This window comes from Pelobates fuscus, chromosome 3 (assembly GCF_036172605.1).
Source record: "Pelobates fuscus isolate aPelFus1 chromosome 3, aPelFus1.pri, whole genome shotgun sequence".
NCBI lineage: Eukaryota > Metazoa > Chordata > Amphibia > Anura > Pelobatidae > Pelobates > Pelobates fuscus.
In genome coordinates this window covers 8,786,670-9,075,027 of record NC_086319.1, presented here as the reverse complement: position 1 = coordinate 9,075,027, position 288,358 = coordinate 8,786,670, and positions in this window count along the sequence as shown.

Here is a 288,358-nt window from a genome sequence, read left to right as displayed (position 1 = left end):
CACTAAATGTCGATTTTATTCACAGGACATGTGAGAAATGAGCAATGCAGCAAAAATCTGTATTTATATTGGTCCTCTCCCTGTTTCCCCCATATTAGTTAATTTTTCTCACGTGATCTGTGAACTTAATGGTGAGAAATGCTCCAATAAGTTAACTGCAAAATAAATACATAATAGGATAATATTATATTATTATTATTATTATCATTACTGTTAGTATTGTTTTTCTTCTTAGTATCATATTATTATTATCATGGTTAATATTACATTAGCATTATTATTGTTATTATATTATTTTATCATCATTGTTAATGTTATAGTATTATTATTATGTTTTCCGGTTAATATTATATTATTATTACTATTTTCCTGTTAATATTATATTATTATTATTATTGTTAATATTATATTATATATATTGCAGCACACTGATTGGCCCATTTTCACAGATTTTTGGTCTTTGTAATTCAGTTCACGAATCGGAATCTCGGTTCCGACATTCTGCCGAATCAAACCTAATTCGTGTGAAATTCAGGCGTCTCAAATTTTCTCCCAATGCACAAATCTATCGTTAACTCTTTCTATACACAACATTATATATTCTAAAAATAATTATTCACTAAACATCAAATTGCCGTGAATTGACAACTGTATGGCAAAATGTAGGCTAAAATTGTTTGTGTTCAGTAAAAATGTTTGTTAAAGGGACACTGTGGGCACCCAGTACTCAGGCCACCTCATCTGATGTAAGTGGTCTGGGTGCAGTGTTCTTGTCACTCATGCTCTCCCATGGGGTGTTATGGGATGTCCAGCGTCAGTTAGTGGAGGAAAAGTCCACTAAGAACTCGGAGGCTACTAGACAGTCACTAGACAGAGTTTTACTCCACGATATGACGTTGAACGTCCGCATGCTTTGCATGAGATCATCTAACGTCTTCCTATGGGAAGCATTAATGTTTGGCGTTAGGTCAGGCCGGCGCTGTGACATCACAGGAGGAGAGCTAGTCAGTGCAGACGGAGCCTCGGTGCTGGAATTAAGATCAGGGCAAAAAAATAATTTCACCCTTATTCATGGGGAGTAGGGACGTAGGGACGTAGGGACAGGGACACTATAGCGTTATGAATACACGTTTGTACAGGTTTGTATTGACAATGCTATAGTGTTACTTTAAGTCAATACATTCTACTATTGGCTTTTATTATTAAACATTTAGATTTATTTCCTGTTTTCTTCATATTTTTAATGTAATCAGCTCATTAAGGTGCATTTAAAATCGTGTCTGTCGCTAACCTATCCTATGCGCGTGGGTTAAACTGTTTTTAATAGAATCGCACTGTTTTTAGCGCTACGTCTGTCTAGTAGGAGTGAGGGGATCTGTTAAGCTTTTTTGCACAAAAACATTTTATTTGTAAGTCAGACTTTTTGTTTAATTAAATGTGTTTTCTGTATGTTTTGTTTCACATAATTGCTGAGTAAATACTGAGATTATTTTATCACGTTTCTAAAAAATGATTTGTTTCCAACCATTAATACCTTTTCCTTAATCTCACAGCTAACTTTTTGTAATTATTTGTAAAACAAACACAAAACTCCTCAATACTTACATAGACAGATTCTGGGGACCCGCAGTAATTATTAAAGAAAATCTGTTTATTTTAGCTCGGAGGAAAATCTGTTAAATAGATAAATAATAATATAATTTATAACAGTCTAAGTGGTGAAGAAGGATTATGGAGGATTCGACCTTAGCGATTTATGATTTTAGGCAGATTCTGGCCAATATTTCAGGGGATATAAGTGCAGCCCTGTGATGGTGGTCAGACGCTTTAAATGGCGTCTGACAGAGAGAAATTAAATTTGATAAAAGGGATGAAATTGATGAGTTTCAGGTCTGGATGTATTGACTTGAACTTTTTCTCACCTTCTTACCATAAAACTGAATTATTAACCTGGAAAGGAATGGTGTAAAAGCACTATTGGAATTCTGACACTTAGCAGCGCCAGAACGTTCTGCTGAGACGAGGATTTTAGAGGAATTAATGGGGTACGGTGATAACGGGGTGAAGATGAGGAGTTTTCAATATGAAGTTTTGTGTAAAATTAAAACTTTAAAGTTTATTCACTAAAGGAGCTGCAATAGTTAAAATGATGGATTTTAACTCAACTATTTTCCCAATTGTTCTATTCTTTGGCAAATTCTGCATTATTTCCACTTTAATTAATAAACAGTTTTGTTTCAAAATCAACATTTCACTTTCTTAATAAAATAATTGCTGTGAATTTAAACCCTGTGTAGCGAATGCACATAAAGTGTAATAAACCTGTTGAATTAATTTGAAAGTTTGCTATTGAACCCAGGGCCATCGAACACGGTGAATATTTAATAGACCTGCTGCCGGGTGACCCGGCACCTGTTTGGTTGTGTTCAGGGCACTAGGACTGAAACGGTGCTCCCTGTATGATCGACTCCCAGTGAGCCGGCCTGAGTGTTAAACAGGTGGCCTAGTGAGCATGCACACCAGACTAACATGTCATTAACTCGGATAGACCCGCCCCCTCTCTGGGCCGGACCTCTCCTTCGGGGGCAGAGCTAGTGACCAAATTGCGTTGGGTTTGTGATAAACGCCGAATGAGCGAGGAAATGATTGGACGGATGATCTGGGAGTGAGGTCGTAGCTCGTCAGCTGGGTCGGAGTTGGAACAAGGCACTGGGATTAATTCATTCTATCACAGCCTACTACCTCCCACCCATGCGTGAGTGTTGGGGGGACACTCGGATGTCCCCCCTGTTTATAATCCAACCTCCCTGCACACAGCAAGCGCAGCCTCTCAGCCACGTCACACGGTGCTCAGTATTAGTCTGTATGGCGGCTGCCTAAAACCAGTCACAAATTTATAACCAGCGAAAAAAACATCACATGCAGCGCAGATCTGAATGTGAATCACACATTAAAGCTTTGCAGAATAATAATAATATGTTACAATATCTTAATATGTGATTAAAGGAATTTTTCCACTGAAAAAACAGCATTTCAGTAAAGTAAAATTATTACCGGAGTTATTTCACTAAACAGTGATCTGCTGAGTGATACCAACTGAATTGCAAAATGTAAATCGATACAGTCATTATGGGAAACTATTATTGTAAAGCGCTGCGGAATAAACTGGCGCTATATAAATACCAATAATAATAATAATAATAATAGTAAGGGCTGACTCTGGAAACATGACTTGTGAACAGCAGAGGGCGCTCTATATCCATCAAACTCCAGCATCTGAGCTCAGATATAGGACTGTCTGACCTCCATGTGCCAGGATGGGGCAAAGGGTGTAAACGTCCCAGGGACCCTAAATTCAATTCATTTGTACCTGATATGATTCTAACATGTAAAATATATATTCATTTTCAAATAAGACATAAACCTAATATTTCCAAATGTTCCCAGTGAGGCTGAGTTTGGCTAACGGTTACAGAACGTATTCATTTGCGCCATTTAGCACTTTATGAGTAGGGTAACCCGGTCTGTCACTGGGTTTAATTTAAATACGAACGTAAATGGACTTGGGACAACGTTACCACCAGCTGCAGCAATCCAAAACTTAGTCCAAACCCAGAACTGAAATAAGATTAAAGGGACACGCCAGCCTGGGAACGGCCTCCCGTGTACCATGCATGTAACACATTCACATTCTTCTCACTAAATAAGAGCATTGACAAACTCTCCCGGCTCACACTGCCAGCGAAGTAATGGAACCAGTTGTACTAGTGCCCCTTCAACAGTGAAAGGGGTTCCCTGAATGTTCTGAACACTCACAGCCCCCCGCAATCACAGCCAGGGTACGGCTTGACCTCTGGGGAGGTAAGTATCACTGCTGTAGGGGTTGATACAAACACTTGAATTACAATGAAAGTATTGTAGCCATTGAGGTTAAGTATGACCTGTAGCCACTAGGTGGCAGCATGGCACCGCACTGTCTGCCATTCCAACATTTATTTTCTAGTCTTGATGAACCCCTTCAGAGCTGCTGACATGTTACTGGTGTCATGATAATAACGGATTATTCTACTCCTAGCCGTTGAAGAATTAAAGGGACACAACAGACCCCTAAACCACTTTAACTTGTGGATAAGCTGCAAATGTGAAAAGTGCATCTTTTTTCATTTCACAAAAAGTACCGATTCCAATAGAAATTGCCCTTGTTATAATTAGAGTTGACACTTTTTCCCAATCACTTTGTGCTTGTGCTGGTTACAGGCACCCCCAGATCATTTCACATAGACAGAGAAGGACAATTTCATTCTAGGAGTGTGAGAATTAAACTATTCTGATTCCTAATCTGATCGCCTGCCGGCCCGATTTAGAATTAGTAAGTTTGTAGTAAAAGTCCATAATTTACTGGTTGTTTTTTTTTTTAAGTATCCGCGTGGACATGGGAACAACTTGTTTGTGCAAAACCCACAGTGTTTTCCTATAGGAGTTGGCCCATGAGTTAATGAAGCGTTGTTGCTGTGCATTGTGTGACGTGGTCGTTGGCCGTACTTGCTGGACACATCGGGTTCAAACCTGAGACTGCACAGCGTAGAGCAAGCCTGCATGGGGTATAGCCATTCCTATGAATAGAAAGCCAGTCAGAATGGTATAAATAATGAATACTCTGGCAAACAAGGCACCGAGCTAGAAGACATTACATTGGACTTTGTTCAACTTCGTTTTTTGTCATGGAAAACCAGCCACCATATTGTCTGGAAAACCAGTAAACAGCAGAAACAACAGAGGTAGAGAAGGCAAAACGGACACCAAGCGATACGGAGGGGCCAACACAACCACCGATGAGGGAGAAGGTCTGGCCTAAATAGTCCTCCATACGCAGAGCAGACACCAAGCGATACGGAGGGGCCAACACAACCACCGATGAGGGAGAAGGTCTGGCTTAAATAGTCCTCCATATGCAGAGCAGACACCAAGCAATACGGAGGGGCCAACACAACCACCGATGAGGGAGAAGGTCTAGCTTAAATAGTCCTCCATATGCAGAGCAGACACCAAGCAATACGGAGGGGCCAACACAACCACCGATGAGGGAGAAGGTCTGGCCTAAATAGTCCTCCATACACAGAGCAGACAGCAAGCGATACGGAGGGGCCAACACAACCACCGATGAGGGAGAAGGTCTGGCTTAAATAGTCCTCCATACACAGAGCAGACAGCAAGCGATACGGAGGGGCCAACACAACCACCGATGAGGGAGAAGGTCTGGCCTAAATAGTCCTCCATACGCAGAGTAACGAACGCGGCCGAAGTGAATTTCTGATTTATTTACCATTACTTACATGGTACAGTTACCCAGATACGAGACATGCGACCAACAAACGGGTAAATCAGTATTAACATCGACCAGAGTCGAGTACATGAGCTGACACAGAATGAAGGCTTCCAGTCAGGGGAGCGGATACCGCACTGATACAATGATGCGATGGTGCCGGGTGCGGAGTACATGGGATGGACACAGTAACTGCGAAAAATCCAGCATTTCTACAGAATCTCTCCGACAATGTCTGCATAAAATGTGTTCTACTGAGAACCACTGTTTGCTGAGAAATTCGATTTTGTAGATCAATGACCACAAATTTTCACCTCTTTGTAAATTTAGCCAAAGGATTTCTCACACATGCCTTAAAAACAGATCTCTTGCAAATTGTAAAACAAAACAGGGTAGAAATAAAACACTTCATTAGTGTCTGCACTTCCCACCAGGGGTCACTGTGACACAACAATCTACCCCAAAAAGTTTTGAAAGTTATAAGTGTTGAAATTTGACAAAAACATAAACAGAACGCGGCTGACGGGGTCCAGACACAAGGATGTGCATTGTGGGCCGCAGAAAGGCCTTTAGTGTGGTATATGCCCTCTCTCTATAAATAGTTCATTGAAAAACAAACACCAAATATTTCCACCAGATTCCTTGCCCCCTTCTCATACAGGAGCTTCCCTTCTTACCGTTTAATAGAGGGATTTTTGTGGTATCGATTTAGGAGAAATAGCAGCACCTGCGAGTATTTTTACCAGGGATCTATGTAACCTCTCTGTACTGGCTGCCCAAATAACCCAGAACAAGGCCCGTTTGTCGGCCTCACGGGACTCCTGCCAGCGGCTCTCAGTTTGCTTCACAAGAGACTTTTTAAAGCTTCGATTTGAAAGTTGAAACAACATTAAATTAAGACTTCAAGACTACGAGATTCTGGAATTGTTTCCAATGAAGTTTGATGCCTGTAAAGCGCTATTCAAATTGAACATTTCTAACAAATATAAAAATAAAATAAAATAAATAAATGTTCCCCCAAAGCAGCTTCTGTCCAGGGAGAGAAGGATTGATTAAAGATGAACAACTAGTTAAATTCAGCTTTCTTTTAAGCATTTTAATGTTGACACATATCTATGTAACCGCTTTGCAGTTCTGAGCTATTCTCCGTTCTGTGTGCTATATGTTTAATGGGCTAAGATAGGTCATCTTCTGCTACACTTGATTTGACGTTTCACGAACGCTTTGTGAGCAGCAGGTTTTAGTGAAACAGCGGGATTTGAAGAGAGTGAAGAGGACTTTACATTAATCAGACGCACATAAAACCTCTACATATGTTCTGCTAAAATCCCTTAAACCATCCAGCAGTTGTTAATATGTGTTTATTAATACTTTTCCATGTCCCACTGGATGCGAGAACGGGTGTAATAGGTGACAACATATTTATTGCTGTATTCACTACACAGTGAATTGGGGAGAACTGAAGATCGAGTTGCGTACACCAGGATAAAATTGTGTATTTTGTTTTTTTTTATTAACTGTTTGATTTGATTCTACATTCTCTGCATTTCACAAAGAAACTCATAGGCACCCACAAACCCAAACACGAGTCCCACGTCAGTTATAAAGTAAGCAGTTCAGATGGGAGAATAATATGAAAGCATACTGTTTAATTTTTTATTTAATAATTTTATCATTTTATAATATTAACTGAAATAATGTAATAATGATAAATCGATCAAAGAATAAGGTGGGAAATGTCATGAAAACATTTCAATAATAATAGAGGATAAAAGGTAGGAGGGGGAGAGAGGGAGAGGATCGCAGATTATCGTGTTCATGAGATCCAGTAAAATAAAGAAATATGTGTTAAAGGATATGGGGGTAACGGGTTTCCAGTCTCCATTCGGGATCACTATTGGACTTGGAGATTCATTTAGCCATGAACTGCATACTGCAATTTGGCTGAATGTGGGCCGATCGAGTCTCCTGAACTCCGAATGAGATCCAACAGATCTGAGATCCGAACCACGAACGACTCGCTCCATGGCTGAGCAATGCTTGTTCTCATTCGTGATTCTGAATTCCGTCCATGGCGTCAGAAAGACAAATGATTGATGAGAGAGGAGGGGATGGATAGTCAGGGGACAGTCACTAAATACTGCTTTTATTCACATGTATTCACAGATCAAGTAAATAAAAGGAGGAGCAGTAAAAAAACTATATTTTATATTATATATTCAATATTTTATAAGGTGATCATTTAGCAAGGTGGAGGAAAGTAACAATACTAATATCGATATATTTTTACTCCTCCTCTCGATTGGTTACTTTATTCTCACTTGACCTGTGAACCAAGTAACAGGAAAACGCTCCCATATTTATATTATGTGTATATTTTACACGATTTAATATTTTTGTGCCCTTTTGGTTTGTCTGATTTATTTCCTGAATCTGTTTTTTGCCAAGCCGAACCTCCATTTGGTCTAAAAACGTCTGTCCTAAGAAAAATAAATAAATTTCAGAACATTATTTGTCTGAAATTAATTTTCTTACCATTCACAACTATTATGGGCCCAGACTCTCCCTAACATCAGAGTCACTTTGGTCACATCGTCATCACGCAGCAGGAGAAGGTGGAGAATCGGTCATAGAAATATTATATCTAATGACATTTCCAATATTATGGCGATCACATGGATAATGACATAGGGGATTATATAGATAGTGACATAGGTGATATATATTGTAAAGGCTCCCCGAGTAGGTGAAGGGGTTAATGCTGTCAAAGCTGTTCTTTTTCCCGAATATGAAGTCAGCTACCGCACACTCCTAAGCGCCGAACAGGAATCATTTGAATTATCTTCCCAAGATCTGTTTAATGGGGGCTACATGTCAGCCTTTTATGCAGGTCTTCCAGCAAGGGACACTCCCGTGGGGCCTTGTGGAAGACTGAGACAGTTTTTACAATTTCCAATCACGTACAAGTACAGTATGGAAAAGAAACTCCTCCTCTCTATCCTGGAGATAATTGGGTTAAGTGCTTGAAGTAACTCAATTACCTCCAGGGATAGAGAATATCCCCACTTTACAATAATAGTAAAAACACATTTAAAACACATTAAAATACATATTTCCTAATATACCGAACGGAACATCCACACTCAACGTATCCCCAGATAACGCGCTCAATATAACCGAACAGCGCTCAGATCCCATAAATATAGTCAAATCGCCATGGAGTTAAAGTTTGCACATTGTGCTTTCGATGAAACGAATGAGCTCCATGGGTTTACTATCTTGTACAGTTTCGTTCACGTATTGTCAATTTACCAAACGGCACGGCGTTTATATGATTTGGAACAAAGCGATGGATGGTTGGTGATCTCAGCGGTGTTCGTGGGGAGCAGTGTCCGAAATTAGTTCTATGTGGTTGTCGACGAACACCGCTGGGCATTTGACTGTCCAAGATGGCTGTCGCCATGTGTTCGTTCATATAAACGACGACCACCCAGCCGACCATTCGGGAGTTGGAAGTGTCTGCGGTTAACCACAATGTTAATAAGGGCAGAAAGGTTAACGAGCAGCACACTTCCCTGCTGGGTGGCCTGCCATTCGATAGTTCATTCATCTTTTGACGAATGTAAGCAGGATACATACGAACAACCGGAAACTGACGAACAAACAGATAAAATAGGTTTTAAATAATAATCCAGAGGCAGGGAGGTCTGCCACATACATATAATGACATAGGGGGATATATAAATAGTGACATGGGGGATTATATACATAATGACATAGGGGATTATTTAGATAGTGACATAGGGGATTATATACATAATGACATAGGGGATTATATAGATAATGACATAGGGGATTATATAGATAAAGACATGGGGATTATATAGATAATGACATAGGGGATTATATAGATAACGTCATGGGGATTATATAGATAACGCCATGGGGATTATATACATAATGGAATGGTGATTATATAGATAACGACATGGGGATTATATAGATAACGACATGGGGGATTATATAGATAATGACATGAGGGATTATATATAAAATGACATAGGGGATTATATAGATAAAGACATGGTGATTATATATATATATAATGACATGGGGGATTATATATATATATATATATATAATGACATGGGGGATTATATAGATAATGACATAGAACATTATATAGATAATGACATAGGGGATTATACAGATAATGACAGTATGATTATATAGATAATAATATGGTGGATTATATAGATAATGACATGGGGGAATATATAGATAATGACAGTGATTATATAGATAATGACATGGGGAATATATAGATATAAATATTGATGACAATGGGATTATATTGATGATGACATGGGGGTTATATAGATAGTGATGGGGGATTATATAGATAATGACATGGGGATTATATAGATAATGACATGGGGGTTATATAGATAGTGATGGGGGATTATATAGATAATGACATGGGGATTATATAGATAATGACATGGGGATTATATAGATAATGACATGGGGATTATATAGATAGTGATGGGGGGTTATATAGATAATGACATGGGGGTTATATAGATAGTGATGGGGGATTATATTGATAATGACATGGGGATTATATTGATAATGACATGGGGAATATATAGATATAAATATTGATGACAATGGGATTATATTGATGATGACATGGGGGTTATATAGATAGTGATGGGGGATTATATTGATAATGACATGGGAGATTATGACACATATCTACTCAATATTTATGATTTAATCTTTTATACAACGAATTGAGGATGTTTCTGTTTTTCTACCTAATGCAGGCTTGTTATCTGTGGCCGTGGACTATGTACCCACGTTACGGTAATTTCTGTGTGATGTACATGCCACGCTGTGTATTCTGAACCCTATCAATCTGAGCCATAAAAAAGCGTCTCACCCTCCTGGTTATCAGACAGTTAACGCTAACCCGTGCTAGATCTCGGAGACTCAGGTGCAGTTTATTGTAAACAAGGGGGGCGTCACCACCCTCCGCAGTCTGCTTGATATTGCGCTTCTATTCAGGGGTTAATAAGATATTGGCCACGTGCAGCTCGGAGTTAATATTCCTGGCTGTCGCACAGCTGAATACAATCCACTCTTTAGGAGCTATTATGCAGCATTAGGGGAATTTGAATACACTAATCAATGCTTGTAGACTGCAGATAAATACATTCTCGCGAGGCACGCTCTCCGACCTTCCGTAATAACGATGGCGAATTTATTGAATCCATAATCTTGAAACAATGAATTATAATGTCTTTTGTTTGACAAAGCACTTCTCTCAGTGTGTGTCAGAGCCGAGGTTCGCTCCGAGAATGGCTGCAAACACTTCAAAGCAGGTTATTAGGAAATAAACAATCATATAAACAGGATCTGTTATTTCTGTCTCTTTTAACCCATTCCTGTCCTGCGCCCCATGCAGACTATGTGCGAGGCCTCATTATTGGGGCAGTAAGACCCCCGCCATGGGTTTGTGCAGTATATTCCTCCAGTTCCTGACTCTGAACCAAGACAGATGTGTGAATATGCTGATAGATCCAGAGGCAATCAGATATTTATCTCCATTAACATTACCTGAGCTTTATTTCAATGTTAGAACTCTGTGGGCTGTGTGTGCTGGGAACACATTCAGCGCTTTTCTGACGTTATAAACTGAATTCATTACCTGCCCTGACTGAGGGCGATGGCTCCAGCTACCTTTACCCCTCTTACACCATGTGGAAGAGTCTGTATATAACTTACTACCAGCCTAAATCTTACTACCAGCCTGTATAACTTACTACCAGCCTAAATCTTACTACCAGCCTGTATAACTTACTACCAGCCTAAATCTTACTACCAGACTCTATAACTTACTACCAGCCTGTATTAATGTACTACCAGCCTGTATAACTTACTACCAGCTTCTAAAACTTACTACCATTCTGTATATAACTTACTACCAGTCTGTATTCATTTACTACCATTCTGTATATAACTTACTACCAGCCTCTAAAACTTACTACCATTCTGTATATAACTTACTACCAGTCTGTATTAATTTACTACCAGTCTGGATATAACTTACACCAGCCTCTAAAACTTACTACCATTCTGTATAACTTACTACCAGCCTGTATATAACTTTCTACCAGCCTGTATAGCTTACTACCAGCCTGTATATAACGTATTACCAGTCTGTATAACTTACTACCAGCCTGTATATAACGTATTACCAGTCTGTATAACTTACTACCAGCCTGTATATAACGTATTACCAGTCTGTATAACTTACTACCAGCCTGTATAACTTACTACCAGCCTGTATAACTTACTACCAGCCTGTATTAATGTACTACCAGCCTGTATAACTTACTACCAGCTTCTTAAACTTACTACCATTCTGTATATAACTTACTACCAGTCTGTATTCATTTACTACCATTCTGTATATAAACCTTCTACCAGTCTACCAGTCTGTATTAATTTACTACCAGCCTCTAAAACTTACTACCATTCTGTATAACTTACTACCAGCCTGTATAACTTACTACCAGCCTGTATATAACGTATTACCAGTCTGTATAACTTACTACCAGCCTTTAAAACTTACTACCAGCCTGTATAACTTACTACCAGCCTGTATATAACGTATTACCAGTCTGTATATAACGTATTACCAGTCTGTATATAACGTATTACCAGCCTGTATAAAACTTACTACCAGCCTCTAAAACTTACTACCAGTCTGTATAACTTACTACCAGCCTGTATATAACGTATTACCAGTCTGTATAACTTACTACCAGCCTGTATATAACGTATTACCAGTCTGTATAACTTACTACCAGCCTGTATATAACGTATTACCAGCCTGTATATAACTTACTACCAGCCTGTATATAACGTATTACCAGTCTGTATAACTTACTACCAGCCTGTATATAACGTATTACCAGCCTGTATATAACTTACTACCAGCCTGTATATAACGTATTACCAGTCTGTATAACTTACTGTACCTTCTAAAACATATTCCCATTCTGCTGTTTTGTGGTAACCCCAATTCCAGAAACGACCAATTTCACACTAGCAGAGCATTTCTACGTCACCATGAGTCCTTTATTACTCACTTGCAATATATGAAGGATGTTTGGGGTGTTTACATCCACACATTGTTGACAAAATTAAACATTTAGAACAATGCATAATTATTTAAGACAAAATATATTTTTAAGAACTTACTGCAATTTAAGCACACATTACTGGGAGTTTTATAGCCGTGGAGCTCTGTGATACAAAAATACACAGTGCACATTGATGTGAGTTTTACTGTTAGAGCTCTGTAATGCACAATTCGTATTACTGGGAGTTTTATAGCCGTGGAGCTCTGTGATACAAATATACACAGTGCATATTGCTGTGAGTTTTACTGTTATAGCTCTGTTATACACAATTCGTATTACTGGGAGTTTTATAGCCGGGGAGCTCTGTAATACAATAATACACACTGCACATTGATGTGAGTTTTACTGTTAGAGCTCTGTTATACACAATTCGTATTACTGGGAGTTTTATAGCCGTGGAGCTCTGTGATACAAATATACACAGTGCATATTGCTGTGAGTTTTACTGTTAGAGCTCAGTGATACACAATTCGTATTACTGGGAGTTTTATAGCCGCGGAGCTCTGTAATACAATAATACACACTGCACATTGATGTGAGTTTTACTGTTAGAGCTCTGTTATACACAATTCGTATTACTGGGAGTTTTATAGCCGTGGAGCTCTGTGATACAAAAATACACAGTGCACATTGATGTGAGTTTTACTGTTAGAGCTCTGTGATACACAATTTGTATTACTGGGAGTTTTATAGCCGTGGAGCGCTGTAATACAATAATACACAGTGCATATTGCTGTGAGTTTTACTGTTAGAGCTCTGTGATACACAATTCGTATTACTGGGAGTTTTATAGCTGTGGAGCTCTGTGATACAAAAATACACAGTGCACATTCCTGTGAGTTTTACTGTTAGAGCTCTGTTATACACACTTCTTATTACTGGGAGCTTTATAGCTGTGGAGCTCTGTGATACAAAAATACACAGTGCATATTGCCGTGAGTTTTACTGTTAGAGCTCTGTGATACACAATTTGTATTACTGGGAGTTTTATAGCTGTGGAGCTCTGTGATACAAAAATACACAGTGCACATTCCTGTGAGTTTTACTGTTAGAGCTCTGTTATACACACTTCTTATTACTGGGAGCTTTATAGCTGTGGAGCTCTGTGATACAAAAATACACAGTGCATATTGCTGTGAGTTTTACTGTTAGAGCTCTGTGATACACAATTCTTATTACTGGGAGTTTTATAGCTGTGGAGCTCTGTAATACAATAATACACACTGTACATTGATGTGAGTTTTACTGTTAGAGCTCTGTGATACACAATTCTTATTACTGGGAGTTTTATAGCTGTGGAGCGCTGTGATACAAAAAACAGTGCATATTGCTGTGAGTTTTACTGTTAGAGCTCTGTGATACACAATTTGTATTACTGGGAGTTTTATAGCCGTGGAGCTCTGTGATACAAAAATACACAGTGCACATTCCTGTGAGTTTTACTGTTAGAGCTCTGTTATACACACTTCTTATTACTGGGAGTTTTATAGCTGTGGAGCTCTGTGATACAAAAATACACAGTGCACATTGCTGTGAGTTTTACTGTTAGAGCTCTGTGATACACAATTCTTATTACTGGGAGTTTTATAGCTGTGGAGCTCTGTGATACACTTATACAAACTGTATATTACTGTGAGATCTATTACTGTGAGATCTATTACTGTGAGATCTATTACTGTGGAAGAAAAGGGGTCAGAGGATTTTTTGCCTCATAAAAGGATACTTCATGGGGTGAAAGGTTTGGGTAAAGTGACTAATATGAAGCTGTCACTTTTAATGATTTTCTCTCATCCTTATTGGGAATCTGTAACTTGCTTCTCATTAAACTATATCCAGGGGATCAGAAAACAAGAAGCGTATAATCACTGCTTGCTGGGGAGCAGAAACAAACTACAAAATTTGGAAATCAGTCCTTTGATATTTGGAGACAGGTGGTGACATATTCAGGGCAATATTAGCAAAACGGCTGATAGTGTGCATGCAAATTGCCAAATATTATCTGCGGCTTTATATGGAGCTCCCAGAAAAGGCTGCAATAAATTAGTAGAGACAAGATAATGCCAGATCTAAACGCTCACATGCTATATTGGAAGCCTCACTCGTATCTGCTGATTGACAATTCGCTAATTCCTGCAGTTTGACAGCCCCTCATTTCCCCACACTGTTATTAATAGGATTATATTTTGGTTCAGATTTAAAAGGGGAAGCGCGTTCCGAGTCTGACACAATGTGAACTGTACACGTTTCCCTCAGTGTAAGTGACACGACTTACTCCATCAATTTCCATAGACTGTGCGTTTATTTTAAGGTAAATGTCTGTGGAGTATACTGATCTTAAATAAACAGCATTCGCTAGAAGAAACAGAGCTAGACGGAGGGATTCTTAAAGAACACTTTTATGTTTTACGCATCATTCTCTACTATGATTTAATACTTTTTACAAATTGTTCCTACTTTCTTCTAAACTGGTAATAACTTATGGTTCATTCCGTATCGCAGAATTCTGACTGTCAGATCAATTCTTATAAATGGGTAATATTAGATAAAAAACCTTTTACTGCATATAGAAATATTATATGGCTCTAATTGTAGGGGTCGAAACTGCTCTGCAATAATAATAATAATAATAATAATAATAATAATATAATAATAAGGTAAAAAAAAAACATAAAAAAAAAGGTATAACATAAAATATCACATAACAGAACGTCAATGCCTTTCATGGTTCATGGATAATGAGTTATATGTGTCTAAAACACAATCTTTGCATTCATTGTCAGATACAATTTACATTCAGGTAAAGGAAGGGAATAAAAGTAAAAATCAAACTAAAACAGTAACAATATATTTTAGATTTACTCTTTAGTTGGTTCTCTGAAAAATGTGATTGCTAAAATAAATAAATAGATAATTATTTAGTTAAAATAATTGCACGATAGCACGTTCGCTCTTTCAGTAATTCTTTAAATTCTAAAAGATTTCAAAAATTAAAATCCATTATTTTTCTATAACGTGCTATGAATCTTTAACACAAATTACTGTATTTTAACACAGGTTTTTTATGAACAAAGCGTAAATAAAAAGGTAAAACGTACATATTTTTCTATGGATTTTTAATAATTCTTAAAATGCATCACAGTAATTCAAATTGCAAAATTTGGCAAAAAGTGCTGATTTGAAGTTTATTTATAAATGGGTCATTTTAGCCCGAAATTAGAATTTTTTTTAGAATTCATTGCAATTCACCGTTTAGTAAATAAAGCCCAACGTGTCTCCAAGGCACACCGTATTTTGCTTTGACAAAACATGCGTGCATCTCTTTTGGTAACACGCAAAGCGCTCGCATGCATCACATCGACACGATAGCAGATTTACGACTGTGTAAGGTTAGTGTAATTTTTGTGTTAACAAAAGTCTTTATTACCTTTCCGACAGACAAAAACCTGCAGTTAGAATATGTCCCATCTCACTAAAAAAATAAACATTTCCACACAGCGTGTTCTGTCTAAAACGTGTGGAGTTTATTTTCCATTAACAGTTGCTACATCCTATGCAGCTGTCTACACTCGGCAAAGCGTTTTTACCTTGTTTGTTTTTTTTATGCTGGAAAAATAGCGCATTAAAAAAATGATTTATTTTTAAAGCAATTTGCGTTAAAGAAAATAATTCAAAGGAGGTGTGAGTGAGTAAGATATAAGGAAGCATGCGTAACGGAGTCGCTGTAATTAATGGTAATTAGTGTTATTTTGTATAGGTGGTTTTGGGCGATCTTTAAATAAGTCATCCCAGTGGTGTAAGCGTATATTTTACGAGACACGCCTTAACAGATTTTTTATATTGATGGTGGCCAAAACCATTAAATAATATCATTTTTTTTTCTGTCTTCTACAGATATGGCCGTACACTTTAGACTTCTCCTGCAATCAATTCAATCAATCAATCAATAAACCAATCAATGAATAATGCAGTTTACGGCATCACATTTGAGAGAAGATAACGTTAGTTCTCTAGATATTAAAACACTGTGATGCCTCAAATAGCGTTTTCTGCGTCAAGGTGATTGTACGCGTTGTGTGAGAAATAACTAGATTCTATGACAACGTCTGAATCTCAATGTTTCAGTAACAGTCGTCATTATAGACCGCTGCTAAAGCCTTCCACTTGCTAACTGCAGCAGAGCAGATAGAAATGATTTTAGGGAACCTCTGCATTCTGCTCCGGAAGCAGGAGACACCATTATTAAATAAAATAGACTGCCACTTCACAAAAAGTGAGAATCCTTGTCCCCTCGCTGCAGTGTCTGTGGGACTGAATAACACAGGGAAGGTTAGTAAGCAGTATCTCCGCTGAGAACGTCAGCGTCCCATGATACCTCTGGCGTGTGCGCCTCTAACACAGAAATGCCGTACAAGTGGGCAGCAGTAATGCATGAGTTAATTCATTGACATACTTTGCCCAATAAATCATGTAAATTAAAATAAAGTACAAAACAAAAAAATTTAGTTAGCTATTAAATCAGCGAGAATTGAAGAAGTGTTGGCTCCCCTTTTACGCATGACCCCCTGTGATACTTTACAAAATGTCATTTTTCTTTGAACTCTCTGAAATAAAACGAGAATATTTCTAACCGAAGTACTAAAACAAAGGGAAATAATTGAAATCACACAATAAATATGAATCATTTTATTTTCTTTATCAATGTGCTTTTGGTAGTATGGTAGTTTTTCAGCACTGATTTGGGGGCAAATTACGTTGTTTTTTTTTACCATTTTTATAAAGAGAAACCTGAAAACTTGTTTCAGCCGTGAGAATCTCCTGCATTCAAGAAATCCGTCTGAAACAGGAACAGTGGTTATGGTGCCCAAGATGGCTACCAACTAAAAAAGCTCTGAGCCGATCTGAGTCCTGAAAAACTGCCTTTCCACATTTCATTTTGTGATCCTCAATTGCATCAACCTCACAGACACCAAGAAAGCGATGTGATCCCTTGATTGTATATTATGTACTGACGTTGGATGGATTGTGTCTTATCCTATTTGTCATTTGCCCTTTCCATTTGTTATATTTTCCTTTATAAAACTGTTCCATAATTAATATTTGAAAGAAACAGTGGTTATTACCATCATGGTCTACATACACTGAGCAGCCACAACATTAAAATGTTACTGCTTTGCTCTCTCACCATTACTGCAGGAGGGTAAGATATTGCCTACGTGCGCAAGTTCTCCACTTGTGGTTGTAAGTGTTTCACTTGTGATATTTATCTTGTACTGTAATTTTCGTTCGGGAAGTTAGGCACCCACCAAGAGAGTTTTTGAGCTGCTGTTATTGTTGAGATACTGTAATACGTCTGTTACATGCTCATTTTTCGGCACTTTTCATTCTTGAAGGTTTTGTCCTTATTCTATGTAATAACTATATTTGGTGTGATGGAGATTTATTTTCCAACAGGTGTCGAGTATTGCAATGGGCACGAGATTCGCTCCCAGTTATGCCAATCTCTTTCTAGCCTACTGGGAAGAAACATAAATATTTGGTCAGAATGACTGGGACTCAAACCACATGCTGTATCGCAGATATATCGATGACCATTTTTTTTTATCTAGAGGGGGAATGGACAACAACTGATTATTTATTTTTTGAACAATAATAGGGGAATCGTAGTTACGTGGGACTACGTTAACACTAATGTTGCTTTTTTAGATCTGAATATTTTTATCCACAAAAAACTATAGCTATTAAATCATTTTTTAAACCTGTGAATGTTATTGGCTATATCCACTACTCTACTTGTCACTAAAGTCTGTGGCTCAAACATATCCCCGATGGACAATTCCAAAACTCAGACAAAATTGTACATATAGTATTTTTTGGAACAAGCAGAAAGCAGATAGATAGAGAATTGCTATTGGGATATGCCCCACTAATAGCCTCCAGCAGCCGTATCCCCACTCTCATATCCCCCGCTATCAGCCATACCCACCCAACATTAAGTCATACTCCCCACTACCAGCCATACCCCGCCATTAGCAGTATCCCTCACTACCAGCCATACCCCAGCAATCTGTCAAACCCCCTGCTATCAGCTATACCCTACCCCCACTATCGGTAGTATTCCTCACTAGCAGCCATACCTCCCGCTATCAGTAGTTTTCCTCACTATCAGCCATACCCCCCCCATTAGCAGTATCCCTCACTACCAGCCATACCCCAACAATCTGTCAAACCCCCTGCTATCAGCTATACCCCCACCATAAGAAGTATTCCTCACTATCAGCCACCCCCCCACAATTAGCAATATCCCTCACTATCAGCCATACCCCTCACTACAGCCAATATCCCTCACTATCAGCCATACCCCTCACTATCAGCCAATATCCCTCACTATCAGCCATACCCCCCCACAATTAGCAATACCCCTCACTATCAGTCATATCTCTCACTACCAGCCATGCCCCAACAATCTGTCATACCCCTGCTATCAGCTATACCCCCACTATCAGTAGTATTCCACACTAGCAGCCAGACCTCCCGCTATCAGTAGTTTCCATCACTATCAGCCATACCCCCCACTATCAGCCATACCCCCAACAATTAGCAATATCCCTCACTATCAGCCATACCCCTCACTATCAGCCATACCCCTCACTATCAGCCATACCCTCACTATCAGCAATACCTTCACTATCAGCCATACCCCCCCACAATTAGCAATACCCCTCACTATCAGTCATATCTCTCACTACCAGCCATGCCCCAACAATCTGTCATACCCCTGCTATCAGCTATACACCCACTATCAGTAGTATTCCACACTAGCAGCCATACCTCCCGCTATCAGTAGTTTCCATCACTATCAGCCATACACCCCACTATCAGCCATACCCCCAACAATTAGCAATATCCCCCACTATCAGCCATACCCCCCACTATCAGCCATACCCCCCACAATTAGCAAAATCCCTCACTATCAGCCACACCCCACACTATCAGCCATGCCCCTCCCTATCAGCCATACCCTCACTATTAGCCATACCCCCCCACAATTAGCAATACCCCTCACTATCAGCCATACCCCTCACTATCAGCCATACCCCCCCACAATTAGCAATACCCCTCACTATCAGCCATACCTCCCACTATCAGCCATATCCCCCACTATCAGCCATATCCCCCACTATCAGCCATATCCCCCACTATCAGCCATACCCCCCACTATCAGCCATACCCCTCACTATCAGCCATACCCCCCCACAATTAGCAATACCCCTCACTATCAGCCATACCTCCCACTATCAGCCATATCCCCCACTATCAGCCATATCCCCCACTATCAGCCATATCCCCCACTATCAGCCATATCCCCCACTATCAGCCATACCCCCCACTATCAGCCATACCCCCCACTATCAGCCATACCCCTCACTATCAGCCATACCCCCCCACAATTAGCAATACCCCTCACTATCAGCCATACCTCCCACTATCAGCCATATCCCCCACTATCAGCCATATCCCCCACTATCAGCCATATCCCCCACTATCAGCCATATCCCCCACTATCAGCCATATCCCCCACTATCAGCCATACCCCCCACTATCAGCCATACCCCCACTATCAGCCATACCCCCACTATCAGCCATACCCCCCACTATCAGCTGTATCGCCTGCTATTGGTTATTGATTGGGAAAGATTTGACTGAGGTTATTAAGAATCATAGATTAGGAACAGTTTGTAATGATTTTTGAAATTAAATGATAAAATATTAATTCAATTTAAAAACATCAAATAAATAAGTGGGACCAAAACTGAATCCAGTCTTATTCCTCGATGATATGTTTAACACGTTGCTCTGCTGTTATTTTATTTCTATAAGATCAGAAGAATTAATATAGAATTGAAAATATAGCCGGAAATAGGCAACAGACATCACTGTAAGGAAACTCACTAAATATTCGCTCAGCATTTTTACTTAGACTGATGGAATAACATCTGTCTGTCTGTCTGTCACAATCCTCTAGCATGCCCAGGTACAGAACTCTCAGAGCCCCATACATAACACCTGCATGTCTTTAGCTATTGCAGACTCATAGCTCCAGCCAGGTCTCTCATTACTCCGCGATATGGAGTATGGTCATACATTGTGCATAAAGTTCCTAAACATCTACTGTCACAGTCAGAATTCCTGGTCACACACTCTCATTGTCACTGGTAACACACTGCTACTGTCACTGGTTTAACACTTCGATCATCCCATCCCAATCAGTGTCCAGGTACTCTCACAGTCAATGGCCAGGTACTCTCAAAGGTCCAGGCCGTCTACTCTCACAGTCATTGGCCAGGGACTCTCACAGGTCCAGGTCGTGTACTCTCACAGTCAGTGGCCAGGTACTCTCATATGTCCAGGCCATCTACTCTCACAGTCTTTGGTCAGGTACTCTCATAGTCATTGGCCAGGTACTCTCACAGTCATTGGTCAGGTCCTCTCACAGTCAGCAGTCAGGTACTCTCACAGTCAGTGCTCAGGTACTCTCACGCTCAGTGGCCAGGTACTCTCACAGTCATTGGTCAGGTACTCTCACAGGCCCAGGCCGTGTACTCTCACAGTCAGTGGCCAGGTACTCTCACAGTCAGTGGTCAGGTACTCACACAGGTTCATGCCGTGTACTCTCACAGTCAGTGGGCAGGTACTCTCACAGTTAGTGGTCAGGTACTCTCACAGGGAGTGCTCAGGTACTCTCACAGTCAATGGTCAGATACTTTCACAGTCATTGGTCAGGTACTCTCACAGTCATTGGTCAGGTACTCTCACAGTTATTGGCCAGGTACTCTCACGGTCATTGGTCAGGTACTCTCACAGGTCCAGGTTGTTTACGCTCACCGTCAGTGGTTAGGTAATTCTAAGTCATCCATTCTTCTAAGCATTGGTCAGATACTCTCGCAGTTGGGCATTGGTCAGATACTCTGGAGGTTGGTCATTGGTCAGATACCCTCACAGTTGGTCATTGGTCAGATACCCTTACAGTTGGTCATTGGTCAGATACTCAGAAGGTTGGTCATTGGTAAGATACTCTGGAGGAAGGTCTTTGGTCAGATACTCTCGCAGTTGGTCATTGGTCAGATACCCTCACAGTTGGTCATTGGTCAGATACTCCCGCAGTTGGTCATTGATCAGATACCCTTGCAGTTGGTCATTGGTCAGATACCCTTGCAGTTGGTCATTGGTCAGATACCATTGCAGTTGGTCATTGGTCAGATACTTTGGAGATTGATCAGATACCCTTGCAGTTGGTCATTGGTCAGATACCCTCGAGGTTTGTCATTGGTCAGATACTCTCGCAGTTGGTTATTGGTCAGATACTCTCGAGGTTGGTCATTGGTCAGATACCCTTGCAGTTGGTCACTGGTCAGATACCCTCGCAGTTGGTCATTAGTCAGATACTCTTGAGGTTAGCCATTGGTCAGGTACTCTCACAGGTCCTGGCCGTTTACTCTCACTGTCAGTGGTTAGGTAATTCTAAGTCATCCATTCTTCCATGCATTGGTCAGATACTCTCGCAGTTGGGCATTGGTCAGATACTCTGGAGGTTGGTCATTGGTCAGATACCCTCACAGTTGGTCATTGGTCAGATACCCTTATAGTTGATCATTGGTCAGATACTCAGAAGGTTGGTCATTGGTAAGATACTCTGGAGGAAGGTCATTGATCAGATACCCTTGCAGCTGGTCATTGGTCAGATACCCTCGCAGTTGGTCATTGGTCAGATACTTTGGAGATTGATCAGATACCCTTGCAGTTTGTCATTGGTCAGATACTCTCGCAGTTGGTCATTGGTCAGATACTCTTGAGGTTGGTCATTGGTCAGATACCATCGCAGTTGGTCACTGGTCAGATACCCTCGCAGTTGGTCATTGGTCAGATACCCTCGCAGTTGGTCACTGGTCAGATACCCTCGCAGTTGGTCATTAGTCAGATACTCTTGAGGTTGGCCATTGGTCAGATACCCTCACAGTTGGTCATTAGTCAGATACCCTTGCAGTTGGTCATTGGTCAGATACCCTCGCAGTTGGTCATTGATCAGATACCCTCGCAGTTGGTCATTGGTCAGATACCCTCAAACTTGGTCATTGGTCAGATACCCTCGCAGTTGGGCAAAGTGCAGGTGCTCTCACAGTCTCATGTCACGGTTATGAAATGCTAGTGATAAAGACAGGGGACCTGGCTCACTTTATGATAAAACGCAGTTAATATCTTTGCTCTTTGCTTCACTTAAGTCCTTTCTGTATGTGTCTGTCTCGGTCCTGGGTTTTCTCCAACGTCCTCCCCTCCTGGGTTTTTATTGACAATCGGAGCGACACATACTTTGCTGAATTAGTAGCGGCTTTCCCCTTTTCTCTTGAAGAGTCTGCATTCTGAAAATGTCACTTCTCCCTGGGAGCTTGCCATGATTATAGGAAAAAAAGCATCTTACTTACTAAGGCTTATGATTTATGCAGGGTTTAAATTATTGTTTGTGTTAAATTGTTTCTTCGAATGCAATTCAGGAATTTGAAGTTGTCAGATTAACTGCTGTATTTACTGGTCGGTTTCATTAGGTGAGTATAATTTTATATTCCCTCTTAGGAATCTAAATAGCAAGCACTTCCTACCTAAACAGGACTAAAACAAAGACCCCATTCACAGCGAGCGGGTAATGTTCTGTAGCGCTTTGTGTAGTGAAAAAAAAACGCGGTTACTAAGGACGTAGGGAAAAAAAGGGGGAAAAAAAGCAACGCGCAAAATAAGAGAGTATTCTATGTCAGAGATATTCAATTTATAGAACAAGCAGCACATTATTTATTAATTATGTTTATTTTTCAAATTACTAAGTTTTGCTGAAACACTGTTTTTTTTAAACAGACATTTACATATCGAGTAGCGGCTGTTAACAATATCCAGCCACAAGCATAATTCAGACCATTTTGCCAGCAGTTCCTGCATTTGCATATAAAATTGTAATCAAATCTCAGTTACTTAATAACCTATTATCACACCAGTGCCTTTGTCTTATGCCTCATAATCCGCCTGCAATCAAGTGTCAGATGAAGTCTTATTAAATGCATCGGAGTCCTTTAATCATTCTTAGTTAAATGTCTTGTAATTGTCTGATTTCTCAATAAAGGCTACGCTGGCTTCTTGTTTCCTCGTGCCCTGAAATGTTCTCAATATTTGTGTTTGTTTTGAATGAAGTGGATTGGAGAAATCTTGAAGTTCTGTATCCCTGTGTTTAATACTGAAAGGGTTCTGCATAAACTGAATAAAATGTAAATGGAGGGTGCGCTCAGTGAGCGAGAGTGCCGCCATGATGAAATATCACGGGAGGTGTGGTCACACTGGGGCAGGCTAGACGGACGGCTGGCTGAGGGTGGTAGGAAGTCCATGCCATAGTGAGTGCAAATACCAAATAAGTGTAAATACCAAATAAAGTGAACTGATAAATAAAACATTACAGTATTCAAACTCTCACAATATTTAACCCTTAAAAAACAGTTCAGCAATTTTTAACAATTTTTTAAATAAAAGTTTACAGATATAATTTCCCTGCAGTCTCTACTTCCTAACTGTTTAACCAAATACTGGTGCAGGACTCAGAGGAACAGAGGTTCTTAGTGGCTGTAAAAGAGGTAGGTAACAAAACATTTTACTGGAATGCCAAAAACAAATGAAACCAGTTACAAATCAAGTAAGGAGATATTGGCATCTTATTGATTAAAGAAGCAAACTAAGACTCTAGATCTCAGTTTATTACAGCTTATCATTATTACAGCTTATTGTATTATTACGGCTTATTGTAATTTTTACATCTTGTTGTTTTATTACAGCTTATTTTATTACAGCTTAATGTATTATTACAGCTCATTATATTATTACAGCTTATTGTATTATTACAGCTTATTGTATTATTACAGCTCATTATATTATTACAGCTTATTGTATTATTACAGCTCATTGTATTATTACAACTCTTTGTATTATTACAACTCTTTGTATTATTACAGCTTATTGTATTATTACAGCTCATTATATTATTACAGCTCATTGTATTATTACAGCTTATTGTATTATTACAGCTCATTATATTATTACAGCGTATTGTATTATTACAGCTTATTGTATTATTACAACTCTTTGTATTATTACAGCTCATTATATTATTACAGCTCATTATATTATTACAGCTTATTGTATTATTACAGCTTATTGTATTATTACAGCCATGTGTCCAAAAAATACTATATGTACAATAATGTCACAGTGAACCTTCACCTGGGTAACGTCACAGTGAACCTTCACAAGGGTAATGTCACCGTGAACCTTCACCTGGGTGACGTCACAGTGAACATTCACCTGGGTGACGTCACAGTGAACCTTCACCTGGGTAACCTCACCGTAAACCTTCACTTGGGTAACGTCACAGCAAACCTTCCCCTGGGTAACGTCACAGTGAACCTTCACCTGAGTAACATCACCATAAACCTTCACCTGGGTGACGTCACAGTGGACCTTCACATGGGTAACGTCACAGTAAACCTTTACCTGGGTGACGTCACAGTGAACCTTCACCTGGGTAACGTCACAGTAAACCTTCACCTGGGTAACGTCACAGTGAATCTTCACCTGGGTAACATCACAGTGAACCTTCACCTGGGTAATGTCACAGTGAACCTTCATAAGGGGATTGTCACAGTGAACCTTCACCTGGGTAACATCACAGTAAACGTTCACCTGGGTAACGTCACAGTGAACCTTCACCTGGGTAACATCACAGTGAACCTTCACCTGGGTAACGTCACAGTGAACCTTCACCTGGGTAACGTCACAGTGAACCTTCACCTGGGTAACGTCACAGTAAACCTTCACCAGGGTATTGTCACAGTGAACCTTCACCTGGGTAACATCACAGTAAACGTTCACCTGGGTAACGTCACAGTAAACCTTCACCTGGGTAATTTCACAGTAAACCTTCACCTGGGTAACGTCACAGTAAACCTTCACCTGGGTAACGTCACAGTAAACCTTCACCTGGGTAATGTCACAGTGAACCTTTACCTGGGTAACGTCACAGTAAACCTTCACCTGGGTAACGTCACAGTAAACCTTCACCTGGGTAATGTCACAGTGAACCTTCACCTGGGTAACGTCACAGTGAACCTTCACCTGGGTAACGTCACAGTGAACCTTCACCTGGGCAATGTCACAGTGAACCTTCACCTGGGTAACGTCACAGTGAACCTTCACCTGAGTAACGTCACCATAAACCTTCACCTCGGTAACCTCACCGTAAACCTTCACCTGGAAAACGTCACAATAAACCTTCACCTGGATAACGTCACAGTAATCCTTTATCTCAGTAAGGTGACAGTAAAACTTCACCTGGGTAACGTCACAGTTAACGTAGCATAACATAACATTTGTCATGAGTTAATGTGCCAGTCGGCAAGGCACGGCATGCTGGGTGGAAAATTCAAGCCAATCAACAGGCATTTCAATTATACCCATGAACAAACGCCCAACTGACCAGTCCGGCTTTATTGTCATCCCAATGTGATCACACTATGGGCACCCTGACTAATACTTTATCTCCAAGTGTCTGTACCTTGGGATCCTTCAGAATCTCAGGGAGGTCAGATCAGGCCCCCAAGGAGTACTATCCAATTTCTACTGGCATTTATCAACTAGAGAAATCTGGATCCACTGTTATCGTCTATTTCCAACATCATTTTTGTAATAATATCAGACATTTCTATGGAATATTCTTCCTGCCTCCTTCTAGCCCAATGTGAAGGTTTATTTTGTTCATTCCCACCTGTTCGATCTGGTATTATTGTAGGCAGATTCACCAGATTAGGGCACCGAATTGCGGTGTGACGTTCCCAGAGAGCAGACTTACAACTGTATACATTTTACGTGAAATCTCTCTGCCAAATCCCACTTAGTGTTAACCCATCTGACAACGAAAGTTATTAGAAAAGTTATTAGAAAGTGACTTGCAGCCAGAGCAGATGGAGATGTAACATTTGTCTGCTTTGGGTATGTTTCCTTTAACAGAGCAGCAATGCCGAGTCTATCTTTCTGGTTTTAGAATTTCAGGGCCTTTCTAATCGTAACCATTCTTTGTCAGAATGGACCGCAGGGAATCGGTGGGACTTAGCTGGACCCTACTTATCTCAGACTGAGATTTGAAACATTCAGTTAGTAAATTTATAAACTAATCTCTGAGTTATAAATTACCGGATTCAACAGATGAAACATTAGCTGTCTAAGGCTGTAAGCCTTATCTCCAGTCAGATGGAGGTTGGTCCGCCCCACCGCCCCACCGCACCCCTGACTCCCCAACCTCCCCGTCTGTTTTTGTTACAAAATAAAATAAATTATTGGTTTTGTAAGGACTACTGATAAGTGCATGCTATAAAAGACATATGTGCAGTTTCTATTCTCCCTTTATTGATGATTGGAGATGCAGCTGGTTTGAAGGTTTGAACAGGGCACCATCACATGGGGTTAAGTAGATAAAGCCCAACAAGTCTGGGGGAGGAGGGGGGAGGCAGCGCCCACCATCTTTAAACTTCACCAGCTGTCTCAGTCTCCTGTACTAATTGATTTACTGAGTGAAAATTCAGCAATCAGGAATAAATAATCATGTTGAAATTCTTTGTGTAAAAATGAGCAGATGAGATAATATCTCATTTAAACACTATGGTAGCCAAATCAGTAGCAGGCGGACAGATGAGGATTTCATCCGAAGATTTGAGTTGATACATTTACATAGGTATCTTCAACACTGCAGATGTTTCCCAGGGCCAGATCAGGCATCGCAATGAGGCGTGAAGCACGAGACCTGTATACATGTTACATATGTCAGAAATCTCTCTGCCAAATCCGAGCGTTAACCCCTCTGACGATTCGCATTACAGTTATCCTTAAGGTTAACGATCACTCGGCATCAAGAAACATAACATATGGTGGCTACAGGTGGCGTGTTTCACCTATTGATATGGTTTGAAACACGTCTCGGCACTGAGGGAAAAGAGTGCATACATTTACAAATGTTCCAGATATTGAAGCCAGCTGTAGGTAAGGAGAACTTTGCATCTATTCGTTTCCTCTTGGTTTCTTTATACAATAATGAGCTTTACATTTGAGGACTTTTACCACATCTTGTTGTCCGTACAGCTGTGCATGTTGGAGGTCCTTTGAGAGGCAAGCTACTTTGTTTCTAAAAGATACATTTTCTCAATATACTGCAACAGACATAATGTCACCTTCAGATTTACATTAATTGGGAAGAGATAATCTATTTTTCTTGGGAGCGTTTCTGTTCCCCGCTGTTCTGAATTAGAGAATTAAACTTGTGTGAGGAGGCCTTGTTCTGGTTGGGCGGCCTCATGAAGTTGTCCTGCTGCGTCCTGCGACGCGGAGACATTGGGGTTCATTCACAGTCCCGATCCTTGTGACATCATTACGTAGATGGAGAAGGTGAATTTATAGCCCTCTGACTTTATGCTAATATCAACAAATGTTGCTTGTTTCTAAAAACGAGTTCCCTTAACAGAGCTAGTGACAAATAATTATTATTGCAGCCCGCCCTAGACATAAAACACTGTGGTTTGGTATATTTATTCTGTAATACTGACCATTAGGTGTGCGGTACAGGTGGTGTTGGTGACATGGACTCATATGTAACTTGTGAGAACATTTATTAGATCATGGTTATACTCTGTCTTATTTGTGTAGATGATGTTTACCGTCTGCACCTTACTCAGCCGAATATCGTTCTGCCCAATAAAATTCAGGAACCCCTAAACTCCAATGACTTGAATCACACAGGTGTACAGGAGCCCTACTCCTTCCATTTCAACATCTGCACCGATAGCTCATTGTAATGGACACATCCACTAAAAGTCGGCTTTTATTTTCAGGAAACAAGGAGAAGGAGTATCACTCACTTTAAAGGTATTCTCCTGACAATGAACCTGAGGAATTCATTATCCACTGACTAAAGAAAAAAATATTCTGTAATCGAACTGAAATGAAATATATTGAACAACGCTCTCAGGTGGGCTTTTCAGGCAATCACAAAGTATTAAGTATAAATCGATTAATAAAGAAAATGATTGCTTGTTGACAATCAATCTTGCCTTCCTTCGCTCCATGCTCACAGGAATGGAGGTTCGGTATGGCTGTTAAGAAGTGCAGGGGTAATATGTATTGGGATGGGCCAGAAACAAAAGCAGACAGAATGTGAATATGCTGATGCTCTGGTTTACTGAGAAGGACACATTGGCATTTCCTGTCATTTACAGGAGTCTCCTGAGATTGTCATATAGTAACAAACCTATTTCTCAACCAGTAACAGCTCCGAGAGAGATCGTTGTTGGCCATGGCTACCTCAAACCAAACTAATGCCCCACTGGATGATCTAAAGGGATTGAGAATGGCCAGTCTTTATTTGAACTAGTACCTCCTTGTGTGCCTCCTTTCCTTCTACAAAAAATTCCTTGAAAAACAAATAAAATCCTTCAATGTTCTCTGAAGCCTGAAATCCCATGTCCTTGAAATTCCATCTTCGGTTTTTAGAAGTAGATAAATAAGTCCCACAAAACAAATCCATACAACCAGGCAGCTGTATTAAAAATATGCAATCCTGAAGGACAGGGTGCGTTTAGTTGATGAAACCTGCACCCCTGAAGTGTGAAGAAGTTTGAAAGGTTTTGTGTTTTGCTAACTTGAAAGCTGTTATATATCCCATCATCACCGTAACCATTGGATAATGCTGGACATTCCAATAGTAAGATCCTCTGCCAAAGCCCTCCACCACAAAACTCTGCACTGTGAACCAATCATCCTTAAACCACTCCACCATGTAGCACAAACCCAGAATACTTCCACTTTGAACTGCTCCACCATTAAACCTGTCCACAATGAACTCCTACACCACGAACTTCTACGCCATGAACTCCTCCACAATTAACTCCTCCACCATGATCTCCTCCACAATGAACTCATCCACCACAAACCCCTACACCATAAGCCCCACCCACCATGAACTTCTCCACCATGTAGCACAAACCCAGAACCCCTCTACTATGAACTGCTCCACCATTAAACCTGTCCACAATGCACTCTTCCATCACAAACCCCTACACCATGTGCCCCACCCACCATGTAGCACAAACCCAGAACCCTTCCACTATGAACTGCTCCACCATTAAACCTGTCCACAATGAACTCCTCAACCACAAACCCCAACACCATGAGCCCCACCCACCATGAACTTCTCCACCATGTAGCACAAACCCAGAACCCCTCCACTATGAATTGCTCCACCATTAAACCTGTCCACAATGAGCTCCTCCACCACAAACCACTACAGCATGAGCCCCAGCCATCATGAGTTCCCCACTATTAACCCCTTCACCTCAAACTCCTTCATCAGATTTTTGGTGGAAGGATTCAGTCCTTTCCACCATGAACCCTTCCACCACAAACCTTTACATAACGATTCCCACCATAATGAGCCTCCACCATAAGCCCCTCCACCACAAACTCCTCCATCACAAAACGCTCCAGCACAATCCTCTCCAACATAAACCCCTTCAGCATGAATTCCTCCACCATAAACTTCTCCACTGGTGTTTCCAGTTTGAAAATGATACTGCTCCCCTACACTTTACTTGCCTGATTGCTTTGCAAAATGAATTGAAAAGCTTGAGACCAGTTGGATTTATAAAAAAATGTAATTCTAATGGAAGTCATTGATCAGTATCAGTAAGAGTCCATGAGATGTCAAATGCCTTCATCGGAGTGCATAACTAAAATCAATAAATCTCCATGAAGATTGGTAAGTGTCTGAAGTGTATTTAGGTAAATGGATAAAGGCTAAATAAAATAATTAGCCCCTCGCCAGCTCTCTGTTAGTCAGTGGGAGTCCCACCGCGTTACCCATATGGACAATACACAGTGGAATGTGTTAATGGCTTCTGGAAGGGTTGGGAGGGCTCCAACACGGGACAGAAGTATCCACAAAGACCAGCTTTCTGAAGACAGGGCCGGTGTCTGTAACTGTGAAACACCCGCATCTTGACTCCGAGTCTGTCTTAATACCTCCTGCTATTTACGTGTTTCCATCCCAAGTGAACGTAAGCAAAATAAATACTAAGCTAAGAATCATTATGGAAAAGAGTTTTTCTGCACTTATTTCTTTCAGTTTCTGCTTGTTTTTCTTTGCGATATGAGCAAAGCCCGTGTTTATTGCTCTGAACATTGCTGTCAGTGTTCGGAGAGGATATATCATCCGTATTATTGCTGAGAAAGTTTCAGGAGGAAGGATGGAAGAGAAACTTTTACAGAGAGACGGATCGTGATAGCCCACGAGAGAGATAATCACAGAAATCTGTCTGATCAAACTCACTTTATTCTGCGACATGATCTGTTAAAATAATATCAGAACATCTGCCATTATTATTAAACTATTACAACTAATTCGGGGAAATACCTGAGCTGGAGAATTAGTCTCTGGTAAAGTTTGCAATCCTTTATAATTCTCAGTTTAGTAAATACGACTGATGGAACCGCAGCCACCAGGACAATAATTTAGTTATCCCAAAACAAAATGCGTTGTTGAGATAGAAAAAGGAAACAAGCATCTCCTGGGATTGGTCCACAAAACAACCTATTGAAAGCAGAGTATTTATTTCACATTTTAAAAATTCTGCAGTACCCAATACTCAAAATATAAAAGATTTTCAATATTTAACAACTTTACGTATACATTCTTTCTGGCCTGATGGGAGTTATCATTTAAGCCATTTACAGTAGTTATGGTTGATGTATTGAGGGTGCACTTAACTTGTATGGCTATCTTCCATTTAGAAAGACTGATTTAGACCTACCTAAAGCTCAGACTCATAGCAAGGTAAGTGACCTCAGCAGCGGGATGAGATTATTGCTCATTGTTAGGGAGAATTAGCTCTCTCACTCCTGGGTGGGTTTGGAACCAAGCTAATAAGAAGCAGAAACAAAGTGTCTGTCATAGATCGCCCATTTCCTGCCTGCGGCTGCTTTTGCTCTCACAATTAAACTCCATTTGGGATTTAGTGCGCATGCTCAGACACTGCCTGCACTCTGATTGGCCAATCAAGGACAGGTAAGTACAAGCTGAAGACAGTGATTGGCGTAGACTGCTCCCTCTATTTATGGGTTGTTGTATTATTGCAGATGTACTGGCCACACCCAGTGCGCCAGAATGCCAGATTTCCTAATCACACCCAACAGGAAATGTGACTCAGTTACAATAATAGCATGTGATGCCCGGATTGGCTTTGAATAGCTTTATTATATTATACTTAGAAAGAATGGCAGCTTTTTACAAAGACTTTATATTGTTAGTTTTTGTCCGTCTCTGCCAGTGACATTCACTTTTTCCCCTGTACAGTGCCAGCCTCGCGGCTTCTCGGTGTGCCACACTTTGAACTATAACAACTCCTGGAAGAATCCTTCATTTTCCTTTTCTGGTAACTTCTGAACAAATGCTTTGCCCGCAAAGCTGGACTCGTCTGGCCAAGAAGCCTCCCATTGAGTGGCTTTAAACCTGGCAAGCGGAATAATCTTGAAAAAAATGACTAAAATGAGAACGAGTGATGTTTAGTTCACAAAGTGCACTCTGTTACAAATCTCGCCTCAGTGTTAGGGACTCGGCCAAAAGCAACACGTTCAGCTCGCCGTGGGCTGACTGTCACTATTATACCCTCATTATATAGCAAGATTGTATCGCAGCAAAAACCCGCGCTCCTCAGCTTAACTTACTGAGTGCTAGCTGGGCGAGCAATATTATACAAGCCACACCAACCAAGTGTCCCTATTTAGGAGGGACAGTCCCTCTCTGGGAATCCCTCTGTCCCTCTTCTCTAGGAGCTACATATTATTGGTGTGTCTGAGTGTATAATAGAGCTCCACAGCAATAATACTCCCAGTAATGTGTCTGAGTGTATAACAGAGCTCCACAGCAATAATACTCCCAGTAATGTGTCTGAGTGTATAACAGAGCTCCACAGCAATAATACTCCCAGTAATGTGTCTGAGTGTATAACAGAGCTCCACAGCAATAATACTCCCAGTAATGTGTCTGAGTGTATAACAGAGCTCCACAGTGATAATACTCCCAGTAATGTGTCTGAGTGTATAACAGAGCCCCACAGCAATAATACTCCCAGTAATGTGTCTGAGTGTATAACAGAGCCCCCAGCAATAATACTCCCAGTAATGTGTCTGGGTGTATAACAGAGCCCCAAAGCAATAATACTCCCTGTAATGTGTCTGAGTGTATAACAGAGCTCCACAGTAATAATACTCCCAGTAATGTGTCTGAGTGTATAACAGAGCCCCACAGCAATAATACTCCCAGTAATGTGTCTGAGTGTATAACAGAGCCCCCAGCAATAATACTCCCAGTAATGTGTCTGGGTGTATAACAGAGCCCCAAAGCAATAATACTCCCTGTAATGTGTCTGAGTGTATAACAGAGCTCCACAGTAATAATACTCCCAGTAATGTGTCTGAGTGTATAACAGAGCCCCACAGCAATAATACTCCCAGTAATGTGTCTGAGTGTATAACAGAGCCCCCAGCAATAATACTCCCAGTAATGTGTCTGGGTGTATAACAGAGCCCCACAGCAATAATACTCCCAGTAATGTGTCTGAGTGTATAACAGAGCCCCACAGCAATAATACTCCCAGTAATGTGTCTGAGTGTATAACAGAGCTCCACAGTAATAATACTCCCAGTAATGTGTCTGAGTGTATAACAGAGCTCCACAGTAATAATACTCCCAGTAATGTGTCCGAGTGTATAACAGAGCTCCACAGCAATAATAATCCCAGTAATGTGTCTGAGTGTATAACAGAGCTCCACAGCAATAATACTCCCAGTAAGGTGTCTGAGTGTATAACAGAGCTCCACAGCAATAATACTCCCAGCGATGTGTCTGTGTATAACAGAACTCCACAGCAATAATACTCCCAGTAAAGTGTGTGAGTGTATAACAGAGCTCCACAGCGATAATACTCCCAGTAATATGTCTGAGCGTAAAACAGAGCTCCACAGGAATAATACTCCCAGTAATGTGTCTGAGTCTATAACAGAGCTCCACAGCAATAATACTTCCAGTAATGTGTCTGAGTGTATAACAGAGCTCCACATCAATAATACTCCCAGTAATGTGTCTGAGTGTATAACAGAGCTCCACAGCAATAATACTCCAAGTAATGTGTCTGAGTGTATAACAGAGCTCCACAGCAATAATACTCACAGTAATCTGTCTGAGTGTATAACAGAGTCCCACAGCAATAATACTCCCAGTAATGTGTCTGAGTGTATAACAGAGCTCCACAGCAATAATACTCCCAGTAATGTGTGTGAGTGTATAACAGAGCTCCACAGCGATAATACTCCCAGTAATATGTCTGAGTGTAAAACAGAGCTCCACAGCAATAATACTCCCAGTAATGTGTCTGAGTCTATAACAGAGCTCCACAGCAATAATACTTCCAGTAATGTGTCTGAGTGTGTAACAGAGCCCCACAGTAATAATACTCCCAGTAATATGTCTGAATGTATAACAGAGCTCCACAGTAATAATACTCCCATTAATGTGTCTGAGTGTATAACAGAGCTCCCCAGCAATAATACTCCCAGTAATGTGTCTGAGTGTATAACAGAGCTCCACAGTAATAATACTCCCAGTAATGTGTCTGAGTGTGTAACAGAGCTCCACAGCAATAATACTCTGAGTAATGTGTCTGAGCGTATAACAGAGCTCCACAGCAATAATACTCTGAGTAATGTGTCTGAGTGTATAACAGCGCTCCACAGCAATAATACTCCCAGTAATGTGTCTAAATGTATAACAGAGCTCCACAGCAATAATACTTCCAGTAATGTATGAGCGTATAACAGAGCTCCACAGCAATAATACTCTGAGTAATGTGTCTGAATGTATAACAGCGCTCCACAGCAATAATACTCCCAGTAATGTGTCTGAGTGTATAACAGAGCTCCACAGCAATAATACTCCTAGTACTGTCTGCGTGTATAACAGAGCTCCACAGCAATAATACTCCTAGTACTGTCTGCGCGTATAACAGAGCTTCACAGCAACAATACTCCCAGTAATGTGTCTGAGTGTATAACAGAGCTCCACAGCAATAATACTCCCAGTTATGTGTCTGAATGTATAACAGAGCTCCACAGCAATAATACTCCCAGCAATGTGTCTGAGTGTATAACAGAGCTCCACAGCAATAATACTCCCAGTAATGTGTCTGAGTGTATAACAGAGCTCCACAGCAATAATACTCCCAGTAATGTGTCTGGGTGTATAACAGAGCTTCACAGCAATAATACTCCCAGTAATGTCCCTGAGTGTATAACAGAGCTCTGCAGTAATAATACTCCCAGTAATGTCCCTGAGTGTATAACAGAGCTCCAAATCAATAATACTCACAGTAATGTGTCTGAGTGTATAACAGAGCTCCACAGCAATAATACTCCCAGTAAAGTGTGTGAGTGTATAACAGAGCTCCACAGCAATAATACTCCCAGTAATGTGTCTGAGTGTATAACAGAGCTCCACAGCAATAATACTCCCAGTAATGTGTGTGAGTGTATAACAGAGCTCCACAGCAATAATACTCCCAGTAATGTCCCTGAGTGTATAACAGAGCTCCACAGCAATAATACTCCCAGTAATGTGACTGAGTGTATAACAGAGCTCCACAGCAATAATACTCCCAGTAATGTGTCTGAGTGTATAACAGAGCTCCACAGCAATAATACTCCCAGTAATGTGTCTGAGTGTATAACAGAGCTCCACAGGAATAATACTCCCAATAATGTGTCTGAGTGTATAACAGAGCTCCACAGCAATAATACTTCCAGTAATGTGTCTGAGTGTATAGCAGAGCTCCACAGCAATAATACTCCCAGTAATGTGACTGAGTGTATAACAGAGCTCCACAGCAATAATACTCCCAGTAATGTGACTGAGTGTATAACAGAGCTCCACAGCAATAATACTCCCAGTAATGTGTCTGAGTGTATAACAGAGCTCCACAGCAATAATACTCCCAGTAATGTGTCTGAGTGTATAACAGAGCTCCACAGCAATAATACTCCTAGTAATGTGTCTTTAAACTACAATAAATGTGTTTTGAAATCAGTCGGTGTAAAAAAAAAAAATAATAAACACATTACAGATAGATAATGGATGGATAGATAGACAGACAAACAGTTTACAAAAAGTAAAGATTTGAAAAAAATTGTTGAATTAGGGATTTTTTTCCACTTTAGTATTTGAACCTTTATTTTGCATTAAATTTTTTTTTTATAATTTCCCATCATCTCACAGTTTAGTGAATAAACCCATCGTGTCTTTATTTATAAGCGCGTCATATGCTGGTTTGACACCTTGAGTTCACTAATTCACTAATTTTGTTCTTGAACACATTATTTGCTGCGATCACTGGCGCCATCCAAAAACAGATTCCTGGAGTAACAAACAGAGCGAGAGTCTGGCGATTATTGGCAGAGCGTTGCACATTATTCCTGCCGACTCTGGCGCACGTCCCCCATAGTCTCTGGGAAGCTGACTCGTTTGTGTTTTTGCTGCAGATTTCGGTTTTGTTAGGTCGTAGAATCTCCAGGTCTTTAGGATTTTGATTGTAATAGCGATGGTTGGTTTAGGAGTAAAGTCAGTGTACTGCGCTGCCCTCTGCAAAGTTCATGTTTAACAAGCGTGGATTAACGCATTATTTATAACATTCTTGGCATTTTACACCCTGAACGGGCAGTGACAGACATGTAGAATCTATCTGTAGGTATATAAATAAAACCTTACATATAACCTGTGATCGGACTCTCTAACCTGTATGTGTAATAATAATTAATAACATTCTATACAGGATAGAATTCCTCATATAACGCAGAGAAGGAGTCAGTCGGTTTAGCACTACTGGCCCGTAAAGCGCCTTAAGGGTTAATTGTGGAACTTAATGCGACTTACAGTCAGACTGCGCAATAGTCGCTGCCCTTTGGGCCTTTCGATGATTTCTGAAGACATTTTTTTTTTTTAATGTTTTATTTTAAGTTCAAGATGTCAATCTACTGACACACACAGCCTGCACGCAACTCGCCCGTAAATAGCGTTAGTGCCAGAGGGACTGGCATTTAGGACGTGGGATTTAAAATTGACTTTAGACCAAAACCTGATGGTTTAATGGACTTACTCTCCCTGTGAAGACAGTTCAAGGGAGTGGGTGATGCTTGATTCTGTTTATGTCAATTATTATTCTGGAGTTTTGATTATTTGTGATCTATGGCCTGTAACACAGACACAATTCACAAGAAACAATCACAAACGCTTTATGGCTTCAATGTCCACAGCTTGTATATGAAGCCAAACATTTGGTGTCCCTGTGTTCTCCCAGCGCTGCGCATTTACCTAATCGAAAAATGGCGGGGTTTTTATATGGTGAAGGAGCTTTTAAAGAGGGCATTTATATACCAAATATATTCTATAATAAAAATAAAAGAATTAAAAAAACAATACTTGTATGTGTTATAGCTACTATTATTTAGCAAATTCAAAATGATTCTTTGATTGGAAAACAGCGTAATTCTTCTTAATTCTCACATTCCTATGTATCTATAAACAATAGGTGCTGCTTTGTGGAGCTGGCAATGTACAAACCTACTTATTAAACAGGACGAATTGGCAGACAAATCACACAATTCACGTTAAACTAGCAAAGAACATACATTTTTGAATGTGGCTTTTTTTCTCTCTAATTTTGCAAAATTACCTCCAATTCCTTCATCCCCCAGATTCAGTGTTTAGTGAATGAACCCCTTTATTTTTACTGGACTCTGCGCTGTGTCAAAGTCTAGTCTTTATTATGTATCCAACTCTTATTCGGTTATGAAGAACTTAATAAAACTTTGCATTTAATAAAATAACATTATTCTACGATGATGGCGTGTGCAGATGCTGTACGATATTTAGCTTACAGCAGACACGTTTCATTGGAAATATGCTTTATCAATCAAATTGTCCTAATTCTATTTCCAGATCTCAGAATTAAGTGTTGGATTGGATTTTACGTGCAGAAAGAATCGAGCAGGTTTCCATCCCGTGCGGCCCGGTCTAATTGTTCTTGCTCTCTCTTTGTTTAGCCTGGGAAAGTCGCCCTCACTGGGATCCGAGGGGGGTCTGTTTACCTGATACAATATGAAACACCTCTCTTTGTTTATGGGTTTATATATTGTGTGCAGGAAACAGGCCTTGCAAACTTCCTCTGTGCGCCGTAAACAATGGCCATTGTTGCATTCGCTCATATCAGGATACGGAGAGAGGAACTAGACTGGGACTCGATAAATCTTATACCTATTTAACCTGTGAAAGTAACAATGAATTAGAACTACTGGAAACCTCAGCAATTATTAATAACTTACTAACAAACATTACAAAGCTGCGGCACTTGTTTTAAAGCATCCTGCATAGTTATTAAAGAGACACTCCAAGCACCATAACCACTGCAGTGCCAGGTGTGCCCTGGAGGCCCCCAGGGTAAATAGTCAGTGGTGCCGGCTTCCAGCATCAGTAGAGGGCCTGTAGGGAGCTGGGCAATCAGTATAGAGAGATCCCTGCAGCTCCACAGCCACTTACAACAGTGCCAGGGCAGGCACCTACCTTTGCGGTATACCTGCCTGCAGTTCGCTCAGTGCCTGCTCTGGCGGGAGGGTGTGCTCCCTATCACAGGCTTGGATGGCCCTCTAGCTCCCTGGTTATCATGTCACTGCATGTCGCTCTCCCTAAATAATTCACACTCAGTGGATGCTGCATGTCTGTCGCGCATGTCACTTGGCGAGTTACAACTTAATTTTTCTGGTGACTTCCCCACCGGAGAGTTATTATAGGTAACACGGCCTTATTAATATACGCCGCTGTTTGACAAGCTCAATATACGGACGTAATTAAATGCATGAAGAAACAGCACATAGAGCCATGTTTGGGGAGACAGAGTACCTTTAAATATATAGAATTTTAGCCAGTATAGGGCAAGATTTGTCAGTTGCAATAATCACTGCGTTTTTTTCATTTTGACCATTTTCATGTTTTGCGTTTAAATTGACAATTCACACAACTCGCAGTAAGGCACGTTAACCTTATTGTGTCCCAGACCTCATGCCACTTACCAGCTTGTCAGCAGGCGGTCGTGTCAGCCAATGTTTGTCTATTATAAGTATTGCCATTGTATTGAACTAGTGATTTATTTACATCTCTCTGTTTAACCCCTGCGGTATTCGGAGAGTCGCTCACCGCGAGCCTCTGTCTGTTTGCGGCTTTAATTTACAGGAAAGACGGCAATTATTAGTTGAGCATTTTAAGGACTCCTGGATTCTGAAATAACTGTTACAATTAATCAAACTCAATGCAAACATCTAACAATTGGAATTAAACAAATGTAGAATTCACGCCAATAAGTCAGTTCATTCAAATAACACAATGGAGGAAAAGAGACGTTGATAGATTGTCACACCAACTGTGAGAAAGTTGTTGGAATTGAGACAATGAATGTATGCACAGGAAAACTTTTAAAGTCTCCAAAATTCAGCATGAGAGAAAAAACATGTCTTTCTAATTCTGGATCCTTAACAGCGTGACAGCCATAACTGGAAACGATTTGATAACATTTAAACTTTAAGGACAGAGAGACAAAGAAATGTAGTTAAAGGCTGACTTAAACCACAGGACACACGATCTGTTGGGATGTCTGCGTACACAATGCTGCGCTCCTGACGCTGTGTCAGCCATGGCGGCATATAGCATTCTGATTTTTTTACCGCCATATTTTCTGCGGTACGGACTTTAGAGTCATTTACAGTCAAGAAAGCTCAGGCAGTCTCTGGGTTCTGAAATAGTAATTTTAATTACACAGTCGATATGTTTATTTATTTTATATTGATTTATTCCTTGTTACGGAATGGAATTGAAGGTTTCTTGGCAACAAATGTAAAAATAAATAGAAAGGATCTATTCACGGCAGTAATGAGTACGCTTTCTTAAACCCTCAATCTGTCACTTTCCTCCAATCTCACCATCGACCAATCAAACCTCTGAATACATTTACCCCATCACTGGTCTGCCACCTGCTGGAACGTTCCCGGTCTGAAAGTAACTCTAAGGAGCGTTTCAGATCTTGCGATCTGTGCTGTAAATGTTGAGCGTAGTGTTTTCCCTTTATTTGCATCGTCTTTATTTGCTGGGAAGTCTGAGTACCAACATGAATTCATCACATTAAGGAACTCTCTACTGGGCGACTCGATGCTTTCACAAAGAAAAAAAAAAACACAAGAGAATTGTCTTCATTCATCCAGACACAAGATTAAAAAACAAGGCGCATCGTGATTTTTTTCGAACCCTTGCGGTGCTAGAATCAAATTAGTAGGTAAAACGCACCATGCGTCCAATTTCATTATTTTCATACATGTATCGGCTTTCTTTCATTTGCTCATTTTCTGTAAGAGAAAAATACTAACCGATGTAACAAAACCCAGGGATTTTAATATAATGCCGCGTGTATCACTTGGTATTTAATTGAGATCCCATCTTTAATCTGTTCTCTTCACCCAGCTTCCGCCAGCATTTCATCTTTATTCCCATTATCGTTCTGTCCGTGCCAGCTCATCACCCACTGCTTTTCAATTACAGACACATTTATATTGATCCCTCTCCCCTTTTAGCTTGATGCTGAAAAATTACTTGTTTAGTCAAATAAAAGAGAGCATATTCTGAGTATGATACAACGTTTTCATTTCAGAGCTGCGTTGTAGAGTACCGTGCGAGAACACCGTATCACTCAATATATACGTATGTATCAAATCAGCTGAGCATTATCACTCAATGTATTAACCTTGACACTCTCCTCTATATTATTTTATTGCTTTATGTATATTATATCCCTTCCCCAACGCACTGCAAACTGCAGCGCGATTAAAGCGTAGATAGGGGGCGCTATAATTGCTATCCCCGTCAGTTCTCCCCAAAATAACCGTCTACTCCGGCTCAGAATTAGCTGTGAACTGAAAGCCAATATGTAAGATTTTGGTTTAAATAGCCAAGCTGTGACCATTATTATTATTATTTCTTGTTATTATTAACATTTATTCAGCACCAACAGTTTGCGCAGTGCTGTACACAGTGGGGATATTTAACACAAATAATGTGGGCAGACATTGAGGTGAGGACGATCTTCCTCGAACAACCTTGCAATCTAGTAGTGTTAAAAAAATCAAAATCAGCACTGTCGCCTACATTTGTGCAATGTGGAATTCACTTCAATTTAGTGTCTGGCAAATCTAACAGGGTTATTCACTGACATTTGCATTTTTGAGAATTTAAAGGGAATTTCAAATTTAAGGTCATAACAGCCCAATTGAAAAAAATCATAGTCAGCATTCAACACAGCTATTTTTACCCAAAATGTCAAATTTAATCTGAATTCCTGACGATTCATGGTGTTCTGAATAAGAATTTCCCCAAAATACACTGGGACATTGTGACCCAAGGACATGGTTTGTAGGCATAGCTTCCTCCATCCTATTCAAATGTCCGACACTCTAGATCAGTCGTAGCAGCCTCTTGGTGGTGCTGTGCCCAAGTAGCGTTTTGAAGTCCCTTAGTCCCATAACACATAAATGTTTATTAAAGTAACATTTATGTGTTATCAAGAATTCTGCGGGTTCTGTATAAGTGTAGTGTAGTAACTGCTGAGGTTTTATGCTCATGTGGACTGTTCGTGGTGTTGTGTACGTGTGTGGGGTGTATGTGTGTGTTACTTATGTGTGTGGAATGTCTGTGGTGTTATGTGAGTGTATATGGTGGTATTGTGTGTGTGTGTATGCGCGTGTGTCTGGTGTTTGCAGTGGTCTATGTGGGAAACATTGTTTTATTTTCAAACATGCAGGATCCCTGTTTATTTTATGTCGGGATGTCTAAATCGTAAAGTCTTTCTCCCCTGCTCTGCGCTGCAGAATATGTTGATACTTTGTAAATACTAAATAAAGTAAATAATAAAATAAAAATGAATTTCATGTTAAATCCTGGACAATGAGGGTTCTTATATCGTATATAGCCAAAAAGTACAATATATGTATAATAAGTGGAATCAGAACGTAAACACCATAAGATTTCCATAAGATGTGTTTTTTTTCTCCATATTATTATTAACAGCATTAACCTGACGGATAAAAGCAGAGTTTATTTAATGCATTTATTGATTATCCGTGATGACAATAGTTGCGCCGGCGGAACCCATTACTGGGGGCTTGGACGTTCTCAGAAGTACTTAATACAGAAGGTATGTAGAGAGATAAATTGTTATTCTGCAGTAGGTTAATGATAACTGTGGAAGAATTGAAGGATGCTTTAGTCACACTGTTACCATGGCATTGACGACCCCGTACAGCAAGCTCCGCCCCTTCTAATATCCTGGGCAATTTGTACAGCTTTATACAATCCATAAAGCATTACTAGGAATAGATCATTGCTGTGGAAGGTGCACTCTCCCAACAATAAATGTTTTATTACAGCAATTTGTCAGTGGACAATTGTGACTTGCAATATGGCTTAATGGACTAAGATTTCGTAATGCGCAGTTCCTGAGCATCGGCTACCTTTCAATGTATAGTAATGGGGGAACATAAGTTGAATTGCAATTAGAGAACTGTCTTAAAAGTCCCTCTCCAGCATTATCGGCACAGTTCTCTTGTTATCAGAGTTAATTGGCTGGGCTCGCGGTCACTCGGCATACATTAGTCTTCCATACTCTGAAATGTGTAATTTTGTTGAGAAACTATGAACTCCGTTGACCTTTAGTTGAATCCCTTTGCCATCTCATGCTATCTGCCAACAGCGACTCTTATTGTGAGTGACATTCTCATTGGAAATTTTACATCTACCTACGCAATTAATCCGACGCACTTCAACAGACAGACACTTGCACATACCGCAACAAGGCGATCCACGATAATATTGGAGTTGGGTGTCGGAACACGAAATGTCACTAATATTAGCCTTTTGACCTAATCAGCTTTGAAGCTCGGATACTGTGAAATTCACTTAACATCCACACGCTGAACGCAGAACTCCCTGCATGACTTATACACGGGTCTCGCGCCGGATCGTCTTCTTTAATATACAGGAATCTCGGGGGCCATGAAATTTGCAGATGATATCCTTTTGTAAATCTGCAGGAATATCTGCGTTCTATAGAACAGTCAATAAAGAGGACGAACAGCCGGTAACATTGTCTTGTGGGATAATGAAGGTCATTTCATTCAGGAACCAATTTGTTCCTTTTCTGAGTGATTTTATAAATGAATCCGGGCAAATATGCTTTAATAACCTTATAGGATACACGTTAACATTGAGCAAATGGCAATTTCTTAATAAAAGGTGAAAATATAGGTAAAGGAAGAACAGTATTTCAAGGGGTTTATTGACTAAACGATGAATTCATATCAACTGGAAGGTTATAGACTGAGGTTGGCTATTTCTATCTGAATTTCACAATTCACGGCTTAAAGATTGAACACCAAGTAGTCTTTATAATCCTTTCTAATAGCGCTTTATACATATACCCTGAGTCTGGCACCAGTAATACACTTAGAAGGACGGATTATTCAAATCATCATGGACAGGAAGTCGATAAGCCAGATGCAGTCTGGGAAGTAGTGGGTTATAAGTGCATGAGACCCGTTAAGCACGTGTAATTGTGTTTATACAATATCTTCACATTAACATTCCTCACCATGTTTGGCCAAGGCAGGAAACTTCGGTTTGGCCGAATCATTTTCCTTGAAATGTACATTTTGTTTATGATGCCCGTCGCTCGTTCATATGATGGTTCAGACAGAAATCATCCATAGAAAATACTTGAGGAAACGTTTGGACAAACCAAAAAGGGTCTGATAATGGTTAAATAAATAAATATTATATATGTATCTTGTATAAGGGCCTGATAACGGTTAAATAAATAAATATTATATATGTATCTTGTATAAGGACCTGATAACGGTTAAATAAATAAATATTATATATGTATCTTGTATAAGGACCTGATAACGGTTAAATAAATAAATATTATATATGTATCTTGTATAAGGGCCTGATAACGGTTAAATAAATACATATTATATTATGTATGTAGTTTATATAAGCGTATGATAATGGTTAAATGAGTAAATATTATGTATGTAGTTTATATAAGGGATGATAACGGTTAAATCAATAAATATTATGTATGCGTTTTGTATAAGGACGTAGTAATGGTTAAATAAATATTAAGTATGTGCTTTCTATAAGGACGTGATAATAGTTAAATAAATATTATATATTTATCTGGTATAAGGGTCTGGTAATGGTAATGGTAATAATAATCAGATAACTCTTATTTGAGTACTTTCCTGCCATTTGGTTCACAGATCAAGTGTGAAAAAGTAACAGAGTTATAAAAATAAATTAATGAGTTCCCAACATTAAAACATATAACAGATCGACGGTGATATCACATCTAATGGCTACGAGTTCAGCACCCACATCACCACTACGCTGTGATTGGAGGACTCCATTATCGGTCTGCCTTAAACCCAAACTCTCCTGTGGGTACCCCCTTGCTTAGATGCCCCCAGGGCAGTGCAATTACACTGCGTTCTCCCTATAAATATGCCATAAATGGATAGACGGATCAATAGTTCCCTTACCCAAACTCCCAATGGCCCCGATACAATCAGTCACGCCATACATGATGATCTCCCGTTAGAATCCTGGACTAAGGCACTCATCACGCATGTCCACCAATGGATCTCTAACTCTCAGATCAAACAATTTACAGATTTACAGAAATAATTTACAATCTCACTGTGACAAACTCCCCTCTCCAAGTGAGTTTGCCACAAGCTCCTGGAGGAGCCTGCTTACCAGCCTCCTGCCCACAGACTATGGGCCCTTCAGGGAAACCTGTAAAATACTACCGAACTTGACCGACCGTTAGCACTGATTTCATGGAACTGTTTTGGGCATAGGACCATGTGCACGGTCGGTCAAAATTATGACTTCCATGGAAATCCTGAACCCCTGAACTGATCTGGGTGATTTTCTTATCTGTTGGTCACCCAGATCAGGGCTATCGGGGGATGTAACATTTGTGAAGTTTTCTGCATTTTTAGGGTACTTTTGGGGTGTTTTGAAAAAGTATGTTTTTCTGTGCTTGGAGATAATTGGATTAGAATTAGTACAGTTACTGATCCAATTATCTCCCAGGCAGAGGGGAGGGATTGTATGCTTGTATATGGGAGTGTCATGTATTTAAACACCTTTGTCATTGGTCTGTGACTTTGTGCTGCAGTCCCCCACAAGGTCCAGGGGGGAGTGCTCCTTGCATGGGGACCTGCATATAAGGCCAGTTGTGGCTGCCATTAAAGCATTCCAGCTTACACTCCAAAACTGTGTGTCGTCCTGTTATTGGAGGGAAGGAAGATGTAACCCCTGTGTCTGCTGTTCCAGCTTGCAGGGGATTCAATGAGGAAAGTCCTTGTAAGGACAAGAGCTCCCAGGACTGAGTATCGTCCAGTGCCTGGGGGTGTCTAGAGCGAATTCCCCATTCGGCTCCAGGAAGGAGCGGTTCCAGGGCCCCAGGCAGGCCACGGCGACTGTGGGCAGAAGTGCTGCGGTTTTGTCCCCTGTTCCAGCTAGGAAGCGGTCCCTGGCGGAGGCACCCAGTCGGGGTACTAGGAGCTCTGTCACATTGGTTGGCAGCGGTGGGATGGGAACCAGCACTACAGCAGTATGAAAGGCAAGTATTGCGGGGCAGTATCCGGCTTCGACACCAGACTCCAGCAGCGACTACAGGCTGTGCTGTGCAGTATGGAGTACCCTATTCCAGAGGATAGAGAGACAGAGTGGGGGATGGTGCTGCGAACAAATCTCTGGAAGGAGGACCTCGACGAAATTCGACCCTTCCGGAGTTAGGATATTCGGATCAACCAAGCGGAACAGTTAGAGCTGCAGATGTCGTTCCTGGGAAACCAGCCCTCAAAGGAATGGGTAAGCAAACTGGAGACGCTAGTTAAAACGGTGGAATGGCTGATTGATTCATACCGGACCCGGCGGTGGCATGCCTACCACCTCTACCCTTGGCTGATTGAGTATAAGTGTATTGAGGGGGGAGACTACAATGACCCTGGTTTGTTTTGGGAGGCTTTTGAAACTAGTCTGGAGTTCGGAGAAACCGATAGTGCTCACTTCTGGTCCATCTGAGCTGAGCGGGCAGACAACTGGGACCTTACTGAGATCGCTGCCATACAGCCAGACCTATCTTTTTGGGCCAACCGGGAGTGGGAACTAGATCAGGATTATGTATGCCTATTCCAACGGGTAATATCACCTGTCTCCGAATTGATGTGGTTTATGAACTGTGCAACACCGGGAGAGTTGAGTTTCGTCCTTCCTCCCCAGCAGCTGTGCCCGTCATCAGGAGACAAGGCACCTGGCCTGAATGGTGCAGATGGGGCTGTAGTCTTTGTGCCTGCTGAGCAGGAAAGCTGGGTGGCTGACTCAGACCTGCCACACTCCAGGTGGGGAGACCTGGCTGCTGTACCCCCTGTTTAATACCTGTTCCAGAAACAGAGGACCTTATAGACTGGTCCTTGGAAGACCACCAGTTGGCAGGTGGAGATGGGACTGAGGTCTCTCAACTGGCCCTACAGGGATGCTGGGCAGCCTGCCCAGATCTCCAACCACAGATGGAGTCGTCAAGAATGGGGACAGTCAGTCCTCCTCCCCAGTGGCTGAGCGAGTTACAGGGAGAGAAGTGTGTCATCCTTCCTCCCCAGTGGCAGAGTGTGTTATTGGGAGAAGAGACGGTTGGCCTCTCTTTCCAGCGGCAGTGTATCAGGCAGGGAGAGGAGACAAATGGTCTTTCTCACCAGCGGCAGACAGAGTTAAAGGGAGAGAAGTGTGTCGTTCTTCCTCCCCAGCGGCAGAGTGTGTTATTGGCAGATAGACGGTTGGTCTCTTTCCCCAGCGGCAGTGTATCAGGCAGGGAGAGGAGACAAGCGGTCTCTCTCCCCAGCAGCAGCAGGAGACACCTTGGGAGGGGACAGTCGGTCCCCCTCCACAACCACGGGGAAAGATACAGGGAGTGGAGATGGTCGGTCCCACTCCCCAGCAGCTGGGGCTGTTGTCCAGAGACAAACCCCCTGGCGTGGATGGTGCAGATAAGACCGAGGTCTCTGCACCAGCCCTACAGGGGTGCTGGGCAACCTGCCCAGATCCCCAACTGCTGAATTCCAACCATGTTCCAGGTGCGGGAGAGGGAACTACAGCCTCTACTTACATCCTTCTAGCAGAAGAGCTGGAATCAGGGCAGAGCGCAGCTGGCCTCCGCCCTACCGGCCCATTAGTTCCTGGGCCTGACGATAAACAGGCCACCCCAGCTGAAGCGCTGGCTACAGGGCAGAGTGCCGCTGGCCTCTGCCCATCAAACACGGATGAGGGAAACTGCGCCCTCCATCCCCAGTGACAACTTGGTCCAACCAGGGGGGAATGCATCCAGTTTGTTTCCCCGCAGGACACTCAATGTAGGGGAAGGGGGAAGATATGTGACAAACCCCCCTCTCCAAGTGAGTTTGCCACGAGCTTCTGGAGGAGCCTGCTTGCCAGCCTCCTGCCCACAGACTATTGTCCCTGCAGGGAAACCTGTAAAAGACTACCAAACTTGACCGTTAGCACTGATTTCATGGAACTGTTTTGGGCATAGGACCATGTGCACAGTCAGTCAAAATTATGACTTCCATGAAATTCCTGAACCCCTGAACTGATCGGGGTGATTTCTGGATATGTTGGTCACCCAGAGGGAAAAAAGTATTTGATCCCCTGCTGATTTTGAACGTTTGCCCACTGACAGAGAAATGATCAGTTTATAATTTTAACTGTAGGTATATTTTAACAGTGAGAGACAGAATAACAAAAAAAACTAATAAAAAAATGGAAAAACGCATGTCAAAAAAGTTATACATTGATTTGCATGTCAATAAGTGAAATAAGTATTTGACCTCTTCAACTTAGGACTTTGTGGAAAAACCTTTGTTGGCAATCACAGAGGTCAGACGTTTCTTGTAGTTGGCCACCAGGTTTGCACACATCTCAGGAGGGATTTTGTCCCACTCCTCTTTGCAGATCCGCTCCAAGTCATTAAGGTTTCAAATCTGATGTTTGGCAACTCGAACCTTCAGCTCCCTCCACAGATTGTCTATGGGATTAAGGTCTGGAGACTGCCTAGGCCACTCCAGGAGCTTAATATTCTTCTTCTTGAGACACTCCTTTCTTGTCTTTGCTGTGTGTTTTGGGTCATTGTCATGCTGGAATACCCATCCACGACCCATTTTCAATGTCCTGGCTGAGGGAAGGAGGTTCTCACCCAAGATTTGACGGTACATGGCCCTGTTCATCGTCCCTTTGATGCGATGCAGTTGTCCTGTCCCCTTAACAAAAAAACACCCCAAAGCATAATGTTTCTACCTCCATGTTTGAGGGTGGGGATGGTGTTCTTGGGGTCATAGGCTGCATTCCTCCTCCTCCAAACACGGCGAGTTGAGTTGATGCCAAAGAGCTCGATTTTGGTCTCATCTGACCACAACACTTTCACCTGGTTCTCTTCTGAATCATTCAGATGTTCACTGGCAAACTTCAGATGGGGCCTGTACATGTGCTTTTTTGAGCAGGGGGACCTTTCGGGCACTGCAGGATTTTAGTCCTTTATGGCGTATTGTGTTACCAATTGTTTTCTTGGTGACTATGGTCTAAGCTGGTTGAGATCATTACCAAGATCCTCCCGTGTAGTTCTGGGCTGATTCCTTACCGTTCTCATGATCATTGAAAGTCCACGAGGTGAGAATTTGCATGGAGCACCAGACCGAGGGATACTGACAGTTATTTTGTATTTCTTCCATTTGCAAATAATCGCACCAACTGTTGTCACCTTCTCACCAAGCTGCTTGGTTATGGTCTTGTAGCCCATACCAGCCTTGTGTAGGTCTGCAATCTTGTCCCAGACATTCTTTGACAGCTCTTTGGTTTTAGCCATAGTGGAGAGTTTGGAATCTGATTGATTGCTTCTATGGACTTTTATACAGTTTATGAGCTGAGATTAGGAGCACTCCCTTTAAGAGAGTGCTCCTAATCTCAGCTCGTTACCTGTATAAAAGACACCTGGTAGCCAGAAATCTTGCTGATTGATAGGGGTTCAAATACTTATTTCACACATTGACATCAATCAATTTATAATTTTTTTGACGTGCATTTTTCTGGATTTTTTTTTTTATTCTGTCTGTCACTGTTAAAATACACCTACCATTAACATTACAGACTGATCATTTGTTTTGTCAGTGGGCAAACATTCAAAATCAGCAGGGGATCAAATACTTTTTTCCCTCACTGTATATGATCGACAAGCCCAGAATACAGGACCTGTGTATCGCAATGGTGACAACAAGGAACCTTAGAAAAAAGGACTAGAAGCTACTGTTAGTAAAGTAAAAGGACCGTTCTGAACAATCCCCAACCACCGGTTAAAGTCCACTATATAAATATTATTAAATGACTGCGATATGGGAAGGATGGAAGAAATGATTAATATTAATGATAAATTCTCTTTGTACTGAGCTGCAGACTATGTTGGTGCCTTAGAAATCCAGAGAGCTAGGACGGTCAATGACGTATGTTCAGCTGAGTAAATATACAGCATCGTCTTGTGTCCTGTTAACGTAGCTCAATTAATCATTTCACAATACCACCAAAGCGCCTCACAAAGCGGATGACCTTTATGCAAGGGGGAAGCAGTCATTCAGGCAGATTATTGGAGGGACCTGTTCTGTCTGAGGCTTTTAACAAAACAGGGCTCCTCACAGCAAGCTAAATTAATAAAGTTTTCACGGTAAGAGCAACGAGCCCAACAAAGGATTTTCTAAATAAAAAAAAAAAATGCTAACATCGAAAAGAAGATGATATTATAATTCCCTGATTTCATTTTTTTTCACGCTCAGACAATGCGTGCACAATTTCCAATTAAGATATTTTTCATTCTTTTATTGTAAGCAGTTAGAAAATTCTATTCCAAGGCTGCTTAGAGAATCGTCTCCTTTTGTGTCAGGCGAGCTTACCCGCGGATCAGAACAATGTCACCGGGCTGTGTGCGGACACACTGTACTTCCATTGTCCAATGAATTAGAAACTTTTACCGGTTTGTTTATCCAGAATCTCCTGTTTGATTGGGCATAGATTATATTGATTTATAAGGTGAATGGAGGGTCACCTGTCTCTGACTACAGCCCACGACATAGCGGGAGGTAATGCTTAGGTCTTCTAATAAAGTCATTATTAGCATAATTTATCATAATAAAAAGCAAGGCCAAAGATCATCCTGGTTAAAGTAGGAACTACTAGACTGGCCAGACGAAATGTAAAAGACCTGCCAACATGGGAGCGGGTTAAATGGCAAAACTATGGATAACCTGTTAATGGTCTCTCTCGCCTTGACTGCTGCAATACCCTTCTCAGTGGTCTCACGTGTTCCCAGATTGCACCGCTGCAATCTATAATGAATGCGGCAGCGAGGCTCTTTTTCCTGTCCGCTGGGACCTCCCACACCTCCCCGCTCTGTCAGTCCCTGCATTGGCTTCCAGTTAGATATAGGGCTCAATTTAAAATTCTGGTGCTTGCTTACAAGTCCCTACATAATGCTGACCTACCTGTCCTCCCTAATACACAGGTATGTCCCGTTAAGGCCCCTACGCTCTGCCGAAGACCTACGTCTATCCTCTGTCCGTACTACCACCTCTAACGCTCGCCTCCAAGATTTCTCCAGGGCTGCACCTTTTCTGAGGAACCCCCTTTCCTTCTCCATAAGACTTTCACCCAGTCTCCACTGATTCAAAAAAACATCACTTCTTCAAGAAAGCGTATCAATTAAACTGTTAGCAGGTTTTTATCCCCCATTCCCCATGACTCCTCTACTGCAACTGTCAAAAATAACCTACTAAGCCCTCAGTGAATACTTTTCTAACAACCTACTTCGTACCCCTACTTTTACCCTTTGTGTTTCTATACCCCCCTCCCCTAGAATGTAAGCTCATTGAGCAGGGCCCTCCACCTCTCTGTTCCTGTACGTCCAGCTGTCTGGTTACAATTACATGTCTGTTAGTCCACCCATTGTACAGAGCTTCGGAATCTGATGGCGCTATATAAAACAATAATAATAATAATAATAATAATATCAGTGGATCCTACACCAATTATGGTAGATCTAGCATGTAAGCTCATTGAGCGGGGCCCTCAACCCCTCTGTTCCTGTGTGTCCAACTTGTCTGGTTACAATGACATGTCTGTTAGTCCACCCATTGTACAGCGCTACTTAATCTGCTGGCGCTATATAAATAATATAATAATAATAATAATAATAATAATAATAATAATGTAGGAGATAATAGTCCGGCCCTTTATAACTATCAATATTCTGGCCTAAGCAGTAATGGTAAGCTCGGTCAAAGTAGGAACAGATAGCCTGACCAAATAAGAACACATAGTTCGACTAAATCAGGAACACATAGTCCAGACTCAGTAGGAACAAACAGAGGGACCAAATCAGGAACCCATAGCCCAGACTCAGTAGGAACAGACAGAAGGACCGAATCAGGAATGCATAGTCCAGACACAGTAGGAACAGACGGTCAAATCAGGAACACATAGTCCAGACTCAGTAGGAACAGACAGACGCACCAAATCAGGAACACATAGTCCAGACTCAGTAGGAACAGACAGACGCACCAAATCAGGAACACATAGTCCAGACTCAGTAGGAACAGACAGACGCACCAAATCAGGAACACATAGTCCAGACTCAGTAGGAACAGACGGTCAAATCAGGAACACATAGTCCAGACTCAGTAGGAACAGACAGATGCACCAAATCAGGAATGCATAGTCCAGACTCAGTAGGAACAGACAAACGCACCAAATCAGGAACACATAGTCCAGACTCAGTAGGAACAGACAGACGCACCAAATCAGGAACACATAGTCCAGACTCAGTAGGAACAGACAGATGCACCAAATCAGGAACACATAGTCCAGACTCAGTAGGAACAGACAGACGCACCAAATCAGGAATGCATAGTCCAGACACAGTAGGAACAGACGATCAAATCAGGAACACATAGTCCAGACTCAGTAGGAACAGACAGATGCACCAAATCAGGAATGCATAGTCCAGACTCAGTAGGAACAGACAGACGCACCAAATCAGGAACGCATAGTCCAGACTCAGTAGGAACAGACAGACGCACCAAATCAGGAAAACATAGTCCAGACTCAGTAGGAACAGACAGACGCACCAAATCAGGAACACATAGTCCAGACTCAGTAGGAACAGACAGACGCACCAAATCAGGAACACATAGTCCAGACACAGTAGGAACAGACGGTCAAATCAGGAACACATAGTCCAGACTCAGTACGAACAGACAGATGCACCAAATCAGGAATGCATAGTCCAGACTCAGTAGGAACAGACAGACGCACCAAATCAGGAATGCATAGTCCAGACTCAGTAGGAACAGACAAACGCACCAAATCAGGAACACATAGTCCAGACTCAGTAGGAACAGACAGACGCACCAAATCAGGAACACATAGTCCAGACTCAGTAGGAACAGACAGACGCACCAAATCAGGAACACATAGTCCAGACTCAGTAGGAACAGACAGACGCACCAAATCAGGAATGCATAGTCCAGACACAGTAGGAACAGACGATCAAATCAGGAACACATAGTCCAGACTCAGTAGGAACAGACAGACGCACCAAATCAGGAACGCATAGTCCAGACTCAGTAGGAACAGACAGACGCACCAAATCAGGAACACATAGTCCAGACTCAGTAGGAACAGACAGACGCACCAAATCAGGAACACATAGTCCAGACTCAGTAGGAACAGACAGACGCACCAAATCAGGAACGCATAGTCCAGACACAGTAGGAACAGACGGTCAAATCAGGAACACATAGTCCAGACTCAGTAGGAACAGACAGACGCACCAAATCAGGAACACATAGTCCAGACTCAGTAGGAACAGACAGATGGACCAAAGCAGGTATAGACAGACTGAGAATCAGTATGTACAGACAGACGGACCAAAGCGGGAATGAGGAACTGAGAGCCTGACCAATGTAAATATAAATAGTCTAGTCAATGTAGGGACATATTGCAACATGGCCAATAAAGGAATGGATATCCTGGCGTAAATGGGGAGAGAGAGCCTGGTTAAAGTAAAATTACAGTGTTAGGAATACAAAATGGTATACCTAACACTATATGCCCTCTGTCCCCCTTCCTCCCCCAACCCCTCCACCCAGTGTCAAATAAAGGTTTATAAAACTCTTGTGGCACTTACAAGATTCTGATGTCCCTTGGTGCTGGGTCACACTCCTCCAACGTCAGTCGATGGGGGGACCCAACGCGCATGCGCAGCGAGCCTCAATGCTTTCCTATGGGGATTTAGATCTTGATACTGGATGTGCTCAGTCAAACTCTGTGAAACTACAGGAAGTGCCTCTAGTGGCTGGTAGACAGCAGGGCAGTCTTAACCCTGCAATATGGACTTTGCAATTTATCTAAAACATTGCAGGATTTAGGGGACAGGGACCCTGCACCCAGACCATTTCACCACTCTCAGTGGCAACACATTTACTCCTACTCTTAGTGGATTATAAACAAACTTCCTATCAGATCACACATGCTAAAAGCAGTGTAAATCCGTCCACATATCTGACTCTATCCCCTTTTATGATCATATAATAATAGTAATAAAATAGATAAATAATGTTTAATGCGTGCATGTTAAAAAAAAAAAGGAAAACTGGGTTTATAAAGACCTACAAGTGGAATTAAAGTGTCTTCCAGCCACTAATGAATATTCCAAAATAACAAAACTGAAAATATGTAACAAATTCAGCTTCTCTTTACATATTTATTACAAGAGCAATTTGACAGCTCACAAATTGAAAGCAAAATGGCTGTTCACCAAGGATCGAATCCCAAATGCATATACCAATAGACAGTTATTGCAATATCCGACGGTTCCTGCGTTGTTTGGTTAATTCACAATGACGGATGCATTTTGCCATTTTTAATGACACTGTTGGATATTGATAAAACAATTGTGCAAGATACGTTGTTAGTTATAAGGAAATGATAATACGTGATCCACCCGGAGCTCCGTAACCATGGGTTAATGTAAAAACACACACACATCTCATTGTCCGATCGATCATTGTGTTTAATGACATCTGAGCACAGGGCACATTTTTCGCACAACGTGGAACACTGGTGCTATCTCATCTTTCAGTCCTACGTTTGTCTCCCGGGATATTTCATTCAGCACTTTTGTTGTTTACAATTATGTCAACTATTTCAATTATCGAGTTAAAAATATTTTCAAAAATATTTCCTTGCTCCCTCTCATTCCTGAGTCCGCAGTTTTAACACGGAGGGTTATCCGTGTGGACAATGGGATTTTCAGCCCGTGAAACACAATACGCTGGCGTGGCTGACATGATATGCACCTCGACAGCCACCGGTTCCAGTGTCAGCGAAAAGAGTTCATAATCTGTCTGGGAAATACTTGGGAATCTTCAGGGATCGAATTCAGGAAAGTGACTCTCCGGCAGGGAAATCTAACACAAGGATGAGGAATTTTCACAACAACTCACAGGCTGCTTTGGTTACACATTAAAATTAGGACACTCTCCAAAGAAGGGCTTAGCTAGCTCTCCAAATTTACACTGGAAGACAAATGCCGTTCCCAGGTCACCGGAATCTAGCTGTCTGGTGTCAGCTGCGGCCCAAAATTACTGCCATGTGTATGGGAAGATGTCATATGAAAATAATTAGTGGAGGGGGTTCTGTTTTACTGACAGAAAGCACAGGTTTAATGAAATTGTCATCCAAATCAGGGGCACATGGGTGGTCTGCAACTACTTTATTTAAGGAGAGGAAAACATTCACCACGTGCTGTCTCCTCGTACGTAACCTTGTTTGACTACCAGTGCTTCCATTCCGGGTCATTTATTTGTTAAAAACGCTGATACAAAACAAAATGATCAACAAAAACGTTCCATTGTAAAACCATTACTAACCTTCATTTATTAAACATTTCCCAAATAATATAATACAGTAATTTCCCATATAGTAACCTCAACCGGGTCAAACAAGGCTCCCAAATAATATAATACAGTCATTACCCATATAGTAACCTCAACCGGGTCAAACAAGGCTCCCAAATAATATAATACAGTCATTACCCATATAGTAACCTCAACCGGGTCAAACAAGGCTCCCAAATAATATAATATAGTCATTTCCCATATAGTAATCTCAACCGGGTCAAACAGGCTCCCAAATAATATAATACACTAATTTCCCATATAGTAACCTCAACCGGGTCAAACAAGGCTCCCAAATAATATAATACAGTAATTTCCCATATAGTAACCTCACCCAGGGCAAACAAGGCTCCCAAATAATATAATACAGTCATTACCCATATAGTATCCTCACCCGGGGCAAACAAGGCTCCCAAATAATATAATACAGTCATTTCCCATATAGTAACCTCACCCGGGTCAAACAAGGCTCCCAAATCATATAATACAGTCATTACCCATATAGTAACCTCACCCAGGTCAAACAAGGCTCCCAAATAATATGACACAGTCATTTCCCATATAGTAACCTCACCCGGGTCAAACAAGGCTCCCAAATAATATAATACAGTAATTTCCCATATAGTAACCTCTCCCGGGGCAAAAAAGGCTCCCAAATAATATAATGCAGTCATTACCCATATAGTAACCTCAACCGGGTCAAACAAGGCTCCCAAATAATATAATACAGTCATTTCCCATATAGTAACCTCACCCAGGGCAAACAAGGCTCCCAAATAATATAATACAGTCATTACCCATATAGTAACCTCACCCAGGTCAAACAAGGCTCCCAAATAATATAATATAGTCATTTCCCATATAGTAACCTCACCCGGGTCAAACAAGGCTCCCAAATAATATAATACAGTAATTTCCCATATAGTAACCTCTCCCGGGGCAAAAAAGGCTCCCAAATAATATAATACAGTAATTTCCCATATAGTAACCTCAACCGGGTAAAACAAGGCTCCCAAATAATATAATATAGTCATTTCCCATATAGTAATCTCAACCGGGTCAAACAAGGCTCCCAAATAATATAATACAGTAATTTCCCATATAGTAACCTCAACCGGGTCAAACAAGGCTCCCAAATAATATAATACAGTCATTTCCCATATAGTAACCTCTCTCGGGGCAAACAAGGCTCCCAAATAATATAATACAGTCATTACCCATATAGTAACCTCACCCGGGTCAAACAAGGCTCCCAAATAATATAATAAAGTCATTACCCATATAGTAACCTCAGCCAGGTCAAACAAGGCTCCCAAATAATATAATACAGTAATTTCCCATATAGTAACCTCACCCAGGGCAAACAAGTCTCCCAAATAATATAATACAGTCATTAGTGGGGATATTACTGGAGATATTATAGAAGATATTATAGTCAATATTACTGGGGATATTATTGGAGATATTACCGGAGATATTACAGGAGGTATTACTGGAGATATTACTGGGGATATTATTGGAGATATTACCGGAGATATTACAGGAGGTATTACTGGAGATATTACTTGGGATATTAATGGAGATATCACAGAAGGTAATACTGGGGATATTACTGGAGATATTACTGGAGATATTATAGGAGATATTACTGGAGATAATGCTGGAGATATTATTGGGGATATTACTGGGGATATTACAGGAGATATTACTGGAGATATTACTGGGGATATTATTGGGGATATTACAGGAGATATTACTGGAGATATTACTGGATATATTAATGGGGATATTACTGGAGATATTACAGGATATATTACTGGGGATATTACAGGATATATTACTGGAGATATTACTGTCGATATTACCGGAGATATTACATGATATATGACGGGGACTATTACTGGAGATATTACTGGAGATATTACTGGATATATTACCGGAAATATTACTGGAGATATTACTGTTGATATTACCGGAGATATTACTGGATATATTACTGGGCATATTACTGGAAATATTACTGGAGATATTACTGGCGATATTACCGGAGATATTACAGAAGATATTACAGGAGATATTACAGGGAATATTACTGGAGATATTACAGGGGATATTACTGGAGATATTACTGAGGATATTACTGGAGATATTAATGGGAATATTACCGGAGATATTACAGGAGATATTTCAGGAGATATTACAGGATATATTACTGGGAAAAATACTGGAGATATTACAGGCAATATTACCAGAGCTATTACTGGCGATATTACTGGGCATATTACTGGGCATATTACTGGTGATATTACTGGAGATATTACTGGACATATTACTGGAAATATTACTAGAGATATTACTGGCGATATTACTGGCGATATTACTGGAGATATTACAGGAGATATTACTGGAGATATTACTGGGGATATTACTGGATAATTTACTGGAGATATTACTGGAGATATTACAGGAGATATTACTGGGGATATTACAGGAGATATTACTGGGGATATTACTGGAGATATTACAGGGGATATTACTGGAGATATTACTGGAGAATTTTACAGGAGATATTACTGGGGAGATTACTAGAGATATTACAGGGGATATTATTGGAGATATTACTGGAGAAATTATTGGTGATATTACTGGTGATATTACTGGGGATATTACTGGGGATATTACTGGAGATATTACAGGATATATTACTGGGAATATTACTGGGAATATTACTGGAGATATTACCGGAGATATTTCAGGAGATATTACAGGATATATTACTGGGAATAATACTGGAGATATTACAGGTGATATTACCGGAGATATTACCGGAGATATTACTGGAGATATGACTGGGCATATTACTGGGCATATTAGTGGAGATATTACTGGAGATATTACTGGACATATTACTGGAAATATTACTGGCGATATTACTGGTGATATTACTGGAGATATTACAGGAGATATTACTGGGAATATTACTGGGGATATTACTGGAGATATTACTGGGGATATTACTGGAGATATTACAGGAGATAATAATGGAAATATTGCAGGAGAAATTATAGGAGATATTACTGGGGATATTACTAGAGATATTACAGGAGGTATTACTGGGATATTACTGGATAAATTACTGGAGATATTACTGGAGATATTACAGGAGATATTACTGGGGATATTACTGGATAAATTACTGGAGATATTACTGGAGATATTACAGGAGATATTACTGGGGATATTACAGGAGATATTACTGGGGATATTACTGGGGATATTACAGGAGATATTACAGGAGATATTACTGGGGATATTACTGGAGATATTACAGGGGATATTACTGGAGATATTACTGTAGATAATACAGGATATATTACTGGGGATATTACTAGAGATATTACAGGGGATATTATTGGATATATTACTGGAGAAATTATTGGTGATATTACTGGTGATATTACTGGGGATATTACTGGGGATATTACTGGAGATATTACAGGATATATTACTGGGAATATTACTTGAGATATTACTGGAGATATTACTGGGGATATTACTGGAGATATTATTGGAGATATTCCTGAAGATATTACTGGTGATATTACTGGAGATATTACCGGAGATATTTCAGGAGATATTACAGGATATATTACTGGGAATAATACTGGAGATATTACAGGTGATATTACCGGAGATATTACCGGAGATATTACTGGAGATATGACTGGGCATATTACTGGGCATATTAGTGGAGATATTACTGGAGATATTACTGGACATATTACTGGAAATATTACTGGCGATATTACTGGCGATATTACTGGAGATATTACAGGAGATATTACTGGGAATATTACTGGAGATATTACTGGAGATATTACCGGGGATATTACTGGGGATATTACTGGAGATATTACTGGGGATATTACTGGAGATATTACAGGAGATAATAATGGAAATATTGCAGGAGAAATTATAGGAGATATTACTGGGGATATTACTAGAGATATTACAGGAGGTATTACTGGGATATTACTGGATAAATTGCTGGAGATATTACTGGAGATATTACAGGAGATATTACTGGGGATATTACTGGATAAATTACTGGAGATATTACTGGAGATATTACAGGAGATATTACTGGGGATATTACTGGAGATATTACAGGAGATATTACTGGGGATATTACTGGATAAATTACTGGAGATATTACTGGAGATATTACAGGAGATATTACTGGAGATATTACAGGAGATATTACTGGGGATATTACTGGATAAATTACTGGAGATATTACTGGAGATATTACAGGAGATATTACTGGGGATATTACTGGATAAATTACTGGAGATATTACTGGAGATATTACAGGAGATATTACTGGGGATATTACAGGAGATATTACTGGGGATATTACTGGATAAATTACTGGAGATATTACTGGAGATATTACAGGAGATATTACTGGGGATATTACTGGATATATTACTGGGGATATTACTGGAGATATTACTGGAGATATTACTGGAGATATTACTGGACATATTACTGGGGATATTACTGGATATATTACTGGGGATATTACTGGAGATATTACAGGAGATATTACAACAGATATGAACCAAATTTGCAGGTGTATAGTAATAGATGTTATTATTACCCAATTGATGGTACTCATTTTATCGACCTCGGAAGGATGAAGGGCTGAGCTTGCATTTTTGAACAGACTTTGTAGTCAGGGAATTTACCAACTGAGCTACCTCACCGGCATTAACTCAGCCACGTCGGAGGGATGGCAACATGGAGACCCTCACTGAGGGAGAGAAAAGGGAAGTAAATAGGCATTTTACACCTTATATTGGGGGCAGGCGCCAAAACATTCACAGGGCTCTGTAGCATTAGTAACTCACATTTGTATTCCTAACACTAAAATGTAGCCCACGGAGCAACGCAGGGGGGGAGTGGGCCTTGACTGGGCCAGAAAGTTGGCAGGTGAACTGGAGGTCAGGGGGTGGGGCCTCGCTAGTGGGGGGAGGAGAGGGGTAGTTTAAATAGCGGCCATTTTAGGTTGAGGCCATCTTAATCTGAGCTGCCCTTACCTGTGAATTGTTGCAGGTCAGAGTAGCTCTTCTTTTTTCTTTTGCTGCAGGTCATGGCGTCCGCCGAAGAAATCCTGGCTGGTGTCCGATCGTTGGTGCAGGAGAGAGGCTTAGAATGGTTACAGGAGCAACTGGGGGTTCCGAGCACGTCTGCTCCCCCCGTCGGTGCGGCGGAGAAGAGGCCTGTCAGGCGGGCGAGACCGCCCCAGCGGCTCAGTCCGGGTGCGGTGCCGGCGGCGCGGAGGAGGAAGAGCCCTGCGGTCAGGGAGAGTGAGGTGGCTGGTGGGTCTGGAAGCCGGGGAGGCTATGAATGGCGGCCGGTGCTGCCTGGTCGTCGCGGTGCCGGTCAGGTGGGACGGAAGGCCGGGAAGGGGCCTCTAGCCAAGAGCGCCCTCTGCCGCTGGGCGGAAGACAGGACACCCCTGGCTGATGATGGAGCCCAGGGCAAGGAGGCTGAGCAGAGGATCGGAAGAGGAGCAGTGCTGGTGTCCCAGCGTCCCGGTGAGTCGCCCCCTGGGGGCAACACTGAGGGGCAGGGGGGTGTCAGGGGATCGGGGAGCACCATGACAGCGGGCTCACATGGAGGTGGTGGGGTCCAGGTGGGCAGCTCGACAAGCAAGTCAGCCCTGTCAGGGGTTAGGTCTTCAGCAGTGGATTCCGGGGAAGAGGAGAGCCAGAGGAGTGGGAGTGTGCCCCAGCCCAGCGGCAGGTCAGAGGCGCAGAGGGACTACAGCCAGGAGCGGAGTGTTGGAAGGGGAGTAAGGGAGCTGGTGACCGGGAAGGACAGCGCGAGGCGGGATAGTCGGAGCCAGAGGAGGGGCCAGGCAGACGGGGGCCCCCGGGGGTGTGATGCGCGGGAGGCCTTCTCAGGTCGCTCCCAGGTTCAACGGCGCAGGGCAGGCCCCACCAAGGGGGCAGATAGAGCCACGCCAGGCAGCGGGAGGGATGGATATGGCAGCTCAGGACGATCTTCGGAGCGAGGCAGGTCCAGGGACCGGAGCACTTCGAGGAGTAGGGATAGGAGGAGGAGGTCCACCACTAGGGACGGATGGAGGAGGTACCGGCGCAGCGAGTCAGGGTCGAAAGACAGTGTTGTTTCCAGACAGAGCGGGACTAGGAGCGACCGTGGGTCTCAGGCCAAGCAAAGGAAGGGGTCTGGTCATGACGGGACAGGAGACAGACGTGACGGACGGGTGAGGCTCAATGTGAACAGACTACCCAGGTCACCTTCTCATTACAGGTCACGAAGTGTGTCGCCTACAAGAATGGATCGCAGCAGGGCGGGCAGGAAACGACGTCCCCTGGATGCTTCGGAGCCGGCGAGGCGGTCGGACGGACGGTACCCCCGCGGCCATCCGAGGTGGGGGGAGTGGGTGGTGAGTCGACATCTACACCTCATTCAGGGAGCTTGTTAGGATGTTTGCAATCACTTTTGGGGTCATGGTCGGAGGAGGCTGGGTCCCCTGGGCACTTCGGGAGGGTGTGGGCAGCGGATAGCGACTTAGGTGTAGGGGGGGGTCCCGTGGCGACACCGGCGGGGGGCGCGAGAGGGGGCGCCGCGGATGCGGATACTGGGAAGGTCGATTGTGCGGGTGCTCTGGAGGACCGCGGTGATATTTCGGAGGCAGCTAGACAGAATGTACACGTGTCCTTCGCGGGACCATTGGGCTGTCATTTGAAGGCTGAAGTTAAGGAGAGGATAGGAAAGGGGGAATTTGTCGAAATATTTTCTCTTCTTCCCTTAGAGGAGTTTTTAGATTTGAAAGAGGAAGACAAGAAGGACGCAAAAAAGGAGGAAGAGGAGAAAAGGCGTAAGTATCGAAAGATACCCAAGACATTCGGTAACTGGCTGCGTGCCTTCTGCATACTGGCGAGCGTGATCGGGGGAAAAGAACCCGGAACGATGCTCACAGCTTTTTTGCTATTTGGACGGCATAGGGGATGCGTACAGGACCTACGGGGGACTCGCTTGGTGGAGGTATGATGAGCAGTTTAGGCAGCGCCTAGCGGCGAATCCGGCCATGCGGTGGGACCAGATGGACCTGCCTTTGTGGATGAGGTTGATGATGGCCCAAAAGAGTGCCCCCTTTCTCGGGACAGCCGGCGCGGGCCCAAGTGGTGGCGCGTCGGCGGGACAGAAGAAGGGTTTGTGCTGGCTCTTCAACGAGGGGCAGTGCAAGTGGGGAGCGTCCTGTAGATTCAAACATGAGTGCTCCGACTGTGGCGGCAATCATGGCCTCTCCAGATGCTTCAAGAAAGGGAAAGCTGGCACTGGAGGGGGGGGCACTGGCGCGGCAGCACCCGTTTCTGCGGCGGGGGGCATCTCCGGTGAAGGTAGACGCAATGTTGCCGTGGCTAAGGCAATACGCTAACCGGGAAGTAGCCAGATTTTTGTGGGACGGGTTCCAGGACAGGGGTCCGGGTGTGCTTTGCGGGAATCTCAAATCGGTGCTGGCTCATCCGGGGGTGGTTAGGGAGAAGTTGCAGAAGGAGGTGAGTTTAGGGAGGATGGCAGGCCAGTTTGCGGCTTCGCCCATGCCGGGTTTGAGGGTGTCCCCGCTAGGGGTGGTCCCTAAGAAGGAAGTGGGCAAGTTCCGTTTGATACATCACTTATCGTACCCGGCTGGGGCGTCGGTGAATGATGATATCGACGCGACCTTGTGCTCTGTCTCCTATACATCATTTGACAATGCTGTCGAGTTGGTGCGGAGGGCGGGGCGCGGGGCATTGATGGCTAAGGTGGATGTGGAGGCGGCGTTTAGATTGCTTCCCATTCACCCGGATTGTCATCATTTACTTGGTTGCTACTTCGACGGGGAGTTCTTTGTAGATCTCTGTTTGCCTATGGGTTGCGCTATATCTTGCGCATATTTTGAAAAGTTCAGCACGTTCCTGGAGTGGGTGGTCCGGAAGGAGTCGTCCGGGGGTGCGGTGGTACACTACCTGGACGACTTGTTGTGTGTCGGCCCGGCAGGGACGGGGCGTTGTGGGCAGATACTGAAAGTGTTCCAGTGGGTAGCACATAAGTTTGGGGTGCCGTTGGCGGCGGACAAAACGGTGGGACCGGTAACGTGCCTCAGTTTCCTAGGGTTGGAAGTTGACTCGGTGCGAGGGGAGTGCAGGTTGCCGCTTGACAAACTGCACGCCCTGCGGGAATCGGTGGATGCGGTGGCGAAGGCGAGGAAGGTGACGTTGAGGGGTTTGCAGTCGTTGATAGGGAGCCTTAACTTTGCTTGTCGGGTGATTCCCATGGGGAGAGTTTTCTGCCGGCTGCTGGCTCACGCGACGAGCGGGGTGAAGCGGCCGTCGCACTACGTGAGAGTTTCAGCAGAGATGAGGGCTGACTTAAGGGTGTGGGCGCGCTTTCTGCGGGATTTTAATGGTCAGGTATTTTTCCGGGTGCCGGTGGGGTCCTCGGAGGATGTGAGACTGTTCACGGATGCTTCGGGTAGCGTAGGGTTTGGGGCCTTTTTTGCGGGTCGGTGGTGCGCGGAGGAGTGGCCGGTGGCTTGGAGGTCGAGCCCGCTGATTAGGAACCTGGCATTCCTGGAGTTCTTTCCGGTGGTAGTGGCGGTGACACTGTGGGGTGTGGACCTTTCTAACAAGAAGGTAGTATTTTACTCGGATAATATGGCGGTGGTGCAGGCCATTAATGGCTTGTCTGCGTCCTCGTTGCCGGTTGTTCGATTGCTAAGACAGTTGGTGTTGTTATGCATGTCGTTTAACATTATGTTCAGGGCTAGGCATATTCCGGGTTTGGAAAACGTTGTGGCTGACGCGTTGTCTCATTTTCAGTGGGAACGTTTTCGGGAGGCGGCACCGGAGGCGCAGGACACGGGACACGCTTGCCCGGAGGAGATGTGGCAGCTTGCGACGTCCTGCTTGGGGAGTACATAAAAAATTTGCTGGCCCCGGGCACATGGTCTTCTTACGCTAAGGTTTGGCGGGTGTGGGATAAGACTGTGCTTCTGTTAGGCTCGGATGTCTCCGCATCTAGCCGGTTGGATGTATTGTTATGGATTCTGTGCCGTTTGTTTGCTGAGCATTCCTCGCCCTCCATGGTAGATAGGCACCTCGCGGCCCTGGCGTTTCTCTTTAAATTCAATGGTTGGGTGGATGTGACGAAACATTTCCTGGTGAGACAGGCGGTGCGGGGCTTTCGGAAAGGTAAGAAGGTTCGGGATGAGAGGAGGCCGGTTTCCTTTCAGGTTCTACAAGGTTTGGTGGAGCGGTTACCAGACATATGTTTTTCTGGGCACGAGGTGGCTCTGTTTTCAACGGCGTTTGTGTGGGCCTTTTTCGGGGCTTTTAGGATTGGGGAATTGGTCAGTGCAAGCAAGGCGGGTAATGGGGGACTGAGATTGGAGGACGTAGCGGTGTGTTCGGACAGGGTGCGGATACGGTTGGCCCGTTCCAAGACGGATGTCTTTGGGAAAGGTTGTACGGTTACGCTGGGTGCGTTGCCGGGATCGGGTGTGTGCCCAGTGGCCTGCGGTGCCAGGTTCCTGGAGTTAAGGCCGGAAGTCAAGGGTTGCTTCCTAGTGCATGCGGATGGTTCAGCGCTGTCGCGCTTCCAATTTCCTAAGGTTTTTCGGTTGGGGTTAAAGGGGATGGGGCTAGATCCCTTACAATTCGGAACGCACTCCTTCCGCATTGGGGCGGCCACGGAGGCCGCACGGCTGGGTTTGGGGAACGAGCGGATCAAGCGTATCGGTCGTTGGGAATCAATGCGGTTTCGTATCGGTCGTTGGGAATCAATGCGGTTTCGCTCGTATGTGCACACAGGTTGCACACAATGTGGGGGTGCAGCTGGGCGGCAGGGGCGATGCTTACCTTTGTTTTGTCTCTCCTAGGTTGGACGGCATGGATACTTGGTCATTCTTACGTCTATTGGGCTCAGAAGAGAGCTGCAGTTCGAAAGAATGGGTTACAGCTGGGCTTTCCTTTGGAGCAAGTGGAGATATACTGGTTTGGTTATCGGGGCTTCGACTGGCGGAGCATCAGTGGGGAACTTTTTCGCAAGGTGACGGGTCGGGCATTGCCAGACGTGGTGGTGATCCACGGCGGGGGTAATGACCTGGGTTTGGTGCCGCTGCGCGGCTTGGTAAGGCAAATGAAGCGGGATCTGGATCGGCTGCGGGACCTGGTCCCTGGCGTGACGGTGGTGTGGTCGGAGATGGTGCCTCGGTGCAGGTGGAGACACGCCAGGGACACGGCTGCGGTCGCACGATCCAGGGGTAAGATCAATAAGATCATGGCTAGTTTTATTCGAAGAGTGGGGGGCGTCGGAGTACGGCACAGGGAATTGGAGGAGATGTTACCAGGTTACTTTAGGTCGGACGGTGTGCACCTTTCTGATGTAGGTTGCGACTTATTCAACTTAGGCTTGCAAGAGGGGATTGCGCAGGCCCTATTTATGTGTGGTGGGGGTCGCACATGAGCTTAAGGGGTCAAGTCATGTGCTGTGGCGGAAATAGGGCTTGGGTAAACTGGCTATTTGGGGGTTATGAATGTGTTATGACAAGTTCTAGGCTGGAGTAGGCCGGAAGTTAAAGTGTTTGGTAGGTTCTAGCCCGTCGGTGGCGACGAACCTAGGGGTGTAGGGGTGTCTGGGTACACCCCTGCAGGTAAACAACTGTTGGGGGCCTCTTTGGTAGGCCAGGTATTATTCGTTATGTATCAATTGTTATGTTTGTATTGTTTTGGTAGGGTCATTGTCAGGGGTATTTGGGATCGAGAGGAACGGAGTTATTACTGTTGACAATGACCCTAAATTGTTAATTTAAATATTTTATAATTAATAAAGCTGTGGACGTTGTACTCCAACAGAATAAGCGGTGTCTGTGTTTTTATTTATAATTTTGCACATGCCGAATAACGTCTGTGCACATGTCATGTTCCTTTAACTAATGGTCACATATCATATTATCTTGTCTGGTATATTTGGTGTTTAAGAGGGAGGATCTAGAGGTTTCAATGTGCCTCTGGGGGGATTAAAGAATGAAGACTGACAACCCCATACTGAAAAAATATAACCAACAGCAAACATTTCATACAAAGTCTTCAGCTTTTAAAGAGACTCTGCGTGTCCTTGATCCCACTTCTAGTCTCTGGTTCAGGTAGAATTTCATTTAATTCCAAACGCTTCAACGGTAAAGATTGTGTCTTTCACGAAACTTAATACTAATTCCAGACCGAGAGAGACGAGACAGACCCCCCAGCTCTAAACCTTAATAATGCTACAGATTTAGACAATGAGAACGTCTGAAGGGGAAACAACAACTTAGAGCCTAAAAAAGGGATTAGAAGGTGGGTTACACTGTGCGTTATACAGTATAGCTGGGTCACAGCTCGGAAAAAAAAAAAAACTTAGAGCCTAAAAAAGGGATTAAAAGGTGGGTTACCCTGTGCGTTATACAGTATAGCTGGGTCACAGCTCGAAAAAACAAAACAAACTTAGAGCCTAAAAAAAGGATTAGAAGGTGGGTTACCCTATGCGTTATACAGTATAGCTGGGTCACAGCTCGGAAAAAAACAAACCTTAGAGCCTAAAAAGGGATTAGAAGGTGGGTTACACTGTGCGTTATACAGTATAGCTGGGTCACAGCTCGGAAAACCCCCCAAAACTTAGAGCCTAAAAAAGAGATTAGAAGGTGGGTTACACTGTGCGTTATGCAGTATAGCTGGGTCACAGCTCGAAAACCCCCCAAAACTTAGAGCCTAAAAAAGGGATTAGAAGGTGGGTTACTCTGTGCATTATACAGTATAGCTGGGTCACAGCTCGGAAAAAAAAAAAAACTTAGTGCCTAAAAAAGGGATTAGAAGGTGGGTGACCCTGTGCGTTATACAGTATAGCTAGGTCACAGCTTGGAAAAAAAACAAATTTAGAGCCTAAAAAAGGGATTAGAAGGTGGGTTACCCGTCTAGTAGTCCTGGGGACCGCAGGGCAGGCAACTACAAAGGATAACGCTCCTGGTGCCCCCCCCCCTCTCTTTCTCTCGACTCTTTCTTCACCTTCTCTATCTATGTGTATATCTGCATATAGGCAAATGTAGCCTCCTAGAGGGAGCTGTGAGCGGCACACCCCGAACACAACTTAAAGCACGGGAGGGCCTAATGACGCTCTCACACGAAGCAGCCCGAGATAAGCGGGCATTGACAGCCCAGAGACGACCCGGCAGATAGGGAACACACTCTTACAGGGGACACGTCCTCATCCCACAAACAGGTCACACAGGTTACCATGGATAGAGGGTTCTGCTTTTTTTTCTTAATCTCTATATATCCTTTTAGTTATTCTCAAAAATAAAAACTGACAGCCTATGGCTCACTATGTCAGGGGACATTTATGCGCTTTAACTATGCAGAACAGGGAACAAGGTGGAGGCACTCCGTTAGGCAGCCACCGCCCATACATGCTTTGGTAGAATGGATGTACCCTGTTTACTATGTATGCAACCAATGTCGTGAAGTGCATAGTGATCTTGTGATATTTATGATAAATCTGTCAAAATAAATAAAGAATAAAAAAAAAAAAAAAGAAGGTGGGTTACCCTGTGCGTTATACAGTATAGCTAGATCACAGCTCGAAAACAAAAACAAAACTTAGAGCCTAAAAAGGGGATTAGAAGGTGGGATACCCTGTGCATTATACAGTATAGCTGGGTCACAGCTCCAAAAAAAACCAAAAAACTTAGAGCCTAAAAAGGGGATTAGAAGGTGGGTTACTCTGTGCGTTATACAGTATAGCTGGGTCACAGCTCGATAAAAAAACGAAACTTAGAGCCTAAAAAAGGGATTAGAAGGTGGGTTACACTGTGCGTTATACAGTATAGCTGGGTCACAGCTAAAAAAAAAACCAAAACTTAGAGCCTAAAAAAGGGATTAGAAGGTGGGTTACACTGTGCGTTATACAGTATAGCTGGGTCACAGCTAAAAAAAACCCCAAAACTTAGAGCCTAAAAAAGGGATTAGAAGGTGGGTTACACTGTGCATTATACAGTATAGCTGGGTCACAGCTCCAAAAAAAAACAAAAAACTTAGAGCCTAAAAAAGGGATTAGAAGGTGGGTTACTCTGTGCGTTATACAGTATAGCTGGGTCACAGCTCGGAAAAAAACTAAACTTAGAGGCTAAAAAATGGGATTAGAAGGTGGGTTGACCTGTGCGTTATACAGTATAGCCGGGTCACAGCTCCAAAAGAAAAAAAAACCTTAGAGCCTAAAAAAGGGATTAGAAGGTGGGTTACCCTGTGCGTTATACAGTAAAGCTGGGTCCCAGCTCAGAAATCCCCCCAAAACTTAGAGCCTAAAAATGGGATTAGAAGGTGGGTTACCCTGTGCGTTATACAGTATAGCTGGGTCACAGCTCGAAAAACCCAAAACTTAGAGCCTAAAAAAGGGATCAGAAGGTGGGTTACACTGTGCGTTATACAGTATAGCTGGGTCACAGCTCGAAAAAAACCAAACTTAGAGGCTAAAAAATGGATTAGAAGGTGGGTTGACCTGTGCGTTATACAGTATAGCCGGGTCACAGCTCCAAAAGAAAAAAAAAACTTAGAGCCTAAAAAAGGGATTAGAAGGTGGGTTACCCTGTGCCTTATACAGTATAGCTGGGTCACAGCTCGTAAAAACCCAAAACTTAGAGCCTAAAAAAGGGATTAGACGGTGGGTTACCCTGTGCGTTATACAGTATAGCTGGGTCACAGCTAAAAAAAAAACAAAAAAAAACTTAGAGCCAAAAAAGGGATTAGAAGGTGGGTTACCCTGTGCGTTATACAGTAAAGCTGGGTCACAGCTCGGAAAACCCCCCAAAACTTAGAGCCTAAAAAATGGATTAGAAGGTGGGTTACACTGTGCGTTATACATAATAGCTGGGTCAAAGCTCGGAAAGTGGCGCAGTCTCCATAGAAACCAAAATAATCTTCATCGTTATAGTCACATCGGTGATTCAAATCTTTTTTGGACTTTTAATTTCGTACAAGTCACCCCATGGATTCACGTATAAAATATGTTTTTACATAATGCATGATTTGCTTTGACAAACTTTAATTCATGTTTAAAAGTATAAAATAATCTATTACCCATTACCTTTACATTTTGGTTTTCTGATTTTAAACCTTTCATTGGATATTTTTGGATGACATTTTAAAAGGATTTAACATTTTTGCGCAAACTTCTTAAATGATTTCCCCCCCCCAAATATTAACATATCACAATATATCATATATATATATAAAAATCTAACTATTTTAATGTTTTCCAAAATATTGCATAATTTTAAAAGTTTATCTAAATATATTAAATCAGGGCTTTAATTTGTGTTTGAAAGTTGTGCTCTGGTGCAGGAATTCACTATTTTCCCAGCATGCACGGGGTTAATATTTAAGTCCGTCACTAAAGCTGGCCTTGTCGCACCCCACACGCCCTCCTGCCCGTCACACCCTCTACATGTCATTATTCCACGCACCCTGCCCTCGTCGGCATTTTCCAGAGTGCAGAAAAATAGCAGGTTTTCATTCAGTGCCGTAGAACGGCGTTCTTCTAGAAAGCTGTTATAGCAAGCATTATCTGCGTACAGATCAACAACTCCTCCCAGCGCAATGCGTGGCAATTAACGGGTATTGTATCGCTCCAAGCAGGGAGTGATATATTAAATTATACATTACAATTAATTTACAGATTAATAAAAATAAATCGTACAAAGACCTGCGTGCTAAGGGACATTGAATGAAGGAATATAAACCTTATTAAATCCCATTTTCATTGTAATTGGTATGATGGTAAAGCTGTTAAAGGCTGATTGTATCGTGGATATTATATAAAGTAAGCCTTGTATTATCATTACACATGAAGCACATAATTTAGAACAAAAAATGATTACGGCTCTCATTATTCGCTTTCGAGTGTTCGACGATGTGCCCAGCGTACTTTACAAAGAGTTAGGAGCCCTTGTGAATGGGCTGTAATTCTGATCAAATATAAAGCGGCTATTATATTAATAAGGTTTGTTTGTATATTCGATGAGGGCCAGACACATTTCTTTATAGAACTTTATGAGAAGTATACTGTAAAGCAGGCTGCAGGAACCATGCCGATAACTACAAATACAAGGCTTACACCGCTGACCATGTACTCTGCTTTCCCAGAATCCTCTGCAGGTCCGTAGGTCTGATTATCTGCAGATATGTCACAGGAAATCTGTATGTCTCCTTGTTTGTACAAGTCCCTGTATAGAGGGAGCATGTCATACAGCCATTAACAGGCTCTTTCATGCAATTCTATGACACCGTCTGTGGTGCTATTGACAGAAGATGCACAGCCCACAAACCCTAACATACCCTCAGCTCTTCCTTTGGAAACAAAGCAATGCTGAAGATAAAAGCTGGACTCTACGTCACGAAACAACACCTCAATCCACAAAATGATCTAAATGTCGGCTGGAACAATGAGAGGGGGAAACTGGATCAATGTACTAACGCGTTTCGTGGCACTTCATCAGAGGTCTCTGGCCACAAAGACACAGAACGCGTTAGTCATTGAGCCAGTGCTGCCCCTCTTTGCTCCAGGAGTAATGATAAGAATAAAGGTGATTATTTTTGTAATATTCTTGTGATATTGATGTGTCTTTCTTCACCAGACATTCAGAATTTCAAGCAGCAGTATGAACTGCTAACGCCACTCCCTGGATGAGAGGGACACCCTGTGAACTGTGATCTGGGTCTAATACTTTGTGTGGTTAACTAATCTCTGGATCTTTGTTGTTTTTTTCTGTAAACAATGGAACAGTCAGGATTGACTAAGCGTTCTCAGCCACTTCCTGCTTTGGGAGCGGCGCGCTGCGCGCTGTAGGAGTATCTGCAGTAAGAGCCCGAACGTCGAAGGGGAGTGTGTTTCTTGTTCTCTTTTTTAAACTTTGTATTTAATATCTTGCCTTTTTTTTTTATAACCGTTTTGTTTAGAAGTATATTACATTGTATTTACATGATGTTACACTATGAAAAGGAGACAATATTAACATTTTGTCAGAAGCAATAACTGTAAACTCCCCCAAAATTCTAAGTTACAGGAAAAAACAGGCATTAAAGAACATTGAGGAGACAAGTTTAAGGATAAAAGAAGAAAACAACTTTCTGAATAAAGGGACAGAGCGTAGACAAGACCCACGTCTACCAGTTAGACACTTTGTTACTTTTTTCACGTTTAACCCCCCCTTCAAACCAACACCAGGTTTTCTCTAGGGACCAGTAGAGAGTTATTCGCTGTATGCACCACACATTATTTCATTTTAGTATGAGATAAGATATTCACTCCTTAACATCGGGGGGTACAGGTTTACGTCAACTTTACACCAATAGGTGGTTATGATAAACAATGCACTATTTGTTCAGGACCCACAGAAGGGCACATCCCCAACAGTGCTGGGCACATACCCAATGTCGGCTTTAACAGGTAATGGCATTCCTGTATGGACTGCTAGTATCGATAATAATACGTCAGGCCAAAATCAAGTAAGTAATGATCATTGCTGCCATTCTAGCACTGAGGGCCCCTGCAGTTACGGGCGTCCTATTCAGTGCCGAGTGCCATTTAAAGTCCTGTTAAATACCCCGGGTGTCCCCTACCAAAGCAGTAAAGCCGTGCGGTGTGGTATATAGTGCAGGCAGATGAGACGGGACAAATTTCTAAAATTCTATTTAGTGAAACTTTCACAATTACAGCAGCTAATAAATATTAAGCTAGGCCCACGGGCCGGCAGCGAATGCTGGACGCGCAGTCTGATGGACCGACATTCTCCTCGTAATTCACACACAGGGCACGGTGCGAGGGGAATACTGAGTCTTTTGTGGATGGCTTTTCCCTAGCACTGTCATTTAAAGTAGCTATGAATTGTTCACTGTGCAGCACAGACGTTGAGTAATTGGGTCCATGTGTGATTGCGATTCCTACATAGAACACAAATTAGTATGTTTGCCTTGTGATATGAATGAAACGCTTTCTCTATTTACTGTTCAGACATAACAGTTTCTATTTGTCTTCACTGGAGGCAAAAATTCTGATTCCAGTGTGCAGCCCTGAGTCTCAGGACCAGGGCCGTCTTTAGCGCGGGGCAAACGGGGCAGCTGCCCCGGGCCCAGTTGCTCCTGGGGGGCCCAGAGCAGCTGCTCCGTGGGCCCCGCGATTTGGGCAGCCCCCCTTGGACCCGGTGGTGCGGCTGCACAGAGCCGCACCATCCCGCATGCTAAAGAGGGCCCCCGGGTGGCCCATGCACTAAGGGCCACCCGGTGGACATGTGTCAGCAGGGGCCCGGTCGGGCGCTGTTACGCTTACAGCGCGACCAGGCCCCTTCCTGTTCGTCAGCCAGCTGGGAGGAAGTGAGTGCCGCGCGTCACTTCCTCCCACCGGAGATCAGAGCCGCACAGGAGGAGAAAGGCAGGGAGGAGGGGAGTTTAAGAGGAGAACTCCCAACTGCCTCAGCCTGCCACTGTTCCCCAGGGAAACCACCCTCCAGAAAAGGTAAGGGTGGTTGGAGGGTGGCTAAATGTATGTCAGTATGTTTGTGTGTGTATGTCTGTCTGTGTTTCAGTGTATCTGTGTGTGTATATCAGTATGCCTGTGTGTGTCATTATGTCTGTGTGTGTGTCAATACTTCTGTCAGTGTGTGTGTGTGTGTGAATACTTCTGTCAGTGTGTGTGTCAATATGTCTGTGTGTGTGTGTCAGTATGTCTGTGTGTGTGTGTGTCAGTATGTCTGTGTCTGTGTGTGTGTGTCAGTATTTCTGTGTGTGTGTCAGTATGTCTGTCTGTGTGTGTGTGTCAGTATGTCTGTCTGTGTGTGTGTCAGTATGCCTGTGTGTGTCAGCATGCCTGTGTGTGTCAGCATGCCTGTGTGTGTGTGTGTCAATACTTCTGTCAGTGTGTGTCAGCATGTCTGTGTGTGTGTGTGTCAGCATTTCTGTCTGTGTGTGTGTCAGTATGTCTGTGTGTGTGTCAGTATGTCTGTGTGTGTGTCAGTATGTCTGTGTGTGTGTCAGTATGTCTGCGTGTGTGTGTCAGTATTTCTGTCAGTGTATGTGTCTGTGTATGTGTGTGTGTTAGTATGTCTGTCTGTGTGTGTCAGTATGTCTGTGTGTATGTCAGTATGCCTGTGTGTGTCACTGTGTCTGTGTGTATGTCAGTATGCGTGTGTGTATCAGCATGTCTGTGTGTGTGTCAATAAGTCTATCAGTGTATGTGTCTGTGTGTGTATGTATGTGCGTCTGTGTGTGTGTGTGTGTGTCAGTATGTCTGAATGTGTGTCAATATGTCTGCCAGTATGTGTATGTGTGTGTCAGTATGTATCTGTGAATGTTTTAATATGTCTGTGTGTGTGTATGTGTCAATATGTCAGTGTGATTGGGGGTTGGGCGTAATTGGGGGGTTGGTGGATTGAGAGGGTCGCAGGGCCGAGGGGGCCCAACAAAATTCTTTGCCCAGGGTCCTATTCATATTAAAGACGGCCCTGCTCAGGACAGAACATTCAACAATCAAAAATGACAAGACGACAGAGAGAAACAAGGACTTCTGGTGACTCGTCTGATTCGAAGAGTAAAATTCAATATCACTCCCTAAAAATTGCTCAAATGCTGCAAAAGTATGAAATATTTTTTATCAAAACCTTAAAAGACAACATTCGTATAAATGGATTTATAGTGAAACTTAATACAAGTCCCAATATATTTAAACTGAAAGGATGTTACAAATATGCAAACATTTATTTGAAACATGGGGTAAATGTCAGGTTGTTATTCCGGATGGGCTTCGCAAATCAAAAATACCAGGGGCCACAGAAAGAAACGTGGACTCCTGGAGACACGTCATATGGGAAAATTCTAGATTATTTCTTAAAAACAGTAGAAATGGTGAAACAGTACAAAATATTCATCAGAAAGTGGCAGACAAAGTATCCAAATGTTCGTTCATTTACTAAAAAGATCTATTGTGTGACGTGTTTCTATAGCTCTCTGTATACACTCGTTTTAGGAATAGCAAACTCATCTTATCGCCTTAAGATTCGGTAAGTGTTTCTGAAGGTTAAGTATCATGACTTGTTTTGTCTGTGTTAATACATGTTCCTGTGTGTAATAATATTACAAAACTAGTGAATGTATTGCAAATAGTTGTATGAAAGGTGCCAACAGGATATCCGTCTTGTACTGCGCTTCCTCGGTTGGCTTTTGGAATTCTTGTTTTTCACCATTCGGCAGAGAGGCTTACCAACACAATGCACAATGTTGAGAATGTAGCAGTGATTAATTCATCAATGTTCCCCTGCCTGTCCTGTACAGAGGGGTGCACGTTTCCCGTACAGACACTAGAGGGCAGGATTTGTTCTTCTATGGTTTGTACTGAACTGTACTCAGAGCTCAGTGCAGTTTTTTTTGGCATAATTAAGTTTCAGTGGTTTTATACGAAAACTCAGCCATTGCTATAGAATATAAAACGAGATATGAATTCGAGCTTTATAAGTTTTACTAAAACAACTCTCGTGTTTTGGGGTAAAATTCTCACCAAACTTACCATTAAAAAATGTTCTTTTAACTCTTTGAGCTATGGAGAGGAAGGTTTTGGCGCACGACAGGTTAAAGACAAGTTGCATTGAGCTATTTTCCCGAGATCTCTGTTGACTGTCAGAATCCGTAAATCACAAAAACACTACTTTCGGTATTAACCCTGTCACTACTGATTCTTTGCCACTCCTGCGCGGAGATCTTTTTTTTTTTTTGACAATTTGTTTTTCAGATCTTGACATTTAAGAATATAAAATGTAGCTTGTTAACAAAAATGAGTCTGTGAACAAAAAGTTTAGATTTTTGTAAAAATATACGTTTATTTCGTTTTTTTTAAACTGGATTTTACAGAGTGAGTTAAAGTGGGCTGAAATTAAATCTCAAAATGTAAAACAAAAACAATGCCTCAATTATTATCTAAACTTCACCCTTAAGGATTTATGGTTTAAAACTCGTACAAACTGTCATCTGAACATAGGAGCTGACATTTCATTATTTACGTCCTTTGTCCTTTTCTGTAATTTCATATTGCAGACTTTCCCACCAGGCTCCCACGTTACATATTGTTGGCTCTATGACAATGATACAAATTATTTTATTATATATAATAAGACTATAAGACTAGAAAACCCCTCAAACTATTTACATATTTATTAAAGCATTGGGATTGACACTGGAGATAGTTTCCTCAACAATTAAATGACAGAAACACTGTCTTTCTTCCAGACATTCCCAGCAGACACACAGGAAGCACACACTGCACACAATTAGCACACACTGCATGTACTTGGCGCACACAGCACACAGTTGGTAAACCATCATACGCTGCATACCCTCGAATAATATGTAACCTACATTGGTTTATACGACTTACAATGAAAGCTGTGCGTACAATATCTTTCCTGCAAATTCTCTATAATGTCCGAACGGTGCTTTGCGTTAAATTCATCTTAAATGGGAAGCGCTGAATATCTCAGAACAATGTATTACCACCCTGGTCTACTAATGGTTAAAGATTTATTAAACACATTAAAAAATGAAACAGATTATACGATAAGCCTCAACTGAGTCATTAATTTATCTTGCCATCCCAGCCGGTGATAAGGTAACAGTTAGCGAATTGTTTATCAAAAGACAGAATGTTAATGTCACAGTCCAATCCTTGTCACGGGACCAGAGTCTTGTTACAGAATCCTTTGTTCTTTCACGGTCCGTCAGAAAATGTTCACTGATGTTCGCCCGAGGATGCACATGACTTTTCTTCAGCAGACTGATCTCATACACGTAAAAAAGACTGATGACCCCAAAAGACGAGCAAGCAGCACACACTGTTTTGGGGAGAAAATGAAACAGACTTTGTAAAACGTACAATAATTGCATCTTTATTTTCTGCTTTCCCGCGTTCTATATCAAGTAATAGAAAAACAAAAGCTAATAGGACGGAAGGTGAAAAAGAAGAGGTAGTAAAGTGAAGCGCTTCCATTATATGATATTATATGATATCTATATAGATATTCTATGAAATCATACCGAGCCCGTTAATTAAGACGAGATGAGGCAGATTAACCCAGAAAGTCACACAGATATGACATGATAAGGATACCTTGTGTTTACAGGCGCTGTACAGATTGCGTTTAATTTAATTTAGGATATCTAGAAGTACAGACGGCAGTGTTGGCGGTCGCGCTGGTTCAGCGAGCAGTGAGGGCATTGTAGATTATCCTTTCTACAATAAATAAAAATACACACCATGTTTAAAGCGGCTCTGTCACGGCATAACCTTTTTTTATGTCAACCCGCCTCAATCCTATTTTGCCCCGTCTCACAATGTATTTGTTTTGCATCTACCCCAATTTGTCACCATCGATTTTTCACTTCAATTTGGCTCCAGATCTTAATCTCAGCTGCCACCATCTTCCTTACCATGGCTGTGACATTGCGTCTCCACCTTCCTTTGCATCACTACGCGTTGTTACGGATACTTAGCTGATAACGCTGGGCGCCTATTCGCAGACCTAGAAGAGAAGAAGTTGAACTGGTCGGCTAACGCTGTAAGACACTGAATGATTGCGAGATTAGGGCCCGAGGGACATGGTGTGCAGGTAAGTATTCTGGGAAAATGTGTCTGGACAAAGGAAGGGGAGCTTGCCTTAAGTTTCGCTCTTTGTCAAGTTTTCTCAAGCGGAGGAAATTATATGAAGCAAAGTAGTCCTTACTCTTCCTTATGTATTTTAAGAAAAACAGAACAGAAAGGAAGGAGACGGAGAGATAAAAAGAATCGATCGAGGTTGGGTAAGTTTGACGGGTACAGCGCTGCTATAAACTGCGCGGGCTGAATACGTCTCAGCTTTCATTTCATTGGAATAAATCTGCAAAATATACACCCCTACAAGAAATACAGTGCGAGAACTGGTAACAAATACAGAACTTTCAGTGAATCTAACTCCTTCATAACTGAAAACACAAACCACCCTGTTATCTTTAACGCAACTTCAACAAGCTATAAAAAAGAACAGTAAATAACTCAATGACCATCAGATCCCCTCAAGTCCATCCACAGGGTCCGCTGTGTACGTGTGTCTATAATGGATGCAGTGTGTGTTTGTATGTTGGAAGCAGTGTGTGCGTATGTATAGTGTGTATGTGTATAGTTTGTATAGTGGATGCAGTGGATGCAGTGTGTGGGTATAGTGCATGCAGTATGGGTGTATAATGGATGCAGTGTGTGTATAGGGGATGTAGTGTGTGTGTGTATACTGGATGTAGTGTGTGTGTGTATACTGGATGCAGTGTATGTCATTGTATGGTGGGTGCAGTGTGAGTATAGTGGATGCAGTGTGTATATAGTGGATGCAGTGAATGTAATTGTATAGTGGACGCAGTGTGTGTATAGTGGAAGCAGTGTGTGTGTATAGTGGATGCAGTGGATGCAGTGTGTGTATAGTAGAAACAGTGTGTGTGTATAGTGGATGCAGTGTGTGTATAGTGGAAGCAGTGTGTGTGTATAGTGCATGCAGTGGATGCAGTGTGTGTATAGTAGAAGCAGTGTGTGTGTATAGTGGATGCAGTGTGTGTATAGTGGAAGCAGTGTGTGTGTATAGTGGATGCAGTGTGTGTATAGTGGAAGCAGTGTGTGTGTATAGTCGATGCAGTGGATGCAGTGTGTGTATAGTAGAAGCAGTGTGTGTGTATAGTGGATGCAGTGTGTGTATAGTGGAAGCAGTATGTGTGTATAGTCGATGCAGTTTGTGTATAGTTGATGCAGTGTGTATATATAGTGGATGTACTGTGTGTATAGTGGATGCAGTGGATGTATAGTGGATGCAGTGTGTGTATAGTGGATGCAGTGTGTGTATACTGGATGTAGTGTGTGTGTGTATACTGGATGTAGTGTGTGTGTGTGTAGTGGATGCAGTGTATGTCGTTGTATGGTGGGTGCAGTGTGAGTATAGTGGATGCAGTGTGTGTATAGTGGATGCAGTGTGTGGGTATAGTGCATGCAGTATGGGTGTATAATGGATGCAGTGTGTGTATAGGGGATGTAGTGTGTGTGTGTGTATACTGGATGTAGTGTGTGTGTGTATACTGGATGCAGTGTATGTCATTGTATGGTGGGTGCAGTGTGAGTATAGTGGATGCAGTGTGTATATAGTGGATGCAGTGAATGTAATTGTATAGTGGACGCAGTGTGTGTATAGTGGAAGCAGTGTGTGTATAGTGGATGCAGTGGATGCAGTGTGTGTATAGTAGAAACAGTGTGTGTATAGTGGATGCAGTGTGTGTATAGTGGAAGCAGTGTGTGTGTATAGTGCATGCAGTGGATGCAGTGTGTGTATAGTAGAAGCAGTGTGTGTGTATAGTGGATGCAGTGTGTGTATAGTGGAAGCAGTGTGTGTGTATAGTGGATGCAGTGTGTGTATAGTGGAAGCAGTGTGTGTGTATAGTCGATGCAGTGGATGCAGTGTGTGTATAGTAGAAGCAGTGTGTGTGTGTATAGTGGATGCAGTGTGTGTATAGTGGAAGCAGTATGTGTGTATAGTCGATGCAGTTTGTGTATAGTTGATGCAGTGTGTATATATAGTGGATGTGCTGTGTGTATAGTGGATGCAGTGGATGTATAGTGGATGCAGTGTGTGTATAGTGGATGCAGTGTGTGTATACTGGATGTAGTGTGTGTGTGTGTATACTGGATGTAGTGTGTGTGTGTGTAGTGGATGCAGTGTATGTCGTTGTATGGTGGGTGCAGTGTGAGTATAGTGGATGCAGTGAATGTAATTGTATAGTGGAAGCAGTGTGTGTATAGTGGATGCAGTGTGTGTATAGTGGATGCAGTGTGTATATAGTGGATGCAGTGTGTGTATAGTGGATGTAGTTTATTTTTAATAAAGTGGTATTATACCTCAGATTATTGCAAAGATAGGATTTATAAAATATAATATATCGCACTGGACTTTCATCGATGCAACGCAGTTTAAAGAATGAAAACTATAGCAAGTACTGGCTTCTGGCAAAATGGGGCAAAACTTGGAGCTCAAATAAGGTCTCATCAATCAGAGAAAAAGTAATATATACTCACGTCTTCTAATGGCACATGGGCGAGGGTATCCACAGAGTCTCTCATTGTCTGTTTATCACATGTGTGTCAGTGTTTGTCAGTGTATGTCAGTGTGTGTCAATGTTTTTGTCAGTGTGTGTGTGTGTGTGTTTGTCAGTGTATGTCAGTGTGTGTGTCTGTGTGTGTCAATGTGTGTGTCAGTGTGTGTCAATGTGTGTGTCAGTGTGTGTCAATGTGTGTGTCAGTGTGTGTGTGTGTTTGTCAGTGTATGTCAGTGTGTGTGTCAGTGTGTGTCAATGTGTGTGTCAGTGTGTGTCAATGTGTGTGTCAGTGTGTGTCAATGTGTGTGTCAGTGTGTGTATGTGTTTGTCAGTGTGTGTATGTGTTTGTCAGTGTGTGTGTCAGTGTGTGTCAATGTGTGTGTCAGTGTGTGTGTCAGTGTGACAGTAAAAAGTAACTCTGTGCTGCCCTATCTGCCAGAAGTCGAAAATGAGAAGAGAGGTAAGTATTAGGTAAGTCCATTCAATCAATTAACAAACAAAACCATTTAGAGCCCACAAGTGACAATGACAATTTTAAAAGTGCTCTGATATCTAAAGGAAGTTTTAATGTGTGTGTTGAAGGGATATGCATCAGATCTTTCATGTAGTCAACTTTTCTAAATCACATAACTGGCTTTTAACTGTTTTCAGCATTAGGTTAGAAGATGAAAGGCACAAAGCAAGCGTGCTATAAGTCGCTGTCTGACGATAACGCCGCTGAGACAGGTGTTAATATTTAAGTAACATGTTCTCATTAAGGTTCAGACGCTCTTTTAAAGAGGATTGAAACAAAGTGATTTATTTTTTATCACACGCATTTGTGAATAAGCCGACAAATTAAAATATTAACAAGCCGTATCTTTAATCAACAAATCCACTCGTCACCGGCACAGACTTTGTAACGAGAGCTTCAGGTGTAATGTATTAGGCAGAGAAGTGCCCCAGCTAGTTCATACAAGATAATTAATCACAGGCACGAGGTAAGTTTATTGCGTATTTAATGGGAAAATATATTGTTTGTATATATGTTTAGCAGCTGGATCCGCAACAAGCACAGAAACTTAACTGTCCCTATAGCGTGTTTGGGATTTGATTCACTAGAACCTTCTTCACCCCACTGGGGGAATGATCTGTAGACCTTCAGAGACGGAGGATCCTATCCGTCATGGGGTGAATGGCGCACACTTTATATAAGATAAAACATCTGCTAGCTCTGAGCGCCATGGACTTCGTGTCTAACTACAATGGTTTCTTGGGCCATCCCGCCGCACGTAGGATTGGCTGCGTTCTTAGAAGAGCCTTTTAAACAATCTGGGCAAATCCCCTTCTCACCTACAGTCAAGCAATAACTTGCCCTTGCCCTCCTTCTTGGCTCTGTCTCACTAATAAACAAATATCAAAATAAATACCTACAAAAACCAATAAATGCTCATATGAAATAAACTATATCACTACATGAATATTTAAAGAGAAAATCTATGACCAAAAATAGATGTCATTGTTCTGTAATTATTTGTAAAAAAACATGTATGTACGTAGTGGGGAATTACGATGCCACATAAACATAACTAACCCAATTCAACCCCCCAATAACGACAGACAACGTAGTATGGATGAACAGGCCACAGCATTTATCATAACATAAATAAATTACTGTATAACACATCCATAACTTCCTTTATTAAACTCTTCTTTTCTGTAACAAAATTGTTATAAATAAATAATCATAAATTAACATATATACATATATAACTCAACATACAGTGCTATACAGAGACCCAACCGTCCTTGCCAATAAACATACAGTGGTTCCTAATCACCACTTCCTCTCACCTCCCCCCTCGTCATAAAAATCATATCTTCCAATGCCTGCCATCAGCCGACCTTATACACACTCGATAGGCACGAGACCTCAGGCAACCTAACGTTAAACCTTTGAAGCAGGGGAGGTTGAGACCTGCAAACATAATGAACTTACTCCATCCTTAAACATAACCAAACTTAATTGGCAAGGACATACCCTCAATAATACTATGTGTGACAGATCCATCTGTATAGACTTACATTGCTGGTTCGTCTGTTTGCCTTTATGTTCGCTGGATTTCCTGTCCGTATGCCCCTGTTCGTATGATGCTGGAATACCGATTGAAACTACCGAACAAACGGCCACCCAGGAGAGAAGTGTGCTGCTGGTTAACCTCTTGGCCTCAATTAGAACGTTGTGGTTAACCTCTCCATTCCATTCGTACGGGTGGTCGTCGTTCGTATGCCGACCACGAGGCGGCGTCCATTTTGGGACACGAGGAGAATCAGCGGTGTTCGGTGCAAATCCTATGGAACTAAAAACTGACACTTTATCTACCGAACACCGCTGGAAGTCGCCGCCCGCCTTCTATTTTGTCGAGGCGTACGAACACCGCTCAGTTCGGGAGTTTCTAACATTCGTATGGACTTTACCCAGATAGCCGTCTCATGGAGTCATTCGTATGCCGAAGGACTTGTGAAAGACTTTGACTCCATGGCGATTGAACTAGGTACATCGGGTCTGAGCGCTATTCGGTAGAAATATGCACTCAGATCCAGGCTATCTGGGGATACGTTACACGAACCATATTCATTCGGTATTTCTTCAGTTATGTATTTTACTGTATTTTTCTTATTGTGTTTTAAAATGGTGATTGTCTCTATCCTGGGAGATAATTAGGTTTCTTCCTAATTATCTCCGGGATAGAGAAGAAGGATTTATGGGTAAGATGGGAAGGGCTTATGTTGAAGCCACTGCGATTGGCTACTATCCAATATGTTTTACAGTCTTCCACAAGGTCCACTAGGGGAGTGTCCACCTTGTGGAGACCTGCATAAATACCGGGCAGGTAGCCCCCATTAAACACATTCCTGTTTGACCTTCAAGACGGAGCTTGGTCTCGTTTGTGGAGGGATTTATTATTGGGACAGTACTTTCGTTATTTCTAGCTGTGGAAGGAGTTCGACTGAATTGCTGATCGGGAGTTGCCGCGTTCGTATGCTCCGTTCGGGAGTTTTGACGATCGGCTGGATTAAATCTGCATTTCTGGAGAAGGGGATTATTTACTTAACGGCGCCTTCATCTACCTGGCGGTGAGTGTCGTAACTCTATGTGACTAACTAATCTTACACGGGGTGGGCAGGCGGGAAGCTGTTTGCTGGCCCGAATCCCAAGTGGCACTGAGGTAAGACCTCCCCCCTACTAGCTCACATAGCCCATGCACTCTTATCACATGCTGGCCAGGTTATGAACCAATCAGAATGCACTCTTATCACATGCTGGCCAGGTTATGAACCAATCAGAACGCACTCTTATCACATGCTGGCTAGGTTATGAATCAATTAGAACGCACTCTTATCACATGCTGGCTAGGTTATGAATCAATCAGAACGCCCTCTTATCACATGTCGGCCAGGTTATGAACCAATCAGAACGCACTCTTATCACATGCTGGCTAGGTTATGAATCAATCAGAACGCCCTCTTATCACATGTCGGCCAGGTTATGAACCAATCAGAACGCACTCTTATCACATGTTGGCCAGGTTATGAACCAATCAGAACGCACTCTTATCACATGTCGGCCAGGTTATGAATCAATCAGAACGCCCACTTATCACATGTCGGCCAGGTTATGAACCAATCAGAACGCCCACTTATCACATGTCGGCCAGGTTATGAACCAATCAGAACGCACTCTTGTCACATGCTGCTGAGGTTATGAACCAATCAGAACGCACTCTTATCACATGTTGGCCAGGTTATGAACCAATCAGAACGCACTCTTGTCACATGCTGCTGAGGTTATGAACCAATCAGAACGCACTCTTATCACATGTTGGCCAGGTTATTAAACCAATCAGAACGCACTCTTGTCACATGTCGGCCAGGTTATGAACCAATCAGAACGCACTCTTATCACATGCTGGCTAGGTTATAAACCAATCAGAATGCACTCTTATCACATGTTGGCCAGGTTATGAATCAATCAAAACGCACTCTTATCACATGCTGGCCAGGTTATGAACCAATGAGAACGCACTCTTATCACATGCTGGCCAGGTTATGAACCAATGAGAACGCACTCTTATCACATGTTGGCCAGGTTATGAACCAATAAGAACACACTCTTATCACATGCTGGCTAGGTTATGAACCAATCAGAACACACTCTTATCACATGCTGGCTAGGTTATGAACCAATCAGAATGCACTCTTATCCCATGTTGGCCAGGTTATGAACCAATCAGAACGCACTCTTATCACATGCTGGCCAGGTTATGAACCAATCAGAACGCACTCTTATCACATGTTGGCCAGGTTATGAACCAATCCGAACACACTCTTATCACATGTTGGCCAGGTTATGAACCAATCAGAACGCACTCTTATCACATGTTGGCCAGGTTATGAACCAATCAGAACGCACTCTTATCACATGTCGGCCAGGTTATGAATAAATCAGAACGCCCACTTATCACATGTCGGCCAGGTTATGAACCAATCAGAACGCACTCTTGTGACATGCTGCTGAGGTTATGAACCAATCAGAACGCACTCTTATCACATGTTGGCCAGGTTATGAACCAATCAGAACGCACTCTTATCACATGTTGGCCAGGTTATGAACCAATCAGAACGCACTCTTGTCACATGTCGGCCAGGTTATGAACCAATCAAAACGCACTATTATCACATGTCGGCCAGGTTATGAACCAATCAGAACACACTCTTATCACATGTTGGCCAGGTTATGAACCAATCAGAACACACTCTTATCACATGTTGGCCAGGTTATGAACCTATCAGAACGCACTCTTATCACATGTTGGCCAGGTTATGAACCAATCAGAACGCACTCTTATCACATGTTGGCCCGGTTATGAACCAATCAGAACGCACTCTTATCACATGTTGGCCAGGTTCTGAACCAATCAGAACGCACTCTTGTCACATGTTGGCCAGGTTATGAACCAATCAGAATGCACTCTTATCACATGTTGACCAGGTTCTGAACCAATCAGAACGCACTCTTGTCACATGTTGGCCAGGTTATGAACCAATCAGAACGCACTCTTATCACATGTTGGCCAGGTTATGAACCAATCAGAATGCACTCTTGTCACATGTTGGCCAGGTTATGAACCATCAGATCGCACTCTTATCACATGTCGGCCTATTATGAACCAATCAGAACGCACTCTTATCCCATGTTGGCCAGGTTATGAACCAATCAGAACGCACTCTTATCACATGTTGGCCAGGTTATGAACCAATCAGAACGCACTCTTGTCACATGTCGGCCAGGTTATGAACCAATCAAAATGCACTCTTATCACATGTCGGCCAGGTTATGAACCAATCAGAATGCACTCTTGTCACATGCTGGCCAGGTTATGAACCAATCAGATTGCACTATTGTCACATGTCGGCCAAGTTATGAACCAATCAGAACGCACTCTTATCACATGTCGGCCAGGTTATGAACCAATCAGAACGCACTCTTATCACATGCTGGCCAGGTTATGAACCAATCAGATCGCACTATTGTCACATGCTGCTGAGGTTACTAACCAGAAGACACTCTTCAATCAGAATGCACTCTTATTCTACATCACCCAGGTTACTAACCAATCAGAACATAATCTTGTTGTATTTTTCCCCCATTCTGCACTCCCTGCATTGGTTACCTGTAAATTGATAAACACAATACAGACAGGTCTAGTTTGCCTGATGCTCTTTAAAAAAAAAAGTAAAGACCAAGAGGTTCCAGGCGCCTATTGAACGACATCTGTTCCTCAATGCTTCATATGAGACAAGTTGCCAGAATACGCCAAGACCCTGCATGGTGTGCCATGACGCCATCCGTGTGAAACTGTGATAATACTGGCGGAAACAGAACCAATTGTGCTCCATCCTTCCAAACTGAACTCCACTCGCCAGCCTCTTACTCGGTCATGCCGTAAGTCAGAGAAACACTCCATGTTATTATTATTATTGGTATGGGAGAGAGTAACACACTGCTTTGTGGGCTATTCAGATATATTTACTGCGCGGGCGCTCTCGTTCCTGTGAGGTCATTCGTCATGTGACTTCATATCCATTTTACGAACTGGATGTTTTCAAATTAAATTCCCTGGAAATAACCGTCACAATAGAAATTTGTAGCAGTCTGTTTTTATTTGTGAACACTATAGGAGCTGGATATTTTTTTGATCTTAACAATGATTTATCTCATTAATTGCTGCTCGCTAATGGAAATCAGAACATTCTCTACATGGTAAAAGCACTTTGAGGAGTTTACAGGTTTGGGAAGAGCGCTGAGTCTGTGTTTATATTTTTCTGAAGAGTCTAATGAAGACAAATTAGATTTCCCTAAGTGCATCGGGGCAATCGTGCCATTTTTTTGTCAAATGATCTTTATTTCCCTCATAAAAGAAAAACCACCAATCACGTCTTCTCATGGAAATGACCCATTATGGTAGAGGGGCGTCACTTAAAAGTAATAGAACATATATGTAGCGGAGAGCCGATCTTGCACAGCTATTCTCCACTAGAGATTCCAGTGAGGCTCAGGAACAAGGTGATGTTAAGTCCACAGGCAAGGTTTCCAGCAGGTAAAGTAATACAGCAGTATCCCCATCGCAATCCCAATAACTGGACGACACACAGTTTCAGGAGTAGTCTGACAAGCTTTATTCCACAGTTCCTTATAAAGCCCTCTCCCCATGCAAGGGAGGAGGTTCTATCACTTAAGACATTATCCAATCTCTAAGTAGTAACCTCCCACAGATCTCCTCCCCTCCTCTAGCATCATAATCCCCTTATTGTGTACACAGTTTTCCCCGAGTTTTGGATGTACCCTAAATACTTGGGGTACATCCACAAATCCAACATCCCCAGATAGCTCTATTCTGGGGGACCAACATACTTAAAAATTAGCCCATTCGGATGAATGGTTCGTGAGATATGGGGTTCCAAAGATTTGACCGACCGCATGGGTAAAGTATCCGAAAACAGTTCCATGCATTTTGGCCCTGCGGTCGGTCACAAGCAAGGGAATGAAAACAGGCGAATTGCCTGTGTTATAGAGCCTGGAGAGGGTTTGAATTAATTCCCTTATTTATGGGGCTCTTTCTACCGAACGGCGGGTCATTCGGTAGTTTCCATACGAATTTCTGGAAGTATGGAGGTCTCAGCGGTGTTTGCCTAGTCAAGTGTCCGATTTTAGTTCCAGACACTCGACGGCAAAACACCGCTGTTCGGTAGTTTAAGATGGCCGCCGCCACGTGTTTGTTTCCCGAATGGCGGCCACCCAGAGGACAAAGACCACACTGCACTGATTGTCAATTACCTGTTTGCAACATTGTTGCAAACGGTAATTGGAGGCACACTCATTCCTGGGTGGTCTGGTTGTTCGGTAGTTTCATTCCCTTGTTTTATTTGAATGATTCTACCGAACAACTAGAGGAATACAATTCTTTACATACATTTAACTGTCATTATACCCGGATACCATGCTTTCTATACATGTACATACACATTAAACCAGCCATATGACCAAATACACTTATTCTCATACATGTCGTGGGACAGCCCGGTACCAATCCGCTACACTGCTCCCCCTTGCCCACAAGCCGGCATACACAGTCTGATCCAACACGGATCGGCTTGGGGATGTCCGGGGGCTCACGGATCATTTCTCTAAGTCAGTTTGTCTTGACAACCCGTCAGCATTTCCATTCTGCTTACCCGGCCGGTACTGGATATTAAAGTCAAAAGGCTGTAGCGCCAAACTCCAGCGCAGCAGCCTGGCGTTGTCTCCAGCCACCCGGTTCAGCCAGACTAACGGGTTGTGATCCGTGAGCAAGGAAAAGGGCTGTCCATATAAATAGGGTTGTAGCTTCTTTAGGGCCCACACCACAGCCAGGCATTCCTTTTCGATGGCGGCGTAGCTTACTTCTCGAGGTAACAGTTTGCGACTGATGTAAGCCACTGGATGTTCCCCGCCATCGGCCCCGACTTGACTCAGTACTGCCCCCAATCCAAACATAGAAGCGTCTGTGTGAACAAAAAAACGTTTAGTTGGATTGGGAGCTGCCAAGACAGGGGCATTTATCAGTGCATTTTTCAATTGTTGGAATGCCTGCTCACACTCCGGGGTCCAGTTTACTTGGCGGGGAAGGTTCTTACGGGTCAGGTCAGTGAGGGGTTTGGCCAGGGCGCTATAATTGGGAACAAACTTCCGGTAATACCCTGCTGTCCCTAGAAACGCTAAAACCTGGGTCTTAGTCCTAGGGGTGGGCCACTGGGCTACAGCCTCTACTTTGGCGGGTTCGGGTTTTTGTTTACCGCACCCTACTCTATGTCCCAGGTATTGTACCTCAGCCATGCCGATACTACACTTGGCCGGCTTCAAGGTCAGACCTGCTTCCCTTATCCTATCTAGTACAGCTCCGATGTGAGCTAAGTGTTCCTGCCACGTATTGCTAAAAATAGCAATATCGTCCAGGTAGGCACATGTATAGTCCTGGAATCCATCTAGGAGTCGATCCACCATCCTTTGGAAGGTGGCTGGGGCGTTTTTCATCCCAAATGGCATGACCTTAAACTGGTACAAGCCAAATGGGGTGACAAAGGCCGACTTCGGGATGGCATCTGGGGCCAGGGGGATTTGCCAATACCCTTTACACAAGTCAATAGTGGTGAGGTATTGGCCCCTGGCCATTCTGTCCAGTAACTCGTCTATCCGGGGCATCGGATAGGCGTCAGATACAGTCTTCTCGTTCAATCTCCTATAGTCCACGCAGAAGCGGGTCGTACCGTCTCGCTTTGGTACGAGGACTACAGGAGATGCCCAAGGACTGTCTGAGGGTTCAATCACCCCCAGTTGGAGCATTTCGTCGATCTCCTTACGCATGTTTGCCCGTACCGCTTCTGGAATGCGGTATGGCGTCTGGCGCATGGGTAGTTGCCCTGGGGTCTCGACCCGGTGAGTTGCCAGAGGCGTGTATCCAGGTACATTAGAGAACGTGTCGCGTTTCTCTTCCAATAGTTGCTGTACCTCGATCCGCTCCTGTGGGCTCAGCCGATCTCCCAGCGTAACCTCCCCTAAATCTCCGGACAGCTGCCCATCCCCCAGCAAATCGGGGAGGGGTAAGCTGTCAAACTCTTCCGTGATAGGGGCACAGATGGCGGTTACCTCCTCAGTACGCTCGTGGTAGGGCTTCAGCATGTTCACATGGAGCATGCGTCGCCCCCCAGTCCCTGTGCAGGGGCCGATAATATAGGTGGTATCGCATCTTTGCTCCACCACCTTATATGGGCCCTGCCAGGCGGCCTGTAACTTATCATGTCGGACAGGTTTTAAAATTAGTACCTTCTGCCCGACCTGAAAGCTACGGTCCCTGGCTCCCCGATCATACCATGTACGCTGGCGGGTCTGGGCCTCCTGAAGGTTTTCCCGTACCGTCTTGGTCAACGCTTCTAGGCGGTCCCGAAAGGCCAACACATATGGTAGGATGGGAGTGCCATCTGTGCTCCGGTCTCCCTCCCAATGCTCTCTAATAAGATCCAATGGGCCTCGGACCCTCCTTCCAAACAATAATTCAAACGGGGAGAACCCTGTGGATTCCTGCGGCACCTCCCGGTATGCAAATAGGAGGTGCGGCAGGAATCGTTCCCAGTCCTTGTGGGTCTCTGCGAAGGTTCGGAGCATCTGCTTCAAGGTACCATTGAATCGTTCGCAGAGCCCGTTCGTCTGGGGGTGGTAAGGGGCGCTGATAATAGGCTTAATGCCACAGATCCTCCAGAGGTGTTGGGTGAATTCTGCGGTAAACTGGGTACCCTGATCCGAGATAATCTCCCTGGGTAATCCCATCCGGGAGAATATCCGCATGAGGGCATCCGCGACCGTCTCAGCGTGGATGTTGGTCAGAGCCACTGCCTCTGGATACCTGGTGGCATAATCTACGACCGTTAAAATATACCGTTTTCCTGACGGGCTAACTTTATTGAGGGGGCCTATCAGATCCACCGCTATTCGGCTAAAAGGTTCCTCTATTATGGGTAAGGGGTGAAGTTTAGCCTTCCTGCGATCCCCCCTTTTTCCCACTCTCTGGCAGGTATCGCAAGTCGTGCAATATCTGCGTACTTCCTGGCTAATCCCTGGCCAGAAGAAACTCTGGGTTAGTCTGTACCTGGTGCGACTAACCCCTAGATGTCCGGATAGCGGAATATCATGCGCTATCCGGAGTAATTCAGCCCGGTACCGCTGTGGTACCACTAATTGTCTCCTCGCTATCGGGTCTAACCCCGTAATCTGTTTGGTTGTTTCCCTGTATAAAAGTTGTTTATCCCAGATAAACTTCTCTCCCTCCGCCCTGGGGGAACCCGTGCCAACCTTGTCCCTATACACCTGAAGCGTGGGGTCTGTTGCGACTTCAGCTACAAATTCATTAGGTGGAGCCCAGGGGACACATTCTAGAGGGGGGGTAGGGTTGCTTACCTGGACCTCCGGCAGTGTGTTGTGGTCCTGGGTGCGGGCCTGTTGTCGGGTGACTACAGGGTTGACCTCTCCTGTGGTGGGTGACTGGGGCTCAAAAGCAGAAGTGAGCCTCCCCAGATCGTTCCCCAATAAAACCTCCGCCGGTAAATGTGGCATCAACCCCACCTCCACTTCCCCTGCCCCCGCTCCCCAATGTAAATGTACCCTTGCTGTAGGTAGCCGGTACACTGCTCCCCCAGCTACCCGGACGGCAACAGTTTTGTTCAGTTTTGCCTGATCTGAAATCAGGTGGCTCTGTACCAAAGTGATGGTGGCTCCCGAATCTCGTAATCCCCGGACTGCTGTACCATTCAGATATACCGTCTGTCGATGGTGCCGTAGATTATCCACATTGGCCTGGACCGGATCTGCCTCGTGCAGTACCTCCCATTGTTCCACAGTAGTAATGGGGACTGCGGAACCATATGGGGTGGTGACTAGGTCCTGGTAGTGGTGGGCTGCGGCCGCCCTGGGTGGAGGTGGGCCTGGACGAATCCAGGTGGAACGGTCCCGTAGCTGTGGGCATTCCCTTTTATAATGTCCCCACTTCTGGCAGTGATGACAGGGGCCAGCGGTGGGTTGTCGGAACCGGGGCTGTGCAGCGGGTGGTGGAGGTGGTGGTAGCGGTCTCGGTGGAGCTGGGGTGTAGTTGTTTCCCCCGAATGTTTTAAAGGTTGCTTTTGGAGCTGCAGGTTTTTGTGACCTGCGTGCATCCAGGTAGTCATCCGCTTTCCTAGCCGCCTCGGTAAGGGAAGTAGGGTTTCTGTCCCTTACCCATTCCTGGACCTCATTGGTTACTCCCTCATAGAACTGCTCCATCAGCAACATTTGTATTACATCCTCCATAGAACGTGCCTTGCTAGCTTGCACCCACCCGAGCGCTGCCCCCTGTAATCGGCATGCCCACTCTGCGTGCGAGTCCTTCTCTGTTTTCTTTAGATCCCGGAACCTCCGCCGGTATGCCTCGGGTGTTATAGCATACCTGGCGAGTATAATTTCTTTCACTTTACTGTAATTCCTTATTTCGTCATTAGGTACAGTCCGATATGCCTCTGCTGCCCTCCCGGTTAACCTTCCGGCCAAAATAGGTACCCAGTCCTCTGCGTTAATTTTATGCAGTGCACACAGTCTTTCAAAGTCTTGCAGGAAAGCGTCTATATCTTCCTCTGCCTCCACATATGTTTTAAAAGCCTGGTATGGTATTTTAGGCTTACCTTCCTGTGGCACATTAATTGCAGAGCTTTGTTCTGGTGCTTGTGTCCTTAGGATGAATTCTTGTACCTCGGCCATTGTCCTGGTAACAATTTCTGTTGGGGGGTTTTCCCCATAAAAGGATAGCCTGAACTGAACCTGCCTCTGGAATTCCGATCCTTGTGGTGTTCCTCCCGGCTCCCTCTGTGCCGGAACTGAATCGCCCTCCATTCTGTACTCTGCCATGAGTTCTGTAACAAGTACTGCTTTCTTCTTATTGCTGGCTTGTATACCCCTTGCCTCTAGGAGGTCCTTTAGCGTGGAGCGTTTTAGCGCAGAAAAATCAATCTCCATCCGTACTCCATTTACGCTTGTTCCTCTGTGAGTTTGGATCCCAGCGCTGCCAACCAATGTAGCGGAGAGCCGATCTTGCACAGCTATTCTCCACTAGAGATTCCAGTGAGGCTCAGGAACAAGGTGATGTTAAGTCCACAGGCAAGGTTTCCAGCAGGTAAAGTAATACAGCAGTATCCCCATCGCAATCCCAATAACTGGACGACACACAGTTTCAGGAGTAGTCTGACAAGCTTTATTCCACAGTTCCTTATAAAGCCCTCTCCCATGCAAGGGAGGAGGTTCTATCACTTAAGACATTATCCAATCTCTAAGTAGTAACCTCCCACAGATCTCCTCCCCTCCTCTAGCATCATAATCCCCTTATTGTGTACACAGTTTTCCCCGAGTTTTGGATGTACCCTAAATACTTGGGGTACATCCACAAATCCAACATCCCCAGATAGCTCTATTCTGGGGGACCAACATACTTAAAAATTAGCCCATTCGGATGAATGGGTCGTGAGATATGGGGTTCCAAAGATTTGACCGACCGCATGGGTAAAGTATCCGAAAACAGTTCCATGCATTTTGGCCCTGCGGTCGGTCACAAACAAGGGAATGAAAACAGGCGAATTGCCTGTGTTATAGAGCCTGGAGAGGGTTTGAATGAATTCCCTTGTTTATGGGGCTCTTTCTACCGAACGGCGGGTCATTCGGTAGTTTCCATACGAATTTCTGGAAGTATGGAGGTCTCAGCGGTGTTTGCCTAGTCAAGTGTCCGATTTTAGTTCCAGACACTCGACGGCAAAACACCGCTGTTCGGTAGTTTAAGATGGCCGCCGCCACGTGTTTGTTTCCCGAATGGCGGCCACCCAGAGGACAAAGACCACACTGCACTGATTGTCAATTACCTGTTTGCAACATTGTTGCAAACGGTAATTGGAGGCACACTCATTCCTGGGTGGTCTGGTTGTTCGGTAGTTTCATTCCCTTGTTTTATTTGAATGATTCTACCGAACAACTAGAGGAATACAATTTTTACATACATTTAACTGTCATTATACCCGGATACCATGCTTTCTATACATGTACATACACATTAAACCAGCCATATGACCAAATACACTTATTCTCATACATGTCGTGGGACAGCCCGGTACCAATCCGCTACAATATACGTGTATTTATTTTAAACGTTAGATTATTCTATTTTATTTAGATGTCTGACACCTCTTGTTATAAGAAAATTAGAAAAATATAATCATAAAACGTACCTTTATTCCAGCTCTGGGCAGTCCTCGTTTAATGAAGATATCATTTGATGACTTTTGTCCAGTGAAGAGACACATTGGGCCTCTGCGTCGAAATGAAGCTGTATGTGATGTCAGCTGTGGGTGATGTCACCAAATATGAAAAACCTATAAAATCAAAGATCTTAAGGAGGACGTGCCTGTAGTGGCCATACGTTTAATTGTTACTAGAGGCGTGCTTTAAGAATATTAAAACATTGACGTTTCTCATAAAATAACCGCCACGGCTGTAGATGGTTTAATCATAGTCCCATGCCATCAGTATCATTACATCGCCAGTTACAATGTTACAACCAGCAATGAATATCTGGGGACCCTGACATGTACCCCAACATCAAAACTGAGTGTAGGTGCAGCTACATATCACTGACACACATGTATAGTACCCCAACCTAATCATAGACTTTAACCATTCCCATTACTCCAAACCTAAACCTAAAGCTATTACTCTTTATCTCTGACAGGGCCATTAAAAATGGGGATCCAGTAACAGGCTTTTGCAGTATCACTGCTCTCGTGCTGCACCGCCATTATGGCGCTTATAGAACAAACTAAAAAAGGTAACAAACTAAACAAAGTAACACGCTATAGAAAGTAATAGAATAAGCCTTAAAATGTAAGAGAATCTCAGAACAATCCATGGAAAGTAACAGCACAACGTGCATATATTTATTACATTTTATATATTACAATGTATTGTTATGCTGTTTTTTAGCCAATAATCCCTCTTCCTATACAGGAACATGTCAGAGACCTGTCAGCTCTTTGTAAAGCTCTTAATGGCTGAATTTTGATGTGACTGCTGTTTGCCAGCCTCCAATAACCCTGGGGCACCTGACTAACCCTAAGGCACCACTAGGCACATCCTTCCATTGACTAATGGCGTGTCGAGCCTGAGGCTCCTGCAGCTCTGTCCATTAGCGTTTAGTTGTCTGCTTTGCTGGTTAATGAAGTAGCATTATTAATGATCTACAACAGAACAAAACACAACGTGTTGCACATAAAGTCCATTTTCAGGGCTGGAATCAAACAAGATTTGCTGAATCGATTCCAAAGCTCGAAATAAATGCAGAGAAAGTTTGAGAAAAGACGTTCTTTGGGAGAGATGTCCTCCCTTTCATCACTGGCTCCATCCAGGCCCGAGCCGCCGGCCACCATTGTCCTCCACATTCCACCAGTGCCCATCTCCAGTGACGCCATCTTTCTGCAGTGATCTAGCCAAGAAGGGTGTCCCATGTGTCCGAAGCCTGTCCCATCTCTGAAAATGTCAAATAACAAGACAAAACGTCCGCAGCGGACTGGAAGTCAGGGAAATATCTGTTTGTCTCCCCAAAACCCACTGATCGCAGTGGGCACTCCCCAGCCAGATAATTTACTTTCTATTCCCTAATCTTCCACCTTGAAACCAGCTATTTCATTTGTTTTTCTCTTGGAAATGCTGAATTTTCCCAAGGATCCCCAAATCTTCGTTTCGTCCCCCTAAAGCGTGTTTAATCTGCATAAAAGTATACTCAGGGCTGCCAGTGTAAAATGGATTATTTCAATATTTCACTAATGAAGTCCTCATCAAACATGCTTTCTGTTCATTGACAAATATACCATTCCACGTTCTGCCTGAAGCCACTGTAAGAGCGAGCATTTAGCAGCTGCCATAACAACCATGGTAAATAGATTGTATTTAACATTATAAAGCACTTAACTCTTCAAAGGCAATGGGAATCTTACTCCGGACTTTTACAGCATCCTGCTCCCTTCCACCTCTCTATTGTTCTCCGCAAATCGTGGCTCTAATCACTGTGTCGGGGTTCGCTGCGGAGGAGATAATTGTCAGCTTGTTTTACAACAATTACGTCCTTGGCTGTCAGAGTAATTCTGAAGGTGGATGGCTACCAACCTCCATGCATGTACACACAGCGTACAGGGGCTATAGGGTGCACAGAGCCTCCCAGTGGGCACCCCACTTATATCAACCAACTGTACACACAGCTTACAGGGGCTATAGGGTGCACAGAGCCTCCCAGTGGGCACCCCACTGAGATCAACCAACTGTACACACAGCTTACAGGGGCTATAGGGTGCACAGAGCCTCCAAGTGGGCACCCCAATAATATCAACTAACTGTACACACAGCTTACAGGGGCTATAGGGTGCACAGAGCCTCCCAGTGGGCACCCCACTAATATCAACCAACTGTACACACAGCTTACAGGGGCTATAGGGAGCACAGAGCCTCCCAGTGGGCACCCCACTGAGATCAACCAGCTGTACACACAGCTTACAGGGGCTATAGGGTGGGCAGAGCCTCCCACTGAGATCAACCAACTGTACACACAGCTTACAGGGGCTAGAGGGTGCACAGAGCCTCCCAGTGGGCACCCCACTAATATCAACCAACTGTACACACAGCTTACAGGGGCTATAGGGTGGACAGAGCCTCCCAGCGAACACCCCACTGAGATCAACCAACTGTACACACAGCTTACAGGGGCTAGAGGGTGCACAGAGCCTCCCAGTGGGCACCCCACTAATATCAACCAACTGTACACACAGCTTACAGGGGCTATAGGGTGGACAGAGCCTCCCAGCGGGCACCCCACTGAGATCAACCAACTGTACACACAGCTTACAGGGGCTATAGGATGGACAGAGCCTCCCAGCGGGCACCCCACTGAGATCAACCAACTGTACACACAGCTTACAGGGGCTATAGGGTGGACAGAGCCTCCCAGTGGGCACCCCACTGAGATCAACCGACTGTACACACAGCTTACAGGGGATATAGGGTGCACAGAGCCTCCCAGTGGGCACCCCACTTATATCAACCGACTGTACACACAGCTTACAGGGGCTATAGGGTGGACAGAGCCTCCCAGCGGACACCCCACTGAGATCAACCGACTGTACACACAGCTTACAGGGGCTATAGGGTGCACAGAGCCTCCCAGTGGGCACCCCACTAATATCAACCAACCGACTGTACACACAGCTTACAGGGGCTATAGGGTGCACAGAGCCTCCCAGTGGGCACCCCACTGAGATCAACCGACTGTACACACAGCTTACAGGGGCTATAGGGTGCACAGAGCCTCCCAGCGGACACCCCACTGAGATCAACCGACTGTACACACAGCTTACAGGGGCTATAGGGTGCACAGAGCCTCCCAGTGGGCACCCCACTGAGATCAACCGACTGTACACACAGCTTACAGGGGCTATAGGGTGCACAGAGCCTCCCAGCGGACACCCCACTAATATCAACCAACCGACTGTACACACAGCTTACAGGGGCTATAGGGTGCACAGAGCCTCCAAGTGGGCACCCCAATAATATCAACTAACTGTACACACAGCTTACAGGGGCTATAGGGTGCACAGAGCCTCCCAGTGGGCACCCCACTAATATCAACTGACTGTACACACAGCTTACAGGGGCTATAGGGTGCACAGAGCCTCCCAGTGGGCACCCCACTAATATCAACCAACTGTACACACAGCTTACAGGGGCTATAGGATGCACAGAGCCTCCCAGTGGGCACCCCACTAATATCAACCAACTGTACACACAGCTTACAGGGGCCATAGGGTGCACAGAGCCTCCCAGCGGGCACCCCACTGAGATCAACCAACTGTACACACAGCTTACAGGGGCTATAGGGTGGACAGAGCCTCCCAGTGGGCACCCCACTGAGATCAACCGACTGTACACACAGCTTACAGGGGCTATAGGGTGCACAGAGCCTCCCAGTGGGCACCCCACTTATATCAAACGACTGTACACACAGCTTACAGGGGCTATAGGGTGGACAGAGCCTCCCAGCGGACACCCCACTGAGATCAACCGACTGTACACACAGCTTACAGGGGCTATAGGGTGCACAGAGCCTCCCAGTGGGCACCCCACTAATATCAACCAACCGACTGTACACACAGCTTACAGGGGCTATAGGGTGCACAGAGCCTCCCAGTGGGCACCCCACTGAGATCAACCGACTGTACACACAGCTTACAGGGGCTATAGGGTGCACAGAGCCTCCCAGCGGACACCCCACTAATATCAACCAACCGACTGTACACACAGCTTACAGGGGCTATAGGGTGCACAGAGCCTCCCAGTGGGCACCCCACTGAGATCAACCGACTGTACACACAGCTTACAGGGGCTATAGGGTGCACAGAGCCTCCCAGCGGACACCCCACTAATATCAACCAACCGACTGTACACACAGCTTACAGGGGCTATAGGGTGCACAGAGCCTCCCAGTGGGCACCCCACTAATATCAACTGACTGTACACACAGCTTACAGGGGCTATAGGGTGCACAGAGCCTCCCAGTGGGCACCCCACTAATATCAACCAACTGTACACACAGCTTACAGGGGCTATAGGGTGCACAGAGCCTCCCAGTGGGCACCCCACTAATATCAACCAACTGTACACACAGCTTACAGGGGCTATAGGGTGCACAGAGCCTCCCAGTGGGCACCCCACTTATATCAACCATCTGTACACACAGCTTACAGGGGCTATAGGGTGCACAGAGCCTCCCAGTGGGCACCCCACTGAGATCAACCGACTGTACACACAGCTTACAGGGGCTATAGGGTGCATAGAGCCTCCCAGTGGGCACCCCAATAATATCAACTAACTGTACACACAGCTTACAGGGGCTACAGGGTGCACAGAGCCTCCCAGTGGGCACCCCACTGAGATCAACCGACTGTACACACAGCTTACAGGGGCCATAGGGTGCACAGAGCCTCCCTGTGGGCATCCCACTGAGATCAACTGACCGTACACACAGCTTACAGGGGCCATAGGGTGCACAGAGCCTCCCAGTGGGCACCCCACTGAGATCAACCGACTGTACACACAGCTTACAGGGGCTATAGGGTGCACAGAGCCTCCCAGTGAGCACCTCAGTGAGATCAACCAACTGTACACACAGCTTACAGGGGCTATAGGGTGCACAGAGCCTCCCTGTGGGCACCCCACTTATATCAACCAGCTGTACACACAGCTTACAGGGGCTATAGGGTGCACAGAGCCTCCCTGTGGGCACCCCACTTATATCAACCAACTGTACACACAGCTTACAGGGGCTATAGGGTGCACAGAGCCTCCCAGTGGGCACCCCACTGTACAAACAGCTTGGACCAACTGTGGCTCCAACGTCAGGAATTTAGAGCGGAATCGCAAGGCATAGACCTAGATTTCTGTGAAACTCACAGAGAAACGCAGGGAATGTGTAAAGAGAGCTGACAGATAAGACATTGTCACAGGTATTCACTATAGTGCGAATTGTTGGGAATTCAAAGGGAATTTCGCATTTAAGACCAAACTAGCCAAACTGGCTTAAAGGGAAACTCCAGTGCCAGGAAAACAATCCGTTTTCCTGGCACTGGAGGTACCCTCTCCCTCCCACCCACCAATCCCCGGTTACTGAAGGGGTGAAAACCCCTTCAGTCACTTACCTGAGGCAGCGGCGATGTCCCTCGTCGCTGCTTCCTCCTCCGCGCCGCTCCTCCTTCTGATTCCGTCAGCCGGTGGGCGAGACTGATCCCGCCCACCGGCCGGGGAGACCTAATGCGCATGCGCGGCAATGCCTCACATGCGCATTAGCGCTCCCCATAGGAAAGCATTGAAAAATATTTTCAATCCCTTCCTATGGGGAAATGAGCGATGCTGGAAGTCCTCACACAGCGTGAGGACGTCCAGCGACACTCTAGGAAAGAAAATCTTTGCTAGAAATCAGGAAGTTCCCTCTAGTAGCTGTCTAGAGGAGGAGTTAACCCTGCAATAATTACAGTTGCAGGGTTAGGAGTAGTGGGAGCTGGCACCCAGACCACTCCAATGGCAGAAGTGGTCTGGGTGCCTGGAGTGTCCCTTTAAAGTCTCCAATTCTAAGCTCCCAGTTTGACTGTTTTGGCCTTAAATTTGAAATTGATTTTGAATTGACTGTGAACTCCTGACAATCCTCCGTGTAGTGGATAATCCGGGGTGACATGTTTAGTTTGCTGAGCGCAAAACAGAGTTAATCAGTAAAACAGGAATTAAAGAGAAATGACTGGTTTAGTAAATACCTCAGGTTTTTGAACAGCCCTTTTGGCATTAGAGACAGACAGAGTTATACTAAAGTAAAAAGGACACTTCACTGCCCAAATAAAAGAAACAACTGTTCAGCAGATACACCCCCAATGATAAACATACATGTATTTAATTCTGCATTTTTGCATTGGGGTATAATCTTAAGACAGCTGATAGAAGTTGTAGATCTCTTGCCTGCAGCCTTTCCAAGCCCTGCCCTTCTAACCCCGCCCAGACTTTTTGTGGCTGTCCAATCACAGCCGTCCCAATGCAGCTCAATGAGAAGTCTTTGCAAGGCAGGTGCTCTGGGCAATTGATGTCTATTGAGCTAAACAAACCAGGAAGTTACAGGATTGATTGACAGCCGGTTGAGGTGTAACCAGGTTAATTTATAAAAGTGACAGTTTCTATTGAATATACACTTTTTGCAAATTAAAAAAAGTACAAACTTTTCAAACATAAAGCATTTCAACAAGCTAAAGTGTTTTAGAGATCTGGAGTGTCTTTTTAAACTTACACACACTCAATACAAACCTCATTTAATTTATTGGTGACATGCTCAGGATTTCTGATCATTTTACCTCTAAAACATGCTTTTAAATTTGCCATTTCAATTTCCCCATAGAAATGAGAATAATGTTTGCCAAACTGAGCAGCAGAGCTTGCAATTTAACAGATCCAAGTGATTATTATCGTCTTTATGTCGTAGTTCATGTTTATGCTAAAATAATGTGAATTTTACCTGCACTGTCATCCCATCATTTCTATTGGTCCGTTACATTGAAATAAAAATTGAAGTACACGTTTGTTGGTGTAATGTTGTCCAAGGTGAATGCTCTGCGGAGATACTGAGGATAGTTACATAGTTACATAGTTAGATAGCTGAAAAGAGACTTGCGTCCATCAAGTTCAGCCTTCCTCACACCTGTTTTTTGCTGTTGATCCAAAAGAGAAAAAAAAAAAAAAAAAAAAAACCCCAGTTTGAAGCACAATTTTGCAACAAGCTAGGACAAAAAATTCCTTATTGACCCCAGAATGGCAGTCAGATTTATCCTTGAATCAAGCAGTTATTACCCTACATTGAAAGATTATATCCTTGAATATTCTGTCTTTGCAAGTATGCATCTAGTAGCTGTTTGAACATCTGTATGGACTCTGATAAAACCACTTCTTCAGGCAGAGAATTCCACATCCTGATTGTTCTTACAGTAAAAAAACCTTTCCTTTGCCTTAGACGAAATCTTCTTTCTTCCAGTCTAAACGCATGGCCTCGTGTCCTATGTAAAGTCCGGTTTGTGAATAGATTTCCACACAATGGTTTGTATTGGCCCCGAATATATTTGTATAATGTTATCATATCCCCTCTCAGGCGACGTTTTTCTAAACTAAATAGGTTTAAATTTGTTAACCTTTCTTCATAGCTGATATGTTCCATTCCTTTTATTAATTTTGTAGCCCGCCTCTGCACTTTTTCTAGTGCCATGATATCCTTCTTTAGAACAGGTGCCCAAAATTGCACAGCATATTCAATATGTGGTCTTACCAGTGATTTATAGAGAGGCAAAATGATATTCTCGTCCCGAGAATGAATGCCCTTTTTCATGCATGACAATACCTTACTGGCCTTGGCCACTGCTGATTGACATTGCACATTGTTGCATAGTTTGTTGTCTATAACAATTCCCAAGTCCTTTTCGTGTGTTGTTATCCCTAATTCGCTTCCATTAAGGGTATACGTTGCTTGTGTATTCTTTACGCCGAAGTGCATAACTTTGCATTTTTCAACATTAAATTTCATCTGCCATTTGAGTGCCCAGTCCTCCAGTCTATCTAAATCCTTCTGCAGCAAAGTAATATCTTGCTCACATTGTATTATTTTACAAAGTTTTGTGTCATCTGCAAACACTGAAACATGACTTTCAATGCTGTCTTCAAGATCATTTATAAAAATGTTAAATAGAAGGGGTCCCAGAACAGACCCCTGAGGGACACCACTTGCCACCTCTGTCCAGCTTGAAAATTTACCATTAACGACAACTCTTTGTATTCTGTTTTTAAGCCAATGTTCTACCCAAGAACAAGCATTTTCATCGAGACCGATTTCCTTGAGTTTGAACACTAATCTTTTGTGTGGAACTGTATCAAATGCCTTGGCAAAATCCAAATAGATCACATCCACTGCAACACCCTGATCTATACTTCTACTTACTTCTTCGTAGAACGCAATCAAGTTAGTTTGACATGACCTGTGCTTCATAAAACCGTGCTGATTTTTGCTGATAACCATATTCTTCTCAAGGAATTCTTGAATATTATCCCTTAATAACCTTTCAAATATTTTACCAGCCACAGAAGTTAAGCTCACAGGTCTATAATTTCCAGGCAAGGATTTTGAACCCTTTTTGAATATAGGAACCACATCTGCCTTCCTCCAATCCTCCGGAACACTTCCTGAAAGAAAAGAATCTTGAAAGATTAAAAACAGAGGTTCACTTATTTCTACACTTAGTTCCTTAAGTACACGTGGATGGATACCGTCAGGCCCTGGAGCTTTGTTTATATTAACTTTCTTTAGTTGCTGCAGCACATTATAGGATCTCTCCTTAGAATACGCCAATCATGTTCTGCAGAACAAACAGAGCTACTGGGCAGGCACTGCCACGCTGGAGTTAAAACTATTTTAAAATGCTAAATGCATTGAATAAAGAAAGGGTTCCTGGGAGATGTGTTAGCTCAAGGCAGCAATTGCAGTATAATTTAGGGCAGTGCATGCATGGTGGTTTTAGAGAACATTACCAATCCTTAATGTTGCACTTGAGGACTACCGCAGAATAGTCATTTTCCAAAGGTGGGATCCCTGTTGGCTTGCTTTGGAAACATTAAGACGCAGACAATGGCAGCGGCGGGCAGAAAGGACTCTCACGGTACACATATAATAAGAGATCAACGCTGGGCCTCAGCTTAGGCTGGAAAATACTTTATAAACTCTATTTTCAGAGAAAAATGCAGCTCTCAATAAGAACAAGCTGCTCTCTATCTGTATATAATGCAGGCGCTATTTAATTTAATTTATGTCACTCTACTGAAAAAGCTTAAAATACAGACACTCGGTGCCAGGGTAGAGGCCAAGTTCATATTTTATAACATCGATTTTTCTGCATTTATTGGAGGAACATTCCAGGTATCTACTACTCTTTTAATCTCACCTTTACAATAATTATATTTGTATCAGAGAGTTCTTTTTAGTAATGTACACATTACTGCTTATAGGCAGGTAAACAAGCATCCAGACATGTGTAAAGTCATCAAATGGTTATAATGATGGGGCTTCCACTAACGAACCCTTTCCACATCTGTAGATGAAATTTCCTTTCCTCAAGTCTCAATGAATCAAGTCTGTATTTGTCCATTCCTGCTAATGAACAGGACACCCCAGAGCTGTTTGTACTGACTCCGGATTGTTGTTGTTTTTTTTATATACGTCAATCTTTATCCTACGACACCTGATTTATAATGTAAATGATTTAAAATGTATCTAGGTTTTCATCCTAAACATGTCCCTACTTGAGTAAATGTACAATCTGACTGTCGCTGCACTCTTAATGTGATTTTTGTGAAGTGCTTGTTAGTTCCCTTTAATTAAACCATGTTTTTTAAACTCTCCCACCTACCTGTAATTGAGAGCATTTGACCTACAAAGTCTCTGAGACAGAGTTTCCATTCGCCCAATAATCCTTTCGATGTTTAACTGACCAAAACAAGTGAATTATCCAGGAGGCTGCATTGATTTCTAACTTATCTTGATTCCATTTCCTATAAGAGCTGCCTTTCTACCCACATCTGCCCAAGTAAACACGCCAACAAGCTGATCAACAGATGGCTTTCTATTGTTCCGCCTAAAGCTTTTATATAACATGTTATTGTTACAGTTCAGTTTTTTCTTTACCTTAGATAAAGAGAGAAATTGACGTTGCATGCTGCTCCGAGCAGCCCACAAGGCCGAGAGGGAATAGAACAAGCTAGGTAATAAAATATGTGGCGTTCTCTATATGTAGCTGGGTTTGAGTTAAATCCAGCACTTTTCAACTGATAATGATTTTACTTGTGTGGGTAATTAGTTGTGACTACAAAGAGGAGGAACAATTGAGAAAATCATATTACCGTATATACTCGAGTATAAGTCGACCCGAATATAAGACGAGGCCCCTAATTTTACCCAAAAAAACTGGGGAAACTTATTGACTCGAGTATAAGACTAGGGTGAGAAATGCAGCAGCTACTGGTAAATTTCTAAATAAAATTAGATCCTAAAAAAATATATTAATTGAATATTTATTTACAGTATGTGTATAATGAATGCAGTGTGTGTGTATGAATGCAGTGTGAGTGTATGAATGCAGTGTGAGTGTATGAATGCAGTGTGTGTGTATGAATGCAGTGTGTGTGTATGAGTGCAGTGTGTGTATGAGTGCAGTGTGTGTATGAGTGCAGTGTGTGTATGAATGCAGTGTGAGTGTATGAATGCAGGGTGAGTGTATGGATGCAGTGTGAGTGTATGAATGCAGTGTGAGTGTATGAATGCAGTGTGAGTGTATGAGTGCAGTGTGAGTGTATGAGTGCAGTGTGTGTGTATGAGTGCAGTGTGTGTGTGTGAGTGCAGTGTGTGTGTGTATGAGTGCAGTGTGTGTGTATGAGTGCAGTGTGTGTGTATGAGTGCAGTGTGTGTGTGTATGAGTGCAGTGTGTGTATGAATGCAGTGTGTGTGTGTATGAATGCAGTGCGAGTGTATGAATGCAGTGCGTGTGTATGAGTGCAGCGTGTGTATGAGTGCAGCGTGTGTATGAGTGCAGCGTGTGTATGAGTGCAGCGTGTGGGTATGAGTGCAGCGTGTGTATGAATGCAGTGTGTGTGTATGAGTGCAGTGTGTGTGTATGAGTGCAGTGTGTGTGTGTATAAGTGCAGTGTGTGTGTGTATGAGTGCAGTGTGAGTGTATGAGTGCAGTGTGTGTGTATGAGTGCAGTGTGTGTGTGTATGAGTGCAGTGTGTGTGTGTATGAGTGCAGTGTGTGTGTGTATGAGTGCAGTGTGTGTGTATGAGTGCAGTGTGTGTGTATGAGTGCAGTGTGTGTGTATGAATGCAGTGTGTGTATGAATGCAGTGCGAGTGTATGAGTGCAGTGCGTGTGTATGAGTGCAGCGTGTGTATGAGTGCAGCGTGTGTATGAGTGCAGTGTGTGTATGAGTGCAGTGTGTGTATGAATGCAGTGTGTGTGTATGAATGCAGTGTGTGTATGAATGCAATGTGAGTGTATGAATGCAGCGTGAGTGTATGAGTGCAGCGTGTGGGTATGAGTGCAGCGTGTGGGTATGAGTGCAGCGTGTGGGTATGAATGCAGCATGTGTGTATGAATGCAGCATGTGTGTATGAATGCAGCGTGTGTGTATGAATGCAGTATGAGTGTATGAGTGCAGTGTGTGTGTATGAGTGCAGTGTGTGTGTGTGAGTGCAGTGTGTGTGTGTATGAGTGCAGTGTGTGTGTATGAGTGCAGTGTGTGTGTATGAGTGCAGTGTGTGTGTGTATGAGTGCAGTGTGTGTATGAATGCAGTGTGTGTGTGTATGAATGCAGTGCGAGTGTATGAATGCAGTGCGTGTGTATGAGTGCAGCGTGTGTATGAGTGCAGCGTGTGTATGAGTGCAGCGTGTGTATGAGTGCAGCGTGTGGGTATGAGTGCAGCGTGTGTATGAGTGCAGTGTGTGGGTATGAGTGCAGCGTGTGTATGAATGCAGTGTGTGTGTATGAGTGCAGTGTGTGTGTATGAGTGCAGTGTGTGTGTGTATAAGTGCAGTGTGTGTGTGTATGAGTGCAGTGTGAGTGTATGAGTGCAGTGTGTGTGTATGAGTGCAGTGTGTGTGTATGAGTGCAGTGTGTGTGTGTATAAGTGCAGTGTGTGTGTGTATGAGTGCAGTGTGAGTGTATGAGTGCAGTGTGTGTGTATGAGTGCAGTGTGTGTGTATGAGTGCAGTGTGTGTGTGTATGAGTGCAGTGTGTGTGTGTATGAGTGCAGTGTGTGTGTATGAGTGCAGTGTGTGTGTATGAGTGCAGTGTGTGTGTGTATGAATGCAGTGTGTGTATGAATGCAGTGCGAGTGTATGAGTGCAGTGCGTGTGTATGAGTGCAGCGTGTGTATGAGTGCAGCGTGTGTATGAGTGCAGTGTGTGTATGAGTGCAGTGTGTATGAATGCAGTGTGTGTGTATGAATGCAGTGTGTGTATGAATGCAATGAGAGTGTATGAATGCAGCGTGAGTGTATGAGTGCAGCGTGTGGGTATGAGTGCAGCGTGTGGGTATGAGTGCAGCGTGTGGGTATGAATGCAGCATGTGTGTATGAATGCAGCATGTGTGTATGAATGCAGCGTGTGTGTATGAGTGCAGCGTGTGTGTATGAGTGCAGCGTGTGTGTATGAGTGCAGCGTGTGTGTATGAGTGCAGTGTGTGTGTATGAGTGCAGTGTGTGTGTATGAGTGCAGTGTGTGTATGAGTGCAGTGTGTGTATGAGTGCAGTGTGTGTGTGTGTGTGTATGAGGTGTGTGTGTGTGTGTGTGTGTGTGTGTGTTGCAGAGCCTTGGTGGGGGGTGGGAATTTTTTTTTATTATTTTTATTTATTTAATTTAATTATTATTATTTTTGTATTATTATTTAATTAATATTATTTTTTATTATTACTAATTATTATTTTTTCGTCCCCCCTCCCTGCTTGATACATGGCAGGGAGGGGGGCTCTCCTTCCCTGGTGGTCCAGCATTGGTAGTTCAGTGGGGGGAGAGGGGGGCTGGCAGAGCTGTACTTACCTTTCCTGCAGCTCCTGTCAGCTCTCTCCTCCTCCGCGCGGTCTGTGCAGCTCCCTCTGTCAGCTCCCAGTGTAAGTCTCGCGAGAGCCGCTTACTATGGGAGCTAACCGAGGTGCTGAACGGACGGCGCGGAGGAGGAGAGAGCTGACAGGAGCTGCAGGAAAGGTAAGTACAGCTCTGCCAGCCCCCCTCTCCCCCGGCCTGTATTATGGCAATGCAAATTGCCATAATACAGACTATGACTCGAGTATAAATCGAGTTGGGGTTTTTTAGCACAAAAAATGTGCTGAAAAACTCGGCTTATACTCGAGTATATACGGTATTATATTTTACTAGAAATATAAGCAAAGGTTTTCATAAATCTAATATAAATAAAATGCATTGTGTGTGAGTAACTTTTGGGATAACAATGAAATCACCGTGTACTCAAGTGTATCCAATTCAGAATGTGCTATAATGAAGACTGGACAGTTGTCTATAGCTTTTTTTTTTTTATCAATCACCTTCCCTAATAACTGTGTATAGATGGACTTTGTCCCAGCACTGGCCTTTACCCATCCTTTTGGAGAATCCAAAAATAAAAGTGGGGGTCTCTAAGCGTCCTGAGCACAATACAGAGGTCTTCTATGCAGACTGCAATAGCAAGTTACTATGCAGCTTTGACTCGTGTTTGTAGGAGACAGCTATAATCACTACAGGGATTGCTATGCTTTCCATACTCCCTTAGCTACTGAGATCTTGTAAGAGCTCTTGTTCCTGATCCTGCTTCGCTCTACAGAAGGAAGAGATTCACCCACTGGAACCTGGAGCCTGGTTATAGGTCCAGGGTGGATAGCAGACGGTGAGATCCCAGACCAGCAGCGGATGGAGCTTGCAGTACTCATGGTGGAGGCAACCGTAACACCCATGTCACACCAATTTGCACCAATGCCTATCTGAGTGTTACCCATGTCACACCCATTTTAACCAATGCCTATCCCAGTTTCACCCATGTCACACCAATTTTCACCAATGCCTATTTCAGCTCACCCATGTTTTACCCATGCCACACATAGTTCAGTGCAGTCTACTCATAACATATCATTTAAGGCCTTGGTTATAGAGATGCAAACCAACTCCAGGTCCAAATAAGACAGTTTTCTCAGACCCTCAACCACACGATGTACAAACAGTGCATTAAATGAGGGCTGTTCGTATAATAGGGGGTTTCTTTTCATGTTCTCCCCCAAAGATTAGCTGAGGAAGTTAATTAAAGGACACTACCCTTGTAAATGCAACTAAAGAGCTTAATAAATTGAACATTCAGTTCCAGAGATACAAGCTGGCCTCGTGTTTAATAGAGTCAAGAAGAATACACGATTGGCTCATAATGATTATATACGCGATGTTATTATGGCTAGCGTAGTAAGAGTTATTGCCAAATTTATCTCCCCCCTAATGTGTTTAAACTGAAAGCAAGGGTTAAACAGGTTGGAGCAAGCGTTTGCGTCAGCATGGGGACTGATACCGGCAGTGTGCTCGCTGGTACTGCCGGTAATGGATTAGATTATAAAATTGGCTTGTTCCCTTCTCTCCTTCTATAAATAGAATATATTTTCTCTGTGATTTCTATTTCCAGAATTATTTCCTGCAATTTATAATAATTCTCATAAAGGGCAACGGTCCACTGCTCTAATTCTTATTTACATTAAATGTTTTATTATTGTTATAAATCCATAGTTTTGCAGTATTCGATTCTTATCAATTGTAAATACTCTCTACACTAAAGGGCCTAGAAATCAATATTATTCTGAAATAATCTAATGATATTCTGTTAGTCGTTAGAATGTTGTGATGTTCTGTTAGCAGTTAGACTGTTGTGATGTTCTGTTTGCAGTTAGAATGCTGTGATGTTCTGTTAGCAGTTAGACTGTTGTGATGTTCTGTTTGCAGTTAGAATGTTGTGATTTTCTGTTAGCAGTTAGAATGCTGTGATGTTCTGTTAGCAGTTAGACTGTTGTGATGTTCTGTTTGCAGTTAGAATGCTGTGATTTTCTGTTAGCAGTTAGAATGTTGTGATGTTTTTTTTTTTTTTTTTTTTTCCTGAGAAGATACCAACATTTAAACAAGGCTCCACTTATTGGGGGGAGTCTGCTTTTGTGTTTGCAATCAAGTACGTCGTAGTTAATATTACTCGCAGTACTTTACAGTCTCAGTACTTTTAGTACTAGACAGAGGGGTTGTCTTAAAGGAGAATAGAAGGGTAAGAAAATCATGTCTCCTAAAAGAGATAAGGATAAGGATAAAGCAACAACTGCTAATATGGATAAAAATAAAAATATAAATTCCTTCTATTCACCTAAATCTCAAGAGCGATCATTAACTAAATGATCATCTCTGGGAGATCGCAGAGAATCAGTATCATTAATTCCAGAATCTCTTTTGATAACTCCCCAATATACCAGCCAACAAACTCTTAATGAAGCTCTGGAAGCTCTATATGTGAAATTAAAACAAGATCTGGAAGATAATTCTAACATACTAAGGCTGGAAATAGCTAATATATCCTCTATACTGCAAAATCAGGCAGATACACTCCAGAAAATCCAAACATCTAACGAAGATTTAACCTTAAAATATAATCAATTGGACGAGAAGATTAAAGCATTAGAGACAAAGGTTACCGATTTGGAAGATAGATCCCGAAGGAACAATATAAAATTGAGAGGTGTTCCTGAATCCATTAATTATGATCAACTAGACAAATTCTTAAAATCTTTCTTTCAAAACCTAATGCCTGAATTGTCACTTGGAGAATTCCCATACGAGCGATACCATAGACTATACAGACCAAAGAACGTGTCGGCTGACATACCTAGAGACATAATTGTCTGTTTCTCTAACAACTATATTAAAAACTTAATCATGCAGTCGGCACAAAAAAATGCTATAACAGACCCCCAATTTAAAGATATTAAGTTATATTCAGATATATCTTTGACGACTCGGTTGGCAAGGAAAAAATTTGCCGTTCAGACCAGCATTCTGAGGAAACATGGAATTAAATATAGATGGAGTTTCCCTACAGCATTACTGGTTTCCTTTCAAAATCAACAATTTCTTCTTAAAGAAGCCTCGGCGGCCCAAGAAAAAATCCAACTTTGGAAATTACAGTAGCTATCTCCCTGAGTTGATTAAATTAACGACCACCTACCTGGAACAAGACACTGACTATTTACTAAGTTGTTCAAGTTAATGATCACCTTTTTTGGAATAAGACAATGACTAACTACTACCACTATAAATCTTTTTTTTATTTTATTTTATTATTTTTTTTTTTATTATTTATTTATTTATTTATTTATTTATTTTCTTTGTCCTTTTGTAATAATCAATGACAGATTAGATTAGTGAATGCCCAAGCTCCATGGGCAGAGTTATGTCCAAAGTTATGGTTGTTCATTTATAGATAAGGGCATTTGGTAACATTTGCAATTTAAAAATCTACACTGTATTCATATAAGGGGTATGACATAAGTTAAGGTCTAAGGTAATGATAACCTGCGATAATGTTGGGAGTCATATAATTATGCTATAATATATAGTCATTACACAATATTTTCTGTTAAGATGCCTTCACTTCCTCACTCTCCTCCGCTTTGATATAATTAACTACATAGGAGACTGGTAACTCTATATGTTATATCTCTGACGGATAATTGAAGGTGGCATATTGGAGATATATAAGAATGGTATAAAGCACTAATATAATTTTTTTTTTTTTCTCTTCACATATTTTGTATTAACACTGTTTGGAACACAATAGGTATAGCAAGATATTATTAGTACACTTCCTCAAATAGGAAGTTTGACATTAAGGAACTTTCTAGAGACTCTACATTTTGTACCTTGTAGCAACATAAGCTTTGGTCACAATAGTTACGATTAGATATTATTTAGCAGTAATAAGAATGGAAGTAAATTATCTTTACACGAGTGATAGTACAATTTCATAGTATGGGTATATTCACTTATGATATAACTGTGGTTATTATGTGGGCTTTAAAGGGGTAAAGGAGTGAAGAGATTTGGTAATAGTAAGACAATATATAAGAGGTAAAGCTGATCTAGATCACAATAGATAGGGGTAGTCGGACTATGTGTATATATATATATCAAGGAAATAGGTAGACAGAATGACTAAGGGAGGGGAAAGGAGAGGAAGGACTCGTATTATCATACTTAAGAGTTGGAGAAATATGCTGAACAGAATTAGAATAGTAACTATTGGAATATTTTTTTTTTCTTTTTTTTTTAACCAACGCGATCCATTATCCCAGACAAAACTAACTGATCCATTGAAGGTTATAGTGTTAAATAAAGGGTGGATATTTGGAATACTGTTTGGGTTTTGATGAGGTCTGGAGAATTTCCTTTTCTTGTCAGTGTGTTTATTTTTTATTTTTATTTTCTTCTACATCTATAGGCAGGTCTGGTTCAGGTAGATATAAATATACAGGTCTCCTTATCTTGCTTCTTTCACGATATACGTTTCATATTCCATATTATATCTTGGAATTACAATGACTGAGGGAAGGGAGAGGAGAGGGAAATTAGTTTTATTATAATGGATAGCTGTAAAATACAACAAGTAGTGTCAGATTAGTAATATATTGGGTTATGGCTTTAGGGGTTAGGGTGGTCATGCATTCTAGTCAAAGTTGACAGTATTGTGGATTGACATAGATCGATTTTGGGCTAGAAACTCAGAATGCCGTCTGGTCTCTGAAGAGTTTGGAGGCCTTCCTCCTCTCGCTAGGGTCTCTATTCCTGCAATTATAGGCAGGTCTTGTTCAGGGGGCTTCTTATATATGTATGTATCTATATATATATATACGTTTCCCCACTGGATTACCAAGAGGGGGTTTGTTCCCTCTCTTGAAGTATTTTTTATGTTTTTTGTACTTTATATTGTAAATTTGTATTTTTTTTGTTTTTGTTTTTTCTTTTGTTTTTGTTTTTTCCTTTTTCCTTTTCTGAGACTCGATTTGGGGGGTAACCAGGACAATAGGCGTTATGATGGCACTTAATGTGATATCATGGAATGTCCAGGGTTTGAATTCACCACAGAAAAGGGGAGCGGTCTATAAATTTCTAAATGAAAACGATATTGACATTGCTTTTATTCAGGAGACACACTGGATTAATCCCCCAGAGAGACTCTGGAAGTTTAAGAAATTCCCGTTGATATTTTCTTCTAATATGGAGGGAAAAAAAAAAAAAGAGGCACGGCTATCATAATCTCTAGCAGAACTAATTTTGAAATGATACATCTAACTGGGGATTCAATGGGAAGATACGTAATACTCATTGCAAAAATTAATGGTATTATATATAATTTGGTTAATATTTACGCACCAAATTCGTGCCCAGGGGACTTTCTGGATAAACTTATGGAAAAGGTTGATGAACTAGCATGTGGTAACATCATAATTGGGGGAGACTTCAATTGTGTATTGGACCCAGCACGGGATAAAAGCCATAAAAATGTTAGAGATTATAAATCTGTAAATACCTATGTTTCAGATCTTTCTAAATTTCTAGATAGGAACTCTCTATTTGACTGTTGGAGGACTTTGAATCCTAGTGAGAGAGACTATACCTTTTTTTCGAATGTCCATCAGACCTATTCTCGAATTGATATGTTTCTGGTGAAAGCCGGGTTTCTAAGTTCTATTATTAAATCCAATATTGGATCCATAGTTGTATCAGATCATGCACCAGTATTCATTAAGGTTAAGCTAAAAGGTGGTCTTAGACCAAGGACAAGGTGGAGACTTAACGAAAGCCTCTTGAAATCAGAGTGCAACATTGACCTTTTGTCATCCGAAATTGAAAACTTTTTGATTACCAACGATAATGGGGAAGTTTCTACGGCTATGGTATGGTGTACCCTTAAAAGCTATATAAGGGGACTATTGATTAAACTTGGCTCTGAATCTAAAAGGAAGAAGGCAGAATCTCTGCAAGAGTTAAGAATAAAATTGGCAAATCAGGAACGTTTAAATAAAGATATGATGAATAAAGACTTAATCAAAGAAATAGCTAAATTAAGGGAAACTATTAAAGAGAGAATTTACGATATGGTCAATAAAAATATACTATTCCTTAAACAAAGATGGTACCATAACAATAACAAAATAAACAAAGACCTTTCTAATAAAATTAAAAATAACCTCAAAGATAAATCTATAAAAAAAAATTGTCTTAGGTGATAAACATTTAGTGTCACCAAAGGATATTGTAAATGCATTTGCGGAATTTTACAAATCCTTATATAACCTGGAGGAGGTAGGGAAGAGTAGAGAGGAAATGGATACATTTCTGAGTAGTCTTAGATTACCAAAAATTAACCATAGGAAGTTGGAAATGCTGAATGCCCCATTTTCACTATCAGAAATAACCGAAGCAATAGGTAAGTTAAAATTGAACAAGGCCCCAGGCCCAGATGGCTTTTCAACAATGTTTTATAAAACCTTTTCTAGACTCATTTCCCCTATCCTTTTAGAGATGTTCACGAAGGTGTCCGCGGATACCCCCTTCCCAAATGAGATGTTATTGGCTTCAATTATTCCCATACCCAAAGTAGGGAAAGACCCAATACTTATTACTAACTATAGACCTATATCTCTTATTAATTTGGATATAAAGTTATTCTCTCAAATCTTGTCCAATCGATTTAAAGAGGTAATTGGAGAACTGATTGATGTTGATCAGTCTGGATTTGTGCGAGGGAGAGGTACTACAGATAATACACGTAGAATATTTAATTTAATACATAGAATAAATGAGCATAAATGGGGATCTGTCATTATGGCCCTCGATGCTGAGAAGGCCTTTGACAGAGTCAATTGGAGATTCCTCGACTCTGTCATGGGCCAATTCGGCTTAGAGGGTCAGTTTAGACAAAAAACTATGTTGTTATATAGGAGCTCTACAGCTAAAATAATTAATTCTTTCGTTGAGTCGGACCATTTTGAGGTCAAAAATGGTACTAGACAGGGTTGCCCTTTGGCTCCCCTGCTATATATTCTTACAATTGAACCCTTGGCCACCTTGATCAGACAGGATAATAATATAAGGGGGGTTAAGTCTCTTAATGGGGAAACCAAGGTTTCCCTTTTTGCAGATGATGTACTCCTTACCTTGACGGATCCGATGGTCTCAATTCCATCGGTATTGGATGTTATATCCATCTATAGTAGTTTCTCAAACTATAAGGTCAATATGAAAAAAACTCAAATCTTAGCCTCTTTTTTATCTGAGGCTCAGAAAGATCATCTGACTGCACATTTCCAAATCCTATGGGCAAAAGACACTATTGGTTATTTGGGGATTAAAATATCTTTTGATATAGAGAGGACGATACAAACAAATTACGATAAATTACTAAAAGATTTGCAACAATTGGTAGACAAATGGAGGAAGATTGAGTCCTCATGGATAGGAAGATTAAATATGATCAAGGCATTCCTGATACCTAAACTTGTTTATTATCTTAGGGCAATTCCTTATAGACTGGGGAAAGGTATCCTTAATCGTTTCCAAATCATGATTTCCAAATGTATTTGGGCAAATAAACCACCTAGGATAGCTTTTGACACTCTTCGAAGGAGCTATCAGAAGGGAGGAATAGCATTTCCAGATGTAGATAAAATCCATGAAGCATGTATGGCGACTCATCTTTTACAGTGGCTAGACATGGAACAGGGATATAAATCGTGGCTTACTTTAGAACAGGAGGATAGCCCTAGATATAAACTGTTCGTTCTCTTTTGGATGGGTATGTTGAATTTGGGTGATCTGGATACCAAGTATCTTTCGAATCGTATATTGGTAGATATGATCAATACCTCCAAAATCCTAAATAAAAAATTGAAGCTAGAAGATAAATTATTATATAGGGTTCCATTAGTGGTCCTACAATATACAATGGATAATATAAATGTCCAATCTTGGACACACCTAGGTATAGTGAAGATCTCGGATTTGTGGGATGGACTTAAACCCATCCCATTTACACAATTGCAAGAAAAGTATAATCTTCCCTCTAGAGATCTCTTTCAATATCTAAGGATTAAGAATTTTCTATTATCTAGGACCATACTTAAGGACCACAATGTTAATCCCCTTATTGTATTATATAAAAAGAAGGGAGGGATCTCTAGATTTACTAAATTGCTAGAATCAATGGAACAAGATTCTCATGCTACCTCTTTTGTTAAATGGGAACAAGATATTGGGGAATCCTTTCCACTTTTGGAATGGACCAATGCTACACTCCTAGTTAAGCGTTGTATACATAGCGTCTCTCTCTATGAAACACACTTAAAGATAATATATAGGTGGTACATGGTACCGGCTAGATTATATAAAATATCATCTGTATATTCTAGGAACTGTTGGAGATGTGGAAACGAGGAGGGTACTATATATCACATATGGTGGGAGTGTCGGGGTCTTAATAATATAAAAATTCAAATGCTTGGCTTTATTAATTCTATTTTTAGGGAGATAAAAGAAATTAGCCCTCAACTCTTTCTCTTTAATATTGGTTTCCCTTCGCAAGATAAATATCAAAAATATCTTTTGACCCATATATTTTTTGCCATTAAAATATGTATAGCTAGGGCCTGGAAATCCTCTATCCCATTAATATGGCATAATATTATGGAGCAAATAGATTATCAGTACAGGATGGAATCAAACCCCTTTTTTGGTACTAGAGATGTGGCCAAACTATGGTCACCCTGGACAAATAAACAGAATATATGATAACGGATTGTGCTTCCCCCATATCGAGTCTCAGAGAATGTAATATATTTGTAGTCTAAATTATTATTATTTTTTTTTTTTTTTTATGTTTATCAATATAACAGCTATACCATGGAAATTCTTGGTGCGGATTCCATCAGATAGCGGTTGGCAGTGGACAAATGTAGCGCGATTGCAATATACATATGTGTATGATGGTTTTCAATGGAACACTGCACTTTCTTTGTGGAAACCTTCGGTGTTTAATTCTACATAGTGTCTATATTGCAATATATTGCCAGCATATGTATGCCTTCAATAGTCATGGTGTGTTTTCTTTTTTTGGTTATACATTTTTTTTATTTTTTTTTTGCTTGTTTAATTTGTCGTGTTTTAACATATATTGTTGTGTCTGGCTGTTTCAATGTGCTGGAGGATTGCCTTTGGGGTACCTCACATGCAATTGTTAAAACTTTTATATAATAAAAAGAAAAGAAATAAAAAAAAAAAAAAAAAAGAATGTTGTGATGTTCTGTTTGCAGTTAGACTGTTGTGATGTTCTGTTAGCAGTTAGAATGCTGTGATTTTCTGTTAGCAGTTAGAATGTTGTGATGTTCTGTTTGCAGTTAGAATGTTGTGATGTTCTGTTAGCAGTTAGAATGCTGTGATGTTCTGTTAGCAGTTAGAATGCCGTGATGTTCTGTTAGCAGTTAGAATGCCGTGATGTTCTGTTTGCAGTTAGAATGTTGTGATGTTCTGTTAGCAGTTAGAATGCTGTGATTTTCTGTTAGCAGTTAGAATGGTGTGATGTTCTGTTAGCAGTTAGACTGTTGTGATGTTCTGTTTGCAGTTAGAATGTTGTGATGTTCTGTTTGCAGTTAGAATGCTGTGATGTTCTGTTAGCAGTTAGAATGCCGTGATGTTCTGTTAGCAGTTAGAATGCCGTGATGTTCTGTTTGCAGTTAGAATGTTGTGATGTTCTGTTAGCAGTTAGAATGCTGTGATTTTCTGTTAGCAGTTAGAATGCTGTGATTTTCTGTTAGCAGTTAGAATGTTGTGATGTTCTGTTAGCAGTTAGAATGCTGTGCTTTTCTGTTAGCAGTTAGAATGTTGTGATGTTCTGTTTGCAGTTAGAATGTTGTGATGTTCTGTTAGCAGTTAGAATGCTGTGATTTTCTGTTAGCAGTTAGAATGCCGTGATGTTCTGTTAGCAGTTAGAATGTAGTGTTTTTCTGTTAGCAGTTAGAATGCCGTGATGTTCTGTTAGCAGTTAGAATGCAGTGTTTTTCTGTTAGCAGTTAGAATGCAGTGTATAGCGAAAGTAACCTCGCCACTGGCTTTTGGAGGAGCCTGTTTGCCAGCCTCCTGCCCTGTGACTATGGCCCCTGTTACAGACTTTGGTTAAACACATTGTTTGTGCCTTTTTGGACTTGTATGGCTACACTTCGAACTCCTGAAGCGGCACTTCGAACTCCCGAACAACCGCACGAACCATAGACCATCTTGGAGCTTGTTAACACCTATTTGTTCGTCTGGGTGGCTGCAATTCCTATGGACAACCACGAGGTGGCGACCATCTTGTTCGCATGAACGCAGGCAGCGGTATTTGGGCACGAATCTCATGGAATTAAAATCGGACACAGAAACTCCCGAACACCACTGGACACCCATCATCGCCTGCGTTCGGTTCTATACAACTGTGAAATCGGTGAAATAATTCGTCTAGATGAGGGGAACAAGCTCCAGGGTAAGACTATTGACTCTGTTCGGCAGTGTGTTCGTTTTCATACTACCGAACTAGACCGACCGCAAGCCCTGATTCTCTGGAACTGTTTTGGGCATGGGACCATGCATGCGGTCGGTCAAAATGTGACTTCCATAGAATTCCTGAACCCCTGAACTGATCTGGGTGATTTTGGATATGTTGGTCACCCAGATCAGGGCTATCAGGGGATGTAACATTTGTGGGGATATTATGTGTTTTTGGGGTACTTTTGGGGTTTTATAAAAATATGTGTTTTTCTCCCTGGAGATAATTGAGTTAATACAGTATCTGACTCAATTATCTCCCAGGCAGAGGGGAGGGATTGTATGCTATGTGTGGGAGTGTCATGCATTGTAACACTGTTATTATTAGTCTGTGACTTTATACCATAGTTCCCCACAAGGTCCATGTGGGCGTACCCCTTGCATTGGGATTGTCATATAAGGCCATGTGTGACACCATTAAAATCAGTTCCTCATCGCCCTCAACATAGAGCCTCGTCTCATGTGTAGAGGGGACAGCTATATTCACTCTGGGGATTGCTATACTCATTATACTCCCTTGGATTATAATCACTAGCTCTTATAAGAGATATCCTGCTATACTCTTTGCAGTAGGAGAGGTCTACCCACTGGAAGCTGGATCCTGGTCTTGGGTCCAATGTGGGTGGAGGACAGCGAGACCCCAACCAAGCTGCGGCAGTTTGTGGGGTCTAAGGTGCTGATGATGTCTGGTGGAGTGCTTGGAGTCCTCGATGAGCACTAGGAGCATCGATTGGCGGAGGCACCCGGTCGGGGTGCAAGGTGGTCCGTCACACAGTGATTTTCTGTTAGCAGTTAGAATGCTGTGATTTTCTGTTAGCAGTTAGAATGCAGCGATTTTCTGTTAGCAGTTAGAATGCAGTGACTCTGTTTGCAGTTAGAATGCCATGATTTTCTGTTAGCAGTTAGAATGCAGCGATTTTCTGTTGGCAGTTAGAATGCAGTGACTCTGTTAGCAGTTAGAATGACGTGATTTTCTGTTAGCAGTTAGAATGCAGTGACTCTGTTAGCAGTTAGAATGCCGTGATTTTATGTTAGCAGTTAGAATGCAGCGATTTTCTGTTGGCAGTTAGAATGCGGTGATTTTCTGTTGGCAGTTAGAATGCAGTGATTTTCTGTTAGCAGTTAGAATGCCGTGATTTTATGTTGGCAGTTAGAATTCCGTGATTTTCTGTTAGCAGTTAGAATGCTGTGATTTTATGTTAGCAGTAAGAATGCCGTGATTTTCTTGCATATGGTAATATATCCATTGCGATAGAGAGAGATTATCTGAGGTTTCAATGTTAGAGGTAACATACGGCACAGGCGGTTGGTCTCTCCCACGTTTGGTATCTTGTTCTTTCCCTTTTCCTGTGGAGTGTGATAAGACAAAAGTCAAAATCAATACTTAATTAACATCACAGTCGCCACCGAACAATAGAGAACGGCAGCGCCACGGCGTATATAAAACACATTATTGCTCTATTTTTATAGGACGCAGAACTTCGTTGATAATAGATGTTTTTAAACAGGTTTGAAGCTCTGAGAGCTGATAATGACTTCACTTACGCTGAAGGTTAGAGAGAGAAAAGCCCAGATTTATTCATTTTCTTCCAGTAAAATATCTCCTCACATCCCAGAGCAAATCAGAGAGCGAGGACGGGGGTTTCAAAATATATCTTCATCCTGAATACCCTCTGCCCGAGTGTCTCTCCCATTCTGTCTCATCCGCTCTGTCACCCTCTGTCCGAGTGTCTCTGTCACCCTCTGTCCAAGTGTCTCTCCCACTCTGTCTCTGTCTCATCCGCTTTGTCACTCTCTATCTGAGTGTCTCTCCCATTCTGTCACTCTCTGTCCAAATTTCTCTCCCACTCTGTCTCTGTCTCATCTGCTCTATCACTCTCTGTCCGAGTGTCTCTCCCACTCTGTCTCTGTCTCATCCACTCTGTCACTCTCTGTCCTAGTGTCTCTCCCGCTCTGTCACTCTTGCCCTCAGCACTCTTCCCACTCTGTCTCTGTCTCATTCGTTCTGTCACCCTCTGTCCGAGTGTCTCTCCCACTCTGTCTCTGTCTCATCCGCTCTGTCACTCTCTGTCCGAGTGTCTCTCCCACTCTGTCTCTGTCTCATCCGCTCTGTCACTGTCTGTCCGAGTGTCTCTCCCACCCTCTGTCCGAGTGTCTCTCCCACTCTGTCTCTGTCTCATCCGCTCTGTCACTCTCTGTCTGAGTGTCTCTGTCACCCACTGTCCGAGTGTCTCTGTCACCCTCTGTCCGAGTGTCTCTGTCACCCTCTGTCCAAGTGTCTCTCCCACTCTGTCTCTGTCTCATCCGCTCTGTCACTCTCTATCCGAGTATCTCTCCCACTCTGTCACTCTTTGTCCAAGTGTCTCTCCCACTTTGTCTCTGTCTCATCCGCTCTGTCACTTTTTGTCCGAGTGTTTCACCCACTCTGTCTCTGTCTCATCCGCTCTATCACTCTCTGTCTGAGTGTCTCTCCCACTCTGTCTCTGTCTCATTCGCTCTGTCATTCTCTGTCCGTGTGTCTCTCCCACTCTGTCTCTGTCTCATCCACTCTGTCACTCTCTGTCCGAGTGTCTCTCCCGCTATGTCTCTCTCTCATCCGCTCTGTCACTCTCTGTCCGAGTGTCTCTCCCACTCTGTCTCTGTCTAATCTGCTCTGTCACTCTCTGTCTGTGTGTCTCTCCTCCTCGTTCTCTGTCTCATCCACTCTGTCACTCTCTGTCCGAGTGTCCCTCCCGCTCTGTCTCTGTCTCATCCACTCTGTCACTCTCTGTCTGAATGTCTCTGTCTCTCTTTCTGGGTCACTCTCTGTCTGAGTGTCTGTGTCTCTCCCTCTGGGTCACTCTCTGTCTGAGTGTCTCTGTCTCTCTTTCTGGGTCACTCTCTGTCTGAGTGTCTGTGTCTCTCCCTCTGGGTCACTCTCTGTCTGTCTATGTCACTTTCTGTCTGAGTGTCTCTGTCTATCTCTGAGTGGACTGAGGATATCATTGTAAATGAGCATTTATTGTTCCAGCTATTATGTGAGAAAATAAATAGGGCAGAAATGACCACTGTTGGCGCATGTACGCAGTCCTGTTAGTCTGACTAACCTCTCACTCAGCACATTCTTCAGTCCTAGTACCTTTTACAATCATTATATAACACGTGTCACAGTAAAACAGGCGGAAGGTGGGTTAGTTCTGTGTGAAATTCTTTTCAGGTCTGTTTACTGTCACTCGCGTTATAGATCAGAGAATATTTATTATGTTATGTGATGGACCTCGTGATGGACCTCGCTGGAAAACCAGAAGGCTTAAACGGCCAAAGTAAATTGTAACGGAGCTCCCTGTACCCCTTTCTGGGTACCTCCGCCAAGGACCGCTTCCTAGCTGGAACAAGGGGGACAAACCTCAGCACTCTTGCCCTCAGTTGCCGTGGCTTGACTGGGGTCCTTGAACCGCTCCCTCCTGGAGCTAAATGGGGAATTCGCTCTAGACACCCCCAGGCACTGGACTACACTCTGTCCTGGGAGCTCTAGTCCTTACAAGGACTTTCCCTGTGGTATCCTCCACACTGGAACAGTGATTAAAGAGTAGCCCTTTCCCCTCCCAGTAACCAGAGGACACATAGTTCTGGGAGTTCAAGCTGGAATGATTTAATCTGGCCAGATTTCCTGCTTTTATACATTTTCAAATACAGCCCAGCACGCCCATGACACTCCCACAGAAAACAGGATAATCCCTCCCCTGTGCCTGGGAGATAATTGAGTCAGGAACTGTACAAAACTCAATTATCTCCAGGCACAAAAACACACATTTCACAAACACCCCAAAAGTACCTTAAAAAATACATAACCCCCTCCCCCCCCTAAAAGTTACATCCCCTGATAGACCCGATCTGGGTGAACAACAACCCAACATATCCCAAAATCACCCAGATCAGTTCAGGGGTTCAGGAATTTTCTGGAAGTGTTAATTTGACCGACCGCACACGAGGCTCCTGCCCAAAACAGTTCCACAAGATCAGAACTAGCGATCGGTCTAGTTCGGTAGTTTAAAAATGAACAAACTACTGAGCTTAGTCAGTTTTCATACCCTGGAGCTTGTTCGTGAGAATGTTTCCATTGAACAGTGTCTTCCTAAGTGTTATAAAACTGAACACAACGATCATGGAAGTCCAGCAGTGTTCAGGAGTTACAAGGTCCGAATATTGTTCCATGAACTCAACAACCAAACACCGCTGCCTGTGTTCATGCGAACAAGATGGCCGCCACCTTGTGGTCGTCCTTAGGAAATGTGGCCACCCAGACGAACACTTAGAACACTGCAGTGGAAATTGCTACAAAATAGCAATTAGACTTAACATGCTCCAGGGTGGTTTCTGGTTCGTGCGGCTGTTCGGTTCCCGAACCATATAGTCCAAATACACAAATTGAGAATTTGATATCACATTTTACAAGGTCCATAGTCTGTGGGCAGGAGGCTGGCAAGCAGGCCCCTACAGGAGCTTGTGGCAAACTTAGGCGAGAAGGGGGAGTTTGTCACATAAATATTGTGAAATTAACCCAACACGATACCAAAAAATGAACCCTATACAATCAGGGCCGGACTGGCCCACCGGATACCGGGAAATTGTGGCTGTCTGTGCTAGCAGCCGCTGGGCTGGGGGAGCTGTGCTGGTGGCTGCAGGGCGGAGCTGTGCTGTCTCTGCTCTGCTCCCAGCGCACAGCTTAATGAGACCGGGGCCGGAATATGATGTGATATTCCGGCCCCAGTCTCATTAAGTAGCGCGCGGAGGAGCAGAGCAGAGACAGCACAGCTCCGCCAGCACAGCTCCCCCAGCACAGACAGCTGTCTGCTCACAGGTAGAAATTATGTGTGTCAGTGTAAGTGTATGTGTGTGTCTGTGTCATGGTGTGTGTCTGTCTGTCATGGTGTGTGTCTGTCTGTGTCATGTAATGTGTGTCTGTCTGGTCATGGTGTTTGTGTGTCTGTGTGACTGTGTCATGGTCTGTGTGTGTCAAGGTGTGTGTGTCTATCATGGTGTGTGTGTCTGTGTCATGGTGTGTGTGTGTGTCTGTCTGTCATGGTGTGTGTGTGTGTGTGTCTGTGTCATGGTGTGTGTGTGTGTGTCTGTCTGTCTGTGTCATGTAATGTTTGTCTGTGTCATGGTGTGTGTGTGTGTGTGTCTGTGTCATGGTCTCTCTGTATCATGGTGTGTGTTTCAAGGTGCGTGTGTGTGTCTGTCATGGCATGTGTGTGTCTGTAAAGGTGTGTGTGTCTGTCATGGTATGTGTGTCTGTCATGGTGTATGTGTGTGTCTGTGTGTGTTTTAAAAATAGTGTTTTTACTCACCTTTTTCCCCCCCACGCCGTGCTGGTCTCCCCTCGACTGGCCCGGCCTCTATGGCTGAGATCATCAAGCTTGATGATCTGTAGCGGTACTTACCCTCTCCAGGGGCCGGCCGGGGTCCTCTCTTCTCGCCGCGCACGGTCCTGCTCCTGCACGAGCCGCGCGCGGCTCAGCCAACGATAAGATCAGTCAGGCGGGCAGTGACCGCGAGAAGCGGTCACGTGTCCCGCCCGACACTAAGAGCGCGCCGCGCGTCTCGGGCGCGCTCTTAAAGGGACAGTGGGAGACTAAATTAGAATCAGTCTCCCATTGGCCCCTGTCATGCCACGTTCCCCATACACTCACGTTTTGGAGGCGTGGATATGACAAGGGCCAATCAAAGTGAACATTAGGGTATTTATACTCACCTGTTTCCTTTGCTCCTTGCCCTATGGTGGTTTCTGTCCAGTTCCCTTTAGTGCTTGTATCGTTTAGTTGGTTTTTTGGTGCTTGACCTTGGCTTTGTTCCTGACTCCGCTCTCTCCTTATCCTTGCTTGCTTATCCGCTGTTTTGTCCTCTGTGTACCAGTCCTCGGCTTGTTCTACGTTACGCTGTCTCTCAGTTCCCTTGACCTCGGCTTGTTCTAGACTCTGTCTTTCTTACTCGTCCTAGTCCGGCCATTCTAAGGTCCGGTAAGACGAACCCTGGTTTCTTGTCTCTTGGCTATATGAACTGCGTGTTGGGGTATATTACCGTGACATTACGATAGGGCCATGGACCCCGCAGGTTTAGGACAACAGATGGCCACTCATGAGGCTAGATTCGCAGAACAGGATCACCGTATGGATCAAATGGCTCAAGCCATCCAGACACTGTTATCCAGATCAGCTCCGGTACCTGTACCTGCGCCTCCTGTAAACCCTATACCAGACACAGCTAATATGCCTAATGCTTCAGCACATCTAACCCCGCCACCTAGGTATGGAGGAGACGCTAAGACATGTAGGGGATTCCTTAATCAGGTGGAATTCCACTTTGAAATTTACCCACGTTCATTTCCCACTGATAGATCTAAGGTGGGTTTTCTTATGCACCAGCTTACGGATAAGGCACTAGAATGGGCAAATCCTATTTGGGAGGCTAATGGGCCTATGGTACACGACTTCAATAGCTTCCTCACAGCGTTTCGTAGAACATTTGACACGACTAAAAGGTCAAAAAATGCCGCCAGGGCATTAATGAGAATAAAGCAAGGATCTAAATCTGTAGCCGATTATGCTATTCAGTTCCGTACCCTTGCCTCACAGGTAGATTGGACTAATAATGGGCTTACTACTGCGTTTATGGAAGGTCTGTCTGAAACTATGTTGGATGAGGTAGCAGCTAAGGACCTCCCTGTACCCCTGGAGGACCTGATTGACTATCTTATCGATATAGATAACAGGATCCGTGACAGGTTATATACCAGGTCCAGAAATAGACGTTTTGTTCCCGTTAACTCACCTAGAGCTGAGACTCCCGAGGGATCTAAAGGTTCTGAGGAGGAACCTATGCAGTTAGGGGTTGCCAAACTTACTGACGCTGAAAAGCTTTATAGGAGAAAGGAGGGACTTTGTCTTTATTGTGGTAGGAGGGGTCATATGAGACAAGAATGTCCCGTGCGTCCGGGAAACTATCGCACCTAAGACCGTATAGAGGACTGGCCTTGGGTGTGACATCACAGTCCTCACATTTGCCTCTTAATAAATTACTTCTCCCTGTTTCCCTGCACCTTGGTAGTAACTGCATAGCAGGGAATATACTAGCCCTGGTTGATTCCGGAGCGGCCGAAAACTTTATTGATTCCAGTTTTGTCAAGGAGAATAACATACCCACCAGAGAGAAGGAGACACCCTTGGCCGTTGAGGCCATAGATGGTAGACCATTATGCTCTCCAGTTATCACACATGAAACTGTTCCACTACTTATGTCTACAGGGGTGTTACACTCTGAGACCATTCGGTTTCAGATCATTACTTCTCCTTCCTCTCACCTCGTGTTAGGGTTTCCTTGGTTACGTACTCACAATCCCACCATTGATTGGGAGTCAGGACAAATAGTTTCTTGGAGTGATTCTTGCCAAGAGTCTTGTATTGTTAAAATCACCCCTTTGAATTCTACTAATATACCTCCCGTGCCTACGGTCATACCCCCTCAGTACCTGCCTCTTAAATCTGTTTTTGATAAAAGGGAGGCTGAAAAATTGCCACCTCACAGGCCTTACGACTGTGCTATTAATTTACTACCTGGTACGATGCCTCCCAAAGGGAGAATATATCCTTTATCTCCTCAGGAGAATCTGGTTATGGAGGAATATATTAAGGAATCTTTAGAGAAGGGATTTATAAGAAGATCCTCTTCCCCGGCAGGGGCGGGTTTCTTCTTTGTATCTAAGAAAGATGGCGAATTAAGGCCTTGTATTGACTATAGGGGCCTAAATAAAATCACCGTCAAAAATGCGTACCCCATACCTTTGATCACAGAACTATTTGATAGGCTTAAACAGGCCACAGTTTTTACTAAATTGGACCTTAGGGGTGCTTACAATCTCATACGTATTAAAAAGGATCACGAATGGAAGACCGCATTCAATACCAGGAGTGGCCACTACGAATATACTGTGATGCCCTTTGGCCTTTGTAACGCCCCAGCAGTTTTTCAAGAATTTATTAATGATGTCCTACGTCAATATATACATACATTCGTTATAGTATATTTGGACGACATATTAATTTATTCTACTGATTTACAGACTCATCACATGCATGTTAAATTAGTGTTGAGAACTCTTCTGGTTAACGGTCTCTATTGCAAACTCGAAAAATGTTCATTTGATCAATCTGAAGTCCAATTCTTGGGTTATATAATCTCTGCCAAGGGTTTTCGTATGGATCCCAAGAAACTGTCTGCCATTATGGAATGGCCTCTACCTCAGGGTTTGAAAGCCATTCAGCGTTTTCTGGGGTTCTCAAATTATTATAGGCGTTTTATTAAAGGGTTTTCTGCCATTGTAGCACCTATAACCAGAATGACCAAGAAGGATGGTAATACTCATGTCTGGAAACCAGAAGCACTCGAGGCCTTTGAATTCCTGAAGGCTTCATTTGCCTCTGCTCCTATTTTACAGCATCCGACCTGTCCCTTCACTGCCCTTTATTCTTGAAGTTGATGCTTCTGAGATAGGGGTAGGTGCTATCTTGTCTCAAAGAGATTCACCTGAAAAGCCGTTACACCCTTGTGGCTTCTTTTCCAGACAGATGTCCAAAGCAGAGAAGAATTATGATGTAGGCAATCGTGAACTCCTTGCTATCATTTTGGCGCTCAAGGAATGGAGACATCTGCTAGAGGGTACTAGGGATCCCATCCTCATTTTAACAGATCACAAAAACCTCTCCTATCTCAGTGAAGCAAAAAGATTGTCTTCTAGGCAGGCCAGGTGGTCTCTGTTTTTGTCTCATTTTAATTACATAATCACATACAGACCAGGTGATCGTAATACTAAAGCTGACGCTCTGTCTAGACAATTCGAGACTACTGACAAACTCGAGGTCGATGTTACCCCTGTCATTCCGCCTGACAGAATAATAGCTACTACTGTTCTTTCTATTTCGTCTTCCCTCTTACAAGCTATTCAGGCTAAACAAAACTTGGCTCCTGGGGACAGGCCTGCTGATAAGCTATTCGTTGATATACCGGAGAGACGAGACATCTTGTCATTATATCATGACACTAGAACTGCTGGACACCCTGGTATTTCTAAGACATTCTCAGCAGTTTCTAGATATTTCTGGTGGGCTTCCTTGCGCAAGGACGTCACCGATTACATTAATGCCTGTAGTACTTGTGTCAGTATGAAGTCCTCCCACAGAGTTCCTTGTGGGTTGTTGCATCCGTTGCCCATACCCGAGAGGCCGTGGTCCAATATATCCATGGATTTTATTGTTGAATTACCTCCCTCTAATGGTAAAACTGTCATCCTGATGATTGTGGATCGTTTTTCTAAGATGGCTCATTTTGTGTCTCTTGTCAAATTGCCATCATCCAAGGAACTTGCCTCTATCTTTGCCAGGGAGGTGTTTCGGTTGCATGGTATCCCCACTTCGATCGTGTCCGATAGGGGTAGCCAGTTTATCTCCAGATTCTGGAGAACGTTTTGTACAGAGATGGGTATCTCCCTCTCGTTTTCTTCCGCCTACCACCCCCAGTCTAATGGAGCTGCTGAACGTGCCAACCAATCTCTAGAGCAGTATCTTCGTTGTTTTGTGTCCCACCATCAGAACAATTGGGCTGACCTTCTTCCTTGGGCTGAGTTTGCTCGTAATAATGCTGCTCATGAATCCTCCGGTAACAGCCCTTTTTACGTTGTTTATGGCCGGCATCCCGTGGTTCTTCCAGCTGCATTCTCCTTACAGGGCATGCCAGCTCTGGACGAACATTTGGCTAGTCTACGTAATACTTGGGAGCAGGTTCAGTGTTCTTTGGTGGCTTCAGCTGCTCGCCAGAAGGTTCAGGCAGACAAGCATCGCAGGGCGGCTCCATCCTATGCTGTGGGAGACCGGGTTTGGCTTTCTACTCGCAATATTCGTCTTCGTGTGCCTTCTATGAAGTTGGCCCCTCGTTTTATTGGTCCTTTTCGTATCTTGCATGTGGTTAATCCTGTCTCGTATGCATTGGATCTTCCTAGGAATCTACGCATTCCTAACGTGTTTCATACCTCCTTGTTAAAACCCCTCCTGTGCAACCGTTATACTCGGCATGTCCCTCCTCCTCCTCCGGTTTCTGTGGAGGGCCATGAGGAATTTGAAGTGGCGGCTATAATTGACTCTCGTTTTCTTCGGGGTCGCCTCCAATATCTGGTACATTGGAAGGGCTATGGATCTGAGGAACGCAGTTGGATTTCCGCTGACGTTGTTCACGCTCCTCGCCTTGTGCGTTCTTTCCACGCTCGTTTTCCTGCCAGGCCTGCTCCTCCCCGCCCGGTGGGCGTGTCTTCAGGGGGGGTACTGTAGCGGTACTTACCCTCTCCAGGGGCCGGCCGGGGTCCTCTCTTCTCGCCGCGCGCGGTCCTGCTCCTGCACGAGCCGCGCGCGGCTCAGCCAACGATAAGATCAGTCAGGCGGGCAGTGACCGCGAGAAGCGGTCACGTGTCCCGCCCGACACTAAGAGCGCGCCGCGCGTCTCGGGCGCGCTCTTAAAGGGACAGTGGGAGACTAAATTAGAATCAGTCTCCCATTGGCCCCTGTCATGCCACGTTCCCCATACACTCACGTTTTGGGGGCGTGGATATGACAAGGGCCAATCAAAGTGAACATTAGGGTATTTATACTCACCTGTTTCCTTTGCTCCTTGCCCTATGGTGGTTTCTGTCCAGTTCCCTTTAGTGCTTGTATCGTTTAGTTGGTTTTTTGGTGCTTGACCTTGGCTTTGTTCCTGACTCCGCTCTCTCCTTATCCTTGCTTGCTTATCCGCTGTTTTGTCCTCTGTGTACCAGTCCTCGGCTTGTTCTACGTTACGCTGTCTCTCAGTTCCCTTGACCTCGGCTTGTTCTAGACTCTGTCTTTCTTACTCGTCCTAGTCCGGCCATTCTAAGGTCCGGTAAGACGAACCCTGGTTTCTTGTCTCTTGGCTATATGAACTATTCCTGCGTGTTGGGGTATATTACCGTGACATGATCTCAGCCAATACAATGCTTTGCCATAGGATTGGCTGCAAAACATTACACCAATCAGCATCTCCTCATAGAGATGCATTGAATCAATGTATCTCTATGGGGAAAGTTCAGCACCTCCAGAGTGTGGAGGCCCTGAATGTAGGTGCTGCACACTGTGCTGGACTGACACAGGAAGCACCTCTAGTGACCGTCTGAGTGTCTGTCACATGAGGTGTCACTAGGAAGCAATGTAAACACTGCCTTTTCTCTGAAAAGTCAGTGTTTACATTGAAAAGTCTGCAGGGAAAGGCTATAGACACCAGAACCACTACATATAGCTGTGTGTGTGCGCGCCTGCTAGTGAGTGAGCTAGCTTGCATGTGTGTATGTGTGTGCCTGCTAGTGAGCAGTTTATGTCAATGAGCTTATGTATATCAGTAAGATTGTTTGTCTATGAGGCTGTGTATCAATGAGCTTGTGTGTGTCAGTGAGATTGTCTGTGTCTGCATGTGAGTATGCTTACTGTATAATTAAACGTTTCACTCTGAAAGAACCAATATTTTATATTAGAAAAAGCTATATATTTTTTTATATATGTATACACTGCTCAAAAAAATAAAGGGAACACAAAAATAACACATCCTAGATCTGAATGAATTAAATATTCTTCTGAAATACTTTGTTCTTTACATAGTTGAATGTGTTGACAACAAAATCACACAAAATTAAAAAAATGTAAATCACATTTTTCAACCCATGGAGGTTTGCATTTTGAGTCACACTCAAAATTAAAGTGGAAAAACACACTACTGATCCAACTTTGATGTAATGTCCTTAAAACAAGTCAAAACGAGGCTCAGTAGTGTGCGTGGCCTCCACGTGCCTGTATGACCTCCCTACAACGCCTGTGCATGCTCCTGATGAGGTGGTGGATGGTCTCCTGAGGGATCTCCTCCCAGACCTGGACTAAAGCATCTGCCAACTCCTGGACAGTCTGTGGTGCAACGTGACGGTGGATGGAGCGAGACATGATGTCCCAGATGTGCTCATTTGGATTCAGGTCTGGGGAATGGGCGGGCCATTCCATAGCATCAATGCCTTCGTCTTGCAGGAACTGCTGACATACTCCAGCCACATGAGGTCTAGCATTGTCTTGCATTAGGAGGAACCCAGGGCCAACCGCTCCAGCATATGGTCTCACAAGGGGTCTGAGGATCTCATCTCGGTACCTAATGGCAGTCAGGCTACCTCTGGCAAGCACATGGAGGGCTGTGCGGCCCACAAAAGAAATGCCACCCTACACGATTACTGACCCACTGCCAAACCAGTCATGCTGGGGGATATTGCAGGCAGCAGAACGTTCTCCACGGTGTCTCCAGACTCTGTCACGTTTGTCACATGTGCTCAGTGAGAACCTGCTTTCATCTGTGAAGAGCACAGGGTGCCAGTGGTGAATTTGCCAATCTTGGTGTTCTCTGACAAATGCCAAACGTCCTTAACGGTTTTGGGCTGTAAGCACCTGTGGACGTCGGGCCCTCATACCACCCTCTTGGAGTCTGTTTCTGACTGTTTGAGCAGTCACATGCACATTTGTGGCCTGCTGGAGGTCATTTTGCAGGGCTCTGGCAGTGCTCCTCCTGTTCCTTCTTGCACAAAGGTGGAGGAAGCGGTCCTGCTGCTGGGTGGTTGGCCTCCTACAGCCTTCTCCACTTCTTCTGATGTACTGGCCTGTCTCCTGGTAGCGCCTCCATGCTCTCGACACTACGCTGACAGACACAGCAAACCTTCTTGCCACAGGTTGCATTGATGTGCCATCCTGGAAGAGCTGCACTACCTGAGCCACTTGTGTGGCTTGTAGACTCCGTCTCATGCTACCACTAGAGTGCAAGCACTTCCAACATTCGAAAGTGACCAAAACATCAGCCAGGAAGCATAGGATCTGAGAAATGGTCTGTGGTCACCACCTGCAGAACCACTCCTTTATGGGGGGTGTCTTGCTAATTGCCTATAATTTCCACCTGTTGTCTATTCCATTTGCACAACAGCATGTGAAATTGATTGTCACTCAGTGTTGCTTCCTAAGTGGACAGTTTGATTTCACAGAAGTGTGATTCACTTGGAGTTACATTGTGTTGTTTAAGTGTTCCCTTTTATTTTTTTGAGCAGTGTATGTATATATTACTCAATCATCTAGGGTGGCAAGACATAGCCTTACATTTTAAATTGCAACAAAATATGGCGCAATGACTTACGGGGCTGGCATAGATTTTTCCAGGGCTGCTTTGTATCCCTAGTCAGGCCCTGAACACAATATAGAAACAATTAACCCAACACTATACAGAAAAAAATGAACCCAACGCTATACAGAATAAGTCAATAATAAGATGAAACCAACGCTATCCAGAAAAAAAATAACATAATGCAAAACAGAAAAAAATTAACCCAACGCTATAAAGAATGGGTAAATAATAAGAATAACCCAACAATATTCAGAATGGGTAAATAATAAGAATAATCCAACTCTATACAAAATGGGTCAATAATAAGAATAACCCAACGCTATATAGAATGGGTAAATAATAAGAATAACCCAACACTATACAGAATGGGTCAATAATAAGAATATCAACAAAGAAAAGGAAGTGAGGAAAGTTCCCCGTGAAAAACGGAGCTCTAATCTCACGACCGCTACCCCCAATTTACAATGTCAAAGCAGTTAAAACTAAAAATAACAAAAACTTTAATAGAACACACATAATATCACACTAACACACCTAGTGTATTACCCCAAAATGTGAGGGTTTAAGAAAAAATAAAAAATGAAACAATGCGACTGCAGTAGTACAGTGGCAAGACAGTACGGCAGAAAGCCTTATGGGGTAAGGACAGCAACAACCTTCACATAGATGCAGTTAGTTACTAGAGCATCGAAACAAAATTGCAATAGTGAGGAAACATAGTTGCTGACAAAGACCTCCCACAAGACTACAGCCTATTTATAACTGTTACGTGCCAAGAAGCAAGGAAAGAGAACGTTGGATTCTCCTACTCCAAGCTATTCTTGGTTTCCCTATACCTTCCGATAATCCTAAGGAGTATATGCTTATTCGTTACCAGTAAAAAAATCCCTGGTCTATCTAATGCAATCAGAGGAAAATAAATCGAAAGGATAGCGAGATAAAAAATAGAGGAAAAGAAAGTATGAAAATGGCTGAGTCTAAACAGAGCTAAACAGAAGGCTAAATCGCCGTAAATGCTCCTAACCCAGAATCATGATAATCACTCTATTATATCTCGAAGACTGCAGGGTTTCCTGCAAGCTGTCCAGGCAATCGACAGAAGTTCTATCCAGATACAGGATCGTTTCAAGAAGCAGTGAATCAGGCTGCCCAACGCGCGTTTCGGCGGTCTAACCGCCTTTCTCAAGGGCAAATCGTGCATACTGAGCCTCTCCTTGCCTCCCTTAAATACCCAGGAGTCCCTACCTGTTCAGAAGGGGGCGGGGGTCCATAAGTGGCCGCCAGCCGAATATGCTTGATTACGGCTTGTGGTATGCGCATGTCCGTACTTAGTTCTAGGCGCATGCGCAAGGACTTTGCTTTATTTCCTTGTAAGTATTCATCCAGGCATGCGCCTGGACTTAGTCTCCGGACCACCGATTATTCCACTAAGCAAATGCATCCTCGTCCGAATGCCAGCGCATGCGCAGGGACTTAGTCTTCAGTATGCGCATGCGCGCGGACATAGTCGTCAAGCGGAACGATCGGTCCCCTAGAGAAGGCTGATCCGCTTCTAATAGAGAGTGGGTCAGCCCCGTACGAGGGGATACTTTTGGTAGTCTTACAAGGACTTAAGTCCTAAAGGGAATTAACTTCAGTTTATATAGAAAAGGCTGACAACATAAGCATGATTCCTCAATCAGAACCCTGTCGGCCAAATCATATCTGCTATTAGGCATCAATAGTCTCTGTCATAATAAGACAGATAGCCTCATCAGTCATCCCAAAAATCAATTATAAAAGGGGATGGCGGATGTGTAAGGTAGGATATTACTCCTGGTATCGTCTATTGTAGGCGCACAGATAAAGGAGGAGAGGCAAAGTTTATGGTCTATAGTAAATTAAGTGTCAGTAAAAAGAAAAAAATTAAAGTAGTTCAATCAAAAGTTATACATTAGATTAATATGTACAATAAAAGAGTGGTATATGCAAAAGGAAAGGCGTGGTTCAAAAGAGGACCTGACAATTGGTCCCTATCCGAAGATAGGTAATGAGACAAAATACTTATCAAATAAATGGGGCAAAGGAAAAGCCCTCATTAAGGCCACCAGGTTGGAGTGTCTTTAACCTATATATCCATTTGGATTCTCTCTGCCTAAGGATTCTGTCAAAATCCCCACGTCTCTGATTCCTCTTAACCAGTTCGAGGCCACAGAATCTGAGGTTATTTGAGTCACCATGGTGGTGTTCCTTTAGATGTCTAGATACAGGTGTTTCTAGGCGGTTCCTTGGGGACCTTACATGCTCCAAGATTCTTTCTTTGAAGGCCCTGAAGGTCTTGCCCACATACCTCTGTCCGCAGGAACATGATAGAAGGTACACTAGTCCCTTGGTATTACAATTAAAGAAATCTTTAATCTTTATAGAGTCTTCCCCTGTACTGTCACTTATAGTTTTTGAGCCTTTGGAGATGTATCTGCAGGCGACACACCTACCGCAGCCATATGAGCCGCAAGGTGGGGTGCCTAGCCAAGTTGCTCTTGGTTGTACTGGGGTAGAAAAGTGACTTGGTACCAACATATCACGGATGTTGCGTCCCCGTCTGGCCGTAATGTCAATATGGGGGCCAAGGACGTGTTTAAGATGGGCATCATTTAGCAGTAGAGGCCAAAATCTGTCCAGAGACCTCCTAACCTCGGGCCAGCCTGCGTCGTATGTTGCAATCATACGTATTTTGCCAGCTTCCGTAGTTGTATCTTTGTCGGATTGGTCACAAAGAAGTGTACTTCTCTGGGTCCCTAGTGCCCTTTTGTACGCCCTCTTCAAGCAGCGGTTCGGGTAGCCCTTTGCTTTGAAATGGGCTCTGAGTTGTTGTGCTTTGAGTTTGAAATCCAAAGTATCGCTGCAATTCCTGCGGAGGCGGAGGTATTGACCCGTGGGGATGCCTTCTTTAAGTGGTCTCGGGTGATAGCTACTCCAGTGGAGAAGCGAGTTTGTAGCCGTTGGTTTTTTATACAATGTAGATTGGAATGTGCCTCCCTCGTCCATGGTGATGGTCACATCTAGAAAATTAATAGAGCGTCCCCCAAATTCGGATGTGAATCGCAGGTTCTCTTCATTCTGGTTAAGAAGAAACACCAGATCAGAGAATTCCTGGGGGGTACCTTGCCAGACGATTAGGACATCGTCAATATAACGACCCCACCATAGAATCTTGGGTAAATATTCTGCCAGATTCTCAGATGTAACTATCCAGTGTTCCCACCACCCCAGGTGAAGGTTCGCATATGATGGAGCACACGCCGTGCCCATAGCGGTACCCCTCACCTGGTGGTAGAACTTGGAATTGAACAGGAAATAGTTATGTGACAGAATAAAACCCAGTAGGCGTAAAACAAAGGTTGTATGAGAGTCATCTTTACGTGATCTCTGATTGAGATAAAATCCTACATGTTCAATCCCCCTCTCATGAGGGATGGAGGAATAGAGGGATTCTACATCCAGGCTACAAAGATTCGCTGTGGGTGGAAATTTGAGCTCTGATAGTCTGTTTAGGGCTTGTTTTGTGTCCCTAATATATGAGGGGAGGGCCTCCACAAAGGGTCTTAGAATCTTATCAACGTACAGGCTACCATTCTGTGTGAGATTATCCACACCTGAGACGATTGGACGTCCCGGGGGTTGCTCTTTGTTCTTATGAACCTTAGGCAGGCAGTAGAAGGTTGCTATCTTGGGGTGACGATTGAGGATAAAGTCATATTCGTCCCCCGAGAGCAACCCTCTACTGCGGCCGTCGTCCAGAATTTCTTTATATTTCTGGAGATAGTCGTTAGTGGGGTCAAATTTGATACTTTTGTAAGTCACAGAATCACCCAACACACGTTCTACCATTTCAACGTATTTGTTAACGTCCATTATCACGACATTACCCCCCTTGTCCGCTGGTTTGACAATGATATCACTATCGTCTTGGAGTGATTTCAAGGCCCGCTGTTCCTTTTTATGGAGGTTGTCATTTGATCGAATGGAGAGGGATCTAAAATTGATTTTTTCAATCTCGTTCCTTGCTGCTTCAAGAAAAAGTTCTATATTTCTGAAGCCAGCAAAACTCGGTGTGTATCTACTCTTGGGTTTTAGGTCGGTATATTTGTGGGTGATAGTTGGGTCGTTCTCATCCAGGAGAGAGAGGAGGGTAGTCAGGCACTGATAGTCTTTGGTCGTGAATCCAAGATCTCTAGCCTTTTTCTCATTCTGAATTGAATGGAATTTGTGTAATGCCAGTTTGCGAATAAAAAGGTGGAGATCTTTGATCCAACTGAATCTGTCAAATGGTGGGGTCGGTACGAATGATAATCCCCTTCCAAGAACCCTAAGTTGGTCTTGGTTCAATATACGAGAAGACAGATTCATGACTTGTGACTCAGTTTCTGTTTTTTGGGTGGCATCTAATACCTTCTCCTTCTCCCCCCTCCCCTTGGGTACCTGGTTTGGTATCTTGTACGTTGACTTGGGAATTCTTCCTGGTTGCCCATGGCTAAAAAATTAACCCCTTTCTTAAGGATCCCCCTTGGATTGGGAGCCATTGTGGAGGTGGACGGTTGTGGTTGGGACTCAGCTGGAGTTGTTTGACTACCTGAGTCTGTATCTGAGGAGTCGTAGTCTGATGTCAAAGCATTATCTGAGGTGCGTCTAATTCTTCGATTAAATGATTTATAGATGTTCCCAGTTTCATAGTCATTTAAATCCCTCAAAAATTTGTCATGTTTCCTGAATTTTACTATATCCTGGTATTTATCCAGGTTTTGTTTTAGCCTGGATTCCATGAATGCAAAATTAGGATCACTTTGGAATTGTTTAATCGTGCTGATCTCCTCATCGAGACTAGCATTCACTGTCTTAAGTTTGTCTTGCTCAAATTTACAAATGATATTCATAAAGGTTTTAGAACAAGTTCCAGCTGCACACTCCCACTCCTTCATTAGCTCAGTATTCTCAGAATGAGATGAGGGAGTATTTCTCACCCTAAGGCCCCTCGGTATCATTTCTCTCTTTATGTAATTTTCAAGAGAGGAGACCTCCCAACAGGTCCGAATCTGACTCTTGTATAGACTTTGGAGTTTGTTGAAAGATTTATTGATATCCGGGGTCATAGCATGCTCCACTGGAGTAGCTATCACCCGAGACCACTTAAAGAAGGCATCCCCACGGGTCCCCACGGGTCAATACCTCCGCCTCCGCCTCCGCAGGAATTGCAGCGATACTTTGGATTTCAAACTCAAAGCACAACAACTCAGAGCCCATTTCAAAGCAAAGGGCTACCCGAACCGCTGCTTGAAGAGGGCGTACAAAAGGGCACTAGGGACCCAGAGAAGTACACTTCTTTGTGACCAATCCGACAAAGATACAACTACGGAAGCTGGCAAAATACGTATGATTGCAACATACGACGCAGGCTGGCCCGAGGTTAGGAGGTCTCTGGACAGATTTTGGCCTCTACTGCTAAATGATGCCCATCTTAAACACGTCCTTGGCCCCCATATTGACATTACGGCCAGACGGGGACGCAACATCCGTGATATGTTGGTACCAAGTCACTTTTCTACCCCAGTACAACCAAGAGCAACTTGGCTAGGCACCCCACCTTGCGGCTCATATGGCTGCGGTAGGTGTGTCGCCTGCAGATACATCTCCAAAGGCTCAAAAACTATAAGTGACAGTACAGGGGAAGACTCTATAAAGATTAAAGATTTCTTTAATTGTAATACCAAGGGACTAGTGTACCTTCTATCATGTTCCTGCGGACAGAGGTATGTGGGCAAGACCTTCAGGGCCTTCAAAGAAAGAATCTTGGAGCATGTAAGGTCCCCAAGGAACCGCCTAAAAACACCTGTATCTAGACATCTAAAGGAACACCACCATGGTGACTCAAATAACCTCAGATTCTGTGGCCTCGAATTGGTTAAGAGGAATCAGAGACGTGGGGATTTTGACAGAATCCTTAGGCAGAGAGAATCCAAATGGATATATAGGTTAAAGACACTCCAACCTGGTGGCCTTAATGAGGGCTTTTCCTTTGCCCCATTTATTTGATAAGTATTTTGTCTCATTACCTATCTTCGGATAGGGACCAATTGTGCAGGTCCTCTTTTGAACCACGCCTTTCCTTTTGCATATACCACTCTTTTATTGTACATATTAATCTAATGTATAACTTTTGATTGAACTACTTTAATTTTTTTCTTTTTACTGACACTTAATTTACTATAGACCATAAACTTTGCCTCTCCTCCTTTATCTGTGCGCCTACAATAGACGATACCAGGAGTAATATCCTACCTTACACATCCGCCATCCCCTTTTATAATTGATTTTTGGGATGACTGATGAGGCTATCTGTCTTATTATGACAGAGACTATTGATGCCTAATAGCAGATATGATTTGGCCGACAGGGTTCTGATTGAGGAATCATACTTATGTTGTCAGCCTTTTCTATATAAACTGAAGTTAATTCCCTTTAGGACTTAAGTCCTTGTAAGACTACCAAAAGTATCCCCTCGTACGGGGCTGACCCACTCTCTATTAGAAGCGGATCAGCCTTCTCTAGGGGACCGATCGTTCCGCTTGACGACTATGTCCGCGCGCATGCGCATACTGAAGACTAAGTCCCTGCGCATGCGCTGGCATTCGGACGAGGATGCATTTGCTTAGTGGAATAATCGGTGGTCCGGAGACTAAGTCCAGGCGCATGCCTGGATGAATACTTACAAGGAAATAAAGCAAAGTCCTTGCGCATGCGCCTAGAACTAAGTACGGACATGCGCATACCACAAGCCGTAATCAAGCATATTCGGCTGGCGGCCACTTATGGACCCCCGCCCCCTTCTGAACAGGTAGGGACTCCTGGGTATTTAAGGGAGGCAAGGAGAGGCTCAGTATGCACGATTTGCCCTTGAGAAAGGCGGTTAGACCGCCGAAACGCGCGTTGGGCAGCCTGATTCACTGCTTCTTGAAACGATCCTGTATCTGGATAGAACTTCTGTCGATTGCCTGGACAGCTTGCAGGAAACCCTGCAGTCTTCGAGATATAATAGAGTGATTATCATGATTCTGGGTTAGGAGCATTTACGGCGATTTAGCCTTCTGTTTAGCTCTGTTTAGACTCAGCCATTTTCATACTTTCTTTTCCTCTATTTTTTATCTCGCTATCCTTTCGATTTATTTTCCTCTGATTGCATTAGATAGACCAGGGATTTTTTTACTGGTAACGAATAAGCATATACTCCTTAGGATTATCGGAAGGTATAGGGAAACCAAGAATAGCTTGGAGTAGGAGAATCCAACGTTCTCTTTCCTTGCTTCTTGGCACGTAACAGTTATAAATAGGCTGTAGTCTTGTGGAAGGTCTTTGTCAGCAACTATGTTTCCTCACTATTGCAATTTTGTTTCGATGCTCTAGTAACTAACTGCATCTATGTGAAGGTTGTTGCTGTCCTTACCCCATAAGGCTTTCTGCCGTACTGTCTTGCCACTGTACTACTGCAGTCGCATTGTTTCATTTTTTATTTTTTATTAAACCCTCACATTTTGGGGTAATACACTAGGTGTGTTAGTGTGATATTATGTGTGTTCTATTAAAGTTTTTGTTATTTTTAGTTTTAACTGCTTTGACATTGTAAATTGGGGGTAGCGGTCGTGAGATTAGAGCTCCGTTTTTCACGGGGAACTTTCCTCACTTCCTTTTCTTTGTTGATTTTCTATATATAGAGGGTTAAGCCCTATACTACCCCTGTAACCCCTCCTCAGTTTTTTGGTCAGAGTTTACTCTTTGACTGAGAACTTATTTGTCAATAATAAGAATAACCCAACGCTATATAGAATGGGTAAATAATAAGAATAATCCAACTCTATACAAAATGGGTCAATAATAAGAATAACCCAACGCTATACAGAATGGGTCAATAATAGGAATAACCCAACGCTATACAGAATGGGTCAATAATAAGAATAACCCAATGCTATACAGAATGGGTCAATAATAAGAATAACCCAATGCTATACAGAATGGGTCAATAATAAGAATAATCCAACTCTATACAAAATGGGTCAATAATAAGAATAACCCAACGCTATACAGAATGGGTCAATAATAAGAATAACCCAACGCTATACAGAATGGGTCAATAATAAGAATAACCCAACGCTATACAGAATGGGTCAATAATAAGAATCACCCAAAACTATACAGAATAGGTAAATAATAAGAATAACCCAACACTATACAGAATGGGTAAATAATAAGATTAACTCAATGCTATACAGAATGGGTCAATAATAAGAATAACCCAACGCTATACAAAATGGGTCAATAATAAGAATAACCCAACACTATACAGAATAGGTAAATAATAAGAATAACCCAACACTATACAGAATGGGTAAATAATAAGATTAACTCGATGCTATACAGAATGGGTCAATACTAAGAATAACCCAACGCTATACAGAATGGGTCAATAATAGGAATAACCCAACGCTATACAAAATGGGTCAATAATAAGAATAGTCTAACGCTATACAGAATGGGTCAATAATAAAAATAATCCAACGCTATACAGAATGGGTAAATAATAAGAATAACTCAACGCTATACAGAATGGGTAAATAATAAGAATAACTCAATGCTATACAGAATGGGTAAATAATAAGAATAACCGAACGCTATACAGAATGGGTCAATAATAAGAATAGTCCAACGCTATACAGAATGAGTAAATAATAAGAATAGCCCAATGCTATAAAGAATGGGTAAATAATAAGAATAACCCAACGCTATACAGAATGGGTCAATAATAAGAATAATCCAACTCTATACAGAATGGGTCAATAATAAGAATAACCAAACGCTATACAGAATGGTTAAATAATAAGATTAACTCAATGCTAAACAGAATGGGTAAATAATAAGAATAGTCCAACGCTATACAGAATGGGTAAATAATAAGAATAGTCCAACACTATACAGAATGGGTAAATAATAAGAATAGCCCAACGCTGTAAAGAATGGGTCAATAATAAGAATAACCCAACGCTATACAGAATGGGTAAATAATAAGAATAACCCAACGCTATACAGAATGGGCAAATAATAAGATTAACCCAACGCTGTAAAGAATGGGTCAATAATAAGAATAACCCAACGCTATACAGAATGGGTAAATAAAAAGGATAACCCAACGCTATACAGAATGGGTCAATAATAAGAATAATCCAACGCTATACAGAATGGGTAAATAATAAGAATAACCCAACGCTATACAAAATGGGTCAATAATAAGAATAACCCAACGCTATACAGAATGGGTAAATAATAAGTATAGTCCAACGCTATACAAAATGGGTCAATAATAAGAATAACACAACTCTGTGCAGAATGGGTAAATAATAAGAATAGTCCAACGCTATACAGAATGGGTAAATAATAAGATTAACCCAACGCTGTACAGAATGGGTCAATAATAAGAATAACCCAACGCTGTACAGAATGGGTAAATAATAAGAATAGTCCAACGCTATACAGAATGAGTAAATAATAAGAATAGTCCAACGCTATACAGAATGGGTAAATAATAAGATTAACCCAAAGCTATACAGAATGGGTCAATAATAAGAATAATCAAACGCTATACAGAATGGGTAAATAATAAGAATAACCCAACGCTATACAAAATGGGTCAATAATAAGAATAACCCAACGCTATACAGAATGGGTAAATAATAAGAATAACCCAACGCTATACAGAATGGGTCAATAATAAGAATAATCCAACGCTATACAGAATGGGTAAATAATAAGAATAACCCAACGCTATACAAAATGGGTCAATAATAAGAATAACCCAACGCTATACAGAATGGGTAAATAATAAGTATAGTCCAACGCTATACAAAATGGGTCACTAATAAGAATAACCCAACTCTGTGCAGAATGGGTAAATAATAAGAATAGTCCAACGCTATACAGAATGGGTAAATAATAAGATTAACCCAACGCTGTACAGAATGGGTCAATAATAAGAATAACCCAACGCTATACAGAATGGGTAAATAATAAGAATAACCCAACGCTGTACAGAATGGGTAAATAATAAGAATAGTCCAACGCTATACAGAATGGGTAAATAATAAGAATAACCCAACGCTATACAGAATGGGTAAATAATAAGATTAACCCAAAGCTGTACAGAATGGGTCAATAATAAGAATAACCCAACGCTATACAGAATGGGTCAATAATAAGAATAACCCAACGCTATACAGAATGGGTAAATAATAAGAATAACCCAACGCTATACAGAATGGGTCAATAATAAGAATCACCCAACACTATACAGAATAGGTAAATAATAAGAATAACCCAACGCTATACGGAATGGGTAAATAATAAGAATAACCCAACGCTATACAGAATGGGTAAATAATAAGAATAACCCAACGCTATACAGAATGGGTCAATAATAAGATTAACTCAATGCTATACAGAATGGGTCAATAATAAGAATAACCCAACGCTATACAGAATGGGTAAATAATAAGAATAACCCAACGCTATACAGAATGGGTAAATAATAAGAATAACCCAACGCTATACAGAATGGGTCAATAATAAGAATAGCCCAACGCTATACAGAATGGGTCAATAATAAGAATAACCCAACGCTATACAGAATGGGTAAATAATAAGAATAACCCAACGCTATACAGAATGGGTCAATAATAAGAATAACCCAACGCTATACAGAATGGGTCAATAATAAGAATAACCCAACGCTATACAGAATGGGTCAATAATAAGAATAGTCCAACGCTATACAGAATGGGTAAATAATAAGAATAGTCCAACGCTATACAAAATGGGTCAATAATAAGAATAACCCAACGCTGTACAGAATGGGTAAATAAGAATAGTCCAACGCTATACAGAATGGGTAAATAATAAGATTAACCCAACGCTGTACAGAATGGGTCAATAATAAGAATAACCCAACGCTATACAGAATGGGTAAATAATAAGAATAACCCAACGCTGTACAGAATGGGTAAATAATAAGAATAACCCAACGCTGTACAGAATGGGTAAATAATAAGAATAACCCAACGCTGTACAGAATGGGTAAATAATAAGAATAGTCCAACGCTATACAGAATTGGTCAATAATAAGAATAACCCAACGCTATACAGAATGGGTCAATAATAAGAATAACCCAACGCTATACAGAATGGGTAAATAATAAGAATAACCCAACGCTATACAGAATGGGTAAATAATAAGAATAACCCAACGCTATACAGAATGGGTCAATAATAAGAATCACCCAACACTATACAGAATAGGTAAATAATAAGAATAACCCAACGCTATACGGAATGGGTAAATAATAAGAATAACCCAACGCTATACAGAATGGGTCAATAATAAGGATAACCCAACGCTATACAGAATGGGTAAATAATAAGAATAACCCAACGCTATACAGAATGGGTCAATAATAAGAATCACCCAACACTATACAGAATAGGTAAATAATAAGAATAACCCAACGCTATACGGAATGGGTAAATAATAAGAATAACCCAACGCTATACAGAATGGGTAAATAATAAGAATAACCCAACGCTATACAGAATGGGTCAATAATAAGAATAACCCAACGCTATACAGAATAGGGAAATAATAAGAATAACTCAACGCTATACGGAATGGGTAAATAATAAGAATAACCCAACGCTATACAGAATGGGTAAATAATAAGAATAACCCAACGCTATACAGAATGGGCCAATAATAAGATTAACTCAATGCTATACAGAATGGGTCAATAATAAGAATAGCCCAACGCTATACAGAATGGGTATATAATAAGAATAACCCAACGCTATACAGAATGGGTAAATAATAAGAATAACCCAACGCTATACAGAATGGGTCAATAATAAGAATAGCCCAATGCTATACAGAATGGGTCAATAATAAGAATAACCCAACGCTATACAAAATGGGTCAATAATAAGAATAACCCAACGCTATACAGAATGGGTTAATAATAAGAATAACCCAACGCTATACAGAATGGGTAAATAATAAGAATAGCCCAACGCTGTACAGAATGGGTAAATAATAAGAATAACCCAACGCTATACAGAATGGGTCAATAATAAGAATAGCCCAACGCTATACAGAATGGGTCAATAATAAGAATAACCCAACGCTATACAAAATGGGTCAATAATAAGAATAACCCAACGCTATACAGAATGGGTTAATAATAAGAATAACCCAACGCTATACAGAATGGGTAAATAATAAGAATAACCCAACGCTATACAGAATGGGTCAATAATAAGAATCACCCAACACTATACAGAATAGGTAAATAATAAGAATAACCCAACGCTATACGGAATGGGTAAATAATAAGAATAACCCAACGCTATACAGAATGGGTCAATAATAAGAATAACCCAACGCTATACAGAATGGGTAAATAATAAGAATAACCCAATGCTATACAGAATGGGTCAATAATAAGAATCACCCAACACTATACAGAATAGGTAAATAATAAGAATAACCCAACGCTATACGGAATGGGTAAATAATAAGAATAACCCAACGCTATACAGAATGGGTAAATAATAAGAATAACCCAACGCTATACAGAATGGGTCAATAATAAGAATAACCCAACGCTATACAGAATAGGTAAATAATAAGAATAACCCAACGCTATACAGAATGGGTCAATAATAAGAATCACCCAACACTATACAGAATAGGTAAATAATAAGAATAACCCAACGCTATACGGAATGGGTAAATAATAAGAATAACCCAACGCTATACAGAATGGGTCAATAATAAGAATAACCCAACGCTATACAGAATGGGTAAATAATAAGAATAACCCAACGCTATACAGAATGGGTCAATAAGAAGAATCACCCAACACTATACAGAATAGGTAAATAATAAGAATAACCCAACGCTATACGGAATGGGTAAATAATAAGAATAACCCAACGCTATACAGAATGGGTAAATAATAAGAATAACCCAACGCTATACAGAATGGGTCAATAATAAGAATAACCCAACGCTATACAGAATAGGTAAATAATAAGAATAACTCAACGCTATACGGAATGGGTAAATAATAAGAATAACCCAACGCTATACAGAATGGGTAAATAATAAGAATAACCCAACGCTATACAGAATGGGCCAATAATAAGATTAACTCAATGCTATACAGAATGGGTCAATAATAAGAATAGCCCAACGCTATACAGAATGGGTATATAATAAGAATAACCCAACGCTATACAGAATGGGTAAATAATAAGAATAACCCAACGCTATACAGAATGGGTCAATAATAAGAATAGCCCAATGCTATACAGAATGGGTCAATAATAAGAATAACCCAACGCTATACAAAATGGGTCAATAATAAGAATAACCCAACGCTATACAGAATGGGTTAATAATAAGAATAACCCAACGCTATACAGAATGGGTAAATAATAAGAATAGCCCAACGCTGTACAGAATGGGTAAATAATAAGAATAACCCAACGCTATACAGAATGGGTCAATAATAAGAATAGCCCAACGCTATACAGAATGGGTCAATAATAAGAATAACCCAACGCTATACAAAATGGGTCAATAATAAGAATAACCCAACGCTATACAGAATGGGTTAATAATAAGAATAACCCAACGCTATACAGAATGGGTAAATAATAAGAATAACCCAACGCTATACAGAATGGGTCAATAATAAGAATCACCCAACACTATACAGAATAGGTAAATAATAAGAATAACCCAACGCTATACGGAATGGGTAAATAATAAGAATAACCCAACGCTATACAGAATGGGTCAATAATAAGAATAACCCAACGCTATACAGAATGGGTAAATAATAAGAATAACCCAATGCTATACAGAATGGGTCAATAATAAGAATCACCCAACACTATACAGAATAGGTAAATAATAAGAATAACCCAACGCTATACGGAATGGGTAAATAATAAGAATAACCCAACGCTATACAGAATGGGTAAATAATAAGAATAACCCAACGCTATACAGAATGGGTCAATAATAAGAATAACCCAACGCTATACAGAATAGGTAAATAATAAGAATAACCCAACGCTATACGGAATGGGTAAATAATAAGAATAACCCAACGCTATACAGAATGGGTAAATAATAAGAATAACCCAACGCTATACAGAATGGGCCAATAATAAGATTAACTCAATGCTATACAGAATGGGTCAATAATAAGAATAACCCAACGCTATACAGAATGGGTATATAATAAGAATAACCCAACGCTATACAGAATGGGTAAATAATAAGAATAACCCAACGCTATACAGAATGGGTCAATAATAAGAATAGCCCAATGCTATACAGAATGGGTCAATAATAAGAATAACCCAACGCTATACAAAATGGGTCAATAATAAGAATAACCCAACGCTATACAGAATGGGTTAATAATAAGAATAACCCAACGCTATACAGAATGGGTAAATAATAAGAATAGCCCAACGCTGTACAGAATGGGTAAATAATAAGAATAACCCAACGCTATACAGAATGGGTCAATAATAAGAATAGCCCAACGCTATACAGAATGGGTCAATAATAAGAATAACCCAACGCTATACAAAATGGGTCAATAATAAGAATAACCCAACGCTATACAGAATGGGTTAATAATAAGAATAACCAAACGCTATACAGAATGGGTAAATAATAAGAATAACCCAACGCTATACAGAATGGGTCAATAATAAGAATAGCCCAACGCTATACAGAATGGGTCAATAATAAGAATAACCCAACGCTATACAAAATGGGTCAATAATAAGAATAACCCAACGCTATATAGAATGGGTTAATAATAAGAATAACCCAACGCTATACAGAATGGGTAAATAATAAGAATAGTCCAACGCTATACAAAATGGGTCAATAATAAGAATAACCCAACGCTATATAGAATGGGTTAATAATAAGAATAACCCAACGCTATACAGAATGGGTAAATAATAAGAATAGTCCAACGCTGTACAGAATGGGTAAATAATAAGAATAGTCCAACGCTATACAGAATGGGTAAATAATAAGAATAACCCAACGCTATACAGAATGGGTCAATAATAAGAATCGCCCAACGCTATACAGAATGGGTCAATAATAAGAATAACCCAACGCTATACAAAATGGGTCAATAATAAGAATAACCCAACGCTATATAGAATGGGTTAATAATAAGAATAACCCAACGCTACACAGAATGGGTAAATAATAAGAATAGTCCAACGCTATACAAAATGGGTCAATAATAAGAATAACCCAACGCTATATAGAATGGGTTAATAATAAGAATAACCCAACGCTATACAGAATGGGTAAATAATAAGAATAGTCCAACGCTGTACAGAATGGGTAAATAATAAGAATAACCCAACGCTATATAGAATGGGTTAATAATAAGAATAACCCAACGCTATACAGAATGGGTAAATAATAAGAATAGTCCAACGCTATACAAAATGGGTCAATAATAAGAATAACCCAACGCTATACAGAATGGGTCAATAATAAGAATAACCCAACGCTATACAGAATGGGTCAATAATAAGAATAACCCAACGCTATACAAAATGGGTCAATAATAAGAATAACCCAACGCTATACAGAATGGGTTAATAATAAGAATAACCCAACGCTATACAGAATGGGTAAATAATAAGAATAACCCAACGCTATACAGAATGGGTCAATAATAAGAATAGCCCAACGCTATACAGAATGGGTCAATAATAAGAATAACCCAACGCTATACAAAATGGGTCAATAATAAGAATAACCCAACGCTATACAGAATGGGTTAATAATAAGAATAACCCAACGCTATACAGAATGGGTTAATAATAAGAATAACCCAACGCTATACAGAATGGGTCAATAATAAGAATAACCCAACGCTATACAGAATGGGTTAATAATAAGAATAACCCAACGCTATACAGAATGGGTAAATAATAAGAATAACCCAACGCTATACAGAATGGGTCAATAATAAGAATAACCCAACGCTATACAGAATGGGTAAATAATAAGAATAGCCCAACGCTGTACAGAATGGGTCAGTATAGGAAAACTGCTATGCTATGCAATGATGTGAGTTTCATACCGCCATTTCTATTATTATATTTCTGTGGCTCCAACATTGTCCACAACATCAGTATACAGTTATAGCAAAGGGGTATTTGCCCTGCTCAAACACGCTTACAATCTATGGTAGGTAGATACATATCGTCAGGGATCTGGCCAAACCAAAGTTGTTAACATTTATCTAAACATTATTTTTAATGGACAGTTAGGATTTCTGAAAAACCTGTGAATTGTGGAGAATCGATGAATGAACTGCAAATCCGAGATTAAGCTGACTTTGAAAGCTAACGTTTGGCATTCCCTTATAATTTCACAAATGTTTTTCAATAAACTGTGTGTGTAATATGAATGATTTTGTGAATATGTTGAATTTCTGACATTAGCATGCGACTCTTTAAAAAGCCAACCAAAAATCTGGTTTTGTTTCTCTTGTTTGCTGGCCTTTCCAATTTGTTTCATGCAATATGTCACACAATAAATAGAAAATGTGAAACTAAGTGATTTAGGGGTTAACTAAACACACTCCTACAGAGAAATTATCACTTTAAGAAATCCACTTAGTAACAGCTCTTGGATGTCACGTAGAGAGTCAGAAAGTTTCCACCTCACTCACTTCGAACTGTAATTGCAAGCAGAAGTGAAGGAGTCTCACAGAGAATCACTGGTCTAAGTTCACCTCTAATAGAAGTGTTGCTGGTTTGTCCCAATGTTTCTCCATAAAAAGCATCTGATTGGACACAAGTTATCTAAAACGATGACTTCACAGGGGGTGGATCGGAGCTGCCCTGGGGAGACTCTTCCAGAGCTGGAAAAACTGTGAGATAAACCGACTTTAACCTCTTCAATGGTGATCTAAAGAGTTTAAGAAACACTCCAATAAAAAAAACAAAAAAAACATACTATAAATATATTTTATTTCTTCAATAAGTCCCAGGAGTGCTATGACTTTGTGCTACTTTATACATGTTTGCTAGCACAGGGCATCATTACTTTCCAGAGTGCAGCTTCCTGGCATCATTATATATATTTATATATACACACATTTTTCGAAATTGAAATATCATCACAAAACTATTTTGAATACAATAATGATTTCATCAAGTTTTGAAAGGAAATATATTTTTTTAATGACATATATGTAAAAATATCCCTACCTTTATTATATGACGGACTCCTTCAGCCATGTACCTACACCTTGGGTAGGACCATGTGTGAAAACCAACAGTTAGTCTCTATGGTTTGCCCTGTTTCTGAAGCTGGGAAGACCATAGAGACTAACTGTCACATCATGTGTACAGCGGAAGGATCCCGTCATGTGCTAAAGGTAGAGAAGAGGTTTTCTCATATTCTTTTAAATATACTTCATTACAAAATGTATTTCCCTTCAATACCTGATGAAAGGATTGTTATATTAAAAATATAGTTTTGAGGGGACAGTTGTCCAAGGAGAGGCAATCCAATGGCCATTCTGACTGACGGTAAGTCCGACCCTGGTTTAAATCTAACGATTATGTGACCAGTAATGCGTTTGTGGTGTCTAGCTGATCTCCACTCATATTATCTGCGCTTTGCTTGCTGAGTGCACAGCACAGAGGACAATGTCACTTCTTGGAGAGCCTCGCTGGCGCTGACTCATGCCCCCCCCCCCGTGATTAACAGCTGATAACACAATGAATGTGCTGATATCTCATTGTGAATTGTCCCTGTTATATATTTGCATTGTAAAAGCTGTTCTGATGTTGGTTACAGCATTTTCGGTGTTGTACTGCGTGAGATGTGTTACCCACAGTACATCATCAGCAGATTTTAACAAAATATTATTTAGGTTCATTAAAATAAAAGACAAGGCATTCTACAAATTGGAACAAAAGGAAGCGAGGCGCATAATGAGTTGCTTTAACATGAAAAAAAATAAAAACATATATTGTAGAGTTAAATTCTAATAGCTTAAACACTCACACAAATACCTTTATCAGTGCATGGAATATGTTTAAACCAAATACATCCTTTTCCACAAACAATGTCAGAGAGAGCATGATTAATAAAGTGTTTAACGCTATCTCTTTAATATTTACATAAAGCTCCCGCAAGAGTTACCGGATCGCCATTTTAGGGATAGATACGTATTGAAAATGTGCACTTTAACTCAGTCTGTCTGTCTATCTATCTATATGTCTATTCTACCTGTCTGTCCGTTCGTCCACCTGTCTGTCTGTCTATCCGTCTATCTATCTATCCATCTATCTATCTATCTATCTATCTATCTATCCACAGAGTACACCCCTCACATTTTTGTAAATATTTTATTATATCTTTTCATGTGACAACACTGAAGAAATGACACTCTGCTACAATGTAAAGTAGTAAGTGTACAGCCTGTATAACAGTAAATTTGCTGTCCCCTCAAAATAACTCAACACACAGCCATTAATGTCTAAACCGTTGGCAACAAGAGCAAGTACACCCCTAAGTGGAAATGTCCAAATTGGGCCCAAAGTGTCAATATTTTGTGTGGCCACCATTATTTTCCAGCACTGCTTTAACCCTTATGAAGAATATGTGTAAATGAGTAATTATCAGTATGACGGTAGTCACCATCACTGGGGATGGAAGACAGACACTATGGGTGGGCTCCCAAATTCCTTTTGTGTTTTGTCACATTGTGCCTATTATTTGTGCAGGGTATGTTGAATGTATTGCTGGTCTGTGCATCTCCCACTACCCCCTTTTTCCTGTCCTATTGTTTCCCCAGCAGGGCGTTGTCCCAGGGACACTGCCAGACCAGTTTAATATAGCTGCTCTGTCCCTCCTCAATCTCCCATCAGCCCTTGCTATTGTCTGACCCCACCCTTCCTTGTACTATAGCAATCCATGTAACCTATTGTATGTAAATGAGGCTGTTGGGGGCTTAAACTATGTGTGCTGTATTCATTAAAGAGTTGCTGTTTAACCTTCACCATGTGTTGTCTGGTGTTTGGTCCAGTGTGGAAAAGGCCCTAAGTGATCCCAGTCAAGCCTCGGCATCTGGGTCTGAAGTGTTTCAGGGTCCCTGATAGCTACAAGGAAGCAGACTTGGCGGAGGTACTCGGCTGGAGTACTGGAGCTCCGTTACAATCAGACTGGAGCAATTTAAATGGAGTCCAAGAGAAATGGGATAATTTAAAAGTTGCACTACTGAAGGCAACATAAAATTGCATTAGGCTTGTCAGTAAAAGCAAAAAATTCAAGAAACCACTGTGGTACTCCGCAGATGTGGCCAAAATAGTAAAAAACAAAAAGTTAGCATTTAGTAATTATAAAAACAAACCAGAGTGAGGAAGACAGAATGATCTATAAGATTAGGCAGAAAGAGGCTAAGCAAGTTATAAGAGCTTCCAAATCACACACAGAAGAGAAAATAGCACAGTCAGTAAACAAAACGGGACAAAACTTTTGTTTTAGATACATAAATGAGGAAAGGAAAGTAAAACAAGGATTAGTTAGATTAAAAACAAAAGAAGGAAGGTATGTAGAAGAGGATAAAGGTCTAGCTGACTGCCTCAATGAATATTTTTGTTCAGTATTTACAGAAGAAAATTAAGGAAAGGGACCTCAGTTAGGAAAAAGGATAAATGAGCCATTTATTACATGTGAGTTTAATGAGGAAGAGGTTCTATTTCAACTGTCAAAAGTAAAGACAAATAAGTCAATGGGACCTGATGGAATACACCCAAAGCTATTAAAAGAGCTTAGTGGTGTACTAGCAAAACCAGATTTATTTAACCAACCATTGTTAACAGGAGTAGTCCCAGAAGATTGGAAGTTAGCGAATGTTGTGCCCATTCACAAGAAAGGTAGTAGGGAGGAGTTGGGCAACTATAGGCCAGTAAGCCTTACTTCAGTAGTGGGGAAAGCAATGGAAACCATGTTAAAGGATAAGATTGTTGAACATTAGTGATGTCGCGAACATAAAATTTTCCGTTCTCGAACAGCGAACGCGAATTTCCGCAAATGTTCGCGAACGGGTGATCCTGGTGAACCGTCATAGACTTCAATAGGCAGGCGAATTTAAACACCCACAGGGACTCTTTCTGGCCACAATAGTGATGGAAAAGTTGTTTCAAGGGGACTAACACCTGGACTGTGGCATGGCAAAACTCCCATGGAAAATTACATAGTTGATGCAGAGTCTGGTTTTAATCCATAAAGGGCATAAATCACCTAACATTCCTAAATTGTTTGGAATAACGTGCTTTAAAACATCAGGTATGATGTTGTATAGATCAGGTAGTGTAAGGGCTACACCTGCTTCACAGTGACAGACCAAACTCCCCGTTTAACGCACCGCAAACAACCGCAAACAGTCCATTTGCACAAGACTGGATACCAAGCTAGCCATGTCCCGTTCCTTGTCCTCACTGATGTCATTGAAGGTCTCTTCCTCCACCCAGCCACGTACAACACCAAGGGTCCCCGAAAGGTGACAACAAGCCCCCTGTATTTTTTTTTTTAAATGTACACTACTGTTACACCCGATATGAGTTGCACTGGTGTGACACTGTGCCCTGGCAGGCCCAGTAACGCACACGTGTGAAGGAAACTGACTGCTATTATTTCACAGTCAAATTTCTAGTTTTTTTTTAATGTACACTACTGTTACACCAGATATGAGTTGCACTGGTGTGACACTGTGCCCTGGCAGGCCCTGAAATGCACACGTGTGAAGGAAACTGACTGCTATTATATTACAGTGAAAATTTTTTATTTTTTTTTAAATGCAAGCTATTGTGACACCAGATATGAGTGGTGGCACTGGGACCACCTTAAAAATATTGGATATCGGGGGCGTGGCCGACCACGAAGCCGAGCGGACGTCTTCCCTGTGAGCTCCATACCGGCCCAGGGAATAGAGACTCAAGCCAACGAAAAAAAAAGAAGAAATTCAACAGAAAGATAGAGACCCCCCAAAGCAGAGACCATGGGGCGCAAAAATAAAAAGCTTCATCGACTAGAACCGGCTAGACAGCCGGATATACGGCTCTCTTTCGAACGGCCGAGGCCGCAACAGCCGCCCAAGATGGCGCCCGAGGCCCGATATGACACGGAGGAGTCAGATGCCTCACAGGCTGAGGCAGCAACCTCACCCCCTCCCTCCTCGGAGGAGGCTTCCATTGTGTCGGGGTCTGAAGAAGACGAGTCACCCTCAACCAAAGGTGACATCAAACGCCTCCTAATAGACCTCAGGAAAGTATGGAAGCAGGACCTGCAAGAAGTACAGGCCGAAATAGGGGTAGTCCACCAAAAAGTGCAGGAACTGGAACTAAGAGAGACCGTTAGGGAGGAGAAGTCTCAGGCTACAGACCGTAGGCTAATAGAACTCACCTCGCAGGTACAGCAACTACATAGTGTGGTGACCACCATGGAAGTCCGACACAGGAGGAAAAACCTGCGGCTTAGGGGCATCCCAGAGTCAGTCAAAAACACAAAGCTACTGCTGTGGGTCCGCAATATGCTGACAGCTATGGGCGCCGAAAGCAACACTGATTCTCCGCCGATCACCTCAGTGTTCAGAGTGAGGAAAGCTGCAGCAGCACCTAAGGACGCACCCAGAGACGTTATAGCAGTGACCAGGGACATAGTGGTGAAATCCAAAATACTGCAGCGCTCCAGAGAGATGGGGACGGTGCCACATGAAGGCCACAGAATATCGATTTTTGCTGATATCCCATTCTCGGCTCTAGTAGAGAGAAAAAGGCTAGCACCAGTGGCCAGGAGGCTACGGGACTCGTCTATCAGGTACAGAGGGGGGGGGGTGAGAGCTTCACGCTCACGTCCCGAGACGACCCCGACCAATTCCTGCAAAAGTTAAACCTGGCACCTCAGGCGCAGCTGGAGGATACACCAACCTCACCAAGCAAGGCAACGCCAAGCGAGTCTTTAAAAGCTTAACAAAACTTACCACCAAGAAGCAGAAGACGTGATAGAGGCTTGTGTGACAAATCCATCTGTATAGACTTATATTGCTGGTTCGTCTGTTTGCCTTGATTTAGTGGATTTCCTGTCCGTATGCCCCTGTTCGTGTGTTTCCACTAATACCGACTGAAACTACCGAACAAACGGCCACCCAGGAGAGGAGTGTGCTGCTTGTTAACACCTTGACCACAATTAGAAAGTTGCGGTTAACTGCAGACACCTCTCCATTCCATTCGTACGGGTGGTCGTCGTTCGTATGCCGACCACGAGGCGGCGGCCATTTTGGGACACGAGGTGTATCAGCGGTGTTCGGTGCAAAACCTATGGAACTAAAAACGGATACTTTATCTGCTGAACACCGCTGGAAGCTGCCGCCCACCTTCTATTTCGTCGAGGCGTACGAACACCGGTCAGTTCGGGAGTTTCTATCCTTCGTATGGACTTTACCCAGGTAGCCGTCCCATGGAGTCATTCGTATACCGAAGGACTTGTGAAAGACTTTGACTCCATGGCGATTGAACTATGTACATCGGATCTGAGCGCTAGTCGGTAGGAATATGCCCTCAGATCCAGGCTATCTGGGGATACGTTACACGAACCATATGCAATCGGTATTTCTGAATTTATGTATTTTATTGTATTTTTCTTACTATGTTTTAAAATGGCGTTGGTCTCTATCCTGGGAGATAATTAGGTTTCTTCCTAATTATCTCCGGGATAGAGAAGAAGGATTTATGGGTAAAATGGGAAGGGCTTATATTGAAGCCACTGCGATTGGCTACTGTCTAATATATTGTACAGTCTTCCACAAGGTCCCCTAGTGGAGTGTCCACCTTGTGGAGACCCGCATAAATACCGGGCAGGTAGCCCCCATTAAAGACATTCCTTTTTGACCTTCAAGACGGAGATTGGTCTTGTTTGTGGAGGGATTTACTATTGGGACAGCGTTTTCGTTTATTTCTAGCTGTGAAAGGATTTCGGATGGATTGCTGATCGGGAGTTGCCGTGTTCGTATGCTCCGTTCGGGAGTTTGACGATCGGCTGGACTAAAACTGCATTTCTGGAGAAAGGGGATTATCTACTAAGCGGCGGCTTCACTCCCCTGGCGGTGAGTGTCGTAACAGCTTGGATACCCGCCCTTACCCTCACTGGCCCAACATCAATCCACTGACACCAGACGGCTCCTACATACCTGTGGCCCACAAGGGTCTAGCACCACGGTGACCTCTGGCAACAACATTTGAGAGGAAGAATCGGACATATGCACAGGACAAATATGCAAATTTGCACCCCTCTGTCCTTGAATATTCCCATTATTGTTTGTTTCCCTTTTTGTTCTTCTTACAATACATATATTGGAAAAGTTGCATAATGCTGAGAATAACTCAATAAAATACAAATTAAAAAAAAAAAAATACTTGACTCTTACTTACCCACACTCAGTCATGCCACACACATTTCACCACTACTCTCACTGAATCCCTCTGACTACGGCTAAATTCATCTTCTACATCAGAACACTACTCCTAAGATTGGGTTGTATCCATATCTCGGGTCTTTCATTTAGAATAAGGGCAGCTTCGGTCTCCTTCAACACTGACACTCCAGTGCATATTATTAAAAGATTGGGCAGATGGAAATCCTCAGTCCACAACCGATATATTCCTCATCCCAAGAAAGAAATGAGGAAAGCTTTTAAAAGTTTGGCTTTGTAAATTTGATGCAATAAGTGTGTTTTTCTTTAATACTTTTTCACCCTCTTTGCATGAACCCGATTTACATATATTAATAATATGTTTCTGAACATATATATTATATTATTCACTCACTCTCTGGGCCGGCCTAAGACATCATGCTGCCTAGGTCCAACCAGGGCCGGTGCTTGGATTTTTAGGTACATTGGCGAAGATGCATTTTTCCGCTCCCCTCCCCCCCCCCCAAAAAAAAATCTTCACCTATGTGCCTCTTAACCAGCCCCTCTCATCTCCCCGACCATTAGTGGTCCCTTAGTGTTCTTCTCCCCTCCCCCCTCTTTTCCCTGTCTCTTGGTGACAAACATCCTCAATGACAAACATACTCTTACTGATTTGACAGACACACACTCATCATACACTGACAGACACACTCATACACTCACATGCACACACACTCATACAATCACTCACAGACACACACACTCAGTCACTCACAGACAGACGCTGTCACTCACAGACAGATGCTGACACTCAAAGACACACACGCTGTCACTTACAGAAAGACTCTGTCACTCACAGACACACGGTGTCACTCACAGACAGACTCTGTCACTCACAGACACACGGTGTCACTCACAGACACACACTGTCACTCACAGACACACACTGTCACTCACAGACACACACTCTGTCACTCACAGACACACACACTGTCACTCACAGACAGACACTCACACACAGACACACGCTGTCACTCACAGACACACACGCTGTCACTCACAGACACACGCTGTCACTCACAGACACACGCTGTCACTCACAGACACACACGCTGTCACTCACAGACACACACACTGTCACTCACAGACACAGACACTCACACACAGACACATGACATACATGCACTAATTATTTTAATAAATACAAATTTTCCACCCAGCCTCCCTACCTGGAGAGCTGGTGTGGATGTTGGATCATTCCCTGTGGTCCAGTGGGGCTGCTGGGCGGCGTGCGGCATTGCTGTGATCAGGCGTGGCAAGGGAGCTCTAATCTCACCGCTCTGCTCCCTCGCGGGCTGTCTGCTGATACCGCGGGAGCCGGAATATGATGTCATATTCCGGCTCCCGCTGCATCAGCAGACAGCGCGCGAGGGAGCAGAGCGGTGAGATTAGAGCTTCCTCGCCGCGCCTTATCACATGACAGCACTGCCGCGCCGGGGTCCAGATGGTAGCCCTCAGGAGGGAGAGCTTCCCTCCTGCCGGCCACTGAAATATTGCACCCCCAGAGCCCGTGCGCCCTAAGGCGGCCGCCTGTGCTGCCTTTTGGACGTGCCGGCCCTGGGTCCAACGATAAATTACTATGGGGGATAATGTATAATAAACACAGGTTACTGGTTGTGGGGGGATAATGTATAATAAACACAGGTTACTGGCTATGGGAGGATAATGTATAATAAACACAGGTTACTGGCTATGGGAGGGATAATGTATAATAAACACAGGTTACTGGCTATGGGGGGATAATGTATAATAAACACAGGTTACTGGCTATGGGAGGATAATGTATAATAAACACAGGTTACTGGTTGTGGGGGATAATGTATAATAAACACAGGTTACTGGCTATGGGAGGATAATGTATAATAAACACAGGTTACTGGCTATGGGGGATAATGTATAATAAACACAGGTTACTGACTATGGGAGGATAATGTATAATAAACACAGGTTACTGGCTATGGGGAGGATAATGTATAATAAACACAGGTTACTGGCTATGGGGGATAATGTATAATAAACACAGGTTACTGGCTATGGGAGGATAATGTATAATAAACACAGGTTACTGGCTATGGGGGATAATGTATAATAAACACAGGTTACTGACTACGGGGGATAATGTATAATTATCCAGGTTACTGGCTATGGGAGGATAATGTATAATAAACACAGGTTACTGGCTATGGGAGGATAATGTATAATAAACACAGGTTACTGGCTATGGGGGGATAATGTATAATAAACACAGGTTACTGGTTGTGGGGGGATAATGTATAATAAACACAGGTTACTGGCTATGGGGGATAATGTATAATAAACACAGGTTACTGGCTATGGGAGGATAATGTATAATAAACACAGGTTACTGGCTATGGGGGGATAATGTATAATAAACACAGGTTACTGGTTGTGGGGGGATAATGTATAATAAACACAGGTTACTGGCTATGGGGGATAATGTATAATAAACACAGGTTACTGACTACGGGGGATAATGTATAATACACACAGGTTACTGGCTATGGGAGGATAATGTATAATAAACACAGGTTACTGGCTATGGGAGGATAATGTATAATAAACACAGGTTACTGGCTATGGGGGATAATGTATAATAAACACAGGTTACTGGCTATGGGAGGATAATGTATAATAAACACAGGTTACTGGCTATGGGGAGGATAATGTATAATAAACACAGGTTACTGGCTATGGGGGATAATGTATAATAAACACAGGTTACTGGCTATGGGAGGATAATGTATAATAAACACAGGTTACTGGCTATGGGGGATAATGTATAATAAACACAGGTTACTGACTACGGGGGATAATGTATAATACACACAGGTTACTGGCTATGGGAGGATAATGTATAATAAACACAGGTTACTGGCTATGGGAGGATAATGTATAATAAACACAGATTACTGGCTATGGGGGGATAATGTATAATAAACACAGGTTACTGGTTGTGGGGGGATAATGTATAATAAACACAGGTTACTGGTTGTGGGGGGATACTGTATAATAAACACAGGTTACTGGCTATGGAGGATAATGTATAATAAACACAAACACACACAAAAAAAAAAAAATGAATGCAGCTTAATCTAAATTGTATGCTGTCTAGGAGGTGGGAGGGTCTGAGAGGGAGGGTCTGCTGCTGATTGGCTGGAATGTGTCTGCTGACTGTGAGGTACAGGGTCAAAGTTTACTCAATGATGACGAATAGGGGGCGGACCGAACATCGCATATGTTCGTCATCTTTGGCGAACGCGAACACGCTATTTTCGCCAGGAACTATTCGCCAGCGAACCTTTCGGGACATCACTATTGAACATCTAAAAACACATGGATTTCAAGATCAGAGACAACATGGGTTTACTTCAGCAAGATCATGCCAAACTAATCTTATTGATTTTTTTGATTGGTTAACTAAAATAATAGATCCGGGTGGTGCAGTAGACATTGCTTTCCTAGATTTCAGTAAGGCTTTTGACACTGTTGCACATATAAGGCTTATCAATAAATTGCAATCTTTAAGTTTGGATTCCAATATTGTTGAATGGGTAAGGAGTATATTCGAAGCTTGGGCTTGTCACCAGTGGGGTACCTCAGGGATCTGTACTTGGACTCATTCTCTTTAATATTTTTATTAGTGATATTGCAGAAGGTCTTGATGGTAAGGTATGTCTTTTTGCTGATATGTAACAGGGTTGATGTTCCAGGAGGGATAAGCCAAATGGCAAATGATTTAGGTAAACTAGACTAATGGTCAGAGTTGTGGCAACTGACATTTAATGTGGATAAGTGCAAGATAATGCATCTTGGATGTAAAAGCCCAAGGGCAGAGTACAAAATATTTGATAGAGTCCTAACCTCAACATCTGAGGAAAGGGATTTAGGGGTGATTATTTCTGATGACTTAAAGGTAGGCAGACAATGTAATAGAGCAGCAGGAAATGCTAGCAGGATGCTTGGTTGTATAGGGAGAGGTATTAGCAGTAGAAAGAGGGAAGTGCTCATGCCATCGTACAGAACACTGGTGAGACCTCACTTGGAGTATTGTACGCAGTACTGGAGACCCTATCTTCAGAAGGATATTGATACCTTAGAGAGAGTTCAGAGAAGGGCTACTAAACTGGTTCATGGATTGCAGGATAAAACTTACCAGGAAAGGTTAAAGGAACTTAACATGTATAGCTTGGAGGAAAGACAAGACAGGGGGTATATGATAGAAACATTTAAATACATAAAGGGAATCAACACCATAAAGGAGTCTACTTGTATCTACTTGTCTACTTGTCTTCAGCAAACTGTTTGCTGGCTCTAGCGGACCACGGGTAACCCGACCGGTTACCTCCACTAATTTCCTTCCTTCAGCTCGCTCAGGAACCACTTAAAGTATAAAGAGAGCCATTTCCCCCCAGTAACTGGACGACACACAGTTCTGGAGCTACAATACGATTTTATTATTCCACACTCGGCTTTTATGCATATCTCCATGCAAGGGGTCTCCAACATATATAGGCATGGGTGGTATCCCAGGATCCTTTTTAACTGGGAGCCAAAGCGCGGGAAAAAGGGGGTCGCTGTCCCTTTGTCTCCCAGGTACAGAAAGCCCGCCAACGAAAAGGGGATCTTCATTCCAGAAGCCTCTGTGCTTGGGAGTCAAAGTGTGGGAACATGCTTTGATCTCCCAGGCAGAGAAAGCCTGTCAAACTAGCCAGTGCCGCAAAAGTGTCCACACTAACCTCAGGGACCCTCACAGTGGTACATTCCTCGACCTGTCTCCATTCGCGAGGTCCCGGTGTGAAAATAAGGCAAGGGAAGCGTCTCCTTTCAGGACACGAATGCTCCCCCTGGTTGGCGTTTGTCTATACGAAATGTCGGCCACCCAGGGGAGCATTCATTAATTACTTCCCTTGCGGTTTCACACTTATGTTGCGAGTGCGAACATACTGATTATTGGTGTGAACGTTCCAATGGGGCACCAGGGAGGTCCTTGTTCAGGAGCCTTCCCAGGAGGGGTGAAACATTCAGGTTGCCGAGCTTGCCTCTGTGAACCACCTTGGCCGCCAGGTGGGGAGGCGGCAATCACCGCGGAGGCAATCACCGGCTATGTACATTGTGTAGAAGGTGTAGAATGTTATTATGGTGAAATTTAAGGTACACATCTCACTATATTAAAATCCATGAATAATATTAAAATACAAACTCTCTGCGATCACCCTTTAAATAGCTCTATAGTCACTGATATTGGAACCTTTAGCCAATTCTCATTTAATCCATGTCTCTCTCACCGTACGTTAACCCTTTCTCTACCTGTATTTTGCATATCATCATTACTCTCACTTATTCCTTCCTATCGCCCTCACTGCCCGGTACTAAGGAACAGATCCCAGCACACACTCCTTAAAAGTGATTTAAACAAATATTAGAAAAGAGGAAAAAAGCTTACAGGTGTAAAGCACGAACATCTGGCAGAGTGCAGACTGGCGGTGAAAATAAGAGATGATTAACATTAATTAAAACTTTTAATTAACACCTTGAAACATTCCATAAAATTCCCTTATGTAAATGTTTTAAGTGTGATATGTCTGAATGTTTCTTTACCTGATTCACAAAGTAAAAATAAATACTAGGAAAATGCACAATATCCATTTGTAATGCTCATGGTTAGTCATCAGTCAAACTCTTCTAAAAGGGACACTTACACCGAATGGGTTTATATTATAGAAACATAAAATGTGAGGGCAGATAAGAACCATTCGGCCCATCTAGTCTGCCCAATTTTTGTTTATTTATTTATTATATGTGTCACCCAAGATGTGCCCAGTTTAGAGGGTATATATTGAGGTTATTTGCTGCCAGACTTTTGTCTTCAAAAAGTCTCAGTTAAGAGACGAAACGCGTAGACCTGAGGTGTCTTAATATTGTTCCCATAATTTAGTTTTAGTGTGCTATCTCTTTAAGACAACCGCTGCGTTTTTCAAAGTTACCGGCCACGGCTACATTCAGGATTTCGAGATTGGCGTGCTCCCCATACTGGCGGGTGGTGTCTGCACCGTTTGCTCATGTGGACACACGAGTCATTCACGTTGGACGTCGGTGCTCACTACCGCCAGTGAAGGTCGAGCTCTCTGGGCGGATCTGGATCTGTCCTCCACAGCATCATGGTACAAGCATCTTTATATACAACTCTAATCATCCTCAGAATCCCTGGTGGGGTTCATTAGACCTGGTTCGACTGAGATTGTTTACACAGACTAATAATTTTTAGGATTTTACTTGAGATGTTTGATATGCCTTTTAGATACAGTTTTTCTATAGTGGTCCTTATATATATATCATGTGCCGACCCTTGACTTTTAGTATCACTTCATTGACACTATTAGCAAACGTTTGCTGTTTGTACCGCTTTATGGAATTATCCCCCTGGGTTTTCATTAGCACAAGGGTTTAAAGTGTGTCTTATATACTGAATCTTTCAATACTATTTGTAGCAGAACTTTCTTGCCACAGTTAGTATATAGATGTTTTCCGATTGACACTCACACTACATCCTTTATTGATATTTTTATACCTTGTACCAAGACGCTCGTTTTTAGTGTGAAGCAGCCCAATTTATTGCCTTTACCTTTTAAGGGGTAGTTTTATCTTGTATTATACCCATATATTGTATCACAATTTTTTGTTTGTATGCGGTTGCCTTAAGTAAATGGAGAGCTTATACCATGAGTGCAGGACCTTTATTTATTTAATTTGTTGACTAGATCCCAAAGCACGTACTAAACTAGTCTCAGCTAGACTTGTGCATTCGATTTCAAATAAATTACGATTCATCCAAATACGGACATATCGCAATAAAACAATATGATCAATCAGAAGTTGATTCATTTGTTTCATGATTCGAAGTTCTCTCCATGACTCCAAAAAAAAGGGGTGGGAATAGAGAAGAGGATTTTAGGAGTTCTGCCCAATGAAGTGGGCTGTATTACCTGTCCAAACAAGAGGTGGAAAAATAGAATTTTGATGATAAGGAGTCAGCCACTAAGTGCTGCCTTTCTTCACAGATCAAGTGAGAAGTGACCAACAGAGGGAGGAAAGTAGAGGAATACATAAATCTATATATTTTCAAGCAGGAATCTTTCAGACACTTTGATGGAGACAGCTCAGCAGTGATTGTGTATTTTACCTTTGCTGAGCCAGTGTGGGGTGTCATTGATCCTAGAGTGAGACTGTAAAACGGACGGAAACGGACCGTTTCGCTCACAAGAGGAAAAAAAACGTTTAGGCGATAATCCCCTTCCAGATAGACAAGCAGCTACTGCAATCACCAATCTCCCGAACTGTAAACTGCACGATTTCACCAACTCCCGAGCAAGAAGCACACGAACACTGGAAGCAGCCGAACAGGAAAACCATACGAAAGGGTTACACTCCTGGCAATCGGCATACAATCAAACAACACTTCAGCTTGAGGGTTAAAACAAGGACACACGTTTATTAACACAACTGGCTTATAAAGGATTCTCCCATGCAAGGGAGGGATTTACAGTACACCAATCACACATGCGTTACCTCCCACACATCTCCTCCCCTCAGCATGACACATAATCCCCTTAGCCATGTCCATTACTTCCCCACTTTCTGGATGTACCCCAAATACCTGGGGTACACTCCTAAATAGGGGATCCTGATCTGGGTGAGTAACATACTCAAAGATCACCCAGATCGGACCAGGGGTTTGGGAGTTATGGAGGTTGCAAGATATGACCGACCGCACAGGCAACGGTAGCCGCAAAAAGTTCCATAAGGTTTGGCCCTGCAGTTGGTCTCTGTTCCTGGGTATAAACGTCTGAAAGTACAGAATGAAATGGTTCTTGCCTGCCTTTATTGGAGTTCCTTGTCCGTACGAGTCTTTCTACCGAACGGCGGCCCGTTCGGTAGTTTCGGCACAAACCTATGGAAGTCTGGAGGTCTCAGCGGTGTTTGCTTAGTCGAGTGTCCGATTTTAGTTCCAGACACTCGACGGCAAAACACAGCTGTTCGGGAGTTTCAAAATGGCCGCCGCCACGTGTTCGTTTGACGAACAAAGGCCACCCAGCATTCGTCAATTAAGCTGTGGTTAACCGCAGCTTCAGGGGGGTCAATTGGCGGCACACTCCAGCTCCCGGGTGGTCGTGCATTCGGTAGTTTGTTCGGTAGATTCAATCTACCGAACACCCCGGCAGAAAGGCACAAATAAGCCTTTCTGCAGGGAAAATAAAAGCTTTAACATGCAGGGCCATAGTCCAAAGGGAGGAGGCGAGCAACCAAGCTTCTCCAGTGCCCGGTTGAGGTTGGTTCCGCCACATGTCTCCCCTTTACCAATCAGACTAACAGGGTATCGGACCTCCTGTCGGTCAGTGCCCTGGTTAGTCCGGCAACCCACCCACAGAAAACAATCAACTGTACAGCCAACCCACAATAAATGGTTACTGCACCTGAGTAAGGGGCCAACTTGTCCATGTCCAGGTGCCTCACCATGGCTGTGCGGGAAACTGAAACTGGTAGGCTGCGTTGGTGAGTTGCTGAGTGGGCAGAGACCAACGGTACTCTGCCCTGGTGCCAGCGCTACCACAGAAGTAGCCTGGTTGGAGCCTGGTTGCTGGAGACCGACTGTCTCCCCTCTGGATACACCGCTCTGTGGCTGGGGAACCGGACCGACCGTCCCTACCCCTTGTGCTGTAAGTGCAGAGACTACGGTCCCATCTGCACGGTTGTGGGGCTCAACATCTCCCCTTGGTGGGTTAGGCTGCCGCTGGGGAGAGGGGGTAGCAAGCTTCTCTCCCTGAATCGTAGACTGCCGCTGGGGAAAGGGGGTAACAAGCTCCTCTCCCGGACACTCTCTCTGCTGGTGGTGAGGGGGACCAAAGGTCTCCCCTTTCAATATTTTGTCCTGCGGCTGCGATGCGAGACCGACGGTCTCTGCTCCCTGCAGGACACTCTGCCGCTGGGGAGGAAGGATGACACCTTCAGCTCCCTGGGATAAACACTGCCGCTGGGGAGGAAGGACGACACCTTCAGCTCCCTGGGGTACATACTGCCGCTGGGGAGGAAGGACAACACCTTCAGCTCCCTGGGGTACACACTGCTGCTGGGGAGAAAAGACAGCACCTTCATCTCCCTGGGATACATACTGCCGCTGGGGAGGAAGGATGGCACCTTCATCTCCCTGGGATACATACTGCCGCTGGGGAGGAAGGACGACACCTTCAGCTCCCTGGGATACACACTGCCCCTGGGGAGGAAGGACGGCACCTTCATCTCCATGGGGTACACACTGCCGCTGGGGAGGAAGGACGGCACCTTCAGCTCCCTGGGATACACACTGCCGCTGGGGAGGAAGGACAACACCTTCAGCTCCCTGGGATACACACTGCTGCTGGGGAGAAAGGACGGCACCTTCATCTCCCTGGGATACATACTGCCGCTGGGGAGGAAGGACGGCACCTTCAGCTCCCTGGGGTACACACTGCCGCTGGGGAGGAAGGACGACACCTTCAGCTCCCTGGGATACACACTGCCGCTGGGGAGGAAGGACGACACCTTCAGCTCCCTGGGATACACACTGCTGCTGGGGAGGAAGGACGGCACTTTTGGCTCCCTGTGACACACTGTGACACTGGGGAGGAAGGACGGCACCTTTGGCTCCCTGTGACACACACTGCCGTTGGGGAGGAAGGACGGCACCTTTGGCTCCCTGTGACACACACGGCCGCTGGGGTATCTCCCCCCTGGCCAAATCTGCTAGGAATCGCAGGTACACATCTACCTGACTCCTCACGAACTGCACGAATTCCTCCAAGGGGACGAATGTAACGAGAGCCAGCCGCGAGGCACACTCTTTGTCAAACGCCTCCTGCGTGTAGCTGGGTGCCATGCTTGCTCTGCTGAAGTTGGTTCCTTTGTACATAGGGGCGCTGTACGGGTACTAGCGTTGCCCTCAATTTGCAATCCCAGGAATGGTGTTGCCCTGTAGCTGTCCTTCTGGGCTGTGGAAATGATCCCGTCGCTTGCCACCAATTGTTACGGACCGTTTCGCTCACAAGAGGAAAAAAAACGTTTAGGCGATAATCCCCTTCCAGATAGACAAGCAGCTACTGCAATCACCAATCTCCCGAACTGTAAACTGCACAAATTCACCAACTCCCGAACAAGAGGCACACGAACGAACACTGGAAGCAGTCGAACAGGAAAACCATCCGAAAGGGTTACACTCCTGGCAATCGGCATACAATCAAATTCCCCCCAAGAATAAGACGACACTTCAGCTTGAGGGTTAAAACAAGGACACACGTTTATTAACACAACTGGCTTATAAAGGATTCTCCCATGCAAGGGAGGGATTTACAGTACACCAATCACACATGCGTTACCTCCCACACATCTCCTCCCCTCAGCATGACACATAATCCCCTTAGCCATGTCCATTACTTCCCCACTTTCTGGATGTACCCCAAATACATGGGGTACACTCCTAAATAGGGGATGCCCTGCTTGCCTTAATCTGGTTGAGTAACATACTCAAAGATCACCCAGATCGGACCAGGGGTTCGGGAGTTATGGAGGTTGCAAGATATGACCGACCGCACAGGCAACGGTAGCCGCAAATAGTTCCATAAGGTTTGGCCTTGCGGTCGGTCTCTGTTCCAGGTATAAACGGCTGAAAGTACCGAATGAAATGGTTCTTGCCTGCCTTTATTGGAGTCCCCTTGTCGAAGTCTTTCTACGGAACGGCGGCCCGTTCGGTAGTTTCGGCACAAACCTATGGAAGTCTGGAGGTCTCAGTGATTTTGCTTAGTCGAGTGTCCGATTTTAGTTCCAGACACTCGACGGCAAAACACAGCTGTTCGGGAGTTTCAAAATGGCCGCCGCCACGTGTTCGTTTGACAAACAAAGGCCACCCAGCGTTTGTCAATTAAGCTGCTGTTAACCGCAGCTTCAGGGGGTCAATTGGCGGCACACTCCAGCTCCCGGGTGGTCGTGCATTCGGTAGTTTGTTCGATAGATTCAATCTACCGAACACCCCGGCAGAAAGGCAAAAATAAGCCTTTCTGCAGGGAAAATAAAAGCTTTAACATGCAGGGCCATAGTCCAAAGGGAGCAGGCGAGCAATCAGGCTTCTCCAGTGCCTGGTGGCGAGGTTGGTTCCGCCACAGAGACCTATTAGGTTTAGGTTGCTGCTGTGCCTATACACTGCCAGTGCCATTTAGACAAATCTTAATTCACTGATTCTGAGTTATTTGACTGATTTCTGATTTTTTTTTTTTTAATTCTTTATTTTTTGTCATATTTTATAATGTTTTCAGTGTCATTGGGGTGGGGGTACAGAAGAAAACAAGGGAATAAGATTATTGTTACAGAGATCAAAAAGCTTAATTACCATGTGAATGACAATCATACATAAGATACTTGTAAGGTAAGGTCTTTCTTTGGTTACATTATCAGATGTTTGTTGGTACGTTTGTACTACATATGTAACATTTGTTGCTGCTCTGATTCTAAGGGTTAGGGAGGGGTACAGAAATAGAAAGGGGAGGGGGTACGGGTGCCCTATTTGATTTTGCTGTTATTATCACAAGTAAGTGGGGGTGTGGTAACAGGTGGGGAATCTCGGGGAGGGGTGGTGGTGTATATTTCACCCCTGAGCATTTATGTTTTACATTCTGATTAGTTTTCCCGTATATTCGTGCGCTTGTCCGTCAGATTTCTGATTTTTTTTTATGTCTTGTGAGAGACAGATTACTTGATTTGCACTGTTCTTCAGTGCCACTGCTTGTGCTTTGCAAATTGCAAAAATGCCCAATATTTCATGGTAGCCATTACCCGAGGCGATATTTTAGTCATTTTTGCTTTGCAGTACACTAATAGGTACATTTCCACACTATTTTGGTTCATCAGAATAGTTTTTGACTAAAGTCAAAATAGTTTTTCAGACAAATCAGTTCAGACAAACTGAATTATTTGCTGTGCACGAGGTTTGTTACTGATGGGTGTCATACAGCGTGGACCGCCATGATAAATATATGAATTTCTGGCCTCCTCTCCGGCAAATACTTTTGTTCCCAGTTTATCCTGAGGAGTGAATTCCTCTGTGTTGTAGGTTTTTATGAGCTGAATGCTTGTGCGATATCATAAAACATACCACCATTTAATCCACACGCCATCTAATTTGTGTAAACTTACCGCCTCGCTCTTTGATTAATCTTTGCTTCGCTTCTTCTGTTATTTTATCTGTTCGTCAGAGGAGATATGAGCTGCAAGAGTGAATACAATGGGGTTTTAATTGAGTAGGTTCATTTATGAAGGAGATATATTGGTCATTTTATTGTTTCATTTATTGCCGGGTTGGTTTCTAGTTAAGTTATAGAAGGAGTTTATTGAGCAGGAAGAATGTTCTTGTTTAATGTGTGCTGAACACTCTCTGAATTCCGAGTGTTATGTCAAAGGAGACTTTTTATCTTTCATTCCCAGTGAGAAAAAAAAATAGAAGTATTATTTATATGATATGATGTAAATGCTTCTACCGTATGTAAATATAAATAATTTTTTTTATTTTAAGTTAACATACAGGATCTAACCGATATCGTTCCTTCTGTAGGACAATATGTGCCTTGAAGTGTGACCCGTTACAACTGATAACAAAAATATAAATTATTCTGAAAACGTTTGCAATTCCACGCAATCATAAATCAATACTTGTTTTTTACTATATTATTTCTGCAATTAACACAAAAATGATTTGAATGAAAGTCTTATCAGTCTGACACCTTTGCTTTTCCTGAGATATAAAGCATTTAATGAAACGTTTTTTTATAATCAAAATAAGGCCAGATAATTCATACAGTATGAACGTCAACTGCCTGAGCATCAATAGTTCGTGTAATTGATCGTCACCCGAGGAAGCTATCAGTCAAAAAATTGGGAAACACATTTTGAAGCTCTGAAAGTAAGTTTGTTGCATTTTGAATGAAATGTTTCAGAGATGCATTTTATTTCAGAAAATGATTTTAAACATGGAGTAGGTATTTTGATACTTTTTTTGCAACAAGCAATAATTATACATTTATAAAATGTTATGTTAATGTGATTAGTGGCCGCAACTCTGCAACAATGTGAATAAATGACTGCAGTTTGGAATTGGTAGTCATTAGATCTGAGAATTCCTGCTTAATAAAGTGTGCATTGAAAACGCACCGTGATAAACTGGCTCTGGCTCTGTTAGAGGGTACGTAATACATCCGTTTACTTCTCTGCTCGTCCAGGTTATGGAATTTAATTATATGCGGTATTGCTGTTTATAGCCTTTTCTGATGTAGGATACGCTTTGGGGGATCGTTCTGTCTGATCACCATTTACAAGAACTAAATAAAGATGAGGGATTGTTATCATACTGTCCATTAGTAATGCTGCCTTTAAAGACCTTTAAATTCTATCTATACATTGTGCAAGTAGGTTTACTAGCAAATGTATAGATTGGGAGAAAACAAATTAAAAAGAACTCGTTCTACCTCTCAACCAATGCTTCCCTGAACATTGATTGAAAGAGAGAGCAAAAGAGAACCCAAACAGACCTTCTGCTCTCGATATCATAGCAACCACAGCGCATGCTCCCTCGACAATGCTGCTAGAGCTGGCTACGAAGTAAAAGAATGGAGTGACTAACTTCAGACGCTGGCTCGCTGGTTACGTAGCCAGTATGTCTGCATTAATAGCCCTGCGTGTTGAAGCAGCCTCAAGCCGGGAAAATCGAAAAAGACTACTTTCGGCGTGCGGAGAGACCGGAGGAGGAGAGAGGAAGGTTGGTCTGGATGGGTGGATTGAACCTCTGCCAATCGACTATCAGCATTCGTGCCTTCCGAAAACGTATCCCGAGGCAGGATGTGCCATTTACGGAGACCACACGTGATGGAAGAGAAGTGGACAATCATGTGGTTGGTCTTTAAAGAAACACTATAGGGTCAGGAACACAAACATGTATTTCTGAGCCCATCGTGTTAAATCCACCATTTAGGTGGCTTGCTCACCATTAGCCCCTTAAAAGGGTTAATCTATCTTAGTTCCAGCACTGTGTGGGTCCGCTGGCTCTGCCCCAGCATCTGATCCGCCTTCTTAATGACATCATCAGAATTGCAGATTTTTAGCCAATTGGCTGAAATCGGTAAGGAGGCGGGATGGGGAGGGGCCAAATCTGTTTTGGCCAATTAGCACCACCTCATAGAGATGCATTGGATCAATGCATCTCTATAGGGGGAGTTCAGTGTCTGCATGCAGAGGGTGGAGACACTGAATGTCAGTCACACTGTGCAGCACTGCCCCAGGAAGCACCTCTAGCAGCCATCTGAGGAGTGGCCACTTGGAGGTGTCACCAAAAAGACAGTGTTTGCATGAAACTGCCTGAAGGTAATGATAATACTCACCAGAACAAATACATTACGTTTAGTTGTTCTGGTGAGTATAGTGTCCCTTTAAGTCTGTCTGTGTCCTGAGCTTCTAAAATGAATCTTCTGACTTTGGTCATGGAGCTATTATAGCTGAAATCCAGCTTTTGGCTTGTGCTCGGAGAGCAGGAAGTTTCTCCTTCGAGTTGAACATAGATTCAGCAATATACTTTATATATTATAAACGCTAACCTGTGTAAGGAAGCGAGAAGTGAAACAAGTAGGAACAGACCCATCACTAAAATTCACAGATTTTTACATTTAATTTTGTTTGTATGTGATATAATTTATAACCTCCTCTCGTAAATTAAAAAAATAATAAACTTCTTATTAGAAAGATTCACGATTGTGGAAATTCCCCAAATAACTTGTGAAACCAGTTAGTTCTTCCCTAATGACATAAAACAATTGTTCTGTCACCCATTGCAGTCACCCAGCTCACAAGGCGATCACGCTGAGGTTATTGTTTAATGAAATAAATAGGCAGCTCTGAGTTCTGCAGATCGTCCCTCTGTCCCGTCCCCTCAGCTAATAGCACAGTGAGACACTGCACATTCTGTGACGGACAACGTGTTGACATTTGCTGGAAAGGCAATTCTCTGGGAATCATACGTTTCATGTGAATATATTACTAATGCAGAGTGAGAATCTTAAACTACTTCTCCAGCCTGATCTCTAAAGGCCACTCAGATGCTCACTAATTAAAATAAAAAAATGTAAATAAATATTTGTCCTAAATTAAGGAGCAGATCTAATCTGGGATATAATTCCATGCTTACCAAGCCTCCGGCTTCTGTTAGGAGAGTCCTGGTTCCTGTGTCCCTCTCTTCCACTTTTACCAGAAGCTAAACTCTCCATCCTATGTGCTGTGCAGTGCAAGCCAAGGGGCAGGCCCCAGCCTGGTGCTGACAATTATGAGGGGTCTAAGTACAGAATCTTATCGACCAGAAACACTAAAACAGTCCAACCTCTCAAGTGTGATGTACCTGGTGGAGATGTTGCCAAAGGGAAACTCATAGGATGCAGCTATTAAAAAACTCAGATTCACTTAAAATCTCTGCTAATCTCTCTCTAATTCATGCTTTCATCTTTTCATCCATACCCCCTAACAGCAGTGTCCAGTGAAGCAGGAAGTCAATGGGCGGTGTAAAAGGGTGGGCCACTGACGCAGATCATGTAACCAGGAATTCCGAAAGGGACAGACATGCCCAAAAAGGAGGCGTGACTGGGCAAAGAATTGGAAGGCTAGCCTAGCATTAATGCATGTTAGGCTGCCTGCCAATCATGCATGCTGGCCAACTGCATCTTGAGCTTGGCATAAATGCGTCTAATGATGCGCTTGCTCCATGCTTTCTAAGGACTGTTCTCTAGCACTCACATGTCCACTTGTCTCCTTACCTTCTTACTAGCATGCAGAAGCTCCTGGTATATAGTCTGAGACAGAGAAAAGGTGATGTAGTGAGTGTAGAAGAAAGGGAACATGCCACAGTGTTTACTAATTTCATTGTCAGCCAGTCCACACAAGTTTTGTTTCCATACATCCCTCTTAAGATTCCATACTTAAGCAAGAGTATGTGAAGAGTAGTTAGGGTTGCCACCTTTTTTTGGAATTTGCATAACTAATTAGGTTTGCGTGACATCACATGATGTAAATCACAAGGAGTGACATAAGAGAAAGTTCTGTAAAATCTACTTACAGTTTGATTCTGCTGTATAGATGGATTGCTCCCAGTGTCCCCTTGTCTCCCAGTGTCCAAATGTTGCCCAGTGTCCCCTAGTGTCTGTGTCCCCATGTCTACCATTGTCCCCATTTCACTAGGGGACACTGTGAGGCATGGGGACACTGAGACACTTGGGGACACTGGGAGACTTGGGGACACTGGGGGACACTGAGACTATGTATCACAGTGTCTCAGTGCCCTGTGTCTCCCAGTGTCCCCATGTCTCTGTGTCCCTATGTCTCCCAGTGTCACCATGTCACTAGGGGACACTGAGAGACATGGGGACACTTCGGGACACTGGGAGACATTGAGACACTGGAAGACATGGGGACACAGACACTTGGGAAACTGGAAGACATGGGCACACAGACACTAGGAACACTGGGAGACATAGGGACACTGAGACACTGGCTTGGAGACATGGGGACACTGAGTCACTTGAGGACATTGTGTCCCTAGTGTCTTAGTGTTCATATGTCTCCCAGTTTTCCAAAGTGTCTCAGTGTCCCCATATCTCAGTGTCTCCATGTGTGTCTGTTTCCTCATGTCTCAGTGTCCCCAAGTGTGCCTGTGTCCCCAAGTGTCTGTGTCCCCATGTCTCCCAGCATCCCCTAGTGTCCCAGTGTTCCCAGGTCTCAGTGTCCCTAGTGTCTCAGTGTCCCATATCTCAGTGTCCCCTAGTGTGTATGTGTCCCCATGTGTCCCCTCTAGGGACGCTGAGACACTTGGGGACACTTGGAGACACAGACACACTTGGGGATGTGTGTCTGTGTCTCCAAGTGTCCCCAAGTGTCTTAGCGTCCCTAGAGGTCTCCCTGTGTCCCCATGTCTCACAGTGTCCCCTAGTGTCTCAGTGTCCCCATCTCTCCCTGCTACCTTTCCCCGCATACCTCACTTCCCTGAGCTGTAGGCTGTCTCTGCAGGGTGGGAGCTGCTGTCTTGATTCTCTGTGCTGTGTAGCTGCTCCCCTGCGGATCAGTGAGTAGAGAGATGCAGGTATATACTGTAACTTCCTATCCCTGTCTCTCTCCATACACAGTGAGCCCTACTGGTCGGTGCTGGTATTGCAGAGTAATATACTGCAAAATACTGCAATATCGGCACTGGCCAGGCAGCCTCAAATAAATACCGGTCAGATGGCAACCCTAAGAATAGTGAGTAAAAAAAGGGATATTTGCCAAGGTGTCTCATTGGAAACGAGTTATGAACGATTCTCGGTTTTGTATGCTCTGTCAGTGTACTTTACATTTTGGATTTAATTTTTGTAATGCTATAATAATGTTTTATAATTAATAATACTAGTTCTATCGTTAGAGATAGTAATACATTATTTGTTTTTAAAATCTGACCACCAAAGCATGAAAACTTATAAATGAGTTGTAACTTTAGAGATGTTAATTGTTTGTTTTGGAAATGAATGTAATAGCACACTACCAGAGGGCAGGTCCTCCAAAGGTCCACTGTAGCCACTGTAACCATTCCATCTCATTGAAGTGGTTATAGTGCCTGGAGTCCCCTGGCGCTGTCCCTCCATTCAGTGTTAAACCATTCCATCTAATTGAAGTGGTTATAGTGCCTGGAGTCCCCTGGCGCTGTCCCTCCATTCAGTGTTAAACCATTCCATCTCATTGAAGTGGTTATAGTGCCTGTAGTCCGCTGGCGCTGTCCCTCCATTCAGTGTTAAACCATTCCATCTCATTGAAGTAGTTATAGTGCCTGGAGTCCCCTGGCGCTGTCCCTCCATTCAGTGTTAAACCATTCCATCTCATTGAAGTGATTATAGTGCCTTGAGTCCCCTGGCGCTGTCCCTCCATTCAGTGTTAAACCATTCCATCTCATTGAAGTGGTTATAGTGCCTGGAGTCCGCTGGCGCTGTCCCACCATTCAGTGTTAAACCATTCTATCTCATTGAAGTGGTTATAGTACCTGGAGTCCCCTGGTGCTGTCCCTCCATTCTGTCTTAAACCATTCCATCTCATTGAAGTGGTTATAGTGCCTGGAGTCCCCTGGCACTGTCCCTCCATTCAGTGTTAAACCATTCCATCTCATTGAAGTGGTTATAGTGCCTGGAGTCCGCTGGCGCTGTCTCACCATTCAGTGTTAAACCATTTTATCTCATTGAAGTGGTTATAGTGCCTGGAGTCCGCTGGTGCTGTCCCTACATTCAGTGTTAAACCATTCCATCTCATTGAAGTGGTTATAGTGCCTGGAGTCCGCTGGTGCTGTCCCTCCATTCTGTCTTAAACCATTCCATCTCATTGAAGTGGTTATAGTGCCTGGAGTCCCCTGGCACTGTCCCTCCATTCAGTGTTAAACCATTCCATCTCATTGAAGTGGTTATAGTGCCTGGAGTCCGCTGGCGCTGTCTCATCATTCAGTGTTAAACCATTCTATCTCATTGAAGTGGTTATAGTGCCTGGAGTCCGCTGGTGCTGTCCCTCCATTCTGTCTTTAACCATTCCATCTCATTGAAGTGGTTATAGTGCCTGGAGTCCCCTGGCACTGTCCCTCCATTCAGTGTTAAACCATTCCATCTCATTGAAGTGGTTATAGTGCCTGGAGTCCCCTGGCACTGTCCCTCCATTCAGCATTAAACCATTCTATCTCATTGAAGTGGTTATAGTGCCTGGAGTCCTCTGGAGCTGTCCCTCCATTCAGTGTTAAACCATTCCATTATATTGAAGTGGTTATAGTGCCTGGAGTCCCCTGGCGCTGTCCCTCCATTCAGTGTTAAACTATTCCATCTCATTGAAGTGGTTATAGTGCCTGGAGTCCCCTGGCGCTGTCCCTCCATTCAGTGTTAAACCATTCCATTATATTGAAGTGGTTATAGTGCCTGGAGTCCCCTGGCGCTGTCCCTCCATTCAGTGTTAAACCATTCCATTATATTGAAGTGGTTATAGTGCCTGGAGTCCCCTGGCGCTATCTCTACATTCAGTATTAAACCATTCCATCTCATTGAAGTGGTTATAGTGCCTGGAGTCCCCAGGTGCTGTCCCTCCATTCAGTGTTAAACCTGGCTTCCCAAAGCCCCACCCCCAAGGAGAGATTACACACTTGTCTCCTATCTTACACCATTCAATTTTGTTAAACAGAAATTGTCACATTTCTAATTTGAATGGTATATAGAGTAGTCAGTCCAGTAAGCACATATCATGTATATTATGATTTATATAGCGCCAGCAAGTTCAGCAGCGCTGTACAATGGGTGGACTAACAGACAAGTATTTGTAACCAATGAGCTTACATGCTATAGGGAGTGGGGTATAGTGACGCAAAAGATAAGGGTAGGGTAGAAAAATAGGTTGCTAAGATAGTATTCACTGACGACTTAGTGTTTTGATGACAGGTGCAGGAGAGAAATCAGGGTGCGGTGGAGGGGCTATTTACAGTTTAGTTAATACGCTTTCCTGAAAAAAGTGAGTTTTCAATGATTCAATTATTTTTTTAATGAATGGAGACTCGGAGAAAGGAATGGAGTTCCACAGGAGCGGTGCAGCCCTAGAGAAGTCACGAAGGCGAGTATCAGATGTAGGAGTGTGGACAGAGGACGGACGCAGGTGTCCGGCATAGCGTAGAGATGAGAGGGACCTTTCCCGCTATAGTGGGTGCGAATGAGTATATAACAGAGGGAGTGGGGTTGGGGAAAGTATTGTAAGGGGAAGGAGAGAGATGAGAGATTTCTTCCCTGATTGTAGAAATCTTCTCGTGAAGTGAGTTGCAAAGGTTGTGGTGGTTGGTGGTAGGAAGAGGGGGAGCAACGGGGCAAAAAAGAGAGTTAAAAGTGTGAAAGAGGCATTTGGACTTTAATAACCAATTGGTGCACCCATTTACATAATGCAAACTCATGAAATCTTCCCATGACTCCTCCGTCTATGTGAAAGAGTTCCAAGTCTTGAGCCGGTCGTTTCCCACCAAATCAAAGACATCATAAGACGCACACCGGGCCGTTTACTATAGTGTAAATAGTCAGGATTTCACCGAGAATTTCTGGTCGTAGGATCCGTGTCTGGTTTAGTGAGCCGTGGTGGCAGAAGAGTGAATTATGTTAATCAGCAATGAGAGCTGTGTTTAAAACACAAACAAAGCACGCAATAATAGCTAACTTCATTTATTTATTTCCTTTAAAAAATGCTCTTATCTCCCATGTTATGTGCCTGTTATTGTCACTTATAGATTGTCTACTTGGAGATGGATTCATGCGTTCCTTTATTCTGAGCACATTTCTCCTGTTTTCATAACATGAGCATTTTTTTTAATGTGCTTTTCAGTCTGTAACAATGTGCAGATATACGAAGTAAAGTCAAACAGAGCAGTTTCTCTTTTTTTCCCCGCTGACTTGTCTCCTTTCTGCGCTGACCCCAGATACGTACAGAACCAGTAACATAAGTGTTTATTAGAGCTACCCAAACAATGTCAAAGAACACCAGCGACAATGCAGGGGAGAACAAAACCAAGCATAACGCCAGAACGATGAATATTAACAGCAGCATAAAATAATAGATCACAGGTGACGCGATGCAGTAAGAGTGTTCAATAGCAGACACTTTACCGTGACTTTTAGCTCAATTTACATGTACACTCATTGTTCTGAAACTCCCCGCTGTTTCTATGTTACGCACACTGTGAATAGCTTATTGTTAGCTCGGAGAATAAAAAACAAAACATTTTGTATCTAGTATTTTCCCCATGACATTTACGGTTTCTTTATGATATGTTAAAGAATAAAAGAATTGCTTTGTGTATTTTCTCGATCACTCAGTTGTCTTTGGTACAGTATATTTTCCGCTGTAACTTACGGAGTTCAGGAAAGTTAAAGTATGGGAAGTCGGAAAGTTAAAGGGACTGGTTAAGTTAAATCACGGGGACTGGTTTATGTTAAGTAAAGGGGATCAGTTAAAATGACCAGGTAAGTGATGTTATGGGGACCAGTTAAGTTTAATTATGGGGACTGTTTTATGGTATGGAGACTGGTTTATATTAAGTTAAAGGAGCCTAATGATTGGACTGTTACATTACCGGACCTGTTAACTCAACGTTTGCGGTCTGTTTAACTAATGAGGGGCAGTTCATTTATGGGACCTGTTACGCTAAGTTAAGGAGACTAATAAAGTTACTGCTAGGGGGTTAAATAAAGTTATGGGGAGAAACACTGCGTAATATTTTTGGAAAAGAAAAAGAGTTGCTCATGAAATGATAAATCTAACAGTTGAAAGGTCCTGCTACCTGAAACATTCTTTACTTTGTATCAGTTTGAGCAAAGGCTTTATAAAACTGATATTATTTAAAAAAAGCACCAAGTGGCCTACCATACCTGTCACTCCTGAAACCATAACTACCTCTCTCCCCAGTCCATCACTGTATATCATTAACAAACCATCTATTACTGGGCATTTACTCAAGTGGGATCCGACAGGAATTCTAAGACAATTTCAAATGTCAGGTCAAACTAGCCGAACTGGAAACATTCTCTAGGTCAGCAATGCTTCTGGTTCTGCTACTCTGGCCTTAAATTTGAAATTGTCTTTGAATTCTCACATTAGTGAATAGCCATGTATAAGCTTCCATTTCAGCTATTTTGTATGCCATTTTAAATTGACTATGAATTCTCTTTTAATATTTCCTGTACATGTTAATTGAGAGACCAACTGTCTCTCACACAGCACGCATTGAAAAAACACAGCTAATCTGACATTTACAGCTTGGACGTCCTACATCCGGCATTTACAGCTCGGACCTCCTACATTCGGCATTTACAGCTCGGACCTCCTACATCCGGCATTTACAGCTCGGACCTCCTACATCCTGCATTTACAGCTCAGACGTCCTACATCCGGCATTTACAGCTCGGGCATCCTACATCCGGCATTTACAGCTTGGACGTCCTACATCCGGCATTTACAGCTCGGACCTCTACATCCGGCATTTACAGCTCGGACATCCTACATCCGGCATTTACAGCTCGGACGTCCTACATCCGGCATTTACAGCTCGGACGTCTTACATCCGGCATTTACAGCTCGGACGTCCTACATCCGGCATTTACAGCTCGGACGTCCTACATCCGGCATTTACAGCTCGGACGTCCTACATCCGGCATTTACAGCTTGGACGTCCTACATCCGGCATTTACAGCTCGGACCTCCTACATCCTGCATTTACAGCTCAGACGTCCTACATCCGGCATTTACAGCTCGGGCATCCTACATCTGGCATTTACAGCTTGGACGTCCTACATCCGGCATTTACAGCTCGGACCTCTACATCCGGCATTTACAGCTCGGACATCCTACATCCGGCATTTACAGCTCGGACGTCCTACATCCGGGCATTTACAGCTCGGACGTCTTACATCCGGCATTTACAGCTCGGACGTCCTACATCCGGCATTTACAGCTCGGACGTCCTACATCCGGCATTTACAGCTCGGACGTCCTACATTCGGCATTTACAGCTCGGACGTCCTACATCCGGCATTTACAGCTCGGACATCCTACATCCGGCATTTACAGCTCGGACATCCTACTCAACAAGGTAGTAGCTCTTCCCAAACCAGGAAGAGGTTACATCAATCAGAAGCCTTGGTTTATGGACCACACTCAAAGCTGGTGAGGGGAGATGAAGACTTGGGGACGAACATATACATGGTCAAAGAAGAGGGTATGGCTTCCTCCTCGGATGTAGAGATACAACGAGAAGATGCATGCTTCGTCATGTCATCCAATGACCATCCCTATCACCAACAGCCATTTCTACAACCTTTCACAGAGGAATATCTTCCTCAGCTGACTAGGGTTCAAAGGGTTAAAACAGCTGGAATCTTCTGGATCAATACAATATTCAGTATATAAAGGGAACTCACGTTGACAACCTTAAAAAAAATAATAAAGGTCTGAATCGCAAAACCGTAAATAAAATCAGATAAAAAAAAACAACAAAACAAAGAACAAAAAAGTTTCAGAGCCATTTTTTCTTTTAATTCTTTATGAGAAGATAATTTACTTTGAGAGGCTGCGCCGCAGTTACTGCCAGCTTTAGCTACACGCTCTGTTTTTTTTTCTCTCAGAATACATACAGAACTTTTGTCGGCTTAAGTGCATTTTCCTGCAGACCAAAAGTGCTTTAAGCAGGAACACCCATAGGGAGCGATCCTTTTGTATTAAAAGAAACATTCATGATTAGAGCAGCATATTCCCATCTGCTGAGTGCTGGAGACACGGCATGAAGATACGTTAAAGGACCAGCTGCACTTAAAGTGCTCTCACAGCAGCGAGAGGAGTGGGGGATCATCTTCTACATAAATTACCATCCATCGAATAGCGCCATCGCGTTCTGCTCTACTGACTGTGTATCACTGAATATTGACTGATGTTACAGACTGTCTACTTCTTAATTCTGTCATTTTGGTAAAGTGATAATATTTGTATTATTGAAGAAGAAGAAAACTGAAGGGTTTATTCCCAAAACGGTGAAATCTGCTGAACGTCGTCAGATTGGAAGTGATCTCCTCAGCTCGGCCGAGTAGGTCTACGTTTTTCAATTCACCGACCAGCTCGAGACAATTCTATCCTTAGTGAATAATCCCCAACTGTTATTGTAAATGCACAAAACAATCTATAAAAAATTGAAAAATACCACACGTTAGTAATGTTGGCGTTGGACGGCGCGCTTAGATTTCTTACCATATATTTTCCGTAGATGTGTTTCTTATTGTGAGTGAGAAAGTCATGAGCCCCCCCCCGTGTCCTGTATACCAAGAGGGACCCAAAAACATCCATTCATTGCACGACGTTACATGAAAAAGGCCGTCCTCCATCGTTAGAAAATAAGCTTTCATTTAAAACGATGCATGACCTTTTCATAAAATATCATGCAGCTTTAAACTACGCAGCCGCCATAATAGTGCTGGGTATCCCTGTTCCCTCTCAGCACTCTCTGTATTACAGACTGAGGATGTGGCGAAACCAACCTCGCCACTGGGCCCTGGAGAAGCCTGTTTGCTAGCCTCTTACCTGCTGACTATGGTCCCTGGGTTATTTGGGGCATATTGTATTTTATTGTACTGCTGCTGGCCCTTTAAGAACTGTCTGGGGACATATTGAGACTTTGGGTAACAATACCCTTTAAGACTATGGCCCCTGAAAACGTATGGACTTTTTTTGGGTGTGTATGGCACTTTAAGAACCGTCTGGGGACATCTTATAACTGTGGTGAACAATGCTCCTTTAAGACTATGTCCCCAGACCTGTAAAATACCTTGTTCCTGGCTTTCTCCCACTTGGTTCTGAACTTACTGAACCAAGTACCACACAGGCGGACCACCCAGAAGTTAAAGTGTGCAGGCAATTTACCTCCCAGGCTGTGGGGTTACTGCAGGTTAATTGGCGAGCGCTGGGTGGCCGCCATTCGACAGCCGAACACGTGGCGGCGGCCATCTTAGGTCATTCGAATGCGGTCAGCGGTGTATGCTAAAGATTCTGTGGAACTGAAATCGGCTACACATTTTGCCGAACACCGCTGACCCTTACCTTCTCCATCATTTCGTTTTTCAGCTCCAGAGACTAAGTCCCGTTCGAAATGTCGTTTTTCCGCATGAAATTGACCGACCGCACAGCCCAAATCTATGGAACTGTTTTGGGCAGGAAATTGTGCTTGCGGTCGGTCATAAAGGGACCTCCATCTAACTTTTGATCCACTGGAGGGATTTGCCTGATTTTTGGAAGGGTGTATGTTTAAAGTGTGCTGATTCTAAATATGCAGTTTTTAGGAAGATTGGATGTATGGATTTAAAGTTATAGCACATGTATAAAAACTGTAGTTTTCCTGGCTGTATAATTATGTTAACTGGTTATCTGAGGGGAGGGGATGTGTGGGTTGTACCATGTATCTGACTGGTTATTTTATGCCTCCCCCTGGGTGTGGCCTGTATGTGTACAATGGTAATAAAAGCCAGGCTGGATGTGCCAGTCCAGAGTTCCTGTTTTACCCTCAAAGTGAAGTGTCGTCTCATTATTGGGGGAAGGATTTATTGCATGCTGTACCAGTTGACTGCTAGGAGTACAAGCCTATTCGTATGGTTCCTATTCAATGGTCTACAGCATTCATATGCTTGGGAGAATTTAAAAAGTTTCTCGGATCCAGTGTTCGTGTGTCTCCAGTCAGGAGAATGATGTTTGCAGTAGCTGCCTGGGCATCTGGAAAGGGGATTATCAACTAAACTGGATTTTATCATCTTGTAAGTGAAACGGTCCGTTACAGAGGACATTGTGATCGATGGGATATTCCTGTTCCCTCTCAGCACTCTCTGTATTACAGACTGAGGACATTATGATAGATGGGATATTCCTGTTCCCTCTCGGCACTCTCTGTATTACAGACTGAGGACATTATGATTGATGGGATATTCCTGTTCCCTCTCGGCACTCTCTGTATTACAGACTGAGGACATTGTGATAGGTGGCATATTCCTGTTCCCTCTCGGCACTCTCTGTATTACAGACTGAGGACATTATGATAGATGGGATATTCCTGTTCCCTCTCGGCACTCTCTGTATTACAGACTGAGGACATTGTGATAGATGGGATATTCCTGTTCCCTCTCGGCACTCTCTGTATTACGGACTGAGGACATTGTGATCGATGGGATATCCCTGTTCCCTCTCAGCACTCTCTGTGTTACAGACTGAGGACATTGTGATAGATGGGATATTCCTGTTCCCTCTCGGCACTCTCTGTATTACAGACTGAGGACATTGTGATCGATGGGATATCCCTGTTCCCTCTCGGCACTCTCTGTATTACAGACTGAGGACATTGTGATCGATGGGATATTCCTGTTCCCTCTCGGCACTCTCTGTATTACAGACTGAGGACATTATGATAGATGGGATATTCCTGTTCCCTCTCGGCACTCTCTGTATTACGGACTGAGGACATTATGATAGATGGGATATTCATGTTCCCTCTCGGCACTCTCTGGATTACAGACTGAGGACATTATGATAGATGGGATATTCATGTTCCCTCTCTGCACTCTCTGGATTACAGACTGAGGACATTATGATAGATGGGATATTCATGTTCCCTCTCGGCACTCTCTGTATTACAGACTGAGGACATTGTGATAGATGGGATATTCCTGTTCCCTCTCGGCACTCTCTGTATTACAGACTGAGGACATTATGATAGATGGGATATTCCCGTTCCCTCTCAGCACTCTCTGTATTGCAGACAGAGGACATTGTGATAGATGGGATATTCCTGTTCCCTCTCGGCACTCTCTGTATTACAGACTGAGGACATTGTGATCGATGGGATATTCCTGTTCCCTCTCGGCACTCTCTGTATTACAGACTGAGGACATTGTGATCGATGGGATATTCCTGTTCCCTCTCGGCACTCTCTGTATTACAGACTGAGGACATTGTGATCGATGGGATATTCCTGTTCCCTCTCGGCACTCTCTGTATTACAGACTGAGGACATTGTGATCGATGGGATATTCATGTTCCCTCTCGGCACTCTCTGTATTACAGACTGAGAACATTGTGATCGATGGGATATTCCTGTTCCCTCTCGGCACTCTCTGTATTGCAGACTGAGGACATTGTGATAGATGGGATATTCCTGTTCCCTCTCAGCACTCTCTGTATTACAGACTGAGGACATTATGATAGATGGGATATTCCTGTTCCCTCTCAGCACTCTCTGTATTACAGACTGAGGACATTGTGATCGATGGGATATTCCTGTTCCCTCTCGGCACTCTCTGTATTACAGACTGAGGACATTGTGATAGATGGGATATTCCTGTTCCCTCTCAGCACTCTCTGTATTACAGACTGAGGACATTGTGATCGATGGGATATTCCTGTTCCCTCTCGGCACTCTCTGTATTACAGACTGAGGACATTGTGATAGATGGGATATTCCTGTTCCCTCTCAGCACTCTCTGTATTGCAGACTGAGGACATTATGATAGATGGGATATTCCTGTTCCCTCTCGGCACTCTCTGTATTACAGACTGAGGACATTGTGATCGATGGGATATCCTTGTTCCCTCTCGGCACTCTCTGTATTACAGACTGAGGACATTATGATTGATGGGATATTCCTGTTCCCTCTCAGCACTCTCTGTATTACAGACTGAGGACATTGTGATCGATGGGATATTCCTGTTCCCTCTCAGCACTCTCTGTATTACAGACTGAGGACATTGTGATCGATGGGATATTCCTGTTCCCTCTCGGCACTCTCTGTATTACAGACTGAGGACATTGTGATAGATGGGATATTCCTGTTCCCTCTCGGCACTCTCTGTATTACAGACTGAGGACATTGTGATCGATGGGATATTCCTGTTCCCTCTCGGCACTCTCTGTATTACAGACTGAGGACATTGTGATAGATGGGATATTCCTGTTCCCTCTCAGCACTCTCTGTATTGCAGACTGAGGACATTATGATAGATGGGATATTCCTGTTCCCTCTCGGCACTCTCTGTATTACAGACTGAGGACATTGTGATAGATGGGATATCCTTGTTCCCTCTCGGCACTCTCTGTATTACAGACTGAGGACATTATGATTGATGGGATATTCCTGTTCCCTCTCAGCACTCTCTGTATTGCAGACTGAGGACATTATGATAGATGGGATATTCCTGTTCCCTCTCGGCACTCTCTGTATTACAGACTGAGGACATTGTGATAGATGGGATATTCCTGTTCCCTCTCAGCACTCTCTGTATTGCAGACTGAGGACATTATGATAGATGGGATATTCCTGTTCCCTCTCGGCACTCTCTGTATTACAGACTGAGGACATTGTGATAGATGGGATATCCTTGTTCCCTCTCGGCACTCTCTGTATTACAGACTGAGGACATTATGATTGATGGGATATTCCTGTTCCCTCTCTGCTGTTTTTTTTTCTTTTTCATTTATAATTTTTTATTGAATTATTTGTTAAAATAAGCGTAGCGGTTACAGAAAAGCCAGGTACATGTTAGTAAGTATCACATGTGCTAGGCATCGTACACATTTGATACCAGCAGGCACAATATTTAACATGGTAAAGGTACAACAGTAATTGCATGTTATGGCAGAGTACAATCTGTGGTACACGTTGCGTAGTTAGTTTATACAGTGTCTGGTGATTGTGCGTGTAGTAGGTATATCAGGTAAAGCTGCGTGTTAGGTGTAGCTCCGTTTAGTACTACAATTTTAGGATTTGTGCCTTGAGAGGCCTGCACAACCCTGCCTTCACCCTTCTACTAAGGAGGCGTAATTTGTATCTCAACTCTGGTTAACCGCTAAGATAGAAAGGTTTAACAGAAACAAATTGGAGTATGGGGGGGAGGAGGGGGGTTGGTTTCACTCCAGTGACTCACTTGAAATTGTGAACTTATTTTGCATCTTACATATCTTTAGCTAAGATGGCTAAAATGACTGCCTTGGGTCAGATTTCCCTGTGCCCCCTCCGTCTGTCCCCAGCCCTGGGTGAGTAAATTTAGCCTAGCGTTTACAGAAAAGCAAAGGGCTTGTTAGTAAGAATCACATGTGCCAGGCCTCATACACTCTGGTGCCAGCATACTCAAAGTTTACCATGGTACGTGTGTAACAAGTGTGCGTGATATAACGTAATACAGCTTGTAGTTCTCGTTGCATGAATAACTTACATGGAAATACGTTATATTGCATGATCATTATACATGTAGAAGGTACATCGGATAGGGCTACGTTATGGGTTTAGCATCGATTAATACTTCAACCACAGGGGTTGTACCATGAGGAGCTTTTGTCGCTTTATGTCACCCTTCTCCTAAAGAGACGTCATCAGTACCCTTGGTTGTTTGACCACTAAGACAGAGAGGGATTGGTAGAAAAAAAAAAAGAGGGGGGAAAGTGAGGGGGAGGGTTGGTTTCACTCCATAGACCCACTCAAAATTATGGGCTCATTTTCACATCATGCATAACTTTAGATAACATGACTAAGATGACTGCCCCAGGTCAGGTTCCCCCGTCCCACTATCCATCTGTCCTCAGGCCTGGGTTTGTCAGTCCAGTTCTATATAGCGAGTACAATGCGCCTAGTTGTTCATTCGCCACCTTGGTCGGTAAGCAGTGCCTAGGGAGCTAGTAAATTAGCGCAGTGCCCCTATGGGTTAAATGTGGTACGCCCAACTCAGGAACACCCAGCTCTCCCCGCTGTCTGAGGAGGAATTGATCCCTTATCCCATCGCAAGCTCCCGACCTTCTGCTGTTTTTGATAGACAGAAGGTGAAAGGGGTTCTGAGAATGAGCAGTTGATCGTTTAATGTTCTCCCCATCCCATACTTTCTCCGCTCACGTCATATGAACAAACCCAGCAGCGTAGCTTCTAAACCTGATCCCAAAATGTCGGCGTTTGAGCAAACTATGCATAAATCCTGCTGTTGCGTGCTGTGGAAATTCAAACAATCTCAATGCCCTTAATCATATCGCTGTGATTCCACGTTAATTGAAATGGGCAGAGCCAGACTGTAAGTACGTGTGTTCGAGAGCCACTTAAAGCCACCTACCTGGCCTTTGTCGCACTCGGCTGGACTGATAATCATGCCATTTATTAGCTATAATTTACTCTCGGAGATTACATTGATTTTATACACTCTGATCTTAAAAGCAACATTTAAATCCACTCACAACAAAGATTGTCACACAGTTTGGACAAAAATAAATTATTAAAAAATGTATATTTTAAATGGATTTCCACCCCGCGCCGCAGCCCTCCATACACCCATTCAGGAGTACTCGGCAATTACTCTGTCTATAATCATAACCAGCAATCTATATAAATAGCTAACGCAGAGCAATGTGACCTAGTGGAGGGTGCACTTCATATCATCAAACAAAGGGTTAACACCTCTAAAGACACTGCTATTCACTATAGAGTGCAAGCTCCTGTTAACCAGACGATGCTCTCGCAGACTATGCAGAGACGAGTTAGCTGACTGCTCTCTGTACCACGCTGTGGTCATGTTGGTGCTTTATAAAGCTGCGTTAAACCTCGATGATGCATTATGAGAACATTTCATTCTTCCAACAAGATTACGATCCACTGAATATTTTCAGACTAACCTGAGTGCAAAAATGTCATGTATTATTTTATATTTGGGTAATTATTGGGTCCCATTCTCACACTATTAGCTGATTCTTGGGTTAGGTTTTTGGGTCCCATTCTCACACTATTAGCAAATTCCCTGGTTAGGTCGTTATTGAGTCCAATTCTCACACTATTAGCAGATTATTTGGTTAAATAGTTAATGAGTCCAATTCTCACACTATTAGCAGATTCATTGTTTAGTTATTGGGTCCTATTCACATACTATTAGCAGATTAATTGTTTAGTTATTGGGTCCTATTCACATACTATTAGCAGATTCATTGTTTAGTTATTGAGTCCCATTCACATACTATTAGCAGATTCTTTGGTTAAATAGTTAATGAGTCCAATTCTCACACTATTAGCAGATTCTTTGTTTAGTTATTGGGTCCTATTCTCAAACAATTAGCAGATACTTTGGTTAGTTAGCTATTGGGTCCCATTCACATACTATTAGCAGATTCATTGTTTAGTTATTGGGTCCTATTCTCAAACCAGGACCCAATAACCTAACATGACTTAGTATGGTGGGTTTGTAATGTGGTCAGTGAAACGTGCCTTTTAAAGAGATAATGGAAGTCTGCTAGGTGACAGAGAACATTTCCATCAGGGCAAGTCGCAATAAACATGGTAAAATTCACAATATATAGTAAAAAAAAACCAAAAAAGTTACCTGCGCTCTCTCCTTAATCCCTATGTATATTTAGACATTTGTACATAGGGATTAAGGAGAGAGCGCAGGTAAGCTGTTTTTTCTTCTATGGTAAAATTCACGCCATCCAAGTCCCGGGGGAGAATTGGTTAGTTTTGCAGATTCCTATTCACCATGTACATTGCCATAAAATATAAATAGGAACAACCATCACGATCCACCTACATCTCAATAACCATCGTTTTGTAGTGTCATATGAGGGGCAACTCTCACCCACTGACCAGGTATAGACCCAGAGATTCCTGCTCAGGCTAGCATTACCACTTACACACACACACACACACACACACAAACTTGCATGCTCACAGACACACAAAATTACTTTCACACAGACACACCCTCACACACAGATACTCTCACACACTCACACACACTCACATACACAGACACACAGACACACTCTCACACAGAGACACACACACACTCACTCACACAGATACACACTCTCACACAGATACAAACACATATACTCTCACACACTCACACACTCTCTCATACAGACTTACACACACATACAGATACCCTCACACACACTGACACACAGACACAGTCTTACACACATATACACTCTCTATCTAACACACACAGGATGGTTGTTTTGTTCAGTTCCCTCGTCAGTTGCGAGGTGACACTTTCGCAAATTGTAAATTGACTCTGCTGCAAGTCTGCTATGAATCTGCCCTCGGGAGCCCTTTTTATGTTACAGAAAAAAATGATCTTCAAGCAGACATGAGGAAAGATGTGTTTTATCTGCTTGACATGACATCTATCCAGTTCCACCATTCTCGCAGCCCAAACACGACACCACAGCAAGGAAATGTGATAATCCTGACAAGACTTACAAGAGTAAATTCCAAGATTGGTTGCTGCTGTTTTGTCTATTTGGCCCCCATAGTAAGTGGTCTATTCTGAGTTTCTGTGAATTCTGTCTGTTATTCTTCTTATTATTTATAAAGCGCCAGCATATACCGCAGCATTGTACTTTGTGTTCAGTTTCTAATACTTATTATTACAGCTTATTGTATTATTACAGCTCAATGTTTTAAAACAGCTTGTTGTATTTTTACAGCTCAGTGTATTATTACAGCTCATGGCAATATTACAGCCAGGGCCAGATTAAGAGCCCAGTGGGCCTGGTGCTGATAATTATGATGGGCCTAATTACAGAATCTTATCGACCAAAAACACTAAAACAGTCATACCTCCCAAGCGTCATGTATCTGATGGAGATGGTGCTGGAGGGAAACTCATAGGATGCAGCTATAAGAAAAGACATACTCTATGCTAATCTCTCTCTAATTTATGCTTTCATCTTTCAAGTAAATCCATAACCCCTAACAGCAGTGTCCAGTGAAGCAGGAAGTCAATGGGCAGGGTAAAAGGGTGTGCAACTGACGCGAATCACGTGACCAGACCTGCCAAAAGGGGGTGAACAAAAAGGGGGCATGTTTGTCCAAAGAATTTGAAGGTCAGCATGGCATCACTGTCCCTTTGTAAAACAGTGTCAGTGTCTCCATGTTGCCCAGTCCCCTTGTCTCCCAGTGTCTCAGTGTCCCCGTTTCTCCCAGTGTCCCCATGTCTCAGTGTGTCCGGTGTCACTAGGATACTAGCGGACACTGAGAGACCCAGGGACACTGAGACACTTGGGGACACATGGGGGCACTTGTGGTCACTGGGAGTCATGGGGACACAGACATTTGTGGATACTGGGAGAAACGAGGACACAGACACTAGGAACACAGAGACATGGGGACACTGAGACACTGGCTGGGAGGCATGGGGACACTGAGACACTTGGGGGCACTTGTGAACACAGACACTGGGAGACATGGGGACCCTGGGACATTTGGGGACACTGGGAGACATGGGGACACTAAGAACACTGAGACATGGGGACACTGAGACACTAGGGACACTGGCTGGGAGACATAGGGACACTGGGAGACATGGGGACACTGAGAGACATGGTGGCACAGACATTTGGGGACACTGGGAGACAAAAGGACACTGAGACACTAGGGACACAGATGCTGGGAGACTAGGGAACGCTGGGAGACATGGAGACACTGAGTCCCTAGTGTTTCCGTGCCTCAATGGTTCTCCAAATGTCCCTATATCTCACAGCGTCCCTTAGCTTCTCCCCGTGTCCCCATGTCTCCTAGTATCCCCATGTCTCCCTGTATCCCCTAGTGTCTCAGTGTCCCCGGGTCTCCCTGCAGCCTTTCCCCTCATCCCTAACTTCCCTGAGCTGTAGGCTGTCTCTGCGGGGTGGGAGTTGCTGTTTGAACTCTCTGTGCTGTGTAGCTGCTCCCCGCGGATCAGTGAGTAGTGAGAGGCAGGGAGGGATATGCTCTAACTTCCTATCCCTGCCTCTCTCCACACACAGTGACCCCTACTGGCTGCTGCTGGTATTGCAGAGTAATCTCTTTATACTTAGAAAAATATCTGCATTTGTATTACCGGTATTACTGCAATACTGGCACCGGCCAGGCAGCCTCAAATACCAGCTGTGACTTAAAATACCAGTCAGGTGGCAAACTTAAGAGTAGTGTGTAAAAAAAAAAAAAGTGCAAAAAAATATATATATTTTTCCCTGTTAATCTGGGCCTGATTACAGCTCAATGTTTTATTACAGCTCCCCTTTTCCTGTGAGTTTGCCACGAGTCCTTGGAGGGGCCTGCTTGCCAGCCTCCTGCCCACAGACTATGGACCCTGTAAACTGTGATATAAAAGTCTCAGTTTGTCTATTTAAATTATATGTTTCGGTAACTGAACAGCCACACAAACCAGAGACTACCCTGGAGCTTGTTAAGCTTAATTGCTACATTGTTGAAATTTCCACCACAGTGGTCTACATGCTGCAATTCCTATGGCAGGGAGGGATATCATGGACCAAAATCGCGAATAAACTTCAGGGGGACTTAGAAGCGAATGCCCTGGAACTATTTTCGGCATGAAGACTTCGCGGTTCCTGGTCGGTCCTCCAGCGGCACTTAGCCACGATTCTATGGAACTATTTTCAGCTATGGGACCATACCTGCGGTCGGTAAAAACTATGACTTCCAGGAAATTTCTGAACCCCTGAATTGATCTGGGTGATTTTTGCAAATGTTGGTCACCCAGATCAGGGCTATCAGGGGATATTATGTGTTTTGGGGTACTTTTTTTGACTTTTTAGAAATATGTGTTTTTTTCTGCCTGGAGATTGATACAGTATATGACTCAATTATCTCCTAGGCAGAGAGGAGGGATTGTATGTTTGTTATGCGAGTGTCGTGCATTTAATCACTGTTGTTATTGGTCTGTGTCTTTGTGTTGGAGTCCCCAACAAGGTCCATGTGGGCGTACCCCTTGCATGGGGATTGTCATAAAAGACCAGTGTGGCACCATTAAAATTGGGTTTCTCTTCACCCTCAACATAGAGCCTGCCTCGTGTCATGTGTGGAGGGGCCATCTATATTCACCCTGGGGATTGCTAAATCACAGTACTCCCCTGGGGATAATCACTAGCTCCTCTAAGAGCTGTTCCTGCTATACTCTCTGGAGTAGGAGAGGTTCACCCACTGGAAGCTATATCCTGTTCTTGGGTCCAGGGTGGGTGGAGGACGGCAAGATCCCCAACCAAGCTGTGGTGGTTTGTGGGGGTCTACAGTGCTGATGGTGTCTGGTGGAGTGCTTGGAGTCCTCGGTGAGCACTAGGAGCATAGATTGACGGAGGAACCGGGTCGGGGTGCCAGGCGGTCCGTCACACTCACTGTATTATTTCAGTTTATTGTATTAGTACATTGTATTGTATTATTATGGCTCATTGTATTAACACAGCTTATTGTATTATTATTATTATTATTATTATTATTATTATTACCGTTTATATAGCACCAACAGATTCAGTAGTGCTTTACAATATTATGAGAGGGGGGATTTAACTATAAATAGGAAAATTACAAGAAAACTTACAGGAACGATAGGTTGAAGAGGACCCTTACAGTCTGTAGGAGGTGGGGTATAAAACACAATAGGACAGGAAATAGCAATCAAATAAGGTGAGAGTGAAGCAGAGATGGAGGTGAGAGTAAAGTGCTGTCCTTTAGGAGGCCATAAGAGGTTACTCTGGGAGGCCATAAGCTTTCTTAAAGAGATGGGTTTTAAGGCACCTCTTAAACGATTGAAGACTAGGGGAGAGTCTGATGGCAGTAGGCAGGCTATTCCATAGGAAGGAAGCTGTCTGCGAGAAGTCCTGCAAGCGTGAGTTGGCCGTACGGGTGCGAGCAGCAGACAGGAGAAGGTCACAGGCAGAGCGGAGATACTGAGAAGGGGCATACCTATGGATCTGTGAAGAGATATAAGAGGGGCTAAGATTATTCAGTGCTTTATAGGTATGGGTTAGCACTTTGAATTGACTCCTATAGGATACAGGAAGCCAATGTAAGGACCAACAGAGGGGTGAGGTGTGAGAGGACTGACTAGAGAGGAAAATCAGTCTGGCGGCAGCGTTCATTACAGACTGTAGCGGGGCAATACTGCTTTTGGGAGGACCAATTAGGAGAGGGTTACAATAATCCATTGAAATTACTAGAGCATGGACAAGCTCCTTGGTAGCATCTTGTGTAAGAAAGGGGCGGATGCGGGCTATGTTTTAAAGATGGAATCTACAGGATTTGGCAACATGCTGGATGTGAGGCTCAAAGGTGAGACCAGAATCAAGTATGACGCCAAGACAGCACGCTTGCAAGGATGGACATAACACGCATTCCTGATGTTTAAACCTCTGCAACCTGTTCAGCAATGAGAGAGGACCAAAAGTATACGGATTAAGACTCCTATAGTTAAACACTGAGACCCCTGTTCTTAAAACCCAATTTAAACAGTCATTATAGCCATGAACCGTGACCTGAGAACAGTAAACTCTGACCGAGAAACCCAAACCCTGACCTGAGAAAACCCAAACTCTGACCTGAGTACCCTAAACTCTGACCTGAGAATCCTGAACCCTGACCTGAGAATCCTGAACCCTGACCTGAGAAACCCAAACTCTGACCTGAGTACCCTAAACTCTGACCTGAGAATCCTGAACCCTGACCTGAGAATCCTGAACCCTGACCTGAGAAAACTGAACCCTGACCTGAGAAACCCAAACTCTGACCCGAGTACCCTAAACTCTGACCTGAGAATCCTGAACTCTAACCTAAGAGCCCTGAACTCTGATCTGAAAACTCTGAACCCTGACCTGAGAAACCTGAACTCTGACCTAACAGCCCAGAACTCTGACATTAGTGCTCTAAACCCTAACCTGAGAAACCTGAACTCTGACCTGAGAGCCCTGAACCCTGACCTGAGAAACCTGAACCCTGACCTAATAGCCCAGAACTTTGACCTGAGACCCCTGAACTCTGACCTGAGAACCCTGAATACTGACCTGAGAACCCTGAATCCTGACCTGAAAGCCCTGAACCATGACCTGAGATCCCTGAATTCTGACCTGAGATCCCTGAACTCTGACCTGGGAGCCCTGAACCATGACCTGAGATCCCTGAACCATGACCTGAGATCCCTGAACCATGACCTGAGATCCCTGAACTATGACCTGAGATCCCTGAACTCTGACCTGGGAGCCTTGAACTCTGACCTGAGATCCCTGAATCCTGATCTGAGAACCATGAATCCTGACCTGAGAGCCCTTAACTCTGACCTGAGAACCCTGAAAGAAAATGCAAAAAAAAAAAAAATGGTCTTAATTATCTATTTTATCTGGTCATGGTGCTAACAAAAAATCAGATCTCTGGTGTATGAAATAATAATAATAATAATAATAATAATAAAATACTTATAATAATTCTGATATGAGATAATTTATCCAAGAATCATTCTTTCAGACCTAATAGGCACGTTGTGAGTTATAGTACTAACTGTTTGAATGAATTATTTAAACCCTCACTACTAAAATGGCAGAAAACTGGTGAACGTTTTTAAAATAATGACGGCATTTAGAGAGTTTTGCTGTTGGATTGATTTGGTGTTAGAAGGTTTATTATAAAGTAGGACAACCGAAGCTGTCAGCGCTCTCTCCTTCCGTGCCACCTTGTTCCACTTCCGCAGAGGTCGCGCGTCCCTCCGCTCAGTCTATACAAAGTGATGTTAATGACTTCGCGCGGGGAGACACAATGCATGGCACTGCACCTCTCTGGCATATATTGTGGCTTATTTTTATCCTGCACGCCTTGATTTTCTTTCTTCTGTTTATTTTATTTCTATGATTTTTATTACCATTTCAGGCAAATCAAGCAAAAAAAATAATAATAATAATAACTAAGTGTGCAGACATCACAACTATCTGCACTAAGAGATGTGGATTTGCAACTTAGTACAAAAAAGGTCGTTTACAACCTCAGGGCTTTGACATTGTTCCTTTAAGTTAAACCCTCAACATTAACTATTTTCAACACTTGGCATAAAAATCTAGTGACCTTTTCTAACTTGCCCACAAGACACGCTGGATATTAGCACAATAAATGTACTTTTCTATCATCTTCATGTATGGCTGGGTTTTCACATTTAGGTGCACAGCTTCCAACAAGTATGAACATAAGAGAACTACAAGTCTTGCCTTTTTTTGTACCAATCAATCCCTGGACGTGGTACTGTGAGAGTAATGCTCCATGCTATTCTCTATATCCCACTGCTCAGATTATCTGTAAGACTGGTTATATGTCTCTGGCTGATGCCCTTTTTTTGTGTAACAAGTTTAAAAATAACCACAAGCTCATTATTGGGCACAGAAAGTGCCACAGCAATGGACAGTTCTCTAGATATGTGAAGGAATGACCGATAGGATATCACAACTAACCCCCGTCCTAAATGAGAATTGTAACTTTGGAAAGAGGAACATTGCATTAAGCATTAATGCTATTACTTTACTTTAAATCCTGCTTTATAACGACATAATTTATTTAACTAGATGCAGTACCCCTCCAGACCAGGGAGGGAGCTATGCAATGCTACATCATTTCTGAGACCACCTGTTTGCTTCTTACTTCACACCTTTATGAAAACAATTCACTTGTTATTTTGAATTCCATGCAGATATCCATGAGTTTACTTTAACAGCAATTCTGCTACATGGATTGTGGGGGGTTGTTTTCAGAGGGCAAAGCACAGTTTGTTTGTAGAACTTAATAATAACTTCATCAATAAACTTCACAGGCCCAAATATGGCGACTAAAGTACGCTTTCATTATTCTTCATTAAAGTGTGAATTCTCACAGGTTTATTCGCTAAACCCAACATTTCGGTAATATTCTTCAATTCAGCTTTAATCACAGTTTTGTTGTTTTAGCTTAAAAATTTGCCATTTAGATATTAATTACAATTTGTTACAATTTGGGATTAAGTCAATCTGCCCGAATATATCTAAACTGCTAACATTCTCCTAGTTATCTGTATATTCTGTCCAACTCTTTTGGCCCAAAATATGAAATGATATACTAATCAGGAAGCGCAATAATAAAATAAAATGTGCTTATTTATACATTTCAATTAAAAGAAGTGTAGTAAAAATGCCACTTAAAAATTCGCTGCAATAAACATTTATTTTCATAGTTAATTAGTGAAGCAATGCAATCAGATATGAATACAGTAAACAGAAGCAAAATGTAAGATTAAAGGACCACTTTAGTGCCAGGAAAACATACTCATTTTCCTGGCACTATAGTGCCCTGAGGGTGCCCCCACCCTCAGGGTCCCACTCCCATCGTGCTGAAGGGGGAGAAAGGGGTTAATCCATTACCTTTTTTCCAGCGCCGGGCTCCCTCGGCGCTAGGGACTCTCCTTCTCCTTTCCCCGTCATCAGCTGAATGCACATGCGGGACATGAGCCGCGCGCACATTCAGCCAGTCTCATAGGAAAGCATTCTCAATGCTTTCCTATGGACACTGGCGTCTTCTCACTGTGAAAATCACAGTGAGAAGCGCGGAAGCGCCTCTAGCGGCTGTCAATGAGACAGCCACTAGAGGCTGGATTAACCCTAAAGTAAACATAGCCGTTTCTCTGAAAGGGCTATGTTTACAGCAGAAAGGGTTAATCCTAGAGGGACCTGGCACTCAGACCACTTCATTGAGGTGAAGTGGTCTGGGTGCCTATAGTGGTCCTTTAATGTAAATCAAGGGTTAATACAGCCAACGCTTCACAGACACTAACAGAGGTAAGATACAATATCTATACACTGACACTACTGAAGCAGTCCAACACACTAAACCATTTTTATAGCAGAAGATAGAAGACGGAAGAAAAAAAGAACTTAATCAAAATGTTTACAGTTAATATAACATTTTTTTAACAGGTAAATATTTATGTATTTTTCAATATTTGAGCCCCTGGATGCTGGTAATTATCAGTGCACCGGGTAGGTAGGGTTAAGTATAGGGACTTGGAGTCTCCACTTGGAAGAACATTTGTAAAAAGCGTAGAGGAATGACCTAGTTATGGGGTTTAACCCCTCTAGCCATTTCTAGGAATCTTCTCACTTTGGGGGGTTCATCGTACGCTCAGGTCTCTGCATTATTTAATTAAGAACGTAACAGTGAACATCAATAACCTTCAGATCTTCCGATGGTAACGGAGTCTCGCAGCAGCTTATTGAAGGAATGGATGAATATAACCAGTTTGTGTTTCTGGGAATCTGCTATTTTTAGCACATTATTGAGTTTATATCACTTTAATAAATTGGTTATTTTGTGTGACATAAAAATAATATTGAAGCTATTAACCAGGGATAGATACTTTAGTATTAGCTAGTTTCCAAGCATTTCCTGTGGTCTAAGAGTTACCATTATCCAACTCACTGGCAGTGGGGTTATTGACCTGGGAATGACGAACACTCCTGCTGGTGCCAGATCAATGCACCCAGAGCCTCAGGGGGTAGCAGGCAGTGTGTGTGGGGTGGTGAAGTAGATGGTTTGGGTAATAAGGGCTGGTTGGTTGATTGTAGAAAAGACTGAAATGAACGTGAATGCTACTTGCCATTAACCCACCGCCCCCCAAGGATCATATAACAGCTTAAAAAACATTTAATATATTTCACATTTAATATGTCAGTGTATCTGCATCAGTAATTGCTTTTGTTCTATTAATGGCCCTGTAATCCAGGTTTATTTGGCTGGTGTTTATGAGCTGAGATTACAATGTATTACAGTGAAGTATGAGCAGATCCTAATGGCACATGTCTGTCTCTCTTACTCTGTATCACATTCTCTGTCTGTGTGTCTCTTTATACCACTGTCTCTACCACTCTGTCTGTCTGAGGTGCTCTCCATATCACTCTCATTCTGTCTGTCTGTTACTATGTGTCACTGTCTGTCTCTCAATTTATCTCTCAGTTTATTTCCTTCCTTGCTCTCTCTTTCTTTCTATCTGTCTCTCCCTCTCTCCTTTTCTCTCAAATTATCTCCCTCTCCCTCTTTATTTCTTTTCTCCATGCTCTGCATCTTTCCTTCTTTTTTCTCTAAATTTCACTCACTCTCTAATGTTCTTTCTTTTGATCTGTCTCTGTCCAGGTTTCTCTTTTCCTCTCTGACTCACTGTCTGTCTGTGACTTTGTCTGTTATTCCATTCCTTGTTGTGTTGTGTCTATCAGTGTGGTGAAACTTTGTATCTCTATACAGTTTGCTGGATGTTATTCCATTCCTTGTTGTGTTATGTCTGTCAGTGTGGTGACACTTTGTATCTCTATACAGTTTGCTGTATGTCATTCCATTCCATGTTGTGTTATGTCTGTCAGTGTGGTAACACTTTGTATCTCTATACAGTTTGCTGGATGTTATTCCATTCCTTGTTGTGTTGTGTCTGTCAGTGTGGTGACACTTTGTATCAATATACAGTTTGCTGGATGTTATTCCATTCCATATTGTGTTATGTCTGTCAGTGTAGGGACACTTTGTATCTATATACAGTTTGCTGGATGTTATTACATTCCTTGTTGTGTCATGTCTGTCAGTGTGGTGACACTTTGTATCTATATACAGTTTGCTGGATGTTATTCCATTCCATGTTGTGTTATGCCTGCTTGTCAGTGTGGTGACACTTTGTATATCTATACAGTTTGCTGGATGTTATTCCATTCCTTGTTGTGTTGTGTCTGTCAGTGTGGTGACACTTTGTATCTCTATACAGTTTGCTGGATGTTATTCCATTCCATGTTGTGTTATGTCTGTCTGTCAGTGTGGTGACACTTTGTATCTCTATACAGTTTGCTGGATGTTATTCCATTCCTTGTTGTGTTATGTCTGTCAGTGTGGTGACACTTTGTATCTCCATACAGTTTGCTGGATGTTATTCCATTCCTTGTTGTGTTATGTCTGTCAGTGTGGTGACACTTTGTATCTCCATACAGTTTGCTGGATGTTATTCCATTCCTTGTTGTGTTATGTCTGTCAGTGTGGTGACACTTTGTATCTATATACAGTTTGCTGAATGTTATTCCATTCCTTGTTGTGTTATGTCTGTCAGTGTGGTGACACTTTGTATCTATATACAGTTGGCTGGATGTTATTCCATTCCTTGTTGTGTTATGTCTGTCAGTGTGGTGACACTTTTTATCTCCATAAAGTTTGCTGGATGTTATTCCATTCCTTGTTGTGTTGTGTCTGTCAGTGTGGTGACACTTTGTATCTCTATACAGTTTGCTGGATGTTATTCCATTCCTTGTTGTGTTATGTCTGTCAGTGTGGTGACACTTTGTATCTCCATACAGTTTACTGGATGTTATTCCATTCCTTGTTGTGTTATGTCTGTCAGTGTGGTGACACTTTGTATCTCTATACAGTTTGCTGGATGTTATTCCATTCCTTGTTGTGCTATGTCTGTCAGTGTGGTGACACTTTGTATCTCCATACAGTTTGCTGGATGTTATTCCATTCCTTGTTGTGTTATGTCTGTCAGTGTGGTGACACTTTGTATCTCCATACAGTTTACTGGATGTTATTCCATTCCTTGTTGTGTTATGTCTGTCAGTGTGGTGACACTTTGTATCTCTATACAGTTTGCTGGATGTTATTCCATTCCTTGTTGTGCTATGTCTGTCAGTGTGGTGACACTTTGTATCTCCATACAGTTTGCTGGATGTTATTCCATTCCTTGTTGTGTTATGTCTGTCAGTGTGGTGACACTTTGTATCTCCATACAGTTTGCTGGATGTTATTCCATTCCTTGTTGTGTTATGTCTGTCAGTGTGGTGACACTTTGTATCTATATACAGTTTGCTGAATGTTATTCCATTCCTTGTTGTGTTATGTCTGTCAGTGTGGTGACACTTTGTATCTATATACAGTTGGCTGGATGTTATTCCATTCCTTGTTGTGTTATGTCTGTCAGTGTGGTGACACTTTGTATCTCTTTACAGTTTGCTGGATGTTATTCCATTCCTTGTTGTGTCGTGTCTGTCAATGTGGTGACACTTTGAATCTATATACAGTTTGCTGGATGTTATTCCATTCCATGTTGTGTTATGTCTGTCTGTCAGTGTGGTGACACTTTGTATCTCCATACAGTTTGCTGGATGTTATTCCATTCCCTGTTGTGTTGTGTCTGTCAGTGTGGTTACACTTTGTATCTCCATACAGTTTGCTGGATGTTATTCCATTCCTTGTTGTGCTATGTCTGTCAGTGTGGTGACACTTGGTATCTCTATACAGTTTGCTGGATGTTATTCCATTCCTTGTTGTGTTATGTCTTTCAGTGTGGTGACACTTTGTATCTCTATACAGTTTGCTGGATGTTATTCCATTCCTTGTTGTGTTATGTCTGTCAGTGTGGTGACACTTGGTATCTCTATACAGTTTGCTGGATGTTATTCCATTCCTTGTTGTGTTGTGTCTGTCAGTGTGGTGACACGTTGTATCTCTATACAGTTTGCTGGATGTTATTCCATTCCTTGTTGTGTTATGTCTGTCAGTGTGGTGACACTTTGTATCTCTATACAGTTTGCTGGATGTTATTCCATAACATGTTGTGTTATGTCTGTCTGTCAGTGTGGTGACACTTTGTATCTCCATACAGTTTGCTGGATGTTATTCCATTCCCTGTTGTGTTGTGTCTGTCAGTGTGGTTACACTTTGTATCTCCATACAGTTTGCTGGTTGTTATTCCATTCCTTGTTGTGTTGTCTGTCTGTGTGTTGACACGTTGTATCTATATACAGTTAGCTGAATGCTATGAATTGTGTTCATTCTCACATGTTGAATGAAACCGCATTCTACATAATGCATTACACATTTCTTTGACATGTTTAAGTGCACTGCGATCACTCAGCCATCTCCAAATGTATAGTGTGTATATAGCATGATGTAGCTGTGCATGATGTCATAATGTAAAGGTACATGATGTCATGGAGTGGGTACAACTCTGCATGTGATGTCATTTAAGTGAATATTTGGGTTGATACCATATAGTTGACCGGGCAATGTTTCAAGAAGTGGGAAGATTAATATGTGATGTAGTGGGTGGAGCAGTATGTGGTGATATGTAGTGGGTGGGACAATGCGTGGTGATACGTAGTGGGTTGGGCAGTATGTGATTATTTGCAGTGGGTGGGACAGTGTGTGATGCTATATAGTGGGAGGAGCAATATGTGATGATATTATGTGGGCTGGGCAATGTGTGATGGTATTATGTTGGCGGGACAATGTGTGATGGTATTATATGGGCAGGGCAATGTGTGATGGTATTATGTGGGCGGGGCAATGTGTGATGGTATTATGTGGGCGGGACAATGTGTGATGGTATTATATGGGCGGTGCAATGTGTGATGGTATTATGTGGGCGGGGCAATGTTTGATGGTATTATGTGGGCGTGGCAATGTGTGATGGTATTATGTGGGCGGGGCAATGTGTGATATTATGTGGGTGGGGCAATGTGTGATGGTATTATGTAGGCAGGCAATGTGTGATGGTATTATGTCGGCGGGGCAATGTGTGATGGTATTATGTGGGCGGGGCAATGTGTGATGATATTATGTGGGTGGGGCAATGTGTGATGGTATTATGTAGGCAGGCAATGTGTGATGGTATTATATAGGCAGGCAATGTGTGATGGTATTATGTGGGTGGGGCAATGTGTGATGGTATTATGTAGGCTGGCAATGTGTGATGGTATTATGTAGGCAGGCAATGTGTGATGGTATTATGTAGGCAGGCAATGTGTGATGGTATTATGTGGGCGGGGCAATGTGTGATATTATGTGGGTGGGGCAATGTGTGATGGTATTATGTCGGTGGGGCAATGTGTGATTGTATTATGTAGGCAGGCAATGTGTGATGGTATTATGTCGGCGGGGCAATGTGTGATGGTATTATGTAGGCGGGGCAATGTGTGATGGTATTATGTGGGCGGGGCAATGTTTGATGGTATTATGTGGGCGGGGCAATGTGTGATGATATTATGTGGGCGGGGCAATGTGTGATGTTATGTGGGTGGGGCAATGTGTGATGGTATTATGTCGGCGGGGCAATGTGTGATGGTATTATGTAGGCAGGGCAATGTGTGATGGTATTATGTGGGCGGGGCAATGTTTGATGGTATTATGTGGGTGGGGCAATGTGTGATGGTATTATGTCGGCGGGGCAATGTGTGATGGTATTATGTAGGCAGGCAATGTGTGATGGTATTATGTAGGCGGGGCAATGTGTGATGGTATTATGTGGGCGGGGCAATGTTTGATGGTATTATGTGGGCGGGGCAATGTGTGATGGTATTATGTGGGCGGGGCAATGTGTGATGATATTATGTGGGCGGGGCAATGTGTGATGGTATTATGTGGGCGGGGCAATGTGTGGTGGTATTATGTGGGGGGGCAATGTGTGATGTTATGTGGGTGGGGCAATGTGTGATGGTATTATGTAGGCAGGCAATGTGTGATGGTATTATGTAGGAAGGCAATGTGTGATGGTATTATGTGGGCGGGGCAATGTGTGATATTATGTGGGTGGGGCAATGTGTGATGGTATTATGTCGGCGGGGCAATGTGTGATGGTATTATGTAGGCAGGCAATGTGTGATGGTATTTTGTAGGCGGGGCAATGTGTGATGGTATTATGTGGGCAGGGCAATGTTTGATGGTATTATGTGGGCGGGGCAATGTGTGATGTTATGTGGGTGGGGCAATGTGTGATGGTATTATGTAGGCAGGCAATGTGTGATGGTATTATGTAGGCAGGCAATGTGTGATGGTATTATGTGGGCGGGGCAATGTGTGATGTTATGTGGGTGGGGCAATGTGTGATGGTATTATGTAGGCAGGCAATGTGTGATGGTATTATGTAGGCAGGCAATGTGTGATGGTATTATGTGGGCGGGGCAATGTGTGATATTATGTGGGTGGGGCAATATGTGATGGTATTATGTCGGCGGGGCAATGTGTGATGGTATTATGTAGGCGGGGCAATGTGTGATTGTATTATGTAGGCGGGGCAATGTGTGATGGTATTATGTGGGCAGGGCAATGTTTGATGGTATTATGTGGGCGGGGCAATGTGTGATGATATTATGTGGGCGGGGCAATGTGTGATGTTATGTGGGTGGGGCAATGTGTGATGGTATTATGTCGGCGGGGCAATGTGTCATTGTATTATGTAGGCGGGGCAATGTGTGATGTTATTATGTGGGCGGGGCAATGTTTGATGGTATTATGTGGGTGGGGCAATGTGTGATGGTATTATGTCGGCGGGGCAATGTGCGATGGTATTATGTAGGCAGGCAATGTGTGAGGGTATTATGTGGGCGGGGCAATGTGTGATGGTATTATGTAGGCGGGGCAATGTGTGATGGTATTATGTGGGCGGGGCAATGTTTGATGGTATTATGTGGGCGAGGCAATGTGTGATGATATTATGTGGGCGGGGCAATGTGTGATGTTATGTGGGTGGGGCAATGTGTGATGGTATTATGTCGGCGGGGCAATGTGTGATGGTATTATGTAGGCGGGGCAATGTGTGATGGTATTATGTAGGCAGGCAATGTGTGATGGTATTATGTGGGTGGGGCAATGTGTGATGATATTATGTGGGCGTGGCAATGTTTGATAATGAAGATGATGATGAAGTGGGTGGTTCTTGAGATGCTCTCATTCTCACAAGATGCCTTGAATGATCCCTTATAATATTATACTAATTTCCTTAAACCAAGGCTCATGCATTGTTATACATTTCAGAGAATTTTCTATTTTTTTTACCCTCTTTACTCGAGAAAAGATGGAGAAGCTGCCGATGAATTGTAGTTTAAATAATTCTATCATTTATTGTCATCATGGGATCTGCATCCCTGAAACCTCTTATTCCACACAATGAAACACTTAGGAAACATTAGATTATGGCTGACGTTATCTCATAGAACAGTTTAACAGTACACACGAGAGGCTCCTTTAGAAGTCTGTTTTACTTTTTATTGACAATATATTTTCTCTTTTAGGTGGGGTGATAGCATGCGGAGAGAAACTGCCAATCCGACAACATATGTTAAATAACTTTTAAACTTCAATAGGGATTTTCAGATGATAAAATTGCAACTGCTTGAGTCTATAAACTCTAACCTTACATTTCTCTCTGTGAATGGAGTGAAATAATCGAAGGTTTACATCACAAAACCGTTGTCAAACCTTGAAAACCGGCCGCCTCTTCTCCCCTTAATAATCATAAAATATCAATAGAATTTGTTGGGTAATTAGGGTTACCTCTTAAATGAACTGAGTAGAATCTGATGATACCTGGAGATTGAAATGATCTCATAAAAACAGTCCTGTTTGATCAGTAAATGAAATTCGAACATTTAACATAAAGCTTTTTTTTATTTTATTGTAAATGAAATTCGAACATTTAACATAAAGCTTTTTTTATTTTATTGTAAATGAAATTCGAACATTTAACATAAAGCTTTTTTTATTGTTTATATAAATATGATACCAGGCCCCACCACATATAAAAGTATTATATTTAATATTTAATATTTTACTGTATGTTTCTTTCATGCCAACATGTAAATCCACACCTCCATTAGATCCAGTCTCGAAGGAGCAGTAAAATTAAATATTATATATATTTTTTTTTTTTTTTTTTTTAATTCTTTATTTTTATTGTGCATCGATTGACATACATGCATATGATGCCATGACAGCAGCGGTAATAGGAACATACATCCAAACATTGTGCCATGGCATGTGAGTATTCTGCACATTTTTAGAAATAATAAAACAGGCTTAACTTTGGATCTAAAGGTAATATCTGAGTAATTATACATTTATAGAAACATAAGATTTTGCTTGGAGCATGGTATCTGCTTGGTAGGTGCTAGGTACAGTTAAGGTAAACATAGTATAACATGCTAGGGTTAACACTGGATTTTGTAGTGTTACATGCTTATTCATCTGCGGACTACAATTAAGTAGCAAATAACATAGCTTGACTATGCAGAGAGATAATACATCTAGACTTATTAATGATTGGTTATTGCTTAGCAGTAGCCAACAAGCTGGGGTGGTTCTAGCACTGAGCAGCGTGGGGCTGCATACTGACATCAACGAGTTAGAGACACTTGTATCAGTATTAGGTGCACAATGGAGTTGCTCTGAGAGTGAGCAACACACTGCCACTGTGTGTATCACAGTATGACAATCAGTGGGGGTTATGCATGCTGTTTGGAGTGACTGCCTAAAATGCCCAAGTATATCGCTGGGTATATAATTAAGGCGGTTGATGCAGGCAAAATTTTGCTAATGTCCGATAATGTTGCGTCCATTGGTGGCTGTCTGTTACTTCAAATGAGGGAATCTGGGGCTGATGGGCGCAAGCCTTAAAGGCTATAGCAAGAAAGTTATATAACAGTCAAACTGCAGAAGATGGAGGCATATTGAGTGCGGGTGACAGTGGGCACCGTGCCTGTCAAGGAGTCTCAGTCTCAACGGAGTCATCTGATACCTCGTCTAAGCCGGGTGCATCCCCTCGGTGGTGGTTGTTGCAGCCGGTGCAGTTTGGAGCCTTTGGTAGGTAACATGGTCGTGTGAGCCAGTTCTATCACATGTGCAGTGGTTCCTAGGATGGCTGTGGTTCCAGAGGGTGGCAAAGCTGCGGTGGAAAAGCCTCTGCTCGGGGGTAGGGTGGCTCACCGTTGGTTTCAGACTGCGGTTCAGAGGCTTTTGTCGAGTCGCCCACTTCCTTCCCCCCGCCATTCGAACTGCGCCATGGATCCATTCTGTAGCTGTGGGTTGTTGCACAGCCTCTTTTGGGAGTATTGCAGGTGTAACCTCCAAGGCAGTGCCCCCTCGGCGATAGATTTTTGCCCAAAAGGCAGCGAATAGGTGGTCAAGCCTTATCTCGAGTGAGGGTAGTGGGGGGCTGTTCAGGTAGTTACACGTGGCGCCCGCCATGTTTTTCACTGCTGGTCTGGTAGTGCAGGTCAGGCACCGTCGTGTTAACTGCTCGGTTGCAGGTTGTGGCCGCGGGGATATCCCTCACCGGCAGGGGGGGGGGAGGGAGAAGAGTGTACCAGGGAGCCCTCCGGGTGAGTAGGCTGCAGTCGGTGTAGGGGGCGTCCGCCTTCCTCGCACCGTCTGAGTAGGCCTCTTCTAGGCCTCAGGTTGTCCCCGGAGAGAAGCCGCTGGTTGCGGTCGAGAGACCTGTCGCTTGTTGCCGCCTTCTCAGGCTTTCTTCTCTGGGCCGCAGAGCTGTCCGGTTTTGAGACTTTTGCCCCGATTTTGGCTTATTTTGAGCGATTCACTACGGAGCTCTTCTGATATGCGACCGTCTAGCATGGCCGCTAGGCTCCGCCCCCCTCATATTTATTTTTATATATGTTTATATATTATATATTTATTACATTTTTAATATTTATATATAGGTTCTTTACCGGTCCCCCTTTTTCTCTCTGTTGGTCTGTGAAAAAAAATCAACATTTGGCGACTCTCCCCTACCCATAAATCCTCTCTTTTCCCATTAATCATCTCTGTTTTTGGTGCCCCTGGTGAAATTTAGAATCACGAGCTGTCCTAATCGTGTTCAGCATTCTGCGTTTCAGGTGGTCCATAATCCAAGTACATTTCAGCTCGGAGTTCGGCTTAACACTCAATCGGCCCAAATTTAATCTAATTGCAGTTTGTTCTAAAATTAATCTCGAAGTCTACTGTACATTATGCTGGAGTGTTAGTCTCTTGGGTTACATTCTCTCCCATTAAACCTGTCAAATAAAGTGATACTAAGCTCTAATCCAGCTGTGAGAAGGTCTTCTCGAAGCATTTATGGAGGTCATTAGAACTGATGGTCTCCCAGTCAATAGAATGAGGACGCGCTGGGCCCATGGGTGACAATCCATGAAAAAACGTCTGCTTCGGAGCTTCTATCTCTCTCATGCTGTGGTGGTTTTGGGGCTTGGAGTGCATATTAGAATACATGTGCCTGGTTAATGGAAGAACAGCATGCAACAGGGTACGTAGCATACAAAAATCTTAGATAATCATAGATCAGACTTAGGGAATTGCATCATGGGAGGAGCCAAAAACACAAAACAGGAAGGACTCAACAGTCCTTACTCATAGGACACTGTTGATGTAGATTGCATTGAGTCACAGGGTCGTGTTATGTTTACTAGTGTATCCTTAACCTTTAATTGTCAGTGACGATTACAAATTATAAACGTGTTTGAAGAGGGAGTTGGAATTGGATTTTCTTCATGCATGAATAGGATATTTGGTTAGTTACATATTTTACTAGTACCCTAACTAGTTCCACACTAGCATTGAAGGACATAAAAGGAAATGTGAATATCTGTCTTGCTGGTAAGGGAAATGATGAGACAGCTGAGGGCACATGAAGTATTGAGAGTTAGTGTAACGGTGCATTCATTACACCATCTTCTATAGCAAAACAACACCTCCAGCTCTCTCGGTTTAGTCATTTGATGGAACATTTACTTTTTTATTATGTCTCCCCTGTTTTCTTTCTTTTTCATAGTGGGGAACATTACATTTTTTGCAGCTAAAGTAGAAACCATTGTCTTTCGATCAGGAAGTGGGTAGGACATCGTCCAGACAAACATTTATATTCTTCTTACAGCTATGAGAATGAGTTTATCCTTTCGATTGTAAACTTCTTTGAGCTATACATGCTGGCTCATTCACCCACTGTGTAACACTGCACAATGCTTACACTTTACAAATAAAAATAATTGAATATTTGAAACACAAGCTGTAATCCACATTCAGGATGGACTGCTGGTGGCGTCCGTTAATAAGCAAAATAAAAAACATTCTTTCAGCCTTGGTCTTCCTACATTGAGTCATTTAGGGACCACACTGGACACCTTGGTGGGGGAGGGGGGTCATGGCAGCTGCACACACAGATAGGAATGGGATTGGGTATGGTTTAATAAAGGTATACTTTGTTGCAACTTACTTGGCAGATTAATAAAAGGTTAAGGAGTGGTGGAACTTACCAGTCGGCAGCAGGACGTTTAAGTGAGGCCGACCGGTTTCCTTCCATCCCAGTGTTTTTGGGTGTGTTGGTTGTTGTTTTGTTCCCTCCCCCCTACTTTTGTCTCCTTGACTACAGATATCAATTGTACAGTGTAACAGGGTATAAGTATACACACATATACACCTGGGCTTGTAGACACCCTATAAAGGCTCACACTTGCTCGCACTGTATCATCTGTTTGTAAATACTTCTCAACACTTTAGGGGTTCTATATATATGCATGCGCACCAGAACTTTTCTGTTTTGTGATTGTTTCTGTACCTTATTACCTGGGTATATTGTGAGATGTATAAAACATTCAAATTCACAAATTGGTTCCTACAACACTTGGTAGGGGGGCAGTCACCAATTTCCATCCATAAGAGTGTCATTCTAACCTCTGACTTTGTATGAAATGACTTGTGGGTCTGTTCTGGGCCTAAGGTGACCCGTGTTTGGGGGCAAGAGTTGAGAAGGGGAACAATGAGATACAATTGTACTGGCGCACTCTCCACCCCTGCTTACTATGTACGTGTAACATGTATAACAGCTGGAACACACATTCATCGTTCAGAAACATGTGATTAGTGTGTCTCCCTTAAATAGCTGTTACCATCCCCCCTCTAGGGCCTTATTGATTGGGTCAGTAAAATGATCCCCTACACGTGTAAACCCCAATGTATCTTACATTTTCAAACATTTCTCACATTCATTATTTATATAGAAAGGGGGGACTGCACAGAAGCCCTTTTTAAAGTGGGATCCAGCAGGTGGGAGTAGCAACAGGCAAGGAATATTTGCTGAAAAAAATGCAATTCAGTGATTTATAGTAAAATTAAGAAATTCTATCTGCAAGACATGCGCCTGGCAGGGTCATATAATAGCCAGCAGGGAATTCCTGGACTAATGAGTGTCTGTCGCAATGATTTATATTGCTCATTCAATGCCAGGCTACTAATGTCTTTATTCGTTGTTGGTCCAAACATCCCGTTCGTGGAATTAATTTGCTAATTATGGCGGGAGTTAGATATACTGGTTAGTTTGTTTCCATCGATTTTACCAATCCGGTGCCATTAGAGATGATGCAGAAAGCACAGATATTAATGTTTAGTTTGTGTTTTAGTTTTATTAGTTCAGCTCAGTAAAGACTGATTGTGATTTAACAGTTGGATCTCAGCGGGATATAGGAGCAGTCCAAATACCATAACCACTACAGCACACTTTAGTGGTCATAGTGCCCTGGTGCCACCCATTATAAATAGTCAAACCATTTTATATGAGTTTGACTTCTCACCTGGGCTTCCCACCTCTATTACAGCCTTTAGAGAGCCAGTAGCGTCTGCTTGGGAGCTTCTCTTGGCTCTCCTGAGCTAGGTAATGGGGGGCAAGGATGGCTGATTGGCTGAGAACATCACTGCTGGGGTTAGATCAGACAGAGCGGCTGCAGTGGAGGCAGGGAACGTGTTCAGTGGACACCAGATTGGAAACTAAAATGGATGTACATTGGGGGTACTTCTGGTTCCATAACAGACATGGCGAACATATTGCTTAGGCTCCAAACTACACATTTAGAAAAAGTCTGTCTGTGGCTGCCACAACTCCCGATATCCTCAGGAGCCAGTGATGCTGTCTTAGGATTACGGAAGTAATTCTCGTTAAAACCTGCTTGGAATCTTACAAAGCCAAAATTTTACTCTAATTTGTAAGCATCCTACCTATAAAACACTGTATTCAACAATTCAACCAGTTATTATTTTCTTTATATATTTAATTTCTCCCATAACCTCCCAAAATAACACAGAAAGCACTTAGTGCTGCTATCGATGCTATAAAATCTCACTGCCCCCATGCAAACAAAGCGCACCAGGATCTTCAAACAAACGATACTCTATAAAATCATCAATATCAGAATGGATTCATTTTCTGCAATAAATTGTTGTGGAAAAGTATGAAAGATGGTTAAAGTTCCAACGGATGTCGAAAGATGCTAATTTTGGCACATTTTGGTCTTTAAGAGGAAATTTCCCCTAATTCTTTGTTTGGAGTGATGCTGCGTGTGTCATAGTCAGCGAAAGCTGGTCCATGGGGCAAAAATCTAATCTATTGTCATTGTAATGGCTACTGATAAGTGTAGGTTACAAAAAACTTGTTTCAGCCAAGATTATATTTGTAGTTCCTTTAAACCCTTCATTGATGATTGGAGAAGCAGCTGGTTTAAACAGGGCATGGCATCTCCAGGGTTTAAGTGGTTAGACGCCAACCTGTTGTTACTGGTCATAGTTGCATTGTTTTCATCGTCCAATTCTTAACCCACACGAACGCTACTGTCTCCTTGTGACACAGGAGGGAGAGGAAGTGGGGTCCCAGCACTTTATTAAAGGGTGCTCTCACTGCACATTCAAGGGGCACAGGGAGAAGACAGCGAGACATCGAACGGCTTCTCGCTTCACCTTCAGACATCGCACAAAATGTGAATTTTTAGCCTCCACCATTTCATCCATCATCCCTGCAAACATCACACAGAATTTCCTTATCTGCCTGAAAGGCGCTTTTCTGATCTTTCCTTTAGCGTGCTTTCACTTTTAAGATCTTTCCTTTCTTATGTAAAAAAGGCAATTAGAAAACTATCTGTTTATTTTAAACAAAATGGTTCTTAATTATCATGATCAAAAACCTCCCCATTGTAGACATCGGCGTTCCCTTTGTTGTGACACTAAATTGAGTACAGTTTGCTGAAGACTGACATGATTGCAACACAAAGTCTGCTTTTAATTTTTTCCTTTTTTTTTTTTTAACTTAATGAACAAACGGGTTTATAGAAGCTTTGTTAACTTTCGGTTCAGATCTTTGAATATTGAAAGCATTATTTAGAATTCTTTCTTTTTTTTTTTTTTTGCCTTAATCATTAATGTCATGTTTTTACTGATTAAGAGTGTTTAAACTTACCGAAGTTTCTTGGTTTCCATTTTCTCCCCTCTTTCTCCTATCTTGCTTTTTGATGGTTTAATTGAAACAGTATGCGCACATAAATCCACAGAGAAACAGAGCTGCCAGCACAGATATCACTGTCTTATCTATCACTTTGAAAACAAGAAGTCCTTCTCGGGAAGTCGAGTCAGAGCTTAATCCTGAATGTGAAGTAAAGGTCGAGTTTCTCGGCTCTTGGTCAGGTTTCATTCATCTTACTATGTATTTACAGAATCAGCGATTTGTTGGCCGCCATTGTTTTATCACATTCCTACAGTCATATGTAATACTTGGTACATACCGGAAAACTTACAATTTGCAACATTTTCACTCCAGAAGTAAAATCAATACAATGCGGTGGGCTATCATACTTCCAATATCTCCTTAGGACCCCCCCAGATAGCATAATGGTGAGACACAATCGTTTCCTGAGATTTTCCATCCATGGGACCTGTAGTTCACAAACTTCTGGGGTGCTATTAGGCTAGGATCTTGAGCTCTAATCTGGAGATAATAAGAAACACAATTATTACTGAATACCAAGAGTGACTCCTCTCCAAGGCAATCCACTAACAGAAAGGGAAGACTCCGTACAAGTTGTGCCCACTCTTCTGCTCTGGTCTTGCTTGGAAGAGGTGACGAGGGTACAAGCTCTGAGCCAGGGTCTAGAGACCCTCCTAGTATGAACAGTAAGTAAGAGGGGGACATTTAAAAACTGGAAATTGGCAATACCTTGACATGTATCATTGGCAGCCCCACATAAACTCCCAATCCATCCTTATTATAGTTATTATCCTCTATTCATTATGGATTGAGATGGAAGGGTACTTTACACCAGTCCCTTTCTAATAAATGGACTGAGAGCAGAAAGAGCCAATCATCTGTCCTGGGGCCATTTATTTCTTCTAAAACCTCTATGGTGCGGATGAAGAGAAGACTTTTCATGTTTTTTTACTGTGGAACAACCTTGACCCTGCCTTCCACCTTATTATAATTCTGACCACAAACCTTCACTCACAGGATGTCTGCATGTTCTTAAATGTATTATTTATTAAAGTGTGAGGGTTTGGCCTCTAAGAACCCTTGCACATTTTTACTGCTGCTAATGTCTTACTTCTAATTGGCACCTTTAACGAATCATTGTCTCTTGGTGACGTCTTCTGAGCATTAATAAGGGCAACCAACACCCACTAATGTAGTCATATACTGAGTCATTTAAACCGGCACTAAAACAAAAAAATAACGTTAGACATAAAGCACAATCTCCCTGTAGACGTAAAAGTAAAACTAACTATCTGTTCATTTTATTATCAAACAAGATCTTTGTTGGATGTAAAATTCCTTCAAATCAATTGATTTGAGTAATGAAGTATTAATTCTTGGAATAGTTAATTGCCAGCTCTCCCTAGAAACCAGTCAGCTCATATGTACTAATTACTTACCACACAGAATCCATACATAGCTGATTGAAAATAAAGATTGCTGGATCTTTCCTTCTTCCATTAATGTTCCTCTAAACTCTGAGATATGTCCCGGAGAACAATAACAAGCCCCATGTAATACCCGCAGTATACTTCCTGATCTCGTGACCCGGTAGATATCCCATTACTGGTCTATTTATGACTGGAGAATGCTTTTATGCAAAAAAAGAGAAATATAACAGAAACTTTTTATTTTATCCCAAAACAGTCCTCCATGCTGCTCCGTGAAGAGTGTCATGTGACAAAAGCAGTTGGGAGGAAGTGATAGGCTAAACTCCTGTTGGCATGTTATCAAACATAACTTCTTAAACACATATGGACCCTTGGAATCTGTGTTCTGTTTGGACTTTGTGTCTTTTTTATCTTTCACGACTTTATAACTGTTATTGTTATTTTTATGTGTTTATGCATTGTGTATCTGCACGTCGTACAGTATAGAGCAAATAATTCATTTATAGAGAAGTTAATTTTCTCAACATTTTCTGGCTGCTGGTTAATGATTGGTGCTGTGGGAAAGTTCCATAAATGAACTGTAATCTGCAAATAGTAAAAATAAAAATCTTTCTGTAAAAGTCCTTTCTTCTAAAACTATCTATCCTTTGTTCAGGGGATGACGATTAACTTTATAAATCATATCTTTATTTCCCAACATCTTCAAAGCAAAGAAATCCAACACCCACTTCTGAGGCTCATCGGACTCACAAATATGAAAAATAATTTGAAAATAATACGACAAAGTGTTAGGTTTGGTTCAAACAGAATCAGTTATCTAGATAAAATATCCTGATACATTATCCAGATATGATCCACTGAATGGGTCACGGACATTAGTTCATTCCCTTTGTACATGGGATGAATCCTTAACCCTTTATATACCAGAAAGCACAGATGTGGAGAACTCTCTCGTAGAGTGTGCATTCGTCTCTGGCACTCTCGAGGTTAACCGAGGGCAGACTCTCATTCAGATACAAATCCCCCAGATTGAGGATATAATGTGAGGACATGTTTAAGAGCCGCTGAACTCGCTTCAAATCCTCATTGAATTTTCAGGCTTGCGTTACGAAATGGGAGCGTATTAAAGGACGGTTCTTCTCAAGATTAAACCGTTTATTGTGAGGATTAACCACTTCTGGTCTAAATATGTTACTCAGTGATTGCAAGAAATGGGTGCATTCACATTTGCAGTCACGGCTTGTATGATCTAACAATAAATGTGAAATATCTAGTTACAAAAAAATTTATATAATTATTACTATTGTGTTTCAAAAAATGTTGACACGTTCTGCAGCGTTTTATAACAGGTAGACTAACACTCCAAAATGTGAAACAAGACAAGCTGGACCTACAGGAAGAGAAGGTGGTGAGGGCCAATAGTGTTCTAATGAGGAGACAGGAGTGGATTGGTTGGACCTGGTGACACCTGGAATGGGATTGCACAGAGCAATCGATCCCGCACTGGCACCTGTTGTAGCGTGGTTGCAAGGAACCTTGGCTGAGTATCTTCATGTTCTTCTGCCTGGTCTGACAGTGAGTTCTATGTGACGTGCAGCGAGTGGCCCTCTGGTCACTCAATGTGTCAGGCTGGTATCCCCTACCACACTTCCAGGTGGCCACGGTTTGTGAAATGCATTTAAAAAATAAGTGTCAGAGAGTCGCACAGCTAAAGTTCATCGAGAGCAGTAAGCCCCCTCTAAATTTTAGACGTTAATGTGGCGAAACCAGCTTCGCCACTGTGAACTGGAGAGGCCTGGCTGCTAGCCTCCTGCCCGCTGACTATGGCCCCTGGACATATTGCACTTTAAAGACTATATTTGGGCATGTACTAATTTATATTGCTGCTACTGGCCCTTTAAAATCAGCAATGGACATTTTGGGACTACTGTCCCTTTAAGACTGTGAAGCATATCCTATTGTACTGCCTATATATTGTATATGTATTTATGTATGCAGTTAACCTGGGTTATATATATATATATGCCGCATTCATCTGATTGTTCGGTAGAATCACTCCATTCATTGTATTGAGGAAACTACCGAACAACCAGACCACCCAGGACTAAGTGTGCCTCCAATTACCGTTTGCAACAATGTTGCAAACGGGTAATTGGCAATCATGTAATGTGTTCTGTGTCCTCTGGGTGGCCGCCATTCAGGAAACAACCACGTGGCGGCGGCCATCTTAAACTACCGAACAGCGGTGTTTTGCCGTCGAGTGTCTGGAACTAAAATCGGACACTTGACTAGGCAAACACCGCTGAGACCTCCATACTTCCAGAAATTCGTATGGAAACTACCGAATGACCCGCCGTTCGGTAGAAAGAACCCCACAAACAAGGGAATTCATTCAAACCCTCTCCAGGCTCTATAACACAGGCAATTCGCCTGTTTTCATTCCCTTGTTTGTGACCGACCGCAGGGCCAAAATGCATGGAACTGTTTTCGGATACTTTACCCATGCGGTCGGTCAAATCTTTGGAACTTCATATCTCCCGAACCATTTATCCGAATGGGCTGATTCTTGCATATGTTGTCCCCCTGAATAAGGGCTATCAGGGGATACCTGTTTTGGAGGTGTAGCATATGTATTTGGGGTACATCCAGGAATTGGGGAAAAAGGTGTACGGTATAATTATGTTAAGTGCTAATCTAAGGGGAGGAAATGTGTGGGAGGTACATCCATGTGATTGGTTAAATTCATCCTCCCCCTGGGAGTGTCCTGTATGTACTTGGTTGTAATAAAAGCCAGACTGGGTGTCCCAGTCCACAGTTCCTGCTTAACCCTCAAAATGAAGTGTCGTCTCGTTCTTGGGGGGGATTGGATTGTAAGCTGACTGCCAAGAGTGTAAGTCGATTGTATGCTTTTCTTGTTCAGCTGTTCCAGTTCGGAGTGTTATTTCGTATCCAGCTCGTGAGTTCTGATGTTCTGCAGTAGCTGTGCCTGTCTATGGAAAAGGGGATTATCGCCTAAACGCATTTTTCCCCTTGTATGCTGAAACGGTCCGTTACAGTTAATAAAGCAATCAAACGCTGTAGAGGTGGAGGAGGATAGAAAGCAATGTACCCACATAACAGAGAGGATATAAAAGAAAACACAAAATAAACAAGGAACCAAACAGGAAATGGTAACATAACATTCAGATTATTAAGACAAATCAAACAAGATAGTTTCCATGAGAACATCAGTGAATTAAGACATCATCAAAATATGATTTAAGACATCCATTTATAGATAGCTAAGAGTGCACACAGGTCCAAGGGATTAATCTTTGTATCCAAGGAAGCATTTTGCTATTTTTAGCAGGGTCCCATTAATGTGGTGATTTATTTGGAAGGGTCTTTGATGTCCCAACAAGTTCCAGGTTCCTGTCAGGATCGGGACAGGGATCCAACACGCAGAATACAAACAGGAGCTAGGTACGTATACCGGACCTTAGAATGGCCGGACTAACGTAAGGAGTAAGCAAAGAATGGTCAGAGACAAGCCGAGGTCGAGGGAACGAGAGAGCAGGTAGGCGAGAGACAACCCGAGTCCAAAGGATAAGAGAGGTAAGCAGGGTCGAAAATACAAAGCCGAGTCAGAACCAAAAAGACAAATAGAAATAAGAGCACTGAGTGACCAGACTAGCTAGAACCACGACAGGGCAATGAACCATTACACACAACCCTATTTTATACCTTGGTTCTTTAATTGATGACCCCGCCCCCAACGAGTCCTGATTTGTTGCTTGGGACTTGATTGACAGGTCGGAACGTGATTGCCGTCATGACGTCGGCTACTGAGCGCCGCGTCATAAAAGGAGGCGGAGCTATCACGGCCGGCGTGTAAACGGCCGGGAGGACTGCGAGGATCGGGTGAGTCAGCCCCCTGAGAGGATGGACGTCTAAGTGTCTAACCTCCTCCGAGGTAGAGACTACAGGTACCCTGACAGTACCCCCCCTCTCAGAAACGCCCACCGGGCGGAAGGAACCGGGGCGAGACGGAAAACGAGCATGAAATGCCCGGAAGAGACGAGGGGCATGCACATCTTCACGGACCACCCAAGACCTTTCTTCAGGCCCATACCCTTTCCAGTCAACAAGATATTGCAACTTCCCCCGAGAAACACGAGTATCGAGAATGGATTTGATTTCATACTCCTCCTGACCCTCAATCTGAACAGAACGAGGGGAGGACACAGCGGAGGAAAATCTGTTACAAACCAAAGGCTTCAACAAGGAAACATGAAAAGAGTTAGGGATGCGCAGGGCAGGCGGAAGTGCAAGACGATACGCAACCGGGTTAATTCCAGACAGAACCTTGTAAGGACCTATGTAACGAGGAGCAAATTTCATGGAAGGAACCTTCAAGCGGATGTTTCTGGTACTCAACCACACCCTATCACCCGGGGCAAAAACCGGAGCCACCCGTCTACGTTTGTCAGCGTGTCGTTTGAACACTGTGGAATTATGAAGAAGAATTCGTCGAGTCTGATCCCACAACTTCCTCAGATTGGCAACATGAACATCAACCGACGGTACCCCTTGGGAAGGGGAAACTGACGGAAGAATGGAAGGATGAAAGCCATAATTCATGAAAAAGGGGCTAGAACGAGTAGAATCGCAAACGAGATTGTTGTGCGCAAACTCCGCCCAAGGAATCAGACCGACCCAATCGTCCTGGTGTTCGGAAGCAAAACAACGCAAATATTGTTCAACCTTTTGGTTGGTGCGTTCGGCAGCTCGGTTGGACTGGGGATGATAGGCAGAAGAGAAATTCAATTTGATGCCCAATTGAGAACAGAAGGACTTCCAAAACCGGGAAACAAATTGGGAACCTCTATCAGAAAATCAGAGGGAATACCATGTAAACGAAAAATCTCTTTCGAGAATATCTCAGCCAATTTGGGAGAAGAGGGCAGTTTAGGCAAGGGCACGGAATGAGCCATTTTAGTAAACCTGTCAATCACCGTGAGAATAACAGTATGTTTTTTTAGAAACAGGCAAATCGACAATGAAGTCCATAGCCAAACAGGACCATGGTTTCTCGGGAATTTCTAGGGGGTGCAAAAGCCCACATGGGAGCGTATGAGGTTGCTTAGTCTTCATACAGACATCACATGCCCCGACGAAATCCCTAATATCCTTACGTAACGAAGGCCACCAGAAATCTTTAGAAATCAGGGAACACGTTTTGCGTATGCCAGGGTGCCCAGCAACTTTACTGTTATGAAAGCAATGCAGCAGTTCCAGTTGGAGTTCAGGAGGAACGAAGTACCGAGCCCCAGGAACATGTCTGGGAGCCAGATGTTGTACCTTCTCGATCTCGGCAAGCAACGGGGAGTGTATCCTGACACTCGTGTTGGCAATAATATTACACTTGGGAACTACAGAAGACAAAACCGCATCAGACATAGTAGAAGGTTCATGTTGGTGGGACAATGCATCAGCCTTAGAGTTCTTAGAGCCAGGTCTATAAGTGAGCACGTAATTGAAATGAGTGAGGAACAAGGACCAACGAGCTTGCCTGGCGGACAAGCGCTTGGCCTCCCCTATATAGGACAAGTTCTTGTGATCCGTCAAAATAGTAACCGGGTGTAAAGTCCCTTCCAACAAATGTCTCCATTCCTTTAAAGCCATAATGACCGCTAATAGTTCCCTGTCACCAATGTCATATCTGCTTTCAGGCCCAGATAATTTCTTGGAAAAAAACCCACATGGATGCAACGGTTTATCCAAACCTAGCCTTTGGTACAAGATAGCGCCTATACCTGTCTCCGAGGCGTCTACCTCGAGTAGAAAAGGCAAAGAGGTGTCAGGATGAACTAATATCGGTGCTGAGGCAGAATGTTCCTTGAGTGTTCTGAAAGCAACGAGAGCCTCAGTAGACCAAGTCTTGGTATCAGCACCCTGTCTAGTCTTATTGGTAATAGGAGCAATAATAGAAGAGTACCCCTTAATGAAGCGCCTATAATAATTGGAGAATCCGATAAACCTCTGAATGGCCTTGAGTCCCCTGGGTAATGGCTAATCTAAAATTGATTGGAGTTTAACCGGGTCCATCCTAAACCCGTCTCCAGAAATAACGTAACCAAGAAAGTTTATCTGAGATTGGTCAAAGCTACACTTTTCCAATTTGCAGTACAATCCATGTTGTAGAAGTTTGCGCAATACCCTTCTGACTTGTCTGTGGTGAGTCTCAATCTCTCTAGAGTGTATTAGTATATCGTCCAAATATACAATAACGCATTCATGTTGAAATTCCCTAAGAACCTCATTAATTAGGTCCTGGAATACTGCAGGTGCATTGCAAAGCCTGAAGGGCATTACCGTGTACTCATAGTGGCCATAACGGGTATTGAAAGCTGTTTTCCATTCGTCTCCCTGCTGAATTCTCACCAAGTTATAAGCTCCCCTCAGATCTAACTTGGTAAAAATCTTGGAGCCTTTCAGTCGATCAAAGAGCTCAGTAATCAAGGGAATAGGATAAGCATTTCTAATAGTTATCGTATTCAAGCCCCGATAATCAATGCAAGGCCGTAGAGTGCCGTCTTTCTTATCCGCAAAAAAGAAACCGGCCCCGGCTGGAGAAGAGGATCTCCTAATAAATCCCTTGTCTAGGTTCTCACGTATGTACTCCTCTAGGACTAAGTTCTCCTTAGTGGATAAAGGATATACCGTACCCCTCTGAGGCATAGTACCAGGCAGGAGTCTAATCTTACAGTCAAAGGACCTATGTGGAGGTAAAGTATCAGCCTTCTTTTTGTCAAAGACTGCCTTTAAATCCAGGTACTGAGACGGTATCTGTAAATCTGTAGATTGGGGAGAATTAATCGGGGTGTCAACTACGCAAACCGGTGAGATTTTCTGTAAACATCCTCTCTGGCAACCCTGACCCCAGGAGACTATCTCACCCAGTTCCCAGTCAATAATAGGGTTATGTTTCTTAAGCCAGGGATACCCCAAGACTATTGGAACTGAAGGAGATGAGATAAGCATGAGGGATATTCCTTCCTCGTGTAGAATACCAATGGTTAACTTAACTGGTATGGTTTCACGAAAAATAACAGGTTCTGATAATGGTCTACCATCTATGGCCTCAACGGCCAACGGTGTATCCATTAGCTGAGATGGGATAGAGTGGTTAGTGACAAAGGCTTGGTCAATAAAGCTTTCAGCTGCTCCGGAATCTATCAATGCCATAGCATTAAGTACTCCCTTCTCCCAAGCTAAAGGAACAGGTAACAGAAGCCTATGATCTTTATAATCATATATAGAGGACAAGATAGAAACACCCAAGGCCTGTCCTCTTGAGAAACTTAGGTGCAAGCGTTTCCCGGACGGTTAGGGCAATTTAGGCGTAGGTGACCTCTTGCTCCACAATACATACACAGCCCCTCCCTTCTCCTGTACTGTCTTTCATCTTCTGAGAGACGAGTGTTACCTATTTGCATAGGTTCTGGGAGAGCTAAAGTTGTAGATTCAGAATTCTGAAATGAGGGAGCTAGTCTTATGGAAGGTCTACGGGTTCTATCTCGAGTGTTCTGCCTCTGTCTCATGCGTTCATCTATTCGAGAAATAAATGAAATTAAATCTTTCAAATTTTCAGGAAGTTCTCTTGTGGCAACCTCATCTAGAATCTCATCTGATAATCCGTTCAGAAATACGTCCATATAAGCCTGTTCATTCCACTTGACTTCTGCCGCCAAGGATCTGAACTCTAACGCATAATCCACAAGGGTTCGGTTATGCTGTCTAAGACGTAACAGTAGTCTAGCTGCATTGGCCTGGGGGGTCAAAAGTCCTCCTAAAAGCAGCGACAAAGGCATTATAGTTATAGACTAACAGATTATCATTTTCCCACAGAGGGTTAGCCCATCTAAGTGCTTTGTCAATGAGTAGCGTGATTAAGAATACAACCTTCGCCCTGTCTGTAAGGTAGGCGCGGGGTTGTAACTCAAAATGGATACCTATCTGGTTGAAAAAACCTCGACAAGTATCCGGAGAGCCGCCATAGCGTAAAGGGGAAGTAACATGGGAAGAAGCACCCACTGTGGCTACCTCTAGGCCTGTACTTACAGGAGAGATGGATGGAGTACGCATCTCCTCTGATTGATTACTAGGATGGGATAGCAATGCTTGCAGCGCTAGAGCCATCTGGTCCATTCTATGGTCCATGGCCTCAAATCTAGAGTCAGGAGAACCGACCTGAGCGTTTGTACCTGCAGGATCCATTGGCCCTGTCGTAATGTCAGGATCGGGACAGGGATCCAACAAGCAGAATACAAACAGGAGCTAGGTACGTATACCGGACCTTAGAATGGCCGGACTAACGTAAGGAGTAAGCAAAGAATGGTCAGAGACAAGCCGAGGTCGAGGGAACGAGAGAGCAGGTAGGCGAGAGACAAGCCGAGTCCAAAGGATAAGAGTTGTAAGCAGGGTCGAAAATACAAAGCCGAGTCAGAACCAAAAAGACAAATAGAAATAAGAGCACTGAGTGACCAGACTAGCTAGAACCACGACAGGGCAATGAACCATTACACACAACCCTATTTTATACCATGGCTCTTTAATTGATGACCCCGCCCCCGACGAGTCCTGATTCGTTGCTCGCGACTTGATTGACAGGTTGGAACGTGATTGCCGTCATGACGTCGGCTACTGAGCGCCGCGTCATAAAAGGAGGCGGAGCTATCGCGGCCTGCGTGTAAACGGCCGGGAGGACTGCGAGGATCGGGTGAGTCAGCCCCCCTGAGAGGTCTAAGTGTCTAACCTCCTCCGAGGTAGAGACTACAGGTACCCTGACAGTTCCAGGGCAACACTTGCCTCAGATTTTTCTGAAATTAAAACTTTACGCCTCCATGTGGTATAATTAAAATGTGGGAGGACTTTCACCAGCATTTAAAGAGGCACTGTCATAGCCACATCTTTTTTTTTTTTAACTCCTCCCCCCCTCCGACTCCATTACAATATATTGTCCCCCCCAGCACCTACCTATTGGCGGCGGTGGGGACCCTAAGTGATAAGGGGGACCTTTGTCACCCCCAAGGTTCCCCACCTACTGACAGAGTGTGGGGACCCTGAGAGATAAGGGGAGGGGGAACCTATTCTCCCCCAGCCCCCACCCATTGGTGGCCAATGGGGACCCTAAGTGATGAGACCTATTACATAGTTACATAGCTGAAAAGAGACATGCGTCCATCAAGTTCAGCCTTCCTCACATTTGTTTTTTGCGGTTGATCCAAAGGTAGGCAAACACTCTCCCCCCCCCCACAGTTTGAAGCACTTCCAATTTTGCAACAGACTAGGAAAAAATTCCTTCTTGACCCCAGAATGGCAGTCAGATTTATCCTTGGATCAAGAAGCGATTACCCTACATTGAAAAATTATATTATTATTATTATTATTTTATTATTTATTTAGCGCCAACAAATTCCGTAGCGCTGTACAATGGGTGTATATCCTTGAATATTCTGTTTTTGCAAGTATGCATCTAGTTGCTGTTTGAACATCTGTCTGGACTCTGATAAAACCACTTCTTCAGGCAGATAATTCCACATCCTTATTGTTCTTACAGTAAAAAAACCTTTCTTTTGCCTCAGACGAAATCTTCTTTCTTCCAGTCTAAACGCATGACCTCATGTCCTATGTAAAGTCTGGTTTGTGAATAGATTTCCACACAATGGTTTGTATTGACCCCAAATATATTTGTATGATGTTATCATATCCCCTCTCAGGCGATGTTTTTCTAAACTAAAGAGGTTTACATTTGTTAACCTTTCTTCATAGCTGATATATTCCATTCCTTTTATACTATTAATTTTGTAGCCCGCCTCTGCACTTTTTCTAGTGCCGTAATGTAACGGATCGACGGGCACCCCAACTGGGTACCTCCATTGAAGGATGCTCCTAGCGCTTACTGAGGACTCCAAGCACTGCAGCAGACACCACAACCACCGAACTGGAGAAGCATACGAATGCTCTCAAGCATATGAATGCTGTAAACAGCTGAACAGGAAAATCATACAACCAGCTTACACTCCTGGCAATCAGCATACAATCCAATTCCCCCAATAACGAGACGACACTTCGTTTTGAGGTCAAGCAGAACTGACTGTACTGGCACATACAGCCTCTTTTATTCACAATCCACAAACATAGTACTGCCCACAGGGTTTTGAAATACAACCAATCAATCCGTACAATACACACAGACACTCCCACACAAAATGCTCCCCTCTGCCTGTGATATGATTACTGAACACAATAGGTAATATAATTATCACAGGCAAAGAAATACAGTTTTTACAAAATATTAATAACTTCCAAAATATACATGCCATTCACATAAAATACATACATTTTCAGAATCAGCATGCTTGAAATATACACATACTCAAAAATCAGGGCAATCGGTTCAGGGGTTGAAAAGTTAAGGGAAAGTCCTATTTGACCAAATGAAGCATGGCTTTTCTGCCCAAAACCAGTTCCACAGAGTCTTCTATCCTGGATATAATTGGGAAGTAATCCAATTATCTCCAAGGACAGACTCAAAACTCCATTAGCCACATGGTAGCAAAATACAATAAAATACATAAAAATATATACCGTATATACTCGAGTATAAGCCGAGTTTTTCAGCCCATTTTTTGGGCTGAAAAACCCCAACTCGGCTTATACTCGAGTCAGAGTCTGTATTATGGCAATTTGCATTGCCATAATACAGACTGGGGGGAGAGGGGGGCTGGCAGAGCTGTACTTACCTTTCCTGCAGCTCCTGTCAGCTCTCTCCTCCTCCGCGCCGTCCGTTCAGCACCTCGGTCAGCTCCCAGTGTAAGTCTCGCGAGAGCCGCGGCTCTCGCGAGACTTACACTGGGAGCTGACAGAGGGAGCTGCACAGACCGCGCGGAGGAGGAGAGAGCTGACAGGAGCTGCAGGAAAGGTAAGTACAGCTCTGCCAGCCCCCCTCTCTCCCCCACTGAACTACCAATGCTGGACCACCAGGGAAGGAGAGCCCCCCTCCCTGCCATATATCAAGCAGGGAGGGGGGACGAAAAAAAAATATATAAATAAAATAATTAAAAAAAAATAATAATAATAAAAAAAAAGGGGTATAAGGACCACTATGGGAGGGGGGGGGGGTATAATGACCACTATGGGAGGGAGGGGGTGGGTTAAGGACCACTATGGGAGGGAGGGGGGTATAAGGACCGCTATGGGAGGGAGGGGGGTATAAGGACCACTATGGGAGGGAGGGGGGGGGTAAGGACCACTATGGGAGGGGGGGGGGTAAGGACCACTATGGGAGGGAGGGGGGGATAAGGACCACTATGGGAGGGAGGGGGGGGATAAGGACCACTATGGGAGGGAGGGGGGTATAAGGACCACTATGGGAGGGAGGGGGGGATAAGGACCACTATGGGAGGGAGGGGGGGTATAAGGACCACTATGGGAGGGGGTGGGATAAGGACCACTATGGGAGGGAGGGGGGGTATAAGGACCATTATGGGAGGGAGGGGGGGGTATATGGACCACTATGGGAGGGATGGGGGGGGATAAGGAACACTATGGGAGGGAGAAGGGGGATAAGGACCACTATGAGAGGGAGGGGGTGGGATAAGGACCACTATGGGAGGGGAGGGTGAAGTAAGGACCACTAGGGGAGGGGAGGGTAAGGACCACTAGGGGAGGGGTGAGTCAGGACCACTGGGGGGGGGAGTGAAGGAACACGGGGGTGGGGAGGTAAGGACCACTGAGGGAGGAGGAGGGGAAGTCAGGACATATGGGGGGGGGAGGGGGCGGCAAAAAATGTTTTGCCTACGGCGGCAAATATCCTTGCACCGGCCCTGCACACACTGCATTCACACACTGCATTCATGCACACACACACTGCATTCATGCATACACACACTGCATTCATGCACACACACACTGCATTCATGCACACACACACTGCACTCATACACACACTGCACTCATACACACACTGCACTCATACACACACGCTGCACTCATACACACACACATACGCACACACTGCATTCATTATACACACACTGTAAATAAATATTCAATTAATATATTTTTTTTAGGATCTAATTTTATTTAGAAATTTACCAGTAGCTGCTGCATTTCCCACCCTAGTCTTATACTCGAGTCAATAAGTTTTCCCAGTTTTTTGGGATAAAATTAGGGGCCTCGGCTTATATTCGGGTCGGCTTATACTCGAGTATATACGGTAACTGTGCAGCTATTGCATAAAACAGGTACATTCAACATATCCCCAGATAGCTTAGATCTGAGCGCACATTATGACTGAATGGCGCTCAGATCACATACATACAGTTCAATTGCCATGGAGCCAAAGTCTTTCACATAGTCTTTCGTTATACGAATGGGCTCCATGGCATAGCTATCTGGGGTAACACTGCTCACATTGGGAAAGTACAGAATGACCCGGCTTTCGGGTCTTTGCAGGGGAAAACCAAGCATTTTAACATGGGGCCATAGTCACAGGGCAGGAGGCTGGCAATCAGTCTTCTCCAATGCCCAGTCGCGAGGCTGGTTCCGCCACACGTAATATCCTTCTTTAGGACAGATTCCCAAAATTGGACAGCATATTCCATATGTGGTCTTACCAGTGATTTATAAAGAGGCACAATTATATTCTCGTCTCGAGAATGAATGCACTTTTTAATGCATGACAATACCTTACTGGCCTTAGCCACTGCTGATTGACATTGCACATTATTGCATAGTTTGTTGTCTATAACAATTCCCAAGTCCTTTTCGTGTGTGGTTATCTCTAATTCACTACCATTTAGGGTATACGTTGCTTGTGCATTCTTTACGCCAAAGTGCATAATTTTGCATTTTTCAACATTAAATTTCATCTGCCATTTGAGTGCCCAGTCCCGAAGTCTATTGAAATCCAAAGTTAAATCTTGCTCACATTCTATCTTGTCCCCTCCAGCCGCTCATTGACGGTAGGTGAGGCACCATTTGATAATGGGGGTCACCCCAGTCCCCACCCAATAGCAGCTGTTTGGGATCCTATGTGATAGATTGGGGAAACCTATTGTCTCTACTAGCCCCCACCTATTAGTGACAGGTTGGGGCCCTAATTATATATGAGGGACTTCTTTTCTCCTCCAGTCCCTACCCATTGGTGAATGAATTAATCCTTATGGTGGGGGCCTAAAGTTATAGGGGTTAGACATATTGTCCCCTCCAGCCCCCACCCATTATTGGTGGGTGGGGGTCCTACATGATAAGGGAAGGCCTACTGTAGGACTAGCGAAAGTAACCTCGCTACTAGTTCTTGGAGGGGCATGTTTGCCAGCCCCCTGCCTCAGGACTATGGACCATGCAAAAAGGCTCATAAACGACCTTGTTCATGCCTTTTTGCTATTCTATTTGGTAGATTGCATTCCCTTCCTATTCTAACATTGTCCCGTTTGACTACCGAACAACCGCACGAACCGCAGGGACCACCTATTAATACCTTAGAACGATTCTCACCGCAGTGTTCTAATTGTTCGTCCGGGTGGCTGCAATTCCTATGGACAACCACGAGGTGGCAGCCATCTTGTTCACACGAATGCAGGCAGCGGTGTTTGGGCATAAATCTCATGGAACAAAAATTGGACACAGAAACTCCCAAACACCACTGGACTTCCATCACCGCCTGTGTTCGGTTCTATACAATTTAGAAGGGCACTGCTCTGTGAAATTGTTCATCTGGATGAGGGGGACAAGCTCCATGGTAAGAACAATGACTATGTTCAGTAGTTTGTTTGTTTTCCAAACTGCCGAACTAGACCGACCGCAAGCCCTGATTTTATGGAACTGTTTTGGGCATGGGACCATGTGTGCGGTCAGTCAAATAAATGACTTTTAGGAAATTCCTGAACTCCTGAACTGATGTGGGTGATTTTTGGATATGTTGGTCACCCAGATCAGTGGATGTTACATTTGTGGGGGGTTTGTATGTTTTTTTAGGTATTTTTGGGGGTTTTATAAAAAAATGAGTTTTTTTCTGCCTGGAGATAATTGAGTTAGTACAGTCCATGACTCAATTATCTCCCAGGTACAGAGGAGGGATTATTTGATTATGTATGGGAGTGTCCTGGATCTGAGAGCCAATGTGTTTGTGTAATTGTTTATACTATGGTTTACTCTCAGGTCCAGGGGGGAGTGCCACTTGCATGGGGACTTGCATATAAGGCCAGTTGTGGCTCTCATTAAATGAGTTCCTGCTTACCCTCAACATAGAGCCTCGTCTCATGTGTGGGGGAAACGGCTGTATCTACCCTGGGGTTGCTATATCACTATACTCCCCTGGGATTATAATCACCTGCTCTTTTAAGAGCATATTGCTACACTTTCTTGGAGGAGAGGTCTACCCACTGGAAGCTGGATCCTGGTTTTGGATCCAGGGTGGGTGGAGGACAGCGAGACCCCAACCAAGCTGTAACGAAGTGGGCACTACAGTGCTGATGGTGTCTGGTGAATTGCTTGGAGTACTCGGTGAGCACTAGGAGCATCAATTGGTGGAGGTGATCCGTCACAATAGGGTTGAGGCCTATTGTCCCCTCCAGCCCCCAACCATTAGTGGCATGTGGGGGTACCTAAGAGATAAGAGGAGAACCGGTGGGGCCCCATATTAATAGGGGTTAGACTTATTGTCCCCTCCAGCCCCCACTCATTGATGGTGGGTGGGGGTCCTATTTGATAATGGGGTCCCTGCAGCCACCACCCATTAGCGGCAGGTGGGGGCCACAAGTGAAAAGGGGCGGACCTATTGTCTCCCCCCAGTCCACCACCCATTGATGGCAGGTGGGGCCCTTTTTAATAATGGGGGTCCTGCCAGCCTCTACCCATTGGCTGCGGGTGGGGTCCCTACGTGATAAGGTGTGGACCTATTGACCCTCCCAGCCCCCACACTTGGGCAGAAAGTTGGGTCCTAAAGTGATTGGGGTGAGACCTATTGTCCGCTCCAGCCCACACCCATTAGTGGAGATTGGGGGCCTTTAAATATAAACAGGGAAACCTATACCACCCTAGCCCTTACCCTTTGGAGGTGGTTGGGGTACCTAAGTGATAAGGGGGACCTATTGTCTCCCGCCCAGTCACCAAGACTGGCGGTGGAGCAGGACCTCTAAGTTATAGGGGAGGAGACCTTCTGAGCCCCACAGTCCACACCATTTGGCGGTGGTTTGGGCCCCTCAGTGATAAAGGGAAGACCTATTGTCCCCCCTAGCCCCCACCCTGATGGGGGCACTAAGAGATAAATCTTTGATAAATGGGGGAATAGATTGTCTATTTTCTCCCGCCCAGCTTCCAAGACTAGCGGTGGAGAGGGGCCTCTTTGTGATAGGGGGGTAGACCTATTGAGCCCCACAGCCCCCACCCATTGATGGCGACAGGGGGCCCTAAGTGACAGGGACGAGACCTATTGTCCCGCATGAGTCCCCACCCATTGGCGACAGGTGAGGGCTAATTGGAAAAATAACTACCCCCTCCCCAAGGGACAATGGGTCCCCAAGGCCCTAGTGTATAACTAGCCCTCACCCATTGCCAGTGGGCAGGGATTGCCATTATCAATTAGGGCCTCACCAATACCGCGGGCTAAAAATTTAGTCGGCTATCTTTACTAAATGGCTGTGAAATGCAGCTGCAGCCCAGAATTAATTTTTCCGAATTAAATTCTGAACCGAACATAATGACCGAATTTCATCCGAACACGATTGGACAAACTGTCTACATTCTGTTCGGATGAAATTCAGTAAATTCGCTGGCGTCCTAGTATACGTGACAGGACATTTGGAAATTGCGAAAGGAAAGAACACGGAGGAAGATTGAGTATTGTGGGAAAACTTTCTCTGGAGATGGTAAATGGAAATGGAGTGGGCTACTCCTTGGGTCAGAGAACGTCAAGTGTAGGTAAAATACATAAGACAAAATAGTCCCTACTTTATCTTATGTTTTAAAGAGAACTAAATCAGAAATAAAGAAAAGAAGAACAGATTCTGAGAGGGAAGAGAAAGAAATTGGGGAAAAAGCAAGTTTGGAGTGACAGTGCCGCTTTAATGTCTACAACGAGGAGGAGAAGTGTGAAGGTATGGAGGGGTTTCCACCATGCCAAAGAGTTCCTTGAGAGATCAGAGTAAAATGCGAGATTATGGCCTATAAAGATGGAAGATCTTACTGTTGAGTGGCAGAAGAAGCACCGACTTGGCCTGGTTATTTCCAACAGATGGACAATCAGGTCAGATGATCAGCATTAGATGAGGAGAGTCCAGTTTCTTATAGGCTTGCAGTTTCTTTGATGTCTTTCATCCAGGGGCGTATTAGCCGCGAGGCAAACAAGACATTTGCCTTGGGCGGCATTTTCCAGGGGGCGGCAAAAAACGCCGCCCCCAAATGCCCAAGGCAAATGTCTTGTTAGCCTTGCGGCTAACAGACATGCTGGGCTGGTTGCTGGTTGCCGGGCGGCCGGCGAGGGAGCTCTTCCCCTGAGCTCTCTGCTCAGCTCCCTCGCGCGCCGCCCGCAGAGTGAGACTGGGAGCCGGAATATGACGTCATATTCCGGCTCCGCCTCCCAGCCTCACTCTGCGGGCGGCGCGCGAGGGAGCTGAGCAGAGAGCTCAGGGCAAGAGCTCCCTCGCCGGCCGCCCAGCCTGCCTGCCAGTGCCGTCCTGCAGCCACTGGACCACCAGGGAATGGGAGAACCCCCCCACCCCCAGCATTCCCAAAGGTAAGGGGGGGGAGTAAATAAAAAAAAAAAAATGTGTTAATGTGAGTGTGTGTGTGTGTCTCTGACTGTGTGTGTCTGATAGTGTGTATGTGTGTGTGTCTGTTAGTGTGTGTGTGTCTGTGTGTGTGTGTGTGTGTGTGTGTCTGTTAGTGTGTGTGTGTCTGTGACTGTGTGTGTTAGTGTGTGTGTGTGTCTGTTAGTGTGTGTGTCTGACTGTGTGTCCGACAGTGTGTGTCTGTTAGTGTGTGTGTCTGTTAGTGTGTGTGTCTCACTGTGTGTGTCTGTTAGTGTGTGTGTGTCCGACTGTGTGTGTTTGTTAGTGTGTGTGTCAGACTGTGTGTGTTTGTTAGTGTGTGTGTCTCACTGTGTGTGTCTGTTAGAGTGTGTGTGTCTGACTGTGTGTGTTTGTTAGTTTGTGTGTCCGACTGTGTGTGTTTGTTAGTGTGTGTGTGTCCGACTGTGTGTGTTTGTTAGTGTGTGTGTCCGACTGTGTGTGTTTGTTAGTGTGTGTCTCACTGTGTGTGTTTGTTAGTGTGTGTGTGTCCGACTGTGTGTGTTTGTTAGTGTGTGTGTCCGACTATGTGTGTTTGTTAGTGTGTGTGTGTCCGACTGTGTGTGTCTGTTAGCTAGTGTATGCGTATCTGTCAGTGAATGTGTGTGTATTTAGAAGGCGTGGCAGGGGGGAAGGGTTGGGTGGGGGTGGCGCGCGCGCGCGCGGGGGGGTGTCTGAGTTTTGTCCTGCCTAGGGCAGCACAAAACCAAGATACACCACTGCTTTCATCTGTCCAATAACCAGTGCTATTTCCTTCAAGAATCGAGCATTGTTTAACCATTAAGTTCTTCAGGTTTTCCACCACATAATCTTTTAATACAATTATGGTAACAATTCACATTCAGTGAAATTTTAGAATGAGAGAAAATGTATTAAGAGTTCATACATCAAAGTAGAATAGCATACATGGTTCTGCATTGGGCATGGACTGCACTGAATAAAAAATGGCCAATATATGGAGGCCACTCTGGTTTCTGTAGTTATAGCTTATGGGAATAGGTAAGGTTGATATTGTTCGATGTTTTTCATGGCAAATAAAATGTATATTTAGTATGATCAGGTTAGGAGTTAGCATAGTATGCAACAATCCACTTTGGCCACTGACCTTGACCCATACATTCATTTAACCCCATAATGGCAGCAGAGAAACATTGCCTTAAGAGCATTATGGGGAGATGGGGTCTGGATGATACATACACCCACTAAAAACTTCAATAATTGTGAGGAACCATAACCGCCACATTCTCCTCGCCCATGTGTCTTCCCTTCTAAGTGAGTGTGTGCTGCCATCTGGGTCTCCTGGAGAATTGGCTTCCATGCCACAGTCTGGTTCTACGGAGCTTGTTCACTCATGGTACCCTTGCTCTATTGCAGAGGGTGTTCCCTTGCGGTATCCTGGGTCTCCTGCAGAGCGTGTTCCTTTGTTTTACACTTCCATGCCACAGTCTGGTTCTACGGAGCTTGTTCACTCGTGGCACCCTTGCTCTATTGCAGAGCCTGTTCCCTAGTTCTCCTGCAAAGTATGTTCCCTTGATGTACCCTGGGTTCTCCTGCAGAGCATGTTCTCCTGCAGAGCATGTTCCCTTGTTGTACTCTGGCTCTCCTGCAAAGCCTTTTACCTTGCTGTACCCTGGGGTCTCCTGCAGAGCGTTTTACCTTGCTGTACCCTGGGGTCTCCTGCAGAGCGTGTTACCTTGCTGTACCCTGGGGTCTCCTGCAGAGCGTGTTCCCTTGCTGTACCCTGGGGTCTCCTGCAGAACGTGTTCCCTTGCTGTACCCTGGGTTCTCCTGCAGAGCGTGTTCCCTTGCTGTACCCTGGGGTCTCCTGCAGAGCGTGTTTATGTGCTGCAGCCTGTGTATTTTGCCGCTAATGTAATAAACTGAGAATATTTTACGCTTATTGCATGGGATTCGCACAGACACATTGGTAGCATTTAGTTGTCATGACAACGCCCTTGGTGGCGAAAGAAACATTCATTAGGACGGACCTCTGATTCCCCTTTGATTTCCATTTAATATGATTTGACTGGGAAATGTCACGCGCATGACAGAAAGCAAGGGTCTCCGTTCCTTCTGTCATTCCTGTTAGTGGGGTGAAAGAGCAGCCCATCGGCTTTCATTAGTGCCTCTTCCTTCCATTTCTCAGGGATAAGAGGAGAGAAAAGGTTTATTTTTTGTGTCTGCATGTTTTAGAAATTAATAATTATAAAAAACCCACATTTTAGGTCACAAAGCTGAACGTTTCTCCTTGATAAATCTTAAAGCACGCCGTCTGCGCAGGACCAGAACTGTCCCGACCTTTATACCTTTAAATGGTACTCCGCTCCCCTGCCGACTCCTCTGAACAGTGTGACACTAATTGTGATAAGTCATCAATAATGGTAAGTCAGACACGGTTTGAAGGATATTTACTAAGTTTACAAACCTGCTATTTCAACAGGTGACGTTTTCATTTGATTTGAACGGATCCCACCGGAAATAATGCGAAGGACCCCAAAACAGATCCAAAACAGGAATTGCTGGTTTAGAAGAAGATATGCATTAACCAGAATTAAAGAAATGAATTGTTAAAAACACAGATAAAATGAAATCTGCGACTCTGAGACGGCTCTCTACCATTACATCAGACGGTGTCAGGGCTAATTTAAACATCCCATCCTTTATGTTAAAGTATAAAAATGGCCGTAGTTTATTTTAGAAATAATTAACATCAATGTATGTTGAATATATAAATATATATTCATTTAAAACTCTACCGATTTACAAATTCGGCTTTCATTTACTCGTTCGGCCTGATATTGGGAGGATTGGGAGTATATACATTAGAGAGAATCCTGCGAGCAGGAGGGAAGGGGGAGTGACTGGAACTGCGAGTACGAGGGAACGGGGAGTGGCTGGCACTGCAAGCAGGAGAGAAGGGGGAGTGACTGGCACTGCGAGCAGGAGGGAAGGGGGAGTGGCTGGCACTGCGAGCAGGAGAGAAGGGGGAGTGGCTGGCACTGCGAGCAGGAGGGAAGGGGGAGTGGCTCTCACTGCAAGCAGGCGGGAAGGGGGAGTGGCTCTCACTGCGTGCAGGCAGGAATGGGGAGTGGGTGGCACTGTGAGCAGGAGGGAAGGGAGAGTGGCTAGCTATGTGAGCAGGAGGGAAGGGGGAGTGGCTGGCACTGCGAGTGGGAGGGAAGGGGGAGTGGCTGGCATTGTGAGCAGGAGGGAAGGGGGAGTGGCAGTTATGTGAGCAGGAGGGAAGAGGGAGTGGCTGGCTATATGAGCAGGAGGGAAGGGGGAGTGGGTGGGAATGTGAGCAGGAGGGAAAGGGGAGTGGCTGGCTATGTGAGCAGGAGGGAAGGGGGAGTGGCTGGCTATGTGAGCAGGAGGGAAGGGGGAGTGGCTGGCTATGTGAGCAGGAGGGAAGGGGAGTGGCTGGCACTGTGAGCAGGAGGGAAGGGGGAGTGGCTGGCTATGTGAGCAGGAGGGAAGGGGGAGTGGCTGGCACTGTGAGCAGGAGGGAGGGGGAGTTTGTGGGCACTGTGAGCAGGAGGGAAGGGGGAGTGGCTGGCACTGTGAGCAGGAGGGAAGGGGGAGTGGCTGTCTATGTGAGCAGGAGGGAAGGGGGAGTGGCTGGCACTGTGAGCAGGAGGGAAGGGGTAGTGGCTGGCACTGCAAGCAGGAGGGAAGGGGGAGTGGCTGGCACTGCAAGCAGGAGGGAAGGGGGAGTGGCTGGCACTGTGAGCAGGAGGGAAGGGGGAGTGGCTGGCACTGTGAGCAGGAGGGAAGGGGGAGTGACTGGCACTGTGAGCAGGAGGGAAGGGGGAGTGGTTGGCACTATGAGCAGGAGGGAAGGGGGAGTGGCTGGCACTGTGAGCAGGAGGGAAGGGGGAGTGGCTGGCACTATGAGCAGGAGGGAAGGGGGAGTGGCTGGCACTGAGAGCAGGAGGGAAGGGGGAGTGACTGGCACTGTGAGCAGGAGGGAAGGGGGAGTGGCTGGCACTGTGAGCAGGAGGAAAGGGGGAGTGGCTGGCACTGAGAGCAGGAGGGAAGGGGGAGTGGCTGGCACTGTGAGCAGGAGGGAAGGGGGAGTGGCTGGCACTGTGAGCAGGAGGGAAGGGGGAGTGGCTGGCACTGTGAGCAGGAAGGAAGGGGGAGTGGCTGGCACTATGAGCAGGAGGGAAGGGGGAGTGGCTGGCACTGAGAGCAGGAGGGAAGGGGGAGTGGCTGGCACTGTGAGCAGGAGGGAAGGGGGAGTGGCTGGCACTGTGAGCAGGAGGGAAGGGGGAGTGGCTGGCACTGTGAGCAGGAAGGAAGGGGGAGTGGCTGGCACTGTGAGCAGGAGGGAAGGGGGAGTGGCTGGCACTGCGAGCAGGAGGGAAGGGGGAGTGGCTGGCACTGTGAGCAGGAGGGAAGGGGGAGTGGCTTTCACTATGAGCAGAAGGGAGGGGGGAGTGGCTGGCACTGTGAGCAGAAGGAAGGGGGAGTGGCTGGCACTGTGAGCAGGAGGAAAGGGGGAGTGGCTGGCACTGCGAGCAGGAGGGAAGGGGGAGTGGCTGGCACTGCGAGCAGGAGGGAAGGGGGAGTGGCTGGCACTGTGAGCAGGAGGGAAGGGGGAGTGGCTGGCACTGTGAGCAGGAGGGAAGGGGGAGTGACTGGCACTGTGAGCAGGAGGGAAGGGGGAGTGGTTGGCACTAGGAGCAGGAGGGAAGGGGGAGTGGCTGGCACTGTGAGCAGGAGGGAAGGGGGAGTGGCTGGCACTGAGAGCAGGAGGGAAGGGGGAGTGGCTGGCACTGTGAGCAGGAGGGAAGGGGGAGTGGCTGGCACTGTGAGCAGGAGGGAAGGGGGAGTGGCTGGCACTGTGAGCAGGAGGGAGGGGGAGTGGCTGGCACTGAGAGCAGGAGGGAAGGGGGAGTGGCTGGCACTGAGAGCAGGAGGGAAGGGGGAGTGGCTGGCACTGTGAGCAGGAGGGAAGGGGGAGTGGCTGGCACTGTGAGCAGGAAGGAAGAGGGAGTGGATGGCACTGTGAGCAGGAGGGAAGGGGGAGTGGCTGGCACTGAGAGCAGGAGGGAGGGGGGAGTGGCTGGCACTGCGAGCAGGCGGGAAGGTTGAGTGGCTGGCACTGTGAGCAGGACAGGAGGGGCAGTGGCTGGCACTGAGAGCAGGAAGGAATGGGGAGTGGCTGGCACTGTGAGCAGGAGGGAAGGGGGAGTGGCTGGCACTGCGAGCAGGAGGGAGGGGGAGTGGCTGGCACTGCGAGCAGGCGGGAAGATGTAGTGGCCTTCACTGTGAGCAGGACGGAGGGGGAGTGGCTGGCACTGAGAGCAGGAAGGAATGGGGAGTGGCTGGCACTGTGAGCAGGAGGGAAGGGGGAGTGGCTGGCACTGCGAGCAGGAGGGAAGGGGGAGTGGCTGGCACTGAGAGCAGGAGGGAGTGGGAGTGGCTGGCACTGAGAGCAGGAGGGAAGGGGGAGTGGCTGGCACTGTGAGCAGGAGGGAAGGGAGAGTGGCTTTCACTATGAGCAGGAGGGAAGGGGGAGTGGCTGCCACTGAGAGCAGGAGGGAAGGGGGAGTGGCTGGCACTGTGAGCAGGAGGGAAGGGGGAGTGGCTGGCACTGTGAGCAGGAGGGAAGGGGGAGTGGCTGGCACTGTGAGCAGGAGGGAGGGGGAGTGGCTGGCAATGAGAGCAGGAGGGAAGGGGGAGTGGCTGGCACTGTGAGCAGGAGGGAAGGGGGAGTGGCTGGCACTGTGAGCAGGAGGGAAGGGGGAGTGGCTGGCACTGTGAGCAGGAAGGAAGGGGGAGTGGCTGGCGCTGTGAGCAGGAGGGAAGGGGGAGTGGCTGGCATTGAGAGCAGGAGGGAGGGGGGAGTGGCTGGCACTGCGAGCAGGCGGGAAGGTGGAGTGGCTGGCACTGTGAGCAGGACAGGAGGGGGAGTGGCTGGCACTGAGAGCGGGAAGGAATGGGGAGTGGCTGGCACTGTGAGCAGGAGGGAAGGGGGAGTGGCTGGCACTGCGAGCAGGAGGGAGGGGGGATTGACTGGCACTGCGAGCAGGCGGGAAGGTGGAGTGGCCTTCACTGTGAGCAGGACGGAGGGGGAGTGGCTGGCACTGAGAGCAGGAAGGAATGGGGAGTGGCTGGCACTGTGAGCAGGAGGGAAGGGGGAGTGGCTGGCACTGCGAGCAGGAGGGAGGGGGGAGTGGCTGGCACTGCGAGCAGGCGGGAAGGTGGAGTGGCCTTCACTGTGAGCAGGACGGAGGGGGAGTGGCTGGCACTGAGAGCAGGAAGGAATGGGGAGTGGCTGGCACTGTGAGCAGGAGGGAAGGGGGAGTGGCTGGCACTGCGAGCAGGAGGGAAGGGGGAGTGGCTGGCACTAAGAGCAGGAGGGAGTGGGAGTGGCTGGCACTGAGAGCAGGAGGGAAGGGGGAGTGGCTGGCACTGTGAGCAGCAGGGAAGGGGGAGTGGCTTTCACTATGAGCAGGAGGGAAGGGGGGGTGGCTGGCACTGAGAGCAGGAGGGAGTGGGAGTGGCTGGCACTGCGAGCAGGAGGGAAGGGGGAGTGGCTGGCACTGCGAGCAGGAGGGAAGGGGGAGTGGCTGGCACTGTGAGCAGGAGGGAAGGGGGAGTGGCTTTCACTATGAGCAGGAGGGAAGGGGGAGTGGCTGGCACTGTGAGCAGAAGGGAGGGGGGAGTGGCTGGCACTGTGAGCAGAATGAAGGGGGGGGTGGCTGGCACTGCGAGCAGTCGGGAAGGTGGAGTGGCTGGCACTGTGAGCAGGACAGGAGGGGGAGTGGCTGGCACTGCGAGCAGGAAGGAATGGGGAGTGGCTGGCACTGTGAGCAGGAGGGAAGGGGGAGTGGCTGGCACTGCGAGCAGGAGGGAGGGGGGAGTGGCTGGCACTGCGAGCAGGCGGGAAGGTGGAGTGGCCTTCACTGTGAGCAGGACGGAGGGGGAGTGGCTGGCACTGAGAGCAGGAAGGAATGGGGAGTGGCTGGCACTGTGAGCAGGAGGGAAGGGGGAGTGGCTGGCACTGTGAGCAGGAGGGAAGGGGGAGTGGCTGGCACTGAGAGCAGGAGGGAGTGGGAGTGGCTGGCACTGAGAGCAGGAGGGAAGGGGGAGTGGCTGGCACTGTGAGCAGGAGGGAAGGGGGAGTGGCTTTCACTATGAGCAGGAGGGAAGGGGGAGTGGCTGGCACTGAGAGCAGTAGGGAGTGGGAGTGGCTGGCACTGCGAGCAGGAGGGAAGGGGGAGTGGCTGGCACTGCGAGCAGGAGGGAAGGGGGAGTGGCTGGCACTGTGAGCAGGAGGGAAGGGGGAGTGGCTTTCACTATGAGCAGAAGGGAGGGGGAGTGGCTGGCACTGTGAGCAGAAGGAAGGGGGAGTGGCTGGCACTGTGAGCAGGAGGGAAGGGGGAGTGGCTGGCACTGCGAGCAGGAGGGAAGGGGGAGTGGCTGGCACTGCGAGCAGGAGGGAAGGGGGAGTGGCTGGCACTGTGAGCAGGAGGGAAGGGGGAGTGGCTGGCACTGTGAGCAGGAGGGAAGGGGGAGTGACTGGCACTGTGAGCAGGAGGGAAGGGGGAGTGGTTGGCACTATGAGCAGGAGGGAAGGGGTAGTGGCTGGCACTGTGAGCAGGAGGGAAGGGGGAGTGGCTGGCACTGAGAGCAGGAGGGAAGGGGGAGTGGCTGGCACTGTGAGCAGGAGGGAAGGGGGAGTGGCTGGCACTGCGAGCAGGAGGGACGGGGGAGTGGCTGGCACTGTGAGCAGGAGGGAGGGGGAGTGGCTGGCACTGAGAGCAGGAGGGAAGGGGGAGTGGCTGGCACTGAGAGCAGGAGGGAAGGGGGAGTGGCTGGCACTGTGAGCAGGAGGGAAGGGGGAGTGGCTGGCACTGTGAGCAGGAAGGAAGAGGGAGTGGCTGGCACTGTGAGCAGGAGGGAAGGGGGAGTGGCTGGCACTGAGAGCAGGAGGGAGGGGGGAGTGGCTGGCACTGCGAGCAGGCGGGGAGGTGGAGTGGCTGGCACTGTGAGCAGGACAGGAGGGGCAGTGGCTGGCACTGAGAGCAGGAGGGAAGGGGGAGTGGCTGGCACTAAGAGCAGGAGGGAGTGGGAGTGGCTGGCACTGAGAGCAGGAGGGAAGGGGGAGTGGCTGGCACTGTGAGCAGCAGGGAAGGGGGAGTGGCTTTCACTATGAGCAGGAGGGAAGGGGGGGTGGCTGGCACTGAGAGCAGGAGGGAGTGGGAGTGGCTGGCACTGCGAGCAGGAGGGAAGGGGGAGTGGCTGGCACTGCGAGCAGGAGGGAAGGGGGAGTGGCTGGCACTGTGAGCAGGAGGGAAGGGGGAGTGGCTTTCACTATGAGCAGGAGGGAAGGGGGAGTGGCTGGCACTGTGAGCAGAAGGGAGGGGGGAGTGGCTGGCACTGAGAGCAGGAGGGAAGGGGGAGTGGCTGGCACTGTGAGCAGGAGGGAAGGATGAATGGCTGGCACTGTGAGCAGGAGGGAAGGGGGAGTGGCTGGCACTGTGAGCAGGAGGGAGGGGGAGTGGCTGGCAATGAGAGCAGGAGGGAAGGGGGAGTGGCTGGCACTGTGAGCAGGAGGGAAGGGGGAGTGGCTGGCACTGTGAGCAGGAAGGAAGGGGGAGTGGCTGGCACTGTGAGCAGGAGGGAAGGGGGAGTGGCTGGCATTGAGAGCAGGAGGGAGGGGGGAGTGGCTGGCACTGCGAGCAGGCGGGAAGGTGGAGTGGCTGGCACTGTGAGCAGGACAGGAGGGGGAGTGGCTGGCACTGAGAGCAGTACGGAATGGGGAGTGGCTGGCACTGTGAGCAGGAGGGAAGGGGGAGTGGCTGGCACTGCGAGCAGGAGGGAAGGGGGAGTGGCTGGCACTGTGAGCAGGAAGGAAGGGGGAGTGGCTGGCACTGTGAGCAGGAGGGAAGGGGGAGTGGCTGGCATTGAGAGCAGGAGGGAGGGGGGAGTGGCTGGCACTGCGAGCAGGCGGGAAGGTGGAGTGGCCTTCACTGTGAGCAGGACGGAGGGGGAGTGGCTGGCACTGAGAGCAGGAAGGAATGGGGAGTGGCTGGCACTGTGAGCAGGAGGGAAGGGGGAGTGGCTGGCACTGCGAGCAGGAGGGAGGGGGGAGTGGCTGGCACTGCGAGCAGGCGGGAAGGTGGAGTGGCCTTCACTGTGAGCAGGACGGAGGGGGAGTGGCTGGCACTGAGAGCAGGAAGTAATGGGGAGTGGCTGGCACTGTGAGCAGGAGGGAAGGGGGAGTGGCTGGCACTGCGAGCAGGAGGGAGGGGGGAGTGGCTGGCACTGCGAGCAGGCGGGAAGGTGGAGTGGCCTTCACTGTGAGCAGGACGGAGGGGGAGTGGCTGGCACTGAGAGCAGGAAGGAATGGGGAGTGGCTGGCACTGTGAGCAGGAGGGAAGGGGGAGTGGCTGGCACTGCGAGCAGGAGGTAAGGGGGAGTGGCTGGCACTAAGAGCAGGAGGGAGTGGGAGTGGCTGGCACTGAGAGCAGGAGGGAAGGGGGAGTGGCTGGCACTGTGAGCAGGAGGGAAGGGGGAGTGGCTTTCACTATGAGCAGGAGGGAAGGGGGAGTGGCTGGCACTGAGAGCAGGAGGGAGTGGGAGTGGCTGGCACTGCGAGCAGGAGGGAAGGGGGAGTGGCTTGCACTGCGAGCAGGAGGGAAGGGGGAGTGGCTTTCACTATGTGCAGGAGGGAAGGGGGAGTGGCTGGCACTGTGAGCAGAAGGGAGGGGGGAGTGGCTGGCACTGTGAGCAGAAGGAAGGGGGAGTGGCTGGCACTGCGAGCAGGCGGGAAGGTGGAGTGGCTGGCACTGTGAGCAGGACAGGAGGGGGAGTGGCTGGCACTGAGAGCAGGAAGGAATGGGGAGTGGCTGGCACTGTGAGCAGGAGGGAAGGGGGAGTGGCTGGCACTGCGAGTAGGAGGGAGGGGGGAGTGGCTGGCACTGCGAGCAGGCGGGAAGGTGGAGTGGCCTTCACTGTGAGCAGGACGGAGGGGGAGTGGCTGGCACTGAGAGCAGGAAGGAATGGGGAGTGGCTGGCACTGTGAGCAGGAGGGAAGGGGGAGTGGCTGGCACTGCGAGCAGGAGGGAAGGGGGAGTGGCTGGCACTGAGAGCAGGAGGGAGTGGGAGTGGCTGGCACTGAGAGCAGGAGGGAAGGGGGAGTGGCTGGCACTGTGAGCAGGAGGGAAGGGGGAGTGGCTTTCACTATGAGCAGGAGGGAAGGGGGAGTGGCTGGCACTGAGAGCAGGAGGGAGTGGGAGTGGCTGGCACTGTGAGCAGGAGGGAAGGGGGAGTGGCTGGCACTGTGAGCAGGAGGGAAGGGGAGTGGCTTTCACTATGAGCAGGAGGGAAGGCGGAGTGGCTGGCACTGTGAGCAGAAGGGAGGGAAGAGTGGCTGGCACTGTGAGCAGGAGGGAAGGGGGAGTGGCTGGCACTGCGAGCAGGAGGGAAGGGGGAGTGGCTGGCACTGTGAGCGGCGGAAAGGGGGAGTGGCTGGCACTGTGAGCAGGAGGGAAGGGGGAGTGGTTGGCACTGTGAGCAGGAAGGAATGGGCAGTGGCTGGCTTTGTGAGCAGGAGGCAAGGGGGAGTGGCTGGAACTGCGAGCAGGAGGAAGGGGGAAAGGGGGAGTGGCTGGCACTGTGAGCAGAAGGAAGGGGAGTGTCTGACACTGTGAGCAGGAGGGGGGGGGGGTGGCTGGCACTGTGAGCAGGAGGGAAGGGGGAGTTGCTGGCACTGTGAGCAGGAGGGAAGGGGGAGTGGCTGGCACTGTGAGCAGGAGGGAAGGGGAGTGGCTTTCACTATGAGCAGGAGGGAAGGCGGAGTGGCTGGCACTGTGAGCAGAAGGGAGGGGGGAGTGGCTGGCACTGTGAGCAGGAGGGAAGGGGGAGTGGCTGGCACTGCGAGCAGGAGGGAAGGGGGAGTGGCTGGCACTGTGAGCGGCGGAAAGGGGGAGTGGCTGGCACTGTGAGCAGGAGGGAAGGGGGAGTGGTTGGCACTGTGAGCAGGAAGGAATGGGCAGTGGCTGGCTTTGTGAGCAGGAGGCAAGGGGGAGTGGCTGGAACTGCGAGCAGGAGGAAGGGGGAAAGGGGGAGTGGCTGGCACTGTGAGCAGAAGGAAGGGGAGTGTCTGACACTGTGAGCAGGAGGGGGGGGGGGTGGCTGGCACTGTGAGCAGGAGGGAAGGGGGAGTTGCTGGCACTGTGAGCAGGAGGGAAGGGGGAGTGGCTGGCACTGTGAGCAGGAGGGAAGGGGGAGTGGCTGGCACTGAGAGCAGGAGGGAAGGGGGAGTGGCTGGCACTGAGAGCAGGAGGGAAGGGGGAGTGGTTGGCACTGTGAGCAGGAAGGAAGGGGGAGCGGCTGGCAATGCGAGCAGGAGGCAAGGGGGAGTGGCTGGCATTGCGTGCAGGAGGGAAGGGGGAGTGGCTGACACTGCGAGCAGGAGGGAAGGGGGAGTGGCTGGCACTGTGAGCAGGAGGGAAGGGGGAGTGGCTGGCACTGCGAGCAGGAGGGAAGGGGGAGTGGCTGGCACTGCGAGCAGGAGGGAAGGGGGAGTGGCTGGCACTGCGAGCAGGAGGGAAGGGGGAGTGGCTGGCACTGTGAGCAGGAGGGAAGGGGGAGTGGCTGGCACTGCGAGCAGGAGGGAAGGGGGAGTGGCTGGCACTGCGAGCAGGAGGGAGGGGGAGTGGCTGACACTGCGAGCAGGAGGGAAGGGGGAGTGGCTGGCACTGCGAGCAGGAGGGAAGGGGGAGTGGCTGGCACTGTGAGCAGGAGGGAAGGGGGAGTGGCTGGCACTGCGAGCAGGAGGGAAGGGGGAGTGGCTGGCACTGCGAGCAGGAGGGAAGGGGGAGTGGCTGGCACTGCGAGCAGGAGGGAAGGGGGAGTGGCTGGCACTGTGAGCAGGAGGGAAGGGGGAGTGGCTGGCACTGCGAGCAGGAGGGAAGGGGGAGTGGCTGGCACTGCGAGCAGGAGGGAGGGGGAGTGGCTGACACTGCGAGCAGGAGGGAAGGGGGAGTGGCTGGCACTGCGAGCAGGAGGGAAGGGGGAGTGGCTGGCACTGTGAGCAGGAGGGAAGGGGGAGTGGCTGGCACTGCGAGCAGGAGGGAAGGGGGAGTGGCTGGCACTGCGAGCAGGAGGGAAGGGGGAGTGGCTGGCACTGCGAGCAGGAGGGAAGGGGGAGTGGCTGGCACTGCGAGCAGGAGGGAAGGGGGAGTGGCTGGCACTGCGAGCAGGAGGGAAGGGGGAGTGGCTGGCACTGTGAGCAGGAGGGAAGGGGGAGTGGCTGGCACTGCGAGCAGGAGGGAAGGGGGAGTGGCTGGCACTGCGAGCAGGAGGGAGGGGGAGTGGCTGACACTGCGAGCAGGAGGGAAGGGGGAGTGGCTGGCACTGCGAGCAGGAGGGAAAGAAGAGTGGCTGGCCTGGTCTGCAGACAGTCAGACACTCTGTGCACGGTAGCACCGCACAGCCCTAGCATGCCTTATGCCGTGGTAGGGCACCTGTCTTGCGGCTGGTCACAGCCACTGCAAAAAGTGGCCCCAGGGCAGGTGGGCCGCAACTATATTCATTATGGGCAAGTTTGACATGCTTGGCGTAAGATTTAAATAGAAATGATTGATGACCTCTGATGACGAGGTGGAAGGAATCACATGTATTTTTGGGAAAGCAGATTCCCGCAAACGAGGCAGCAGGATGGAAAACGATGATTGCAAGTGGGCGCAGCTGTCAGCGAATACAGTCACTCGGGGTATTGTTTTCACCGAACATTTAATTTTCCCAGATTGCTTCCTACATCCAGCTTTGCACAATGTCTGTATATTGCGGCAGGGAGTGATATCATTTTTAGTTTATCTGTAAAAAGCAAGAGACTTTTTTGGTCTAAAATTTGCAAGTTGATTCTCAAGTCCCAGTTTATTTAATCAGCCCCATTGAACAAGTGAGGTGTAAACGGCTGTTTAATGTTTTTTATCCTCGTAGGAAAGCTGTAGTATTTCAGTAAAACCGTATTTGCATATGACCTGAGAAATGAAAGTAAATTAAAGTAAATAAAAAAAAACATCAAATCATTCAGCCATCTCTAATTCACAAAGCTATAGATATCTAAACGGGATCTTTGAATCTATTAAATTCATAAAAATCATTTAATATTCAAAGAGTAAAAAAAAAAAATAAAGAAAAAAAAAACCCTCCTAATTATGTGGCAGCAATCTGGAAACTTTCTTAAAAATAAAATAACAGAAAATATATTCTTGAGACCCTCTAATAAAGAACGTGCATGACTAGTTTTGGAGATGCTATTAAAAGCATTGTGTATATTAAAACTCGTTATGTAAGGACGCCCACACGCACACCTGTTATGTCCCAATATGCGATATGCAGACAGCCGCCGTAACACTTATTTACTGCATTTTCTTTATTTATTTAAAACTAATAATACAATTAAAAGACATGTTTTAAAGTCTGATGTTTAACATTCAGATGTGTGATTTACAGGAGTAGAAATGGTGTGTTCCAGGGTCTCGGCAGGCATTACCCCTGTGAACGTTAAGTCCCCTGCCCGTCAGAGTAATGTTTAATTTTAGAGTCTTTTCAGCTTTATAGATAGTCTTCTAACAGCGTAAAATTAATGAAGAGCATTTTTAGCAATTTTTTTTTTTTTTTACTTTCTCTCTGCTGGTTTAGCTAAGGCTCTTTTCTGAAATTTTAACAGGTAAAGGCTATATTGTATCCATTGAAATACGTTTAACTTTACTCATTAATTAGCAAATCTCCCCCTGAAGTCTATAGGAAAACTGTTGGTAAATAAGCAGAAAAAACCCTCCCCTCTGCTTAAAGAATTCAGCTTCCAAAGGCCTTAATTTAATATTTTCGGATAAAGTTTTAAAATGATTTCTTCAAAATATTCAAATAAATACGTTAGATATCGTATTTAAAAATGATATCAAATATATTAAAACACAGCAAAATATTACACATTTAAAATATTTTCACAATATTAAATCATTTGAAAAGTTTCTAATCCAGCAATATTAAATATTATGTTATTGAGGTCTGAATGGTGAAATTCATTGCAAACATTCCCACTGCCTCCATTTCGGCTTTTTGTCAGTCATTGTAATAAGCGCCACGATTTTCTGTCATTGAATACAGTGGGCGTATACGTTTGTTTCTGTCATTGAATATAGTGGGCGAATACGCTTGTTTCTGTCATTGAATATAGTGGGCGTATACGTTTGTTTCTGTCATTGAATATAGTGGGTGTATACGTTTGTTTCTGTCATTGAATATAGTGGGCGTATACGTTTGTTTCTGTCATTGAATATAGTGGGAGTATACGTTTGTTTCTGTCATTGAATATAGTGGGCGTATACGTTTGTTTCTGTCATTGAATATAGTGGGCGTATATGTTTGTTTCTGTCATTGAATATAGTGGGCGTATACGTTTGTTTCTGTCATTGAATACACTGTGTGCAGAATTATTAGGCAAATTAGTATTTTGACCACATCCTCCTCTTTATGCATGTTGTCTTACTCCAAGCTGTATAGGCTCGAAAACCTACTACCAATTAAGCATATTAGGTAATGTGCATCTCTGTAATGAGAAGGGGTGTGGTCTAATGACATCAACACCCTATATCAGGTGTGCATAATTATTAGGCAACTTCCTTTCCTTTGGCGAAATGGGTCAAAAGAAGGACTTGACAGGCTCAGAAAAGTCAAAAATAGTGAGATATCTTGCAGAGGGATGCAGCACTATTAAAATTGCAAAGCTTCTGAAGCGTGATCATCGAACAATCAAGCGTTTCATTCAAAATAGTCAACAGGGTTGCAAGAAGCGTGTGGAGAAAGGCGCAAAATAACTGCCCATGAACTGAGAAAAGTCAAGCGTGCAGCTGCCAAGATGCCACTTGCCACCAGTTTGGCCATATTTCAGAGCTGCAACATCACTGGAGTGCCCGAAAGCACAAGGTGTGCAATACTCAGAGACATGGCCATGGTAAGAAAGGCTGAAAGACGACCACCACTGAACAAGACAAACAAGCTGAAACGTCAAGACTGGGCCAAGAAATATCTCAAGACTGATTTTTCTAAGGTTTTATGGACTGATGAAATGAGAGTGAGTCTTGATGGGCCAGATGGATGGATTGGTAAAGGGCAGAGAGCTCCAGTCCGACTCAGACGCCAGCAAGGTGGAGGTGGAGTACTGGTTTGGGCTGGTATCATCAAAGATGAGCTTGTGGGGCCTTTTCGGGTTGAGGATGGAGTCAAGCTCAACTCCCAGTTTCTGGAAGACACCTTCTTCAAGCAGTGGTACAGGAAGAAGTCTGCATCCTTCAAGAAAAACATGATTTTCATGCAGGACAATGCTCCATCACACGCGTCCAAGTACTCCACAGCGTGGCTGGCAAGAAAGGGTATAAAAGAAGAAAATCTAATGACATGGCCTCCTTGTTCACCTGATCTGAACCCCATTGAGAACCTGTGGTCCATCATCAAATGTGAGATTTACAAGGAGGGAAAACAGTACACCTCTCTGAACAGTGTCTGGGAGGCTGTGGTTGCTGCTGCACGCAATGTTGATGGTGAACAGATCAAAACACTGACAGAATCCATGGATGGCAGGCTTTTGAGTGTCCTTGCAAAGAAAGGTGGCTATATTGGTCACTGATTTGTTTTTGTTATGTTTTTGAATGTCAGAAATGTATATTTGTGAATGTTGAGATGTTATATTGGTTTCACTGGTAAAAATAAATAATTGAAATGGGTATATATTTGTTTTTTGTTAAGTTGCCTAATAATTCTGCACAGTAATAGTCACCTGCACACACAGATATCCCCCTAAAATAGCTATAACTAAAAACAAACTAAAAACTACTTCCAAAAATATTCAGCTTTGATATTAATGAGTTTTTTGGGTTCATTGAGAACATGGTTGTTGTTCAATAATAAAATTAATCCTCAAAAATACAACTTGCCTAATAATTCTGCACTTCCTGTATAGTGGGCGTATACGTTTGTTTCTGCTCATTGAATATAGTGGGCGTAGACGTTTGTCTCTGTCATTGAATATAGTGGGCGTATACGTTTGTTTCTGTCATTGAATATAGTGGGCGTATACGTTTGTTTCTGTCATAGAATATAGCGGGCGTATACGTTTGTTTCTGTCATTGACTATAGTGGGCGGATAAGTTTTTTCTGTAATTGAATATAGTGGGCGTATACGTTTGTTTCTGTCATTGAATATAGTGGGCGTATATGTTTGTTTCTGTCATTGAATATAGTGGGCGTAGACGTTTGTTTCTGTCATTGAATATAGTGGGCGTATACGTTTGTTTCTGCTCATTGAATATAGTGGGCGTATACGTTTGTTTCTGTCATTGAATACAGTGGGCGTATACGTTTGTTTCTGTCATTGAATATTGTGGGCATATACGTTTGTTTCTGTCATTGAATATAGTGGGCGTATAAGTTTGTTTCTGTCATTGAATATAGTGGGCGTATACGTTTGTTTCTGTCATTGAATATAGTGGGTGTATACGTTTGTTTCTGTCATTGAATATAGTGGGCGTATACGTTTGTTTCTGTCATTGGATATAGGGGGCGTATACGTTTGTTTCTGTCATTGAATATAGCGGGCGTATACGTTTGTTTCTGTCATTGAATATAGCGGGTGTATACGTTTGTTTCTGTCATTGACTATAGTGGGCGTATACATTTGTTTCTGTCATTGAATATAGTGGGTGTATACTTTAGTTTCTGTCATTGAATATAGTGGGCATATACGTTTGTTTCTGTCATTGAATATAGTGGGCGTATACGTTTGTTTCTGTCATTGAATGTAGTGGGTGTATAAGTTTTTTTCTGTCATTGAATATAGTGGGCGTATATGTTTTTTTCTGTCATTGAATATAGTGGGCGTATATGTTTGTTTCTGTCATTGAATATAGTGGGCGTATACGTTTGTTTCTGTCATTGAATATAGTGGGCGTATACGTTTGTTTCTGCTCATTGAATATAGTGGGCGCATACGTTTGTTTCTGTCATTGAATATAGTGGGCGTATACGTTTGTTTCTGTCATTGAACATAGTGGGCGTATACATTTGTTTCTGTCATTGAATATAGTGGGCTAATACGTTTGTTTCTGTCATTGAATATAGTGGGCGTATACGTTTGTTTCTGTCATTGAATATAGTGGGCATATACGTTTGTTTCTGTCATTGAATATAGTGGGCGTATACGTTTGTTTCTGTCATTGAATATAGTGGGCGTATACGTTTGTTTCTGTCATTGAATATAGTGGGCGTATACGTTTGTTTCTGTCATTGAATATAGTGGGCGTATACGTTTGTTTCTGTCATTGAATATAGCGGGCATATACGTTTGTTTCTGTCATTGAATATAGCGGGCGTATACGTTTGTTTCTGTCATTGAATATAGTGGGCGTATACGTTTGTTTCTGTCATTGAATATAGTGGGCGTATACGTTTGTTTCTGTCATTGAATATAGTGGGCGTATACGTTTGTTTCTGTCATTGAATATAGTGGGCGTATACGTTTGTTTCTGTCATTGAATATAGCGGGCGTATACGTTTGTTTCTGTCATTGAATATAGCGGGCGTATACGTTTGTTTCTGTCATTGAATATAGCGGGCGGATACGTTTGTTTCTGTCATTGAATATAGTGGGCGTATACGTTTGTTTCTGTCATTCTGTCAGTTTTAACACAGACCTCAGTGGGGATTTGCTATTCAGTAACATGAATTGGTAACAGAATCTCAGTATCTGGATTACGAGAAATAGAACCAGTGTTGGAGATTTAGCAATGTGATCAGAAAAGGGTTTTTTTGTTGTTGTTTTTTTGTTGTGGAATTAAAATATTTGTTGCAGGCCATTAAAGTGTTTTAAAAGTTGTTTGCATCTTCACAGTTATGTCCCACTAAATAAAAAATATTCTGTAAATATACTGCTTTGTGTCAAATTATAAGTGGTGTGAGAAAACGCCAGTAAATAGATTGTTATTTTGGTGAACAGACTTCCTAAATGTTAATAAATGGCATGTGTTATACAGTAAGCAATGCAAAAAAATATATAAAATAATGGAATCAAAATGATAAATATTGAAGAAGATATACGCTATAGAAAAAAACATTAGAAAGAAAGCCTAGATAATTCTGTGCTGCGTTAGTAAATCTCCTCTTTGTATTGTGGACTTTCTATGGTTTCGTGATTCTGTGAGTGTTTTGTAAAATGCTGAAGTTAAAGAATAACTGTGTGTACGTTAGTAGGGTGATTATTCCAATACATACGCTGACATTTGAGGAAAACGCGGCTAAAGTGTAATAACATTATAAATGAACTCATAGCTATTCACTAACGTGAAAACTGTCGTGAATTCAAAGGGAATTTAAGCTGAATTTAACATTTTAGACAAAAATATCCAAACTGGAAGCGAGGCTGTGTTGGAGAGTTTCTTAAATAAATTGATTTTGGCCTTAAATTCCCTTTCAATTCACATTGCATTCCTGACCATTTTAACTTCGGTAAATAACCCTGGCCGTGTCACTCCCACCAGACCCCAAACACGGACAGTGTTGTAACTGTTATCCGCCCCTCTTCAAAGGCGCGAGCTCTGTTCTGTAGGATTAGGCTGTAAATTTGAAATCAGTCACAGGTTTTTGAATGAGGATTCCAATAAAAACATAGTCTGCTTTCATTGCGACAAATGGACACACTGACACTGCGCTGATAGATTGCAGACTGTACCCATTAACCGGCATCCTCAAGGAACCTGTGGAATGGAAAGCAAGGCGTCCAGGCTAGGTTTTATCATCCGGAGAACATGTGTCTTCCAGATCCATCGAGTTACGTTCTCGCTGTAAATTGCGCAATCCGTTTAAAGTGACGCCAGTTGAAAAGCTTGTGGAATCCTCGAGTTTACAACAGGATGTCCCTTACCACGGGAGGATGAAAGGGCAGCACAGAGGCTTCATAAAGCACTTTTACAGCATTGTATAAATACAGAGAACTAATAAACCCACTAAATACGTCCAGAGAGGTCAAAGAGCCATCAAACATCTGCAAAGTGAGGCCTTTGTCAGTGGCGGAGGAGACCAGTCGGGAAGGTGCCTTAGTTTGCCGTATTATTAATATGTAACATTTCTTTATTTCCCTGTCACCGGCAGCTGAACGGCATGCCTGCTCAAAGCAGGGGTTATTAATGATTAATTTCTGTCAGTCGACGTCCTAACACATAACTTCGCTCTAAATTACTGCTAAACATAGTGTCATGGAACGTTTAATCACATTGCATTTAGAAGGACGCGTGGAGAGTTTCTACGCGTGTCACTTTCAGACGTCTTAATATCCTGCCTTGTCGAATTCTGCACAAAGTGCTAATACTGAGCCTTTCAAATTACAGGTTGCTCACTCTTAACCTGTGTCTCCAAACATTACTGAAACCGTGAAAAAATCCTGGTGAGAGAACGGCTCATTCCACGCATTATAGAACGGGCTGCGATATGTTGTACCCAATGCTGGGATTGTGCTTTCTCATATGAGGAGATAGTAGTTTATCTGGCTATTGGTTATTGATAATACCTATAAACAAAATGTGTGATCACAGCGGGGGAGGTGGCAATCTGTCCGAGTACATGTCTTCATTGCACTGGGCCCCAAATATGGAGATAACCTACAACTGCCACCCAATAGAGTTTGCAGGAATCTATGACATCCTAGGGATGAGCATAACCACCTGGCTAAGCTAGTGTGTATGTGGCCGCCTCCCGGAGAAATATTTTTCCACGCTAAACGCTTGTGCTGTGCTCCTGCACAGCAACAGCGTTTCTAGCCAATCAGGTGATCAGGACAGCTCGTGGCAGCCATGATCACCTCAGATTTTAAAATCGGGATACTGCGGATGGTTAACTCATCCAGAGTCAAAGAACCTCCTAATGTAGGGTAGAACTCAATGTACAAAATACCACACAAATTACTAGTTTATAATAAAAAGGAAAAGAGTTAATGCCAATATAAAAGGGGTAACAATGTTTTATTTTCTCAACTTAACAAGGAATTACACCGTACATGTACAGGTTATAGAAACACAGTGAATGGACAGTGTAACAAAGTAACAATACAAAAGAAACATTTCTCGTGTACTGACAGTAACATGTGAAAATGTAACAAAACAATCGTAGATCATAAAGGCAAACGGTCTCTGAGAGAAAAATTGGGATAACTCGTGAACAAAGAACTTCGGAAAGGATTTTCTTAACCTCCAGAACTATTTAGGAGGGTCCTTGGCTTGTAGATCCCGTCTGAGAAGCCGGTCTGTGGAGAGATTGGACAGAGGGGCAGATAGAATGCAGGGTGGGGAGATTGGAGAGAGGGGCAGATAGAATGAGCAGTGTGGAGAGGTTGGAGAGAGGGGCAGATAGAATGCAGGGTGGAGGGATTGGAAAGAGGGGCAGATAGAATGCAGGGTGGAGGGATTGGAAAGAGGGGCAGATAGAATGCAGGGTGGAAAAATTGGAGAGAGGGGCAGATAGAATGCAGGGTGGAAAAATTGGAGAGAGGGGCAGATAGAATGCAGGGTGGATAGATTGGAGAGAGGGGCAGATAGAATGCAGGGTGGGGAGATTGGAGAGAGGGGCAGATAGAATGCAGGGTGGGGAGATTGGAGAGTGGGGCAGATAGAATGAGCAGGGTGGAGAGATTGGAGAGAGAGGCAGATAGAATGCAGGGTGGAGGGATTGGAAAGAGGGGCAGATAGAATGAGCAGGGTGGAGAGGTTGGAGAGAGGGGCAGATAGAATGAGCAGGGTGGGGAGATTGGAGAGAGGGGCAGATAGAATGAGCAGGGTGGAGAGGTTGGAGAGAGGGGCAGATAGAATGAGCAGGGTGGGGAGATTGGAGAGAGGGGCAGATAGAATGAGCAGGGTGGATAGATTGGAGAGAGGGGCAGATAGAATGCAGGGTGGAAAAATTGGAGAGAGGGGCAGATAGAATGCAGGGTGGATAGATTGGAGAGAGGGACAGATAGAATGAGCAGGGTGGATAGATTGGAGAGAGAGGCAGATAGAATGCAGGGTGGATAGATTTGAGAGAGGGGCAGATAGAATGCAGGGTGGAGAGATTGGAGAGAGGGGCAGATAGAATGCAGGGTGGAAAAATTGGAGAGAGGGGCAGATAGAATGCAGGGTGGATAGATTGGAGAGAGGGACAGATAGAATGAGCAGGGTGGATAGATTGGAGAGAGGGGCAGATAGAATGAGTAGTGTGGATAGATTGGAGAGAGGGGCAGATAGAATGCAGGGTGGAGAGATTGGAGAGAGGGGCAGATAGAATGAGCAGGGTGCAGAAATTGGAGAGAGGGGCAGATAGAATGAGCAGGGTGGATAGATTGGAAAGAGCGAGGCAGATAGAATGAGCAGGGTGGAGAGATTGGAGAGAGGGGCAGATAGAATGAGCAGGGTGGATAGATTGGAGAGAGGGGCAGATAGAATGCAGGGTGGGGAGATTGGAGAGAGGGGCAGATAGAATGAGCAGGGTGGAGAGATCGGAAAGAGGGGCATATAGAATGAGCAGGGTGGATAGATTGGAAAGAGCGAGGCAGATAGAATGAGCAGGGTGGATAGATTGGAGAGAGGGGCAGATAGAACGAGCAGGATGGATAGATTGGAGAGAGGGGCAGATAGAATGAGCAGGGTGGAGAGATTGGAGAGAGGGGCAGATAGAATGCAGGGTGGATAAATTGGAGAGAGGGGCAGATAGAATGCAGGGTGTATAGATTGGAGAGAGGGGCAGATATAATGAGCAGGGTGGATAGATTGGAGAGAGGGGCAGATAGAATGCAGGGTGGGGAGATTGGAGAGAGGGGCAGATAGAATGCAGGGTGGATAGATTGGAGAGAGGGGCAGATAGAATGCAGGGTGGATAAATTAGAGAGAGGGGCAGATAGAATGAGCAGTGTGGAGAGGTTGGAGAGAGGGGCAGATAGATTGAGCAGGGTGGAGAGATTGGAGAGAGGGGCAGATAGAATGCAGGGTGGAGGGATTGGAAAGAGGGGCAGATAGAATGCAGGGTGGAAAAATTGGAGAGAGGGGCAGATAGAATGCAGGGTGGATAGATTGGAGAGAGGGACAGATAGAATGAGCAGGGTGGATAGATTGGAGAGAGGGGCAGATAGAATGAGTAGTGTGGATAGATTGGAGAGAGAGGCAGATAGAATGCAGGGTGGATAGATTTGAGAGAGGGGCAGATAGAATGCAGGGTGGGGAGATTGGAGAGAGGGGCAGATAGAATGAGCAGGGTGGAGAGATCGGAAAGAGGGGCATATAGAATGAGCAGGGTGGATAGATTGGAAAGAGCGAGGCAGATAGAATGAGCAGGGTGGATAGATTGGAGAGAGGGGCAGATAGAATGAGCAGGGTGGAGAGATTGGAGAGAGGGGCAGATAGAATGCAGGGTGGATAAATTGGAGAGAGGGGCAGATAGAATGCAGGGTGTATAGATTGGAGAGAGGGGCAGATATAATGAGCAGGGTGGATAGATTGGAGAGAGGGGCAGATAGAATGCAGGGTGGGGAGATTGGAGAGAGGGGCAGATAGAATGCAGGGTGGATAGATTGGAGAGAGGGGCAGATAGAATGCAGGGTGGATAAATTAGAGAGAGGGGCAGATAGAATGAGCAGTGTGGAGAGGTTGGAGAGAGGGGCAGATAGATTGAGCAGGGTGGAGAGATTGGAGAGAGGGGCAGATAGAATGCAGGGTGGAGGGATTGGAAAGAGGGGCAGATAGAATGCAGGGTGGAAAAATTGGAGAGAGGGGCAGATAGAATGCAGGGTGGATAGATTGGAGAGAGGGACAGATAGAATGAGCAGGGTGGATAGATTGGAGAGAGGGGCAGATAGAATGAGTAGTGTGGATAGATTGGAGAGAGAGGCAGATAGAATGCAGGGTGGATAGATTTGAGAGAGGGGCAGATAGAATGCAGGGTGGAGAGATTGGAGAGAGGGGCAGATAGAATGAGCAGGGTGGATAGATTGGAAAGAGCGAGGCAGATAGAATGAGCAGGGTGGAGAGATTGGAGAGAGGGGCAGATAGAATGAGCAGGGTGGATAGATTGGAGAGAGGGGCAGATAGAATGCAGGGTGGGGAGATTGGAGAGAGGGGCAGATAGAATGAGCAGGGTGGAGAGATCGGAAAGAGGGGCATATAGAATGAGCAGGGTGGATAGATTGGAAAGAGCGAGGCAGATAGAATGAGCAGGGTGGATAGATTGGAGAGAGGGGCAGATAGAACGAGCAGGGTGGATAGATTGGAGAGAGGGGCAGATAGAATGAGCAGGGTGGAGAGATTGGAGAGAGGGGCAGATAGAATGCAGGGTGGATAAATTGGAGAGAGGGGCAGATAGAATGAGCAGGGTGGATAGATTGGAGAGAGGGGCAGATAGAATGAGCAGGGTGCAGAAAATGGAGAGAGGGGCAGATAGAATGAGCAGGGTGGAAAGATTGGAAAGAGAGAGGCAGATAGAATGAGCAGGGTGGAGAGATTGGAGAGAGGGGCAGATAGAATGAGCAGGGTGGATAGATTGGAGAGAGGGGCAGATAGAATGCAGGTTGGGGAGATTGGAGAGAGGGGCAGATAGAATGAGCAGGGTGGAGAGATCGGAAAGAGGGGCATATAGAATGAGCAGGGTGGATAGATTGGAGAGAGGGGCAGATAAAACGAGCAGGGTGGATAGATTGGAGAGAGGGGCAGATAGAATGAGCAGGGTGGAGAGATTGGAGAGAGGGGCAGATAGAATGAGCAGGGTGGAGCAATTGGAGAGAGGGGCAGATAGAATGCAGGGTGGATAGATTGGAGAGAGGGACAGATAGAATGAGCAGGGTGGATAGATTGGAGAGAGGGGCAGATAGAATGAGTAGTGTGGATAGATTGGAGAGAGGGGCAGATAGAATGAGCAGGGTGGAGAGATTGGAGAGAGGGGCAGATATAATGAGCAGGGTGGATAGATTGGAGAGAGGGGCAGAAAGAATGAGCAGGGTGAAGAGATTTGAGAGAGAGGCAGATAGAATGCAGGGTGGATTGATTGGAGAGAGGGGCCGCAAGAATGAGCAGGATGGAGAGATTGGAGAGAGGGGCAGATAGAATGAGCAGGGTGGAGAGATTGGAGAGAGAGAAGCAGATAGAATGAGCAGGGTGGACAGATTGGAGAGAGGGACAGATAGAATGCAGGGTGGAGAGATTGGAGAGAGGGGCAGATAGAATGCAGGGTGGAGAGATTGGAGAGAGGGGCAGATAGAATGAGCAGGGTGGAGAGATAGGTGAGAAAGGCATATAGAATGCACCAGGGTGGATTGATTGGAGAGAGGGGCGGATATAATGAGCAGGGTGGATAGATTGGAGAGAGGGGCAGATAGAATGCAGGGTGGATAGATTGGAGAGAGGGGCAGATAGAATGCAGGGTGGAGGGATTGGAGAGAGGGGCAGATAGAATGAGCAGGGTTTATAGATTGGAGAGAGGGGCAGATAGAATGAGCAGGGTGGAGAGATTGGAGAGAGGGGCAGATAGAAAGCAGGGTGGATAGATTGGAGAGAGGGGCAGATAGAATGAGCAGGGTGGAGAGATTGGAGAGAGGGGCAGATAGAATGCAGGGTGGAGAGATTGGAGAGAGGGGCAGATAGAATGAGCAGGGTGGAGGGATTGTAGAGAGGGGCATATAGAATGAGCAGGGTGGAGAGATTGGAGAGAGAGGCAGATAGAATGCAGGGTGGATAGATTGGAGAGAGGGGCAGATAGAATGAGCAGGGTGGAGGGATTGTAGAGAGGGGCAGATAGAATGAGCAGGGTGGAGAGATTGGAGAGAGAGGCAGATAGAATGCAGGGTGGATAGATTGGAGAGAGGGGCAGATAGAATGAGCAGGGTGGAGGGATTTTAGAGAGGGGCAGATAGAATGCAGGGTGGAGGGATCGTAGAGAGGGGCAGATAGAATGCAGGGTGGAGAGATTGGAGAGGGGGCAGATAGAATGCAGGGTGGAGAGATTAGAGAGATGGGCAGATAGAATGCAGGGTGGAGAGATTAGAGAGAGGGGCAGATAGAATGCAGGGTGGAGGGATTGTAGAGAGGGGCAGATAGAATGCAGGGTGGAGGGATTGTAGAGAGGAGCAGATAGAATGCAGGGTGGAGAGATTGGAGAGAGGGGCAGATAGAATGCAGGGTGGAGAGATTAGAGAGAGGGGCAGATAGAATGCAGGGTGGAGAGATTAGAGAGAGGGGCAGATAGAATGCAGGGTGGAGAGATTGTAGAGAGGAGCAGATAGAACGCAGGGTGGAGGGATTGGAGAGTGGGGCAGATAGAATGCAGGGTGGAGGGATTGGAGAGAGGGGCAGGTAGAACGCAGGGTGGAGGGATTGTAGAGAGGGGCAGATAGAATGCAGGGTGGAGTGATTGTAGAGAGGGGCAGATAGAATGCAGGGTGGAGAGATTGGAGAGAGGGGCAGATAGAATGAGCAGGGTGGATAGATTGGAGAGAGGGGCAGATAGAATGAGCAGGGTGGAGAGATTGGAGAGTGGGGCAGATAGAATGAGCAGGGTGGATAGATTGGAGAGAGGGGCAGATAGAATGAGCAGGGTGGATAGATTGGAGAGAGGGGCAGATAGAATGAGCAGGGTGGAGAGATTGGAGAGAGAGGCAGATAGAATGCAGCGTGGAGGGATTGGAGAGAGAGGCAGATAGAATGCAGCGTGGAGGGATTGGAGAGAGAGGCAGATAGAATGCAGGGTGGAGGGATTGGAGAGAGGGGCAGATAGAATGCAGGGTGGATAGATTGGAGAGAGGGGCAGATAGAATGCAGGGTGGATAGATTGGAGAGAGGGGCAGATAGAATGCAGGGTGGATAGATTGGAGAGAGGGGCAGATAGAATGCAGGGTGGATAGATTGGAGAGAGGGGCAGATAGAATGCAGGGTGGAGGGATTGTAGAGAGGGGCAGATAGAATGAGCAGGGTGGAGGGATTGGAGAGAGAGGCACTCATTTTGTTAATGTTCTGAGATATAACGTTGCTCTGATGCTAAATTGAGCTCCTGGAGAGCAGGTCCATACCTTAAATACTGATATTGCATGCAGGTTGTGATAATAAGTCATATTCTCACAGATTCCTGGGTATTTTTAGACTAATTCAGTCCTGGGGACAATATGGTGGGAGAAAGAAAGAAAGACAGTGTTTTTCATAAAACATACTTTACCTTTTCACTGTAAGGAGCTATTGTTATCCTTAAAGCAAAATGTTTAAACACCCAAGTGAAGTGGAATATTAATGTATGTTTTCCTTTGTGTTTAGTTTCCATTGTTTGTGGTTAAATCGGGACATAACAGAGCAGGGTTCACGGAGAAGGAAGTGGATTGATGCGGGGGGTGCAGTGTGAGAACGCGTTACTGCCTCCGTGCGAATCCATTTAGAACCTTGGCCAGGTCCAGCAAGGTCCAGTCCACACTTACCATTACCACTATTATTCCCAGTGATGTCTGACGGCGTTTGGATCAGGGCTCTTTGCAGATCAATTAACTGCGTCCGTACTGATCTCTGCAAACCGCCATTGTATGGGTCGTGCTTTGTGTACGGGGGTATTGTCATTCTCCGCATACTCTCATCCACTTAGTACATGTGAGAATTCAGGTCAGAAGAACTATTTAAAAAGAAACAATATAACACGTTTATCTTTACAGATATCTGTATTTTCTTTGTTTGTGGAGCGTTTATGCATGTTCCCATAAGATTACACTGAAGGTAAAGGCTTGGATGCGAATTGTTTCCAGATAACAGCATATTATAGCGGCCTGGAACGGTTTGTATAATTATTTTATGCTGCTCTATACTGTACGCCATTCAGGCTTGAGAACACTATTACAAAGCGTCGCTATAAGTGTTCGTATTTCACGCAGGTTTATTGTGTAATGCCATTATTTCGAGTTCTTTAAAAGCGTATACATTTTGACATTGGTATTAAGTTCCATGAATTGTTTACCTGATCGACACAAAGCGTTAAGTATCTGCATAGCTCGGGAAAATGAAAGAGACAAAAGATTTGAAAAAGGTTCAGATTTGTAATTCCACTTACTGCCGTTTATAGGTGTTATAATCTAACGTGAATCAGATCAGCTGCTAAACATGTTTACATTTACCTTTAGAAAAGGATTCTTTCACAATTGAAGGTTTGCATAATAGATTTTCACCTTTCGGTGAGTGAAGCCATAAAATCCCAAACATTTTTACACAGAGCGCTGACCGGTTTTGTTCCAAGTTCACTGCTAAATGGGCTGCATGTGAATGTAACAATTATAGATCAGATTTTACCAAGCGGGGACGACTAACACCCTCCTTGAAGGCTACCCGCACCCTACGTTCTCTAACACTTGGTACGATAAGATAATTGTTTGACCTGTTCACATTCCGAGTTTAATACACAATAAACAATTAAAAAAGTAATTATTCCACAACGAGCAAGGCCAGAACTTGATAAAAGAACAAAACCAGATAAGAATAACAACATATAAAAATGCAAATAAAATAAATTCTAGAATTCAGTTTTGTTTTGTTTTTAATTTTATGTATTCCTCCTTATTAGGGATAATTGGGGTGGGTGGTTATGTGACTGTATTAATTATTATAACAAGACATTTGCTGTGATCAGTGTAGCAAGGTCAAATATTAGGTGTGACTATAACGGATCCCCTATTCTCTGACTGAGTATATCCGTTATAAATCTCTCAAATGGCCCACTTATATACAAAACAAGGATGCAGTAAACCACGCCCAGAACACTGCCACAAGAGGCATGAATGACATAAAATATTAAAACACATAAAAATACAAACTAAACATATAGGAACTAGTGATGTTCCGAACTGTTCGCTGGCGAATAGTTCCTGGCGTACATAGCGCGTTCGCCACGGCGGGCGAACACATGCACGGTTCGATTCGCCCCCTATTCATCATCATAGAGTAAACTTTGACCCTGTGCCTCACGGTCAGCAGACACATTCCAGCCAATCAGCAGCAGACCCTCCCTCCCAGACCCTCCCACCTCCTGTACAGCATCCATTTTAGATTCATTCTGAAGCTGCATGCTTAGTGAGAGGAGGGAAAGTTTAGCTGCTGCTGATTACATAGGGAAATTGATAGCTAGGCTAGGGTATTCAGTGTCCACTACAATCCTGAAGGACTCATCTGATCTCTGCTGTAAGGACAGCACCCCAAAAAGCCCTTTTTAGGGTTAGAACATCAGCCTGCTTTTTTTTTTTTTGTGTAATGTAACATAGAAACATAGAAACATAGAATGTGACGGCAGATAAGAACCATTCGGCCCATCTAGTCTGCCCAATTTTCTAAATGTAATTTCAGTTGCCTGCCTGCCAGCTTCTGTGTCAGGCTCACAGTGGATACTGTGCCCGCTTGATTAGTGCCACCACTCATATCTGTTGTCACAATAGCTTAAGCTTGCGTGACTTATCCGCCACCAACTAGGGTTCAAGCCGCAATGTTTTTAGGGCACTTTCTGCCTGGGAAACAAACATCATTTTTTATGGCCGCTGCTACAATACCTAATTTTTCAGGCATGTGTACATGTCTAATTTTTCGGCCCTCTGGTGCTGCACTGTGGCTTCAAAAACCAAACCAAAAAATTATTGCATTACAGTTGTCTAACCTTTTCCTATGCCAGTTTTAGATCTCCTTCTTGGGAGATTTTTTCTTTTTTCAGTTTATTAGCATACTTTCAGGGACCCTTGGTGTTGTACGTGGCTGGGTGGAGGAAGAGACCTTCAATGACATCAGTGAGGACAAGGAACGGACATGGCTAGCTTGGTATCCAACCTTGTGCAAATAGGGAGTTTGCGGTTGTGCAAATGGACTGTTTGCGGTTGTTTGCGTTGCGTTAAACGGAGAGTTTGGTCTGTCACTGTGAAGCGGGCGTAACCCTTACACTACCTGATCGATACATCATACAGTAGGTCCCCCCCCTCATTATTTTTATTTTTATGGACCCCACCCACCGCTCACGGGTGGGGGCGGGCAGGAGGACAGTAGGTCCCCCCACATTGTGATGTATGGCCCCCACCGCGCAGGGGTGGGGGCCGGGGGGAGGACAGTAGGTCCCCCCCCCTTATCCTTATTTACTGAATATTCCCCTGTACAACAATGTTTGGCATTTAGTGAATATTCCCTATTCAATCCATATCTGCCAAGTGACCCTATGTAGGGGGAACAGTCCCTATTCTGCTCTGTGTCAGTGTGTATCAGGGATCCTTAAGATAGGTGTAAATCCATATCTGCCAAGTAGGGAACAGTCCCTATTCTGCTCTGTGTCAGTGTGTATCAGGGTCTCTGAGGACAGGTGTCAATCCATATGTCAAGGTGTCAATATGTCATATGTCAGGTGTCAATCCATATCCATTGTGATTTAGGAATGTTAGGTGATTTATGCCCTTTATGGATTAAAAACATAAGACTCTGCATCAACTGTGTAATTTTCCATGTGAGTTTTGCCATGGATCCCTCTCCGGCATGCCACAGTCCAGGTGTTAGTCCCCTTGAAACAACTTTTCCACTTTTCCATCACTAGTGTGGCCAGAAAGAGAAAGGGTTTTAAAATTCGCCTGCCCATTGAAGTCTATGGCGGTTCGCCTGGTTCGCCGGTTCGCTAACGTTTGCGGAGGTTCGCGTACGCCGTTCGCGAACCGAAAATTTTGTGTTCGCGACATCAGATAGGAACCCCCACAAATATTATTTCCCTGGAAAGCCTGGATCTGATAGCGCTCAAATCCCACGAAAACAGTTGAATCGCCACCGGGGTAAAGTTTTGATTGACCGCCCAAATCAATTCCTGAGATTCAGTGGTAGCAGTCGGTCAATTTTGGGAGTTCCAAACCGAACAAAAAGGTAGCGTTTGTTTGTCTTGTTCGTACGAACAAACCTACCGAACATCGCTCTCCTGGCTTGTCGTGGAAAGAAGCAGGTATTTGTATGGCTTCACCGGTGTTCGTGAGGTCAAGTGTCCGCCTTAGAGATCCAGACACCCGACGACCAAGTCCCACTGCTTGCGTTCATGCGACAAGATGGCACTTAATCCTGCGGTTTCTTTGTAGTTAATGAGTCAGGGGGCTGGTTGGTTTTTGGCAGATTTATATACCGAATGCAGGGAAAACATGAATGAGGTTCAGGAACCTGTTAGTGAACTTAGGAGACGGACATTTCCTATGCAGGCAAAATAGTGGCTTTTGTCACAGTGACACTGTAATATACTGTAAATACAAGTGTTCAAATCCCCTGTGTGACGAGAGCAATCTCGCCACATTGCATTGGAGAAGCCTGGTTGCCTGCCTGCTGCCTTTGGACTATGGCCCTGGGAGATTGGGCCCTTTAAAAAACGTATTCGGCCCTAACAGAGTGCATGTCACTCATTCTGGCCCTTTAAATACAGTGGGGTCATTCGGTACTTGCCCTGTGTGAGCAGTGATACCCCAGATAGCTATGCCATTGAACCCATTCATATAATGAAAGACTATGGGAAAGACTTTAGCTCCATGGCAATTGAACTGTATGTGTGTGGTCTGAGCACCATTCAATAATATGCGCTCAGACCTAAGCTATCTGGGGATATGTTGCATGTCTTTATTTTATGTAGTAAATGTAACCTTGTGTATTTTATTGTATTTTATGTCTTTTTGCAACCATGTGCTCAATGGAGTCTGCCTCTATCCCTGGATATAATTGGATTATTTTCCCATTGTCTCCAGGAAAGAGGGCTCTGTAAAACCGGTCTGAGCCAGATAGCCATGTGCCAGCCAGGGCCCAAAAGATATTTTACTAACTTTTGAAACCCTGGTCTGATTCATGCCATTTTTTAATATGTTGTTCCCCTGAATGGATTGATTGTGAATATGTAATTTTTATGTGAATGTGATGTATGGTTTTAGAGTTATGAAAGTTGGGTAGAAAGTATGTTTTAACTGTATGTGTAATTGAGTTTCCTCTCAGGATAAGGGGAGGGAATATGTGGGATGTAACTGTGATGTGATTGGTTGTTTTATACCTCCCTGTGGGCGGTCCTGTATTTGTAACAACTGTAATAAAAACCAGGCTAGGTGTGCCAGCACCTCAGACCACTGCTTGACCCTCAACACGGAGCCTTGTCTTGTTCTTGGGGGGATTCACTGTATGCTGATAGAGACTGTTTGCCAGGAGTGTAAGCTGATTGTATGCTTTTCCTGTTCGTCTGCTAGCAGCTATTCGTGAGGTTCCAGTTCGGGAGTTTGGAGTGCTACCTTATTCCCTTGTATGCAGTTCGGGAGTTCGGTGCATTCACTTATATCCAATTCGTGAGTTTTGGTGATTCTACAGTAGCTGTGCCTGTCTTTGAAAAGGGGATTATCGCTTAAACGATTTTAACCCCTTGTCTGCTGAAACGGTCCGTTACACCCTGTTATGGTAATTTGTAGGGAATCTGCTGGTCATTTGGGAAACTTGGGTGATCATGGGATATTTTTGTTGCCCGGGGTCCCCTCACCAAGAGTGTGTGTCTGTCTGTCTGTGAGTGTGTGTGTGTGTCTGTTTTGTCCGGGTTCACTTAAAGCCAGCTAGCATTCATCCATTCCATGAGGTCTGCTAAGCAACTGTCTATGCGGCATGTTGGGTCTGTGGTATCTGGAGCAAAGGAGAAGTAGAGTTGTGTGTCATCAGCGTAACAATGATACCTTAAGCCATGTCGCCTAATGATGTCCCCCAGTGGTAGCAAGTAAATTGCAAATAACATGGGAGACAAGATGGTTGCTTGTGGAACTCCACAGGCCAGTTCTGTGGGTGCCGATGAGCTTGATCCATATGTTACTCTCTGTGATCTACCAGTGACGGAATGTGATATCCCAACCAAAGAACTGATTAAGACATTTGTTTCACTGCTCTGTGGGCAGCAAGTACAAGGGTAACGCACATGTGAGAAGTATTTTAATTTGTTTTCTGAAATTTAATGCTTAACACTATAGCGTTAGGAATCCAAAACCATATTCTTAACGCTATATTGTCCCTCTGCCTCCCCCGGTGACAAAAAGGGTTAAAAAACCTTTTTCACTTACCTCTTTCCTTTTTCACTTACCTCTAAACCACTTACCTCTTTCAGGTTTTCTGTGCTATAATCCAGGAAGTGCCCTCTAGTGGCTATCTAGTAGTGCTGTGGTTTAGTAGAGGGGGCTGGGATGTAGTAGAGGGGGTGCTGTGGTTTAGTAGAGGAGGGGCTGGGATTTAGTAGAGGGGGATTGGGATTTAGTAGAGGGGGTGCTGTGGTTTAGTAGAGGGGGGACAGGGATTTAGTAGATGGGGTGCTGTGGTTTAGTAGAGGGGGGACTGGGATTTAGTAGAGGGGGTACTTTGGTTTATTAGAGGGGGTGCTGTGGTTTAGTAGTGGGGGGACTGGGATTTAGTAGAGGGGGTACTTTGGTTTATTAGAGGGGGTGCTGTGGTTTAGTAGTGGGGGGACTGGGATTTAGTAGAGGGGGTGCTGTAATTTAGTAGAGGGGGGTTGGGATTTAGTAGAGGGGGGACTGGGATTTAGTAGAGGGGTGCTGTGGTTTAGTAGAGGAGGGGCTGGGATTTAGTAGAGGGGGATTGGGATTTAGTAGAAGGGGTGCTGTGGTTTAGTAGAGGGGGGACTGGGATTTAGTAGAGGGGGTGCTGTGGTTTAGTAGAGGAGGGGCTGGGATTTAGTAGAGGGGGATTGGGATTTAGTAGAGGGGGTGCTGTGGTTTAGTAGAGGGGGGACTGGGATTTAGTAGAGGGGGTGCTGTGGTTTAGTAGAGGAGGGGCTGGGATTTAGTAGAAGGGGATTGGGATTTAGTAGATGGGGTGCTGTGGTTTAGTAGAGGGGGGACAGGGATTTATTAGAGGGGGGACTGGGATTTAGTAGATGGGGTGCTGTGGTTTAGTTGAGGGGGGACTGGGATTTAGTAGAGGGGGTACTTTGGTTTAGTAGAGGGGTGCTGTGGTTTAGTAGAGGGGGTGCTGTGGTTTAGTAGAGGGGGTGCTGTGATTTAGTAGTGGGGGACTGGGATTTAGTAGAGGGGGTGCTGTGGTTTAGTAGAGGAGGGGCTGGGATTTAGTAGAGGGGGATTGGGATTTAGTAGAGGGGGGTGATGTGGTTTAGTAGAGGGGGGACTGGGATTTAGTAGAGGGGGGGCTGGGATGTAGTAGAGGGGGTGCTGTGGTTTAGTAGAGGAGGGGCTGGGATTTAGTAGAGGGGGATTGGGATTTAGTAGAGGGGGTGCTGTGGTTTAGTAGAGGGGGGACAGGGATTTATTAGAGGGGGGACTGGGATTTAGTAGATGGGGTGCTGTGGTTTAGTAGAGGGGGGACTGGGATTTAGTAGAGGGGGTACTTTGGCTTATTAGAGGGGGTGCTGTGGTTTAGTAGTGGGGGGACTGGGATTTAGTAGAGGGGGTGCTGTAATTTAGTAGAGGGGGGTTGGGATTTAGTAGAGGGGGGACTGGGATTTAGTAGAGGGGTGCTGTGGTTTAGTAGAGGAGGGGCTGGGATTTAGTAGTGGGGGACTGGGATTTAGTAGAGGGGGGTGATGTGGTTTAGTAGAGGGGGGACTGGGATTTAGTAGAGGGGGGGCTGGGATGTAGTAGAGGGGGTGCTGTGGTTTAGTAGAGGAGGGGCTGGGATTTAGTAGAGGGGGATTGGGATTTAGTAGAGGGGGTGCTGTGGTTTAGTTGAGGGGGGACTGGGATTTAGTAGAGGGGGTACTTTGGTTTAGTAGAGGGGTGCTGTGGTTTAGTAGAGGGGGTGCTGTGGTTTAGTAGAGGGGGTGCTGTGATTTAGTAGTGGGGGACTGGGATTTAGTAGAGGGGGTGCTGTGGTTTAGTAGAGGAGGGGCTGGGATTTAGTAGAGGGGGATTGGGATTTAGTAGAGGGGGGTGATGTGGTTTAGTAGAGGGGGGACTGGGATTTAGTAGAGGGGGGCTGGGATGTAGTAGAGGGGGTGCTGTGGTTTAGTAGAGGAGGGGCTAGGATTTAGTAGAGGGGGATTGGGATTTAGTAGAGGGGGTGCTGTGGTTTAGTAGAGGGGGGACAGGGATTTATTAGAGGGGGGACTGGGATTTAGTAGATGGGGTGCTGTGGTTTAGTAGAGGGGGGACTGGGATTTAGTAGAGGGGGTACTTTGGCTTATTAGAGGGGGTGCTGTGGTTTAGTAGTGGGGGGACTGGGATTTAGTAGAGGGGGTGCTGTAATTTAGTAGAGGGGGGTTGGGATTTAGTAGAGGGGGGACTGGGATTTAGTAGAGGGGTGCTGTGGTTTAGTAGAGGAGGGGCTGGGATTTAGTAGAGGGGGATTGGGATTTAGTAGAGGGGGTGCTGTGGTTTAGTAGAGGGGGGACAGGGATTTATTAGAGGGGGGACTGGGATTTAGTAGATGGGGTGCTGTGGTTTAGTTGAGGGGGGACTGGGATTTAGTAGAGGGGGTACTTTGGTTTAGTAGAGGGGTGCTGTGGTTTAGTAGAGGGGGTGCTGTGGTTTAGTAGAGGGGGTGCTGTGATTTAGTAGTGGGGGACTGGGATTTAGTAGAGGGGGTGCTGTGGTTTAGTAGTGGGGGACTGGGATTTAGTAGAGGGGGTGATGTGGTTTAGTAGAGGGGGGACTGGGATTTAGTAGAGGGGGGACTGGGATTTAGTAGAGGGGGGACTGGGATTTAGTAGAGGGGGTGCTGTGGTTTAGTAGAGGGGGTGCTGTGGTTTAGTAGTGGGGGACTGGGATTTAGTAGAGGGGGGGCTGGGATTTAGTAGAGGGGGTGCTGTGGTTTAGTAGAGGGGCTGCTGTGGTTTAGTAGAGGGGGTGCTGTGGTTTAGTAGTGGGGGGACTGGGATTTAGTAGAGGGGGACTGGGATTTAGTAGAGGGGGTGCTGTGGTTTAGTAGTGGGGGGACTGGGATTTAGTAGATGGGGTGCTGTGGTTTAGTAGAGGGGGTACTTTGGTTTAGTAGAGGGGGTGCTGTGGTTTAGTAGAGGGGGTGCTGTGGTTTAGTAGTGGGGGACTGGGATTTAGTAGAGGGGGTGCTGTGCTTTAGTAGTGGGGGACTGGGATTTAGTAGAGGGGGGACTGGGATTTAGTAGAGGGGGGACTGGGATTTAGTAGAGGGGGTGCTGTGGTTTAGTAGAGGGGGTGCTGTGGTTTAGTAGTGGGGGACTGGGATTTAGTAGAGGGGGTGCTGTGCTTTAGTAGTGGGGGACTGGGATTTAGTTGAGGGGGGACTGGGATTTAGTAGAGGGGGGACTGGGATTTAGTAGAGGGGGGACTGGGATTTAGAAGAGGGGGTGCTGTGGTTTAGTAGAGGGGGTGCTGTGGTTTAGTAGTGGGAGGACTGGGATTTAGTAGAGGGGTGTGGCGAAACCAACTTCGCCACTGTGGGCTGGAGAAGCCTGGCTGCCAGCCTCCTGCCCGCTGACTATGGCCCCTGGACATATTGCACTTTAAAGACTATATTTGGGCATGTACTAATTTATATTGCTGCTACTGGCCCTTTAAAATCAGCGAGGAACATTTTAGGACTACTGTCCCTTTAAGACTGTGAAGCATATCCTATTGTACTGCCTGTATATTGTATATGTATTTATGTATGCAGTTAACCTGGGTTATATATATGCAGCCTTCATCTGATTGTTCGGTAGAATCACTCCATTCCTTTTATTGAGGAAACTACCGAACAACCAGACCACCCAGGACTAAGTGTGCCTCCAATTACCGTTTGCAACAATGTTGCAAACGGGTAATTGGCAATCAGTGCAGTGTGGTCTTTGTCCTCTGGGTGGCCGCCATTCAGGAAATCAACACGTGGCGGCGGCCATCTTTAACTACCGAACAGCGGTGTTTTGCCGTCGAGTGTCTGGAACTGAAATCGGACACTCGACTAGGCAAACACCGCTGAGACCTCCAGACTTCCAGGATTTCGTGGGGAAACTACCGAACGGCCCGCCGTTCGGTAGAAAGAAACGTACGAACTAGGGGATTCATACGAACTCCCCTTAGTCTCTATAACACCAGTAATTCGTATGTTTCATTCACCTGGTTGTGACCGACCGCAGGGCCAAAATGCATGGAACTGTTTTCGGATACTTTACCCATGCGGTCGGTCAATACTTTAAAGTCCCATAACTCCTGAACCATTTATCCGAATGGGATGATTCTTGCATATGTTGTCCCCCTGAATAAGGGCTATCAGGGGATACCTGTTTTGGAGGTGTAGCATATGTATTTGGGGTACATCCAGGAATTGGGGAAAAAGGTGTACAGTATAATTGTGTTAAGTGTTAATCTAAGGGGAGGAAATGTGTGGGAGGTACATCCATGTGATTGGTTAATTTCATCCTCCCCCTGGGAGTGTCCTGTATGTACTTGTTGGTAATAAAAGCCAGACTGGGTGTCCCAGTCTTGAGTTCCTGCTTAACCCTCAAAATGAAGTGTCGTCTCGTTCTTGGGGGGGATTGGATTGTAAGCTGACTGCCAAGAGTGTAAGCCGATTGTATGCTTTTCTTGTTCAGCTGTTCCAGTTCGGAGTGTTATTTCGTATCCAGCTCGTGAGTTCTGATGTTCTGCAGTAGCTGTGCCTGTCTCTAGAAAAGGGGATTATCGCCTAAACGGATTTTTCCCCTGTTATGCTGAAACGGTCCGTTACAATTGGTGGCAAGCGGCGGGATCGTTCCTACAACCAGAGGGACAGCTACAGACAACACCATTCCTGGATTACAAAGTGAGGGCAACGCCAGTACCCGTACAGCGCCCCTATCTTCAAGGAACCAACTGCAGCAGAGCAAGCATGGCACCCAGCTACACTCAAGAGGCGTATGACAGAGAGGTCACCAAGATACTGGCCTTATGCGGACCCAACCCCTCAGAATATAGAGTGCAGCGTGTGAAGAAAGCAGTGCGAGAGTATTTGCCGTGGGAATCAGAGCGGGCCAGGGGGTTTGCAGACCTCCCTCCCCAGCGGCAATGTGTGGCCCAGGGAGCTGATGGTGTCGTCCATCCTCCCCAGCAGCCGTGTGTGTCCAAGGGAGCCGAAGGTGCAGCCCTTCCTCCCCAGCGGCAGGCTGAGTTACAGGGGGCAGAGGTTGTTGTTCCTGCCCCCCAGCAGCAAAGGGATATGCCAAGAAGGCAGTGTGAAGTGAAGGGAGAGGAGAACAGCGTCCTCCCTCCCCAGCGGCAATGTGTGCCCCAGGGAGCTGATGGTGTCGTCCATCCTCCCCAGCAGCCGTGTGTGTCCAAGGGAGCCGAAGGTGCAGTCCTTCCTCCCCAGCGGCAGGCTGAGTTACAGGGGGCAGAGGTTGTTGTTCCTGCCCCCCAGCAGCAAAGTGATATGCCAAAAAGGCAGTGTGAAGGGAAGGGAGAGGAGAGCAGCGTCCTCCCTCCCCAGCGGCAATGTGTGCCCCAGGGAGCTGATGGTGTCGTCCATCCTCCCCAGCAGCCGTGTGTGTCCAAGGGAGCCGAAGGTGCAGTCCTTCCTCCCCAGCGGCAGGCTGAGTTACAGGGGGCAGAGGTTGTTGTTCCTGCCCCCCAGCAGCAAAGTGAGATGCCAAGACGGCAGTGTGAAGCGAAGGGAGAGGAGAGCAGCGTCCTCCCTCCCCAGCGGCAGTGTGTGCCCCAGGGAGCTGATGGTGTCGTCCATCCTCCCCAGCGGCAGTGTCTATCCCAGGGAGCAGAAGGTGCAGTCCTTCCCCCCCAGCGGCAGTGTGTGTCCCAGGGAGCAGAAGGTGTCGCCCTTCCTCCCCAGCGGCAGTGTGTATCCCAGGGAGCTGATGGTGTCGTCCATCCTCCCCAGCGGCAGTGTGTCCTGCAGGGAGCAGAGACAGTCAGTCTTGCACCCCAGCAGCCGGACAAGAGAATGAAAGGGGAGACAGCTGGTCCCCCTTTCCACCAGCAGAGAGAGTGGCAGGGAGAGGAGCCTGCTAACCCCCCTCCCCAGCGGCAGTTTACCGTCCAGAGAGAGGAGCTTGTTACACCCTCTCGCCAGCGGCAGCCTAACCCACCAAGGGGAGATGTTAAGCCCCACATCTGTGCAGATGGGACCGTAGTCTCTGCACTTACAGCCCCAGGGGTAGGGACGGTCGGTCCTGTCCCCCAGCCACAGAGCGATATATCTAAAGGGGAGACAGTCGGTCTCCAGCAGCCAGGCTCCCACCAGACTACTCCCGTGGTAGTGCTGGCAACAGGACAGAGTACCGCTGGTCTCTGCCCCCTCAGCAACCCACCAAGGCAGCCTATCAGTCTCTCACCCAGCCGTGGGGAGGCACCTGAACTTGGACAAAATTCTCCCTCACCCAGGTGTGGTAACTGTTTATTCTGGGTGGGCTGCTCTACTACTTCTGTTCTGTGGGTGGGTTGCTGGACTAACCAGGGCACTGACCGGCAGGAGGTCAGATACCCTGTTAGTCTAATTGGTAAAGGGGAGAATTGTGGCGAAACCAACTTTGCCACTGTGGGCTGGAGAAGCCTGGCTGCTAGCCTCCTGCCCGCTGACTATGGCCCCTGAACATATTGCACTTTAAAGACTATATTTGGGCATGTACTAATTTATATTGCTGCTACTGGCCCTTTAAAATCAGCGAGGAACCTTTTAGGACTACTGTCCCTTTAAGACTGTGAAGCATATCCTATTGTACTGCCTGTATATTGTATATGTATTTATGTATGCAGTTAACCTGGGTTATATATATGCAGCCTTCATCTGATTGTTCGGTAGAATCACTCCATTCCTTGTATTGAGGAAACTACCGAACAACCAGACCACCCAGGACTAAGTGTGCCTCCAATTACCGTTTGCAACAATGTTGCAAACGGGTAATTGGCAATCAGTGCAGTGTGGTCTTTGTCCTCTGGGTGGCCGCCATTCAGGAAATCAACACGTGGCGGCGGCCATCTTTAACTACCGAACAGCGGTGTTTTGCCGTCGAGTGTCTGGAACTGAAATCGGACACTCGACTAGGCAAACACCGCTGAGACCTCCAGACTTCCAGGATTTCGTGGGGAAACTACCGAACGGCCCGCCGTTCGGTAGAAAGAAACGTACGAACTAGGGGATTCATACGAACTCCCCTTAGTCTCTATAACACCAGTAATTCGTATGTTTCATTCACCTGGTTGTGACCGACCGCAGGGCCAAAATGCATGGAACTGTTTTCGGATACTTTACCCATGCGGTCGGTCAATACTTTAAAGTCCCATAACTCCTGAACCATTTATCCGAATGGGCTGATTCTTGCATATGTTGTCCCCCTGAATAAGGGCTATCAGGGGATACCTGTTTTGGAGGTGTAGCATATGTATTTGGGGTACATCCAGGAATTGGGGAAAAAGGTGTACAGTATAATTGTGTTAAGTGTTAATCTAAGGGGAGGAAATGTGTGGGAGGTACATCCATGTGATTGGTTAATTTCATCCTCCCCCTGGGAGTGTCCTGTATGTACTTGTTGGTAATAAAAGCCAGACTGGGTGTCCCAGTCTTGAGTTCCTGCTTAACCCTCAAAATGAAGTGTCGTCTCGTTCTTGGGGGGATTGGATTGTAAGCTGACTGCCAAGAGTGTAAGCCGATTGTATGCTTTTCTTGTTCAGCTGTTCCAGTTCGGAGTGTTATTTCGTATCCAGCTCGTGAGTTCTGATGTTCTGCAGTAGCTGTGCCTGTCTCTAGAAAAGGGGATTATCGCCTAAACGGATTTTTCCCCTGTTATGCTGAAACGGTCCGTTACAAGGGGGAACTGGGATTTAGTAGAGGGGGTGCTGTGGTTTAGTAGAGGGGCTGCTGTGGTTTAGTAGAGGGGGTGCTGTGGTTTAGTAGTGGGGGGACTGGGATTTAGTAGAGGGGGACTGGGATTTAGTAGAGGGGGTGCTGTGGTTTAGTAGTGGGGGGACTGGGATTTAGTAGAGGGGCTGCTGTGGTTTAGTAGAGGGGGTGCAGTGGTTTAGTAGTGGGGGGACTGGGATTTAGTAGAGGGGGTGCTGTGGTTTAGTAGTGGGGGGACTGGGATTTAGTCGAGAGGGGTGCTGTGGTTTAGTAGACGGGTTGCTGTGGTTTAGTAGAGGGGGGACTGGGATTTAGTAGAGGGGCTGCTGTGGTTTAGTAGAGGGGGTGCTGTGGTTTAGTAGTGGGGGGACTGGGATTTAGTAGAGGGGCTGCTGTGGTTTAGTAGAGGGGGTGCAGTGGTTTAGTAGTGGGGGGACTGGGATTTAGTAGAGGGGGTGCAGTGGTTTAGTAGTGGGGGGACTGGGATTTAGTAGAGGGGGTGCTGTGGATTAGTAGTGGGGGGACTGGGATTTAGTAGAGGGGGGACTGGGATTTAGTAGAGGGGGGTGCTGTGGTTTAGTAGAGGGGGATGTGGTTTTGTTTTTTTATACTGTACTTTTCAAAATAAACTTTTTTTATTTTCTATGAAAGTTTAAGGTGCTTTTTTAAGTTTTTTTTTTTTGGCCCACATTGACTTAAACCTTGTTTATGTAGCCCGTGCCAGACTTTGAGTTTGACATGCTTGCTGTACACTATTACTGTGTGTTGGCATTGCTAATTTACTGCAGGTAATTTGCTTGCTATGAAGAATATCACTTACAATGGTTTTCTGATACTCTGTGTTGGATGCATGAAGTTTGTTCACCATTTTTAAATGAATGATATTTAACTCCTGAAACGCTGCTCTTAGTTTTGTCCCTGTGTCACAGCTTTAATCTGCGCTGAGAAATTCTAACCAATCCATCTGCAGCACGCGTAACGGAAATGTTTGTCGGACACCCATGATGCCCAGCTTACCTAAAGGCTGAAATGGGATTTACAAACATCCTGGGTGCCATGGGTGCGGCACTTGTGGGCGATATGGGCAAGTGCATTGTCTACAGAAAGTTAGACGCACTGACATAAGGTGTTCCTTTAAATACTGTTTCCTGACCCAAAGCTTTGACCCGTAACCATGGTGACACATACTATTTTAGCCTTGAAAAAAAATACAGATCGCTGCATTCATTCTCGTCTCTTTATGGTCACAATGCCGACTGCTAATATCATTTCCTGAGAAATATGTTTAACTTCAATGCCGCAATGTATCGCTTTTTACATTTCATTGTTTGGCGAATGTGAATATTAATTTTATGTATGAGGGATTGTTAATGTCTAAAAACTGAATTATTGTATTATGCCATACACACTGATATTATGCATTTGGACTGATTCTACATTGAAAGCAGCTGTGATTCTGGTAATCAAATTCCTGTGTAACTCAAAACAAGAAAACCCCCTTCAAAGCGCTATAATATCTATCTATCTCTCTATCTATCTATCTCTCTAATATCTGTCTGTCTGTCCATCCAGCCGTCCGTCTGTCTATTTTATATATCTATCTGTCTGTTCTATATGTCTGTCAGTCTGTCTATTATATATCTGTCTGTTCTATATGTCTGTCTGCCTGCCTGCTTGTCTGTCTGTCTGTGTATCTATAATTGTATCATTGTGTATGTCCCTTTTTACACAATAAGATCATTGAATTATTGTCAGTATAATATATTATGGATGTGCCCGCTCTCCAAGTCAGTCCCTGCAGCAAAGCACGTTAACTTTTAGTAAATTGCTGGTAAGATTTACCCGGTTCTATTTCCATTATGTTACGATGCCAGGATTAACCTGCCCCGTTTCCTGGCAATGGAAGAAACGGTTTTGCATCCTGTTTCTCCAGCGGGTTTCGAGGGTCCTGCATGCCCAGTGATGGGCAGCTCTTCACAATCCGGATGACGATCCCGCCATCAGTTGACCTTTCTCAGCCAATGAAAGCAATTCTGTGCTTATAAATATGACGATGTATGTCCAATGGCGTGGCTGGAGGTGAAATCACACCTCTTCCAGCAAAGAGGTAAAAGTTCAAGCTTTGCTTGAAATCACTGACTTGGTTTTGGTGCGTGGAGTAACCCTTTAAGATAAATCCCCCGATTTACCAATTTGTCATTCACACTGGCAGTCATATAAAAGGAAAGTTTTAATTGGTTAAATTAAAGTCATGTTTGGCCGGTATTGATGCATGTTCTAGGTGGGTCATAAATCCCATCTCTGTGACTTTGTACTTGCTATCGCTCTGTTTGCTGGAAGCAATAATCTGTCCCTTTTCCTGCGGCAGCAGAAGACGCCTGGCAGATGGTCAGCGCGGCATCCGATGCTGAATCTGCTTTATCACTCGGCTATTAAGGAATATTGGAGCTGAAGTTCCCCTGAACTCTTGCAGGCTGCAAGACATTAACTCATTGGCCTAGGGACCAGAAACCACCGTTAACGTCTGTTACTTGTCTCCGCAGTGACCTGACTGACACAATTCACTGGGCCACAAGGTCATTCGCTAAAAGCTGATGTTTACTGCAATCACCTCCCTGCCATCGTAACTGCCGTCATTAAAACATTTAGCAAAAACCAAATTGTTTTAATTAAAGCAGAGAGAGAAAAAAAACTCAAGAATCTTTGTTCTGATAGTAAAACTATTTCATCTTTTATTGAAACAAAAAGATTCTGTTAAAAATAATTATAAAAGATTCTTTTTCTTTTTTTAAAGTATTGGTTTTGACATATATGTGGAAATAAATGAATGGTTCCTTAGCCCAGAGCCCCAGCGCTCTGCTGAAAATCTCGTGCAGTAGGAAGGGAGGGCTATAAATAATCTTGAGGTCGTTAGTAAGAGAATTGCTGAATTTCTAGTGAAAGTATTATTACAGTAATTAAATATTGTCTGCACCACTACAAACAGGGCATTATCGTGAAGTATATTCATTTATTTTACCTTGAAAAGGTTTCTTTTTATTAAACTGAAAGATCGGGCTCAGCACTAACCAATGTGTAAGATGTTCGAGGGGAAATAATTATAAACCTTGCCGGAGCATTGTGCCAAACGGGGTTTTAAACATATACACATTTTATTTCCAAGGAAAATGAATTTCTTTTAAAGGGAAATTAGTGCCGGAACACAATGGAAAGTTCTGTGTTTTATAAACGTTAAACAATCCGCGACTTGTTACGAAGTGATACATTGCTAACAGATGTAAAAAAAAATAAGGTGCATTGGTCGACGCAGCAAACGTCACCTGTACACTTCCACAATTTACAGATGGGAGGCGCCATTCTGCACCAGAGGTTGCATGTGTCCACTAAATGAATCTAATGATATGGACGAGACCTACCTGTGACACTACGGGGGAAATGACCAGTGCTATTCCGATCAAAGTGCTCATATTGTATTGTCAGGGATTCTATTGGTTTCCATGGTAGTAGCATTTTGCCTTAGAATAGCACATATTTTGCTTTAATAAATGTCGGCCTATATCTTACCAAAAACTGTCAGAGTGTGCTTAGAGCCTCAGACATGTTGTGGCACTCAACAGACTGACCCGAACACAAAGCAGTCAATTAATCAAAGTGCTGTGTTTGTGGCACAAAATGTAAAAAGGAAAGGAGTCACAATGTGACTGTTGGTATCCTTGGTGATTGACACACATTGAGTTCTTTAAACCGGTTTTCAGAACAAGTAAAGAACTCGCTAAAGTGTTTCTTTGTGAGTGTGACAACAAAAATATAATCAGATGTTTTGGCAGAGAATGGTTTGCTGGTATTGTTACGCGAAATGTGTCAAAATGTCTTCGGGTAAATGCCCTGGGGACGTATTACCCAAGGGCAGAGTACAGAATATTTGATAGAGTCCTAACCTCAACATCCGAGGAAAGGGATTTAGGGGAGATTATTTCTGATGACTTAAAGGTAGGCAGACAATGTAATAGAGCAGCAGGAAATGCTAGCAGAATGCTTGGTTGTATAGGGAGAGGTATTAGCAGTAGAAAGAGGGAAGTGCTCATGCCATTGTACAGAACACTGGTGAGACCTCACTTGGAGTACTGTACGCAGTACTGGAGACCGTATCTTCAGAAGGATATTGATACCTTAGAGAGAGTTCAGAGAAGGACTACTAAACTGGTTCATGGATTGCAGGATAAAACTTACCAGGAAAGGTTAAAGGATCTTAACATGTATAGCTTGGAGGAAAGACGAGACGGGGGGATATGATAGAAACATTTAAATACATAAAGGGAATCAACACAGTAAAGGAGGAGACTATATTTAAAAGAAGAAAAACTACCACAACAAGAGGACATAGTCTTAAATTAGAGGGACAAAGGTTTAAAAGTAATATCAGGAAGTATTACTTTACTGAGAGGGTAGTGGATGCATGGAATAGCCTTCCAGCTGAAGTGGTAGAGGTTAACACAGTAAAGGAGTTTAAGCATGCGTGGGATAGGCATACGGCTTTCCTAACTATAAGATAAGGCCAGGGACTAATGAAAGTATTTAGAAAACTGGGCAGACTAGATGGGCCGAATGGTTCTTATCTGCCGTCACATTCTATGTTTCTATATGTTTCTATGTTTCTACTTTCTATACAGGTATACCAGCATATTAAAACATAGAAACAAAACACTGAATACAGTTACTTTATTTGTCTCTATATCTTTTAATTCTGTATTCACACTTACTGTGGTTTTATATATGTATATATAAGGTGTATAACTAATGCCCTATTTGTGGATTACAATGTTGTTACTGGTTTGTACTTTTTGTTACAACATTCTGCACATATCCCCCATACGAATGTGTAAACGATCACACTATGCCTAATTTGTTCGTTTACTGAACAGTTTGTCGAACGTCAGACCACCCAAGTCAGTCGTGTGCCGCCAATTGACTCATTTGACTCTATGCCAACCGCAACCTCAAACGTTCTAAGTGGTTCACTTGGTGGCCGTGGATTCGTATGCACGTACACGTGGTGGCGGCCATCTTGTTTTGTCGAACGCATCCAGCAGGGTTTGGTCATCGAGTGTTTGGAACTAATTTCGGACACTCGATCTCCTGAACACCGCTGTGACTTCCAGGACCACTTAAATGCCTTATAATCCATCCGAAGAAGGCGGCATTCGGTTAAAATTGTATACGAATGAAGCGGCACACGACCATCAAACGAACAAACAATTATGTGAACTGCTATTCAACATTTTGTTAATGCACGAAAGAGACCGGCCGCACTAGCTGAATACATGGAACTATTTTGGGCAGGAGCCTTGTGTGCGACTGGGCAGAATGGGACTTCCATCTATCTCCCGAACACCTGAACCAATTTGCAGTTTTATATGTTGTTCCCCTAACTATGGACTATCCGAATATATGTGTTTTTGTGGGGTTTGGATATGGTTCTGGTTTCTGAAAATGTGGAAAAATTGCTATTTTTTCGTTTGGAGATAATTGAGTTGATACAGTAATTAACTCAATTATCTCCTAAGCAGAGTGGAGGAATTTTGTGTAATGAATGGGAGTGTTTAATTATGTGACTCTATGTTTATTGGCTGTGCACTGTTAGGTCCACCTGGGTAGTAACCTTGTGGGGAAATACCAGCCTGGCCCATTAAAGCTTCAGATCTGCTTAACCCTCAACATGTAGCCTTGTCTCTTGTTTGTAGGGAACCTGCTTCACAGCTAATCACTAGCTCTTGTAAGAGCTCTACTATACCCTCAACTGCTCGTTTGGCTGATGTGACATCTGATGAATCTGCAGCACAGCTTCTCTCATGGGAAAGGGATGTCTCCAACGGTATACACCCCTCGGATACTCAGGGTGGCCATTACAAGGTGTAATAAGGAAAAGGCAATATATGATATGTATGGGCGCACTTAAATGGATATTCTAAGCATCAAAACAGCTTTAGCTTAATGAAGCAGTTTTGGGGTATAGCTCATGTCCTGCAGTCTCACTGCTCAATCCTCTGCCATTTAGGAGTTAAATCCCTTTTGTTTCTGTTTATGCAGCCCCAGACACACCTCCCCTGGCTGTGACTGACTCAGACTTCCTACACATTTCCTGAAAGCCAGTCTAATTGTAAACTACACTTATTGCACACAATGGGTTTAATTTAGATTTTCTTGTCACCTGCTTGTTAATTGCCTGATAGAGCCTGCCCCAGCCTTCTGTGTGTGAACAAAGTTTAATTAACAGAGCAGGAGATAAAACCTTTCTCTGTAAGGCTGTAGGGCTCTACAATAACTTTAGATATCTATTGAAAGTTGAGGCCTAGTCTGATTAGTCCACTCGTTAGACCGCATTTAGCCAACGCAGAGTATTATATTCCCAACACTGCAGGGGCCATATCGGGCACTGAGCATTAAGAAAGCAGCACCTATCCACATTCTACAAATTAGAGATTCACTTCATTCCTGCAAGCTTGCACTCAGTCCCTGGATTAATCTACTATTTAATGAGATGTTTGCTGTATTGCAGATTGGTGACTTTGTTTCCGGTTTTCTACCAAGCAATAGATGTTATATTTTCTATGGCAGCGTACCTGATACCAAGTAACCCTCTAGTTACCTAATATTGGGGTGTAACCATATAAGTGTTAAAGCTGGGAGCTGTGACAATCCAATGACGTATATAAAACAGTACAACATTCTCATGGATCAAGTTATCTGCTTTGGTTGTCTCCTGTAATTCATGGAGATGATGTCCATGCTGTACATTACGCCATTTATAATCCCTTCAGAATAAACGTGGAGGGACAGTATGGGCGAAAGAGGTAAACTGGAAACGCTCGTAAAAAAGGACCGACTCAATATAGAGGGGGAAAATACAGCATGGCCGCACTGAGGAGAGAAATTAGTGAGATTCGGAAAGAACAAAACAAATAAGCAATGACGATTAATGTGATAGCGGAATGACAAAGACAAGGATGAGCATAGAACAATGGAAAGGGTGGGCAGAGGAGAGACAATAATGGATACAATCAATGGAACATAGGGAAAACCATGGAAAAGAGAGGCAGTTCCTTCTAGAGAGTCCAATGGTGAATACTGGTAATTATAACTTCCGTATATTGGCATACGAGCACTTAATCTCGCATCGAGCTGAAAATGAGAGCAGAGGGTGGATTTTAAGCGTGGACTTGTGAGTGGTTATAAATCGTTATCTATGAACAGCCGGAATCTGCACCTGCAGGAATAGAACATTCCAACTGCCGTCAGTAGAAACACGTACCGTGTTCAGTCAACCTCGTCTACACCAAGCCTAAACGTTCCATGACTCGCGAGATCCGAAAATAGTGCGACCTGTCACCACCTGAGCTATTGTGGGGATAATTACTCGGCAGCTTGCAAGCATGTCTCCAGAATGGGACACGGATCAACCCACCCCTTCCTTTCAGCCACGTGGACGGATTGCCTGCTTTTCTGTCAAGGAGAGGTATTCTGGTCACAAAAACATTTATTTAATGATAATGTTATCACACATTAATTCTAACTTCCTGATTGTGGATTATTAAGGAGCTTAGACAATAAACACGTAACTTTGCATAACACGAGTTCTGTGTTCTCTTTAAATATTTGTCACAAGCTCTGATTTTAGGCACACTAAATTGACACGGAAAACATAAAAATATAAAAATCCACCACCAAACTACATATCAATATCAAAGGGGATTTTTCACTAAGGGATTGACTCCCAAATGCATCAGGAATTTGTCATTTAGGTGTCCACTGAAGACGTCTAAGAGATGAAGTGGAATAGTAACTCCACTCCAGGTGGGCTAAATTTAATTTACAGAAATAAGCTACAAAATGTGTGAATTTCATACAAAATGAAAACTTTTGCTCCTGAATTATCAAGCTGTGCCGTTTTCTGGGCATTTTCAGAGATTTCAGATCTCCTGCTTTTTGTAATAATGCTCTTCGTTCTTCAATCAACCAACTGACGAACGATTATATTAATTAGTAAAACTATAGTTCTTCTGTCCCCACTACTGACAAGGGGCCGGGGGACTTTATATCTTCTGTCATGCCCAGCACACATGATACATTGTCGCACTATAGAAATATTACTATTGACTGTGATGTGCGTTGTGGATGCGTGATTTGGCCAACTAGTAGAGGCGGCATGGCTGATTCCAGCACAAGAAGGGTTAATTTGGTTGTGTAAGCATGTGCTAGGTGTCAGAAGATTTACAACATGAATCCCTTTTTTAAATCCGTTCTACTCTGACTGGGGTGAAACGTTACCCAGAAACTTTACCGAGACTAGACGTTAGCCGTATTTGGCGATGCTGCCTCATAGATCTCTGCTCTGTTTGATATGTTAAGTCACCATTAACAGTCAGAGGACAATTCTTTGCCAAGGGGTCCAACCAAAAACAATAATAATATTTCAGGGATTAAAAATGATGCCTCTTGGTATAAATATTCCAAACGGCAACGGCGTACCCTACACATTGAAAACAAACATGATTAGTGTATCTTAAGCTGTGCTGAAGATGTAAGTTTGAGAAAGCCGCCATATTTAACGCCGGAGCCGTCTAAACGGAAGATACAATTACTTTTCTTTTCATTTCTTTTCAAATCATTTTTTATGTATTTTAAAATTCATATATGAGTTACAGAAATAACTGTAATTGTCAAAGTAATATGCAGAAAAATATATTTTTTAAGGAAATAACAATATAATATAATACATTTATTACAATAAAATATATAAATATATATAAATAAAATATAATATAAAAAATAAAATGTATACAATAAGATACGTATACAAAAAGCTGAAAATAAGAGAAAAAGTAAATAAAACAAAAATGCTAATTGTAATTGGTCGATTGGATTACAGATTACAGTGATTTCTGACACCTTTTCCTACATTGTCCATTCATGATATAGATTAATGTTGTTCAGAATTGATTGCCTAAAATTAATTCACATCTCTTATTTTCTAGGGCCAAGTTTAGAGTTTCTTTTGTAGAAGGGATAGTAACTGTTTCCCAATATTTGGGGACAAGTGAAGTGGCCGCTATTAATAGATGTTTAAATAATATAGATTAATTTTGTGTTAACTTTGAGGGAGTTTTTTTCTTAAACATGAAAATGTATGGGGTCAGGTCTATAACCGAGTCCGTAATTGTATTAATAATTGAATGTATTGAATTCCAGTAATCCTTTATTTTGGCCTAAGGATCCCACTTGTCCACAATGCCTCCAGCATTTATCCAAATGTAATCATTTAAATTTGTATAATATAGAGGGGGTAGGGTATCATCGATATAGTAATTTGTACTGGGATTCAAGGTGAGAGACGCACTGTGTTGTACCTTTTAATGAGAATAAAAAAATATTCCAGTTGTCCAAACCAAAAGCCAAACCTAAGTCCCTTTCCCAATGTAGCATGATGTCTGATTTTACGTTGTTCGTATTTTCAAAAGCTGAGTAAAACATTGCTATAATGTGTTTCCTCCTCGGATCTGAGAAGTACATTTTTTCAGTGGGTGAGATCCTTACTTTCATTTCTAAGCGGGTAATTAGGGATTTCCTGTTAATTTCTCTATTAGATTTTTTTTGGTATAAAGAATTTTGTTTGTCATCTATTTGTTTTTGAATGCATTGTGACTATTGTATTTTGTCAGGTATAAATCTAAATCGCTTGGGGGACAAAGGCACACGATTTATAAATTGTCTTGGTGGTAGCAGCTTTTGATATTAGAGTTAAGTGTGGATAGTGTTAAATGGAATTTTGTTATAATTATTTTCGATCTAGTAGAGACAAATAATGATTTTTTACCCGCTCACTGCCAGAACCAAGTTGCAAGAATGGGACACTCTAACACCATCGGTGGTTGTGTAACAATAAAGAGGGTAGCATGGTCACTTGACACCAAATGGGACATGGGATAGGGCTAAATAACATAACTGGGGTACAGGGATCAGAGAAAGACCAATGGATTCCACATTCTCTCACACTCATGCTGCAGTTGGATATATGTGGGTTCCCTTAGATCCACTAGCTACCAAGATGGAGCCTTATTATAAATCTCATCCCACATCCTTTGTTCAATGGCATGACGGTGAAATAATGAAGCAGATGGGCCTGCCTGTGGCCACGTTTTTATTAACCTTTTATTATTAGCAGTACTTATACAAACTCGTACCCTTTCAGTGATGTCCAGGTTTCATAAGAGATGTCCATATACAAAGTATAGGATATCAGGACAATGTCGTGTCCAGGAATGTTTTGCACCTCTTTCCCTTTACTGCAGCAAGATTCCCACGCCACGTATCACTACAGGTTAACCTAAATAAAAAGACTATTGTAACCCCTTCACCCATGAACATAAGATATATATATATATGCAATTAGACTTTCCATAACCTGCTCCTGAGAAATAAAGTGAGGAAAACATACATGGCTCTTGACCTCCAGCAACTCTCAGCTGATCTGCATTCCAAACTCTCAACCATCCCTACCTTCTCCTGTCCGTCTCTGGCTATCTCCTCATATAATGATACCCTCAGCTCTGCCCTGGACTCTGCAGCCCCGCTCCAAACATGCTCCTCAAAAAAAACGCACCTCCAACGTTGGCACACTAAGTTGACCTACTACCTGCAAAGATGCTCCCGTTCAGCTGAACGCTGCTGGAGGAAGTACCGCACCTTATCAGACTTCCTACATTATAAATTCATATTGTATTCATACAGCACAGACCTCATCCTTGCTAAACAATCCTACTTTTCCTCTCTCATAAGTTCATGCTCACCCAATCCCAGGCATCTCTTTAATACCTTCAACTCTCTCCTTTGCCCACCTCAAGCCACACCCCAAACTAACCTTTCAGCCGATAGCCTTGCATGCTACTTTACCGACAAGATTAAACAGCTAAAGAAAGAATTCTACCCCATTTGCTCCTCCCTCTCGCAACCACACCTGGACCGTACCTTCCCTACCGTACAGGCCTTCTCCCCAGCTACAGAACAGGCTGTGTGAACAGAGTGGCTGCACTTCTCCTCTCATCTCGTCCCACCACCTGTCTGTTTGATCCAGTACCTTTCACCTTATCAGATCTCTCTCCCCTTGTCTTGTACCATCCTTAACACACATCCTAAACTGCTCTCTTTTATCTGGTGTTGTCCCTGCTCCCCTTAAGCATGCTACTGTCGTACCCATCCTAAAAAAGCCATTCCTAGATCTGTCTTCCCCTTCCAACTATCATCCAGTATCCCTGCTTTCTTTTTCCTCAAAGCTTCTAGAAACCACAAATTGATCATAAGTGCAAGTGTTTTCCCTGTGTGGCCGCTGTTCGCATAACTGAACACACGTGTTCAAACAATTACCAGCCAGTTTGTCTCCCGAATGCCGGTATCTGTACATGGTCGTGGACACCATGGAACTATTTTCGGATACGTGACCCTACGAACACCCGGGAAACTAGCACCGCTGCCCATACAACATCCCGAACAGTTATGAGAACGGCATTTGGGAGGCATGAACTACCGAACAGGGGGAGCATTCGCTCCCTAATAGTCAGGGGCAGAAGTGCTGAGGTTTTCCCTGGTTCCAGCTAGAAGAGGTACCCAGCTGGGGAACAGGGAGCTCCGCTACAACCTATGCTGAGTTTTGGAGCTCCGCTACAGTACCCCATCACCTCCAGACTGTAAGCTCGTTTGAGCAGGGCCCTCATCTACCTATTATTCCTGTGTCACTGTATAATTGTCTTATTTATTGTAAATTTCCCCCTTTCATAATATTATAAAGCACTGCTGAATAATAATATTATTATTACACCCATAATAATAATAATATTTAATAATAATAATAATAATAATAATGGGTAGCTGTGTTTGTAACAGTCAGATTATCTGTTCATTTCATGATTCATTAGGGAATCGCTCTGTGCTTAACTTACAGACATGGTTTAGAACTCGTTGGAACCTTTTGAAGGCAATGTCTCGGTCATTCTGGGAGATTTTGAATAGATTAGAAAGGATTCTATATTATTGTGCAATATATGAAAAGGAAATCACATGATTTTATAACCCAACTTATTGAATGCTCATTTTATTGACATCAAGCGGGTGATGAATCGGTTCTAGACTAACCGAGCGATGTTCCCAGCAGTGATTGTATGTTTAACCCCTTCATTGTGTATTTGAATTGTTACATTGTGTGATACAATGTTAGTTTATTTCTCGATGCGACTCTGGACTGTCTGAACGTTGACAATCTTTGCATGTCAGATATTTTTATGTAGAGCTGAAATGGAGCAATTGCAGCGGTTTAGGAGGTGAGAGAGGTAAAGAGCAAAGTATAAGGACCAAACTGTGAAAAACAACAAATACTGTGATATTATTCCCATTAGCTGTGAAGTATACATAATACAGTGACAATCGCACAGTGTGCACAATGTCAGGAATCTTGGCACACACTCATTATCATCTAATCCGCTGGGAACAAATAGACTTCTTCACAAGGTTTGCATGTAATGTTAACACGTATTAACAATATGTATTTATTATTCATATTATATGGATGGAGTGTTTTAAACTCTATTTACTGCCCTGTTTCAGGTCTAGTGGAGTTCATACTGCGGCCGGTAAATATTGCAAACTCTTTATTCTATTCCCAGAGTAATTGGGTTCAGGGTGAATGGGCAGATTCTCAGGATAAAGGGGCAGATTCTCAGGGTGAATGGGCAGATTCTCAGGATAAAGGGGCAGATTCTCAGGGTGAATGGGCAGATTCTCAGGATAAAGGAGCAGGTTCTTTGGGTTTCATGTAAATGAGCAGATTCCTAGAATGAAGTGGGCAGATTCTGAGGATAAAGGGGCAGATTCTCAGGATAAAGGGGCAGATTCTCAGGATAAAGGGGCAGATTCTCAGGATAAAGGGACAGATTCTCAGGGTGAATGGGCAGATTCTCATAATAAAGGGGCAGATTCCCAGGGTGAATGGGCAGGTTCTCAGGGTGATTGGGCAGATTTTCAGGATAAAGGGGAAGATTCCCAGGGTGATTGGGCAGGTTCTCAGGATAAAGGGGCAGATTTTCTGAATGAATTGGGCAGATTATCAGGGTCTCCAGGTGGATACGCAGATTTCCAAGGTAAATGGGCAGATTCTCAGAAACATTAAAAAGCTTTATTAATGATTTTCTCGTCGGCTGTAGTAACGATGTTCCACATTTAACCTGGAGTTATGGCTTGTTCCTCTAGCCTTGCATTGTTTATAACATTCCTTTTTATTGTGCCATCCTTCTGAAGACGTAACATACAGCGCCCGTTGTATCTTTATCCCGTGCTGTTTTCATTCCCTGCGCTATCCCCTCTGCACTCACTACGTTCACATTGTACAAATTATTATCCCCTAAATATACTGCTCGGTTCAAATAACGCAATAACGCACTCACAGACACATCTAACGGTCGGCTACACAAGACGTTTAACTCTTTAACATCCACAGGTTACCAGAAAGGTAAACCTGAACTATCCTAGCTATATACATATAACATATTGGGGCGTTAAATTAAAAGGCATGATTTAGGGTAAAATAACCAAATTGGAGAATATATTATTTGGAGGACGTTTTTTTTTATTCGGCTGTTTTGACTTGATATGCATTTCACTTTTTAATTCTCCACAATTCTGTGTGTAATCAATGATTTCCCATCGAATAAAATGTCTAGTCTCTATTCCCACAGAATAATCCCCTTTTTTCTGGAGAGCAAAGACTGTGTTATAAAGTTCACGGGTTGTATGCTAAAGCCGTTATTCCTGCGCAATACAGAATCCCTATCTCTTCTTTCGGACTTGCTGCTCATGGTAGCACTGTACAGTCTGTAGACGTCCGTGATTCTCTGCGAAGAAGCAGTCTCGAAAGGGTTAAGCATCCCTGCCGGCAGGAACAATGAAGACAAGGCAGTTTTAAATGAAATGAGCTGAATATTTCATTGGGGCCACTCGTCTGCCCGCTCTAGTTGTCTTCCTCGCTAAAAGGAGACTTTAATCTAAAGTGACAATAACATCAGTTTGTGTGTGCTACGGTCACACTGAACATGACTTCTTTAGCATAAACACCATTTACATGAGGCGGCTGACGAACGCGCAGAGGAAGATGCGTGGCCGGGCCAAGGTGAAGGGTTAAAAATAATATGGCTCAGTATTAAGGTCCATATGGAAACCTGACCCAACGAGGGGACATTCGATACACTTTACAAAAAGAAAGTCCTGGGTTGGAATCCTCCCTGCACCATGCTTCACTGACAGCGGTAACGTCCATCGGCCACAAGTGACAATTTAGATGAAACTGTGCTGTTTGTGCTAACTTGAGTGGTTTAATGTCACATTATGAGATTCATTTTGCTTAATAGTAAATTATGGAGGTCTAATAGCCTTCTTGACTTTTATTCATTGTTTGAAATATAGGAGGAGACTTTTATGTGGCTTGTACAGGATGGGTGGTCTCCTGTCCATCCTACTGTGTGGTGGGACCATAACGTGAGACTGAGTTATTCATTGGGCATCACAGAGCTAAGGACCAACCACAAATCCTTCCTAGTGAGGCAAACCCACTGCTCTTAAAACAGTTACACAGTGCAGGTCATTGTTTAGATTCTATGTAATAACTCGTCATCTTCTTATAACTGCAGTACCACGTCTTAAGGAAGGGACAACGTGTCAGGTACCTATCAGTAAGGTACTACCAGCTGTGGTACCCTACTTTTAGAAAGCATCATCAAAAAAGAATAGAACGGTCCAGAATTTCACAAACTGTGGAATTCTGATAAACCGCCAGGCTCTTCATGAAGAATGACTCCTTCGTACAGAGAAAGCCTCAATTAATGAGGGCTAGAGGTCTATGTGTACCGAACCAAGGTAAGAGTTTAAATATACTCCATATTAAACCGTCCACATTTCCATATTTTGTAAATTCTGTGCCATGGTAGGGGTGACCTACAGGTGGAGAGCTGCTTGTTGGCTTCAAGGACAACATTAACCTGGCATATCATTCTGTCAAAATTACATGTCTGAATGATGAATTATGCATGTATTTAAAGGGATACTCTGAGACTCAAAACAACTTTATCTTAATGAAGCAGTAGTGTGTAGATTAAGACCCTGCAATCTCACTGTTCAATTTTCATTAAGACTTTAATCACTTGAATCACTTTTGTTTCTGTTCATGCAGCCATAGATACACTTCAACTGGCTGTGACACACACCCTGCATGAAAAAGAATGGTCTATTTTTCAATTATATCTTACATCACAGTGTGTTTGCTTAAGAAGTTATCACCTGCACTGTTAATAGCCTGCTAGAGCGTGAAGCAGCCTCCTGTGTGATTAAAAATTAAGTAAGGAGATAATAACTTCTAAAATAAACATACTGTGCTGTAAGATCTAATAAAATAGTTGAATGAAAAACGAGAAAGTGCCTTAAGGTAAAACTTTAGGGAGTTTAGTACCTCTAAATATATCATTTTTATGTAGAAGATTTAGAGTCAGCGACTATAATTAAATTTTCTGTCCCAGCGAACCATTTGCTTTAAACCAGTACTTTCTTACCTTGTACTATCTGAACTGCTAAAGCTGTTTGAAATCCTAGACGTATTGGGTATTCCAATGAAACAGAACACGTTTTTATCACACATGACATAAAACGAAAGTCAGATCTATCTTTTAAATGTAATATCTGATGTATATGTGGGCACTTAATGAGAAAGTGTGAAATCGCAGGGGAACAAATGACTTCAATCGTTAATGCCAGAAACTGGGAAACCCTCAGACATGGAGAGCAATGCAGCCCCTTTAATTGCCTGTAAATATAGTACTTTTTGTGCGGTTTATCTCTGTCTAGTTCACTGTCTGTAAGAAGGAATCTTATATAACCAAGCTTGTGCAGTCCAATGGGCCTCATACTGGGAAGTTCCTTCCTGAGGAACCCTCCAGATTAAAGTTCTGGTGATCCCTCTCTATAAAATGGGAAGACGAGGAATCTCTTTAAAGATTGCTGTAGATACATTGATCCTGGAAAGGAAGTCACGTCAGGAGAGAATTCCACTCATCACTAAAGGAATTGCTGGTTTCTATCATTGCAACAAGTGAGGCAGATATTGGATTTAGCTGAAGACCTAATTAAAATAAATTCATTCCTAAAAAGGAAATCTTTGGTGACTTTTCATGTGAGAAATATCATTTGTTTTTAGATGTAACAGCTATGGATATTGTAATGGCACCCCGGGCATAAAAGGGGTTAAAGCCGTTCAGTAGATGTTTCCCTTCCAGATATACAGGCAGCTACCAAAGACACCAATCCGCTGAACAGGAAGAACCATACGAATGCTCCAAACCATACGAATGCTCCAAACAGCCGAACAGGAAAAACCATACGAAAGGTTTACACTCCAGACAGCCAAATAGTAAAACCATTATCTCCGAGAATAGAGACTAAACTCCATTTTACAAGACCTAATAAAAATACATAAAAATATATAACACAGAAACTACCGAGTGGAATATGCATATTCAACTCATCCCCAGATAGCTTAGATCTGAGCGCACATTATTACCGAATGGCGCTCAGATCACATACATAAAGTTCAATCGCCATGGAGCCAAAGTCTTTCACATAGTCTTTTGTTATACGAATAGGCTCCATGGCTTAGCTATCTGGGGTAACACTGTTCACACAGCCAAAGTCCCGAATGGCCCGGCGTTCGTATTAACGAATGAAAACAAGAGAAGGGATGTCGGCGGCTTAAGCGGTGTTCGTAAAGAAAAGTGTCAGTTTTCAGTTCCATGAAGTAGTCGATGAACACCACTGTGCATTCGGCAGTTTAAGATGGCCGCCGCCACGTGTTCGACTATACGAACGACGGCCACCCAGCGTTTGTCAATTAAGCTGCGGTTAACCGCAGCTTCAGAGAGGTAAATTGCTGGCACACTCCATACCCAGGTGGTCTGGTCATTCGTCTGTTTGGCAAATTCAATTTACCGAACGCCGTGGCAGAAAGGCACGAACAAGCCTTTCTGCATGGAGAAATAAGGGTTTTTACATGGGGGCCATAGGCTTCTCCAGAACCCAGTGGCAAGGTTGGTTTCGCCACAGATATTGATGCAGAGAAATATGAAACATTATTATGTATCCCAAATAATGAATATTAATTAAATGCTTTTATATCTCAGCTTCACAATATTATAATCTGTATTATGCTTATTGTCGTTTTTTTAAATAAAATAAGTAAACAAATTTCTAAATTGTAAAAGATAACTGATCCTAAACCATAGATTATTCTGCACTATATAGCGATGATTTGTACACACAATAAAAGGTGGTTTTTTTCAGTCGTTGCAGGCTATGTTTTCCGTCATAACAATGTCACACATGATGCTATTGTCACGGTTTATGTTTTAGTAATTAATGTTTTTATAAAATGTTTGCAAAGCATTACAAAGGAGAGACAGCATCACTATTAATGAAGAGAACAATGGGGCAGGTCCAACAAAGAGAACAGGACAGGTCCAACAAAGAGAACAGGGCAGGTCAAACAAAGAGAACAGGGCAGGTCAAACAAAGAGAACAGGGCAGTGAACAAGCGAGTGCGCTGGACTTTGTATGTTGCAATAAATAGAACAGCATAGTCCCACAAAGAGAACAGGACAGTTAATGAGCGAGTGTGCTGGATTTTGTATGTTGCAATAAATAGAAGAGGACAGGTTCAACAAAGAGAACAGGGCAGTGAACAAGCGAGTGCACTGGATTTTGTATGTTGCAGTAAATAGAACAGGACAGGTTCAACTAAGGGAACAGGACAGGTTCAACAAAGAGTACAGGGCAGGTTCCCACAGGTGTGCGGTCCTGTTAACGGCAGAACCATGGGGTTGTTAGTCTCTTGATGTTAATAGAACAAGGACAGAGAAAAGCGAAAGGTGGGTGGCATCCTCCCAAGAACTATACCACTAGAAGGTTAGTGGAAGCCCCGAGGCGTAAAGGTCTTCATCTATGGATTCCACATTTATAGAAATTGATCAGTGGTTTCGTAGATGGCTGCGATCAGGTCACTTTTTATTTTTTACATAAATCTGACATTTAAAAGTTTTTTATTAAGACTAAAATTCTACTTATTTTCACCCTCCCTTCTTCCTTATCATACATCCAGGCTGGCTTTCTGGTTTCCACGCTTTGCGGACATCACACGGCCCTTTTATCTCACCACTTATCTTTCCTTGATATCTTATTTTCTTGCCCCCATCTCTGCCAGCTAGATTTTCTATATTTTATTTCATACTGTTTCCTTTATGTAAGGGGCCAAGTGAGGACAGAAGTTTGCAGTAGTCCAGACAGGACATTAGAAGGCAATGGATTGGTTGAACCTGACACTAGGAATGGGAAGGGATCCCAGGCATGTTTTTTTTTTTTAAAGGGGAGATATGACGAGGCTCCCATGCTCTGACTGAGTACCTCCGCCAGGTCAGCTTCGTCGCTGCTACCAGGGGAGTGTGGAGCCCTTCACACCAAGTCAACGGAGCTTGACTGGGGTCTCAGAGTACCTCTTCCACCGGACCAGGATGCAGCTCTCTTAGTCCAGGCAGGTATCGTCCCCTTTGTCTTTGCCTCTTCTGTTCCTCTCCCAGGCAGGTATCAACACCCCCTCCGCCTGCAGTTTCTCCAACTACTGCCTTTACAAAGGCACTTATGGCTCTCAGGCCTAGCTCATTGTTAACAAGTCCCCAGGATCAAGAACTAATACAGCCAGCCAACAGGTCCTAATATTCTGATACTGGGATCCCCAAACAAACCAGACAGGACACACAGTCCCCACACAATATTATTAGCACTCAGGACTAGCTCCTATCCACATTACATTAAACTTATGGTGACATATCCAATACATATAACAGAATCATATCGGAAATCCTACTGGCACTGATTATTATACAATAAAATTTTTATAAAGGGTTACGGACATTACAATGTAACTGCTGTCTGTAGAATACTCAGGGAACACAGCAGCTCACACTGGAGGGGGCAATTAACCAAACCCCCCAATATCTTTTACACTAAAGGGATACGGACATTACAATGTAACTGCTGTCTGTAGAATACTCAGGGAGCACAGCAGCTCACACTGGAGGGGGCAATTAACCAAACCCCCCAATATCTTTTACACTAAAGGGATACGGACATTACAATGTAACTGCTGTCTGTAGAATACTCAGGGAACACAGCAGCTCACACTGGAGGGGGCAATTAACCAAACCCCCCAATATCTTTTACACTAAAGGAATATGGACATTACAATGTAACTGCTGTCTGTAGAATACTCAGGGAACACAGCAGCTCACACTGGAGGGGGCAATTAACCAAAACCCCCCAATATCTTTTACACTAAAGGGATACGGACATTACAATGTAACTGCTGTCTGTAGAATACTCAGGGAACACAGCAGCTCACACTGGAGGGGGGCAATTAACCAAACCCCCCAATATCTTCTACACTAAAGGGATACGGACATTACAATGTAACTGCTGTCTGTAGAATACTCAGGGAACTCAGCAGCTCACACTGGAGGGGGCAATTAACCAAACCCCCCAATATCTTTTACACTAAAGAGATAAGGACATTACAATGTAACTGCTGTCTGTATAATATTCAGGGAACACAGCAGCTCACACTGGAGGGGGCAATTAACCAAAACCCCCCCCAATATATTTTACACTAAAGGGATACGGACATTACAATGTAACTGCTGTCTGTAGAATACTCAGGGAACACAGCAGCTCACACCGGAGGGGGGCAATTAACCAAACCCCCCAATATCTTTTACACTAAAGGGATACGGACATTACAATGTAACTGCTGTCTGTAGAATACTCAGGGAACACAGCAGCTCACACCGGAGGGGGCAATTAACCAAAAAACCCCAATATCTTTTACACTAAAGGGATACGGACATTACAATGTAACTGCTGTCTGTAGAATACTCAGGGAACACAGCAGCTCACACTGGAGGGGGGCAATTAACCAAACCCCCCAATATCTTCTACACTAAAGGGATACGGACATTACAATGTAACTGCTGTCTGTAGAATACTCAGGGAACTCAGCAGCTCACACTGGAGGGGGCAATTAACCAAACCCCCCAATATCTTTTACACTAAAGAGATAAGGACATTACAATGTAACTGCTGTCTGTATAATACTCAGGGAACACAGCAGCTCACACTGGAGGGGGCAATTAACCAAAACCCCCCCCCAATATATTTTACACTAAAGGGATACGGACATTACAATGTAACTGCTGTCTGTAGAATACTCAGGGAACACAGCAGCTCACACCGGAGGGGGGCAATTAACCAAACCCCCCAATATCTTTTACACTAAAGGGATACGGACATTACAATGTAACTGCTGTCTGTAGAATACTCAGGGAACACAGCAGCTCACACCGGAGGGGGCAATTAACCAAAAACCCCCAATATCTTTTACACTAAAGGGATACGGACATTACAATGTAACTGCTGTCTGTAGAATACTCAGGGAACACAGCAGCTCACACTGGAGGGGGGCAATTAACCAAACCCCCCAATATCTTCTACACTAAAGGGATACGGACATTACAATGTAACTGCTGTCTGTAGAATACTCAGGGAACTCAGCAGCTCACACTGGAGGGGGCAATTAACCAAACCCCCCAATATCTTTTACACTAAAGAGATAAGGACATTACAATGTAACTGCTGTCTGTATAATACTCAGGGAACACAGCAGCTCACACTGGAGGGGGCAATTAACCAAAACCCCCCCCCAATATATTTTACACTAAAGGGATACGGACATTACAATGTAACTGCTGTCTGTAGAATACTCAGGGAACACAGCAGCTCACACCGGAGGGGGGCAATTAACCAAACCCCCCAATATCTTTTACACTAAAGGGATACGGACATTACAATGTAACTGCTGTCTGTAGAATACTCAGGGAACACAGCAGCTCACACCGGAGGGGGCAATTAACCAAAACCCCCCAATATCTTTTACACTAAAGGGATACGGACATTACAATGTAACTGCTGTCTGTAGAATACTCAGGGAACACAGCAGCTCACACTGGAGGGGGCAATTAACCAAAACCCCCCAATATCTTTTACACTAAAGGGATACGGACATTACAATGTAACTGCTGTCTGTAGAATACTCAGGGAACCCAGCAGCTCACACTGGAGGGGCAATTAACCAAACCCCCCAATATCTTTTACACTAAAGGGATACGGACATTACAATGTAACTGCTGTCTGTAGAATACTCAGGGAACACAGCAGCTCACACTGGAGGGGGCAATTAACCAAACCCCCCAATATCTTTTACACTAAAGGGATACGGACATTACAATGTAACTGCTGTCTGTAGAATACTCAGGGAACACAGCAGCTCACACTGGAGGGGGCAATTAACCAAACCCCCCAATATCTTTTACACTAAAGAGATAAGGACATTACAATGTAACTGCTGTCTGTATAATACTCAGGGAACACAGCAGCTCACACTGGAGGGGGCAATTAACCAAAACCCCCCCCAATATATTTTACACTAAAGGGATACGGACATTACAATGTAACTGCTGTCTGTAGAATACTCAGGGAACACAGCAGCTCACACCGGAGGGGGGCAATTAACCAAACCCCCCAATATCTTTTACACTAAAGGGATACGGACATTACAATGTAACTGCTGTCTGTAGAATACTCAGGGAACACAGCAGCTCACACCGGAGGGGGCAATTAACCAAAACCCCCCAATATCTTTTACACTAAAGGGATACGGACATTACAATGTAACTGCTGTCTGTAGAATACTCAGGGAACACAGCAGCTCACACTGGAGGGGGCAATTAACCAAAACCCCCCAATATCTTTTACACTAAAGGGATACGGACATTACAATGTAACTGCTGTCTGTAGAATACTCAGGGAACCCAGCAGCTCACACTGGAGGGGCAATTAACCAAACCCCCCAATATCTTTTACACTAAAGGGATACGGACATTACAATGTAACTGCTGTCTGTAGAATACTCAGGGAACACAGCAGCTCACACTGGAGGGGGCAATTAACCAAAACCCCCCAATATCTTTTACACTAAAGGGATACGGACATTACAATGTAACTGCTGTCTGTAGAATACTCAGGGAACACAGCAGCTCACACTGGAGGGGGCAATTAACCAAACCCCCCAATATCTTTTACACTAAAGAGATAAGGACATTACACTGTAACTGCTGTCTGTATAATACTCAGGGAACACAGCAGCTCACACTGGAGGGGGCAATTAACCAAAACCCCCCCCAATATATTTTACACTAAAGGGATACGGACATTACAATGTAACTGCTGTCTGTAGAATACTCAGGGAACACAGCAGCTCACACCGGAGGGGGGCAATTAACCAAACCCCCCAATATCTTTTACACTAAAGGGATACGGACATTACAATGTAACTGCTGTCTGTAGAATACTCAGGGAACACAGCAGCTCACACCGGAGGGGGCAATTAACCAAAACCCCCCAATATCTTTTACACTAAAGGGATACGGACATTACAATGTAACTGCTGTCTGTAGAATACTCAGGGAACACAGCAGCTCACACTGGAGGGGCAATTAACCAAACCCCCCAATATCTTTTACACTAAAGGGATACGGACATTACAATGTAACTGCTGTCTGTAGAATACTCAGGGAACACAGCAGCTCACACTGGAGGGGGCAATTAACCAAAACCCCCCAATATCTTTTACACTAAAGGGATACGGACATTACAATGTAACTGCTGTCTGTAGAATACTCAGGGAACACAGCAGCTCACACTGGAGGGGGCAATTAACCAAACCCCCCAATATCTTTTACACTAAAGAGATAAGGACATTACAATGTAACTGCTGTCTGTATAATACTCAGGGAACACAGCAGCTCACACTGGAGGGGGCAATTAACCAAAACCCCCCCCAATATATTTTACACTAAAGGGATACGGACATTACAATGTAACTGCTGTCTGTAGAATACTCAGGGAACACAGCAGCTCACACCGGAGGGGGGCAATTAACCAAACCCCCCAATATCTTTTACACTAAAGGGATACGGACATTACAATGTAACTGCTGTCTGTAGAATACTCAGGGAACACAGCAGCTCACACCGGAGGGGGCAATTAACCAAAACCCCCCAATATCTTTTACACTAAAGGGATACGGACATTACAATGTAACTGCTGTCTGTAGAATACTCAGGGAACACAGCAGCTCACACTGGAGGGGGCAATTAACCAAAACCCCCCAATATCTTTTACACTAAAGGGATACGGACATTACAATGTAACTGCTGTCTGTAGAATACTCAGGGAACCCAGCAGCTCACACTGGAGGGGCAATTAACCAAACCCCCCAATATCTTTTACACTAAAGGGATACGGACATTACAATGTAACTGCTGTCTGTAGAATACTCAGGGAACACAGCAGCTCACACTGGAGGGGGCAATTAACCAAAACCCCCCAATATCTTTTACACTAAAGGGATACGGACATTACAATGTAACTGCTGTCTGTAGAATACTCAGGGAACACAGCAGCTCACACTGGAGGGGGCAATTAACCAAACCCCCCA